Source organism: Pholis gunnellus (assembly GCF_910591455.1).
Source record: "Pholis gunnellus genome assembly, chromosome: 1".
Taxonomy (NCBI): Eukaryota; Metazoa; Chordata; class Actinopteri; order Perciformes; family Pholidae; genus Pholis; species Pholis gunnellus.
In genome coordinates, this window is record NC_136528.1 from 5,371,349 (window position 1) to 5,658,910 (window position 287,562).

Consider the following 287,562-nt stretch of genomic DNA (forward strand, 5'->3'; position numbering starts at 1 on the left):
GGCTTTCATCGGGTGAATGAGCTTTTTATTTCAATCGCACTGATTGTGCGTCGGAGGCAGGAAGGGTTCACTGCCTCAGAAACAGTGCTGCCGCCAGTGTTCCGCTCTAATTCGGCCTTACGGGTCTTCAGTGACAAGTTGACAAGTTGACAACATGACAAGTTATAGAAAACAGTAATACCACACAATAGATAAAACAGCCGCCATCGACTAATTGGGACACAAAAAAGGTATATGTGTCAACAATAATTTATTTTTCTTGTGGCGCGTCATCCCAGCAGTCATGTCAGGGACTCATGCTACAGTATGTATTTTATTGTAATCTAACCTCCATTATCATTTCTAAAGCACACTTACGTGACGACGTGAACATATGTTATCCCAGCCATGAATAATTGGGATTCACGATATTATCCCGAGAATCATCAAAATATGCTCAAAACTGCACTTAAAACGGCACCAAAACATACTGGAATCACGTCACCTTACGTTTTGTTAAGAAATACAACTTTCTTGTGCAGATAGGAGATTATAATGATGAATGATATATCACATTCCCCTGCATATAACTTAATTATACATCTTCTTACATACAGTACATTTAACAAAAAATATTCTTTTCAAAGCAACATTGTGTGCGTGTTCTTTCCTTTTCACTACACTAACATGATAGCGACCTAGACAGCTTTTCCAGTCAGTCGTGACGTACATGATACAGATAAATTCAGGCCAGGCAACATAAGGGACTGTATGAAAAGTATTATGGGGTCAGAAAAGTGGGAGGATGCTGTAGGCTAGTTTATTTTTTTTGGTGATGAAGGGATCGTCTGATGGTTTGGCAGAGAGGGTCTTTCATTTGTTTTTTTTTACAATTGGCATTTAATATAATGAATGTGTATTTATACCTAGACTGTTTAAATAATAGATGCAGCAAAAGGTACAGCCCTGAAGCTCTTCAGTAGTCACATCAGTGTCCTGGTTGTGTTAAATGTTCATTTTGGTTCAAAAATAGAAAGCAGCTTGAACTCCAAACGTGCAATAATGTAAAAATGATGGTTCCCTTAACATATATAGCTTGAAATCGAGGGTTGAGTTGAACGATTAGGGTGTTGTGTATTGTTCCTTAAACAAAATGAGACTCCAAAGCAATTTTAATATCCCTTGCGTTTTAAAAAGTACTGTTCACAGAACAGAACCTAATTATCTCCTCAGCACAAAGAAAGTATTTTAACAAAAAAGATTCCATCTATTATCTTTTCAATCAATCGTCTATAAAATGTCACAAGTCAGGATGACTTCATCAAATCGTTTGTTCTGTCCAACCAACACTCCACAAACTCAAAAGGTATTCAATTTATTACAACATCAAACGATATCAAAGAGAGAAAAGCTCAGCGGCATAAACATCCAAGATGAATTAACTGACCTTGAAAGAACATTTGATCCAATGAAGATGAAATTGTTTCGACCACTCTCTTCCACGATAAACATGAACAATGAATACTAAATGATGTGGTGAAAGCGTGCATTCACTGGGGACCAGATACATATGACTGTCATGGATCTGCCACCGACACATCCACAAGGTTGTACAAACTAAAGAGGGTGAGTCACTCCTCACCGTATACACACTGTACCCACTGCACCCAGTTCATTTTTCCAATTACAAAATGAGAAGTGTGGTTTACGGAGAACATCTTCGTGGCACTGAAACGGTCGGCTTTGTTCCCGTGATTTGTCTCTACATTCTCGCAACAATCTGTAACTGTCATTCAACTTATGGCATATGACAATGTAGCTCAAACATCCAGAGAACCACGAGAATAAATAATTGGAACTAGACTATTTAAAGTGTACTCAATTAATTGGGAAGTTCAAAAACAGAAGCATGAGTGCTCCACAATGTCCATACATTCAGCTCGCTGCAGCATCATGAGGGAGGAAAAATGTATGCGTTTGCCACTATAATATTTACTCCAGGGTTATCATATGTGTTTATTCATCTACCTGGAGAATGTATGCGCTTACCACTATATTCTGTTGGGTCTGAGTTTATATTATAAGTTTGCTCAGGGATTGTTATAATCTTACATGTATAGGTATGCCCTGTTATCTTCATCATCTTCCATTTATACATTTGCTCTGTTATCTTTATACTCTTTTGTACTGATTTATATCAAACTCAGTTCATGTCCCTGCGTAGGCATATAGTCAGAGACATAGGAATAGTCACATGATTCATGCCTACAATTAGGTGGGGTCCAGTTAAGACCGCCGATGTCACCCACACGATGTTCCAAGGAAACAGGATGTCCTTTGTGTATAGGCACCGGGACCAGCCTGTCCGTGCGTAGCTCGGGTCACTATGACCCTTGAATGGCTGTGATGAGGAAGCCAGACGTTTGGCAGGAGCATAAAGTAAGAATGGGGGGGGACAAACTGAGACAAAGCGGGAAAGATTTAAAGCTGAGAATCCCAGCAGCCCATAGCCCCATACATAGTATAGATGCATAGATACTGGACATCGGAATGCGTTCCTGTCAATAGTTAGTATGACGAGGAACAGGGACCGGTAGAAGCCTCTGACAGGTGGCCCGTATGATATTGATTAATTAGTACACCAACAGTACATCTCATCATCCCAGCTGTGCCACATGCCCCCAGGAAAGCCCTCAGGGAACAGGATCTGAAAAACCGTTATGAATCCCTACTTTATGCGTGATGAACGAAATGACTGTTTAAGGAACACTGAGAGTTGATGAGCAAGGGGAGGGGGATCATCGTGAATGGGGGGGGGGGGGGGGGCAAAGTATAAAGTAATTACATTCCTTTGTTCTATCTAGTCAGTTGAGTCCGGACAACGCGGTTTGCTTGTATTCTGTGTGATGCAAATAAACCTGCGTGAACTGAAGGAACTTCAAATCTCTCTTGTGTTCTATGGGTGTTCGTTACTGAGGTCCTTTTAGTGAGAATCCTGTGGTATCACGAGTCAGATAGCAAACAAGTATTAAGCCAGCTTTTAGATATTAAGGTTAAGTCCAAGCCGATCATCGACATAGAAAAAACCACAACAATCACATGATACATTATACATTGGACCCTCCACCTCTGTATCTCTCCTTTACAAAGATAATTACGTTCTCCCGTAGTTTGACTCCAAGACCTGAAGTAAAAAAATAAAGAGTAGAGGGACCGGTTACTCAAGCAGTTTGTGACCACTGGGGGGCAGAATTAAGCAAACGTAATTTGTATAGCACCTTACAGGTTAGTGCAATTCTATATGTTTTACAGATGACTGCCTGATAATAAGACAGTACAAATTTAGAGAGTAAAAACAATTTGAGACAAATAATACCAAATTTGTCAAAATAAAAACCAAATAGATTCAAATAAAATACAAACTACATAAAATATATAAAATAACATACAAGGGAATAAAACAATTAAATCAATAATAAAATAAATTAATAAATAAATAATGGTAGTCAAACATTCTAATCAAAAGCCAGCTAGAGATAAGTTTAAGTTTAAATATATCCTCAGCTCCTCAGGCAGACTGTTACAACGTCTCTATGAAGTTTTTGTTCTGCACTTTGGAACAATTAAAACACTGTTGCCACAGAGGACTTGAGGGGTTATCCTGTTTCATAGAGATGAAGCATGTCAGACAAGTAGGTTGGTGCAACGTGTGAGGAATTTAAGTTTTAAAGCGCTCCTAGCATGGATCTTATGTGTTACAATATGTTTACTTGTAGAAGGTTTAAGCTAAAAGGAGTTACTGAATGCACTGTGCACTGTGAGAGAAACCAGAGAATTTATGACACCGCCATAAAGTAATAAAAATCAGTGAGAGGGGGATGTTATTGAAAGGTTTCTGAGCACAGCCTTCAAGGTGTCCTTAAGGGTTCGGCCAATCACTGAGCTGATTGATTGGCTGAGAAATGTGAAACATGATACTTTTGAGAGACTCAGCCGGGACAAAGGATCTTCGGATTGCAGAAGATCCTCAGACCTCCTCCTGGCCATGGGGCAGCCATACCTGTCTGTCGTGTGGCCCGAACGCGGCCTCATATTTCATGGAATATTATGTTTGTTTTACTGTCGATAGTGTTCTTCAGTTTGCATTTGTTTTAGCTTCTGTTAAGAATACTTTTGATTTTAACCTGAACCATTTGATTCTGGCCCTGCTTGCTGATGGAAGAAAGAGAGCAAGGGGGGGGGGGGGCTGCTTCTTCTCCTCTGTTTGAGGAACTTTTGAACACAACAAACGCCATGAAGTGTAAAGTTGTCAGTGAACTCCTCCCGCGTCATGCTGCTTTACATGTCAACCAGCAACACTGAACACAACAGCGGTGCATGTGGCTCAAGGTCAACATCTCTACCCCTTTTTGAGTTTCAGAGTAAGCTACATTTCAGCTGTTCCCCACTAAGTTAAATACAGTATCTTGGGAGAGATAGGACATAAGATGCCTTTTGGTAAACAGAGTGACTGTTCATGAACCATGGTTCATGGGCTTTGTTATGCTATAAATATGGCTGCCTTCAGGGCCAAAGGGGCTCTTAACGGAAGCCTTATGTCGCTCCCGATTAAAGCATTAAAACACCCGGGGTCACTTTTTTCTGTCTTTGTGTGGGTGGTCAAATATCCTTTCATGTGCATGCAGATGAATGAGCAACCATTTAAATGCACACAAGTTAGCATTATCTCTCAGTGTGCTGATAACACAGCAAATTGTTCAAGATCCATTTTATACCAGGACACTCCTGGAGGTTTAAAACCTCTTAAACTCTGCAGGACGCCGGCGTCCTTGATCCCCTCCCCTTCCGTTCTTATGGCTTGCTCATGCAAAATACGTCACAAAAAATGGCCGTGTTTGATATCCCAGCATGCACCAAATCCTCATCTTTGCATAGAAAACATCGATTGTTTTTTATTTCTCATATATACTTAGTTTTTGCAATTTACTATGGCTAAACATAAAAGGGAAATAATATAATGGCAAAATGTAAAGGAAAAAACACCTTTAGTGTGTCAGAATATCATTTGGTTATCATGTGTCCATTTGCGTCTCCAAATATCCTTTAGAGCTCCGCCTGGATCTCTTCATGGAAAGGAACACTGTAGAATGGTCATACTTTGTCCAATCTTCTTCAGATTTGAGGCAGGTGTTTACTGATAGTGTAGTTACAGCCCTATACTGTCCTTTACCGGTACAGATACAGCCAGTTATCTATACTGAAGGATACTTTTTTATTTTAGGCGGACAAAAAACTTCAATTTTTACTGACTTCAAAGGCACACTGCTCTGTTTCTGTATGACCCACAGGTCTACAGACACTTTCACAAGGAACTTTAGGGGGGTTTCTTTCTGGCAAGACCTCATTGATGCATATAGTCAGAGTGGTTTGGAAGTTACAGCCATTTTAATTTGGGTATGTCATTTTAGGCGTTGTTGCTCCAAAATAGGGGGGGAGAGGACGAGGTTTTAACAGACTTCTCTCACTTTTGCATTTGTCACATTGAACGAATGTAATGTCTCAGAATGTTGATGTACTAACAGGCTACTCATGGTCATCACGTATGTGCAGTTGTGTGTACATTTAAACATTTACCCAGAGATGACACCATCTTTTTTTGTCATTTCCGTATTATTTTGCAATCTCGCCCAAAACCCATATACCTCTGTAATATGACGCAAACAATGAACTGCATACACCCGAGCTCAACAATTATTTCAATAGATCAGATGACACGTTACAAATGCGTTATGAAATGTAGTTATGAATCGTGTTTCCTGAAATTGGGAAATTAAATGATTTCAAAACAATGGCTGCAGCTGGCACTCAAGTTCCAACCTGCTAGTTATTACAGTAAAGCACAACCTCAACTAGCATTTATAGTTTCTTGGACAAATGAAAGGGGGACTGGAAAACTTAAAATGTCTCATTTTTCAAATTCTTCAGATTTGAATCTAGAATACTTTATTTTGTACAGTGGTTTGTACAGTTCAAGTACTGAATTATATACGCTGCTTTAACACAATTAGTCCATTTTAGCATATTAGCTGCAAAGAAACAGCTGAACACATTTATAATTAGATATTTTAGGCTCACCCTTTTTTTTACCTTGGGAATCACGTCCCCTCCCAAAAAATAATTGATTTAAATGTTAGTACCTTCCAAATTTTTAATGAAGAGAACCTGAATGAGGAGCCAGAGGAGGAGCAGCATTACGACGCCTTCGATCATTCCCTTGCAGCAGAAAGAGACGACAAGCTGCCAGACAGGCTGGTTGGGGTCGTCCTCTTCGGCTGGACGAGGCCTCGTCGGGTGTGGGTAAATATCTGTGGGAAGTTGGCGGCCAACTTTAAAAAGTCTTCTTCCTAACTCATATTTATAAACAACATGTAATTAATATTAGTGAGACAGACATTGTAGACTAGGAAACTTTTTACTCTCTGGATACCTTTCCGTAAGCAAAGATACATCATTGGATGTAACATTTGGCCTTGTATCTCACATTTAGAGGCCTTGGACTTTAAAAAGATGGGATGTGCTCCTTCTGCTGGCCTTTTTCTCTCCGCATTCTTCCTCACAATCCAAAACATATCTCGTCGTCTCAATTATGTGAAATTCTACTCGAGTGATGTTTTTTTTAAATGTTGCACACAACAGGACTAGACATTTGAAAAGAAAAGCTGAAATTCAGAGCAGCTGATCTGCAGTCAGAGGATAACTTAACATTTGCTGATAAAACATTTGACTCACGTGTGCTGTGCATCTTCACTCCTCATCAGAGCCAGCATCCATCGGCTGTTGGTCTGCTGACAGATGAAATCCTTGCAGCATGAGTTACACTATTTACTCTTAATAGACCTGTTCTTTTCCCCACCCGGTGGCATCCTTTATTGTGTGTCGAGAGTATGAGTTGAGTGAGCTCGGCCACCTGCTCTGATTATCAGCTGCAGTCAGCTTTCAGCATGTGCGCTGCAGCAGCATTCACAGTACAGCTGGCCAACTTCCAGTTATAACTGCAGTGTGCTTCCAGCTGTTGGCCAGAGACAAACTGCAAACTCTCTGTTGAGGACGGTCAGACCGCGGGGAGGTTGGGAATCTTAAGGAAAATACAGTGACCGTTTTGTTTTACCTTTTCCACCAGTGATTTCAAAAGATCTAAAGTAATGTTTTGATTTAAGAGGGTTTCAGCACACAACGACATCCTTCTGATGAGTTTCTATATCATTTGAATGTTCTATGGAGAACAGTATACGGTGTGTTTCAGTGATGTGAGACATCCATCTCCCTCGTAGTTTCAGACAGTCACTCTTCATCCTGCCTTAAAATGTATTCATGCAAATATACAAATAAAATGAAAAAGTTTGGTTGTAAGGAAGTCACAATAACACGTAGTCAGCAGTTTCTGGTGAGGTAATATTGTTTATTACCATCCATATTTTGAAGTATGAATGGTTCCAATTAGCAATGAACCTACACTGCCATCTGCTGGAGGTTTAGGCAGTCTAAAGCAGATCCTTGTGATGTCCATAAATGGCTTCTGATTGGCTCCTCAAGTCCTGCTCGAGGAGGAGGGTCTGGAAAAGTCACCTTCATACCGTCAGAAAACTGACAAATCAACCATTACTTACTCCTTCTACATAATCTATACATTGTAATAAATATCCGAGCAATTAGCATACTGCAATGAATTTGTGTATCACTGCTACACAGATAACCGTTAACACATTGGCTACCTCCATTAAAGGAAGTAACCAAACATCTTTCTGGAATCAGTTTATTTACTTTGAAACTTTTAAAATGACAAAATGAAAGAAATTCAGTCTCCTTTAAATTCCCCTTTTTCTATTTCCCTTTAATAACTTGAGGGTTACCGTTATAATTCCCAGGAAAGGATACAATCTAACTATATTCAGGTTACCTTTAATTCGAGTTTACAACAAACTCAACACACACACACAAGTTGGAAAAATTAAATTAAAGAAAACCCCTCGTTGCTGGCAGGATGTGACGCCTGAAGCGTGGAAGTCCAAACTCTTAGTCCGCTTCACTCAAGAGAGCAATAAGATAAAAGTGTGGTACCTTAGTTAAGAGTTCTGAGTCCAATCTGCAGCTTTTACCAGTGTCTCTGGGTACATCCCAAGTATCTTAATTGCTAGGAAACCATGCGAGGAGAGAGAAAACGAGGAAATATGGCCAAATCCCAATGTCCCCCCTTACGGACCCACGAGGTACATCCCAAGTCTCTTGATTGCATCCCCGTTTCCCTCACTTGGCTCCTTTCCTTGCGTCTTAGTCCCTCCCACCAGGGATGCATGGAGAGACGCAAGGAAACCATGCGAGGAGAGAGGAAACGAGGAAACATATTTTAATAGACATGAGACATCCTTTCCTCAGTTGCGTCACGTGAAGCGACGTCTGTTTCTGATGATGGAGGATCAGCTGATCACAGCTGGATCAGCTGTCAGTCGGCTTTAACAGCTGGAGAGATTTTTGAGAAGTGTGTGTCTGTTCACATGATCACTGTATTAATAATAGTAACTAATAATACTAATAACTAATAAAGACAGTTATCATCACTGTAGAGGTGTTTTCTCTCTGTAGTCTGTTAAACTGTGTCTGTGTTCTGTTTATAAGATCAGGATCGATTTCTACAGGTGGAATGTGATCGTCATATTTATGAATTATTTGCATCTGTACATTTTGAAATTGTGACTGTGACGTCATTATTAAATAACCCAGAATATGATTATTGTTTCTCTTCAATGATAAAACTCATCAAACACTCAGGAATGATCAGCCTCACGTGACTGAATGAAATGATGATAAATGATGTAAAAAGCTCTCTGACTGTAATTGTATTCATAATAAATGTTATTGAGGGAAATATCAGATCATGAAAAGACAAATCTTTCTAATAAATGAAGAAAGTTGTTTGTGGTCCTTTTGTTGTTCAGACTACAATGAACATCTATTTAAACCAGACGGTGAATCAGAAAACTAATCAAATATAAACTAAGTTTAATCTGATCTGTCTTCACTGTTTACATGTTGAAAAACATCTCATCAGTCCGATTGGCTGCAGCGTCCAATCACTTAACTGATGAACAATGAGGGGGCGTGTCGGCCGTTAAAACACTTCCTGGGGTACATCCCAATTCTCTTAATTGTCATTTCCTCGCTCCTCGCTCCTCGATCCTCGCTAGAACCGGAAGTTGTTCTGCACCGCCATATTGACGGCCGTCCCAAAGCTCTTAATGCTGCTCGGAGGAGCGAGGAGGAAGCGAGGAGGAGCCATGAGCGAGGAACCACGAGAGCAGCCTTCCAGGACGTGTTTAAGTGTCATTAAAAGTCATATTTCACTATTATCACAGTTAACCTTCAGTTCTTCTCTATTTACGTAATAATCACAGTCTGTGGACCAACATAATGAAAACTCTTCATTTAATGTCATCAAATAACAAATTCACACTTTGCATTATCAAACATTTGTCTAAATGATAAAAAGAAGCGGATGATAAAATCTTCCGTCATGATTCACTCAACGCTAAAGAAACGTTTGAAAGAGTTCTGATCATGTTTCCAGTCGTCCATTTAAAAACTTTATGCAGCTTCACGCCGTCGTTGCAGCGACCCGTGAAGCGGCCTCCGGGTCCAGCAGAGCCAGCTCCCGGACCTCCTCCAGGAGAGAGTACAGATTGGGAGTCTTGCTCTGGCTGAACTCTCTCTCCTCTCTGGAGAGTTTGGGCCGCCGGGCCGCCTTCTCCTGGGCCTGCTGGGTCGCCTCCTCGGCCAGGCGCACCACCTCCTGGACCAGCCGGCTGCGGCCCTGCGAGCTCGGCTGCTGGGGCTCTGCGGCGCCGCGGTGCGGCTCGTTGCTGACGACCTCCAGGTTGAGAGCGTCCGCGTGGCAATGCAGCGAGCGCACGGAGATACGCACCTGTGGAGAAGGACCCAGACGTCACCGCACGGCCTCCATGCTGCCAGTTAAATGAATAAACATGTCTACATCTGTGAGAACTCAAGGATTTAGGGATGGATGCTGAAGCTCAAGTTAATATCTCAATATTTGTAAGAATATTTATCACAATATAAGAATATTTAGCTCAACAAATGATGCTTGTAATTATGAAAACACTTGTAGCGCTGTGGAGCGATGCTTCAAAGAGTGGGTCTTTGTTTTGTTTGCACAGGTGACGATGCAACACGCTGATGCAGCAAAGCGCCTGCAAAGATAGTGAAGAAGAAGAAGGAGGAGAAGAGAAGGACGCCAGCGATGACCTTTGACCCAATCCCAATCTAAACCCTCCCTGACTCCCTGTAAGTCTGTGAGGGTTTAGTTCTGTCCGTCTGTCAGATCATCCAGTGTTTGAGTCCTTAATGAACATGTTTCCGTAAGACTACATTTCTACAGATTTTGCCTGAGAGAATTACCCACAATTCATAGCAATGTGACGTTAAACACGGGGTAAACAAAAAGGACGACACATGTTTGTGTTCAGCCTGGTGTATTATATTTACACCAACAATGTGGGTTTAAATATGCAACAAAAAAACACATGAAATCAGAGCAGAAACTTTATTACAGATTTATTGATCAAACATTTTACTTTGTTATTAAAGTTCTTTGACAAAAACAAGTAAATAGATTGTTTGACAAATAACTTTCATCTCGAGAGGAAAGAGCCTGGAAGACGTTCAAATAAAAAGGAGTAAAAACTGTCAAATAAACACCCACGATTGTACAAAACATGATATGACGTAACGTGATATGTTGACACTGGGATCAGGCATGTAAGCAATGCAGGAATTAAAAGATATATATTAAAAAAAATCATATCACGTCATTTATTTGATAGTTTTTACTCCCTGATTTGATCGTCTTCCTCACAGTGAGATGAGAACAACCTGTTGACTTGTTTTTGTCAAAAGCTGCTTTATGACAAAATGAAAAACAATGTTTTGATGAATAAGCCAGATGTGTAATGAAGTCATTTTGTCTCAATATGATTCCCCATAAAGTCAGTAATATTAGATTACTGTCCTAAAATAATAAATGCTTAGAAAAATAACATTATATGCGTGAAATAATGAATGAATAAATGCTATAAAATAAAGTAATATACGTAAACATGAATAAATGCGACTCACGGTGATGTGGTCGAACAGTCTGAAGGTGGAGGTGCCGCAGCTGGACGTGGTGCTGATGTGGTCAGAGTGTCGCCGCACGGAGCCGCTCTGCCACTCACAACAACCGTCCTGTCCGGTCGCCACCACCTGACCCTCTCGATTCTTCATGTACACCGGCCCTTTAACACCGTACCTGGAGAGAGGGAGAGAGAGAGAGAGAGAGGGAGCGAGAGAGAGGTCATCGTTACAGCTCTCGATTGTAAAACGGACTAACACGTTGTTTTCATGTAATTTAATAAAAAATCTATATTAAAAATATAGATTTGACTAATACTTGGTTTGACAATGACAAGCTGTAAGTATTCGTACTCGGGGACAAACACCAACACGCCGTTGTCTCGGATGGAGTAGATGACGGCGTCGGCCACACAGCGCCGGTCCGACTGAGGGTCTCTGTCTTTGAAGTAGAGACACTGAAACAACTCCGTGGACAACTTCTGGGCCTGCTGGGCCGCCTGGGGGGGTCACAAAGAGGTAGAACGGTCAGAGGAGTTTCTTTACATACATTAAGAGAACAACAAAAACACAGCACCGACCCGGTTCTTGTTGTTGATATGATGAGCCGCTTCTTCCAGTTCTTTGTTACCGGCCACTGCTCTGCGGGGGTCCAGCCCTCGGTCCACGTCGAGGGCGGCGGCAAGGAGGCGGTGCACCACGATGTCGGCATAACGACGGATGGGTGAGGTGAAGTGAGTGTAGCGGTCCAGAGCCAGTCCTAAAATAAAGAAAGCAACATCAGCACAGTTCACGAGAATACATTTGAATCTTCTTTTAAGTCTAAAATTAGAGACGCTCAGATGCCGTTTTTTCCTTCCCGATACCTAAACTTGTAAATCGGCCGATACCGAGATCCGATCCGATCCCAGTACGTTAAAAATGAAGAAGTTTAATAGGTCTCTCCAATATCTACATTTCAAAACTACATTTTCACAAGATTACATTCAAACACATAACGTTATAATTTACCTGCATTTAATACAAATGTTTACTGAATAGAGCTTGAACGCATCATAATATACTCAATCACTAGACTCTATATAAGAAGTGGACGTCGCCATGTTGGTTTTTTGCAACCAGTGAACAGGAAGTGACCATATCTGGACTGAGGAGGAGTGACGTAGAGACGCCGTATATGTCTGTGGTAGAGACCTGTCAATCACCGTGTAGCCCCGCCCTAAAGCATACCCTGCTTTATGGTCTGTTTGACTCTAAGGAGGAGTCGCCCCCTGATGGACAGTAGAGAGAATGCAGCTTTAACTCATGAAGCATCGGCTTCACTCGGTAGAACTGCAAGTTGCTGCCTGAACTCAATGCCACCTCCGTTAGCGTTAGTTGTTGATACAATAAAAAGCTGAGGATATTGTAAAGATATTGTCTAATGTACCGTAGTGGTAGAACTGGTCTTGAGACTGGAGACCAGTGGAGAAGTACACAGCCTGTGACATGGCAGTAGTGGCCATGATCCTCAGCATCCTGTTCACCAGCGGGTCCTGTGGGTCCACAGCTCGATCCAGAGAGTCCGCTAGAGCCTTGTTGGTCCTGGAGGAACAGAACTACCCGTTAGAATACGACAGTCAGATAATATTTCTAAGGTCCCTTTTATTCTTCATCTCTGAAAACAAAAGTTTTGGCAAATTAGTTTCTTGTCAGGATCAGGTAGTGTTTGGTGTTGTAATACTCATTTCAGCCACAAGAGGGTGAAGTGCACCACTAAACTATGGTCTAAATACGACTCAAAGCATTAATGTTTTTCGACTAGGTGAGTTTTAATCTCTCAGTGTACTCTAAACAAAAGACATATTTTGTGTTAACTTAAGTAATGTAACATCTTTCTTTTGGCTGGAAATGTATTTTAATTGGGAGCTAATCTGCCATTAGGGGGAAAATGTATACTGTTATTTAGAACATGGGGCAGTGGTGAACTCATAGACCGTATATCAGAAGTGGACGTAGTCATCGTGACGTCACCCATTCGTTCAACGTTTTTGGCCGTCGCCATCTCGGATTACGGCCGAATAAATCAAGAGAGAAGTAGAGTCATTTTGTCATAGACTTCTATACAACCAGAGGAGTCGCCCCCTGGTGGACATTAGAGAGAATGCAAGTTTAAGGCACTTTCGCATCGGCTTCACTCGGCGTAACCGAAGGTTGCCGCCTGAGTGCACTTCAGCCTGTTGTGGCCAAAATGAGTATTCCAACAACAAACACTGAGAAATATAATCCTGACCAAAAACTAAATAAATGTACCTGGCAAAACATTTTCCACGCTGTTTCACAGATGAAAAAGGGAACTTAAAAGATTATTCTGGCAATAATTGTTTTTTCCACCATAAATACAGCAGAGAAAACTATTCAGACTTAGAAAAACTAAGAAAATCTTTTTTTCTCACTTGCCTCTTCTGTACAACAAACATGTGAAATGAGTGAAGACACACACAGCTTCATAAAATCAGTCACCCAGTATCGATGGTGAATCCCCGAGCGGCGGCGCTGTCCACCAGCTGGCTGAAGAACTCCTGCCGTGGCGGCGGGTGCCGCCTCAGCAGGGCCTGGTGAGGGAAGGCCTCCTGGATCTTGCGCGCCACCCAGTGGTTGGCGTAGATCATGCACTCGGCTACGGTCTCGTGGACCTCCAGCGGCTGACGGGGGACCAGGGCCGTGATGTTCCTCTCCTCATCCAGCTGGGCTCGCACCTGAGGAGGGATTTCAAAAATACACTCAGGACTTTTATGTTGTGTAGAAAATAGTCCTCAACAAATGCACTATTTCCACTACAGCTGTTTTAGGAAATTACGGAGCCTTTTTTCTCAACATGAAACTGTAAATTTGTGACCGATTTTTAAAGATGTTCGAGTTGAGCTGAGAGTAGCGAACACATTCATGGTTTTGGTATCTTAATTGGATTTGTTGACAATAACTCCAGCCTTATCCTTGAAGACAATTTATTTATTTTTATATATTAATTTGTATATGAATATATATTCTTTTTTAAATATTTTTTTATTTTTTATAAAATAAATTTTTATATATTATTATGTATTCTTTTACATTATTATTATTTTTTTATTTTTTTATTTTTTATTTGTGCAGATCCGTCAGGGTGAGTCATTTATCCTGGTCGACACATAGTCATGAAATACACTTTAAACCTTTTGGTTTACAACATAAACAACACAGGAAATAGAGAAACTCTTATTCCAGTCGGTCAAATAAATAATAGTTATCTTGAACACCATAACAGTATTTCACAAAATAATACCGCCGTGTAATTTTATGATGACACCGAGTGTGATGCAGCTCAATCCATCACATGTATCTAAACAAGGTAAAAGACGTTTTATCAGAGCATCTTATAGACGAACAACAAGAAGAGTTCATATCTTGTTTTGACGGATGAACAACCAATAAATAAAACACACGAGTCTCAGACTGCTCTGTATTCTCTCTGGATTACTCTCTGATCTTATGTGAGATAAACACTTTCTATGCTGCTGTCCTGGTTCTAGTCTCTGCACCTGATTTTAAAACCCGCTGCAGACCAGTTCAGTTCTTCCAACAAACTGGGAGGAAAAATGTCTTCATGGAGCTGGTTTTGTGCAGAGAGGCAAGTAATGTAATTTACCACTACATCTGAAAACAAGATATACGGTGTGTATAGATATTAGACGGAGGAATAAGCCTGTTATGGCATTTTGTTTTGTACCAATATAATAATAATGAAAAAAGATAAAAAGACATTATCTGGACAATTTATAGTCAGTGGGAAATGAATGTATGGGCAGCTTTTATATTGTGTTTCTGTGTGAAGTTTTACTTTCTTTTCTTAGGTTCAGGAATCAAGTGTTACAACAGCGTATTAAAGCCGATGTAAGTGAAATGATCAATACTGCAGAGGAGGAGTTATATTACAAGAAAAACTCAGAGATGAAGACAGAAATTTTGGAGAAAAAAAAGTTGAATTTTCTCTGAGATTAAAGTGATACATCCAAGGAACCACATCGTTACACCGGCATCATGTACAGCGTGTCGTCTGCAGCAGTTTTGTGTTCGTCTTTAGAAAGTCGACTGCCTGAAGTCTTTATTTATTTACGGTATTAAAGATCATGTGGAACGGACATGAAACAGAAAACATTTACTGGAAATCATCACAGTGGACTATTAACAATATGTTATTTCATGAAAGAATAAAAACAGTTATTACAAAGTATTAAACCAGCTTGACTTTATTTGGAATAAAGAAGAAGGATAAAGGAAGCACTCCTACCTCCACCCCTTCCAGCTCCAGCGCTCCTCCTCTGTCCCTCTGCGCCCGGAGGTGTCTGGCTACACGAGTCAGCGTCTCCAGACTCTGGGTGAGCCGAGCCAGCCCGGCGTCCCTCTCCTCGGACCCGAGCCCGTCCAGCTCCGGCACCTCGGCCGGCTCCCCGTTGAGGAGCGCCTGGGCCAGCTCGTAGTGGAGCTGGTAGGAGGAGCGGATGAGCGTGCGACCGTACCACACCTTGTCGACGGCGAGGGTTTGTGCGTCGAGCTCCCACATCACGCTCATCGCGTACCTGGAGAGTGGACACGAGTGCACATCAGTAACATGGTAAAAGGTACGAAATTTGCTACATAGGAAAGAAAATAACTATATTATATATACGGGTAGAGGATGAATTCAGCCAGAGGAAAGAAGCAGATCTGAAGTCTGATACTTCTGTATCCCTTTGGTGGGTTTTGTCTCTTAAAATCCTTTGAGCTTTTCACAGGCACCTCTTGTCACCAATATCTCTGATGCTCAGGAGGTGAGAACCAATGATGTTCTGGTTTGAATCCCCCGCTGTAGAGCCCTCCTGTCCTGGGCCCTGAACATCTCATGCCAGTTTGTAATGTTTGCAGTTTTCTATTGCTCCTCTGTTAAAAGATTACAAGAACTTCTTAAGTTTCCTTAAGAAAAACAGTCCGTTTCCTGAGCTTTCCTAACCAGGATGGGGATGTGTGAGGACCACGTCGGGTTGTTTGTGATGCTGTTAACTTGCTCCTCCTCAGCTCCAGTGATGTAGACAGATGTGTGCGTCTTCGCCTCCTTTTGTTCTCTAAAATCAACAATCAGCTCTTTGTTTTTCCTGACGGTGAGTAGGAAGTTGTTCTCTGAGCTTCACTCTGATAGGTACTTGATTTCCTCTCTATATGAAGTCTCATTGTTTTTTGTAATCCGCTAATGAACGAAACACAACGTAGAACCGTTCACTGACCTGTCGACTCCCCCCAGCAGAGAGCAGAGGTCTGCACTGAGAACAGCAGGCAGCATGTCGTACCGCCGGTCGGCCAGGTAGTACGTCGTAGACCTTCAAAGACACAAAGAAGAAGAAGAAGAAGAGTTTTCATTTGTCTTTTTTCCTTCACTTTGCCACATGGATGATTGCAATCAACTGAAAAAAAGGGAAACACTTTATGGGCGTGTTTGCTCTGTAATATAATTTGTGTTCAGACCTTGAGACGAGGCTGCTTGCTTTTAATTCATTTTCTTTTAAATTTCATTTATTTGTTATTTTTGTTTCATTGCTCATATTCTGTGTTTATCCGACATAATCAACACAAAATGAAAGTTCTTTGTAGTAACTTTGATTGATATATACGTATATGTATGTATATATATATATATATATATATATATATATATATATATATATATATATATATATATATATATATATATATATATATATACACACATGATTTAGACATACTGTTTGATACTTATGGTTTAAATCTAAAATAACCGGCCTTTCTAGTTTCATTCAGAGTATTAGTACTATAAAACATGTTTAATTTAATGATAACGTTCTTTAACTTAGAAACATTTGTGTTCTTTTATTGCTTTTATTCTGTGTGCGTTTGTTTGTTTCCATCATGCGTTTCTTGTGTAATCTTTAAAGCACTTTGGGTATTAATGTTTTATATTAAAAAAGTGTCTATCAGCGCCTGGAATTCATTCTTAGTGAATTCCCGACTGATTGATTTGCTCCTTGAAAAGTGCAAAAAGACCAAAGTTTCAACAATAATGTGCCTTCATTTTTTTCATATTCATCTCTCGACTCTGAAGTAATGTTCAAGAGTTGCTCCATTGTATCCCTTAATGTGCTGCTTACTGTGTTTTCTCTTTGTGACGACCGCTGCTTCTGTTCTGTGCCGGTTGTTTCTTGATTCTGCTAAATGACAGAAGACCTCCTGCAGCTTTCTGGCCTCTCAACTCTTCTCCTGTTCCTTTCATCTAAACCCACCTCGTTCGTGCCTCCAGGTCGGTGAGCGAGCCCTCGGAGACGAAGTGGGTGACGTCTGCGATGTGGACCCCGAGCTCCAGCAGCTTCCCGCCGGCGAGGCTGCGCACCGACAGCGTGTCGTCCACGTCCTCGCAGCCCCGCGGGTCGATGCTGAACACCAGGTGACTCCGCCGCAGGTCCCGCCGCTCCGCCACCTGGGCCGCATCCACCGTCCACGGCCTCTCGGGCGAGTTCACCGGCATCTCCCTCAGCTGAGGACGGACAGTCATTTAGTTTTGCCTGTGCTTCGACACTTCTGTCACCAGGACGCTCTTTACTAAATAAAATGAGCAACATGAACGAGAGCGGAGAGAAAAGCTCGTTAATTCACGATAATAAAAAAAAGGTGCACACATGCCGGATGAAGTGAAAAGGAAAAAAACAACATGATGCAGTTTCAAGGCTGTTCCATTAATCTGTGCGCGGAGCGTTCAAACTACCCGTTAAAGTGTCCTCGTCAGGTAAAGAACTGAACTATAATCGCTCATGAACAACAATGTTCAGGGTCGGGGTCTCTACGTCTGCTCTGCATCATCCTGCTGTTTGAAAAAGGTTCAGCATCCTGGAACAGGGTTTCTCAGCAGTGTGTGAATCCTCGAGGTCTTCCTTCCTCATACAATCTTTGCATCCGTTAACACAGAATTCATTATAATTAAAGATTATTTTATTGTTTTGAATTTCTACTCACACGGGTTTAGTGCTACCAGGAACCTGACGTTTGTATTGTACGAGAATTTACCGACATTATTCCTCGGATATGAAGTCAACATCCGCTTGTATTAAAAGTATTATACTAATTATATTTACATTTAATATTATAAGCCTATTTATGTTGACACAATATTAACAAAGACTCTGGTGCCAATGGGTCTCCAAGCTTTGTAGTAAAATGAGCCTCTTAAAGCTACAGCTAAAATGTTGCAAATTTTACATTCAGAATTATAAAAACAAAAGCAGCTTCCGTAATCCTCCAGGAAGACAGAAACGAGAGCAAAAACTCCAAACGAAGGACCTCAAATCACAGAGATGCAGATCCACGAGTGAAGCAATATCCTCTGTAGTTTGCGGTGGAATTTCTTTTACTTGACAAAGTCAGATTCACGGACGACCTCCAGCTCACCTGTGCGTCGGAGAAGGGGGGCACGTGGATGCAGTTCTCTATGAGGATGGTCTGGACCTCCGTCTCCAGCTCTCCAGCCCGACCCAGCACGCGCACGCTGTGGCCGTTGGGATAGAGCGACGTGCTTTCCCAGGAATCAATGCGCACCACCACTCTGTGGTCCTGGGGGGGGGGGGATAGTAAAGATATCCGATCTTATATTAGCCAAACTAGTTTCCTAAACTGAGTGAATAACACATCGAGGAACCAGACCTGCAGAGCGTCGGCCTGCTGGGTGCTGATACGGATCTTGGGGATGCGGTGGTCCCAGGGGACGACCAGGATGCGCTGGGAGTTCCTGCTCTGGGGCTGAGGTCCTTCTCTGGGGGGGAAAGTGACCACGTAGTCCCTCCAGTTCCTCTGCAGGATCCCCACAACGCGGCCTGAGGATTTTGGTACAGAAAGATAGAATTTATCGTGTTTTAGTGTCAAAATTCTTGAAATGATCTTGGTATATGATCATCTTCTCAACAGTATTAAAGGTCATCTTATAGTCACTCAGCGGTTTCAATGGTTACTATTCAGTGAATGGAAGTGGACCTTTGAGTTAGATTATTCTGTTACCGTTTCGTTAACTCACCTGTCGCCATGGGTTTCCTGTCGCCGTCCTCTCCGCTCTTCTCGTCCCCCTGGCCCTCAGTCAGAGCCGTGTCCTTCCCTCTCCACTCGCTCTTCGGCAACAGCTCCACCGCGACCACGTCGCCGTGCACGGCCCTGTTGCGGTTCTTAGCGCCGCACACCAACACGCCCCAACTCAGATCTGTAGAGAGAGAAGAAGAGAGTCAACGCCGGGCGGATTTCAAAGAGAGACGGATGAGCTGAATTCTGCAGCTGCAGCTCTGCACCTGAGTTCTTGTTGGACAAACCCTCCGCCGTGATCGAGGCTTCGCTGTGCGCCCGGTGCTTGCTGATATTCAGAGTGCCCTGAAGAAAAGGAAAGAAAGATGAGATTCATCTTGATGTGAGGGACATTAATTATCTAGTTTGATTCAGTGTCCACCAGGGGGCGACTCCTCTGGTTGTATAGAAGTCTATGAGAAAATTACTCTACTTCTCTCTTGATTTATTACCTCAGTAAACATTGTAAACATGAGTTTATGGTCTCAATCTCTAGTTTCAAGTCTTCTTCAATACAGCATGATGTTCATTTAGTAAATGATGGTCCATTTAGAGTCAAACAGACCATAAAGCAGGGTATGCTTTAGGGGCGGGGCTACACGGTGATGGACAGGTCTCTACCAGAGACGTATACGGTGTCTCTACATCACTCCTCCTCAGTCCAGATATGGTCACTTCCGTTTATTGTTTGTAAAAAAACATCAGTCCACAAACTAGTTTTTACTTTTTCTAGACATTTCAAGAAGCCTTTTGTTCATCAGAACAGCTGTTCTAAAGAGAGACCCACTCGACATAAAACCACGTAGGTGGACTTGTTCTGCACCTGAATGTACCGCCCAGACTTGATTCCAGCCTCCAGGACCTCAGCGGGCAGATGTTCGGAGTACTCTCTCTCCGTGGCCTCGCTCTCCTTCTCGTGCAGCGCCTGGGAGATGGAGCTGTACAGCTCATGTGCTGCCTGCAGCTCCGGCCAGAAGTTTTGCAAAAAATCCTGTCAAATACAGAGACGCATGAGTGAAGACGTGTCAGGAACAGGAACTATGAACTGGTTGTGAACCAGTCTCAGTTTAGTCCTGATCTTCTATCAGACCTCCATCAGTAAAGAGACCATCAGAGAGAAGATGGTCTATTTCTATAGAGTTATTCTTAATGTTCATCATCGGAGACACCGGGTCGGATTCTGGTGAGCCGTGGACAGACCCAGATCCTCCAGCAGAGACCGGTCCACCGTGGACAGACCCAAATCTGGCTTCACCTGCAGCCATGGACCGGAGGGAGGAGGAGAGCTCAGCTCCTGGCGGCAGCAGCAGCAGCAGCGCCTCCTCCTCCTCCTCCTCCTCCTCCTCCTCCTCCTCCTCCTCCTCCTCCTCCTCCTCCTCCTCCTCCTCCTCCTCCTCCTCCTCCTCCTCCTCCTCCTCCTCCTCGAGCAGAGCTTCTCCTCTCTGGGAGCCAACACCGACACCATGCTGCTGGAGACCCAGGACGTATTGACAAGACAAATAAAGATCTCAGAATAACCTGTTTCTCGTGTGTTAGAACAACTGTCGGTGCTCCGCTGAGGCGGAGCAGCCATCGAGACAGTTTGCTTTCCTGACATTGTTTTTCCTTCACTGCTTTAACAGCATATTAGTTGTCAAGCAGCTCAGTGGAGCGATATGGACAACGCAGCACAACTTCAGCACTCTGAGCAATCCATGCTGATGTATGAATAAGATTATGATTTAAGGGGTGACTAAAGAGATTATTGATGTACATTTTGTAGTCTGGTTTACTGTATTACATAAATTCTGTGATGTCTTAGTTAATTAAAGTATTTATTCTGAGTTAATCAACGTTCGGAGAAATCGTACTGTGATGTTATGATCATATGAGGTTATTAAACTACACAGTCCTGTTGTCCAAATCAAAGTTTTTCGCTTTAACTTCTCATTATGATCGGATGTTGATTGCACGAATAAACAGCTGTGGAATAACGACACCATCTGTGTGACAGTAACACTCGTCATAAAGTTTATTCTCGACTTTGACGATCAAATCTTCATCAGTGCAGGGTTTCAACTTCTCAACTTGTTCAGACAAAATAAAAGCGCACAAAAAATGTAATTAAATATAATCTACAATCCTCCAATTTCAGGTGTTTTTAAAAAAAACAGTAAAAATATGTATTGTTTTGGCTCTGAACTCAACAATGGCTTTCAGTTTGAATGTTGTTTGAGGGCGTCCACATCACTACTGTGTGTAAGGAGCAAAATGAACGTTAATTAAATTAAGATCATGTTTTAAACAGAGGTATTCAATCATGGAAACATTGTTCTCACACCTAGAAAACCTGTAGACACACCTGTGTGTCTTGTGGATGTATTCTTTTATTTTTCTATTTTATGTATTTCTATTTTAAAAGCCTCCTGTGTACACTGTTTGCATTTTCACTACAAACACTAAACACTGTGCAGCTGGTCTTCGTGCATAAATGTACGTTACAGTTCTAATCGTAATAGTCGCTATAACTCCTCGTCCTCTCTTGGAACGATGCAGCGCTACAACTTCACCCAAAAGTAACATCCTCAAGTTAAAGCTGAACGTCGGTGCTTTAACCTCATAGCCGTTTGTCACGTCACATGTTTCACTCTCCAAATACTCCGTGGACGACGTCGCTGGGACGTCCCGTACCTTGATGGAGATGACGTAGACTCCGGAGTTGAGGCTGCTGTACTGAGCCACGGCCTCCTGGTCCTCCGTGATCATCACCACGTCCTTCATACCGGCCAGGTGGTTATAGTACCACACTGCTGCAGAGTACACACACCTACACACACACAGTTAATGAAGTACAGCTTGCCTGTTAAACTTTCATATCCTGTGTTTAGTTACTTTAGCACATAAAGTACCTGTAAATTAACTCCAGATTGCAGCTCCAGCTTAAAAAAAAAGTCTTTGAAAGTGAAACTAAGAAGTTTGGGGACGACATAATGCGTAACACAGGTGGACCTCGTCATCGAGAGCCACGTAATTAAATCTTTATCGTCACAAAGATCTCGGTGGTAAGCAGTACTGTTACTGTGTCTGATTATCTCTTCCTTCTGTATCGGAGGTTTTGCTCCAACAGGCAGCTTCCTCGTTGGCTGTTTAATCTCTGCAGCAGATGTAATAAAGATAATTATGCAAATGGTGTGCTTGCAATACCGTCACACACGTATTGATTTTGTTTTCTCAGTTTGATATCATTTTGGATTTGTACGTTGGGGGATTTTTGGGGTACTTGTTCGACTTTAGTGCATAAAAATAAATCAAAGAACCAGCACGCACCCGTTTTATCGACCAAGCCTTACGCCAAACAGACCTTTGGCAAAACATCAAATTTCGATATTTATTTATTTATTGAATGGAGGAAAAAAATATTGCATTTTGTGGCTCATGTGCTGCAGGAGAGGAGTTCATCTTTTATACACTTAACCTCTGAACTCAAAGCAGTTTTGGGGCGTTTTTTGCTGTCGTCACATTTTTCTCTCTGTAGCTTTGTTTTTTACTGTAATCTAAAGTCCTGCTCCTCCATGGAAACAGAACAATCATGACTAGAAGTAGAGAGAACTCTAACATTTGTTACGTTATTTGTTACGTTATTTGATACGTTTGTTATTTATGCCATAGATTATATATCTAAGTTAAGTTGAATTTCTTTGACAATTCATTTTACAAAAATTGGCAAACAATGGAATCTATATTTACACAACACGTCTCCAAGTGTCCAGGTGTTAACAATGTTGGAAAATAAAATGGAAGCTCCACATAATAAATAATACGCTATTCACATTTTTACAACCTCTGCTCTCCTCTCTGCTCTCTCCTCCTCTCTCCTCTCCTCTCCTCTCCTCTCCTCTCCTCTCCTCTCCTCTCCTCTCTGTGTTCACTTCCTGAAGTTCAGTCAAAGTTTCTCCTCTCTTGTTGTCACATGACTGTTGGTCTCAGATTAATCAATCATGACTTCATAGTTTCACTGAGGAGCTCACAATGTAATGTTTGTACACAATCTGGTTAAAGTAAACGCTTTATTTGTGGCGAGATATTAAATGACAACATGTAGAATAAAATGTTTTTGATGAAATATCACAATTTTAAGCTTCGTTTTGGCTGCTTTCTCTGAAGTTCGTCACACATGATGTGTTCAAGGACCCTCGGAAAGATGAAAAGATTGGTATCAAATAATTACTAAAGTCCATATTTTATTTTGCTTACAGAACCCGTCTTCTTCCTGAATGGAGAAAAAAAACATCTTTTAGAAAATAGTGAAATTGCCCCTAAAGCCCGCCGGATAAATCTTTGATTGACAGCTTAGCCAGGAGGCGGGCCCTAGGTGCCGTGTGGTTCAGCACCACCAGCTCCTTCAAGTTGAACCAAAGTTGAAGTTTATACATTACTAAACTGCATTTTTAAACTTTCATCTAAAATCTGCTGAAGGAGCCAGAGGAGCAGAAGCGTCACGACTATTTTATAAATGAAACTTCACGAAGTTCAGAAGTAGTTCAAAACTTTCTGTCGTGACTTCCTGTAGCTCTCCAAGAAGAAATAGTCTCAGTAAAATATTGTAAGTTTCACCATAGCTCACTTTTAGAAAAGCCACCGCGATAAAACGTGTTTTTTTTTGGATTAACAAACTTACTTTTAATTATGGATGTTTCTTTCTGGCTGCTACTGTTAGCGTTAGCCAGCATAGCTAGCGTTAGCAACATGGCTAACAGTAGCTAACGCAAGCAGCCAGAATCAGGGATTTTTTGAGCAACACAAGGTTGCTCAACGAAATGCTGTAGTGGCCTATTTTTGCTACACAAGATTAAACATGTCAAAACAAAAACGGTCTCTGTCATAATGCCTTACATGCTCCAGAAATAAACATTAAAGACAATAAATTAACAAAAATGCAGCAACGTTCGTGGGAGCAACCGTCTGCTGCATCTACACGCACCGCTGTTGCCATAAATGTTACATTAAAAAATACACAAGTATCAGACTGGATTATCTGCAGATGCCCAATATCAAAGGACATAAATGGGGACAGCACCGTATCTCCCTGATTAGCTTCTTCTTCTCTCTCTAAACTACATTTATATTAAGTACTTGATTGCTCTTTATTATACAGTACTTGTGTCTGTAAGGCATTGAACACTGACCTGGTCTGCCACTTCTCCTGGCTCTCCCCTTTCTCTCGTGGACAGTAGGAATACTCTTGAAATTCATTGGCGAACAGCACACAGTCGTGTCGAGGGTCTTTGAGCAAGTTTCGCAGACGGTTGTATTGCCTGCATGGACACACACACACACACACAACATAAGGTCTAAATCATAGAGAGAATTGCAACATTTAAAAAGGAATAGTTTGACATTTTGGGTAATACACATATTCCCTTTCTTGTCTCTCTGCAGCTGCTTTTTGTAGTCGTTTTGTGTCTCTTTGTAGTCGTGTTGAGTCTCATTGTAGTCTTGTGTGTCGCTTTATATCCGTTTTGTATCTAATTGTAATCGTTTTGTGTCTCTTTTTGGTCTTTTTGTTGTATTTTTGTTTCTTTGTAGTCATGTGTCTCTACCCGGTTGATACATCTCTTTTTTGTTTCCAGTTTCAATGCTAAGCTAAGCTAAGCAGCTGCTAGTAATAGTTCATCTTTACCAAAAGGAGAGTGGTGTCCATCTCCTCATGTAACTCATCAAACTATTCCTTTAACGTAGCATGTCTCAAGATTTAACCTTTCTGAGAGTGAGGATCACATAGCTGGATATTTATTTCATACATCAGGTAAGCATATAATGCACTTTACAGTATATATAAGCAAAGTTTAAAAGAAACTCAAAAGGTCATCACGCGCACACACACACACACACACACACACACACACGCTCCCTGGGTTGAAGCGAATGGGAAAACTGCAATTACTGACACAGTGTGGCATCAGAATATGCTCCACCAGCTTTGTCCACCGTATCAAAAGTGAAGCCACATCATATAAATGATGCAACATTTTAAAAATGGCGGCGTAAGCAGAAAATCCAAAAAAGAAAAGCGGGGGGGTGTCATGTGGGACCCCTTATTTACAGCGTTCACCAGGTTCGTCAAAGAGGCCTGAGACGTATTTCTAGTCTCTTTAGCCTTCGTCAGCGGAGCTCCGATATAATGAGGTTGACCTCTGCATTGCTCTTCACACACTTGTGCAGGAAGGTTGTAATTAGAGGACTAACTCAAAAGCAGCCTCAGGAATTAAAAGGTCCTGACCACGGGAGCCGTTCCTCTCAGGGTGCCTGGAGCTCCAATCTTTTTCTACTTGCTGGTAGAATGTGCTACCGACCACATTAAGAGACGTGCACCTGTTCAGCGTGTTGGTGTGAGCGTACCTGCGGCCTTTGCTGTGCTGCACGGCCTGGCAGGCGGTCTGGGTGAAGACGATGCCCTGCAGCTCTCTGAACTCCAGGATCTCCAGATAGTCCACCACCACCCCGACGTCGGGGACCACGTAGTGGGTCAAGTCTCCCGGCAGCACTTTGCCATCTGGTTGGGATGTAAGTAGATCATCTTTTCACTGATTCACTTCAACACTAACACAAGTCCAGATGCTCACAGTCAACAGAGTTTACCGGTTTTGTGTTGTAGCTGAGCTGATGCTACAAACATTTTATTATTTGCACCAGTTCTGATTTTAGCCAACACTGTTTACAAGTTTCAACGTTTATCGAAGGAGGTAATCACTTTTCTGTCTCTGACGTTTCTACAGCTCGTTACATGGAAGAAGATTGTGAGAAGCTCTGAAAAGAGTCCATGCAACAGACATGTTTGTGTCTCAGATTAACATCCGTCACCACACATTGGCTGAGTTCCAAATCACATAATTTTAGTACGTACTGCCCTTACAAAGTACGTACTGTTGCAAGCAGTATGCATTGAACCGGGACTAACTACTTCCTAACTACAGACTGTATGTAAGACGTGGACGTAGTCGTCATCCATTGGTTGGTAGGCCGATGTTTGGAGTAGTGGAGTAAAAAGTACAATATGTACATTCTGAGATGTAGTACAGTAAAAAGTACAATATGTACATTCTGAGATGTAGTACAGTAAAAAGTACTATATGTACCTCTGAGATGTAGTACCGTAAAAAGTACAATATGTACCTCTATGATGTAGTACAGTAAAAAGTACAATATTTACCTCTGTGATGTAGTACAGGGTTTATCAACTAATCGATTTGATTATTTAATCGAAAGTGAAAGTCACACAAAACTTTAAATCTTTTGTTTTTTAGATGTATGTGTTGGTAAGTTTCTCGAAAATAAGTCATACAACATTAAAAAAAATATGAAAAATCGAGTAAAGAAAGTCGTAAAACGACCGACTAATCCACCTTCCACCACTGGTCTACGCTGACTCTGTCGTAATGGTATATAAGTATATAATAACGCAGTATTTCAGCAAAAACATGAAAATGTGATATGTGGAGTCGACCCCAGTCTGCAGTGCCACCGGTGCGTGTTTGGTCCCGTAGTTCACTGTAAAGGAGAACGAAGGGCCGGTGTTGGTGCCTTTGTTGTTACCCTGGTTGTCGCAGTCCGCCTGACACAGAGCGCTGAAACACGGGACCCGCTCCCTCACATAATGCTCCCGGACCACGCGGACCTTGCGGCCCCTGCAGCTCTTCAGGTGCAGGATCTTCTCCGTCTTAATCATCCTCAGAGCCTCATCAGCTGCTCTCCTGCATCAGCTGCTTCTTGTTTATTCTATCGCAACGCGGCGACTAAAGCGACACACTTGTAAACAATCCACGCAGGAACTTCAAGGAAGTGAAGGCTGACGTCATGACGCAAAAGCGGGGGGTTTCCCCCCCCCCTTCTGTTGCTGCGTTCAGGTGCTGTCGGGAATTTATGAGCGCTCATTGTGTGGAAGCGAATGCGATCGAATAAGATAATTTATTATCAGTCCCCAAAGACAACAAGACGCGTCAAGTTAAAGAAGATATATTAAATAAGTAAACACTAAACAGTAAATAGAAAAATACAGCAGACAGATTTAAGGGTCATTCATATTTTTGATAAATATTTCATCATATTGATTTAATATTTTGGTCATAAATGGTTATTACAAATAATGTCCCAGCTTACAGTCCTATATCAGCTTTTAGGTGCATGTGATAAGATTTGCAGGCACATTTCTAAATATGTAATGAAGTTTGTTAAACCTAAACTTAAAACTTAAACTGTATAAATATGTTGTGCACATGTAAAACCTTTAAAAAAAACATATTTACATATATATATATATATACTTGTATGTATAATTTAAATGTCTGTTACTTGCTTCAGTACTCAGACTTTATGACTAAGAGTTAAATAATTAAACCATAAACTACCAGCGTGTTGTTTTGTTGCATCTTACAGAAGAAAACACTTTAATGTAATCTCTGAGTATTACGTACGTTTAGTCTGCGGGCCACTCTGTTGGACTACAGACGGGTGGCTCTGCTGGAGGCAGTGTGCAACTACGGTATATTGTAAAGGTGATAGAGTCGACCGTCATTGCAGCCACTTTTGCCCTGCAATGTGGTAAAAGTTGTTTTTGTGTTACATAAAACAGCTAGAATAACATTTTAGGGGAATAGAGTTTTCCTTTTTGAACAAAGGAAAGATGAGCAAGTTGAAACTGGGAATCACCACTTTTATAAAGACTTTTTTTTCTGAAATTTCTTATATTTGTAGAGGGGGCACCCAGAGTTGAACTGGGGACCTCTTGATCTGCAGTCAAATGCTCTACTACTGAGCTATACCCCCCAACACGTTTGTAATGCTCAGTCTGCAGGCCGCTCGGTTGGACTACAGACGGGTGGCTCTGCTGGAGGCAGTGTGCAACTACGGTGTATTGTAAAAGTTACAGAGTCGACCGCCATTGCAGCCAAGTGTTCCATGCAATGTGGTAAAAGTGTTTTTTGTCCGATATCAAACAGATAGAATTAAAGTTAATACTGAGCATGTTGAGGTGACGACTGTTTGTTTTTTTAACAAGTGAAATTAAAACTTGTTGAAGTTTGGAATTAAAGGCCACATCCGGTCGGCTCAGGACACAAGCAGTGGGGGATTAAAACTAAATTTCACTTAATACTGTACAAATTATAGGTACCTGTACTTTACTTTTATTATTAAAGAACAGGGTCGTTGTCAGGCGTTTATAAAGTACAAAAAGTGATTTTAATACATAATCAATATGACCCATGTAAAATGTGTGTACACTCTGTGTCAAGTAAGAGTTAAATGTCCTGCGTTCAAAATTGTGCTTAAGTGAAAGCAACGTCACAGAAGTATCAGCGTCACCGTTTACGTAAAGTGACGTCACCATAAGAAATGGGGAATGGGACATATCTGAATATGTATATTTCACAGTATTTATTTATTTTTTCTACATTTATCTGACTCCGCAGAGTGACTTGTGACTAATGTTGGTTCATAAAAGTTGTGGAACATTGAACGTTACTTCCAAAATGTAGAAGTATAAAGTAGCATAAAATGGTGATAAAGAAAAGTAGGAAAAGTAAGTAAGCCTACTATCTGGCTAAATGCTTATTCAGTGTATTTTTTCTGCCTCAACCATACATCAAATATCAGGTACTACATTCATATTCGTATTTTATATTTTTGTATTTGTGTTAATTCGATACTGAAGTGATATAAACCGTCGTTTTTTCTTTCTTCCCCTACAAGCGAAAGCGGCGGTGAGGGGGGGTTGTGCTCTCGCCTCCTCCGCTGCTCTTTGGTCGCTCTGTGGAGAGAGGAGCTGCAGCAGAGAGGAGAGTCGGAGGCTCAAGTTAGTCTCCACTGTGGACCGACACGGACGCTGAGGACTTTACTCGTGTTACCTACCGACATCTTTCTAGAGAACTCATTTTTTAAGAATCATTTCTTTTCACGTCGTGTCTCGGGGAGCTCCTCTATCAGCGTCTGAAGTCACGAGAATTAACTTTATTTAGGACGCGTTGCTCCTGCAGGTAAGATTTGACTGTTGGCCGTTTGTTGAATGACAATAACCTGACACAGAGCGAATGTGTGCTTCCGTATCAGTGAGTTTATAATCACACACATCATGTTATATTTATATTCTACATTTCTGTATTCTTCTTCTATTGCTGCTGCTGAGTTGATTTTAAGTTGATTTTAGGATTCTATTCGCACTTTGCACCAGACAGATACATTCTAGTGTGTGATATTTGTCCCTTAAATATCCTGCATAATTTTTTTAAATCCAGCTGCATAATTCTTTCATTTTGAGCTAAATGGGCACATTTTTTAAAATTGTTATATCTCAAGAAATCTTTGCTTTTGCATTGTTGCTTTTTTCTTTGTCAGTTGTGACCTGCCTGTTATTAATTCACATGTTTGCTGTTGTTACTGTTGTTCTGCATCAGGATGAGGCTGGCCTGCCTTAAAATAAGTTTGTCTCATAACTAATTGTTTTATACTTTCTTTACCTTCAAGTCACTTCAGAGTTTGTTGTTATTTAGTGCAAGTGGACAAGTTCTCAATCTCTCCAATTTATTAGCAACTATTTTGATGATTGTTTATTTGGTTTGAGTCAATATTTTGTATATCTGTGACACTAAACTGAATATCTTTAGAGTTGTGGACAAAACAAGACATTTCAGGACCTCATCTTGGGGCTTTTGGGAAATTCTCTGACATTTTCTTGACAGAAAAGCTAATCATTCATCCACAATGACCTCAGCTGGGCTTTATTCCAGTGATCTAATCGGGACGTACTCAATGCAATAAATAAAGCAATAAAGCTGTGATTGAAGTGAAAACATCTGCAGCAGAGGGACCTGATGTGCACTGAGACGGGCTGGTGTCTGCACTCTGTCTGAGGGTTTGACGTTAACTAGCTGTGTCACAGGACGATCGTTGCTGTTGTAGTATTCCCATCGATTCCCCCGAGGCGTCCCTGCAGGCAGACTTTACACAGGAAGTAACACACCGTCAGCACTAGATGGCCACCTTGAGCAAGGCACATGTGAGCCAACAGCTGGAACCAAAGTGTCGCTGATTATTCACACACAGAAGGGATGTGCACAGGTTTCAGGTCTTATGACAGATCACATGAAGTGGTAATCATAGATTATATATTCAGGATATTTGTGCATTTGAAGCTCAGAGAGAGAGAGAGAGAGAGAGCGAGAGAGCGAGAGAGCGAGAGAGCGAGAGCGAGAGAGAGAGAGAGAGAGAGAGAGAGAGAGAGAGAGAGAGAGAGAGAGAGAGAGAGAGAGAGAGAGAGAGAGAGAGAGAGAGAGAGAGAGAGAGAGAGAGAGAGAGAGAGAGAGAGAGAGAGAGAGAGCTGGAGGCTGTTCAGTCTTCTGTGTTCTCTCCTCCAGTGTAGCTGCATCTTTCTGTGCTGCTGCAGTCGGAGAATGTGCTGCCCAATATGTCACGGAGACGTTTGTCACAAATGTGCCTCTGCAATAAAAGTAATGCAGCTTTTGACGACTCCGGAGCTCTTACTTTAATTAAATGTGTCTCTACTTTCTCAGAGGACTGTGTGTGTGTGTGTGTGTGTGTGGCTGGAGGTGGAGGTTGGGTTCAACGGTTCAGTTGAAGCTTTATTTCAGGAACATAAGGTGTGTGCGTGTGTGTGTGCGTGTGTGTGTGCGTGTGTGTGTGTGTGTGTGTGTGTGTGTGTGTGTGTGTGTGTGTGTGTGTGTGTGTGTGTGTGTGTGTGTGTGTGTGTGTGTGTGTGTGTGCGTGTGTGCGCGCGCGCGTGTGCAGGAGAGGGCTCAAGTAACTGTTTGGCTCTGGAGAGAAATGCAAATTAAAAAAAGCTGCATTTATCTCATAAAAAAACAACCCAAAGTAAATGAGTGATGGCAGATGGAGTCTCAGGATCAGTGGAGAACAGAGCTTGTAGTTGAAGCAATACTTGATTGGAAGAGGAGTACTGTTTGATGTATAAATATATATATATACACATATATATATATATATATATATATATATATATATATATATATATACACATATATATGTGAATGCAGCTGTTTCAGTTGAAAGTGATATGTTTTTAATAATCAATGCTCACAAAGCTGTTTCAACACATTTCATGCTGATTTTGAACGACTTGAAGACAAACTTGGACACTGTTTAGGTTTTGTCTTGGATTTTATGCATCGTCATGTTTATCGTCAGCGCTAATATGTTTTTATTATGATTATATCATTTTTTATGCACAAGAAAACATCGAAAATACACATTCAGGTGTTTATTTTACTATTTTGTCTTTTTACGTCTGCAGATTTCTCATAAATTCACCAAAAGTTATCATTACATAATGCTTCATTTACATATTTAAACAAAACATTTCACAAAACTTGTAACACAATAAATACTCCTCTTAATGTGAGTAATGAAGTGGTGAAGTTTCATGGTGATATCTATGAGTTCACGTTTTGACCCTATTCACCTGTAGAGTCTTCTAAATGTCTGTAATTGAACTAAACGTCTCTTTAAAGGACGTTTTCTCTGAATGAGTTTGTTCTCAGACTCTGATCCAGAAATCTCCACTTCAGCAGCTCTTACATACACCAAACTTTACACGTTCATTCCTCTCTATGTTCTGAAGGTTAACACAGAGGGGTTTGTTCACACAGCATTCACAGACTCATTTATACGACAATTTAGTACTTTATATATTTAAATCAGCCTCACCGTTTCATCAAATATAGAGATTTCCTGCTTCCATGTTTCATATCATATTAAACAGAATTTCTTTGGGTAACCACGACTTATAAAGTCACTGGACTCTGACTTGGACGGGCGCTAACAGATTAATCGATAATGGAAATGATCGTTAGTTGCCATGAAAGAGTGAAATACAGGTGATTTCTTTATGATGTGACAAACAAATAATAATGTTCAGCCATGCTTTGTAGAAATAATGGCGAATATGAATGAATTATTGTGAGGTCAGCCTTCAGCAGTCTGGCTAATTATTCGTGGCTGCAGCAGTAACAGTCATTAACTGAGAATTTATTCTCAAACCAAAGAGCAAAACAAACAACACCTCAAATGCTTGGTGGGCCACATCTTAATCCTCGTCCCCTCCACACTTCTGTTCCTGTGATTTAACCGTCTGATGGCGAACATAATTCCAATCACTGTTTAAAGAATAAGCGGCTGTTGAGGGCAGAGTGCTGAAGTGTGTCGCCAGCAGAGAAAAAGTAGTTCCTCCAGGCCAGCTGCTCTCTCATGCATACAAACCAAACAGTCAAAGCCATTAAACACCTGATGTGGTGCTGCAGAGTACAGCCGGACTATCAGCGAGCCGTGCACAGCTCCTCTGGGCTTTTTTTAAAAATACAAAATTTGGGAGCGCGTGGAAGCGTTTTGTCCCTGAAATTCAATGATGTCCGTGCAGACCGTTGGAAGTACTATTTGTCAGTCAACCGACATATTAAACCAGACTTTCTATTTCCATTCCTATTGCATTCCAAAATGCTCTTCATATTCATGCTCATTTTGGAGGGGAGGGGGGGGTTGCTGCCTCGAGCACGTCAGGCAATATTTGCAAAAGATAAACGATTCAGGGCACACAAAAAAATTCTATTTTACATGCAAATGCTATGAAGATTCAAAAATGAAGCTGTTTAAGAGAGTTTCAAGGGAGAGTTTTTGAAAGGAAGTTCTTATTGGGATTTTGTGTTTATCTGGCACCGAAGTTTCCTCTTTATTATCACATAAACATGAACCGATAATTCATGCAAAACACGGTGATATGAGCATATTATAGAGACTGACCTCAGCTAACAGCAGATGGATTACGTTACGTCTAAAATGGTCTGTCTGTCTCAGACCACGATCCTCGGCGTGTTTCCGGTCTGCTGAACCCTTTCAACTGGGAATCCTCCGTGTTCTGTGGGATCAATACCTGCAATCAGTGTAGATGAACGGGAGAACACAGCCGGCTGTTTCTCAAGGGCGTGTTGTGTTGGAGTCCCGACGACTCGCTGCCTTTGCATAACAGCTTTAGTCTGAACCTTCATATAATTCATATAATCTAAGATTGGTTGGAACTAGTTTTATGAGTAAATTCAGATTTTAAATGAAGCAGAGCTCTGTTGCACAATTCAAAACTAATCTTTCAGTAACTAATTTCAATAGAGTGTAATCAATATGATGGTTGATTACCCAAATTAGAATAAATAAATATGTACATGTGTGCGCTGTGAAAGGGGAGGAAACCGTAAACTTCTGTCTGCTCTGTATTGTTTGACACAACTTTACTTAGTTAGCTCGCAAGCTAAAAAGTCAGTTGTTAGCCGACATTACTGACTTTCTACGAGAAGCTTTCTTAATTTGCTCAATCCATCGCAAAAAGGCAGCCATTTTAAAAGTGAAACCATTTCAACCCCAAAACCAGCCGGGATTGAAAAGCGTGTTTATCCGAGTCAGAAGCTCTAAAAAAGATATTGTTGTCAGACGGTATTGTTACCGACGGTCCTTGAACACATCATGTGTGATCAATGCTAAAAAGCATGCAGCCAAAACAAAGCTTCAATTGTGATAATTTATGAACAACATTTGAATCGACATGTCTCATTTAAAATTCCGCCCGAATAAACCTTTTGCTTTTAACAGATTGTGTAAAAACATTAAGTTGTGAGCTCCTCAGTGAAACTATGAAGTCATGATTGATTCATCTGAGACTAACAGTCATGTGACAACAAATCAGAGAAACTTTGACTGAACTTCAGGAAGTGAACACAGAGAGGAGAGGAGAGGAGGGAGAAGAGAGGTTGTAACTATATAAATAGTTCAATATATAAAGCAACAACACGTGTAGACTATATCGGATATATAGATTCCACTGATTTCCAATTTTTTTTAAATAAATACTGAAGGAAATGTAACTTGTGTTTTTCATGGTTTGTGTCGTTGCAGCTGTGACAGACTGCAAGAAATGTTTGAGTTCTCTCTACGTCTCGCCCTGTTTCCATGGAGATGCAGGTTTAAAGTTATTACAGGTTTAAAGTTTTTGGTGCAACAGAATTAAATCAGATTAAGGTTTGAGAGTAAAAACCAACTCACATTTAAAGAGAGGTTTAGACTTAGAGGTTTACATTTTAAGCTGGTTTTAAAGTTTGCTTAAACACGATTTTAAGGTTAAACCATAATTTAATCTGGATTAAGAACGAATCCCTGTTAACGCAACACAGACTCATGATGCATTACCGCACGTATACATAAATAAAAGGGAATATTTAGGAGTTACTTGTCTACGTGCATATATGTTTCCTTTATCACTTAAAACTTAAGAGTTATTTATGGCGTTCTGGAGCGTAAACAGCTGAGAAGGTGTGCGACAGAAGTTATGAATTATGGAGAGACTCAATCAAGAAGTGTGGGCCACTGTTCTCTCAGGATGAGGACGCATCAGTCATGAAATTCAAATAGCTCGTAAGGTGGAGGTAAAAAGGGAGAGACCATTAAGGCCAGCAGCCCTTCAGCTCTCAGCATCTTATTCATGCTGCAACAAAGGCGGAGCGGAGGAGAGAGAGAAAGCAACATGAAAGACTTTTAAGTGGTTCTGCCTGGTGGGTACTTTGGAGTGGACAGGAGGGAGGCTGATGGAGCTGACCATTACAAAACATCATGAATACTCTCCTCGGGGCAAAATGGAGGAGCGACACATTATGCACGAAACATCCAGAGGCTTCATGTTTTTGTTGCACACAGAGAGGGAGAGAGAGAAAGAGAGGGAGAAAGAGGGAGAGAGAGCGAGAAGGAGAGAAGGAGAGAGAGAGGGGGAGAGAGAGAGAGAGATTCAAAATTCTTGTTTCATTTTGTTCGTTTGGTTTTTACATTTATGATATCTCTTTGTATCACTCTATAAATCATAAAACACTGTCAACAGACAGGTTTTATTAATAAATGTAGTATAAATGAGTCTGTGAATGCTGTGTGAACAAACCCCTCTGTGTTAACCTTCAGAACATAGAGAGGAATGAACGTGTAACGTTTGGTGTATGTAAGAGCTGCTGAAGTGGAGATTTCTGGATCAGAGTCTGAGAACAAACTCATTTAGAGAAAACGTCCTTTAAAGAGACGTTTAGTTCAATTACAGACATTTAGAAGACTCTACAGGTATACTTATTGTTTTACAAGTTTTCTGAAATGTTTTGTTTAAATATGTAAATGAAGCATTATGTAATGGTAACCTTTGGTTAATTTAGGAGAAATCTACAGACGTAAAAAGACAAAATAGTCAAATAAACACCTGAATGTGTATTTTGGACGTTTTTTTTGCACTAGTCTGAAAGAAGACACAATTGGTCAGTGCATTAAAACAAATGTTGTTTTTGCCTCGGGTTTCTGGCCTTAATCCAGAAAGCAATCATGGAAATAATTGACAGTTGAATCAATAATTGTTAGTTGCAGCTGTAGACAGTTTTCACTTGAATCGGACGTCATCGTGATGCTTCGCTTCAGTAGCTCTCACTGGTGTTTGCTGCAACTGTCCTCACCTCACAAATAAGTGCTGCAACCGATGTTTATCTTCATTATCATGTTGGATTCAGCGATCAGACTTCTTCAGCCCTGATAACAATATTTGGTCTTTTTAATGAATTATCTTTCTACTGGTATCGATTTGATTTGTTTGAATGACCATGAAAGCCCACAGTTAACGTCCATGACTGCCATTAACCCTTAACGTTAACTTTTAAGTTGTTTTGATGCCTACAAACCAAACTGTAGCTGATCAGAAAACAGTTGTTGTGTTTGTTTCTTTTCTTCAAACTGGACAAACACGTCAGCTGTCGTAGAAAACAAAGTCACAAACCAAAATCTCTTTTCTGAATACATTTGCGGTGGGAAGTAGGCCACACAGTTACAGACGATTGGTTGATCCAAACGACACCAAAACATATTTCCTCTGAAGGATATCTACTGTTTCTTTGGTGGAAAACAGTTCCAATGAAAACTGTTGAGATGTTATTCTCAGGCTGCCTGAAACAAAGTTAAATTGATCTATATTTTGTTTGTGTGGAGGTTTAAAATAATATCTGTGTTGCGTCATACCATCAGAGATAAGCAAGATGTTTTTTTTATTTAACGCTTGGTTTCAATAGTTTAATAATTGTTTAACAGTGTTGGAGAGGGACAGTCGTATTATCAAGTAACCTAAACATTGTTGGACCGAGTCTCAAGTGGATGTTTCTAGACTCTTTCATATCTGTAATGTTTATTTATAACTGCTATCATTATATCAAGCTGAAAATACTTCTGTATAGGTCGTCTCTGCAAGCCATAAATTAGCCTGGTGACCTCTAAATGGTGAATATACTCTCATCTGTATTCATCCTCTTCTAGTCTTTTGATCACTCAAAGCGCTGGGCTACAGTACCTAGTAATAAAAAAGAAGTAAAAAAGAAAATACAGGTGCAAAGGAGGAAGTCAGGCGACGTATAACATGACAAAGTCCACGTAGTGAGGAGGTCGGGTCGGATGAACAGGTCAAACAAATACAGGACTTTCTCCCAGGACACCGCTGTTCGTGTCCCGTGTGAAAACAGAAGGCAAAGAGTTGAATTATTAGTTTTGTAAGTCAAACGTTAAATAGAACCGTCAACAACCTCTTCTGTCGTTCAGGTGTGAGGACGTGTTGCATTACGTAATTCTGTGGGATTGACGGGTTGTGAAACTAAAGACGAGCCTCTGTCCATGTTTAAAGATCCTTCGGTGAGTGTTTTTTAATATTCTGCGCCTTGTTACCAGCGGCGAGTTGTTTTTACCTTTGCGAGTCTGTGTGTGAGTCATCACGGCATAATGTGGTCCTGTAATGTGGTACTTTGCCAGGTGTCTGTCTGTCTGTCTGTCTGTCTGTGGACAGATTTTGTCTCCGTTTTTAACCAAAATCCTCTCAGTTGCTTCACTGTGTGCATGCTTTTTGGAGTCTGTTTTCTCACCCTTGATGGCAGAAATAACTTTATTTTAAATTGCTCATTTTGATACACAACAACGCAGTGTAATTTGTTTCACAATCGATGGAGAATAACAAGAAAAAGATCAAAACAACGTGGACAAAAGAAATAGACCTGAAACCGTGTTTTCTCCTCAGTCATTAACTTATCTGCGTTTCGGTTGTGTGTGTGTCGTTAGCAGTTCTGTTCTGTTGGCATGATGTGGACAGTAATGAGATATGGATTGAAGCATGACGAGGATTATAACTCCTTTGCAGGCTGACGTAGGTTTTTATACGCAGGACGACTCGTACAATAAAATCTGTTTTTCACCAAAGACAATCCAACACAACAGTCCTGCATTTTGATGGAATTGGAAAAAGTCTGCATTTCCTGTTTAGGTCTTTGTCAATAAGATTCAAGGATCATTTATTGTCAATACAGGGATGCACAATGAAATTCAGTTGCAGCCCATTTGTAACACAACAAACACAAAAAGACTAGACATTTTCATCATAATGAATGTAAACAGCAGCAACAAAAACATTTCTCTGATCATATAAAATGGCCGACATCTTCACATTAAAAACTCAACATGAGGAAACATCGTCCTTCAACTGTGACTGTTTGAGTCCTCCTCCTCTGGTCCACCAGAGTCCTCACGATGTAAACACAGAGTCCTCCTCCTCTGGTCCACCAGAGTCCTGCTCTCTGTCCTGATGTCCGCCCCTCAAGTGCAGCCAGGTCTCTGTGAAGATGTGGGCTCAACAGTCACCGACCTCCCGCTGCTTTCATCCATCTTATTTCTCTGCCACCGGGCATCAGAGGGCCAGGAGCATGCTGGGTAGTAGAGTAAGGTCCTAGCTGGGTTAGCTTGGCTTCCATCTCTCCTCCCTCTCCTCTCTGGAACAGTTTGGTGGCGTTTGGTCCAACAACTCTGTCTGGTTGGTCGGCCGTGGAGCCTGCTGCTCTTAATCCCCACGGTTCCTTTTCAGATGTCGATGAATGTATTCTCTCATATGACATTAGTGATAAACGTGAAAAAACAAAAAAAAGAAAGGTAGCAAAATTCACGGGAGTTACCGGCTGCAGCATGAACATAGGCCGCCGTTGTAGATGTACGACCCTAAAAACTGTAAAATATAAAAACATCCTGCACATTCAACTTCATTCATAAAAAGGACCACTTTAGAATCAGAGTTGTTTCAGACGGCCTCGGTGGGACTCAAATATCGAGCTAATCATAGCAACCAACAAGCCTGAAATTATGCCAGCTGGGAGTTTGGTGTGAGATTTCTTTTGTGTGTGTCATTTCTCACTGCCTTCATTAAACACGAGAGCCTGGAGACGGACAGCCCGAATCATTATGTACCTCGTAATAAGTAATGACCTTGCTCGCTCCAGGAGACGAGTGGAACCAAATTAGAGCAGAGATCTCCTTGTGACACATGCACAGCCACTGGTACTGAGTGAGGGAAGGATTTAATCCTGCTGTTGCATTTATTCCTGAACTTGTCAGTGTCCTCTGAAAAGAAAAAACACAAGTCAGATTAGAGAAGTGCTCGCCGGCTGAATAGTCTCTCTCATCTTGGTATTTAGTTGCTTTTTCCTCCCCGTGAAGTTGTCGACATCAAGCCAACCAGCTTTTTGGCAGCCTCCCTCATAGGAGACCCTTAAAGCTGAAAGCTTTATAGAGGATTATACTAAGTCCAGCACAGCAAGACTTGCTCATTGTAAAGTGATCCTCCTGCTTTTCTGACAATCAGGTCTGTGTGTCTCTGTGTGGTGAGTTACTGAAAATAAAAAGGCTCGCTGGTTTTGTGGTTTGGATCAAGCAATATGTAAACCGGATCAAGCTCTGACGCTACCCAGGTATCAGGGTCACATTTAGGATTGGAAGAACATTGGAAGACGAGTTGGGAACGTTCAACACGATACCGGTTGGCCACAAAATAATGATCCTCACGCGTCCACGGTATTCATTTATGCCTGTTCATGAATTCTGCATTTCATGCCGTCTCTCTCAGTTAGTCTTGCTTTCCCTTATGCTTCACTACGTTGTTGTAGCGTATCAATAAAAAAAAGTAACAACATACCAGCATATCGGGCCGATCACACCAAGACACATTGCCCGTAAAACCATTGCTGTTTCTTTGACGTTTCTTTGACGTTTTTTTGACGCTTAAATATAAAGTTGAAATATTCTCAATTTTTCAGCTCGGAGTCACACCACTCCTCAAAATCACAATTGAACGAGGCAGCCAATCAAATCGAGTAGCAGGCGGGCTTTACTTGTTTACCACTGACTTCCTGTTTCGATGGCGGTAGATGTGATAGGAACGGACGTTGGTATTAGCGATAGTTAGTTACGATGAACATTGCGCTCAATAGCGGTGGCAGAACAGAAAACTGTTTTGGAAGGTTTTTAGTTTGGAGGGCTTTTGTTTGTTTCTTGTATTCGAACTGGACAAACACGTCAGCTGTCAGTCACAAACTAAAATCAACTTCTGAATACATTTGCGGTGGGAAATAGGCCAGAGTTACAGCTGATTGGTTTATCCAAATTATACTGAAACATATTTCCTCTAGTGGTTATCTACTGTTTTGGTCAAGGCAATATTTGCGATGCTACATACGACTAGAAATAAGTGAGGAGATGTTTTTGTAACTGGGTGAACGGACTATTTATCGTCTACAATGCCTGGTTTTAATAGTTGTTTAACAGTATTGGAGAAAGGGTGAGTCGTATTATCAAGTAGCCTAAACATTGTTGGATCGAGTCTCCAGTGGATTTTTCTTGATTTTCTTTCTCATTAGTTTGTAATAAACTAATGAGAAAGATAATCAAAAAGAAAGATAACAAATAAACACATTTATTTTGGGACATCCCCATGTGAGAGTAAAATGAAGTAAGATATTAAAGGGAAAATTTGGCACAAGGCGTCAGGAGCCACCTTAGGCCCCCGACCGTTTTTCAGTGTTTAATTGTGCGTCAGAGCACGATACCAGACAAATTACAACAGAGTGTAGGCATCCTGATGGCCGAGGGTTAGGGCACCATCTCTCTCTACTTTAAGCTATACAAGGTATAAAATGGCTAAAAGTAGGGAAGTGCTCCGCTCTGCGTGGTTGGTAATCCAGCCTTGGGAAGGCCCAGCCTGGACAACATTGGCTGGAAAACCTCGGTGTAGTTTTTATGAATCATTGTCTATTCTGGGTTTCCTTCCTGAACCCTAAAGCTGCTATTGCTGCACCTTATTTCAGCCGAGAATCTGCCGAAGCCTTTTCATATGAGCTAAGACACTACAGATGACCTTCAGGCGGCTAATGAAGGAAAGTGCTGATTGCCGTGTGCTGCTGCGCATTGGAAACACCTTCATGTGCTCCGGTGTGAATTCTAAAGCGAATATCTGATGGAACTTTAGAGATGAATTAGCTTTCTTTTGATTTAATGTTAGCAGCAGGGCAGCAACAACATACTAATTATGACTGACAATCCTGAGAGATTTTAAAAGGCTGTTCGAGTAATCTGGATACGCACGACTTTAACAAGGAGGTGAGTGATGAAGCCCTGTTAGCATTAAAGGGTTTAGTGAAGGATTCACTTTTCACCCTCCCTCAAGTTAAGAAGTAATTTGTGCAATTGGCTTATTTGTCTTTTGAAAAGACAACACATTAACACATCCATAAATGTAATATTTCCTGCATGTGTGTTACTCCTTAACACAAAGTTATCGTGGCAACGTGTGTGTCGTCCAGCATCTACAGATGCTGATTATTAAAGTAAAACCTGCAGAAAATGCACAAATCCACATACATGTAACGTGTAAAGCATCTTGACTTTCACAAAATATCAAATATTTAAAAACTCCATAGTTTATTCTTGCATTTCTCATGCAACTCTACACTGTTCAGGTGTTTCTGAGTATTGGTGCATCTGATGAATGAGATCTACTTTCTGCTACAAAACAAAAATGCGCGTCTCACAAATAGTTCACTATTTATTATTATTTATTGATTATACAAAGAAGACCAATTAGTTTTAAGATGCTTAAGAAACAGGATTTCTTAAAATTCCTCATTTGAGTAGATATTTAGCAGCCAAATCAAATAGTTTAATGGGTATTTAACCTCCGTTTCTTTCTAAAGCTTTTGATACTTGACTTCTTTCTCTACAGAGCTTGTACAAAGGCAATAAAGTATCCATGAATATGAGATATGAGTTTACAGATAATTACAATTCCTCCTCGGCATTGTGTTGATTGGTTTATGGCTTTTTTTCACTCGTTGTCTTTTTCATTCTTCATAGTTTGTTTTGTTTGTACGCCCTCTGGTGTTTCGGGGACAGCGCGCTGAGCTTTAGTTTAGCATGTTTGCATGCTAACATCTGCTAATTAGCACTGAACACAACGTACAGCTGAGGCTGATGGGAACGTCAATGAATAGAATTGAATATATCTTTATTGTCCACAAGCGAGGACATTTGTCTTCGGCTCATTAAACACAAGAAAAAGCAACATAAAAGGCAGAAAGCAGTTAGTTAAACTAACACATAGAGAAGAGCTGTTTCTAAAAGACAAGGAAGGATCCTTGAAGATTCCCAAATTTCAAGGATCCCCAGCATGCATATATCAATAAAATGAAATTCTTCTTTTCACCAAAGAACATCAGGAGGATACAGACCCAAAATAATGACCGTAGGTTCCTTTACAGACAGAAATGTGTTGTGAATGTCTTGTTACGTTCCCATATCCAGTGTCTAAATATAGAAGAAGGCCACACTTAAAAACAGAGATCAGGAATATTATCACTGAATCTGCGTCCAGTAAATGCGCATCAACTGGATATTGAAGACGTTTCAGGCTAGTATTAGTTGTTGTACTCTGGCTTCTGGTTAAAAATCCTGCAAAAAATAAGATTTCACCTTTAAAGGATCATTGTTCGACATGGCAGTTCATCATTCTCTCTTCTCTTAACTGGCTGATTGATAAACTGTCAATCATATCAGAATCACCATTGAGACCTGAGCATTTAAACCAGGAAATAAAGAAGATAAATAAAAAGTACACATCAGTTAACAAATAAAGCTTTAACTGATTCACTGTTGACAGCTGAAAACAATATTCTCTACAGCAAATGTGTGAAAAAACGTAGAGAATGGGAGATTTTTAGCTCTTGTATGGGAAATTCAATGGTTTCGACTCCCAATACATATTTTTTAAATTTCTAAAATAGCAATTCTTTGTTTTGACAGTGGGCTCAGCAGTCTTCAGCTAAATGTAAACATGAGGATAAAAAGGCACATTATATTTCATAATTTTCACTCCATAAAAGTGGTAGATTCTGAAACATGAAGCTGAAGGTCTTGCTTAAAACGAACAATCACCAAATGGATGCTTTTGAATAAATTTGAAAAAATCAATATTTCCAAAAATATAAGACAAGCCCTCCGGTGTCACATTGTTTCAGAGCATCTGAACACCACGTGCTGCGGCAGCAGATGCATCCGGACAGTTTGAAAATTGAGATAGAATTGAAAAAGCCTGCAGCTACTCTGAGAGTACATTTTGAGATTTGGCCATTATTATGCAGCGAGTGCATTTCTCATTAAAGAAACTCTCACAATCTATCTGAGCTGAACCCAACTCTTGTCTTTGCACACACACACACACACACACATATGCATACATTTTTCTGTAACCCCACTGATCCCCCCCCTTTCATTTCTGTGCCGATCAATTATTAGCCAGTTTATCTCAATGACAGGTGGACCGTCCTCTGCGGGGCTGTGTGTGACTTTTTACAAATAGTGCTGATATGTCTTCTTATGTGTGCCAGCTCACCCGGGGGGAATATCACCACTAACCTGCATCCTCCCGGCTTAACTCCTCTTACTGTGCGTCAATAGGCGCATTTAGAGGAACCGCTGAACTTCACAGCACCGCTCTGGGTGTTAAACATGCAGCGCTTCCATGAGTTAGAGGTTTATTTGGTGGTCTTAATGGTTTCCTGGAGTTTGTGATTTCCTGGGAAACAACAAAAAAATGACTCATTTTCTTTTTCCTTCTTTTCATCCGTGTCCAATTCGTCGTAAAATCCGCTGGCGTTGGACGACGGTGGTGTCGAGAATTCCTCGACGCCAGAGAAAAGCCTGACCTCCGATCTTGTAGCTACTGTCAGTCAGAAATGTGTAACGCACATTCAGCACTATTGGCAACTGTAAACGTCCAATTGATTCCCGGGACAAGTGCCTCCCTAGCTTACTGTTTTTACAGGAAACGCATAAATATGCAGAATCTAATAGCACTCTGCTAGCAGGTTTTATGGCAACTTTAAAGCTGCACTAATCAATATGTTTATATTAACAAAGGGTCAAATTACTTTGGGACAAACCCATAAAAAAAAGAATCACCCAATTAATTAATTATCATCACTCTGCAGTTTCCCTCAGAGAGTTTCAGCATTCATTTTCATGCAGGAAAATAAATCTCTCACTCCCCCTGGTTACTGCTATCAAGCTTACGCACCAACGTCAATATGCTGTTTTTACCAATATCAGTGAGAGATACTTTACTACTATTTTACTAAGGAGATAATAGATAAATAAGTCAGAATTATCAGAGAGAAGTAGACAGAAAGGACTACAATATATATATTTGAGAACTACAGTATTGTTAATTAAAATGTGAAGGACAAACATACAGGTACAACAATGTCAATATATTGTTGTTTTTTAAGTTAAGGTTCATTATGACTCCCTATAGCTTTTCATTATCTAATAGAAAACCAAATTATTTAGCTTTTCCATTTGTTTAAAGCGCACCAGGGTATTGCTCCCCCATCTTTGGCTTGATCCATTCACTGGATATCGTAAATTCATAATGATTGATATTCAACCGTCTTTGTTTGCTAACGTGTTTAGCTAGCTAACGTTAATAGCATCTTACCTCGGAGCAAACAAAGTAGTTTTTGTTGATCTTCGATGTTTTTTATTTGCAACCAATGAACAGAAGTGACCATATTTGGAGATATATACGTCTCTGATAGAGACCTGTCAATCACAGTAGCCCTGCCCTAAAGCATCCTCTGCTTTATGGTCAGTTTGACTCTAAATGGACCATCATTTACTAAATGAACATCATGCTGTATTGAAGAAGACTTGAAACTAGAGATTGAGACCATAAACTCATGTTTACAATGTTTACTGAGGTAATACATCAAGAGAGAAGTAGTCATTTTCTCATAGACTTCTATACAACCAGAGGAGTCGCCCCCTGATGGACATTAGAGAGAATGCAGCTTTAACACATGAAGCTTTGACTTCACTCGGCAGAACCGGAGGTTACCGTCTGGTACTGGGAAAGGGCTTAATTTAGGGTCACTTGGCAGGTGTCTTGGGGACTACAGAATGTTTTCCTCCAGGATTCCTTCTCTATTTTGCTGCTCTCATGTTCCCTTCAAAATTGACAAGCCATTAAAGAGAACCCCCCCCCCCCCCCTACAACATGATGCTGCCACCGTCCTTGCAGCGTCATGGTCAGGATGGTGTGTTTGAACTAAATTCATAGAATTCAATGGGAAAGCGTAAGTTCAGTTTCTCCTTTCCACTTTTCCTATAAAGCAGCAGCTGTTATCTCCCGTCTCAGCGATGGAGAAGCAACAGGGCTCCATCGTCGGTCTCTTGGGGCCTCACATAACTCACGACTTCCTCTTCTCTCACAGACTCGGCCTGCTCGAGGCAGATTTACTGCTTTGACATATTCTTTACATTTTTATGGCAGACGTTACGGCACTCTGAGGGATATTTTGTGCCCGAGAAAATTTATTTTTTGTATCCTTCCTCTAATTGATACTTTTCAATTACCTTGATGCAAATGGACCATCATTTACTAAATGAACACCATGCTGTATTGAAGAAGTCTTGAAACTACAGATTGAGACCATAAACTCATGTTTACAATGTTTACTGAGGTAATAAATCAACTTCATAGACTTCTATACAACCAGAGGATTCGCCCCCTGATGGCCTCTCTTCCAGTGGACACATTTATGCAGTCGTATCGTATATACTGTTGAAATTCCACAACCCTACAGTGTGTCTTCCAAAGCTTTTAAACTCTTCATTTTAAGAGTAAATAAATAAAGATGAATTTCACTATCTTTATTATCTTTCATGATGCCACCACAGTGGGAAAATCTTTGAAAGATGCTTTTTTTCGTGAAATATTGTGTAAACACCTGCCACCTGTGGAAACATTTTAGATGATACCATCGTTGTAATCTCCCCTTTTTACTCAACATTTTTAAATCTGTGCTGACTGTGCCCTTATATACTACTCTGTGTGTGTGTTTGTGTGTGTGTGTGTGTGTGTGTGTGTGTGTGTTTTAAGCTACAAACCCACAAATTCACATCAATCACTTCCAGAAAATTACGACCTGCACAGATTCCTGCTGCGCAGAGATAAAAGATCAACGCGACGGAAAGAATTGAGACAACTTGTATGGTTTGTTATTTTACACAGGTGAAAAAATTTGGATTACCCCAAAAACAGTTGTATGAGAACAAATTAGAGAAGCTAAATCAGATAAAAACCAAAGTAATGCAAGGAAAGCACACAAAAAAAATAATACAAGATAATCTGTATCAATAACAGAAGAGTCCAGGAAGAGAAAAGTCACTATAGCAGCCTATAATCCTAATTAAGGATTACGCCTCTTAATTGTGAATGACGTCGGTATTTGACAAATCACGGTGTCAGAAAAAAAAATCTGTAACTCGTTATTTTCCAAATCTCATGAACTTGAAGCTCTCACAGAAAAGTATTAGATGTGTACTGAACTTGTAGGACAGATACCTTCATTGTTTTTGTCTTCATTCGATGCTCTGACCCGGCGGACCGACACGTTTACGGTCTAAAAAACATTTTGACCTTTTGAAACCTGAAGTGGGAACTAAGATGTTTACAGTTCGGTTTGTTTGTCAGCAGACAAACAACTTGATCAAGAACACTTTCAACTTTTGGAGCAGAACAAATCTCTGCTTGTACTTTTCCTTAAATCAAGTTTCATGAATTTATTGCAAATATTTGCATAACCCGCCAACTGATGCAACTGTATTCACATTGTAATTATGCAGGCCATGTGATGATTGGCCCAGAGCTGCATGGTTTGTATGTTAATATTTGTGACTAAAGACGGTGTTGATGTGTCTAAGAAAGTTTCTAAAGGCGTATTTTCAGTCAAAGTCAACTAGTTCCAGAACATACTATGTAAGTGTACATAAAATCCATATAGCTCCTACACATTCCTGATTGAACCCTTTAAAGCTTAGTGCTGAATCAGCATCATACTTAGAGCTTCTAATCAATGCAGAGGTGGGTAGAGGTGGTGGGTTCGGCCTGCCTCACAAATTACAGAGTGAGTTGTGCGAGTTGTTGAAAATAACCTCACAGCGGCTCGGCTTCCTTGACAGGCTTCACTCATGAATCACGCGGCTGACATCGCCGGCGCCTCTCGGGAGAAAAACGTTCCTGGTGGGGATGTCGAGAGTTTGCGTCAGTTGTTTGCTCTCGCAGATCTCGATGAAAGCTTGTTGCTCGTCACCTCCTTTTCTCCTGTGAACACGGCACTAAACGCCTTTTCAAGTCTGAGGAATTTAAATACAGTAGCATCAGAACAGTCGAGCGATTGCGGAGGCTGTCTTTGCATCCTGAGATTTCATCACTTTGATTAAGTTTTGCATGTCATGACATCGCTTTGTGACCAGAAACCCCTTGGATCACGTCAGTCCCGTCCCGTCCCCCCCCCACACACACACACCTTGTTCAGTCCACTGAAATAGAAGAAGAAGAAGCAGAAAGTGGGGCGCCCATGTGTGAGACTCGGGCCACATCAAGTATTTATGCTCTGCAGACCGCAGCCTCATTCAGGCATACGTTCAAAGGGAAAGTAACCAATCATTATACAGCTTGTACTCATTACGCAGTATTGTACATTGATCTTTCTTTCATTTGCACGACGTGTACTAGTTTGTGTATTATCACTGCAAAAGATACTCGGGGAGACTGGAGGTTCGTAGTAATACATCATACTGAGCACGCTCAATATGTCATCTGGGAAAGCGGGTCAATTACCGAGGGGATTATTTTTCTAATCATGGTGAATAGATTTGTGGTGTGAACTGGAATTAGCAGAGCTATCTGTTGGCAGGAATTCAAATGTTAGGTTAAATATGCTTATATGCTTCCTGAACGGATGAGACCGATGTAAAATAATGAAATCTATTCTACAGTTTGTGCTATTTATGAAAACTTTGGATAGATTACAGGCCTCAAAACTAACTTCTAAAAGTGGTTGCCAGGCCGGCATATATATTAGATTACTCCTCCCATCTAACTTTGTTTTAGATAGTGAGGAGACGCATGTGTTTGTGTGCTAGAGAGCATACAAACTGGATAAATGAGACTTTTAGTTTAGCTGTTGTTAAAAGCGACCCCCATTTACTTTAATTCATCAAGACCTTTATCCGTTTTATTTTCTCCGTTCACCTCGGAGGCATAAGAGAAAAACAAAGCTGTGTTCAAGAATTCAAGGTAACACTGGCTGAGTAACGGATATACATAAAGAGACATGTGTACAGCTCTCATAGCAGTACACATACGCAGTACTTTTTGACTTTGTCATACCTTGACTTTTTCTTGCTGTATATCTTCAGATTTTTGAAAGTGCCCCATCTTAAATAGTTTTGTAAGTTACAGCACGCTGCAGAATAATTCATGTTTTGCTTTTGTAATGTTTATGTATGTAGATGGCTCACACAGATACCGGTATTGAAAGGATTCAGCTTTTTACATTACAGATTGTTGCTGACAGATTTTTTTCAAGCACTTTGTCAGTCGAGTTCAGATTTATCTAAATGTTTGTATTAATTGATGAAAAATGTGCCATCTTCAGTAACATAGAAAATTGAGGAAGTGATACATTGAGATGCATCGAGATGAATCAAGATTGGTTGTGAATTTGACTCGTTGACAGGTGAATCATAATCAAGTCATTCACACGTCCAGTAGGCGGGCAGGTAGCACATCCAATACATCTATGCAGGCCGAATGACGTGATTGGATTATAGTGGCCCTGCAACCCTTTTTCTTTCTTTTCTTTTTTATTTGTCAGAGCATTTGATTTATTGATTTCTGTCGGAATTTAAAGACAATTTTAAACAAACCCTCTAGTAACGATGGGGACCCAATTTGGTCCCAGAGGGGGGAGACAGAGTGTACACATGTAGTACAAAGTACTTCTGAGAACGCATAAGTGTTTTTTATGACATATCATATACCCACGTAACGAAGAAATTCTGACAAAACGGACCACATAAGCTATTTTACTCACATATAATATATATATATATATATAGAGTCATACAAAGTACTCCAACTTGTACACAATTTCACCAATTTCTTCGCCAGGACACGGCGATCTATGTACTCCAGGACCGATACCAAGTACTCCAAGCTGAAGCCGATCGTGCTTTCTAAATTCCTCTACTTCTAACCATTCAAAATTTACAGGCGTAAACGCTTCGCACCTTGAGATGACTTTCATGAAGAAAGTTGGCAAAAATCCCAGATAAATCCTTTGTGCCGTCTTCTCCCGTTCTTTGTCTGCCGTTCTCTGAAAGAACTGAGTTTCTGCATACTTGTATGAGGAAGGGGGAATCTTTTCAGTTTGACTAATCATTTCCCGAGCCTCAAAGGTCCGCCTCACCAGATTGGATTTTTAGTGGCTTAAAACTCTGTCAATCACCAAATGAATAATTTCACTGCATCCTACACTCATTTCCGCAGCCTTAGACGTATCACATGTGCAAATCCGCCAATCAGAAGGCTCTGTAAGGTTCAAATGTAGTCTGTAAAACTGGAACTCAGACGAGGGTGACCCATGTTTTACAGGTTTATAGAGGGCCCAGGCTCTCAAAATGATGCCAAACTGCTGTATTAGATATATTGAACTATTGAGCTATTGTTTTAGTGATAAAGCAAGTGAAATATATAGTTATATAGTATATAAAATTAGCATGGGAGAGCTTCATCCAAAATGAGAATTTGGCCTGATCTCGGCCGAACCTTCTGTACAAAAGCCTCTATTTTTCTATTGTGCTTTCACTTTATCAAAGTAAAAACAGTATGTAGAGACTACTGACATTTTGTACTATGATTGTGGAGTTTTTTAGGCTTACTGCTGCATTATTTCAAATACAAATCAACAATAAAAGTGCTTTTTTTCCAGGCGAACCTGAACATTTTTAATTCTTGCTGTGTGTTATCTTCATTCAGCATTAACCAGTAACATATACACTGATTTGTACACATCTTAACAAAGCTCACATTTGTTGTGTTATTATGGCATTTAAATTCTTCAAATAGACCTTGAGAGAAAAGCTCTGAAATTAAATTTTCAAGCAGAGGCCTCAAAATAGGCTTAGGGGTTAAATGGATAACAAACAAGGCTTCTACGATAAATTGTCGACGCTAGCTTTAATGACAGTTTTCAGAGAAAGTTACGTTTTGTGAGGAAACATTAAAAAAATGCTGTCTCTTACTGACTTGATTGTTTCCATTTCATCACAAGAGACGGATTCAACTCAGTGATACAAATAAATATATATATATATTTCTAGAAGCAACATTAAAGACTTTCTAGAGGCAGTCCACCTAGCCCCATGTAACCCCTCGTAGTCTGGAGTAATGTTTTTGGCTCCTGGGGCGATTTCCCTTGAACTTAATGTATAATAAGCCTCCTGGAAAACCCCAAGCTTTTCTCTGTTTTGCAGCTCCCTCTTGGTATCAAGAAACAAACGCAGTAATAGCTTTTTTAGGGAGAACACAGTGAGCGAGGGAGAGCTGAGAAAGCATTTCTGCCTCGCAGGACAGAGAGGCCCGATGAGCATCCATCATCCATGTTAACATGTTGTACTACGAAACAGCACAATCTATTCAATTACAGCTAAATCTATTCACAAAATATATACACCCCCCCACACTGCTTTATTAACGAGATAACTTGTCTCTTGACATTCAAGTGATTCTTGCAAGTGCAGCAATTTCAATGTAGACTGTAGGCTGAGGAGTGATGTTCTACACTGACTTAAAAAAGAATCTTCAGAGGCTCCGCCACTGACTTCCACCGAGCAGCGGCAATGTCATTTTTCACACTCTTCTTCTCATAAACTGTTGTCGACAACTAATGGCTGTCCAAAAAACACGATTTCACCGTATGAATCACCAATCATGTCATGATCAACCTTAAAAAATGGGTAAATAGGCTCCCTCCTCCTCCTGTCAGGTTGTGAGTTACTCTGCTCTTTCTCTAATCCTTAAGGAGGTGGGATGGAGTGTTTGGTGATGTTTTGAATTATATACCTTGTTAAATCCTCTGTGTTGTGTTCCAGTCCTCAGAAGGTCACATTCAGCTAAACTCGCCGCCGCACAAAAAAAACATGAATTCACCTTGTTGCACTCCTCCATCAAACATTAGGCTGAATGTAACCACCTTTTCTCCCACTGGCCTTAATCGCCACTCATGTGCTGTGTGGGAGGAGGACAAGGTGAATACTCAAATACATGAAAAGAGGATGTTTAAATGTTTTAACTCAATGGTCCGCCTCGGGCTTAGACGAGCTCTAAGAAAGTAAAAAAGGTTTGTTTTTGTGTGGTGACCAAGGCTGTCCTCAAGTGAAACTAATTGTTACATTGATTAACAGTCATGCTATTTCTTCATTGATTAAACTCCTGTTATCTCCAGTAATAACGGTCCTCTGCAGATTGATGCAGTCATGCAAACAGATTTCTTCAACTCTAGGGCTTATAAAAGACAAAAGTATATTTGTGAATATTACTGTTGAGATTTTTCAGCCCAGAACCAAAAATGAAAAACAAGTGATGGAGCCAGTTGAAAAGCCGTCCTCAAAGTCAGTCGTATTCATCCTCTGGGGATCATGAAAACCCTCTAGTTGACCCACATGGAACAAAGTGGTCAACCAACCAACATTACCATCTCTAGAGCCCCGGGGCAAGCATGGCCTTAAATGTAGAAGCAGCCATAAAATACATCAACCACGATAGCATAAAAAGACATAATGTGCCGTGAACCCATTATAAAGGTGTGTTCACACCCAACAGGGTGCAAACCTTTCGCGTGGCGTGATTACAGGTAAAGTTCCAATCGTTCCTTACATGTTAAGTTACCCTTTAAAGCAGTGATTATCAACTGGTGGGTCGTGACCCAAAAGTTTGCCTGAAAAAAAATTCACACTCCTTAACAATATTTGCCGTTAATGCCTTGTAATGCTAATATCAGCAGAGGATAAACTGAAAACTATACCTCTGTTAAATGACACTATTGAAGGATGACATCAAATAACAGAGCACAGCTCGACGTATTGCTGGACTCGCTGGAGGAAAGGGAGGCACGGGAGAACCAGAACCAGGACTGAGAGGAGCAGACTGTCAGACCCTGCTGCAGTAAAATGAGAGTGTAACCCCCCTGCAGCTGTCGCTTTAGAGACGGTGCAGAATAGACAGAAATTAGGGGAATTATCAAATCTTTTCCGGACGGCTGCCAAAGCCAAATGGTGAGGTGGATTATGAGGCCTGGCGCACCCCGAGCACAAGTACCAGGACCTGGCGGATAAAACAGGGTTTTCACTGGAACAGATCAAAAACCTTTCCAAAAGATTCCAGCAGCTGAGTGGAAATGAAGAGACAATAAGTAGAGATAATTTGGAGAGCATACCAGCCCTCGCCAACAACCCAATCAGAGAGCAAATTATTGGAGCTTTCTTTGATAAAAGGAACCAGCATCAGGTAGCGGTGGGCTCCTGCGAGGAGATTGGCTTCGAGCAGTTCCTCATGGTCATGTCCCACTTCCGCCCTCCAACCTTGAAGACGACGGTGGAGGAGAAGGAAGCTATGAGGAAAGAGACGCTTCGCTTCCTATTCAACATGCATGACACAGACAATGATGGCACCATCACTCTGGTGGAGTACAGGAAGGTGGTGGAAGAACTTTTGTCAAAAGGTGAAGCCATCGGGCAGGAAGCTGCCGAGGCGATAGCGGATGCTGCCATGTTGGAAGTGGCGAGCATAAATGTTCCCCACATGGCCCCAGACGAGTTCTATGAAGGAATCACGTTTGAGCATTTTGAAGAGATTTTGAAAGGACTTGAAATGGAGACGAGGATGCACATTCGCTTTTTAGACGTAGACACCACAACGATGGGTTGTGGGAAATCCACCTCTTGAAATGCTCATGTTGCTCGAGTCTTTCCAGTCCTTAAATGGGATGAAGCCAAACACTTGATGTGCACGAATATATTTTTGGATTGCGGGAAATAATTCCAGACCAAGTATCATACTATGAATACATTTTTATACGAATGAAAAGGAAGGTAGAAGTATTTTGGAGTCAGAGGACATTATCTCCTATAGTTCACTTTTAAGCCTGAAGAATTCAGTTTTTTAATCATTGTGATCCTACAAGTATCACATATTTCAAAACGATTTGTTTTCCATCTCTATGTAACTCCTTTATGTACCCAGCATGCAATGTGAAGGATGCGTTCTCGTTCAGTCTAAAGGTTCACGTGTTAGATGAAGTCAGACATGCTGTTCAGACACACACCGTTCGTCTGCAGCTCCAGAACAGCTACAGGTTCAGTTGATCTATTCCGCTGAGATGCTGTGGAACCAACCGCTGCTGGGAAAATCCACTGCTTTTCTTTGAGTTAATCTAACCCTTTCCCTGAGATTAATGATTACAGACTTTGTACCGAGTTGTATTAATGAACAAAAAAAATGATAAAAGAAAGAGTTCAGTTTTCAAATGTCCTACCGCCCCCCCTGTGCACAATGTCCAGTGAAATGGACTCCAGGTGAACTGCGATGTCCGATCGAGATGGAGATTCCCTCAGGTGAAGGTAGATGGTACGATGAATGGAGAGAGTGGTGACAGGCAGGACGGTGGATGGACGACACCTCCGGTTCCAGCGAAGAAACGATACAAAAAAAAAACAGCCAGGATATCAAACGTTCTAAGAATCTCCAGGCGAAACTACAGCTCTTCAGTGACTCGTCGTCTAACATTCAATATAAAGTTGTTAACTTTATTCTCTCAGAATCTATCTAATCTTTTTTTCCCTCCACAACAACTTCTACTATACTAAAGCACAGACGGAAAAAACAAAGATCCTCTAATAGAAAAACGGATTATCACTTCTATCGATCTCTGTGTATGGAGAAACATAGATCGTTTATTAAGGATAAGATTGACTCTCCTAGCATTCTTCTGTGTACAAAAAACGGCTATCTGACCACCTGTCGAACTCACTTAAAGGGACAGTAACATAGCTCCAAACATAATAATTAAGATCCAGATTAAATTATTATTCTGGTTACAAGAGGTTTTCTGAAGAGACTCTGGTCAAACACTACCACTTTAGTCCACAGGGGGCGACACATTCAACACAAAATAAGATCTTATTGTAACTTTAAAAGTGTCCATAAGTTCATAGTTATGAGTCTAGCTTGCTTGACATTTTGCACAATTGATACTCACACAAAGCCTGAATATATACATTTCCCGTTAGAATAATTATAGCACAGTTCAGTCTTGGTAGAAGGACCATATGTCTAAATGCTTCATGGTTTTACACTGTGGAGTCACAGTATGTTAAAGGTTGGACTGTCGAGTCTGAGTGACAGGTTTCTTTTATAGATACTTTTTCTGCACCACGGTCTCTGCTTATGAGACTGTGAGTCTCTATCTGTAATGTAATGGAGAACAAAGACCCAACAGTGTTCATAAAACTCTTGACAAGCGCTTTGTGTTGGTTCTGTGGTTCCTGTGGAGAGCCTGGTGTCATGGAGACGGCTGCTTCATCCTCATCCACTCTCTCTAGTTTAACTACACATCAGCTCCTGAGTTTTGTCCTTTACCCAACCATCTCCTGACATTTGGGACACCATCATGCCTCACCTTTCCACTTTCACTCATTTCACTCATTTTTCACTCATGTCACCTGATGTTGTCGCCCACATTACCCTGTTTTTTCTGCCTTTTACTGACTGAAATCCTGCCAAAAATATCGTTTCCTTCGCCTCAGACTTGAGGGATGACGGATTACATGAAACGGTGCAATTAGGATACAATAAATAAACTGTATTGAGTTATTGTTACAGAAAAAGAGGAATTAATCATCTCACAGATACATTTAGTAAATGCGGGGCTTAACAAAACTCTAGCGTGCATGCTTTACGGTAAGATTTGGGTAATTTGGAAGTCAAATTGGGGGGGGGGGGCGACTAGCTCACTGGGCCAAGAGGGTTGCTTTGCTCCCGTGCAGTACTCTCTGTTTCCACTGTAGGTAGTAATACACAACCACACTCCGAAACAGTGGAACGGACCCTTTAGGAGGCCACTAACGTGACGTATGGTGCTACATTATATTTAATGCCAGGGGGACTTATTGACATAAGAAATATAGATGACCACACTCATCCTTTAAGTCACTTGGCACATTACAGAAGCACCAGGAGCATGCATTATTATTCTGATAAAGGTTTTGTGACCCGTAGAGATTCCTGCCCTGTTTATTGAGCCTGTTTTGCAAGTTTAATAAGAGCTAATATTTTGAAACTATCTGCAATGAAATGCCAAAACCCCTTAATCGACTAAAGTAGTGTGTCTTAAAGATGGAAGGGACTACAGTGATCAATGTATTGACCGGGCTCCATGGCCATCAATACTACCCCCCCGCCCTCAGCTCCCCTCTGCCCATAGGTGACCATTGATCACGGCCAGATGAAGGGTGAGATGGACGGATTAGGGAGAGTTCACAGATTGGTGCATTGAGAGAGAGAGCGAGAGAGAAAGAGAGAGACGTTAGCGGTGCTGCTAACGTTACTAGCTCTCCTCCTGTTGGTTTAAACACTGATTTGTTCTTTATAATGTAACATTATCAGAGATCAGAGACTAGAAACACATGTTCTACTGAATATTGGAGGATAACGATCGTCAATAAAACTTTATTTCACACTGTGATGGTTAACGTTAAACCGTGAGGGGGATCCATGCACCTCTATTATCTACAAACAAGTCATTAGTTTGTCTCTTCTTTGCTAACGGTCATTACGGTTGTTATAAATGCTCGGTAACAGTGCTGACTGGAGAAAATGCATTACTTTGACAGTGCTTGCGATTTAAGGATAAGGATGTTTATTGTCATCGTAAAAACACAACGAAATGAAGTTGGTGACTCATCAGTCAGTACAGCAGCAAAATGAAATGTGTTTGAAGATCTAAAGGTAGTGTGATATTTCTTTGATGAACCATTTGATTAATTCATTAAATCTGTTGAGTCTGTTGTAGTTCTTACTTTGCTGAGGCATCTTGACCCATTTAAACCCGCATTAAGAAGCATTTAAACCACATATAGTTGCATATGAGTGTGTTTTTTCTCTTAAACCTCTCAGCTACAGTAAAAAGTGAGCTGCTTTGCCATCATTTTTGAGTTTAGATTCTAAAGAGTCCTGAGAGACCACTGATGAGATCGACTGGTCTCTTTCTACTGTCAGCAACTCTACATAAGTATCGACCACAGGGGAGCACGTCAATGAGGCTTTGAGTCACATTTTAAACATCCGTATGATGACTGAGGGCTTTCCTGGTGTTTGGTAGTTCAAAAGTATCGTCCGATACCAAGAACAGTTCCGATGCCAGGGTGTTAAAAACATAAACATAAATGTAGTCTTAAAGCTGCATTCTCTCTAGTGTCCATCAGGGGGCGACTCCTCTGGTTGTATAGAAGTCTATGAGAAAATGACTTTACTTCTCTCTTGATTTATTCCCTCAGTAAACATTGTAAACATGAGTTTATGGTCTCAATCTCTAGTGTCAAGTCTTCTTCAATACAGCATGATGTTCATTTAGTAAATGATGGTCCATTTGGAGTCAGGCAAGTTGACCCATTTAAACCCGCATTAAGAAGCATTTAAACCACATATGGTTGCATTTGAGTGTGTTTTTCCCCTTAAACCTGTCTCAGCTACAGTAAAAAGTGAGCTGCTTTGCCATCATTTTTGAGTTTAGATTACTAAAGAGTCCTGAGAGACCACTGAGAAACCAATATGGCGACGGCCAAAATGACGAACCTGAGGCTTCGAAACCACAGTCCACCAACCAATGGGTGACGTCACGACTTTATCCACCTCTTATATACTGAGCAGCCCACCAGCTGCTAACGGCTAACGTTAACTAGCTCTCCTCCCGTCGATTTGAACACGCATTTGATGTTCACAATGTAGCATCATCAGGGAAAACAAGAGTGCAAGAGCGCTTTCAGAACCCTCTTGATTTTTGTTCCAGGTCCCCACAGGGTTTAATGTTAACAGAGATTTAATGAATCAATAGAAAGTCAAGAGGACATCTTTTTGTTCACGTTTTCGTCGGCATTGAGAAACATTTCCAATAGAATTGAGGTGCGTTATTATTTCTTTTTTTACAATAATTCAGGAACATGGCTTTGATTGAATTCATCTGATGAGACATGAATTTCATGAAGTCAGATTACAGACTTGAGACTTGAGAGTTGTTGGGAAGCACAGAACTTTTTACTGTACTTCATCTCAGAGGTAAATATTGTACTTTTTATCGGTTAAAAATCTATAAACTATTTTCTTTACAAAACACATGAGTAGGTCTCTCTAAGCTATCGGATGTTAATATATAATATAGAGAGAGTTCTGATTAATCATTGCTGTGAGGAGCAGTCTAAAAAAAACGTCATACTGTAATACAGAAATGAATAAATCAGTTATTTTTGAGCATTTTGAGGTGAAATTTGCTGTTGAGCTCATACGATGATGACGTTTTCTAACCGGTAGATTCAGTATGATTCCTGTCCAAGAAGCAGATTATCGAAATGAACTCCTCTTCTCATGAGATAAATCTTTTCTAAGCCGACATGTAAAGATTAAATAGGATGACTTTGCAGAAACGGGCGGTTAGTATGAGAGCACTGATCTGATTATTATATTTTAATAGTGTTATTTCAGATCTTGTTTTTTCACCAGTGCTGTATAATAGTATCATCCCCTCTTCCCCAATAAACTCATGAGACCAGTGTCTGTGCCACGTCTCGGTGAGCGCTGTCTAAGCTCAGAGACATTCATCAGGGCCCGCGGAAATAATGTCTGACTAACAATAACTGTGTTTTTATTGATTTTTCTGTCGCTGTGAGTTGCTGCTTATGAGAAACAGCAACCAACGACACAGAAAACAGAGCCGTGCGTTCACACGAGCAGGCGTTGGTGATAAAATATGGCTGAGCTCAGGTAAAAAAACAATGCTGACTGAACGCTTGATACTTCTGAATTATCTCTCATTTAATCCTCAGGAATATCAGATGGAAGCTTCTACCTCAATGTGCTGAACTGGATGAATTTGAGGAAGTGAATTCTCTGCAGTTTTGTGGTCCTCCGGTGTATTTAACTAGAAGGTGATGATTAAGACGTTGTTGGGGAAACTTAACTTCAGAAATGTACCTGCCCCTATACAGAGTGTTTTATTTATTAACGTTTTTCAAATAACAGCAAAGACCAAAATTAACTGTCAGGTTTATTAATCTAGATTTAAATGAATTAATCTGGAGTTTTGTCCACATCCTCTAACTACAGTGAACTCATGTGTCCTGGATAATTTAAATGATCGCTTGCATTTCAACTCGGTTGTCTTCACTCGCCGTCGTTTTGACACAAAGTGCTCTCTGAAATATGTATCGTAGAATCTGCTCTTTTTTTTCAATAATAACTATTTGAACAGAGATACAAATTCTATAATTCAGACATCAAATGTTTTATTTACATTTGAAAACATTTTTGGCCAAAAAAGAAGAAGAATGAAGTGATTCAAACTTCATCTAGTCGATGTCTCACAGTTTTACTTGACAGGAGGGAATACTGTTGAACTTGGATGTTGAATTAGTTTCCAGTCATGTGTTGGCTGCTTTTATTGTGAAACTCTTGACGCTGACACAGGAAGCTGTTCCCGTTGAAATCTAAACTTCCAGTTTCTTTAACCAACGACTGCTGATTTCTTCTCCTCTTGTTCAACTGTTGCTCAGAGGATCTTTGTCTCTTTCAGTTCTCAGTGTGGTTGAACCATCGAGCAGCGTTTCGTTCTCCATGTACTAAACTGAAGAACATCTAAAACGTGGTTTTGTCACATTAACATATATCTGTTCTCTGTGTTATACTCAGGCATCCTGAGGTCCAGCCCCATCATTGGCATCCTCTGGGGTTCTTCTTCTTGTGATAGAGTTCAGATTACCATTCATCACACTCACCGCTGCTCAAGGTAAGATACCCCTCAGCTTCTTCTGACTGAAAGGTTCTTTTAGTTTGGTAAACAGTGCAGATGTTTACGAAGCTCTGCACGGTTAATCTCACATTTGACCTTTTTAACAGAATGATTTCAGCTTTGTGGATCGTACCAACTTTTAACTACCGTCCCATACAGTATCTAAACCGACTTTCTTCTCAATCCCACAATCCTTATTCAATTTACAACTGTGCTCCTGTATTGACTCACTAAACATAGTACAGCCAAAGCAGTCTGGTCCCAACATGTGTTTGCATGCACATTTTGAACTATTGCACGAGAAAAATACTGTATGGAAACGGCAAATGTCGATCACAAGGAAAGTGTAAAACTTGTCCAAAAATCTCCATTCTTCTCTCGTGGATGGTCAGGTGGCCGAGGTGAATTGTTTTGTTTCCTCTTCTCCTTCCTGTTTACTGGTTGTCTACAGCCATGCGTAGTAACCCTAACCCTTCACTGTAGCAGAGACTAAATGCTCCAAATCAGCTCATCTTCCACCTGCAGTCGGAGCTCCGGAGGGAGGAGGAGAGCTCAGCGTCTCCTCCTCCTCCTCCTCCTCCTCCTCCTCCTCCTCCAGTATAGGGAGGGAAGGGAGGCACAGGAGAACCAGAACCAGGACTGTGAGGAGCAGACTGTCAGACCCTGCTGCAGTAAAATTTCTAAAGAGACTCTGGTGCTCAGAGACACTACCACTTTAGACCACAGGGACGACAGAATCAACACGATATGAAAGCTCCTTGTCGTAAATTTCATGGTGCCCAATACGAGATTGGGAGCATTTATATTTACAATAGTTGTCTGCTGCTTTAATAATTTAGAGTGTTGTATATCATAAAGTCTGAGGGATTCTCAACCTCCACCAGTGACGCTGACTTTCATTGGCAGCCATATTACTCTTGCTGGGTATACATATTGTCAGTCAGGATTCATATTCAACCAGAATGAACACAGTGGTCTTCTTCCAGAAGCAACCATTGTGCAGTCAACCTTCATGTGTGTCCTCGACTGTGGAGATATTCTGTCTCGTCACACTGCTTCATCCCCGTTTGTGTTTCTCATCATCGTTCTCAGTGTCACACGTTTGTATGGACCTCCTGACATCATCTCATGTTATTCATTTACAAAGCTCTGCTGTTGAAGCATCCAAACTACCTCAGTACACAAGTAATCACATAACCACAGATGTCCTTAAATAACAGAACTGGTTTCAGGTACGATGCACCTTTTAAATGGAATAAACCTGTAAACTCCTGCATTGCCCTTGCATGGAGATTTTGACACTTTATCGGATGGTCTTTGTTTTTAATTCCTTGTTTTTTGTGTCAAAGAGAATCTCAATGAGACTATCTGATTAAATATAGATCAAATAAAAACATCTAATAAAGCTGCATTTTGTGTCTCCAGGTGACAGTTTTAGTTCCCGACCTACATACCCATCCTCGTAACGCAAATTTAATCTTGATATTAATCTGTGGACGTGCTTCTTGGTCTGAGCTTTAGGTAAACAAAATGTATTTCTCTCATTCTTAAAACATTTGTTTTTATTATTTTAAAGCATTGTCCCTTGAAGTCTGGACTTTATGCCGGCAAAAGTGAAATAAGTAAATAATAAATGAACAGTATTACATTGTGAGTGAAGCCTAAATGTAATCATTCTCATCGTCCACGTCAAACCTGACTCATCGTCACTATGGATTCAGTGCTGATTCACTGCTTCACCTTAAATCTACCCGTCTGCACACAGCAGACACCTGTAAGAAAAAACAACCAAACATCCAGCTTGTCGGACTCGTCGGTGTCTCCTCATGGCCTCTCGCTCACATTACCGCTAATGAGAACACTCCATAATGTCACTCCTTCACGGGGCAGTGTGGGTGGGAGAGTTTGGCTCGGTACCACCTCTGTCACTCAGAGGTTTATTCATCATCGCCATGGTTTTCTTTTTTTCTCCCGGAGGCTGTCGATGTTGTGCGCCTCTGAAATGGTCCAGATGTCACTGTCATGTTGCCCACAGCTGCTCCAGGAAACATTCACTGTGCAAACATTTCAGAAGAAGTAGAAGCCTTTAGTGGAAATGTTCGTCCCGTCCTGGTAATCTTTTTTGTCAGAAATTCCCATCTGCATTGCCTTAAAATGTCCCCTTGCACCAGAGCTGTAAACGCAGTGAGACATGATATCAATAGAAATATCTAGGAAGCTAAAAAAAAAATTGCCATTTGAGGGGGTAAAAAAACATCTTTAGTAAAGAGTGATATTTCCCCGCCGCCGCCTTCACTGTTGTATCAAACCTTTATGTAAATCAGCGAGTGATTTCTGTGGATACCAGATTGGTTGTCAGACACACAACCCCACATTGAGTTGTTGCTTGCAGAGACACGCGTTTGCTGATTGGCATTCTCAGCGGTGCGTTCGTGGCCCTGCTATTTTGTTTTGCATAAAGTAACCAGAGAGTTCAACTTTTTGCGGCGCTCTTTTTTCTCCTGCGGTGCGTTCAGACGCCAAAATGACAGTGGGCCTCCCCGAGCAGAAGTGTCATCGCTTTGTGAATCGGATCGTTCACATTTTAGGAAATCTCCATATTTACACCGTAGTTGCATTGCTTTGCTGTTGCTTTTTGTGTCAGGACATTGCCCACCGGCAGGGACATCACCTGCTGATGTTTCTTTTTAAGTTGCAGCGTGTAATCATTTTATTTCATTATTTTATTACATTGATTTGAATAATAAACGGTCCGCTCTGTGCCACCCTTGTGAATTACAGTAATTACATGTTTTCCTTTCATACTGGTTTCGCACACACTGCCTAACTACCCATGAATTGGGAAATTCAGTTTCCAACATGCTAACCCTTGTTGTTAAGAAACAAATTGCCAAGAGAGTTGAGGACATTCACTTTTATTCAAGTTTTAATGAAAGTTTAGGGTTGTTAAAGACAAATGAAGGAGATGTCACCAAATGAAGGCGAAAGAAAAAAAGTATTTTATTGAAAAGACAGACTTTGTTCTTAGTTCCTGTGCCGATGCTTAAAGAGGAAGCTTTTCCCCAAAACAACCACTTTTATGTGGCGTGTGAGCAGTTCAGGTCTCTGATTTCATTGGATACTGGTTGTGTGATGAAATGAGATGTAATTAAGTTAGATATTGAGAAATGTCTAACTTAATTTATTTACGATGCTTCATTAATGAATAATATAACAGATGAATATTTACACCTTTTTTTCTTATTTCTTATTTCCAGGTGATCGTACACCAAAGAAAACATACTAATTCATCTTATCAAAGGCTACACACTGTTCCTTTAAGTTATGTGACACAACTACGGTATAATAACTCAACATATACAACGTTACACCGTCTATCCGATGGGTTTACATTCAGATAAACAGATGCTCTGATGGATCGACTATGTTGTTATTTCATTATGTTCATTCTGTACACGTGACATCTGTTGCTCTCCTGAGCTTTCTTCCTTTTTTTATATTTGAGTGTTTCCATTTCCGATGCGAGGGTCCAAGGACAGAGACTGTCGTATGTTGTTGTTTTTGATTTGTGATATTGGGCTTTACGAAATATAATATAATAAAAAATTGAAGGGTGCCTCGGTGCACATCGCCGAGGGTCACGGACCGAACGTCGACATTTAAGATAAGATAAGATAAGATAAGATAATCCGTTATTAGTTCCGCAGCGGGGACATTTACAGGATTACAGCAGCGTACAGTGTAGTGCAAACAAGAGACAGTAAAATACAGAAACAAGATTGAAACAATCAACAATAAGTAATAAAACAGTAAAGAATATTTGATGAGTCGGGAGTGAAAACAGGTTTGAGGAAATGACAACTCATGAAATGTGATCACAACTTTGATCACAAGCCCCGAAAACTCTGAAACCACTGGTTTAATCATACATATTGCATCAGTTTATCACGTGTTCTTTATAACGATTAGAAGTCTCTGTTACCAATATCGGCCAGATAAATGAAGCAGATTAGAAGCAGAAAGTAAATGGAAGCACAAGTACCTCAGAACTCTGTTGAAGTACAGGACTTGAGTTAAAGATGTGCTCAGGTGCAGTTATTGATTGAAGTGTTTTACAGCACCAACACACGGTTCACTTGGTGAGGTCGTTTTCCTTCCAGATAGAAATCTATGTTCCTCGTATCGCTTTTTCTGCAACCTAAAGGTGAAATCTTGTTCTTCTCTCAAGCTCTCAAGGAGGGAGGGAGGAGGACGATGGGGGCCGGTGGGGTCTCCCCCCGAGCCCTGCTGTGGCTCAACCTGCTGGGCTTCGTCTCCGCGGCGTCGGCCCTCAACCCGGATGACCCCAACGTGTGCAGCCACTGGGAGAGGTCAGTTTACCAGTTTACAGTCTCCTCTCCAGTATTCAAAGTGAAATAACGGCGCTCAGAACTCTGCGGTGAACTAATGGAGCTCCCCCCCAAGCCACAAATCAAGAATCCAGAGGGTTAGCCAATAATCAAAAGCAAGAAGGGGAAAAGGTTTACTCCTGGGGACGCTGTGAGGGCCGTAAATCCACAGCGACTGTAATGTGACTGCTTGAGTGGTCTCAGCACTCAGTAAAAGCACAATGTCATCTGTGCTGTGATCAATAATCTCTCAGTGTGATCAGAGGGAACTGTGGAAATGGATATTACCTCTGATGACTGTTACAGTTTTTAACTTCTTGGAACAAAAAAAACAAAATCGGAGCAGAACAATTATAGGAAATCATAAAAAGGGTTTATGTCCCGTCAGGATTCTTTAAAATCCTGAAGGTTTGTGGCTTTTAGGAAAATAAAATAAAGCTTTTAAAGAAGCTCTGAAAGAATCGATGACCTTTAAACATTTTTCAGAATTAAAGCTTTGCTCCACAAGGACGCGTTCATCCTCAGATCAATAATTCACATCCTGATGATCTGTTTTAAAAGGAGACGTTATTGACTTCTGTGATGTTTGACTTTTAGAAATATTGTGTCCTCCACTACATTTTCAGTGATTTAGATTTGATGTGCTGCAGGCTATTTATTAATGACTAATCTTTCTTCACGATTAGGACGGATGTGTTCTCTGTTAATCTGTGGTTGTGTTTTCTATCCATGCAGCTATGCGGTGACTGTGCAGGAGTCTTACGCTCATCCATTTGACCAGGTCTACTACACCCGCTGCACCGACATCCTCAACTGGTTCAAGTGCACCAGACACAGGTGTGTGTTTCACCTTCCTTAAACTATTAACACAATAATTAGTCCATAAAATGTCATAGAATTAAGGAAAAATGACCAAGTTGACGCATTCAAGAGCTGAAATGAATCAGAACATTTTAAATATATTCAATTTGATGTGATACAGACAGAGAAATGTGGCAGATTCTCGCGCTCAGAGGCGAATTCACGGAAGTATTGCACAGCTTTTTGCATCAGCTGGCCCTCCACAAATAAACCAAAATAATCCGTGTTATTCTCAAAGCACCTGCAGATGTGAAAATCCACCGCAAACCGCATCTCAGTGCTGCTGTGCTGTTTGCACTCTTTTAAATGAGGTAATGTGCCGGATTGTTTACCTTTCTATGCAAAACACTCACAAAGATCAGCGCTGACGGACAGTTACAGTGAAATTATCTGCGTCTTTAGAGAGTTGGTGGTGACTAAAACACATTTACACTGACAGACGGGGACATTAGATCACAAACTACGTTTAAATTCCTTCTGAAGTTTTCTTCTCAACATTTCATTTGTCGTTTTTTATCTCCATTGTTCTGTCTCTACAAAGAAAACATTTATACTTTTGCCACATGGACATGTGTGTGTCATGTGTGTGTCGTGTGTGCGTGTGTCGTGTGTGTGTCGTGTGTGTGTGTTATGTAATGTCTTCTGTGAATCGGACCTTAAGGACGAGGAGGATTTCGGTTGCTAGAGATCCACAATCTGTTCTTTGTGAATTTAGCCGTCAGCATTTGGCATCTTTGATAAATTACTTAAATTGAAAAATAAATGTTCTAATTGTTGATTCATTTTCTGTTAATTGACTAATCAACGAGCTCCAGATTACAGTTTGATGAGCTTTAGACTTCTCACAATAATATAAGATCTAAACTCCACAAAGACTAAATGTATTTATATCATTAGAGCAGAGCTTTGACGTTCCTCCTCCAAGCAATACTCTTAATGTAAATATAATAAACACAGCACAGCATTATGAAAGCAGTAAGTCTCTTTTCATTTAATCCTCTAAACTGTCTCCACTGCATTTGGAGGATATCCTGTGTGCTGCTCCCCTTAAACCATTTAAAGACCATTCCATTCATTACTCGAGGCCGCTATCGCGCTCACTACTGTGAGTTATTAGAAAAGTTCAGAGGTCATCAGTGACATCTTACCAACTCTGAACTGGGACAGACTGGTTTTTGGTGCTTTAAACTTTACTGCATAACATTTATTCAGCTGATGCTTTTATCCAAAGCGACTCCCAAGTTGATTCAACCACGTGGGTACAACCCAAAAAACTGTGAAAGTCTCAGAGACATTTCAAGTCTCTTCGCGTCTCAAACGCAGTCTGTCAAACTTCTGTTGCTGGAGCTCAGCGGCCGTCAGTCACCAGAGTCTACTACCCAACGCCGGCAGTTCAGCTCCGTCTGATGCGGTCGTTTTGATGAGCGACCGTCGGCGTACCGGCTTTAATGACCACATTAAGCTTTATAGCCACCAGTTTAGCTCCTCCGGCCTAGAGCTGAGTCATTGATCTTAAGACGAAATGTCAGACAACAGCCAGCGCCCTTGAATGACTGGGAGAAACTCCCTCAAAATATGTAAAGTTGCGATGTGTAACATCTGGCCAACCTGCTCCGAACAAATAGGGGGCAGCGTTTCACCTCAACTACCGAGGTCCATACAATCTACATTTACAGTCATCAGTTATAAAAGAGAAGAGAAACTACTAACAGCAACCAAACTGCTGAAACTCTGAGAGCCGGAGAAACTGACACTCCTATCTTATAATCTTCACGTGTGGCGTCGGCTTAAAGTTAGCGTTCACAATTTGTTTTTGGACTGAAGTATATTTTAGTTTTGTCCTGCACGCCATCAGGAGACTATTTTGCCGGCAGGAGAGCGGGCGGCAGCTCCGGGAGACATTCATTTAGCGGTTAGCGGTAGTAACTCAAATTCAGCCAGGGAAAAACCCCAATGCCCGGAGTCACAGTGGGCTGGTGGAGCTAGGTCTAACCTGTGAAGGTTTGCTGATCAGACCCCCAGTGACGGGGTTTGCACTGGCTGAATTTGAGTTGCTACAGACGCTGACTGGAGGTCCAAAGTGGTCTCCTGCCGCCGTGGAGGACCAAACAAACATACAAGTCGTTTTTCTGGTTTCCTCCTCTTTGTATTTAATCCGATAAACAAACTATCTGCACCTTCAACGTGACAGAGCTCGGCTTCTTCCACCTCTCGTGGATGCTACAGTGACTCACTACCACCTCTCCAGGTCACAAGTGGTATTACAAGACAGGACGGGCCACGGCTAGCTGGTTAGCATGCTGATTCTGAGGAGATAATCTCTGCCACACAAAACATAGACGTCTTTGACATAACATCAAAACTGCAACCTCAGTCTGTTGATGATTAGTTCATTTTTTAAAAATGTTTCTCATGTACAGGATCAGCTACAAGACGGCGTACAGAAGAGGTGTCAGGACGATGTACAGGCGACGCTCTCAGTGCTGCCCAGGCTTCTATGAAAGTGGAAACCTTTGTGTTCGTAAGTTGAGTCAATTCCTTTTTTCTCCTTTTGAGCGAAACACAATTATTTATGAATACAAACTAGACAATAAGATGATGTTGTGTATAATTGTAGTCTTTAACAAAGAGGGTTTGTTAAATGTTATGATAACGATCATTTAATTGCTCTTTAGAATTTCTGCTTCTTGCTTGACAACATGAAGCAAGTACAACAAGTATAACAAGTCCAGCAGGCTGCCCATTGCAGAATCAAAAAAATACGATATTAACGTCCGGTTTCATTGCACATGCTCTGTTTCACTACTCTGTTGCTCATGTACAGAGAAATTTCACTAATGATCTGCTCTCTAACGCACTCAAAGAGAGAGAGGTGGTGTATCATGAGCCTTGTGGTGTTGCTAGGATTGTGTTTGCAGCGCGAGATATTTGTAAGAATGTGGACCAAATCAACTGACATCTCTGAAAGATGCTCTCACCACCTACATTTACAGCTGCATTCATTATTATTATTTGTATTTCTTTGTGGTCACATAAGGGCAACGAAACAAGCTACAAACACAGTCAGATATCATCTATTTAGATTTCTCATTTCGAGTCGTGTTTCCATCCACCTGACAAATTGAACATGGCTTTCTTTTTAGCTTTGGTTTGGTTTCATTGTCTTCATGAGCTCGTCTCTGAATGTGTCTGCTGTCTACAGCTCAGTGCGTTCATCCGAGCTCCTCTGGAAACGAGGTTGACTGGAGAACACGAGAGGAGTGATTCTCTGTGGGTTCGTCACTACGAGCTCCTCCTTTCAGATGATGTGCATCACTTCTATGTGGCACGTACTACAGACCTGCTATCTCCCCTAAAGACCAAAACAAGCTCTATGTGGGTAGAATGAACCTTCTGTAATGAATATAACTCGTTAGTGTGGCCAGTGAAAAAGTTGTTTTTGAAGGCTAAACGCTAACAAATAAGGACTGCAGCAGGATATTTTCTCCGAATCTTTTTGGGGAAATGACACATACACGATAGATACATCATCTATCTTTTATAAATACGTTTGGACTTTACAACGCTGTGGAGTTTCTGGAAATGTTTGGATCACATGAGTCTGAAACAATCGCAGCCACAGCTGGAATCTATAATTTTACATACGGTATAATATTAATAATATGAATCAAGCCCGTTCTCTATCTGCAACTGTGCAGAAATGCCGGCTTTCAACGTAATCAATTTAACAAAAAAAGAAGCTATGCAGCATCAAATATTGATTTTAAATTTGAATGTCAGCGTTATGAATGAAGCTTCCAACTATTCGCTGCAGCCCAACATACAGATAATTGATCCATCGCTTTTAGAAAAGTATTGATTTGTGCAGTTTTTAACAGTGAACAGCAAACAGATGTGTCTCGTTATAATACAAGAAAACAAGGCACTCATGCCAGCCAATGACAATAGGACATTCTCCATTGCCGTAGTTTAATAAGATGTGAACCCAAAGAACTGACAGAACTCATCTTCTGACCAGAAAAAAAGATAATAATAACAAATGTATCTTATGACCACTTTGCTTCTTGTTAAATTCTCTGCTGCTGGAAGACACACCGCTCTTCATTGTTCTGTGTAACTGACAGCAACAAAGATCTGAGCTGGAAGTGTGTGACATAACAATGATATAAAGACCAAATAAATGAGTTCACATTCGGACTGAGCGGCAATTTAGCTTTTTATTCATGAGGATTTATCACACAGGTCTTTTCTTATTCATGTGAAGGTTATGTTGTTCTTATAATGCTGTGAACTCACATTGTGTTTGATCAAAAGGCAATAAACACAAAGCCAGCATCGTTGTTTCCTTCAGACGGCACCAACTCCAGAATACATAACGTCTCTGCGGCAAACAAAACCATTTTCCTGTCATCTGAATTGTTATTTTCAAACTTTTTTTCTTTTCACTTGATACACAAAGTTTTCCGGGCTTGTTAAAATTTGCAGTGATTCAATCGTAGTCGTTATCTCTTCACTTTGCGGCCGGGCAGTTATCTATAAATCTGCTGCTGGAGCTGTCAAAGTCACATCAATCCGGCTCCGTTTCAAAGTGAAGATTCATTTCTGCTCAAAGTTTCACCACAGAGAGCTTTGAAATCAACGTAAACAGAAGGAAAAAGCACGTTTTGTTCTAATATGGAGTTCGATATCTCTTAACACTGAAAAACCTCAGCTTCACTCTGCAGATATGTTGTTTGAACAACAGTGTGTTCTCTGGTAAATCAGCCGATGGCTTTCTTCCTTTACTTTAAGTAAAAGAGGCCGTTTATCTCTGTGATATTTGTCCCATCGGCCTCATAAACAGATGAGCTTTATTGGGATGTAATGATCTGTAGTTGGAGAAGTTGGTCAGCGAGATAAAAACACCAATATTTCTCTACACAGTTTTAGTTTGAAGCTCGTTTTAAGTTTTTTTTCCCTCAAAGCCAAAGGAAAACACAAGTCTTACATCAAACATCAGATAATTAGTCGGAGCAGATGACACGGCAGATGTTCAGTCAGAGATACGACACAAACCTGGGTCTCTTTATTTAGCTGTAAACCAGCCTTCAGCTGCTGTTCTTAATTGTTAGAGAAGCTCTTCTCTCACATATCTGTTTATCTCATCACATCTGATACGACTCACAAACCATCCTCAGACTATTAAAACGGTTGATTTAGGCTGCTTTTTATCGGGTTTTATCTACCGTTGTGTCTGTGTTTTTAAGACGCTGAGCTGCTTGGACACGTTAATGTACTTTAGTTGTTGAGTTATAACCGACATCCCTTAAACATAATGTTAAAATGTCAACAATGTTGTTTTGTGTTATGCTCCGTTAATTGGAGCTCAAACTATTTATCTGAGAGCTTTTCTTTATGAATTTATGCACTTAAATGATTCGGGGGTTTTTTTCTCCATGAGTGCTGGGCTCATTGTGACATAGTGAAATATATATTATATTGAACTGTTGTTTTTCCTCATGAATACTTTGAATATTACGTCGCGAAAGAAATTGCGTGATAAATCAGTCACATTGTGCTGAACAGGTTAAGTTTTATTTTTATATCTACTCGAAGGCTCTGTTGTCGGAACCAAGACGACAAACTTTATTACTCCTTTCAACCTTGACAAAAGGCCAATATCCACTCCTTCTATTCTTACCTTTCACAATAAAAGCCCTAGACATATGATTTATATCCTAGGCGAGTGTTTCACATTTTGGTGCTGTTTATTCGTCAAACTCCCGTTGTGTGAAGGCCGTTAGACAGAGATTTAGAAACCGCCTTCTAAGGTGTCGATTTTTAAGAACTCTGGTTACTTTCTTCCTGCGTGGACGTGTAAAACGGTGACGTCTTAACATAACTGAGGGTTTCACTTCAACAACAACCAACAAAGATCAGTGAAGCAGACCTGAAGTAAACCTGCAGACTGCATAAGAAGTAGACGGTTTGTGGATATTTTGAAGCCTTGAGTTCGGTGTTTTGGCCGTCGCCATCTTGTTTGTTTTGCAACCAGTGAACAGGAAGTGACCATATATGGACTGAGGAGGAGTGACGTAGAGACGCCTTATACGTCTCTGGTAGAGACCTGTCAATCACTGTGTAGCCCCGCCCTAAAGCATCCCCTGCTTTATGGTCTGTTTCAGGGGTCTTTAACGTTTTTCAGGCCAAGGACCCCCAAACTAATAGAGAGATGGAGCAGGGACCCCTGACTATATATATTGTATAAAATTGTGTTTTATATTAAACTGGGCCTAGTGCCATGTATAAACATACCTCTTTATTGTGCATTCAACACTAAGCTATTCAAATAATACACAGGTTCATATATTCGTGTTTTTATTTTAACATGTGAAGGTACAGTGAGTAGGGGGGCTGTGCCACTGCCAGCTTAGTTTCTCCAAAGCACAGCTGTGGTTAACGTTGATCCATGCCGGTACAATATTTGCATCTGACTTAAATGTGTTTTTTTCACAGACTCCACAGGAAACGTTAGTGTTCAGCATCTCACGGAGAAAATAAATGCACTTGTATCTTGAAAAGACACATAAACCTCTGTCCTTTTTTATTTTGCCTCCAGCCAGTTAGATTTAGTGTAAGCACATCGGCTGTTTAGTGTGTAACGTGATTAATCTTCACAGAAATGTTCAGGCTCAGACTACCAGCTGGTTTTCATGTGACAGCGGTTGAAGTCTTGTTGGCAGTAAAATAAGATTCTTATGCTCTTTGGAGAAAGAAAAAAAAATAACAACATTCTCTGTTTTGTCCGTCCACCTGCAAGCAAACACACACAGATACAAGTGAGATCCTGAAAGTGAAGCGAAAAATCATCATTCAAACCGGACAGAAAACGATGTTTTGTGAGAGACGGAGAGAATTTCTTCCCTTTCCTACCCGGTCGTTATCTCATGCCGGTATGCCTTCACCGATCCGGCAAAGAGAAATCAATTATCCACCCTAGATGGTAAATTCTATGGGGCAGTGTTGCCTTTTCTTATTGAGGAGAGAGGAGCTGAATGGGTTTTCCTGAGGGGGTTGAGGAGGGTAAAGAGGAGCGCATTGTGTGTCTTTATTCAACATCTGCTTGTAAACAACTTTATTAGATTCGCCCCCGGGGGCGAGGCCGAGACAAATAACCCTCGACTCTATTGTGTAGCTCGCTCCATCGCACAAACACACACACACACACACACACACACACACATGCACGACCTCGTGCTCCCGTTGGTCGAGTAGTTTGAACGCCGGAAGCTAATTCCTCAATGTTAACTAGACGCCTGCCTGGTTGGCCAACGTTAACGGGCTGGGACAGGTCTTTTGTTGTGTGATATACACGGACTGAGCTAATTGAAAGGGGGGGGTGGGGCTGCTAATTTGATTAGAAGTCTTTCCTCTTTCTGTGTTTCCTGGCTGCTTGTTTTTTTGAGCACGCTCTGTTTTCCATTTCTGTTTATCTCTGTATCTTACGTCAACGTATAATCATGTGCAGGGTGTCGGCCATGTTTGGGCTTTAAATGTTTAGGTGAGCCCTCCGACTTCAACACATCCTTTTGTGGTGATGTGCTCTGTCTTGCAAGCGGAGAAAATCTTTTTTGTTATTTTTTCATCACTGCCCGAGGACATTTTATCTCTTGTCAGTGTGATTCCTCCCTCAGTTTCCCCCTTTTTCATTCTCAGTCTCATTCTGTCCTATTTTCTTTCTCCCCTGGATCCTGAATGCTTGTCTGCGTCGCCTCTCTTGAATCCGAGCAGCTCGGCCGTCTGTGACCTCGTCACCCACCGACCGGCTTCAACCTTTAACTGCCTCCCCTCTCTGTCACCCACCCAAACCTCAGACAATCTGATATAAATTACTGCCGGAGTGTGATTTCTGATCACATCCGACAACAACAAAAAAACGTTCATTCTGTAATCCCATAATTCCAGCTAATGCTGTTTCTCTCTTTAATTTGTTTTTCTTTTTTCACGCCAGTAATGCACAATATCATATACAGTATGAGTGTCTATTTCAAAATATCTGAAGTTCGTTCAGAAGACTAGACTGCTATTTATACTCCTCGTACAGTAAATGTGTGGGTGTAGCGGCTCAGAAAATATACAAAATAACATAATATGAATCAGAATCACCTCTATTGACAAAGTATGAACATACAGCAGAAATAGAAATATAACAGCTTGGGACAACAAAGCTTGACTATTAAGGTTAAGAATAGTCAGGACTCTTATGTTCACATGTAGTGAAAAAGTTAGTGAAATATTACAAAATACATAAGAAAAAAATAAAGAAAAAAAAAATCTCTATATACAAAGATAATGTTATAGGTCATGGGCTTTTATTTTGAAATGTAAGAACAGAAGGAGTGGATCTGGTCTGCCTGCATTTGTTGAAAAGAGTAGCAAAGTGTAACGTTTTGGTTCAGATTATGGATCCTTAATGTTGTTGTTTCATACATTTGGTGCAAATCAACTCGTTCTGCACAACATGATTAGTTGAAAATCAACCTTCTGAAAAATCCTGAAGGTTTTGTATAAAACTAAAGCAGGTCCAGATAAAAAAAAAAAAAGTAAACAGAGAGAAAGCTTTTGACAGAAATGTAAAGCTCTCTTTTTAGACGTTCCCTCACTTGTTGTATGTTGTGATCGTTGATGGATTACTGAACGGGCCGACCGGGCAAAGGCCCAGGGGCCCAAAGTGTCAGCAGCCCCCCTCGTTTACAATAAAATGTCACCCAAAGAGACACAAACCAACCAGGAAGAGACTCAAAATAACCACATAGAGACACAAAACAACTACAAAGAGACAAAGAAATGACCACATAGAGACACAAAACAACTACAAAGAGACTCAAAATGACCACATAGAGACACAAAAACACTACAAAGAGACTCAAAATAACCACATAGAGACACAAAACAACTACAAAGAGACAAAGAAATGACCACACAGAGACACAAAACAACTACAAAAGGACAAAGAAATGACCACATAGAAACACAAAACAACTACAAAGAGACTCAAAATGACCACATAGAGACACAAAACAACTACTAAGAGACTCAAAATGACCACACAGAGACACAAAACAACTACAAAGAGACTCAAAATAACCACATAGAGACACAAAACAACTACAAAGAGACAAAGAAATGACCACACAGAGACACAAAACAACTACAAAAGGACAAAGAAATGACCACATAGAGACACAAAACAACTACAAAGAGACTCAAAATAAACACATAGAGACACAAAACTACAAAGAGACTCAAAATAACCACATAGAGACACAAAACAACTACAAAGAGACAAAGAAATGACCACATAGAGACACAAAACAACTACAAAGAGACAAAGAAATGACCACATAGAGACACAAAACAACTACAAAGAGACGCAAAAGACCAAAAGAGAGACACTGGAAACCTACAAAGAGACACAAAATGACTATGGATAGAGAAAACAACTACAAAGAGACACAAAACAGCAACAGAAAAGAGGCTAAACAACTCTGAAGCCCAGGGGCGTATTGTCTCATAATCCGTCCACTGGTGGTGATCAGCCGCGTCGACAGTTTCACTCAGAGATCAGACGCTGGAGAAAGATGTCAGATGTGCTCTTCGCTCCGGTGATGCTCACACCTCCGCTCTCATTCTTCCTGCTGCAGCAGATCAGGAGATTAAAGAGCACTGACGAGACAATAGCTGGAATTAGGCAGCGATTATTTCATTTGATATCTATTCATCTTTTTGTACCCGTTGCTGATGTAATTCTCCTTGTACAGTAGCTGCTTACGCTCCAGTCCACAGGATGAAAGGATGAGGCTCCCGTTAATGATTTATCAAGAGCATGTGGCTTTGGCTCTCTTATTAAAACCTGTATTTGCAGGCGGTTACATGAGTGTCTCTCTCTCTCTCTCCAGAACTAAGCTGGAGAGCACAAAGAAGTTCACTCATAGAAACTATTAATTCTGATGGCCTTCTGCTCATTTTGAAAGGCTGTTTATAGTAGTACCATTTATTTATTTTACCTTTCTCTCCACGGCAAATGTAGAAAAGTCTCGATGAATTGAATTTAACGGGGGTCTTGTTTAACAACAGCTTAATATCGCAACAATTTTGTGTACGTTTGCCAAAGAAACGTCAATGTCACGGTCCGTCGTGGTGTTTTTTGTTTACATTTATCTTCGGAACGCTCACGGGGCTGAAGTTGGGAATTCAACAGGGAAAATATCGGACCTCCAAATTGTCTGGAAAAAGCTGACAAGCACACTTCCTAAAACGATTCCTTTGACCATGACAGTAACCGTTTATCTAATATTGGTCTTGACAATCTTAAAACTAGTTGTAGTTTAGTTTTGGTACCACGACAGCTAGGTCCACTTGTTTTATGTCCCAGTGTGGTTGCTGTGCTTGATGGGAGAAGTGACCATATCTGGACTGAGGAGGAGTGACGTAGAGACGCCGTATACGTCTCTGGTAGAGACCTGTCAATCACTGTGTAGCCCCGCCCTAAAGCATCCCCTGCTTTATCATTTACTAAATGAACATCATGCTGTATTGAAGAAGACTTGAAACTAGAGATTGAGACCATAAACTCATGTTTACAATGTTTACTGAGGTAATACATCAAGAGAGAAGTAGAGTCATTTTCTCATAGACTTCTATACAACCAGAGGAGTCGCCCCCTGGTGGACACTAGAGAGAATGCAGAACCGGAGGTTGCCGCCTGGTTTCCACCGTTGTCTCCTGGCAACAAGTCACCTTTCACGAGATTTCAGAACGAGACTTCTCCTTCAGCGATACTTAATTGGACTCAATAGCAAACAGAAAGCCAAAGGTAAAGAAAAAGGATTTATTTCTCTGTAGAGTTCTTTCCATAATGCTGTCAGACACGTTCTCCTTTCACACTGGACCGACTAGTCACTTTGACACGAAAGAGATACCGACCTATTTTGTTGTTGTTTTTTGGTTTAAGGAGTTGTTAAACTAAAATTGTTCTGCCCTCATGAAAACGAGTGCAAACAAATACTCATCACACTAAAACACACACGCGCACACACACATGCCACCGGTGAAATACACCAGTTCACAATGAGTGAAGGTAAAGCTTTCAGTCTCACCCTCCTCTCGTATAAATCTTTACTCGGTGTGCGGTGTGCCAAGTGCATGTGGCTGCGACGATTTCCTGTCCTGATGCACGAACAAAGCTGTAAAATGTTAACACAGTGCCACTATAAATTTAGAGAGGACGACCCCTCTGTGGCTCAAGCACCTCAAGACCCATAAAACCTGGCTGCACCGAGGCCGGTCTAATTCCTGGACCCACTTTTCCCCCCTGTTCGCTTACTTCTTTGCAACTTTCAAAACTCAGCACTTGATTTGTAATGAATGGCCTTAAAACACAGCTAGCGTGTGAAAAAGTGCAGGATTAGCAGCTTGCATTGAATGTGCATCCTTATTTCCTTCAAGTGAAGTTCATTTGTCCCTTAATGCGAGTCGGGCTCCCGTTTTTTCCCGTCAGAGACGGCTCAGCTGCACAAACAGAGAGCCGGAGCAGCAGCACATCATATCTCTGTGATGGAGGAGCTAAAGTCTCCAAGCTGTCAGCCCGTCTTCTCCCAGCTCAGCCCCCTACCTGATGTACGATGCAGTATTCATGCTGCGATACACAAGTGATCCTCACCAAATGAGTTGCAGGGGATGTTAGATAAAGTTCAGCCTTTTTTTGAAGGAGTGGCAGAGAGGATAATAAAGCTGTTTATCATCTGTGCTTTTTTCATTCCATTAAGCAAGCTGGGGCTTTTAGTGTGACGGGTTAAATTACCATTTTTATAGTTTTTGTCTTCATTCGAATGATTATTTTTAAGCTGTGGGACTCTTAACAATTACTGCCTTTTCCCAGCATGCATCGGGCATCGAGTACACCCTGGATGCCACTCTGACTTCTTTTAACACTCTCGGCTGTTCGCTTGGCAACCTCACAACTACGACAATATTCTACTAAGTCACTGCTCTCGGCCAAGAAACACTTACAGCACGAAACGCCCGGTGAAGCAACAAAATGTCATTTCAACATTGTGTTTGTGTATTATGTTAATAAGTGAGCTTTCGAAAAGATGTATAGACTTTAACACATACAGGAAATAAGGAGAAGGAGCGATGGGGGACACATGTAGGGAAGCAAAAAGATGTTGGGAAGCAACTGATGATGTGGTTCATGGTGGTGCCTTTATCCTTAAACCACCAGGGTGCCCTCAGTCTTGATGCTAAGCTAAGCTAATTGTCTTTTGGCTCTAGCTTCGCCCATAACAGACATGAGGGCTGAAATATTTATAAGTAGCCTTGCCATTTTTTCCCAGAATTTTTTTATTGTATATCATATATATATATATACATATATATATATACACACATGTATATTTGATTTAATCATTTATTTACCAAAGGCATTGTATCTTTATAGAACATCAACCTTACACCTTCTGTTTTAAAATTATATTCTTTTTAAAATAGGGATAAAAGAGAATAAACATTTAGCTGAAAACAATGGCTGGATTTATCTCATAAATATTCAAGCTCTCATGTCTGTTATGGGTGAAGCCAGAGCCAAATGGTGGTTTAAGGCTAATATTTCAGTAGCTGCTCATGGATATTGTTTCCCAAAACACTAAATATTGCTACCAGAAGGCCTCTACTGAAGCAAAGTTTGTGTGTTTTTAATGTGAAAAATTATATGAATAGAGATTTTTTTTTAAGATTTACCTTGAAAACATTGTGTGGATCAATGCACATTCAGTGTGATCAGAGTACTTTATACACAGCTATACTGTAAATCCTCAGCTGTTATTAATACATCACACATAAGACATTATGGATACATACAGTATAGTACTTCACATTATGATGTAAAGAAAAAGACTTGGGTATTGGGTGATTTCTCTTTGAGAGCTTCTCAAAATTTGTGATGCAATGACAATAAATGCGAGTGAAAAAGTCAAGTTTAATATTATTCAAAGTTATTTTAATTAAAGTTTTACGTGTCAAGTCTTTGAAGTCAGCAGGAGTGACGTTTTCAGATTCACTTGCGTGTCATTAGTCTTTATTGGTTTCTTTATTTTAGTCTCTCTGCTTCCTCGGGTCTCAATACCATTTGTCCCGCCTTTCTTTCTCCTCTTTCTCTCCTTACCTCTCCTCCTCTTCCTCACCCCTTCTCGCTGCACACGATAACGACTCAGTGAAGACGCTCTGCAGCTCTGTGAGAAACAGCGCTCCATTCATTATGCTGCGATAGAGCCCGTTTGTTTTGGACCTTCAGATACGAGTATGACAGCTCTCCACTGTACGGTTGCATCCTGATGAAATATTACACCGGTCGGAGGAGAGTAAAGTGAAAACGAAGATGTCGGTGCTGCCGTATCTGTTTGTTGGTAGAAAGCAGATAGTATGTCAGGAGACTGGCTCGCTGCATCTCACCAAATCTGAGTTGATTCCTTGAGGGCGATACCGATTACATAAATATTCACCGGCACTCACGATGTACTCTTCATTCATTAATATGTGCCTCATTGATATATTATATTGTCAAGCCACAAACAATTGAAACATTTTCACAGCATGGCCGAGATGTGCTCAGATAACGGACACTTCCTCCACGAGTGAAGGCCTTTTTATACCGAGTTCATTATTCTAGTGGCCAAAAAATATACATAGAGTTACAAAAACCTTCTTTCTTTTATTTCGGAGAATGTGGGAACCACAATATTAACCAGGCGGCGACATCCGGGTCTGAAGAGTGAAGCCGATGCTTCATGTGTTAAAGCTGCATTCTCTATGAGTCCCACTTCATAGAGCTGTCAGTCACAGAATGTGTGCTCATATTCATTTATTTCACTATAGCATTCACGTTTACTTGTTCTGCATGTAGTCTGATGTGTGAGCCATATGGTAACCTCCGGTTCTGAAGAGTGAAGCCAAAGCTTCATGTGTTAAACCTGCATTCGCTCTAGTGTCCACCAGGGGGCGACTCCTCTGGTTGTATAGAAGTCTATGAGAAAATGATTCTACTTCTCTCTTGATGTATTACCTCAGTAAACATTGTAAACATGAGTTTATGGTCTCAATCTCTAGTTTCAAGTCTTCTTCAATACAGCATGATGTTCATTTAGTACATTATGGTCCATTTAGAGTCAAACAGACCATAAAGCAGGGGATGCTTTAGGGCGGAGCTACACAGTGATTGACAGGTCTCTACCACGGTGTTGTCCGGTCGTTTTCGTCTTAAAACTTTAACCATTACACAGAGTGTTTTCACTTCATGAAAGTTAATTGTAACATTTTAGTGACCTAAAAATGTCTTATTCAACGTTCGGTTGTACTTCACCTTCTCGTCTCACTTATGATTGCAAAAAAAAACAAGATGGCCACGGCTAAAATGCCGAACTCGAAGTCTTCAACACAGCAGTCCACAAATCAACAGGTGACGTCAGTGTGACGTTCACTGCAATAACCCTAAATATATATTTTCCTATTTATTTACCACAAAGGTCACTGCTGAACATCTGTAATCGCTGTAATAAACGCACACATTCTGCAGGGACTCCTGTCAGTGCTGCTCAGTTCCCCTGTTTCCTCTTCCAATAAGTCATACCTGTAAGAGAGCATCAAATGCAATACGAATTTTCTCCACTTAACTTTATGTGAATCATGCGAGATAATGTTAAGTTCCACGATTACAAAGCATTATTTTAGATTATTACACCTGCTCGTTGAATAAATACAAATGTTAAAGTTTAACATCTGATCGATGATGAAACGCACATCATTCAATTACACAAAGTAATACAAATTAATTATGCAATAAGTTATTTACAGATTCAGATTTTTTTGTCTTTTACCATTTTTTTAAAAATATAATGATTCATGTTTTTTTTCTGTATTCAAGAAGTTGCTGCAGTCGAACATGACTGAGATGAAAGAGACATTCACATCATGATTTGTTGCTGGATGATTTTATGTTTAAATATGCAAATGAGACAATAGTTTATTAAATTCATGCTTTTCCAGAACATAAATGTTTCATTTTGTTGAGATATTTATGATATTTGTATCAATCAATCTCCATGTCTTTGGTACTAAAATGTAGTATAAATGAGTCTGTGAATGCTGTGTGAACAAACCCCTCTGTGTTAACCTTCAGAACATAGAGAGGAATGAACTTGTAAAGTTTGGTGTATGTAAGAGCTGCTGAAGTGGAGATTTCTGGATCAGAGTCTGAGAACAAACTCATTTAGAGAAAACGTCCTTTAAAGAGACGTTTAGTTCAATTACAGACATTTAGAGACTCTACAGGTGAATAGGGTCAAAACATGAACTCATAGATATCACCATGAAACTTCACCACTTCATCACTCACATTAAGAGGAGTATTTATTGTGTTACAAGTTTTCTGAAATGTTATGTTTAAATATGTAAATGAGGCATTATGTAATGGAAACTTTTGGTGAATTTAGGAGAAATCTACAGACGTAAACAAACAAAATAGTAAAATAAATGTTTTAGTTCCTCTTGTCTGAAAGAAGACGTGTTATGGAAGACGAATAGACCTAAATTGATCATTGCGTGGGAAACAGAATGTTTAGATATTAAACTTTGTGTCCTGCTCTTCCTCCTCAGCGTTGTGTACTGAAGAGTGTGCCCACGGACGCTGCGTCTCTCCTGATACCTGCCAGTGTGAGCCCGGCTGGGGAGGACTGGACTGCTCCAGTGGTGAGTTCACCTTCATGTTCTGTTCAGCTGTTAAACATGTCGACTACCACTGTCCATTTTAAAAGTGACTAAAGTCAAACTTCTGACTCTCTTTCCTGGTGTTTGAATTGGATCATCTAGTCACTAGATTCTAGTGACTTGTAGACTTTAATGTCTCTCTGGTGTCACGTTACACGCTAGAGTTCTCCACCAAATACATGTTTATGTCTGGACACTAAATAAGGAGCCACTTGCTCATATATTCTACCCGCTAACTAACAGCACACGGCTCTGGAAAGTTCATTTGTTTAAGTTGCATTCTATATCTTTAAGGGTTCATTTAGCAACATAGCTTACATATCTCGTCGTTGTTTAACTCAAACTATAAAAGCATCTTTTCGTGATTGACACCTTAAGACAGAGACTCTTAAAGATCGTTATGAATATGTAAACGTCTGCAGACACACTCATTAACAGTCACCCTCTGATGTGCGCTAATCAGACCTGGAGCAACATTTACCGGGTGGTGACGAGCGTAATGATCACAGATTGGCATTTCACGGAGTCGTCTGACGTTCACCTGATGCGGTGATAAAAGGAAAGAGCACATTTTTCACAGTCGAGGTCAATCCGCAATCTCATTCCTGCAGATTGAACAACCGAAATGTTAAACGATTGAGAAGGACATCATCATTAGCTTGTTTGGCACAGGAGCAAATACGCTGGTCGTTCAAGTAGGTTTCTTTTTAGGGCACAAGCAATTTATAAAGCTCTACAGAGAGATAGAAGGGTAGAAAATAGGTAGGAATACATATGCAGACACACACAACCTCGTATCTATTGTTAAATAAAAGAACATCAGTTAGAGCTGCATCATTTATCAAAATGTTATCAAAATTGCAGCTACTGCAATTTCGTAAATCACAGGAGGCTCAATATTTGTTAAAGGTGAATTTAAATGAAATGTGATGTTCTGGCCTCCACATCATATTCTACAGACTTCACAAAACATCTTTGTTTGGTGCAGATCCCCACACAAATCACAGCATAATCATTTAAAAATGTTTTTATATAAAAATCTACAATAATGATGTCAAAGGTATCATTCGCTGTAATACAGCAAATCGTATTGCAATTGCAATATCAGTCCAAATAGCCGCATTAGATATTTTATAAAATCAGCAGGCGGGCTGTTCCGTGATTGAGGAGCACAAACACAAAGAGCTCCATCACCACATTCTGATGGAATGCTGTGAATTGGGAGGAAATAACTTTCTGAGGAATCTGTCTGATCGACTGACGAGGAGACAAAAATCACATCGTTGTCGTTAGATGTTCAGTTTGATGAAGGTCACGACGTCCTCGTATGTCTCAATCTTCTGTGGACTGTCTTGCAGTTTGAGCTGTTCCACTTTCTCTTTGCTCACATGGCTGCCGTCAAAATGTTTGGTATTATTAGAGTAATATTTGACATGTTGCTGCTACGGTAGTCCGATACTGATTCATGATCGTGTGTATCGGCTGATACCGAGTACCGTTAAAAATGTAATTATTCCCTCAATGACATTTATTTTATATTGCTGTGAGAAAATCTCCCTCAAACAACTGGATTCATTAAAGTTGTGCGTGTCCAGTATTTTAGGCTTCATCGAGGGCATTTCTGATACAGGTGTCAGTATCTGAACAACTCAATAAAAAGTATCAATAAAAGTAAACTTCGACCAGATTGTCGGCATCTTGCCAGCCTTAGTCACTTCTGCATTTCTTTCTTACTTTTGCATTTCTGTTCATAGCAGAAATGCACAAATGATGCTCTTCTCTGTTTTGATCAACAATGTTGAGGGCGGTCGTCTTGTTTGAAGAAACCTTTTTTGGAATCGTCAATAGAGCAGTAATCGTGTCGGCCACGCCGAGTGATTTAACACAACTTGCATGATTAATACAAACACACAGTGTCTGCTTTTTGGTCCTAATCCGCTGGATTCTGGATTAGCTGCGGTGACTCTGGTGAGCATGGAGTTTCTGAAGACGATGGAAGGCTAAACTGTAGCAGAGTGATTGAGATTTACTTTGAGGCCAGAAAGTAAAAGCTTCAGGTTTTCAGCCGCTGAAACAGAGAAACCTTTGATCAGGAGCTCATTTCTGTCGGCTTCTGTGGTTCCGAACTGCAACAAATTGTCCTGATTGTACCTTTAAACTGTAAATGAAAGCTATTGCATCTCAATATCAATCTCGTTTCCGTCGTTTTGGTTCCACTGCTCAGCTCTTCAGACTCTCATACGGCCCTAAAGGGGGTGCAGGTCAGTATAAACCATAGCTGTACGTGTGTGTGTGTGTGTGTGTGTGTGTGCGGTTGAAGGGATTTGGGGTCTATTGACACTTAATGAGTCACACAGCCCCTTCAGTCCCTCTGTGTTATTGGTGTGCTCCGCCCTCCCCGTTGTTTACCGGCTCTTTATTGCTGCCCTGGGGAACCGAGGCCGAGCCAAGACAGGGGTTAGGTAAATCTACCTCCACTTAGTGCAGGCTGAGGGGTCGATCAACTCCGTCTGTCGGGTTCACTCTGGAAAGTTTTACCTCCCCTCCTCAAGTCGTCTGTTGTTGTTGTTGTTTTTATTTATTATTTACCAGAGACAGTCCACACTAACCAACATGTCGGTTTACACCTCAATGTAAATGTGCCAGAGTTAGCTGAGAGCTCATTTTCATCTGTAATCCCCGAGCAGGTTATTACAATTTAGTGGCCTAATATTATCAGTACAATTCAACGGCAAACACATTCAAGTACAACACAATGCAACACAATACTATACAGTACATTAAAATACATAAATACATTACAAAAGTAGCAGATTCGTTAAAACGAGAGTATTTAACAGCAGTGCCAGAGGTGAAGCTTTGCTTTAAGCCATATCTTCAGTTTATGTTTAAAAGTTATTTAATTAGTGCCATGTGCTGTGTATTAGTGTCTAATAATCAGTTCTATGTGCTGTGTATTAGTGTCTAATAATCAGTGCTATGTGCTGTGTATTAGTGTCTAATAATCAGTGCTATGTGCTGTGTATTAGTGTCTAATAATCAGTGCTATGTGCTGTGTATTAGTGTCTAATAATCAGTGCTTTGTGCTGTGTATTAGTGTCTAATAATCAGTGCTATGTGCTGTGTATTAGTGTCTAATAATCAGTGCTATGTGCTGTGTATTAGTGTCTAATAATCAGTGCTATGTGCTGTGTATTAGTGTCTAATAATCAGTGCTTTGTGCTGTGTATTAGTGTCTAATAATCAGTGCTATGTGCTGTGTATTAGTGTCTAATAATCAGTGCTTTGTATTAGTGTCTGTCTGCTCATCACTCAGTCTTATTTAGTTTGAGTAAAGCTCTGCACGCATCAGCCTCACACCTTCGCCTTGCAGCTGGATGGAATCTGAAGAGTGGGAAAATAAATTAAAAAGATATTTCTTTTTGTAACGTGTCCCACAGTGTGAGGGCTCTGCCTCCTCGCACTAGGTTTTGCCATTTGCTCATTACACATGGAAGAACATGATTTGCTCTGAAGATGCTGCACAGCGAGACTGAGTCATGCCTCCCTCAAGGATATCGATACAATTCCTACACAGACTGTTTTCATATTATGAACGCTCTCATCTGATTGGTCAGAGGAAATAAATCCTGTGGTCCGCCGCAGATTGAAAGATCCCCACATTGCTCTCTAATATGCTGCAGCGGAGGACGAGTGCAGCGTTCGTGATGATGTTTTGTAAACCAAACTCTGTTCGGCTGTGTTGAACAGAATCTTCACTGGATCACCTGCTCCTCTAACTCACACGAGTTTAGTGTTTGAATGCTACAAACTAGTCTGATCAGAAAGAGCGTAGCAGCTGTTCACAGAGAGAAGCCAAGGAGAGAAAGTCAAGCTGTGGTTTGTTGATGAGTTATTTAATCCTGTCTGTAGAGAAAGATGATTCTTAGTAATAAAATACCTCAAAGTCAAACTAAATAACTAAAACAAACGCAGTCTAGTGTAACAATCCTACAATAAATGTTCAGTTTGCGTTTCAGAGAGATGAGGATCATTTTAGAGGATGAACTACATTCATTTACACAAATACTGTACTCTAAGTAGAAATTCAAGATATAAGCAACTAATCTTGAGTATTTCAATTTTCTGCTACTTGATACTTGATTCACTACATCTCAGAGGAATATTTCCCTCTGTTAAGTATCTTTTTCTCCAAATGTGTTCATTTATGACACTGAATGTTTGTGATAAACTGAAGGATGAAGCGTTTCCTTTATGTGTTGTCATTCAGCTGAATACACTCTTTAAAGAGCCTCTTGGATCAGCTGGAAAATACATCATCACAACATCTTTTTAGAGATACTTCACAGGAAGGAGACGCTACAAACATGATGATCTTATAGAATATGATGCATTGATGTAGATTAAACCAGCCAACAGGATATAAAGCAAATACAATCCAACATACACAACAATGCAGCAGTAATATTAAACCAGAAACATCAGATACAATAGTGAAACACTGACATGCAGGGGCGATTCCAGGATCTTTTAAATTAACCAAAAACCAAGAATATTTTCCGACAGGTAACTGAACTGAAAGTGAAACTTATCGATACTGTTTTTTCAAAGGAGTCTTGTGGCTTTGAAGAGCGTACCCCTCAGAAGCCTTGAAATAATTGAACCGGGTGCGTTATATAAGAACACACCCCCTTACAGTCGGCATGAACGGGGATTTTAGTTATTGAGACCAAAACCGTCTTTGTACCAGGCTGTAAACATGTTTATTTCTGCTATAAAGTTGGTGATCTTAACATTGAGGTCAATGGGGATTGATTGCTTTTATAGCCTCAAGTGGCCGTTTGACGAACTGCAGTTTTTGACACTTCTGCGTTTGTTGCGGTTTTCATCATTAGAGGTTGCCAATTGACCAAAACACAAGCCGATGGAAGCCGCAGTAGAGCAGCAACTCCTGTGTTCTGAGAGGTCAAATTACTGTTTTAGTGAATGGAGTCTGGTCTTTGAGGAGATCATAGATAACTGCTTCAGTTCCCTTCAGGTCTGTCTGACAGCAAGGTAAAGAGGTGAAAATAAAGCTTAAAACTTAAACTGATAGAGATTCTTTTAGGAGTCTAAAATACGTCCACAGCAGTACAGTGATTTGCTCCCGTGCTGGTTCTCCTGTCTGTTTCTATAAACTCATCTACTGAAGTAAAACACTTCACAACATCAGAACTCTCCCTTTAATTAAATAATCTAAATATTTCTTGCACCAGTGGTAGCAGAATATAAAGTTACCAGTGAACATAATCCAGACAGTTTTCATATTTCCTGCACAATTTATTCATCAAAACCATTTAGTAGCTTAGAAATGAGATTCATAGGAAACAGGGCTTCTTGTAAAGAAATATTGAATCTATTTTGACGTGATTACAGTGCACGAGTCTATTTCCTTTTTGAAACCACCAGTACATAGCAGAAGAAAACCTCTCATGTATGCAGAACACAAGTAACTCTCAGAGCAAAGAGGAAGAGGAGGCCTTCTTGTCCTTTGTCTTTCGACTGTAGCTAACCAGATTAGCTGGTGAAGCAGCCTTCCTTCTCCAAACTCCAGCCCAGTCGAAGAACTTTGTTGCTCTGCCAGGCAATATAAATAGCTCGGACAGAAGTGGGGTGAAGCAACGTGAGGGAGGCAGGCGGGAGAAGACGAGAAAATGAGATGCGGAAAGAGGCCTCAAAAGCAGAGGAAATGAAGAAGAAAAAAAAGTGGTAGATAAGGACAAATTATGATGGAAATCATCATGTGAAGATGGTGATTATGATGAGAGAGATTATCAAGAGCAAGAACGGAGAAGATGAAGGGAGGGAACACTGCAAAGACGCAGTTTAAAGATGGTGAAGGTTCTTAAGAGAAGTTGCTACTTAGGCATTTTATGAATCATCATTTTCATCAACGTGATTACTTCTCACTTTTATTAATTTCAGAGTTGACAAAGTTGCATTCGTTTGCTTTTTTATTGGTGTTATAGTACAGATAACAAATGATGCTAAAGAAACATTAAATACCAAAGAAGGGTTGTTTTACATCTAAAAACCAGAGTCTCCATGTGGATATATCGTATTCTTAACTATATCACAAATGACCACTTTAATTTTTATTCTGGTCTTGTGAAATCCATCTATCTTTCTATTATCGTCCACTTATCCGAGGGGGCAGAAGGCTTAGCAGAGTATTCCAGACTCCCATCTTCTCAGCAATGTTTTCCAGCTCTTCCAGACCAGACCAGATAAAAGATCTCTCCAGTGTGTTCTGGGTCTACCCGGGAGCTTCTTACCAGTTGGACAAACCCAGAAAACCTCTAAAGGGTGGCGTCCAGAAGGATCCTGATCAGATGTTGAACCCCCTCAGCTGGTCCCTTTTGAGGCGAAGCAACCCTAAAGGGAGCTCACTTGGTCTTCTAGTATTCATTCTTTAGGTCACAACCCAAAGCTCAAGGACTGTTAAATCAAGAGCCCTGCTTTATGGTCTGTTTGACTCTAAATGGACCATCATTTACTAAATGAACATCATGCTGTATTGAAGAAGACTTGAAACTAGAGATTGAGACCATAAACTCATGTTTACAATGTTTACTGAGGTAATAAATCAAGAGAGAAGTAGAGTCATTTTCTCATAGACTTTGTAGGTGACTAATAGCAACTTTCCGATAGTCACCGAGAGGCTAAATAAGGGAGATTAGACTTGCGGATGCGCTGGCTATAAATGATTTAACGGATCCAGTGGTTGAATTTTGAATGTTTATTTGAAAATGTAAAAAGGTTGATTCTGGCATACAGTCATAGGTCAGACAATGATAGTAGCGTGAAGTAGCGGTCAACAAAAAATAAGGCTCCCTCTCACCCCCTCTCCTTCCAATCCTGCAACTAAACTACTGAACAGCTGATAGCTTTCCCCCACACCACGTGACTCAATTACCGGAAGTGTACCGGACCAAATAAGGTATCAATGACACAGGCCATACCTGGCTCCTACAGACTTCTATACAACCAGAGGAGTCGCCCCCTGGTGGACACTAGAGAGAATGCAGGGTTTTGATTTTTAAATCGTGTTTTTCAGCTCTTGAAAAATTTCTGTTGAAATTCTTTAAAATTACATTTAATATGTAAGTGCAAAACACTTCAATCTGTTTTTATTTATGTTTAAATGTACAATACTTTGAGCTACATAGTGTTTATGAAATGTGCTATACAAATCAAGGTTTTATTATTATTATTATTATTATTATTATTATTATTATTATGATTATTATTAAAGACAAGTCTCTTTTCAGAATCGGAGGTTGATGCCTGGTACCGGCCCTCTTTTTCTCCATTCAAGAAAAAAGGCACTTTGTATCAAGACAAACAATTAAAGAATATAAAGTAGAGGCACAGACAGCAGCAACAATATATAAATATATATGTTCCAGAGAGCAGGTCATTTCATTTTTTTAAATCTTTTTTTCATGTGGCCAACTGAGAAAAAAACCTTTTTTTCAACTCTGGCTGCACCCAAACAACCTCAGCACACTCATGAAAATGTGACTCCATTATAAAATAGAGATGATGTAACCTCAACCAACTACAGGAAATGACCCCCCCGAACACAAGGGATTCTGGGTATTTCACCTCTCTACTCTCTACTCTCGGGCACAAAGTGCACAATACCCAGACTGCAACAATCAGACCTCTGTAAAAAGATAAAAACCTCTCAATCTTCTGTCCGTGTTTCTTCACTCGACTTTAAGTGATGAATTTGGTTGCAGGTCTCCATTTGTTGTCATGGAAACGAGCGATGCCCTAGCATAATACATTAACGCGCTTTTTGCTGATCAGCTATTGGAAGCTTTAGAGGCGACAAAGAATAATTATGGTTCTGTGTCTCTCGTAATGGATGTACTTTGAGAGTCAGACGGAGAAAAACTTTTTTATTACTTTGCGTAAAAAAACAAACTTTAGCTGTGTGCCAGTTTTAGTTTTCAAACCTGCACATCATCTTTAAAAATAGCAAAAGTGGAAAACAGCTAAACCTGTGGCGGGAAACGTGTTGATCCTGGTGGCATGCTTTACCCGACGAGCTTCTCATTTCACCTCCTGTGTTTTATTTTTATGATTCTATAAATATGATAATGTGTCAAGGTCGAGTTGGTCCGGTGTGGATCGCTGAGACGACACGGCGGCTGTCACCGGCCAGCGTGGGCACTCGCTCACCACTGTGCCCGGACGTGCCATTTATCAGATCGGACTCATGCCGAAGGAAGCAACACACACATAAATACACACACACCCACACATATATAAATCCCACGAACACACACACACACACACACACACACACACACACACGCATGCACAACACACAGCTCTCAAACAGGCAGAACAGCAGCTGGGCCGACTCATGGAGTTGCCTACAGTGATGTATTTGCCTCTAAGTCCCAACTAGAGCCACGAATCACACGTTTCTTTTTCTTTTTTCGAGCTAACATCCTTGTGAGGGGAAAGCCTGTCAAGGTGTGCAACAACACAAGCAGCCAGTTCTTTCCCTCAGTCTGTTGTTCACTCTTTTTTTACGCTCGTCTGTTTATCTCCCGCTGCCACTGTTCAGCTCGACTGTACAAAATCCACACAGATCCGTCTCTGCCTCAGCTGCTGCTTTTGATTTGTGTTTGTTCACCGACACACAAGGCCTCTTCACCGCCAAGTTTATTCCTCATTTTTTAATTTGGTCATTTTTATCATGTTTTTCACCAGTGGAGCAACGTATCATCACAACGGTTCTTTTCAAAATAACATTCAGTCTTCACAGGAAACAACTTTAGACAACTAAACTACTTAGTTAGGTTTAGACAACAAAACTACTTAGTTAGGTTTAGACAACTAAACTACTTAGTTAGGTTTAGACAACTAAACTACTTAGTTAGGTTTAGACAACAAAACTACTTAGTTAGGTTTAGACAACTAAACTACTTAGTTAGGTTTAGACAACAACACTACTTAGTTAGGTTTAGACAACAAAACTACTTAGTTAGGTTTAGACAACTAAACTACTTAGTTAGGTTTAGACAACTAAACTACTTAGTTAGGTTTAGACAACAAAACTACTTAGTTAGGTTTAGACAACAAAACTACTTAGTTAGGTTTAGACAACTAAACTACTTAGTTAGGTTTAGACAACAACACTACTTAGTTAGGTTTAGACAACTAAACTACTTAGTTAGGTTTAGACAACAACACTACTTAGTTAGGTTTAGACAACTAAACTACTTAGTTAGGTTTGGTAAAATATTGTGAAATACTTGGTTAGGTTTAGGAAAAGATGGGGAAACACATAGTTAAGTTACGTGACAAATACATCAATGTTGACATCTCATTTCATACGGAGCGTGAACTGCGCTCTCCTGGTTAGATTTTAGTTTGACCCGCCCTGTGTGGGCTTTTGCGGTTTAGTTAATTTACATGGATTAAATACCAATTATCTTTGTGATATTTGAATATATTTTTCGTAGGTAAAGCTATGAATGCTGTATGAGAACAGCTTGAGCAGAGTAGATTTTTATTTCTGGATTACCAAGATCACAAACACCAATCACAGCTGTTGTATTCTTTGCAAGTAGGACTTTAAAGGTCAAAGTCTCAGCATCCAATGGACTAAACAAATTCCTAAAATACTCATCAGCGCGTTTAGACAAGCGATAAATGCCAGACCGTTTTCTTGTATCTTGTTTTGAATGTGGGACATTCTTCTAAATCTGATTGCATTGAAGGTTTCATTATATCAGGAGCCTTGTAGTCACACAGATGCATCCCTTCTCTGTTTCTGCTTGATTTAAGTGCCAGTGGAGGAGAAAGTAGTAATTAAACAACAAAAAACTGCATCGAACTGCACCTTGATTCCTTCAACATTTAAGTGAGGTGTAAAATTACCGCCCAGCAACAAAGATGTCAGGTGAGAAATACTGCAGTGAGACTCAGCATTGCTGCTACTGGCCAGGTAGATTTAACTGTTCTGATCATTCACAACCATGATTAACTCAACAATAAGCATCAACAGGCTTTATCCACTGATATCAAAGGATACGTCAAGAGATATTCAATATTTTTGTCAGCAAATCCAATGAAAGAAATCCCAAACCAACAGTGAAAGCATAAACTAACAAGTATTGTGTGTCTATCAAAGCCTGAAATCTCTTCTTCCTCTGATCCATTGACCTCCATTAAAAACACATCAATGAGTCTCACAGACTACATACTCAAAATATCCCTTTTTTGCTCTTATTCCGAAAAATACAATATAACTACTAATCTGTCTTCATGACTAATGAAAATTAATATTCAACTAATATTCCCGTTTACATGTCGCCGTGCATACTTAGATTAACGTAAAACGCCCCGATGACGGAGGTCCTTTGAGAACCAGAATCATATCACACATGATTTACATGTTTTATAGATTAATGTCTTGACAGCCACAGACAGGACGTCAGACAGTATTGAGAAAAATAATATGTTGATTTTGATCTGAACATTAAATATGTTGACAAGAAAGAGTAACAATATAATAACTCCAGAATCATTCTTTAATTCAAAGCGTTGAAGCTCTAATCACAAGGACTAATAATTACCAAGGAAAGTTTCTTGAACCTAACAGGAAGTACATATTCCGACAATTTGTATCTGTTGGCTCCGTTGCTGCTAACGTTAACTAGCTCTCCTGCTGATTTCAACACAGATTTGTTGTTCACAGTGTAGCTCTACCAGGGATCGACGTCTAGAAAGCATCAATGTCCCGATTGTGTATTTTTACTGAACATCGGCCAATAACGATCAGCAGTAAAACGTTCCCCTACTGTCCGTTACACCACTAGCGTACGGACATGTTGCGCGATAGAGGAATGGTATATTTGGTATATGTATGTATTTGTTTGTCCATCAGTTTGACAGCTTTGGTTCGTCCTCTGCTCAACAACACCACAACTTCTGACAATTTGATGGTTTAATAATCACACCGCTTTCCAATAGTATCCTCTGTTAGTGTCAAAAAAAGCATGCGGTGTTGTCTTTGTCTACTTAGACTGCTTGTGAAAAAACACTCGCTCTGGAGATGAAGCAGATAAACAAACCTTAGAGGAAATAAGCAGCAGGTGTAAAAGGTTAAGTTCTTAGTAAGGAGACGTATGTCTGACTCGGAGGAGTGAGAGGAAGGTAGGGCACAGACAGACGTGACATGTTTCTCGAGGAGATGGGTTTTCAAATCCCCTCCGGTACGCCGGCAGTGGCTGCAGTCCTGAATGGGATGGGAAGGTCACCTCTCCATCGGGAGACAAGAGGGAACAAAGTCGAGGCCGCCTTGAGGCAATTCACCGTAGGAGAGGAGGAACTAAGCTCCCGGTAGGAGCTGATAGGCCGCTATAGACTTAACGAGAGACAAACCCCTGGGAACAGTCTTCAGTGTGGCCTTTCATGAAGATTACTTCTATTACAATTACACACCGGGGCTCACTCGCCCCTTGTTATTTAGCAGTTTTATCTGAAAGGGCGCCAAGTTCAAGGTCCTGAGGAGCAGACCCACCGGTTACGTTGGAGTCCACGAGCTGCTGTGATACGATCACTGGAACCTGAACGCAGCATTGGACTCGGAACAAAAGGGACAAAGTTGAGCCGCACACCGCTGTGGGAGGACATGCAGACGGTTAGCTTACGGGAACGTCCTCTCGTTACTTCTGTAAGGTCACACGTGAAACAGTCGGCCGATCATCCAGCAGCTAAGCCAATCTGAGCAAACTAACCCATTTCAATCTGGCTCTGAATGTATTTCGGCCTCGCTATGACCACCGTTGGAGGAGTTGCAGGTCTAAAATACATTCCAACAGAGGTGGAAAATCAAATAAATTCTATAAAATACTTTACACATTATATATTGTATCATACCTGACTCATTTCATCTCATCTCTCACTGCTCTTCTGCTCCATCTGAATTGTGAGCTCAGCATCACCTATATGAGTCTACCTCACCTGTGCTCCGCCTGGCGATAGATGACTCTGAACTCCCACTGCTCCTCATTAGCACTGAGTTCATTAGGCAGCTAATACCTGTTGCCCGTGTTGGAGGCGGGTGAGACTGGTGGGGTCAGTAGCCATTAGCCAGCTCCGTCCTCCTGAGCTCCGTCCACCTCTGAACCCCATTCAGGAGGAGGCCGGCAGGGTTTCCTTTTATGACAAAGTGCATCTGTCATCACCCAACAGACTGAGTTCAGCGAGTCATTAAGTGCAGCTTTGCAGGAATGATGCGTTGAGTTTCTGTGGAGAGGCGAGAGAGCGATACATGAGAGAGAGTGAGGGAGGATCATAGAAATAGGAACGTATATGGAGAGCCTCGCTGATCCAGATCAAGGGAATGCATAGGAGCCCTGTGTGTCTCGGGGATAAAAATACCTGTTGTGCAGCTCGTTTGCATATGTTGTGCAGTCAGTAATACACACTGCTGTCCTTGTTCCACTGTGAAAGACACTACAGAGCGTCTGCCAAGGCTGCTCTTCCTCTGGGTGTTTATCCTGGCACTTCATTTAGGTCCTGGGTGATAATACACACAGTCTTAGGGGACGCTGATTGTCCTGCTCGACACGAACACAGCTCCACACACACACACACACACACACACACACACTACGCACAACGCTGACGAGTGGACTTGCCCCGCTGCCAAGTCCAATTAACGGCTGCAGCCGCATCAGCATGCCCTTTGTGTTTGGTCAAAATTAATTTACCAACAAAACTTTTTAATCAAATTTCACCACAACTCCCTGAGGGGTGATTGGTTCTGTGCACTCCACTGTTTGGTGCTGCGATGTCCGTCTCCTGCGTCGGAGAGCCGTGATTCAGCTTGAAGCGATGGAGCTCTGGCTTTTTTTCCTGCTCGTTGTGGAAGCGGAAGAAAAATGATCCTTCAGCATTTCTTGCAGTTCGTTAAATTACAGCGAGCAACACAATCAAAGCCAGAGAACGCTCAAATGTCAGTGAGGGTTTTTTTTTTGTTTAATAATAATATTTTACAGACATTTACTGCTGGTAGAAAAAAACACTCTTGCTACAGATGGGATGTGTATTTGAATTTCAAAGCAACCCGTTTCAGCAGAATGTTGGATAACATCGGTGTCAAATGCATACGAACAAAGGTTGAAAGAAGTCCCTGACAGAACATTACAGCGGCTTCTGAGCTTTTCTGTCAGTGAATCTCTTAATAGATCGTCTTAGAAGCACCATTCAAGATACTCTCACACACATGTCATCACTGTTATGGCTGATGTCACAGTTTAAACTCCAGTATCATCTTATGAAACTACTTCTGAAATGGCACTGAGACTTCACACCCTTCATGCTGATGTTCAACAGTTGAGCTTTTTGCTTCAGTTTGATGTTTAACTGTCTGGTCTGACTCATGTAAATAAGAAGTGGACGTAGTCACCGCGACTTCACCCAGTGGTTTGTGGACCACCATTTTGAAGGCTTTAGTTCGGTATTTTGGCCGTCGCCATCTGGGCCTTTTGACGTTGCCATCTTGTTTTTTCCCGCTTTGATTTTTGGATGTCACTATCTCTTTTTTTTTTTTTTTTTTGTGAGAGGAAGACACAGACAACTCCCAGACCGGACAACGCTGTGGTAGCGACCTGTCAATCAGAAGCATACTCTGCTTTATTGGTACTTCCCTCTTGCTGTCATTATTTACTTACTTTATTCATCTAACGAGAGATGGGGACAAAAATTGTAAGTTCAAGATTTTCCTTTTATTGAAACAAAACAGCTATAAAATGTGCAAATAAATTACAACGGGAGACATAAAAACTAATTTGCTCATATTAAGGCCTATAAACAAATAAATAGACTTGATATATAAAATTAAAGACCTGCTTGTTGAGACAGTCTGTCGATCTCCTTTGCTGCATTTCAGTACCTAGGACAGCGCCTCACAGACACACACACACACACACACACACACACACACACACACACACACACACACACACACACACACGCACACACGCACGCACAACTAACAATGCTGTCCGTCTGAGAAAAACTCATAATCATTAATGTTGATGCATAATGTGGGATTACTATTCCGTATTTAAGGGCTTTTTGTGCTTTGTGTGTGTGTGTGTGTGTGTGTGTGTGTGTGTGTGATGGTATGTGTGTGTGTGTGTGTGTGTGTGTGTGTGTGTGTGTGTGTGTGTCTATGCGCACAGTAACTCCACCAGCAACAATAAAAACTATTATCTAAAGAAGTAATTACAGAAGAAAAAAATACATTGAATGCTACTACTAAAAGAAAATGGCAACCAGAAACATGTAATGAAAATGTGATTTTGAACCAGAATGGACTTAAATCTGTGGAAATGAGAACACTGAATTTATCTGTATTTCCTTTTTATAGTGCTGTGCTTTAGCCGCTCGGTAAACAAATATCAGGCTGCTGTTTTCCAAAGAGTCCTTCTCTCTCTCCTGCCGTTCGCCATCCATCATGTGTGTCTGTGAGTAGAGGGGGAAATGGACTGGCACCTCACCTCGGAAACCTTTTGATTACCCATTTTCCTTCTAATGCCACGTGAGCCCACGCCGGCCAAACCTCATGACAGACAACCCATTAAGGAATATAACGACCTGCCCACCACGCTCTGCTTTCCTGCCTGCCCCCCTCCTCCTCTCTCTCTATGCACTGATTCATTTCCAAAATAACTTGTTTATCGTCCACTGCTGCCTTTCCGCTGAAGTGGCCGGCACAATGGATCCTTTTCCTCCCCACACGACCGACTTCGCTTTGACTTTGAAAATGACCAGGAATTATTCATCGGCTGTCTTCCTCTGCTTTACATTTGCTCAGAGAAGAAGAGCGCAGTCTCCTCAGCCTCTTTATTTCCTCATCCTCCTCTCCCTTCAGTCATTTTGCACTTCAAGCCGTCTTGACCTTTCTCAAGGGGGCTCGTGGTGCAGAAGAAGGAGCCGGTTTGACCTCCGAGTATGAGGGAAGGTTGGTCTGTTGATTCCTAAAGGATCCCCTAAAGCCAGTCTGCTCTATAGGACGGCACATGGACTGACTCAGAGCACTCTGGGTTTAGGATAAGATGACACTGATCCCTCCGGGAGGAATCGTCCTCCAGGAAAAATACAGCAAAGAGAAATAGTGAAAACCTGAGAATTGGCAAGAAAATGAAAAGACAGCTGCGATGAAACATTTCACAGAACGCAAAAAAAAGCAAAGAAAAGAACTGGTCAAGAATGCACATTAATTTAAATTGATTTACCTTGTTTGAAATAAGAACTATTTCAGGTACTGGGCTGAAGCATGCTAACATTTGCTAATTAGCCGTAAACACAAAGCGCAGCTGAGGCTGATGGGAATGTCATTAGTTTTACAACTTGTTCATTATGGACAGCCGGAGCTCATGTTGTAAATTGTAATTAGTCACCCCTACTTGGTCTTAATATTATCAATATTGGTCTTTACTTTTATCATTATTATTCAATTATTATTTAAACAAGACTCATTGAGATTAGAAAATCTCTTTTCCAGGGGAGCCTTGGCCAAGACAGCAGGGTGTTTCAAACAAGATACACATTTAAAACACATAAAACAAACATCCAGTATATCGTCACTGTTCACTATTTCAAACAACAGACACCAAAACGTTAAAAAACAGACACACAATCAGCTCCAGAGTCAGAAGGAAACAAGTAGTAGAAATAAGTTTTAATGCTACGGACGTCAAAATAGAGGCCTTAAAGCTGCTCTTTATTTTTAATTAACAAATGATCAGATGTGTTTTTATTGTGAAAGGAATCGCTCCTCGTGACAAGGCCACAGATAATTATCACTTGACTCTGAAAGCTACAATGCGTTTTAGTGTCTTTTAGCTTGTTTAGGTTTTCGGGGGAGTTGTGAGTAATACCAATGTACCCTACCTGTCCAGCTCCAAACAGCAGTTGGCAACCAGCTGGTGGACATAGTGGAGTATTTAACAGCTAAAGAGACGGATATTTCTTTCATTGGTTGGTGGAGACCAAAAACAGAGCTAAAAGGAGAGTGACGCCAAAGGAATGTCAATGTGGCTCTGTTTGCTGGGTGTGTGTTTGCTAACACGTTGGCCACATTAACTATATAATGTGATAATATTTCAGTATTTTGTTTGTGCTGCCTCCAAGTGACCAATAAATCTAAAAGTAAGTCCAAATGGGATCTTAAATCCGAACTGTCTTCACCGAGTTGGATGAAGATGTTCTCGTCTGGTGGGTGGCTCCCGTGCAGTAAGTGTTAGCATGATGTTTGACCTCTGACCCTAGACAAATGGCTTCATCAGCTCTCTGATGTGCACCTCTCACCTCTATATATTTATCAGTGGGTCGGTGGAGGAGGACAGCCACCTGCCGAGAGCCATTAGACCTAAACTCAAAATGTATGCCCCATGTTTGCAGAAAAAGGAGATCATTAAAATGCAATTACCAAACGAGAAAGCAAGCTGGACTTTGCCTGGATAAGTCCAACAAAAACAAATCAAGTGAAAGGTTTCCACAATTTGTGCAACATTCTACAGCAAAGATGTTGATGACCGCTAATGACAGCAATTATCTGGGCTTAAAATACAAAACAGTGCAAAGCAAAGATGACTTTTCTATGCATCGATTAACGCGGCGCCAACTTTTCCCGGCTTATTATCGGGACATGAAAATCTGTAAAAACTCAATCACCTAGACGCACAAACAGGTGCAGCCAGTGTCACGGTAAAGTGACACATCATTCCAGGCCCGCGAGCAGTAAATTGTGTCATCCATCTGGCCTGTCCTCCATCGCCGCCCTCCCCCCGCATCGACCCACGTCCCATGCAGCCTGAACTATGCTGCCACTAATTACAATTATTAATTGAAAATAGGAAATCAATGGCTCTGAATTAAACACGAGCGTGCGTGTTTGTATGTGGGTCGGCAGTCTCCTAATAACTCTGAGCTTAGCTTGACATGGTTATCTACTGACGGGGTGTTTCAAAGCATGACCGGGTCAACGTGCACACAGTTAGCAGCGCAGAGTTCTGTTATCGGCGACTTTCATCAGTTTGTTCTGGAGGTGAGAGTGGCTTTCTAACAGCAAACTGATTTTATAAAGTATTGTTTACTCGTTTGTCAGGGGATAGTGCACAGTGGCTGTCTGACAGCGTGCTGATGGAAACAGTTTTACTCATGCAAGCGGTGTGGCCTTAAATAAAGTGCTGCATTGCTGGGCAATATACCCGGGTGCTGTTGGAAATATAAATGCACTGTAGTCAAGCGAAGTCAATTTATTCTTATTTATTTTTATATTTCTGCTGTACTCATGGCTGCATACTTTCCAGAGGCATCGTTCGTCCCTGTTGTTGACCTTTCTCAATGAGCCCGTGGGACTTTTTCGGTTTAAAAGCATTCTGGGTGTGATTTGCTGTGTTTTAAAAGTAATCATTTGCATTTTTTTTCATGTAAATAGAAACCTTTTTTAACTTTACTTAGGCCCTTACTTTGCTGTTCAGCTACTCTCTTTCCTCTGCTATTGTTGCTTCCATGAACACAGAGATGACAACTTTGTATGCAGCAATTTGTTTGGAATAAATATAAAAGAGTAGTATTTAATAATAGATTATATCGAGGCAGCGCCCGCGGTAAATGCAAAGCAGCGACTGTTTATCACCAAAGGTGTCGTCAAAGTCATGAAAAACAAGTATCCTGCAGATTGCTTCTCTCCATCTGTTCCATAAGTTTTTGACAAAGATGCCATTAAATTAAAAATGAATGAATTACACTCGAGGCTGTGTGTGTGTGTGTGTGTGTGTGTGTGTGTGTGTGTGTGTGTGTGTGTGTGTGTGTGTGTGTGTGTGTGTGTGTGTGTGTGTGTGTGTGTGCATTGGCTTTTGCCCAACAGACGCTGTGAGTGCAGCTGAGAAGGCGTTCATTGGCTGACAGCAGCATCGATTCAGCGTCTTGAGTCGGGGAAATGTTAAAGGCGAGCTCGATGACAGATACAGAACAACTTTCTAATCATTTATTCATCACGGCAACAAACCACTTAGTGGCTCTCAGTTGTGTTGTAATTTCATAGACATGTTTATAAGATGTGGACGTAGTCACAGTGTCATTTGTGACACGTTTGTGGACTGCTGTTTTAAAGCCTCGAGTTCAACGTTTTGGCCGTCGCCATCTTGGTTTCTGGCCGTAGTCACTATTTTTTTTTTGCAACCAGAAGTGACACTAGAGTGTGGAGCTAGTACAACCGAATGCTGAATTAGACCATTTTTAACTACCAAAATGAAGTGAAAACACTCTGTGAAAGACTTAAAGTTGTAAGACGAACAACTCCTAGACCAGACAACGCTGTGGTAGAGACCTGTCAATCACTGTGTAGCCCCGCCCTAAAGCATCCCCTGCTTTATGGTCTGTTTGACTCTAAATGGACCATCATTTACTAAATGAACATCATGCTGTATTGAAGAAGACTTGAAACTAGAGATTGAGACCATAAACTCATGTTTACAATGTTTACTGAGGTAATAAATCAAGAGAGAAGTAGAGTCATTTTCTCATAGACTTCTATACAACCAGAGGAGTCGCCCCCTGGTGGCCACTAGAGAGAATGCAGGTTTAACACACTTCGTATTGGAGAACCTCCACCTCTACAATAAGTGGACACAGGCATGTATATGTATATTTGCTTGTAAGATAGACTTTCACATCCTTGCCCCCCTGTTCTCCTCCTGCACATGCCCTTTATTTGTCCAGGTGACCACTAAACCACACTGTAGCTCACGGCGTGATCAGCGGAGCACAACCAAGACAAATGAGTGCAGTTGCTGCTCCATAGATCAACAGATGGCCCGGTGGCAGTCGGGAGTGCTGCTGTGTTTTTCGGCCACTCAGCACTATCCCTCTGCCTCACTTATTGGCAGGGTATTCCCCCCTCGTTCCTGTCCGATCAGGCCACTCGTCCATCACCCTCTCACTGGGCCGCATGCATCCTCTTTATGGGGAAACGATTTTCACATCATCCTGGAGCCGATGTGACTAAGTCATCATGTCGCAGACTAAATCTTAGTTTGTAAGATGAGTTGTTTTTTGTTTTTGCAGCTTTAAATATATGTACTCAGGAGGAGAGCGGAGCAGAGCGTTTCTGTGTGGTTCACACTTTGATTCCTGAATAAACATCCAAACATGTTGTGTGTAAAATGCCCTGTAGTGGGCCTTTGGCAGTCATCAACAATCAATGCTCTCTTTTGAGTTTTTTGATTTTAACGTGTCCAGGTGGAGACGCACCAAATCTGTTGAACTATGTGACGTTGACTATTCATTTTCTATGGAGAGCAAAAGAGACCAAGACCTAGTATCTACATTTGCATAATCATGACTTAACCTCAACTTTATGCATCGTGAAGCCCGTCCATCGCAAGGCAGCGGGCTCGGAGAACTCAGCTCAAACAGTCAAAGTAGGCGGTGTTGATCAGAAATGTTACTGCATTGCCTATTTCTCTATATCAGACCCCCAAGTTTCACGCTAACGCTAGCTTCTGTCGCTAGCCCTGCTCTGTGTCCAAAATATAACGTTAGCAAGTGCATATCAGCTACATCGCCATCTTCATCGTATCCCGGCTGTTGGCCGATCTCGAGCCGTATATCGTCCTTTATTTGGTTGTTCAGGTGTTTGTTGTACATTATTAGGACACTGCCCGTTGCTCCAAAGGCCCATTGCTCCGTAATGCACAGTCTCCTTCAAACAAACAGAAACACATGGCAAATAATTGGAACAAAGGGTTTCATTGGTCAAACATGGCGGTAATCCTGCTGAAATAATAAAAAACTATATTCCCCCCTACGAATGTGTGCCAACAGTCACAACCCACAAATACATTTTTTTATAGATTTCTGTTTAAATTTTTAAGCAAAAAAAAATCAGTTCTTGGTGTGAAACGACGTTAATTCTGATTCATTCAGCCGAAAAATAAAGCAGTCAAGAGCCACACAAAAGCTGCTGATTCAGTCACACTTTTCTTGCTCTTGTGAATGGACTTTTGAATGCAGAGCTTTTGTTTTTTTTCATTTCACACAGTTAATCACTATAACCTCGTGGCCCTCCCTCTGACTGTGCTGACAGGTTTGAATAATGTAAAACACTCATCATGCAGATGTTAGTGCTTGTTGATGGCAGGAGTGGAGGGAGATGTGTTCAGTATTCATTTAATGCTGGAGAGGTTTTGTATAACTGGTCATAGAAAGAGAGAGCAGTTCCACACTCTTTGCTGGATGAATACAAGTTTAGGGAAACAGACTCAAATAATCACATCTGCAGAAATGCATATTGACACATTTTTGTTCAGGCTACGTAGCACTTCTCTGAAAGCAGACTCAACCAACTGACTTCCAGCTGATAATGACTAATGAATGATTATTATATTTGCATAGCTTTTTCCCCTGTGTCATGGAAAAGCAGCGCGATGAAACCCTCAAGGTTTTTTTTTCCTTCCTTTTTCTTACGAATGGCTGGAGAGACAAGAGAGAACAGCATCTAAAGTAGGTGCAGCAGACGATTTAATGACGACATCAATCAGCCAAGCACAGCGTGTGTGTAGACGTTACCTAAAGCGCTTCTCAGGCCTTGACAATACAATGCAAACACAATGGTAAAGGAAACAGCAGCAGTAACTGTTTGAGAGTTTCTAATCATATCATGCACTTTGAATTTAAATTGAAAATAATTGAAAAAATGAGTTTCTTTACGGGATACGGCTCTAATAATGTTGTTAGCACTGAATGTATTATAGCTTTGTTATGCTCTATGTATAAAGACCTGCCATTGTGACTTGTAACAGTGTTGCAGTAGCGGTTCCTCTTGAATGTGTTACAGGGAATAAATGTGTTGCACCTGCTGCAGAAACACACAGCGATGTTACATGTTAAGTATTCATGTTGAGGATTATAAGGTCGTTATCAGTATCAGTGTTTTTGGCTCCCGGAGGAGTGAATGCACAACTCCTGTGTGGGATGCTGCTTTGCATCTAAAAATAACCTTTTTTTTCTTGTAATGTGTTATTCAAAAAAGAAAAATCTTGGCCGTCCGCATGAACAATCAAGCCTCTAATGTGTTCTTTTACATGTGAGCGTGTGCAGGACTTCAGACAGGGAACATGTAGCTGTGACAGGCTGCGGAGCGGTGTTATAAAAGAGAAGAGGAAGATAATAAGTTCTGTTTCCACGATGAAACTACTTCAGACACATTAGGACTGTAGAGGGAAAAAATACTGTGCTGTCGCTGTTCCGTCAGACAAACGAACACAAATTAGGAAACGGTGTCTTGTAATCACAAAAATACAGCTGAAATAAGTTCAAATAAGAATAAAATAAGACGATAGACCTGCTGCATGTAAACGCACATTTACAGTCACCACGTTACGACTGAGCATTGAAATATCATGTCTTTGTGAGCGGATTTCCCCAAGTGGCCTGGTTCCTTCTGTGCATGTTAACATACATATTAGAGTATGTGCATCAGATCTGCACCACCTGTATGAGAGGAAGGTAGAAGTAGCAGCTGTCAGCATCAGTCACACATGTTGAAACCATCCAATTAGGCTGAAATTAGTCGTGTCTGACTTTCTCCGTCCTTCGTCTGCCTCCCCCCCATGTGTTCAGGCCATTAAGTGATTTGACATTCAGCTATAATTCTTTCCAAAAAAATATGCCTAAATGTCAAATTCAGCCTCATTCAACCTTCCGTTATACTCAAGCGATCGTTAAGTAACGGCCCCTTCCTTCAAAGTGGCATCAAGTCAATGACAACAACAAAGAAACAAGACAATTATCATAATAAAATGATAAAAGCCATTAAAACTTTCCAATTTGGAAAGAGTGATTTGATCTCTGATAAGTAAAAGGAAAACATTTGCCATCTTATGGGGATGTCAAATCAGTGCTGATGGTAAATGTAGTGACAGTAGTGTAATACATTCCCCAGTTGTGCCTACATACATTTGGACTGAGAAAAATGGGATCCAAAATAGAAACAAGTATGCTGTTCGGGTCCTGTGTGAGACCAAGTCACTGTTGACGTATTATACCATACTTTAAAAAATGTACTTTCTTAACTAAAGACAGTTTTGTAATAATAACTTATTTTGACCCAAACCACAATCGTTACCGAAACCTAACCAAGTAGTTTTGTTGCGTAAGTAAACCTAAAAACGAAGTAAACGTACTTACTTTGGTATGTCTGTATGCATGTTACAAGCGGAAACTCTACATTTCGTGTGAACGCAGAAGTTTTATTTTGAAAAGATACTCTGCAAGTAACAAGCAGAAACTTTACTTTTCTTGTGAACACTGACGTTTTATTTTGAAAAGACTATGCTTCTGTAAATAGCAGTAATGGACTAAAGTGGATATGAGCCATGAAGCTGACATACGTGTCTTGTTTTGACTCATTAAGGAGTTCTATGGATTGTGCAACAGTTCTCTTTTTACCTTCCTCTTAACTTTAAAGTCTCTGTTTTCTCTGGAGGAGATATTACAACTGTTTTTTTCATTCTTCTTTTAGGAGCCTATCATGTTAAATGTTGGTCAGTTAATGCATATAGGGAGTCAGGTTTTATATTTCATAAAAGAGGAACAAAATAAAGGAACTTTTAAATTATTATCTGCCTACGGATGTTCCAATTAGCTGCTGCATTAAAAAAGAAGTTTTAAATATTTCAGTCTGTTCTGTATGCGTGAGTGACGAGTAAAGGCAGTAACAGACTCTCTGTCTTTGGAAGCTTCTAATTGCTGCTCTAACAGCTGTTCTGTTGTGCAGATTTTACTTTTACAAATAAGAGTTTCTGCAACTGAAAATAAAACTAAATATTCTTCTTCTCTACAATGACTAAATATCCATTTGTAAATCATACGACTGCCCTGCTGTCATGTAAACGTGTGAAGCCTGTTGAACCTGCCCTCAAGGTTTCGATGCGAGTATTGTAAGTTTATCTCTGAAAGTTAACGGCGACACATTTTCCCGCACCCTGTCGTTGAGTACAGCTGTAGTCACCTGCTTTGAGAAGAAACGTGACTTTAACAGCAGCCGTGGGCGAAGGCATTATGCTTTCGGGAATTTCTTCACATTTTGGCACAAACGTCCACTTGGACTCAAGGATAAGTGTACTAGAACATTTGGTGGTCAAAGGTCTGCTAACTGTTTTTCCTCCATTGTGTCTGAGTCGTGGATGCACTCAGCTGTGTTTTCACTAACAGTAGAGAGCGAGGAGTCAGCAGACAGTCAATGAGAATAAAACAGTTAATTAAAAGGTGTTCCGAGAAAGTGTGAATCACGACAACCACGAGAGCTCCTTTAGCATGCAGCCATGAATGGGCACCAAAAATATAACGAGCCGAAGCCGAAAGTTAGCCGTGGACAGACACGGACGGAGGTGCACGCTCACGCTCACGGGCGCACACGTGGACAGATATCTCATGATCCTACTAAGAGAAGACAACGAGCTGTGGAGGACAGAGCCAAGCTAGCTGCTCTGCTAAGCTGAACTAACCTAATCCTCTCCTGCCTTTTAGCTTCATATTTACATACAAACTCTTAATATAGAGGTATAGATCTCCAACTTTTTTATTTAGTTTCAATTAAGATCAAATATGCTTTTGACAACAACCTCTGGTAGAAATAAAGGGCCATATTGAGAATGTAATCCAGGTGCGTTTCCCTTTTAGACGTGAGAGAGTAAACAGCACAACCAAAGAGCTCGCTCCCATGTTATCTTTGGCAAACAGTGACTTTACGCCGCAGATAAACCTAGAAATATTCCTTAAAGAGTGAGCCCTTGCCAAAGAATATTATGCAGCTCTTAATTCAGTGCAGAAAGTTCTGCTTTGTGCCAGCGAGCTACTCTTGATCAAAGTCATTAGTCACTTGATTTGGACTCTTTGCTGCTGAATAATTGAGGCTGTGAGAGGATAAAGGATTTGACTGTGTTGGCTCACTAGTGAAGAGAAATAAAGGGGAACTCCCCCCTTTGAGCGAGAGACAGGGGGAGGAGGAGGAGGAGGAGGAGAGAAATGGAGATAGGGCAGGGGGAACTGAGAGATGCATAAGGAAGAAGAGAGTAAATTAGAGGAATATTGAGAGGGAGTTAGTGTGGGTCTGATTTATGCTTTGTCTGCTCAGAGCTCTGTCCACCGCAGCACTGATGAAACATTTAACACCATGATATCTGTAACTACCACCCGCGTTTGGGGTGGAATAAGTTCTTCAAGTCTGGACAACTTTGCCCGTCTCTCAATGCCATTTCCAGGGGTTTTATTTTTCTTAAAAAAAGAGCTTCACTCAGAGCTCTTGGCACTCAGACTCTGGGTACTTTACTTCCCTTTTGGATAGTGCAGTTCACCCCGTGAGCATATATCAAAAAGATAATAGTGCTTTGATTTATGTTGTCTTGAGATGATGTAATAGACAATAAAAATGTCCCGTATTTTGTACTTGTTTTCAACTAATGTCTTCCGGTTCTGATTTATACCAGCGATTCTCTACCAAGTCGCCAAATAGCAGCTTAGTCATTGTCCCTACATGTCAAACTGCGGGTGGCGCTCTACGTGGCCTTAGTTCCGGTGGGAGTAAAGAAGTCAGGTGACGTAGTAGAACGAATGATGAACGTCGTCGGATGGACGAGTTAATAACTCACAGGACTTTCACCCAGGAGACAGGTGTACGTGACCCGCGTGAAAGCAAAATTCAATGTTGACTTAATTAATGCCGCTTATGTAAGGTAGCCTATTTAACTACGTAACAAACATACTTATTCTAACCATGACAAACACGCAAGACTTTCACCCAGCAGATCAATGTTCGTGACCCATATGAAAGCAAAAAACAATGTTGACTTATTTCAAGTAACGTAATGTTACGTTCTTAAGTTACGTCACGTAGCCTTCTTAACTACGTTACAAACATTCTTATTTTAATCCAAACCACGATCTGTTCTTAAACCTAACCAAGTTGTTTCCTGTGAACACAGATGTTTATTTTGAAATGACAGAGTATCAAGCTGACACTAGAGGCGTACGTAGAGCGCCATAGTTTGAAGCGACTGACCGAGCTGTCGTATTTGACGAGTTTGTGAGTGAGAACGAGTTGGTGCAGTGCATCCACTTACAGGCCTGTGATGCATTATCTGGATACAGATCCTGAGAATATGTTGAATCCACTCATCGGTGTTAATATTGCGAAGGAAGGCCTGAAAAGCCTGAAAAGAACTGCCCAGGAATATGTAGATTTCATTTTTGTAAATAGGAGTCCATTAGAATATAGGACGAATAGCAACCCGTCGCAAAATACTGTGTCTGCAGTGGCCGAGAGAATTAAAATGCTGAATTTTCTGCTGTTTCAGCCTGATGAGACGACTGTGGTGCTGCGTGGAGGAAACTGCATCCATCACGCTACAGTGCATGTCACCGCTGCTGGCTGAAGTTTGTGGTGCTTCTTTCTGAGCTGTTATCATGTCATGTCAGGATGAAGCAAGTCAGGAGGAAGTGGGAGGGGGGGGGGAATCATAATCCTTTAAATATGGAGATAACGGCGCATATTTCTAGGCGGTCCCTCCTGGAAGTGATTCATGCTGTTTGTTCACATATAGAATGAAGAAGCCCTTGTGAGATGTTCAAATGATGCCTACGTTCTCACCTCTGCACAGCTGACCAATCACTGCCCGAAGTGGCTCTAAATGTCAGGCGTTGGTTTCAGAAAGTGACAGAAGCTGTCGGAGGTGTTTTTTCCTCATCGGGCTCATTTATCTCCACTGAAATACATTCTACAGATTTTATGAAGTGACAAGACATGAGCACAAATGTATATATATATATATACATAAGTCAAAATGTGAAGTCTTGTAGTGTACACTACATCTGGTTTAATGTACGTTGTTGTGTCATCTTTAACCTCTTAGTGAAATGTGGTGAAAACACTAATTTGTCTTCTTCAGCTTTGAAATCATGTTGTAAATATAATAATAGAGCACATTGGAAGAGGCAAGTAAAATATATAATGCTAGGGAACAGTTTTTCATTATTATACTTCTTGATAGAAATATTCTGGATGCTGCTGCAGTAGTTTTAGGCTCAAACTCTTTATCATCATATGGACAAGCAGTCGTTGGCCATGAACATCTTAGATCTCAGGCTCCCTCTATTAATGCTCATTAAATATGTATTTTCTGTTTAATAAATCACACAAGTAAGAGCAAAATGAGAATCTTAGACATAAAATAGTGCAAGTTAAAATATAGGGCTAAATAAAATATAAAATAAAGTAATAGTAGATTTGTGGTACTGTATTGAAAATGAACAAACTCAATGTAAACAGGAATGTAATAAATATATATATATATATATTTATTAACAAAAATGTACAATGTAAATGTACATTTTCATATTTTCTATTCTTAAATTATGTCTTACTATTGTTTATTGTCACGCACCAACCCACATTTTCTCGGGCGTTATTAGTATAGTTATTGATTACTTTCACAAAGTTAGAGAGTAAAGTGTGCTTTAATGCATTTCAGGGAGAGGATTTGTGCTGCAGCTGCACCAACACTGTGGATCACTCAGATTAACTAAAACGTTAAAGGCTCGTCCTTAAACTCTATTTTTATATACTTCATAAAGACAGTAGACTTGACTTGGTATGAAGAGATCTCAGAACAGCTGCGTTGGTAAACATCAACGGGCTGTATAGAGTTTACCTCGCGTCTCTCTGACAGTTAAAGGTGAGGGTTTGCAGATTTAGCACATCTGCTGCCCTCAGAGAAGCTGCCACAGAGTCCTGTAGGTTGAACCGCTGTAAAACATTTCTCTCAGTATTCATGCAGACTGGGACCAGTACTCTAATGTGGGTTTATGGACTTCTGTATTCTGGACTGACTGTTGTCTAGTCTGTTAGTCAGCAGCTGTTGATATCAAACCAGAACCAAACGAAGCTCTTCTCTTTTTTCTCTTCTGTTATTTTAAAATTTTATTTTTTTTCGTGGTGATTGTAAAAAACAGTTTAGATGAATACTGTAATCTGTTATTTTAAGCAACACGTGTAATTCAAAATAGAAAAGCTTTAGCTTTAGTTTTGCATCTAATTTGAACCGTTGATGGAACCTCGTCTTATCCAGGCAGCAACCTCCGGTTCTGAGAGTGCTGCCGATGCTTCATGTGTTAAAGCTGCGTTCTCTCTAATGACCACCAGGGGGCGACTCCTCTGGTTGTATAGAAGTCTATGAAAAAATAACTCTACTTCTCTCTTGATTTATTACCTCAGTAAACATTGTAAACATGAGTTTATGGTCTCAATCTCTAGTTTCAAGTCTTCTTCAATACAGCATGATGTTCATTTAGTAAATGATGGTCCATTTAGAGTCAAACAGACCATAAAGCAGGGGATGCTTTAGGGCGGGGCTACACAGTGATTGACAGGTCTCTACCAGAGACGTATACGGCGTCTCTACGTCACTCCTCCTCAGTCCAGATATGGTCACTTCCTGTTCACTGGTTGCAAAAAACAACATGGCGAGGGCCGTAATCCAAGACTGTTATCGCCAAATTGGAGGCTTCAAAACATCAGTCCACAAACCAATGGGTGACATCACGATGACTAACGTCCACTTCTTATATACAGTCTGTGATCTTATCTCACCTGACTTCACCTCACCTTCGTCCTCTCTGTTAAAACACTCTCATGTGGATTACTTCATGTTCAGATGACCATGAATCCTCTGCACTCTCAGACCTCTGAACTTGTGTATAAATATTGATGATCACACAGTTTTAAATCACATGTTGACTCACACTCCCTCGTCTCTGTCCAGGCTGTGAGAGCGACTTCTGGGGGCCCCACTGCAACAACCGCTGTCAGTGCCGGAACGGGGCCAAGTGTAACCCGATAACCGGAGCCTGCGTCTGCACCGACGGCTTCCAGGGCTGGCGCTGCGAGGAGCCCTGCGACCCCAACCTCTACGGGAAGGACTGCCTGCTGGAGTGCCAGTGCCTCAACGGCGCCACCTGCCAGCATCAGACCGGCGAGTGTCTGTGTGCGCCGGGATACACCGGAGCCTTGTGAGCAGCCAGGGGGGGGTGCATGAGTTGAAGGGCCTCGTTTCAGAAGCAGATTTTGAAAACAGCACACTACACATAATTCACACAATCACACACACACACAGGTAGCAGAACACCTCACATAAAAAATATACAATAATTCATTAAAAAACAATTTTGTCACCATATGGCACACACACGGTTCTTATGATCTGATTCTCTTTGAACAGCTGCTGCTGTGCTCAATCGACAACACTTTTAACATTTCTACCTTTCTATGATATTAAGTCTGGGTTTGATTTTTCATCGTGTTAGAGTGAAGCCAAAGCTTCATGTGTTAAAGCTGCATTCTCTCTAGTATCCACCAGGGGGCGACTCCTCTTGTTTTATAGAAGTCTATGAGAAAATGACTCAACTTCTCTCTCAATTTATTAACACTTATTTGCCATTTGAAAACACTGCCATTCAAAATGGACAATACACGTTCCACCAGACACCTAATTGCTTGATTTTCGACTAATGAATCATGAATTAAGAACTATATAAAGACGACACGTGAGTTCCAGTTTACAACAACAATGAAAGCCAACATAACAGCAAGAGGCCTGTTTTCAAAAAACGTGTACAAGCACCTGAAAATCTGAAAACTGTAATTAATGTTTCCGATTTTTCTGTGTCTATATATCCTTTAGAGAATATGCTCTATTTGGGATTTTCAGTGCAAAATGCAACCCTTGGAAATACATTGATGTATTAAAAGATTTGTTACCATGTGGAAATAGATAAATATCATTATTATTATATTTATATGTACAGTACAACCAGAGGAGAGTCATTTTCTCATCGACTTCTATACAACCAGAGGAGTCGCCCCCTGATGGACACTAGAGAGAATGCAGCTTTAACACATGAAGCTTTGACTTCACTCGGGTTGCCTTCTGATCTCAACACAAACACCTGCTTCTTGTCTCTTCCCTCCAGCTGTGAGGAGCCTTGTCCTCCCGGTAAACACGGCTCCCTGTGTGAACAGCGATGTCCCTGTCAGAACGGAGGAGCGTGTCATCACGTCACCGGGGAGTGCTCCTGTCCCGCGGGCTGGGTGGTACGAGCGGCTCCACGTCCACAACTAAACCAGCTAATGTGCACGTTTACCCAAGTTCAGCTAACAGGGAGTGTTACAAATGTCTCACCTTTATTCTACTGACTTGTACCCGTGCAAAGTTTGTCACGAGAGAGGATTTTTTTCAAGGGGGAGATTTCTGTGCACTTCCCTATAATATGAGATTCAAACAAGCTAGATTTAGTAAGTCACAAATACACAAATGCCTGCAAAGAAACCTGAAACCTCCAGAGTGTCAGTACGGAGTACAGAGAGAGTGAGACGTTTGTGGATGTAAACTGGACCCTGGAGCTCCTTTCCACAATGCCAGTCACAAGCTAACAAGCTAGAAAACAACACGAACAAATAGAAGATGCTAACTCCACCATTCTGATACATGTGATAGTCGTTCATTTTCGTTCAAGACACTCTTCATCTGAGTCAAACAAATGAAGAAGAAAAAACAAATAGATTGTGAGTTGGACGAGGCCAGATCCAGAATTTCTCAGAAATGGAGAAAAGGGTCTCGTTTTATGTGTTACACAAAATATGTGTTTTGGTTTTTACTGTGGTCATCCCAACCTCATACAACCAAACTTTCCCTTCGAGCCCAAATATGAGATCACCATGTTTGTGTTTCATATTTCAGCTTTTTCATGTAAAAAAAAGGTTTCCTCCCTAAAGTTTAATATTGCCGTTTAGTATCATCATGGGACACGAATATTTACTCGTTTAACTCTGCACCTGCTCAGACTTTTGCAGCTTTTACAAGTTCATGAGAGGAAATTTTCATACTTTTATTTTTAATTCGAAATGAATGAATAATATGTCCATAGTGTTAAACACTTGGTTATATTCTTGTCTAATTATCCTTTGATCACATGTTATTTCCTGATCTGAATCTTAATTTATGTATAAACCACTTTTGTCACAACAACATATTTCTCTCATTAAGATAATGAAAACATTTCATTTCGTTATCTCTAGTGAAACTAATAATGAATTTACTGATTGCTATGTACTTAACATGAGTGTGTCCCTCCTCCTTCTCCTCCTCCTCCTCCTCCTCCTCCTCCTCCTCCTCCTCCTCCTCCTCCTCAGGGGCCCGTCTGTGCACAGCCGTGCTCCTTCGGATCGTTCGGCATCAACTGCTCTCAGGAGTGCACGTGTCGCAACGGCGGCCTGTGCGACCACATCAGCGGTCAGTGTCAGTGCACCGCCGGCTACATCGGAGAGAGGTACGGTGTGAGCGCACCGCTGTGTGAAACCTTATCGGACCCCTCGGGGAAATTAGCTTGTTGCAGCTGAAAATAATGGAATTCAGCAGGGAGGAAGATAAATACGGGAACCCAGTGAGATATGTGATTAACAGTAAATACAGAGTGGAGACTAAAGAAAACAATAAGGCAATGCTGTCAATGTAAACGTGTTAGTAGGAAGTACAGAGGAGTATGTGCGTATATATATATATATATATATATAGGAGTATATTAAAAAAGATGAAATAAGCCAAACCAATTCCTGAGTCAGTGTCGGTTGACCTCCGTCTTTAACATATATTGATAAAGAGTCGTGCAACATTAACACAGCTGCTCTGCACCTCTCTGTGCATGTCCTCAAACTGAGGAATAGATTGTGACATTTGAACTGTGGATTCATTTACAGAATACGGAGACTTTATGTTCAGTGTTATATGTCAATGTTCCTCCCTCCTACTCTCTCCCACATCTCATTGATTGCTATTATGCACTTTTAAAACAGTTTGCTCCTTTATTTCCTCCATGATCTCTGACTCTCTTCTATGAGGACCTTTCTGCAGCCCCACCTGGTCAGCTCCATCTCTCCCCTCCTCCCTCTCCCTCCATCTTTACTCTCAATTGAGCCAAATTACCTCCATTCATTTGGGCCCCAGACAGGTGAATTAGCCTACATGGAATAATTCCTAGATTGAGTTCTCCTCCTCCCACGTCCACGTTCTAATGGAATTAGCCGAGATAAGAGTCCTGAGGAAGTCGGCATGATTTAAACGTGACACAAAACAGAAAAATCCTCAACGGGCCATTTTAATTGAGTGATTTGTCTATTTCTTAATGGTTTCAACTTGCGTACGTGTCGAGAATGAAGCTCAGTCTAACTTTAACTTAAACAATTTTTTCTGTTTTAATGCCGTTCTGTATGTGCTCAATATAGAGACGGCTCAGGGTGTCGGCATAATGTCGTATAGCCTGTTGACCCTCATGATGGTGTGACGGCACAGCGAGTCATCTGTGTGGAGAATGAAGTGATGACACCACTCCGTTTTAATTGTTCGGTAGCAGCAGGAGAATCCTTTATATATATATATATATATATAATAAGAAGACATGATGATATGGAACTAATATTTACAGGTAGATTATTCCAATCAGAGGGAGCTAATAATTTGAGGAGAAAAGGTTCCATCAACTGTTTTAAGTAGTGAGTGTCATTGAAATGTGTACATTTAAAAATAAGCCGCAGCCAATGCCGCTGTCTTCTTATGGAGGGAGAAGGCAAATCTAGAGCTTCATACATTGTGGTGAGTTATGAAAGGACAGCCAAGAACTATATTTACAGTATATTGGATCTACGTTCAATTCACAAAACAGCGTTTATTTTATGTTATATTAAGTGAATCTATACACAAAAAAACAACCGTAGAGAAACATCTCCAACGATTGCATGCCCACTTAAAATGCCATCTTTGAAATTAGATTATTTTTATTAACCAGAGATGAATGAAAGAAAATGTCCTGTAAAGATGAGCTTTAAAAACTCTGTACCTGAATCATGCTTTTCCTTTCTGTGCTGACGTACAGCTCTCCTCACCGCTGCTTTCGCTCGTTGTTTTTTCATCCCGACCCAGATGCCAGGACGAATGCCCGGTTGGCACTTACGGGCCGCAGTGCGCCCACAAGTGCGACTGTCAGAACCGAGCCAAGTGCTACCACATCAACGGGGCCTGCCTCTGCAACGAGGGCTTCAAGGGCCCCAGCTGCCAGGACCGCTTCTGTCCCCCGGGCCTGTACGGACTCATCTGTGACAAATACTGCCCCTGCAAAGCTGCAAACACACTCAGGTACTGAAACCGGCCATCGCTTTGGGGTGGGATTGGGGTGATGTGATTTCGTCTGTTAGAACCAGTGAGAAGCCGAGGTTGATGCCAGAGAGGGGGGAGTTACAGTAATCGAGCCTTGAAAAGATGAATGCATGAATGGCTTTTTCCAGGTCTGGGTGACCTGGACTTTGCAATGTAGACTGACTGACTTCTCATCCCTTCTCCCTCTCAGCTGCCACCCTCTGTCGGGAGAGTGCACCTGTGACGAGGGATGGGCGGGGCTCTACTGTAACGAGACCTGTCCGGCGGGTTACTACGGCGAGGGCTGCAGAGAGCCGTGCGCCTGCACCAACGGAGCCGACTGTGACGGCGTCACGGGAGCGTGTCTGTGCGCTCCGGGGTTCATAGTAAGAGACACAAACAGGCTGATTCACATCTGAATCACATCACTGCTTCACATTAACATCAGGAGCTGCAGGTGTTTCATGAGAATACTTTAACTGTTTAACTGCTCTGTTAATGTACATAAAGTTAACAGACCAATTCAATCAAATAGATTTGCATTAAGTGGTCGAAACAAATTACTTCTGCGGACAATGTGCAGGGCTGAAATGATAGTTTCACTCGCTGCCGGTCTTTTGCTTTTTAAAGGAAAAACAATGTATTTGAGTTGGACAGAAAGACTAATGAATCAACCAAAGACACATGTAACATGTTTAATCTACTGTCCTCATAAAGCGGTTCTTAAGACGAAGAGCTTTTTGTTTATATCTCCTTTGTTTTATCCGTCAATGCGAGCGTTCAGTGTGCCTGTACAAACCCCTGCAGTGTTTAGGAAACTAAACTACTTGGTCAGGTTCAGGAAAAGATGGTGATTTGGGTTCAAATAAGTACAGAGGTGTTGTTACTTGCAGTGTATCCTCACCCACAGGTCTGAGCCTAACTCCACCCACCGCATCATTTTGAAAGACACTAAAATAGTGGGCGAGGGGCTGAGGAGAGGGGTGCATGGATGTGTTATCGGATGGGGCGACTCCTCTGGTTGTATAGAAGTCTATGAGAAAATGACTCTACTTCTCTCTTGATTTATTACCTCAGTAAACATTGTAAACATGAGTTTATGGTCTCAATCTCTAGTTTCATGTCTTCTTCAATACAGCATGATGTTCATTTAGTGAATGATGGTCCATTTAGAGTCAAACAGACCATAAAGCAGGGTATGCTTTAGGGCGGGGCTATACAGTGATTAACAGGTCTCTACCAGAGACGTATACGTTTAATCCCAATTGTATTAAAAAAAACACGATTTAACAAACACAATTCTGGTGTAAACTGCTGAAGGTGTAAATGAACTCTTCATTCAGAACTTTAGTATCGTTGCTCCGGGACCTGATTCTGTTCGGAGGTTCTTTCCAGCCAACATGTGAAGATGTAATGTGTGCAGGCTTCAGTGGCAGCAGGTGCAGAACACGCTCTATAACATGCTGAGGTTCATTCATCAGCTGCTGATGACGCTGCAGGTTTAGTCGTAGAGTCACAGTACACGCTCTTAATGTAGAACGGCTACTGCAGGTGCACTTTACAGTAGGTCAACCTAAAGGAGAGAGAGTGTGTGTGTGTGTGTGCGTGTGTGTGTGTGTGTGTGTGTGTGTGTGTGTGTGTGTGTGCGTGTGTGCATCACTGTCAGGGCAGGTTTGTGTGTGTAAGAAGAGATTCACTTCATCAGGACATCTATAACATCTTCAACCTGTTAGCAAACACATGAAGCCTGCGAGCTAAATACTAACACAATCTAAGTTTAGGCTGTTAGCATCAGAAGTGGAATGTAAGTAAGTACATTTACTCCAAAACTGTACTTAAGTGCTTGCACTCTTCTATATTATAACTTTATACTTCTCCTCTACTACATCTCAGAGGTAAATATTGTACTTTTATAACCCGACCGTGAGTTTTATGATTCGTTAAAAGTAGAATCAGGATTAAAGGTTTCTGTCAGATTCAGTGGAGGCGAGTTCAAATAATAATATCCGACGGATTCAGTGTTAATATTAAAGTATGTGCATGAAGCAGCAACTGGAGAGCCGCTGGTTGCCGGCCCTCCTGGTGTGTTGACTGACGTTACAGGGACTGAGCGGAGAGTGGAGATGAGACACCTTACAGCACACAGATGACGGGGACTTTGATTAGTGGACCGAGGACATCGGGGGGTTTCAGAGCATGAAAGTAGGATGAGCGCTGTGGAAGAATGTCCGTTTGGTTCGTAGCAGCTAAAGTCAGTCAGATGTTGCTCTCAGCGTGAGCGCTGTTGGTTTTGAAAGGGAATTGATGCTGCGCTGGTAACTCGCTGTTTGCTGCTCTTTATGTGTCACTGTGTGGACAAGAAACCAGCTTTAAACAGAATCTCTACGAGGTATTGTCAATAGATATCTGTGAACATGTGCAACTCTGAGCCAAGGTTTGAAATCTGTAGAACTGATGTGTCGTACCACGAGGAACTGTTTCAGAGAAAAAGAAAGAATTACAGAAAGTTTTCCTCCAATTTACAGTTATTCACCGTCTTTAAATCAGAAAACGTAAACTGTGAAACTGTCAACAAAACCCTTCTCTCGAGATACTCTTACATTTCTATTTGCTTCTAGATTAATACTTTCTTTGGCCTCTTGTCAGACTGTTGCAAATAAACGCAATATTGCAAGACTGAGCTATAGACAAGCTCCCTGCTTTTTATTTCTTGATTTGTTCACAAAGGACTAGTAGCAGCGTGACTGGTGAGCAGAGCGGTTGTCCGTCCGTCCGTCCGTCTCGTTCTCTTGAACGCAGTATCTCAGGAACGCCTCGAGGGAATTTCTTCACATTTGGCACAAACGTCCACTTGGACTCAAAGGTTGAAACACGGCTTTGGTCGTAGCTCAAGAATTAATTTGCTATCTGTGACAATTTCACATAAATGCATTATAGGACAAAATGATGGTATTTTGGACAGACATGGATGTAAACTGCAACTTCCCTTCTGGGTTCTGCATCTAACAATAAACAAGTATTTCATCAGTTTTAAATTAGTTTTAAAATGGCCATCTTTGTCATTTAAAACAATCGTGAAAGTCTGATACATGTCCAACTCCATAATCAGCAGATGTGAAGCGGATGAAGGTCATGACATGTCGGATTCACTGTTGACAACAATCTGTATTTCTTTAAGACTTATAGGAGTAAAATGTTACCTAACATTGTCCATCATACAATTTCCCACAAACGAAAGCCATTCACAATAATAAGTCACGTCTCTTTTATGAGCAGTGGGCCTGCGTGCTTTTAGAAAACACAATGCAACAGATTATTAACAGTTTTTAGTCCTTCAGCCTCTGGATGTGTTTTTGTTTTTCACTCTCGTCTGATTTCAGCTGTAATGTATAGATAAAATAAAGTAACAAATGTTTGACTGGATGTCCTCGTTTAACCCAGTGACCTCCGATCAACTCCAACCAGCTCGGTGTTCTGTTGGCAGCTTCTGGAAATACGTCACACCGAAACCAAAACGCCATGAAATAATTTACTGATATTCGGACTTTTTACATTTCTTTATTGGTTTGTGAAACTCAGAAAGTTGTGTTTGCAGCTGCACTGTTGTTTGTGGCTCAATGTCAACTTAACAAACACTGTAAGAAAAATATCCTTGTGTGTTTTTTGGAAGCTTTTTCCTACCAGGGTAGTTTAGCAGAGAGCAATCCTCTGCTCACACTCACACACACATTCACACCTGAAGCTTGTTTTTCGGGACAGAGCATGTCGGTAATGTGATTATCAACCCAAAGAGATTCCATTTATTTGTGTTTGAATGCAGCTTTAAAACCAAACACTTTATTTATGTTTTGGTTCTGATCTTAGATTTAAGATTAGATGAATAAAAAGATAACGCTCCACTTCACCTCTTTGCAAACTAAGTAGTTTGATAAATATCAGGATCCATTGATCCACATGTTTGATATTCCAGAGGTCACTTCTAGAAGCTCCTTCTTCTCCTGGGACATTCTGATGATTTTCTTTATTGGGCCCACACGCACTATTTATTCACAAAGTTTTTAATAAGGCTTCTCACTTCTCCTGTCTTTGCACATTTGGCTGTCTTTATGAATATTAGATTAATAGCAATTTACAGGCAGCCGGTTGGAAGCGGGCAGCTTTAATTAGCACAGTTTATATGTTGAAGGTCCCGATCAATGGACGGCGTGCTGGAGGTTCAGGTTTATGTGGAGCTGGTTTCACAGCGTGCTAACAGCGCAGAATAAGGTTAGCCGCCCTGCTAAGGCCGAGCTGTCTTCCGACCTCGTTCTCTACTGATTGGATGAGCACAGACATCGTGTTTCTCTGCAGGGTGATGATCGTCTCTCTCTCCTCCATAATACATGTGCTTGTTGTGCTGCGTCTCCGCAGCCGCCATCAAATTTAAAGCAGTCGTGGGCTCATGATGAATTTAAAGATGAACCCCAAGCAAGACCTGTTTCCCTGGAGCTGAGCTGCAGGAAGACGAGCGAGGCGGTGGTGAAAAACTCGCTGTCAGTCAAGCTATTCCTAAAACTTCAAACCCCCTCCACACACAATGACAACAACGGAGCGGGCCATCTCATGAAGAATACAAGAAGCACAGACAGTGGATGAGTGCTGCAGTCATCACGAAACGCCTCTCAACACACTGCAGAGAACGAAAACACATTCAAATAAAGGAACGTCTTCACTTTACAGTTGTTTATGAGGCAGACTGACAGGTTTTAGCATCTATAAAATATGACACAATGTTTGATTGTTAGTAGAAAGACGTGTGGCCGCTACTTTATTTGTGTTACTTTCACCCTCAAACTAAATGTTGGAGGATTCATTTGGTGAACAGTGGATATGGAGTGATATCTGACACAGCCCTGTTCATACGACAGAAGCATGTTCATCACTTTTCATTGTTCCCCAGAAAGGTCCATTGTGTTGTATCGTTGTATTTGTATGATAACATGGACAGTGTATCCTGACTAATACTCGATTTTTTAGGCTAATATTGATATTTATGCATTTTTTTGGGGATGTTTCACAGATGAATATTCATTTTTTTCAGTGCTATCTGGTGGACAAAGTATGTAATCTTAAGATTTTCATTTTGTTAAATCATTATTCATATTTATTTATCCTTTATTTAACCAGAAATGTTCAACTGTATCTCCTCCGGTAGGGGGTCCTGGTCAACATGAGCAGCAAGTAAAACGTTTCTTATAGAAACAAAAATGGGAAAAGAAAACACAAGTACCAACGGAGACCGATAACAAAAAAATAAAACATACCAAAACACAACAACGGACACAAAACATGCAGAAATCAGAGGCTAAAAGACATTTTTTTATATATATCTAAACACGTCAAGAGAGAGTAAAAATGTTTTACACTCAAGACAAAATATTGCAAACAAAAGAAAGGAGGGGGAGGGAAACTTTCCCAAAATCTCAAGTTTGACTAATTTGCTGCTCTCTCCGTTCAGATCACGGTAACTACAGCTGGTAAAGTCACATATCTCAGGGTTCCTCTTCAAACACACAAGGCACATAGAGAGGACAAATGGGAGGCGCTCAGCTACGCAAAACGCTTCACAATCATTACAAATATGAACAAAAAGCCGCCACAAGCTGCTTAAACACGCTTTACTGATCAAGGCCTAAATGTGAACACATGAAAGTAGAAAAACACTGAAGTACTTTAAAATGTAAGAGTCTTAGTTTCTCTGTATCTGTCCTTTGTGTCCAGGGTGACGACTGCTCCATCAGCTGTCCTGCAGGCCTCTACGGGACCAACTGCACCTCCTCGTGCTCCTGCCACAACCAGATCTCCTGCTCGCACATCGACGGCTCGTGCATCTGCAGAGAAGGTTTCTGTTCAGAATTTATGAATATTTCATCTTTAACTCACTCCTCAAGATTGTCCTTATAGAAACAAACACAATATTGATGCTAAGGGATCGTTGATGCAAAACTGTTGTGAACCATGGTTTAATATTTAACAGTGTATTGAATTATCACATGTAAAATATCTGTTAAAGGAACAGTGTGTAGTATTTAAGGTAATCTATTGATAGAAATGTAATATAATATAATAAAGTTTTCTTTAGTGTATAATCACTTGAAAATAAGAATTGTTGTGTTTTGTAACCTTAGAATGAGCCGTTTATACACACATATGTATATGTATATATATATGTATATGTATATATATATATATATATATATATATATACGGAGCTGGCCGCCTTGTTCCTACAGTAGACCAGAACGGGCAAACCAAGCACTGGCTCCAGATAGGGACATTTGCGTTTCAGACAGTTTCAGTTGGTTGCAATCTGCAAACTGACCACTAGATGTCGCCAGATCCTACACACTGCACCTTTAATTAAAACAATTTAAAAACGGCCCAAAAAGTACATTATGTTTTCCTTCCTAGTAGAGTAGAAAGTATAAATGAGCATAGAATTAAAACACTCAAGTGCAACACAAGTACCTCAAATTATACTTGCGATACTTGAGTAAATGTACTTTGTTACTATCATTACTGGTTTCTAACCTAAAATTCCTCTCTGAGTAATTTGAGCTGAACAAGAAGGGCTTCTCAAAAGAAAACCTATTACACACCCAGAGTACGCCTCTATCAAGTGAATTGATCAGGGAAATATTTTTCAAGCAGAAACGCCAATGGTCGGGACCATAGATTCTATAACTTACTGATATTTCAGAGTTATGATTTGGGACCATAGATTCTATAATTTACTGATATTTCAAAGTTATGATTCGGGACCATAGATTCTATAACTTACTGATATTTCAGAGTTATGATTCGGGACCATAGATTCTATAATTTACTGATATTTCAGAGTTATGATTCAGGACCATAGATTCTATAACTTACTGATATTTCAGAGTTATGATTCGGGACCATAGATTCTATAACTTACTGATATTTCAGAGTTATGATTCGGGACCATAGATTCTAACTTGCACAAACTAGATGAAGGATCAAATTGCCTACTGGGCAAATTCTATTGATGAATGATTGGGAGTTATCATTAGCTGCAGCCTTTTTTGTCTATATTAGTAACTTTGAGGCTATCTTCGTTTATTGCGAATTGTTAATTTTATAGATTTTTAAATCAGTTTTTTAAAGCTTGAAGCAAAAAACTGAGTCAAATTCTGTGATTCTTATTCTGAATCTGAAGTTTTAGATGAATCATTTTCTAAGGTCACCTGTGAAACTCCTGACTGTCCCAAAAATATAAAAATATCCACCATAACGATCTCCAGAAGTTTTTCCCTTGTTTCGTGCTTTGTTCTCAACTTCACCTCCTTAATATCTCTCAATAAAAGCGTCCTTAAATATTTATGCCTCACTGAACCTCGTGGGGGAACATGGGTAATTAAAGTGGAGAGACATCAGAGCGCTCGGGCCCGGGGGCCTGAGAGCTTTCACTGGAACAAGTGGGTGTCTGTCATCACCCTGTGAACCCGGGTTTCCTTGTTCTTTCACAGCTATAAGTTATAATAAGTTATCAGGGAAAGGTTCAGGCTGATTAAAGACATTTATCAAACATGTTTTGTCCATGTAGATGCTTGTAGAGCAAACATCTGATAATCTATACAGCTCAATATACTATCAGGTCTCCGTCTGTTTCCTTCAGAGGCATGAGGAGGCAGGGGGTCCGGCTGGTTTGCATATCAAAAGAATTTTTGACATTTTTTTTGTGTGTTAAAGAAATTACACTGAAGAAGGAGGAGGGAAAATCAGGACACTCACTCATGCAATTCTTTATTTAAATTCTAAGTATCAATGTTTCAGCACATGTTGCCTTCTTTCGGATAAAAGCAGTAATAACTGAAATAAGATGAATACTGTATTAGACAAGTGTTTAAAAGCATTGTTAATTCATAGAAGTCTCCAACATCAACACGTCCACGTTCGTTTTCATGACTTAATTAGAAAGAAAGTCAATAGAGAGACGACAGGATATGAGCGGAAGGAAATGCGGATTGATTTGCAGCAAACGTTCCCGGTCGGATGTGAATCAGAGACGTCGTGGTTTATGATCGGCGACTTTAAATGTCCACATTTTAATAACCAGCAAGTACAAAATAAATATTTTCTATATTTAATCATTAGGGTGTATGTAAAGAAAATGCACAGTTTTCATTGAGGATAATTTCAACTAACGACAATATTAACAAATTGCTGAGATCTGTGAATGTTACGACGTTGCATTATATTACATTTGTTTAGCTCGATAATCCAAAGCAATAATGTCAACAATCATGCGAGGACATTAAATATGCTCAACTGCTTCAAGTGTTACATTTAGAAACAATACGAGAACAAGTTTTTTATTGTTTTTTACTTTTATGTTACGGGCCGAGGTGCAATCTGAACAGATGAGCTTTCAGTCTGCAACTCTTTCTGTTTCTGCTGATAATGGGGAGTTTGTTCCACCGTTATAAAGCCAGGACAGCACACAGTCGTGACTTATAGAGCAATCAGATGATCAGACAGTTTTCAAACAAACCACCAGTCAGACTTCTTACTGGGAAAATCATTACCCAAACCGTCACAGTCCACAGACTTCCTAATTTAACTTTCTGCTGTACTTGCTGCAGTTGTGTGTACACACAGATTTTCTTTTCAAATAAGGATTATTAGTAAAGTTTCATGTATGTTCACTGTCAGTTTTACCCTCAAATAAAGTGGTTTGGAAAATCAGGATAAACTGTTTACAACCAGGCGACAACCTTTAAGTGTGTTAAAGCTGCATCCTCTCTAGTGTCCACCAGGGGGCGACTCCTCTGGTTGTATAGAAGTCTATGAGAAAATGACTCTACTTCTCTCTTGATTTATTACCTCAGTAAACATTGTAAACATGAGTTTATGGTCTCAATCTCTAGTTTCAAGTCTTCTTCAATACAGCATGATGTTCATTTAGTAAATGATGGTCCATTTAGAGTCAAACAGACCATAAAGCAGTGGATGCTTTAGGGCGGGGCTACACAGTGATTGACAGGTCTCTACCACAGCTGTTGTCTGGTCTAGGAGTTGTTCGTCTTTAAGTCTTTCACAGAGTGTTTTCACTTCACAAAAGTACATGTTTTTTCTCTACGTCACTCCTCAGTCCAGATATGGTCACTTCCTGTTCACTGGTTGCAAAAAGCCAAGATGGCGACGGCCAAAACGTCGAACTCAAGGCTTCAAAACATCAGTCCACAAACCAATGAGTGACATCACGACGACTACGTCCACTTCTTATATACATAACATTATTATAACCTGTTGGTTTGTGACTTAATTGCATTATAGTTGCCGTGTTCCCAGATCACATCAAGTACTTAGTTGAGTACTTTATCATAACCGGTAGAAATAATGGAGAAAACTATGAATGTGAGACCCAAGTTGTGATAAGTATCATTGTAGCCATATTTTAAGTAGAAAAGTCAACTTTATTTTGATAGAACCTTTCCAAACAAGTTGCTTCACATACGATAAACTCTGATAAATTGTCTTTGGACTGTGTCTCTGTCCAGGTTGGCAGGGTGTGGACTGCTCCATCCCTTGCTCCAGTGGTGCTTGGGGACTAAGCTGCAATCAGACATGTCAGTGTGCCAACGGGGCGGCCTGCGACCCCGTCAACGGCACCTGCACCTGCTCTCCAGGCTGGAGGGACGAGTACTGCGACCTACCGTGTCCCGTAAGCGCTCGTCGTGGCTCTTTGTTTTCTACACAGTGTCTCATTTACAGTACTGGAGTTTAAAGACGGTAATATAAGTTACTTTGTTCTGGCTCTTTCAGGAGGGATCATACGGACTGGACTGCAGAGAGAGATGTGACTGCGCCAACGCTGACGGCTGTGATCCAGTGAGCGGCTTCTGTCGCTGTGTCGCAGGTTGGACAGGTGAGCAATGTGACCGTCAGAGTTCAGGCTCCTGGCAACAGGAAAGAAGGAGCAGGTATGTTCAGTAAAGCACCAGAACAGACACACTCTGAGAGAGAAGAGTCCGGGGGAGGTAGTGCTGTCGCCACGACAACAATGGAGACAATAAATCAAGAATAGACCTTTTTATAGCCGACGTCATCAAGAATATGAGTGTGCATGTCGGCAGCAGAAGTGACGTTTTTTTGTCTCAGGCATCCAGACGAGTTATCAAGCTTTAAAAATTAAATTAAAACCAGCATCAAAATGTCTGGTTGTTGCATGGTCGTTTGTCAGAATCAATATTCCAACAGAAGTTCTACAGAAGTCAGTTTGTTTCAGAGCAGCAGAATGTATAGTTGGACTTCACTGAGCTGTCTCTCTGTTGGAGTATCCCCGAAGTTGTGTGACGATCGCCAGTTAAATTAGATATATTCTGTTCATGTTACAAAGTAATCTACCTGGAATGTGCATTTCCACGTAAAGCTACAAATGAATATCCCTTCTTGGGAAAAATAAAGTTGTCTGAATTTGAATCCAACACAGTGTGTTTCCAGAGGACGGAGACAAATCTAAGTTTTTCTGCCAGAGACGTCTGCGTCTTCACTGCTGGGCTCTTGACATAAATAAAGGGTCTATGTTGTTTTGATTTTATTACTGTCGCCAAATACATTTGCAGAGTTGCAACATTAAAACTTCAACATTAGAAGGAACACACAGAAAGCTAAATGCTTTAGGATGATTTAATACATTTTCCTCCTGACGTCCCTTCAGTCTGTCTCACAACGACTCGTCAACAAGTTTGAATACTTCTGCAAGTGTCTGTTCTTTCTCTTGAGAATGGCATTGTGGGACGATAGTGTGCATTAACTCCACCCTCTGAATCCAGGAGGAAGAATCCGTAGTATGTTAGTGAGGAGTTGGGACGCAGCGCGTGTTCATGAAGAGGAATGAAACAGTCGAAACAGTGGATTCACATTCTTACAGGAAGAAAATACTTTTACGTGTTTGCCTTCATTTTACATTTTACATGAACTCAATTGGGTCAGAAGCACGAATATTATTAGTGTCAAGTCATATTTTTGAATCATCTTTCAGAGATGAATACGAGGTGTTAGCGCTCCCTAAACTTTACAGCGTAATGTTCCACAACCAATCTACATCTGTCCTTCTCCTGCTTCGTATCTCCTGCCCACCACCTCCTCCTACACCTCTCTTTGTTTTTAACTTCACAGCCTCGACGAATAGAGCTCCTGATTTTCACCCACTTTTCACTCAGAGGTAGTTTATTAATTGAGTTATAATGGCTGCCTGTGCCCCACTCTCATATTCTCTCATATTCTACGTCAAAGGAAGTTTCTAATGAGCTGCAGATCCGCCAGTCTTGGGGGGGGGGGGGGGGATTTGCACATGCACTATTCTTACTCTGTCCGTCTGTTTTTCATATTTAGATGTGCTGAGCGTATTCCTGTGTGGCTGTGAGTGTAACTAAGAATTAATGTAATGTGAGTCTCTCGGGCACGGCGGTCTCCAGACTGTCCCGTGAGCACCGAGGACTCTGATCCGTTCTGCAAGCCAGACAGACTGCTGCCTCTCTCACACACACACACACACACACACACACACACACACACACACACACACACACACACACACACACACACACACACATGCAAGACTGATGAAAGAAGGAGACACTTCAGCAGCTGATTAAAAGGCAAAAAGCCTCTTTGGGTGAATTTCAGTTTTTTTTTCCTAAATTGTTTGTTCATACAAGCTTAAATGTGCAAACAAAGTTTGTTGCTATAACTCAAAGGTCTGGGTCGGGACCCTCAGGTGGGTCGCAGGAGATTTTGTTTGTGAGTCTTTTATTTAACATTCATATCTGCAGTTCACCTTTGAGCCACATGAGGGAGCCTGAATGTTCATTATACTTGTAAGATTAAATGTAATGTAAAAGGCTTGTGAGTGTACAATCTGTTTATTTAACTGATCAGAGGAAATGAAAAGAGTAATTACAAGTGTTTCTGTTTTCAATGACACATGCATACAACAAAGTTGTGATTTATTAAACATACATCTCTTCTAATTGGCTGGTTTCAAGATAATATAAGGTGATGAGGAAATGGTAGTAAAAATGAACTTTAATTTATGCACAAATTCGCTGTTCTCACAATTTATAGATATGGCCTGTTGTGAAATGAATGATTTAATTAATAATGAATAATGTTGTGAAATGAATCATTTACTAAATGAACATCATGCTGTATTGAAGAAGACTTGAAACTAGAGATTGAGACCATAAACTCATGTTTACAATGTTTACTGAGGTAATAAATCAAGAGAGAAGTAGAGTCATTTTCTCATAGACTTCTATACAACCAGAGGAGTCGCCCCCTGGTGGACACTAGAGAGAATGCAGCTTTAACACATGAAGCACTGACTTCACTTTAAAGAACAGGAGGTTGTAGTGTTTTAGTTTTTTTTAAACAAACAGGAGAAATAGAGCATTCGCTGTGGTTGAATTTGTCAGACAGTTTAACAACGTTGCTCTGTGGCTCAGAAGAATAAGATACATCAGGCTTTGATACACACACAATACTTGTTAGTTCAGAAATACAGTAAGAAATCTATAGAGTATCAGCAGCTTTAACATATTCGTCACATCCGTCCTCCCTTCATCTCCTTCACTCTCTGTCCTGACTCAATGTCTGAGTAGCTGCTTAAAAAGCATTTTGCTAATGTTCCCTCACCCCGAAATTCTTCTTTCTTTTGCATCATTCTCTCTTCTTCAAGTTCAAGTGACACATCTGAAACTCAGTGAAGTCAGTTTGACTTCACTTAAAAGCCCGGTAGCTGAGAACAAAGCCCACCGAACTGAAAATGTGTGTGTGTGTGTGTGTGTGTGTGTGTGTGTTTCCTGCAGGTGTCCATTGCGACAGTGTGTGTGAGGAGGGACGCTGGGGACCCAACTGCTCCTACAGCTGCACCTGTGAGAACGGCGGCTCCTGCTCCCCGGAGGACGGCACCTGTGTGTGCGCTCCCGGCTACCGCGGCACCAACTGCAGACGAAGTAAAGAAAACCTCTCACACACACACACACACACACACATGCTGAGCTTTTTCTCGCTGATGTAGCTGCAGTGGAGGAAGGACTCGAATTGTAAAAAAGCCTTTTAAAAGTGTTCGCTTTGACTTGAGCATCAACGTTTGCTTCTTTTTTCTTTTTTTTACTTTTTCAGCTTTATGTTCCAAACATTGAGAATGTACAGAAACGGAAGAATGATGAACTAGAGGCCACTCAGGGACAGTCGGGGAGTAGAACCTTAGCCATGAATCGGTCATCTGATGTTATTGGCCAATATTATCTTATCACAGATATAAACGTATCTGCATATCAGTAATGTATGATAACAAAAAAATCTGGTACAGAAATGCGATTTATTATGTAGAAAAGTGAGTACAAAGCAACATAAACACTTATACGAGCCAAGAACTTATACAAAGTAAGACGGAGACGACTGAAGCCGACGGTTTGCTTCTTAACTGACGTCTAAATGCAGTTTGCTGCAAATCGTCTGAAACACGGATTTACAGAGTTTGTTTTGAAGAAGCTTCCTCTCTCTTGGATACACGTGCACAATTACATTTGTGTACGTGCTTTTGGTCACAACGCGACGGAGAACTTGTTCTGAGGAAGATTTGTGACCGAAAGCTGGTGTGTGATTTGATCAAATGTGCAGATATTATGTGCAGATGCTCTTTCTTTACTTTTTACATGGGATTGTTTTTCCAGTGTCACAGACAGGTGAGCAGTGCATACCGTGTTTAAAGCCTTTCCTCATTTTCTAAATTAGCCGAGCTGCTTTTCCGTAATTGTTCACATCCATGTTTGCGAGCTTACCGCCTTTTCTTACCCGTTGCTGCATGTTTCGGCACTTTATCGAGTCGAGTTCTCTTGAATGTAAAATCTTAATCTGGTAAATAACTCAAAAAGCACAAAATGAATGAATTGAAATAAAGTCAAACACAACATCATACATATCATCTCTAATCAAACCTTGTGTCCCTCCTGAACATTCAGGCAGCAGCTTCCTCTTCACGAGACGTTAGACGAAGATAATCAAACGCTAATTAAATGAAAAGTTTCTCTTTACTCAGACAGTTTGTGAGTGGAAAGTCACCGTCGCTCTGAACACTATACGAGTGACTCTTCTTTAGAGCAGGGATTCTCAAAGCGGGGTCCGGGGACCCCAAGGGGGCCGTGGCACTCTGTCAAAGGGTCCACCAAATATTTAGTTATAGATTATAAAACTGTGCTGTTTCATTAGAGTGTACATATCGACAGATATACAAGCGTACTGTGTCCATTAGCTCCAATGGAAACTCTCATTAAATTGCCTTAAGTTGAAGCACTAGCTTGAAGTTAGCTCTAGATTATAATTATTAGGACTATGTGAGTCTTTCTGAAAGCTTTTAGGATCAGTTACTTAAACCACCCTCTGTTTAATTTGATATGCGTGGTATTAATATTCAATATCATTTATTTTATTTCTTACATTCAACCTTCATTTATCTAGTAAAATCCTACATTTCTTTTACGAGCAGCGTACATAAAATATGCGTAGAAACACAGATACCAGTCCAAAACAAAACAGCAAAGAGTGAAAAACAACATAAAACAAACTCAAGAGAAATCAAATTCTCCACTGTGGGACTAATAAAGGATCATCTCATCTTTATTATCATGGAAATGTGTTTCTCTTTATCGCTATCAAACCAATCTCAAGTAGGTTGAATACTTTTAGAATACAAATAGTTCCAATGGCCTCTAAGATTAAAAAAGTTAGTCTCCAAATGTCCCCGGCCCCAGAAGGTTTGAGGACCTCGTCTCTAGAGAGCCGTCACTGACCTCAGATAAAGAATCTCTGAGCTGAATTCAGATTCACATCACATACATCACCTTTAACAGGAATAAATATCCCAGCAGCCTGTCGTTCAGGTCACGTGACGGCGCAGGAAGAACCTGTAGCTCACTGCGTCAATAAAGCAGCACTGAGGAAACTATTGCTTCAATCGAATACATTTACCATCAACACCGACTGGACAAACGCATAACAGGTGGAGAATTTCCCCTTTAAGTTAAAGTACTTCTTACATTTATTTGTTTGAAAGCGTTTCGGTGGACAGTTCAGAGAGGAATTCTTTGTTTCCAGATGAGCCTCTGTGTCAGTCGTGAGGTGTTTGATTGTTAAATGTGATTCATGAGGAATACTGTAAATCATCTGTTGTACAATCTTAAGAGGAAGTCTGAGGCGACTTGTTTCTGCTCTTATAACACACACCAGTTGTTTCTGTTCCGTTCTGCCTCTCCCCGCGTGATAGATTTAAGGCAATTATCCTAATTAGGAAAATCCTGTAGCAGGAGCGAGGCGGTGGACCAGCATGCACCAGCTTGTCTCGCCACTTAGAGAAGCAAATTAAAGACGGAGGAGGGAGGATCTGTGGTGGAGGGAAAACAAAGAGGAGCTACAACAGGTCGACCCGCAGACGACACAGCAACTCGTTCAGGCTCATTCGTTCTGCATGCACGCACACACAAATATATATATATATATATATGTATAGGTACCATGGAGGATATTAAGCTTTCATATATGTGTGGGGTTCATAAACTTAAATTGAGACTAAGTGAACCATGAAATCCATTATTAAAATGATGAGAGAACTAATCAGAGAACCAATCACAAGTTCCCTTTAGACTCTGAAATGGACTTTTCTCTCTGTCACACCCACACTAACCTGTGTGTGTGTGTGTGTGTGTGTGTGTGTGTGTGTGTGTGTGTGTGTGTGTGCGTGCGTGCGTGCGTGCGTGCGTGTGCGTGCGTGTGTGCTTGTGTTTGTGCAGCGTGTTCGCCTGGTTTCTACGGACATCGCTGCAGCCAGTCGTGTCCTCAGTGTATCCACAGCGACGGGGCGTGCCACCATGTCAGCGGTCACTGTGAATGTCTCTCCGGCTTCTTCGGCTCGCTCTGCAATCAAGGTCAGTTTCCCTTCAGTCCTTCGAGTGTCGGCTTCAAGGACTAAACCGTTTAGTTTTTTGTTTTGTTACATCTCTGGAGTAACAATAAGTGCTGCAAATGTTTTAAAGCCTCCTTTTAGAAAGCAAACACACAAACCCTCGTGGCTATGTGAACGCGGGAAGTTTAATTTGTGCTTGTTTGGCTAAAGTTGACTTTACTCTGAATTCACTGAAAAAGGACCGTGCAGCTTTTTGTAGCTGCTAAACCGGCACAAATGAGACGAAAAATAAACCGTGTAATTCTCAAAGAATGCGGCCGAGTAAACAGCATCCTGAGTTATTTGCACGTATTTAAATGAGGTCATATGCAGCAGACATTTGGCCCCAAATTGGCCCCTTTTCTATGCAAATTAGCAAAAACAGTCACAAAGAGCATCGCTGACAGACACACAGTCACATGAAGCTATCAGCGTCTTCAGAGAGTTGGTGGGAACTGAAACCTTTATACTGACAGACTCAAATAAGGCTTCTCTCTCTCTCGCTCACTTTAAAATTCTTTGCCTGAAGTTTTGAGGAATAGACCTTCTGAACATTTAATTTTTCTATTTATGCCTCCATGCAGCGTTATTAGAAATCCCAGCGCTCTTCTTGGCGTCCTCCTATACTGACCCTAACTACTCGAGGTTAATGCCGAACCTTAAAGGAACAGTGTGTACGTTTTAGTGACCTCTAGTGGTGAGGTTGGAGATTGCAATTAACTAAATACACCTCAGCCCCTCCCTTTCCAAGCGTGTTGGAGAACTACGGTGGCCTTCAGGTGAAAGAGTTATCTTTAGGATTTTATTACTACAAGGAGCTAATTTTAACAATACTCAATGCTCCTCTACATTAATACATACTTGCTTTTAAAAAACAAATTTAGAGATAAATGAATAAATTCAGAACAGGATTAGAATTTATTTTTTAAATAAATCTAAATATTGGTTCTCGAGCAGCAACAGTTATGTTATCAACAACCTCTGTTCTCCTGTCCTGTCTTTTGTCTTCCTGTCCTCCTGTCCTCCTGTCCTCCTGTCCTCTGTCCTCCTGTCCTCTGTCCTCGTGGCTGCGTTGTCTCAGCCGGCAGATAAATTTACAAAAAAAAGGCTTTTGTCCGATCGTTCATGTGGTTGTGTAAACACAGCAGCGGTGGTCGACTGAACTAGGTTTCACTTTTGTTTACGTGTTCACAGATGTTCACAGATGTTTTATTGCCCATACAATAAGGAGCGTAGTTGCCATTAACTCGAGCGACCAACATATTCTTGAGAGCACACGCTCCACACAGTTATATATTTTGTTTCTGAGTCGATCAAACTCCCAGAAAGTTGTCGCAGGATTTATCTCATTCACATCTCACTTGATGCTGTTTCCTCATCGCCTCCTCACACTTTCAGGAGCTGTTTCCTAACCAACAGACGGGTTGTGTAGAAACGAGACAGAACACAGCTGGTACACAAACAGCCTCTTGACATCTGCGTTTACACAACCTTTTTTATTTTTTTTGTGACATCTCTAATTAACTTTAGGTTAGAATCGAAGTTCTGCTCACAAAGCGGAGCACTTTAATGTCTGCATTTCACCGGGTAATAAAAGACAAAATGGAAACCTTGAGCTCACTCAGTGTCCCTTTTAACAAACTTCCTCCATTTTATCTGACTTATATTTTAGTCGCTTCCTCCTGTGCATCATTATTTCAGTGTGGTTGAGCTCCTCTGCGGGTTAAACAGGTGTTAATTCTCCAATGAAGGCGCGTCTGCCCAAAGTCCGTTGCCAAGTCGAATTTTAAATGGAGACAGTGGAGGAGTGTGCTGTGAAATATTCATCATCATTAAACATGAAGACCGTCCTACATTAACCATTCTGCTGGCCGCTGCATCTTTGAGCAGACCTCAGATGAATCAGACGTCCGGCCTGAAGAGCCGCTCCGGCTCCATCGCCGTCCTCCAAATGTGCGATGCCCTTTAGCACGAGCTAATGATGTTATTGACGGGTAAACTCTCTGTTCTGTGTACATTCTTTCACCGCTTTAATGGAGAAATCTCATTTCTTTCGTTTTTAAGTGCTCAAGATATAACATTTACATAAGAGAAAATAACACGGTGACCTCTCTCTTTGTCTCCATTCGTTATCGATTAAACCTCAACCAAACAAATGTCTCCTCAACATAAAAACAACCAACACAAGGTTCTGTAAAGGAATGTTTTCAAATGTACCTGCAGCATGAAAGTCACCCTCAAACACTTCAAGGATTGCTTTTGTTTCTTCATACATTAACTGCCAGTGGTACCAGCTCACAGCTCTGCCTCTGTAAAGTACATTTTCTTTATAGTTTATTTAGTTTGAATTTCATAGCTAAGCTTTGGTTTATCCCACGAATCCTTCTTTCTTAATTAAGGAATTAATCACTTTTTGATCTATATTAAGGTGCAAATTGTACCTAAAAGTGAAATTCCCGGAGGTGCTCCTGAACGCAACATGTTGGCATAAACAGTCACGCGATGCTACTTCTGTCATGACTGCAGGATTATAATGTTGATTTGAACCAGAGCTCCACGGTTCGTCTTAATATGCAGAAAAATAGGGACAGCAAACAGCAAAACGTGCACCCCGAAATAAATATATTTAAATTTTGGTTTCATGAGTGATATTTAAAGTATCACTGCTACATTCAGAACCAGAAGAAAACTACGTGTGTTGTTGTGTTTACTCGCCTGCAAAGAGACATCTGTTTACTGACGTGTTCCTCCGGGGACGCACAATCAGTGCACGCAGGAAGACAGGTAGACGGGTACACAGTAAAACAGGCAGGCAGGTGGACAGGTAGGTCGATATGTGGACAGGTAGACAGACAAGCAGATAGACAGATAGGTCGGTAGACAAGTAGAGAGGCAGGCAGGTAGACAGGCAGGTAGGTTGTCCAATCATTACATTGAGGCCGATTGAAATGATTGGACGGCTTATTAGAGCCACAGGTAACAGATTCTTTTCATTTTCTATCAGAGCATTTGATTTATTGACTGCTGTCAAGATTTAAAGATAGTTTCTAAAATACATCAACTATCTAAAATACATTGCCAACATAACGTTTAGTATGTTAACATTATGCCGAAGTTAGAGCTGAAACTGATGATTTTAAAAGTATCGTGTCACAAATGAACGTGTTGTGAATTTTGACCCGTTACATATGAAAAGGAGGATCAGGGAACAACAGATGTCTGCATGTTTGTCTCTGGACCAAAGAGTTGAACGGACTCGATGACGTCACCAGAGAGTTTGGGCTAAAAGCTAATTGAGCGCTCAGTCGACAGAAGGTCATCAGGGAGCAGCCGAACAGTCCCTCTCCTCCAATTACTTCTGTACGCATTCGTACGTGGATGTCTTTGATCCAGACTACAGACACTAGTCACACATTGGTTACTGTTACATAAGTGGAGGGACTTCATTAAAGCATTCATAACGATCCCTGGTAAAGATTCCCCTTCTGGGTTTTTATTCTTGTAGGGGAACAATATGCACGGCGGGCTAATGGCTCTTTTAAGCATAGACGGGCAGAACCTGCGAATGAAGACAATACATTTCGTGCAACAGGTGGAATGTGCTAGTAAAATGCAAATGAGTGGAGAAGAGTAATGTAAAGTAATGAATATCTACATAGCTCATGTATATATATATATATATATGATTTATTTATCTTAAACATTAACTTGAGGAAACTGCAGCACACGCTCATGTAATAGTAATACGGCTGTAATATTTAATGCAGATGACTACAAGCACACACTGTATCTTGTTTTGTGTCATAATTACTCAACGCAAACACTCGTTAAACATTTATAAGTGAGGTCACTTTAAATGCAAACTCATAATATTTCTTAGTTTTTAAACGTGACGTGACCGTTCCTCTGCATCTTTCCTGGTGTAACACTGTACATGAACACTTATTGGAGGCTTTTAACTTAATGAACTCACACATTTCAGTTAAAACCAAACTCTACATTCATACATAAACACGCAGAAGAGGAGCAGCTTGTTCTCTGGCTTTAATTGGCAAAAAACCCCAGAGCACATTAATATGTGATCGTCAGACGCTGCAGTGTCTGCGTCTCATTATTTTAACAGCATTTAGAGATCTGAATATATAAAAAGTATCACATCCTTGAGCAAAAGGATGTGCATTTCCCTAAAATGATTAACAAACGTCTTTCCAGATCCATTTTTCTCCACCTCGTCCTCTTTTCTGCAGAGACTCATCATATCAGGAACAATCAGCCGTGATTCATCGTTTGTCTGTTTCATGATTGCACATTGAAAGAAAAAGTTGATCAAATTAAAGATAAGTATACGGCAATAATAGTGATTAACATGAGTTTTGTACTGAGTGTTATGTTGAAAGAGACCTTTCATTTTCCTTTGAATCAAATCTCATTTAAATGATTATCTTAAGTTATTCTTATTATCTTAGATTGTCTTCCTTCTCTTATTCTAACAGTTTTGTGTCGCTACAGTTTGAAATATACAAATTTAAATATATTTTATCAATCTTTTTTGATGAAAATTAAGAATAATTGAATCATCCCTCATGTATTAATGCCGTAGTGTCCCTAAAACACTTTATTTTAAGATTGCATGAGTCAAATTAAGACAGATCTCTTGATGACAGTAAGTAGTTTCATTTAGCCAGTTCTAAAAGTATTTACAGAAGTGTTTTATATCGTAGAACTAAACGTTCAAATCTATTCAGCTTGTGTTAAACACAAACCTTATAAGTATATTTTATTGTCAGTACATTTTAATGTACTTTTCTCAAGTAAGCTTTTGATTGATTGATTTTACTCGTGACAGAGTATTTCTACGCTGTGGTATTGAGGTACTGAGTACTTTTACCGCTGGTATCATTATGAACAGTTGTCTTTTTTTCGATTTGTAATATTTATTTTCCAAAAGGTGGAAACATGCGCATTACAGAGAAAAATCAAACTAAGAAATAGTAATAAAGGTTATGTAATGCACAATGTAACTTTTGGGTAAATAATTTTACTAATTTAGCAGCTGGCTAGCTAGCTAGCTAGCTTGCTAATTCCACCATGATTTCATGCTACAGTTACAGAACATACAAATCGCCACATGAACTGCTGAGCGTAGTCTACGTTCATTTTAACTTCACTGTTTTTAACTTCACGTTGATGAAGTGAGGGTCACGTTATCTTTATATACTTAATGTATGACCAGACCACACAATAGAAAGTCTCTCTGTCTGGTTGACAATACCCATTCTATTCATTCTTATTGGTGAAATACATCCTGTGTCACGTAATCAGCTTGTTTTTCACTGATTTACAGACTTTGTGTATGTTTTTCAATTTCAATTCAATTCAACAATTTTTTAAATCTTAGAAGCAACAATTTATCCTGTTTTGCAGCTCTACATTTCCAAATATCCAAATAGCCTGGATCCTTGTAGACCCGCTGCTATGATCAAACAACGAAGGAATCTCTATCTGTTAATATGGATCATCAATGATCACCAATTAGCATCAGCAGCAATAACAACGTGATCAGGGATCTTTAAGTTATATTTCTTGTATATTTTTCTTTTGTGCTGATCCGATCCGTGACTCTGATCTGTGATCCGATCAGAACTGTGAGTTTTATGATCCGTTGCACCACTATGACTGACAGTTATTTAACCGTATATGTACGTGTGCTTCCCCACAGTGTGTCCAGGGGGGAAGTTCGGTAAAGCGTGTGCGGAGGCGTGTTCGTGCACCAACAACGGTACGTGTAACCCCATCGACGGCTCCTGTCAGTGCTACCCTGGATGGATCGGTGGGAACTGCTCTAAACGTAAGACGTCTCCTCCTTCACACTCTCTCTCTCTCACAGCACTTATCGACCACTTGGGTTGATCCTGAACCAATCAGAGGCAACTTGGAAAAAAGAATGCAGGCAATTACTCCATTGGCTCTGACATTAATTATCCATCTGGCATTGAACAGAACTACCACAATCACCTAATCACTTGTGAAGCTAATGAAAGCACAGACCGTCCTGATCTCTGTTACAGCCGGTCCTCCGATGGTGACGTCTGTTGGTGTGTGTGTGTGTGTGTGTGTGTGTGTGTGTGTGTGTTGTTGGCAGCGTGTTCTCAGGGCTCGTGGGGTCCAGACTGCATTCACACATGTAACTGTCACAACGGAGCCCAGTGCAGCGCCACAGACGGAGAGTGCGACTGCAGCCCTGGATGGACGGGACTCTTCTGCACTCAGCGTACGCCTCACACTCACACACACACACACACACACACACACACACACACACACACACACACACACACACACTCACACACAGATCTAATACGGGAAACAGTGATACACTCTGGCTACAAGTGAGAGCACATCATCGATTGGCTCTCACTTCTTGCAGTGGAGTCACAGAGTTCCCCTGTTTTGAATGTCTCATACTTGCACCTCCATCTGGTGGCAGATAAAAAAAACTACATCCTGAAAGACATTCATTCCTTTCTTTGATTCCTTCCTCCTTTCCTTCATCTTCGTCGAGTTCGCTGCCGCCCAAGTAGCTTTCTAGTAGGTTTCCTTTTTTTCGGGAAACAAATATATATACTATAAAGTCATGTTTTTCTGACCCCATCATTTTCTTAGATCACTTTCACAGCTGTAGTTCAGTTCAGTTAGTTCAGACCAGGCAGCAACCTCCAGTTCTAATGAGTGAAGCCAAAGCTTCATGTGTTAAAGCTGCATTCTCTCTAGTGTCCACCAGGGGGCGACTCCTCTGGTTGTATAGAAGTCTATGAGAAAATGACTACTTCTCTCTTGATGTATTACCTCAGTAAACATTGTAAACATGAGTTTATGGTCTCAATCTCTAGTTTCAAGTCTTCTTCAATACAGCATGATGTTCATTTAGTAAATTATGGTCCATTTAGAGTCAATAAAATAGGTCAGTAAACGGTGAATTTAGAAGCTTTTACGTGTCTTAAAAAAAGCGTTTAAATGAGACGACTAAACGTCATCACGAGAACACCAGTCATCTTTGAGTTTAGTGGTTTAGTGGTCTAGTAAACAAACATCACAAGTGTTTGTTTTGAGCGATCATTGCATTGTAAAAAAATAAGTACATATATACATAAGTATAAATGGTCCAAACTGAACCAGAAACACATTCGATCTAATGGATGTTTACAACACACAGTTATGGCCACATTAGTATATATGTCTGGGTTTGTCCACAACCTGTGTGAATGTCTTGTTCCTTGATTTGTTGGAGTTTGCTGCTGCTGCATCACCAGAAACAAGAAGGCCGACAGACAAACAACCACTCTATAGAGTCTTCAGGAGTTTCTGTTTAAAATCTGCCTAAAATGCAAACTGGGTTTGGTTTAATCTGCAGAGAAGAGCCTCGTTAGTCCCACTGTGACAGAACAGATTAGCCAATCACAGAAAAGCTGCTTCCGTCTCCATATTTGTGGCTCAGCTCTCAGGTCTGAAGAGTGGAACAGCTGATGTATGAAAACCTCTTTTAGACAACATGACCGTAGTAAATGTTTCTCTCCAGGCTGTTCGACTGGTTTCTACGGCTCCCAGTGTGCTGAAGTGTGTCGCTGTCAGAACGGGGCGGACTGCGACCACATCAGTGGACAGTGTTCCTGCAGGACGGGCTTCATAGGACAAAGCTGTGAGCTCAGTGAGTGGTTGCATGATCTGTGTACGTCAGCACATCTTTGTTGTTGTTGACTTCAGACTTTAGAGGTGGAGCAGTGATTCCATCGATGTCACGTTCACGTATTTCCACCATATTAAGAATGATCATACTTTATATTGAAATGCATCTTAGTGGAATAAACATTAGTTATATCTTTTAACATCATTCTGTGTGTATTGAGATAAAATAAACATTACTGACCCAGCTCAGGGAAATAAAGTATTACAGCAGCAACAACAACCGCTGCAAAGTAAAGATAATAGGATGATAATACTTACTTACTTATTGACTTATTAACTTACTAACTTATTACTTACTTACCTTACTTACATACCTACTTACCTACTTTGTTACTTATTTACTTCTTACTTACTAACTTATTTACTTCTTACCTACTGACTAAATTTCTCACTTACTTCTTATTTACTTAATTACTTATTTATTTACTTATTCATTTATTTACATATTTACTTACTTACTTATTTACATACTTACATACGTACATACTTGCATACTTACTTACTTCCTTACTGCTATCATGATATCAAAATGTGACATGATTTTGTCACATCGCCAACTGCTAATTATAGATAAGAGAAGGATCTTCATAACACTAGAATACTATATATATATATATATATATATATATATATAGTATTAGTATTTACTAAACACTGAAAATAAAGTTACGTAAAATATAAAATTGAAGTCCTATATATTTTCATAGTTAGTAAAATAAAAAGTGTTTTGTTGGAACACAAACAAGTATAATAACTACATAAAGTAAATACAAAAAAAAAGTTGTCTGGTAGATAAAGTGTATTTTGTCTGGAGTTAGTGGAGTTATCAACATTATAATAAAGTCATTGAACTTGTTGCAGCAAAACAAAAGTGTGTCAAGTATAAATACCTCACATTATGTGTGTGCTCTACTTATCTGCACACATGATTGGCTGAGCCACGAATGTAACTTTAATAATATGATAATCTGAGTTATGAGTTTCCACCTGTGATATCATGATTCTGTGAGATTTAACGACGTGTTAAACCTCCCGCCGTGTCCAGAGTGTCCTGCCGGGACGTTTGGCTACGGCTGCCAGCAGCTGTGTGAGTGTATGAACAACGGCACCTGCGACTACGTGACGGGAACCTGCTACTGCAGCATCGGCTTCAAAGGCATCCGCTGTGACCAGGGTGAGAGCGGGAGGAACGGGTGTTTGATGCTGCTTCTTTCTGCTGGTTTACACACGAATATACATTATTTTAGTATTCAAGAAGACAACTGGAACACCAGAAATCTGCATAAGGAAGTAATTTCAAAGTCAGTAGAATTGACAGTCAACTGTAATATTTAAAAAGTAAATATAGACATCATGTTACTAATACACATTGATAATAATCCAGCACCTCTAAAAGCATTTTATATATGGGTATAGTTTATAAATCTCTCTCCACCATCCTACACTTTTATTTGGAGTGTAGTTAATTTGCCAAAGATGGAAACATAACAAACAATATTTCCTCCCAGTGAAATCATTTTTTTCACAAACGTTAGAGGCCAATATGTGAGAAGTGTCGTAGTGTGTGCCTGAATGTGCATGTCAGGGTTTGGGTTTTATTTTAAGTGCATTTTAAAACTGTAAACCTGCTGGTAATCCCCATTTTTACTAAATGTATTGGTAATCTGATTACGTCTTTTTCTGTAACAGTCCTGATCCTCTATTTGTACCAGTCTCAGTTTAGTCCTGATCTTCTATATGAACCAGTCTCAGTGTAGTCCTGATCCTCTATATGACCTCCTTCAGTAAACGAGACCATCAGAGAGAAGATGAACCAGGACTGAGAGGGGCAGACTGTCAGACCCTGCTGCAGTAAAATGAGAAGTTTTCTGAAGGGAGTCTGGTGCTCAGAAGCACTACCACTTTAGTCCTCAGGGATGAGAAGACCAACGCGAACAGAAAGTTCCTCGTAGCAGCTTTCTTATGAGGATTGGTTGAAGCTATACTGCCTGTTAGTTACAGGAGTTCAGGTGTTCACCTGTTCCCTGTTTCCCTCAGCGGCTCTGATGATGGAGGAACTGAACCCCTACACCAAGATCAGCCCGGCTCTGGCTTCAGAGCGCCAGTCAGCCGGCGCCGTCCTGGGCATCATCTTCCTGCTGCTGCTCATCATGGCCATGCTCGGCCTGGTGGTCTGGTTCCGCTACCGGCAGAGAGAGAAAGGCCACCACGTGCCGAGCGTCACCTATACGCCGGCCCTGCACATCAACTCCACCGACTACTCCCTCTCAGGTAAAGACGTCCGGATCTCTGGGTGCTTTGCTTTTTCCTCCAGGGGGCTTTCTTCCTTTATACATCCGAGCAGACTGGACCACCTGGACTACGACTGGAACTTATTCTTTAATTAAGAGTTTAGTTTATAAAATGTCAGACAATGTGGAATGTGGTTTCTTTTGTCTCAGGCTAAAGATATTAAACTTACAATGATATCAATCAGAAAAGCAGCAAATTCCCACGTTTTAGTGGATAAAAGCAGCAAATGTTTGTCCTTTTTGCGTGATAAATGATTAACTAATGAATCTGTGTAGCTCTTATCCTTCTATGAGCATAAACAGGAATAAGCAGGTAAAGAAAATGTTCTACAACACTGAAGTTCCTCCTCTCGGTTCCAGCTGGAGTTACCTGTCAGTGCTTAGATACCTGGTGCGCTGTGTGCGTGTGCACATGCCTGTGTGTTGTGTTGACGTTGTAGAGGGGGAAGCTGTATAAGAACATGTGCTGGTTGTGGTGACAGCAGGGCTGCAGTGCACAGGCCTGCTCTCCTCTCCAGAGTCCTCTCCCAGTAACAGCTCCGTAGGCCGATGCTTCTCCAACCCCAGCTACCGAACTCTGGGGCCCTGCAGCTACGCCGGACACTACGCCAAGCCGGACAAGAGGGGCGCCGCCAAGGTGGGTTCAAAGGACTTTCTCACTTGTTCTTGTGCTGAACGTCTGCAGGTGTGATTTCAGCTACAGCTGGTTTTTGTAGAGACGTTTCAGATTTCTGAGTATACGAGGGATATTTGTTATTTACATTTTTTTACAGTAAAGAGATTTTCTCACTTATCTTATCCAGTCAGTTTTGGTTTAATAATAGTATTCAAATTTCATTTATTGTCATTATGCAACACAGGGATGCAACAGAATTCATTTGTAGCTTGTTTGCTACACAACAAAAACCGCAGAACATTCCTGTCGTGCATTTGTTAAATTTGCATCATAATGAATGTAAACAGCAGCACCAAAAACATTTCTCTGCTCAGATAAAATGGCCGACATCTTCCCATTAAAAACTCAACATGAGGAAAACATCGTCCATCAACTGTGACTGTTTGAGCACCAAGCACCATGATGTGAACACAGAGGTTTAGAGATTTCTGCCTTCAACTCAATACAGGTGCTGTGAATAGAACTTCATGGTGCTCACAGCAGTTTACCTTAAAGGAACAGTGTGCGAGATGTAGTGGCCTCTAGTGGTGGAGTTGCAGATTGCAACCAACTAAATACCGCTGAGCTCAGCGCTCCATTTCCAAGCGTGTCAGAGAACTAACGTGGACCTTTAGGTAGTAGAGAGTTATCTTTACTACAAGGAGAAACTCTTATCAATACTCTTTTCCATGACTAAAGGATTGCTTTTAAAAACATATATAGAATTTAAAAACAAATAAATTCAGAACAGGATTAGAAGTTATTTCTTATTTAGATATAACTGAATATTGTTTCCGGAGCAGCAACAGTTATGTTAACAAAAGCAAAGTCACTTCATAAAGTCCCATCGAGTCTCCAAAAGCAAGTCAACCCCCATTTTCTTCAACAATGTTTTTAGTGCGCGCTTTCTCACGTGTTTTCACTCTCTGTGCGTTTCCCAGATGAAGAAAAAGAAGCGCAACAGGAACAGCGCTCCAGAGTGGGGGGCCTACTGTAACCTCAGCGACATGGGTCAGTCTGCTTCATTTTATTTTAGGACGATTGGAACGAAACATGTGAGGACTGAAGGACAGTCTGTATTCTGACGCTGCAGGTTTATAGTTCCTGCTGATCACATGAACATTTTACTTTTCTGGTGCGATGCATTTTGATCTGCTATGAAAAAACTAAAGACATCTTCCCCCAAAAACAATTTAGAATCAAATCATTCTATTGTTATTTAATTGTATTTAATGAAACTATCCCCCGAAATGTTTCATTTAGTGTTTAGTAGTTATTTTTGGTTAAGTTAAGCAGTTAAGCCAAGTTTGGCCACAAAGACAAATCATGTTTTATCCCGTTTGAATTACACACATGGTGTTTGTCAATTTAAAAGATCATTTTTAAAAACAAGTCTGTTTGTCATATTTGTCGTAGTATCATTTAGTTTGGTGTGAAGCTGATCAGTGAACTACGCGATCTACGTCACCAACACAGCTAGATAAGCTATACTGATCTATATTGATCCGCAGTAACGGAGTACAAATACGCAAGAGTACATAGAAGTAGTTCTTTCTTTTCTCTGGTTTCTGTGCAGGTGTTTACTGCATCGACCGGCGCTACAGCTACCACGTGGAGCCGCGCTACAGAGGTACAGTGAGAGGGCGGAGTCATCCCGCGTGACCTCATCAACCTCCGACCCCTCAGCCAATCCTCTTGCTCGAACAGTTCCCCTCGACCAATGACTGCCCAGCTTGCATTTTGAACCTCGTACTGCAGTTTCTTATATTTTTTTTTAAACCAAATGTAAAATTATGTTTGACTGGAATTCACATGTGATCGTATGTGAGAGAAAATCAAATCGGAAACAGAGAAGCTAATAAGCAGTTCTTCTAACTCCGAGTTTTCAAAGGTTTATAAAGTATCTTATTGATTATGTAGATTAGATGGATAGATTATTTATACTATTAGAATGTGTTTAGAAAAACAGATTACTTTTCTTAATGTTGGATAATTCGAACATATATCAGGATCAGTATCCAGACTGCCAGCTACGGAAGCCCTGTGAGGTCAAATGAGAAAAAACAAAGCGAAGTCGAATCAAAATTATTTTCTCTTCTTATGATTTAAGAACAGGTGAAAATAAGTTTTGCCAGGATATTCTTTGCAAGTTCCGTAATTTTTTTCATATATGAAACGTGAAAAAAAAAGTTTTGGCAGTTACATGTTTTTATTTCATTTCAAGTGTTCAAGAATTATTTTCTTTTTTTTTTTTATTGGATTTTTAATTTCAAAATAAGGTAAAAAAAAAAGAATCCACCCTCCCCTCCCTGCTGTTTTAAAAGATAAGGGAGTGTATATATATATACAGAAATAGTAATACTAACATTGTTTCAGCTTGGATCACAATATTACCACTATATGATTATATTTAGGTGAGTTTTACTTATTTACATAACAATATATGTAGCTTGTGTTTATCGTGCAGGGAGAAAAAAATAACCCTGACAAAAAAACTTTGACCTTCCAAAACTAGTAGGTGACTTAGTAGTGTGACTTATTCAAAATGCAATGAACACACCAAAGGTTGGCCAAAGGATTTCTGGGAAATGTAGGAATCTATCAGAAGTAGAAGTAGAACAGAGATTAACAGAGTTCTGTAACTCTTGATGAGAGAAGAGCAGATTCTTCCTTCAAAAGGAGGAAGAGATTTCACTCACCTGTGAAGTTGGGAGTGTTGTTTTTTAATAATTAAAGTTTAAACGTGGATGAGACGGCGCTGTGTGCAGCATGAATAACCCTCTGGGATCCACGCCTGTACCTGAATGCTCCGTGTCCTTGAATGCAACGCTTGTAACTGATGTTGTTTACATGTTATTTTGTGTCTCTGCAGGACGAATCCGACTCCTCTGTGTGTTGTTCCTTCTCTGCTTCGACCCCCATCACTCCCAAAACTCACCCGGGGGGGTCTTTCCTTTTCAATAACCGAATGCTGTCTTTTCTTCTGTTTTAACTGCCTTTGAATGTTGATGTTGTCCTTGCAGTGAAACTGTTGTTGTCTCTAACATGTGTGTTTATTACAGGATGAGTCTGGTGATTCCCAAATGTTGATTAATCCGCTGCTAAAAATAGTCCCTAACAAACGCACTTTTTCCTCCTGTTTATTTGAATAAAAAACTACAGTGACCAGCTGTTTTAGGAAATAGGATTTTAGGAGAGTCTTTAGAAGTTTAGAATAGTTTTGTGAGAAAGTTAGATTTTTTGACAAATGAGAAAAATGACGGCAGCTTCATCCTCTAAAAGCAGAATCTACAGAAATGTGTTAGAGCCATCATCTGAGTGAGCGGCCCTGCTGATAATTCACGTTATCACAAAGCAACTTGGTCACTATGATAACTGTTGTGATGACCGAGTCAAACGGGTTTCAGGAAATATTTCTTATATAATTCATAAAAACAAGGAGGAAGCGGAAAAGCTGCTTGTTTTAGTTTATCTTTTGTTTTGATTTTTAAAAATAGTTTGTAGTTTTGACTTTTATAGAAGAATATTATCCTTTAATTAATATGAATACGGCAGCAGTATGATGGAGAGCGTACAGTGGACAGACCTTCAATGACAGTATTTTATAACAGCTCCATGTGAAGGAGTCACAGAGCGTCTTCTCTCCACACATGAAGGTTTGACGCTCTTTATCTTCCAGACTACATGAAGGGCTCGTTGTCTAGCACCTGCTCCCTCAACAGTGAAAACCCATACGCCACCATCAACGACGCGCCCGCCGCCTGCAAACACTCCGAGAGCAGCTACGTGGAGATGAAGTCACCGGGTCACCAAGATCACATGACCCACTGCTGCTCCACCGCCATCGTGGCCACGGCGACCACCGCGCCCGCCAAGAACGTCTACGACATGGGTACGTTTACGACATGAGGGGGTTAGCTTGTCACTGTTTCGATCACATTTAACTTTAAATTGTATTCTCACATAAAGACTGGGGCAATATGTAAATATATTTTATATTTAAATTCTAAAATATAAGTAAACTTAACCACAGATGGTAACAACTAAACAATCAAAGAATCAATTTGAAGCAAATGACTTTATGGTAAAAGAAAACAAAAAAAACATTTAAAATCAGAAAATCTACATTATGCATTTATTCCTTATAAATAAATTGTTGGTCCAATGTAAACGAGCGGCCATAAAAATACTATATATTCATATTAGTTTCCACTTTTACTGAGTTAAATCTTTTAACCAACATCAGTCCTGATCATAATTACCAAATATTTCTTCATATTCAGATTTTTTTTTATATTTGTTTACATAATGCCACTGTTGTTTTTTATGGGGGAAAAAAAAACCCAACAATTGAATTATTTTCTGTACACTAAATGCTAGGGTTTCTATTTTTTCCAAGTGTGGGATACGTCAAAGATTAGCAACAACATGGATTTTGATGAAGTGCTCTATAATACAGCAGTGATGCCCCTAGTGGACACCAGGAGAATAACATGTATTAACTCCATAATACAGCAGTGATGCCCCTAGTGGACACCAGAAGAATAACATGTATTAACTCTATAATACAGCAGTGATGCCCGTAGTGGACACCATAAGAATAACATGTATTAACTCCAGTGGGCAAACATGAGAAAACGACTTAATTAATCTGGTTGAAAATAGTAAAAACTACAATTTAGAAGCCAGGACTACAGATTAAAAATCTGATATAATAAAATGCTTGATTTTATGCTGTAATATGGGATCAAAAACTTTGGTTTTAATGGGGATATTGTTGTCCTTAAGCGTCTGAGTGTCTGTATTTTATTTACAGTTTTGATTATTAAAAAGCCTAAAATGTAGTGACAATAAGGGTATATAAATTAAGTTTACACAGTTTGTATTTAAGGAACTAAAACTTGCAAAATCAGAAGTGATAAAGCTAAATATTTCTTCATTTTACAAATAAAATAAACCTCTAATTATTTAGGTCTTGCAAGTGATGACGATTTAATTTTCTATAAATCTGAAATGTTTTTTTGATTCGTCGATTAACTGATTAGTCTTTTGAAATATCACAAGTTAGTGTTGGTTACGTTCTGTCCAAAAAAGAGGATATTCAGTTTACAATAATATAAAAATATAAAAGAAAAGAAGCAAATCGTCACGTTTGAGATGAGAATTAAATGATAAAGTTATCAAAAATGATGAAAAAAACTGAGTTCATGTCGACATCCACTCTCTCTCCCAGAACCAACCATCAGTATCGTGCAGGGAGCCGGCTGTGTGCTGGTTCCCAGTTACCCTCAGAACCCGTACGACCTGCCCAGAAACAGCCACATCCCGAGCCACTACGACCTGCTGCCGATGCGCCCGAGTCCGTCTCACAGCCACAGCCTCACCCTGCACAGCCACAGCCCCCCCCTGCCCGGCAGCCCCACCAGCTCACTGCTCTAGACCCCCACCCCCCCTCACCCGTCCCAGACTGGACTGGATACTGGACCAGTGCTCCCAGGACCAGGGAACTGGTGTGTGAGAGAATCTCCTCCCTGCAGTGCTGTGACTGTTTGATATTTTATCACTGTATTATATCCAATCAATACTACATACTTTGTGTTGTATTGTAAAGTCCCTCTCATCAATGTCAACAGAGGGAAATATAAACGCACACAAAGTGTTACCTTTTCTCTCTGGTACACTGATGTGCGTCAGAAGAAGGAAAGTCCAGGACGATCGGAGGGGAAAAACAAAGACTTAACTACTACTGTAAATGTATGTGGGTGGGATTGTTGAGACTGAGGCCCACTTTGGATCCACCAGACCTGGACAATGAGGAAGCATCACACGGGCATTATGTCTCCAAACCTGTACAGTGTGAAAACTCTGGAGAAAAAGGTGCTCATTACTCCTTAAAAGTATGTGAAGAAGTGCAGTCTGGTCAGATCTACATTACCTGTATAATGCTGGTATTTTTACACATCGTTTCTTATTTCCTGTTTACATATTTAATGATCCTGACGGGGATCCATATTTTCTCTCTGAAAAGTTATCTTTTTGTATGTACTGTAGACAGAGTACACTTACTGTGCACTAGTATTTATTATTGTGATTTTTTTTTATTTTGTTGTGTCAAGCTTAATACACGTGCATGCCAAAGATTATTCAAGATATAATATTTAGCCAGGAATACCCTTATTATGTCCTTTTATTATTGTCATCTGACTGTCTCAACATGGGAGCCACTCCGATCTGAAACATGCTTCATGTGCTGCAACTAAGGATTATTCTCATTACTGATTAATGTTCAGATTATTATTTCCAATTAATCGATTAATTGTCGTTTTAAACTATTCAGTTTCAGTCACATGAGGGGAAGAAAAGCAGCACATTTTTACACGTTTTTTCGGGGCTTTTTAAACTAATTTTACGTAGTGGCCAAACGGCAGAATTACAACTTCCTGGTCTGTCACGTGATGCCATGTGGCCCAAAAATACTTTTTCCCATTGACTTACATTTTTGGAGGTGAATCACCTCCTAGTCCAAACACTTGAATAGCCCTTATTTAAATCATTATGTCCTAAAAGTTGTTGAGTTATTTTCTTTCCTCAGTTCATGTGAATGAGATTGTGGGAGGCGAGGCTAAAGATAACGCTAGTGCGCTTTCTCTATGGACCCCAAAATAAGGAAGATCCGGGTAACTTTAGCTGGATTTTATACTCGGAAGTTGAACTTTTTTTGCTTCATGCAGTAACTTTCATAGGAATGAAAGTGGCGCCGCCTCCAACGCTGAATCCAGTTTCTATATTCATGGGTTGTTTTGTGTCTGGTTCACAACCTCTTCTTCTTTATCTTCTTCTTCTTCTACTCTGTTTACTGGCGGATGAAAGCCATGTGTAGCCTGAAGAGCCAACTTCTTACCAAACTACACTGTAGCTGAGTTTATTCTCTCCAAACCACTTGACGGAAACACGTCTAATTCACATTTCTTTTTTGCAACATTTCAAATTGTTTGCTTGAAATTTGCTTCACAATTGAATTTGAAACACGTTTAATGAATTAATGTCATTACAAAATCACTGGATTTCTGTTCCCAAACATAATGAAAATGTGTTTCTAATCTCATTGTGGCAACTGTTTCTCACATTACATATGAAACAGACATACTTTTTCAAACAGGTTACTATTGTTAAAAATGCTGACAATTATACGTTTGGCAAATAGCAATAACGTGTTGACATGTTGACAATCAGATGCAAACAGCTTTGTTGTCCCATGTATTTGTTTTCCTATTTTTGTTCCATTTTATTCTAATGTTATCTTGCGCATACGTCTTTCCTCCGGCTTTGATCCAAACAATAGTTTCAGCTTCAGTAGATGTATCGAGTGCTGCGTGTTGGTCTTTTTGTTTAAAGCCCTAAACTCAATAAAGTTGTCGTAGCTCAGGGGAGTGGTGTCATGTCTTGTTACGCAGCAGCTGACATTTAATAATCATCATCGTTTAGAGTCAAACAGACCATAAAGCAGGGGATGCTTTAGGGGCGGGGCTACACAGTGATTGACAGGTCTCTACCAGAGACGTATACGGCGTGTCTACGTCACTCCTCCTCAGTCCAGATATGGTCACTTCCTGTTAGCTGGTTGCAAAAAACAACAACATGGCGATGGCCTAATCCAAGATGGCGACAGCGAAATTGTCGAATTTGAGGCTTCAAATCAGTCAGTGCACAAACCAATGAATGACGTCACGGTGACCACGTCCACTTCTTATACACAGTCTATAGACTGAACACAGCCCTTTAGTCTTGTCACATTACATTATGTAAAATATTTTCAAAGAAACTATAAATATGTTAAACTGCTGTCAGAGTTGGGAAAACGACCATTGGCCTTTTTTCACAGACATTTTTCCATTAAAAACTAAATGAACGGTGACTGAAGTCAGTTTGGTGTTGCTCATGCTGGCTCACTGTTTAGTTGTTATCGTTGACATTGTTATTAAATTAATGTTACCTTTGCTTTTCTCCTGCTACAAGTACAAACCGACCTTACCCTCTCTCTCTACCCACTTACACTCTTTGTTTTATTTAGTGACATCCTAAACTAATTAGCGTGAAGTGAAAGTAGAAAGTAAAAGCCTCCAGCAGCGAGTCTTCATCGATGCTGACTTATTGACCAACGTGCAGCAGCATTTGTCATTTGTCATGGACAACGATGTGTCCAAACGTAAACTGCTCAAACTGAGATATTTAATATTCTCACACAGACTTAAAACACTGCTTTTAGGATCAAATGTCTAGTCTAAAAAAGTCTAGTCCAGTAGATGTTTTCCTTTGACCTATATTGACATGAACGTTTGCAAAAACAGAGCAGCTCATGAACATCGAAAGTTAAAAACAAGATGTTTGCAAAAGAAAAAGATAAATGCCACAAAGGAAGAATGGTTTATTTTCTTGCATATCCCCGAGAAAATATACTCTTTTATTTTAGGAATTTAAAAAAATATTTTATTGTATTTTTATTTTATATTAGTTTCTTGTTTATGCAGCAAACAAAAGCAATTCCTGTCCTGTGTGAGATTCTGTATCTGATTCTCATCCATATATTTCATGTGATGTGAATGTAAGGATGATAATGTCCACACTGTTACTTGTGTCGCTAATTATCACAGTGTGTCGCTTGATATGAAACCATAGTAACGAAATGTTACGACAGTTCCTGTTTCAACTGGAGAGAGGGAAGTTCTTCCCAAAGCTTGTGGACCACACAGTGGGAGTCATGCTGTCACTGATTGGACCTCTTAGTTCAAGTCCTCTGGAGCCCCATGTGTCCAATCATTGCTCTCCTTCAGTCTGAGCAATAACAAACACCTGTTGGGCCTTTAAGGTTCCCACTAGTCCTGATTAATTAGCGGCGATGCTTTGTAGCTCTCGCTCAGTGAAGACTTTGTAATTTGGTGCTGATTAAAAGGGGAAAGTGGAGATAATGTCCTCAGACAAAACGAGTGGTAAGTACGCTCTCATTAATTTCAGTTTGAGAGAAAGAAAAAGTCAATTATATTGAATTGAACACCGAAAATAGATAAAGTTGTTCCGGAGGCGATTCATTACACAAACTGTTTGAATTTCAATTAGGGATGTTATTGATTGTAAATGATTAATCTGTTGTATTTCGTTTGAAACTGGAGCAGTTCCTCATTCTTTGGTACTTGCGTTTCCCCCAATTGATTTCAGCTGAATGTCACAGTTCACCTGAGTTGATTGGAGGTTTCTTCTCAGATCACCTGTTGGCTCATAGTTTAGAACTGAGAGCAGCTTGGTGCTTTTCTGCTCTCGGCCAATCAGGATGTGACGTCGTCTTTTCTTTAGGGCTTAGAGAGGACGACAACTGAACACCGAGGACGCTCTGATCCTTCCTTCACGTCAGTACAGATCATTTCAGCAGATTCAGACACAAACTCTGGTCTTTAGGGGCTGTTTGAAAACGTAACATTTTCTGATTTGAGGCTGATTTGTAAGCGTTGTGAAGACGAGCTGGAGTGAATATTAAGTTACCTGCATCAGGACAGATGAAAACATTATATGCATTTGTTTATTATTTAGGGTTGTTTGGACTTTTTTTAATATATATTTCTGTATTCTGTGGTTGCGACCTGATTCTCAGGCTTCTTCTTGATCAGCTGATCACACACCGGTGGAGAAGCTGTCCCGGATGTTGTGGCTGCAGTAATGTACAAAATAAACCGAATTCAAGTGAAGAGTCACCTTATTTTTGATTTGTACATTAGTAGGAACGAAGCAGTGTAGACGTGAAAGTATTGCTTGTTGATTTTAAAGGAACAGTGTGATGCATTCAGGGGGATCTATTGGCAGAAATCAAATAGATTAATTGTTTTCTTTAATCAACTTTAAATAAGAATCGTGTATTCGTTACCTTTTTAAAATGAGCCGTTTAGATCTACATATGCACAGCAGGTCATCTTCAGAGTCCGCCATGTTTCTACGGTAGCCCAGAAGGGACAAACCAAACACTGAGAAATAGACTTTCATATCGGCCACCATAGTTCTCCTACAGGACCAAGTTTTAGTTGGTTGCAATCTGCCATTTCACCGCTAGATGGCACCAGATCCTAAACACTAGACTTTTAAATGTAAAAGTGAAATTAAAGTATTTTGTCCCTAAAATCAATGAGTAACCGTGATCTCGATATTGATCACAATTATCGTGATCATTTTGGGCCATAATCACGCCCGTAATCTCTCCTTGTCCGCTCTTTAATTTGTAGGAGCTCTTCATCCGTATACTCCAATTCAAATATTTTATCCACATTAAACAAATCATCTAAATCAGCCAAAACCTTTTAGAAAACACTTTCACTCCTCTCTCAAACTCTCAATCACGTTTCCACCGTCGTCTTTTCACCTCGTGAGACTTCTACTTTAGAAAAAGAATCTTTCCAACATGTTGTCAGACATTTATAACAATCTGAGCCTGTCGGAGGTAAAAATACAGGCACTCTTAGTGGACTTAAATGACGCTCCACACACTTTGATGCTCACTCCCATAAAGTCCATGAGGGTTTAGTTCTGTCCGTCTGTCAGATCAAGTGTTTGAGTCTCTCGCAGACATTTTGAGTCCTCTTATAAACACTTTCCACAAGTGAGCATTAGATGACGACTTTGCCCAAGGGAATTACCCATAATTCATTGCAATAGTCATTTTCTCATAGACTTCTATACAACCAGCGGAGTCGCCCCCTGATGGTCAGTAGAGAGAATGCAGCTTTAAGACATGAAGCACTGGCACTTGCACTACACCTGGTAGTGAGTTTTATATTCCTACTATATATGCTATCTTAACTTGTTAGCCTGTATATTATCTGCATTCTTCGTGATGGAATAAACTACTACACCTTAAGTGTTACCATTGAGTTAATGTAAGAACAAAGTAAAATACAAGCTCATATAAAGGTTTATGACTGGTGCGCTTTATTAAGATGAACTGATAACTTAAGATATAGACACAATTGTACAATTTATCAATCTGTACAAAACATAAAACCATTCATTTTGACCCCCCTCTCACATTTAACCCCTTCGAATCCGTTGAAATGACATATTTTCACTCTGAACACGTTTTACACTGGAATTACAGTCAGTTATAGAGTTCAATATAGTAAAAAAAAAAGAAAAAAATACACGTCTTAAAAAAACACAGAACAATGGAGGTACGTGGAACAGGATCAGAAATCATATTTGCAGAAGGGGAGGAAATCGTCCACAGATTGCCGGCTACGTGAGTCTGGAGCGGCTCGGCTGGCGGCGCCGTCTGTTCCAGGAAAAAAAAACGCCATTGGCACCGCCACCCGAGGTTCACTGGCCCCAGAGCTACCCATCTACCCACTGCCTCTAAACACACACACACACACACCACGTTCAGGCATTCTACACGTCCGCTAACAACAATTAGCTTGTCATGCTAGCTAGCCTAGCCTAGCCTAAAGCTCAGCAGATTTCACGGGACAGTAAATGTTAGCTACATAAGGCGATACGACGCGGAGTTGCAGTCGTAACAGAAAGCCATGCATTGTGTTTAAGTCAGAGGCAGCTCGGTGTACGTAGGCGTAATGTGACGGGGAGGCGGGTACGATGGCGAGTCGTTAGCGGGTGAATGAGACACGCGGTGAAAGGGAGGCACCAGAAGTTGGCAAGAATGTGGCTGAAAAGTGTTTCCTTGACTCCTTCATCCGAACCCTTTCTCTGTCAAAGGAGTCGAGAAAAAGACGTTTGAGACACAGCCGTGCTGAACTTACAAAAACGAGGTCTAGATTCTCCCATTGTGCAGTAAAAACAAACAAGAAAGCGTGTTTAACTGTTGAGGTTTCGGTGCCCGATTGTTTCCTTTTCCTACTTCCTCTCAGGTGTCTCCTAACTACAATTCTGTGGATACATGCGAAGCATAACTTTTGATTATAATATAAGAGAATGCTGTGATTTAATTCCTTCATTTGTTATAGAGGTGCACAAAGAAACACAAAATCCAAACAGCCATGTGCTAGTTTCTGCATAGTTGTAGTCAAATAGACGCGTTCGATCAGGAAATCCTTCCCGGTATAATGGTGACGATCTCCGTATGAAGTCCCGCTAACAGTCGGACAACGTGAGCGCTCAGCTTTTAAAACTACAGGCGATGACGGAGGTTCCACTTCAGAGTCCAGATTTTAAATCTTTCACCTGGTAAACCATGCAGCGCAGCAGAGCGGCCATCTTTCTTTTTCTTAAAACATGCAAAGCCGCTGAACTGAAGCTCGACAAATGCAAAACAAACAAACAACAAAAACGTTTCATTAGCTCCACGCTGTGCTCGATACAATCCACGTGGTTTTTCCAAAACAGTACATTGCACTAAAGAGAAGAGGGGGGCTAACATGACATAACTTCAGAGCAACTTTGATGTGCTTTAAATTCATATCTAGTAGTAGATATATGAACCGAGACAAGAGAAGAGATCATAAAAATGTGGAAAAAATCAGCACAAAGTATGAAGAAAAACAAATCACATTCATATATTAAGACATTTTCGTGACACGTCAGCGCATCTACAGTAATGGAATCTAAAGTGATATGAAATGCCTGCTGTCCTGCAGTAGCCTAACGACAGAGGGGCTCTGCTTGGGGGGGGGTCACCCCACGCGGTGACTTCTTATACTGGGATGTATTTACCTGGGGGGGCGGGGCTTGGGGGGAAGGGGTGGGGCTAGATGTTCTGACAGCACTGCATCTTTGGTTTGTTCTCGGTGGGCTGCACCTGGATGTTGACCACGTTGTTGCTGGGCGACATGTCGCTCTCCTGACGCTCCGACATCTGCTTCTGGGAGACGATGCGGTAGATCTCTGGAGGGGGGGGGGACAGCGTCATGTAGAGTCACAATATGCAACGACAGTTTGTTCTTCATCTCATGTCACGATAACTCTGGCCGAAATAATCACGACAATCATCCAAAAATATATGATTACAACTTTTAAAATGCCACAAAGACGAAGTGGAATTACTTCAGTTAAATCACATCATTTTTTTATGAACATAACTTTTGGTGAAATATTACCTTTTATGAATAAAAGGATGAATTAATAAAAGAAAAATGTAATTTAGATGATTTTGTTAAATGGGTTTATTCGCACATCTTTTTCTGAATTATCTTTTAATTTGCATATTTTCTAGCGGACTGTACATCGAGTTTCTATAAACATTCAGTTTGTAGCTCATAATCTCAGCTACACTGAAAGCTTTTAATATGTAGTTTTGTTTTGTTTACGGTTGAATCTGTGCAGCTGTAAAAACATCAGTTCATGAATCTTTGATTTCTTCATTTGAAAACATTAAATAAAGTTATGATGCAAAGTTCTGAAAGTATTTTATAATAAATATCAGGGAAAAGTATTTAAAACTATATTTTGTCTTTGAATTATTTCAGTTTTTTACTATTAGTTATTTTTAAAACGATTTAAAGAGTCAAATGAACTGCTGTCCTCACTGTTAGAGGATTCTCTGTCCTGTTGGTGAAGGAAGCGCGTGATGAGAGTCCTCGTGAAGATTTGTAATCATTAAATATCTCACACTAAAATAGAAGTTTCAGACTCAGACAGTCGATTATGTTTACAGTTTATTAGTAATCTGGGCTACAAACTGGATTATTGTTAGAAATATAACAAACAAGCTGAATCTTAAATAAAACAGAACTAGATTATCATTAAATCATTCACAGCACACAAACATTTTTGTAAATTTTCTTTCATGGACAATGAAAATATAATTGTATGTTCAACACAACTAAACATCGACTATTGTAGAAGAAAATTTTATATATTTCAATGTCATTAACCGTATACTTTTCTGTTGCCTTTGTGTATCTCTGACCTCTGTGTGTGACAGTGAATCTATTAATAGTTTACAGGTTATTCAACCTTTGATTCTTTATAAAGCTTCTAACACTTGACTTGTTTCTTTACAGGGTTTGTATAAAGGTAATAAAGTAGTTTATGAATATGAGTCTACAGATAGTCACACACACAGTCACACACAGTCACACAGTCACACACACACACACACACACACACACACACTTCCAATTCAAATACATCTCAAAATAAAAGTGCAGCAGGTTACTCTGTATTGAGGTTTTAACCCACAAATTTGACCAGTAAAATATCAGATATACATGAGACACCGCCTTGCTGAAAGTAGTCCCCAATAAACGCACTATTTCCTTTGTTTTATTGATTAAAAACTACAGCTGTTAAATAATATTTAATATTACTGTATTTGGAGTCTTTTTGTTGTTGTAAGATTTCGGTCTTCAGCAGTCTGAAAGTATTTAGAGACGTTTTGATAAAGCCATCTTCGCCCTTTTAAAAGCCTCTTAGTATTCATTCACACTGTTACACAACAAATACCAGACATCAGCTTTGACACCAGCGGAACCGTAAGAGAAGAAGATAACGTGTTAATCTTTAGGGCCGGTCATCTCCCTCGTGATGACTAAAGGACAGAGCAGCATTATGTCATGAAGTGACTGTAAATCACCCTCATAAAGAAGGGCCGCTGTGTGTCGCTGAATGCCGAGGCTGGTGGAGGAACACAGTACCTGTCAGGATGGTCTGGAAGGCCGTCTCAACGTTGGTGGAGTCCAGCGCCGACGTCTCCAGAAAAGATAAACCGTTCTTCTCTGCGGAGGCCAAAAAGAAAAGTGTTAAGCGGTGCGTTAACATATGCAGCATTCCACAGATAGCGGCGCAGTTTGACCTCAGAGACGGGAACGAGGAACTCGTACCAGACACCGTTTAGGCTGAATATGAGATTAAACTGCTGATTCCACGTTTAGACGGCATCCCTACAAATCATTACCTAAAAGAAATATATCACAATAAATATAAATTGACATTAGAGGTGTAACGACCATTGACCCATACTGATCCTCCTCCCGGTTCATCACACATGTGAACTGTAGATTAATGACACAGCTTAACGTTAACCATCAGTGTAAATAAAGTTTTACTATTATAACCTTCTTCCTTCCTCCCCTTCCTCCCCCTTCCTTCTCCTCCTCCTCCTCCTCCTCCTCCTCCTCCTCCTTTCATCCTTCCTCCTCGCTTCCTTCCTTCCTTCTTCTCCTCCTCCCTTCCTCCTCACTTCCTTTCATCCTTCCTCCTCGCTCGCTCCCTTCTTCTTCTCCTCTTTCTAGTCTCTGATCTCTGATAATGTTTCATTGTAAACAACCAATCAGAGGAGAGCTAGTAACGTTAGCAGCACCGCTAACGGCTAACCAACGGAGGTTCACTTCAGTTGCATTGTGATGCCTTCAGGCTCTGCTCAGTGAACATGAGTACTGTCTGAAGGTGAATTATAACGTTATCATGATGTGTTCACATGTAATCTGTAAAATGTAGTTTTGGTGATAAACTTGAATAAATCCAGTAGTTTGAAGGAGATGTTTTCACATGAATATAAAATAGATATTAGAGATGAATTATGATCTGTTTAACACACAAGCTCTAAGCTCATTATACATCATTAAACATGACAAGATGTTTTTATCAATAAAAATACAATATTATATTTCCTAAGTATTTGAATTGTGTGTTTTTATGAAGAAAAAAATACTATATAAATTTCTATAATATATATATAAAAGTATAACATTTTGTATTTCTGATGTTTTACTGACTTTAGAGAGTTGAAATAATGTTGGGTGTTTGTGGGTAAATAAATATAATAAATAAATAAATAAATAAATAGACTAGTCTCACCGGCGAAAGCCCGCGCCTCGTCGGTGGGAACGGCCCGGAGGTGACGCAGGTCGCTCTTGTTTCCCACCAGCATGATGACGATGTTGCTGTCAGCGTGATCCCTCAGCTCCTTCAGCCAGCGCTCCACGTTCTCATACGTTAGGTGTTTGGCGATGTCGTAGACGAGGAGAGCCCCCACCGCCCCGCGGTAGTACCTGCAGCACAGAGATCTCACATTAATAGTCGGCATGTTGCGTTGGTCCAGCTGCATACCCGAGTCGGTCGATTGTGTTTCACAGCTTGATATCTCTGAGGCCTGTTTAGCGTAGAGATGACAGATTAACATCGTGTGTGTCATGAAGTCACCTCTACCTTCATGTGCTGCACAGGAAACGTATTATCTGTGCACTGAGGGGACAATTTAAACCACTGAACTGAGAAAAGAAATACAAACACAGAAGTTCAAGGAGGAGGAGGAGGAGGTCTAAATGGCTCTGATGCTTATTAAATACAACATGCATTAGTTCAGCTGGACAGGAGTTTATTCTGGCCGGCATGTTTGATTAAGTGGTGTCAGGAGATGTTGATGTACTTGTAGTTCAGCACACGTGTGAACCGCGGATTCATTTCACAGTTTATCCATCACAGTGGTTTTACCGACGTCGTTATCGACAGTAAAAAACATGCGATGGGCATTGTGCTTTCTGTTCGCTGAGGAAGGTTAGCAGCGTTAGCAGCTAAAAGCTAGCACACGGATTCAGTTACATTATGATGCGTTCAGGCTCTGCTCAGAATAAATCACTATTGGGTGAAGGTAAATTATAACGTTGACATTTTTGGTAGTATTTAGAAGAATCAATTTCCACTGAACATTTTAAAACTACATTTTGGTGATAAACTTGAATAAATCCAGTAGTTTGAAGGACACGTTTTCACACGAATATAAAACAGATATTAGAGATGAATTATGAGCTGTTTAACTTCCTAACACGAGCTCTAAGCACATTATTATACAGCATTAATACTAATAATGAGGTTTGTTTTTTATCAATAAAAACAATCTTCTATTTCTAATCATTTGAATTATATGTTTTATTAAATCACAAAGTAAAACAACCATTTAGAATATTTTGATGGTTTACAGACTTCAGAGCGGTTCAAATGATTTTTGGGACGTTGGTGAAAAAATAAAATAGTCTGAAGTCTTGTGGACCAGCTGATACAACCAAACAAAACAACAACAATGATCGGGGATCTCTAAAAGTTATATTTATCCCTTTCTTCTGTTGTGCTGAGCCGATGTGGGACTCGATACGAACCCTGAGCTTTACATCAGTTACACATCATATCGAGACATTATGGTCTGTGTTCCTGTATCGACAATAAAATAAACACTGTTATGACTGTTAATGAATCGTTTACATGCAACGGTTCGTGGAAGACTCTGGCCCAGATTGCTGCAGACGTAGCGCTGTGATGTTGATGCATATGGAGGCGTGTTCTTTAAACTATGAGATTAAAACATCTCAATATATCTGTATGATGATACGTATGGTATTGAAGGTGACGTCCTCTGTACTCACGCTGATGTGATGGCCCGGTAGCGCTCCTGGCCAGCCGTGTCCCAGATCTGGGCCTTCACCGTCTTGCCGTCCACCTGGATGCTGCGCGTGGCGAACTCGACCCCGATGGTGCTCTTGCTCTCCAGGTTGAACTCGTTGCGGGTGAAACGAGACAGCAGGTTACTCTTCCCCACGCCCGAGTCACCGATGAGGACCACTGGGACACACAGAGCGCGTTTTAATACCACAAATGAGAACAAAATGTACAAACTTGCATTTTAAATGTTATTACACCTGAATGCACTGATCTCACTTGATGAGGCTGTTAAAAGCTATTTTTGAATTTTTAATTGTTGGATAATCTTTTTGCTGCTTCTCATTTGTGGAGGGCTACAATTAATTTCATTGTTGAATAAACTGTTGAATATTTTCTCTAATAAGTTAGTTGTTGATTCTATAAAATATATATATACGTGTTTTCCAAAGCCCTCAAAGATATTCAGTTCAGTGTCAGAGGAGGAAAGAAACCAGAAAACATTCACATCTAAGAAGCTGGAATCAGAGAATTTTGACCTTTTTTATCCCTAAAAAAAAAGACTCAAACTGATTAATGAAAATAGTCAGCGATACCTTTAATAGCTGTTAACTAATGGATCACCCGTTGCAGCTCTATATCTGTGAGGAGTTTATCTTATGAGTCACTGAATCTTCGTAGTTTAACATATTGTAACATTTCTCAGAATTTTTCCCAGATCAATCGATGATGAAAGTGGAGATTAGTGTTAGTGGTGCAATTACAACTTATTTTACAGCATCGCATACTCGCGTTACGTGATATTTTGGTACTCAAACACACAGTTTATACATATTTCAACTTAATGCTCGTTTAAACTTAATATTACCAGGTTTTTCCAGTAATTTCACTTTCATTATTTCTTGTAGTTGCCAGAATATCTTGAAGCTTTTCAACCTGTATTTGTTTGGGTGTAAAGTATTCTTTCACATATTTACTTCCGACCATTATGTGGATCTGCACCAGATCATCTCTAACCTGCAGGTCTGTGTTCATGCATTTCATTGGTTGTATTTGGTCGTGTACGACACCGTAGAAATGTATTTGTTGTTCTGTATATCAGTGTTTGTCAACGACATACAGTACAAATACCTGAAGCTACTCATAATACCAGTGGTGGAAAGTAACTAAATACCTTTATTCATGTACTGCACTTAAGTACATCTTTGGGGTTTGTTTACTTGAGTATTTAAATTGTATTCTACTTTATACTTCTACATCTCAGAGCAGATCTCGTACTTTTTACTCTACTACTGTCTGACAGCTTTAGTTACTTCTCAGATCTACATTTTACAAACAAAACATGTGACCAGTTTATGAAATATGATGACTGTGTGACTCTATCCACCAGTATATTAAGTATTTAAAATGTGCTCCATCGGCTGCTACATTACAAAGCATCATCAATAATATGATAATAATACAACACAGTGGAGGGATAGTTCTGCAAATACTTTGGAATTTTTACTTCAGTCAGATATTAAAAGGCAGGACATTTACAGAGTATATAAATACACTATAATACTACTACTTTTACTTAAGTAACAGTTTCAAACACCAGTAAGATAAGATCGTAAGATTTTACACAAACTGCAAAACATTAAATATAAAACATGTAAGTTAGCTGCAAGTCAGATCATTTTTCAGATATTAGAATAACAAAGACTTTTTTACTATTTAACGTTAATTCATAATTTACTGATAACATTCATAATGACGTTATTCCACAAACAGAAGGTGAAGTCTCACCTCAACCTCTCCTGGAATGCAGATATACACTCATTGTGTGTCAGACCGAAGCCTCAGTTCATCAATCAATCACAAAACTACAACACTCTGCTATTTGTTTGGTTAAATCTTTGCACTATTGTTTAGTTAATTTAATAATATTCTATTTCATTGTAAATAGTGTGCATTTTGTTTACATATAATAGTTGTACTCTGTTATGCTTATTGTATATATTGTGCATTTGATATTTTTACTCTATTTGTATTTACCTGTACCATAATTGTTGTATTAGTTTGTATATTTGATATTTAATATGTGTTACTCTGTTATTTGTATTGCTTTACTTGTATCTACAAATGCTGCTGTAGCGAAAATATTTCCCTTGTGGGATTAATAAAGTAAATATCTATCTATCTATTAATAAATAAATGCTAACACTCGGTGTAGCTTAGTTAGCTTTTATTTTATTGTATATTTTAACGTAATTAATTATCATATCCGCTTTATTGGCTCCTGTGGAGATAAATAATGTGATAATAACGGTTAACGTGAGGTGTGTCCGACGTGAAGCTGGTCCGCACCCACTGATGGCGAGCTAGCATCGAGCTAATATCGAGCTAACTAGCTGCTAACGTTAGCAGATGCTCAAGACGCCCCGTCTTTTCCTAACGACAACTAAACGTAACGTGACGTAATCGGCTGCTGATTTCACGTCCGCTGTTTAGCGGAGGGTTGTTGTGAGTCACATAACTTGTTTAACCGTGTTGACATTTCTCAGAAAAGCTCGGTGAAAACAAAGCAATCAAGAGCACAAAGGTGTGACGGTCGGCTACGTTATCATTAGCATAGTCAGTTCATATAGCTGGCCTGGTTAGCATGTCAGCTAACAGCTAACAGGACTGGAGAGCTGCAACAATAACGAGAAAAAAAGCTTTTGTTTTTACCTTTGAACAAATAATCATACTCGTCATCTCTAGTGCCCATCGTCTTAGTGGTAAATGGTTATTAGTCCAAGATTTAATGTGATTTAATGAAAGGAAGGCGATCTACTTCCAACGGGAATCTGTTTGGGAGCCGCACTTCCGCAATGTCTTCTTCTACGTTTTATTTTCCAGCAGCACACGAAGATGACTCTGACATCTAGTGGATGGAAGATGGAGCATTTGACTTTACACGCTGTATCTATTTAAATCTGCTTTTAACCTGTAAAGTCAGTTATGTATGTTTCTTCCGTGTTGTTCCTTACTGTTATGATGTCATCTATTTTGTTTTTATTGTAATTACTTCTATTGTTTGTGTTTGTGCCATGTAAAGTGTCTTTGAGTACCTTTTTAAAGCACTATACAAATATAATGTATTATTATTAACCATAGAGTGTATATCCAGTTTAATAAACTACTTTTATAAAATAAGATCTTAACCTACAGTAATGTATCGTAATGCATTAGTTGAGTTATATTATGTGTGAATTATATGAATCAGAAAAAAGGAATCTCTACAACTATGTTTTATATGTCATGCTACAACTTTTGCATTTTGTTTTATGATCATGCTAGTATTCAGATATTTTACTTAAGTAAAAGTAATAGTACAGTATAAAGATACTCTGTTACAAATACATTTGTGTATTCACTTCACAATCTCACTTATATGCGAGTACTAAAGTATAGAATCACAATGTACTTAAAGTATTAAAGTGAAATTCTCATTAGGCAGAATGGTCTCTTCCAGGGAGATATATTATCATCATATTATTGAAAATAAATAAATAAATATATATGAATGTTATATTATACTGCTATTAGTACTGCTGCAGCATTTTAATCTAACAGCACATTTTAACTACTCTATGCTGTAATAATTTAATAATAATAAATTAATCTGTAGCACAACCGTGTCTTATTTTATAAACTGATCACGTTTTTTTTGTAAAATTGTTGATCTGAGAAGTAACTAAAGCTGTCAGAGGAATGTAGTGGAGTAGAAGTAAAAAAGATAAATAAAATGAAAATATTCAAATACAAATTTGAGGTACATTTACTTTACTTAAGTACAGCATACTTGATTAAATGTACTTTACACATTGTATGTTACAGGGAAGGACAGCAACTGTCAAAAGTCCCAAACAGTTAGAGTACAAATATATATATATATATATACTGTATAAATATATATAAATAACAGTTAGAGTACAAATATATAGTTTTACTTTTAAATTTAAAGTGAATTTGTTTGAATTTAAAGACGACAAAATACACAAATAACTAAATACTGAACCACATGGAATTACTGGAATACTACTACTACTACTACTACTACTAATAATAATAATAATAATAATAATAATAATAATAATAATAATAATAATAATAACAATAATAATAACTTAAAAAAATCATAATAAGAATTATAGAAAAAATGTCTTAATTTTATTTATTACAAAACATTTAAAATTAAAATTTCTGTCTAAGTGAACAAAATATCAAAACAGTCACTGAGTCCTTTTTTATTTCTTGTAATCAGCAAAGAATTTCTTCCACTGCCAACAGAAAGAAGAGGACAGACGTTCAATTATATATTGTATGCTTTCAATCACATCTCTGATTATTGGTTCTGACTTACATTTTTCTTCCAGGTGGACTTGGACATCTTGTTCTTCAGATCCTCCAGAGACTCGTACGTGTTTCCCTGGACGGCGGCAGCCTCACCTGGGATCTGCTCATAGGTGTTATCGGGCAGCCCGGCAGGCCTCGGCCTCCAGGGAACCTCGGAGTACATGACGTCTCCCTGCTGAGCCGAACCCCCACTAGACCCCGTCGAGGTCTGGTACAGCGAGTTGGACTTTGACACTTCCACGCCCTGCTGCTCTGACCTGGAGCTGTCTCTGGGATCGTGGAGGGAGTAGGTGACACAGGTGATCCTCTTCAGAGAAGTGGGTGAGTGAGATGTTGAGGAGGGTCTACTGAACTGGTTCGAGTACGCCTCCTCCTCCTCCTCCTCCTCCGTGCTGCTGTGGTTCAACTTCGGTAGAGATTTGCTCCTGATCTCGGTATAGCTGGTGTGAGCGGCGTTGAATGAGTCTCTGTCAGACATTAGAGCTTCGTTTGTGTCTCCTCGGACTCCCTCTGATCCGCTTGGGTCGGTCTGGGTTTGGGATGCTGTGTCGGGCAAAGATTCACTCAGGGAGAAGCCCAGAGGAAGGCCTCTCTTTAATACTGGAGGAACGCCCTGAAAGATATGACACCAGAACACTTTGATTTATGGATGAAAAAAGCAATCTCTCCACATGGTCCATTAGTAGCAGCTGGTATCACATGATCTTCTTCAGCTGACGGAGGATTTTTAAAGGATTGTCTTATTGTGAACAAGCAAAACCTGCAACGCTCAATGCCATCAGAACAGAATAGAAGTAGAACCACAGACTGTATATAAGAAGTGGACGTAGTCACCATCACGTCACTCATTGTAGACCATGGTTTTGAAGCCTTGAGTTCGGCATTTTGGCCGTTGCCATCTTGGTTTTTTGACACAAGAGGGTGGAGCTAAGTACAACTAAACGCTGAAGAAGACATTTTTAGGCGACCCCACCATCCTGCTACGTTGATTTGAATGGGACTGTGCTTTGGAATCCTATTTTATTCGTGTGCTCAATACTTTCTGACGCAGTTCTACTTCTGTGAAATTGAATGAATATTTCTTCCACCACTGCAGAGGTGTCGGAAAAACACCTTTTGATGAAGTTACAGAACTCTAAAAGTGTTTTTGCATGCAACACAATTCCTCAACAAACAAACATTTGTGCTTAATTCCATCAGTTGTCCCTTCCGTCATACCTGTGAGTGGGACATGGTGTCTACAGACACCGTCACCGTCAGCTTTCTGCCTTTGGATTTGAGCGGCAGTGTCGGAGCGCCATTTTGCAGCTGAATCCTCTGGTTTCTGCCCGGGTCGCTGTGAGGATCATGTTTCTGGTCCCACAGAGTCCGCAGAGCTTGAACACTCAGTGTGGGCTTCCCTTTGCTGTTGTAATTCACCACATCATACAGTTCACCTGTGTCGACCTGAAAATAACAAGCAGCTTTATTGTCTCCTCACAATGTAAATGATGTTGGCGCCAGTCAAATTAAAACCAGCGGTGGCTGTAATGGCCCCTCAGATGTTGAAGCGTGTTGTTTGAAGGGCATTAACTGGGCAAACCCTGTGTTATGTTTTAATGTCTGATGTTATAATATACAACTACTGTCATTAAAATGACAGACCTGCATTACATTAGAATTAACAAAGAAATGCAATCTTTAGGAAAGAAGGTGCATCAAGAATTACAAACGATCTGGCACACAAAAGGACGAAAAAGTGCCTCTTCAGTTATTGCAAGGCAACAGATCAACACTTTGGTATATTGTCTTTTCACAATACAAAAAAACCATGATACACATACAATTTATGTAATTAGAATATTGTGTCAAAATAGATTTTGATGTATTTTTAGCTTGTTGCTGTTGACAAGAATTACATTTTTAAAAAAAGCATTTCAGATTGCTGGAGAACAAAGTTATTTCACCTAAAACTACATTTCCTGTAAACTGCATGTAACGTTTTACAGTGTGAACATGTGTTCCTTCAGGTAAAGACCCTCCTCACCTCCAACCAACTGGAGGTCAGGTATTCTCCAAAGGGCTGGAAGGGGCTGACTCTGTGATGCTCGATCAGCTCAACGAGACTTCCGTGTGTCTGACAGTCTCCTGATATCACGAACTCTCCGTCTTGATTCTGGGTGATGACGAAATGGCGGCACCTGTCGTGGCCCCTTTTTTTTTTTTTTAAGCGAAAAACAAAAGCAACAACCAGTGAGGTGAATCAGAAAAGGCCAGCAAAAGATGCGACCGAACAGTGTGGAACAGATTATTATTGTTTATTTTTCCCTCACTTGTAGGACAGGATGTAGCCGATGGCTTTGTCACTGAGGCGGATGAGAAAACAGCCCGGAGCTTTATCTCTCAGTAGATCTTCCGTGTCCCTGAGGGCAGAGAGAGAGACAGAACCATTAAACAAATTAGGATTCAAAATATCTCCGTCATGTCATAAAACCTTTGTTTTCTGTGAGTGATGTGCATGAGAGGGATTTAAAAAAGAAAAAAGAGATACAAGCTGAACAAGTGATGATAGTCAATTCATGTTTCACCCTTTGATCCTGTCCAATATATTGATTGATTAGCTTTTTTTCTGGAAGAAGATTATCAGGTTTTAAGCGGTGATTAGAAACTACAGTCTTAGTCTTTTAAATGGAGAGCTGAATTAATTGGCGGGAAAAAACTCATGTCATGCATACAGCCTGATATGATCAGTAGCTTGTGGTGGCTAATGTTAGCGAACTTCAGGTTGATATTGGTGTGAAACTGACATTAAAGTGACTGTGAGGAACTTTGATCTGGTTCTGAACCAGTCTCAGTGTAGTCCTGATCCTCTATCAGACCTCCATCAGTAAAGAGACCATCAGAGAGAAGATGGTCTGTTTCTATAGAGTTATTCTTGATGCTCATCATCGGAGCCACCAGATGAAATCATGCAGGTTCACCAGAAACTCCTGCAGAGACCGGTCCACCGTGGACAGACCCAGATCCTCCAGCAGAGACCGGTCCACCGTGGACAGACCCAGATCCTCCAGCAGAGACTGGTCCACCGTGAACAGACCCAGATCCTCCAGCAGAGACTAGTCCACCGTGAACAGACCCAGATCCTCCAGCAGAGACCGGTCCACCGTGGACGGACCCAGATCCTCCAGCAGAGACCGGTCCAACGTGGACAGACCCAGATACCCAGAGTATGTTCCTGTTGTAGGTAGTCGAGGTGGAGCTAGTTTTCTTATTTTTTATACTGTCACTAAAGCTTTCAAATAAATCTAGTGCAGTGAAAAGTAAAAAACTGAATTATAGTGGAGTAGAAGCAGAAATATTCATATAAAGTACTTTAATAAATGCACTAGTTACATTCCTTGCACCACTGCATACAACTAACAGAAAAACAAACATAATGATCTACAGTATCCTGCAGAAATCTATTATTCAAATAAATTCAAATGCAATTCCACAACCTTATCAGAGCCAAAAACAGCTGCAAACTTTCAGTGCATTTCATCGTCTCCATTTCCACAAGAACAAACACAAAGTTCTCCTTCACTCCGTCACTCCGGATCCTTACTTTCGTGCAGCAAAGCCTTTGAACCAGTCGGGGAACTTTCCGTTGTTCAGGAGGAGCGGCGCCTGAGTCTCTGTGAACCACCTCAGCACCAGCTCCTTCAGGCCTCCCTCTGATGTCTCCATGTGCAGGTCGACGGCCGACGTCTTCTCCATCCTCTCAGGGGTTCTGTCAGCAGCTGACGGGGCAGTGATCATCATGCACGCTCCTCTGCTCACGTTTTAACTCTCTAAAGGAAGACATCACACCTCATTTGCATATTTCCTTTGGGCGTCTCTCTCATCTCAATAGTGCCATTGTTTCAGTGCGTATACCGATGACTCCTCTAGCTCTCATTGGGCAGCCAGTTTATTTTTACTATCTGTGTTCCTGGTCCCCCATGATTGAACTTGGTCACTTGGTACAATTTTCATTTTTGTTTGTTTTAATTTTATCAGATGAACTTTTGGTGGGTAGTTGTTGACTATGTAAAATAATGGAGGAGTCCATGATGGCACTAAAGTCTGATTGTCCCAGCTCAACAAGATAAATCAATCAAAACAGCCATTCAGACATCTGGAGCCACAATTATTTTGCAAGTAATTTGGTCATACACCAAAACACTGGCTGATGATGACTCGATGAAAAGCCAGGGAGTCACCAAAGTTATTCAAATTCATTCTCTGGGGAACATGAAAGTATGAACCAAACTCCACAGCAATCAAACCATTTTTTTGCTCAAAATGACAAATAGGCGCTATTTGAAAAGACAGAGGATCGCTAAATTTGTTAGTAGGATTCATCCTCTGGGAACGTGAATATCTGTAGCAGATTTCATGACAATCCATCCAATAGTTACGGTATTTCACCTAGAACTGTCAATCTGATGTTGGTGCTAGGTAGGTCAGGGGATCACTAAGATCATCAGAATTCATCCTCTGGGGAACATGAATGTCTGAACCAAACTCCTCATGGTGGCGTTAGATGAAAATTCATTAACAACATTAGTCATTTAGCAGACTTTTTGTACAATTCAGATTCTATCACACCGTAGGCACAGCTATGGAAGCAATTTTGGGGTTCAGTATCTTGCTCAAGGACACATCGACATGTGACTAGCAGAGCCGGAGATCGAACCGCCGATCCCCTGATTGAAGAATGGCCCTGCTCTCCACTTAGCCACGGTCGCCCAGTCAGACGATGACCAAAGTTAGTGGGATTTATCCCCTGGGGAACCTGAATATCTGTAGCAGATCATTATCACTCTTAAATAGTTGTCAAGATATTTAACTCAGAACTGTCAATCTCATGGGGGTGCAAATTGAAAATTCGGGATCACTAAAATCCTTAGGATTCATCCTCCGGGGAACATGAATGACTGAACCAAACTCTGGAGCAATCCCTCAATATTTATAATGACATGGTTATTACTCATGGTGGCGCTACATGAAAAGTCAGAGGATCACCAAAGTCAGTAAAGGAGGCTGTGCCAAAATCATAGATTTTCATTGATCAGAATCTATAAATAAATCAAATGTAATTCATCAATAAAATTCATAATTCATACAATTAAAAATAGTAAATGTTAAAATTAATCAGCCTTATTAAGATAAGAAAAAAACAAGTACAACAAAAAACACCCCAATAATTGAATTTCAGAGTTGACGGTGTGCTAGAGTGAGCGAGACAACAGGTGTCATAAGTTCACGCGCGGAGCTGAAAGATGGCCGAGCCAAGAGGCAGAGCGCGCACACAGACGCGGTGACGACAAACCCTATTTATATTATTGCAAAGTAAAAGTTTACTTAAGTTTCTGCAAAGGCACGTGCTTCATTTAACACTTCTATATTGCATATTATGGCTTGTGTCCGTTTTTGATTCGGCATTAAAGTAACACACCTCTTTAATTAAAAAGTAAGTTTTCATAGTGTTGTATAGGGGAATACATTTAATATTAATTTAAATTAATTAATGTTGCCATTCAACTCTCCGCTGCATTAGTGCAGTAGTTCACATTTAAAATATATATATATAATGTCATCCAATTATAACAAGTGCCACCTTAAATGTGTAGTTTTGTTACAGAAGTCTGGTGTGACGCTCTCCCCGTGTTGGTGAGCGCAATGTGTTGTCGGGACGCGAGTCCTCAACGCCGGAGAGACGCACGCAGGACAGGAGGAGGACATGGTGTTCACGATCAAGACTTGACGTTGTAAAGACCGTAGGACATTTCATATTTATCTGTTTTTATTATTTGTTGTGGTATTCACAATATCAGTCTCTTGCTTCAGTGTCGAGTGAGTGAGTCGACTGTCGGTGGGCGACTGTTTTAACTGCGATGGCATTTCCTATAACAGGATAGCCATGTTTTAAAAACGCATCACTCTGTTTCATTTGCTGTTGTAATGTCGCATTTAGTTGAAGAGTTGTTTTTTTCCAGATGATAAAATAACAGTTTTGTCATTTCAGGAAAAGAGGGATGAAGCAGAAGTATTATTCTAACAAACAGCAGTGAGGAGTCTGCAGCCATGGACTTATTCAAACAACAGAAAGTGGAGGATTTCTATGAAATTGGTGAAGAGTTGGGAAGGTACAGACATGCATGCAGCATCTCTACTCATTTACTTCAGCATGGTGAAATATGTGCATATGTTATTTAATTTAATTTAATGAATAACGGTGAGATCTTTAATGCAAATCAGAATCCAAAATAGGAGATAGTGTGAATAAAGACACTTCCACACACGTCAGGCCATGACTACTTACATATAAAACGATGTGTCGCATTAGAAAAACCTGCATTAGATGGATAAATAAATACTTAGATACTTAGGGGATAAATACAACGATTAAAAGCAGAAACAACTAAAAACTAGAAAGTGAACTACAACTAAAAACTAGCACCATCCTCAAACTTTATATTTATTTATTACATACGTATTTCACTGACAAAACTTCTGCAATGCATTTTAATATGATATACAGTATATAAACAAATTTAAACTTATTTATGAAGAATCCAGTCATTGGAAATTAGGATTTATGGGAATCTATCTGGTATCTTTGTAGTTTGAGGACAATTCTTTGAAAATATCTTATGAGGCAGATTTAAAGTGTAACTATTATTTCATTACATATTGTTCTTGTTATCAGTTACAGTGAGTCAGACATCCGTAATATTAATATACAGGCAACAGCTTTTAACATCCGAAAGAAAAACGTGACCGTGATACCAGTAGTTGTGACAAGTTTGTGAGAGTTATTCATAGTTTTCTTTTGGTAATAGATCTCTTCATAAAGTACCACTTCGACTAGAAGATTTGAAAATGGAAGTTGCAGTACCAACAAGCATGAAGGTCACTTCACCCAGTTATTGCTTCGCTATTACAATATGGAAATTACACAGAATCATTAATTCCTTCTCAACAGGAGTCAAACTGTGTGAGTCAAAACTATACCTCTTTGACAGATGAATGTTTCTGTGTACCTCAGATTACACTGAAATACTACTGGTACGGTAGAACTTCACTGTAATTCTAACAGTGACCTATACTGTATTGCTGTGAAAGCAATGCATTCTGGGAATTTAGGACATCTACTACATTTTGATGACAATACGTTAACCGTATTTCTCTGCATCTCGCTGGTGAAACTGCTGCCAGTAAAATACTGTAATTGTTAAATTACATAGAATTACTGTATGTTATGATTACAGTAAGTTGCTGTAATTTCTACAGGATCTTACTGGTGAAATTCCTGCCTGTGATTTTACAGTAAGAAACATACTGTTGTATTTTAGGCCTAGTTTTGTTGCAGTGCGTCAGTCAGGTGGCGACAACTGTTCAGCATGTCGAGCTGCTTTTTAAAGGACTCTTCTATCTTTAGCTGCGGCTATTTCTACCTACTCCCAGACGGGCCGCAGATGAGGAAGTGGAGTGTTAGATTACAAGTGAACCAGAAATAAAGAGATGAAGCTATACAGTCCTTTGACCTCTTCAGTATTTTGAACACATCAAACCCAGTAATCACAATCCCGTCACAGCTCTGTAGCTCGTGTTATTGTGGGCTACACAATATTCAGTCAGCATTTAATAACACTAAAATATTAAAGTTACTGAATAAGTTGCTAAATTGTATTGACTCCCATTTAGCTTGTGTTGACCAGGAGTCATCAACAGGCTTGTCAGTGAGTGTTGGCAGGTGTGTTAACCATTTTGAATAATTGTCAACCAATTCTTCTTATCATGTAAAAAATAGGGAGGGCAGACAGGAAAGCGTGCTCCCCAAATACATATATTTTTATATTTACACCACGCTGCTGGACACCCAGGATGTATTGCTGGACCCGCTGGAGGGAAGGGAGGCACGGGAGAACCAGAACCAGGACTGAGAGGGGCAGACTGTCAGACCCTGCTTCAGTAAAATGAGAGGTTTTCTAAAGGGACTCTGGTGCTCAGAGACACTACCACTTTAGACCACAGGGACGACAGAACCACCACTAAATCAAAGATTTGTGTATGAAAAAGCCACTTTTATCTCAACACACAGCTCAGCGGACTGACTAAAAGTTACAGTGAGTGATCTATTGCTTGACCGACACTGACAATTTGAGCCCAATACTTTTATTCATATTTGACAATAAAAAAAAGGAAGCAGATGATATTCGCTTGTATACATTTTAAACAAACACATAACAAAGACTAAAACAATGATATCTCTTAAACTGTGTAATTGAAAGAATTTTACAGTAAAAAAATAAACTTGTCAGAGCTTTCTGGAAAACACATTTTCTCAAAATGACCTCAAACATTTCTTTGACATTTTTGCATTGCAATATTTTGACTAATATACTAATAAATATCAATATATCGATGATAAGCTGAAATGTTCCATTATGTTTGTTAGCGGTTAATAAAAACTACTGTAGTCCAGCCTCTCTTGCTTCTTCCAGACACGTAACTCTGTGACTCCTCCTCTGTGTTTCAGCGGGCAGTTCGCCATCGTGAAGCAATGCAGAGAGAAAAGCACGGGTCTGGAATTTGCCGCCAAGTTCATCAAGAAGCGGCAGAGCAGGGCGAGCTCTCGAGGCGTGCGGCGGGAGGAGATTGAGCGGGAGGTGGACATCCTGCAGCAGATCCAGCACGCCAACATCGTCACGCTGCACGCGGTCTACGAGAACCGCACTGACGTGGTGCTCATCCTGGAACTGTGAGTTATGGTTATTCATAAGTTATTCACAGCACTGTGGAGCATTTTAATCAGTTAATTACAGCGTATGATGCCTCTTTATAACAGTCTACATCCGTCATTACAAACTCACGATATGCTGCGAGACACAGAACTTTATCTTAAATTAGTAGACGTCCTTATGTGTTCAAACGTACCAAATATATACATACTGAATTTTGCATAAAACACATAAACAGAACATTTACATTTGTTGGAACGGTGCAGCCCCTCCGCAGCTTGGTAAAATGGGCGTTTAGTTTTGCATTATGCATGTATGGATTACGGTAATGAACTGTGTATGTGGATTATTAAAACTCATGTAAATTAGAGTAATGCATTGTTTAATTGGAATGCCAGCGAAATGAAAATAAGTTTAATAAGCGTCTAAATATCCTGTATGATGCACTTGATATATAGAAAATACCGTGAGCAAGTCAGAGCATGTTAGCTATTGTGCTATTCCTCTTTAATGTGTGCTTTCAACCTTTTATTCTGAAGGTCAGAGGTCAACACCAGACGTTGTATCTTTAGTTGGCTCAACCAAAAACGCAACAAACTATCTTTGTCATTTTCACAGTATATTGAGTGAAAAGGGTTCAAAACATTTAACTAACAGAAATCACCACGATACTTCCTCAGTTGGTTGTTTACATTAAAACAATTGTTACGCTAAAATCAATCATGTTTGAATATATAATATTGAGGAATTATCTAATGGTAACTTTTGGTGGATTTAGGAGAAATCTACAGACACAAATAGATAAAGTAGTAAAATAAATGTTTTCTTTTCACTGGTCTTTCCTTAAAGTTACTGTGAGGAACTTTTAACTGGTCCTGAACCAGTCTCAGTGTAGTCCTGATCCTCTATAAGACCTCCATCAGTAAAGAGACCATCAGAGAGAAGATGGTCTATTTCTATAGAGTTATTCTTAAAGCTCGTCATCGGAGCCACCGGGTCGGATTCTGGTGAAACCAGATGAAATCATGCAGGTTCACCAGAAACTCCTTCAGCTCAGACTCCAGGACCCAGGACGTATTACTGGACCTGCTGGAGGGAAGGGAGGCACGGGAGAACCAGAACCAGGACTGAGAGGAGCAGACTGTCAGACCCTGCTGCAGTAAAATGAGATGTTTTCTGAAGGGACTCTGGTGCTCAGAAACAGCTTTAGTCCACAGGGACGACAAAATCAACACTAAATGAAAGTTCTTTGTAGTGACTTTAAGGAATAGTAATAAACATTGATGAAGTTTTCATGAATGATTTGGATGATACGGGTTTGTGTTCCAGGGTCTCTGGAGGGGAGCTGTTTGACTTCCTGGCACAGAAGGAGTCTCTGAGCGATGAAGAGGCCACTCAGTTCATCAAGCAAATCCTGGAGGGGGTCAACTACCTCCACGCCAGGAAGATAGCCCACTTTGATCTCAAGGTTGGTCCAGACGAGACGTGATGCTACACTCTGCTTTCACTCTCATGTGTGGAGGAGACAGGGTGCTACCGTGGACTAACTTTCAACGAATATTCTGTGTTAAATTCAGAGAGACAATGTGCCATTTGGTATATAATAGCTTGAAAAGACAAACCGCTGTCGTTCTTTGGTAAAACAGTCGGTAGCAATCTATGACAAAATGATTCTACATGAACACAACTATAAAAACATATACGAATGTGCAATGAAGTTTGTTAGGTAATATGTGTTGATGATGTCTAATGTCAAGCGTTCGATCGTGTGACGAGACGTTATACGATGCCCGCCTCCAATTTATGATCAAGTGGGATTCATCACCTGGTTAGAGCACATTTGGACGGTTTAGAACATTTTGTGCATCTGGAGTCTGAACTGTTTTAAGAGAATGTTGCTGCTTGAGGCCCAACGTCACATTTCTGAGCCACTTCAGAGAGACACAAAAAGAGTCTGAACAACTCTACAGTCTGTGTCCAGAGGTTGTCCACTAGTTGAAGCTATTAGATGTGTTAAATCTAGAAAAATATGACTTGGGTGCACAGTTTTACTTACAGTACTTTTGAAATGATGAGTTTTGCACCTTTTGCATATCTTGAAGTCTGCTTTTTATTATTTGTAATTTAGAATAAATATCACGAGGGGAAACAATACAATAGTAACTTTTTTTACATTTTGAATTCACATAGATTTTTCTGAAACATTTTAAAACGTCTCATCTTCTCTCATCCGCAGCCTGAAAACATCATGCTGCTGGACAAGAATGTGCCGTTGCCCAGAATCAAACTCATTGATTTCGGTCTTGCCCACAAGATTGAAGCCGGCGTTGAGTTCAAGAACATCTTTGGAACACCTGAGTTTGTAGGTAAGAAACAAACGCAACCAAGAAACAACAAAAACTCCCGACACACCGGCAAAAGTGTAGTCAGAACAAGGTGGCCAGATAGCAAACAATTACGTTGGTGCAGCTGAGATGCTTTGACTCTCTAGTGTCCATAGTCTCCGTTATGTTCATCCAGGCTGAAAGTGTCCAGTCAGAGACACAGTCCAACGACGTCCAGTGAGAGTACTTTAGAAAAGGTGACTTAGATTGACGTTTAGCTCATAACACGCTCACAGAAAGTCCAATTGCTTTCTGATATAATCATTTAAAATCCAGACTGGCATTCCACAAGTTTATATAAACACATACAGTGTTTATGTACAAAGAAACACACACACACACACACACACACACACACACACAGAGTGACAAGAAGGTGAACACAAAGAAAAAAGAAATAAAAGGGCCAAAAAAGAATAAACTAAGCACTTAATAACTATATGCTATATATTATATTTATTTATTTGTTTGCGTTTTTGACGGGCTAAAAATGTCAACTTTGCACACTCATCAGAACTGGGTGTGACAAAAGGGCTCGATAGCGCCTCCTATGAATGTGGGTTCAGATGGTTGCTGCAACCTCACCACTAGATGGCACCAAATCCTAAACAATGTTTAGATCAAATGTAATGTTTTTTCAAATGCTGCTATTCATCCAATCTGAGTGAGTCACTCATCATCAACAGCGGGGGTGAGAGGAGGTTTCCATATCATTTTACCCAAAATTACAATAACAAGGACGAGGAGAACCTCACGTTCTCTGAATTAAAGACAGAAATTGCATTTGATTTGTTTGAAAGGTGCTTAATAAATACAACTTTATTGATTGATTGATATACTGTAGACATTGTTTTCTGATGTATTGAGTGATACACAGAGATATCTAAAATTATTTCTGCAAAAACCTTTGACTCTAATATTTCAATAACCTGCTTTTATCCAACGTTCACATTTAAGTTCTGGAAATTTATTTAAAAACATATTTAATAAGTGATTCCTCATCTGCAAATTTATCAAAAAACTATTTTCTTAATGTACGTAATAAACTGGGGAAGTTTATTTATGTACATTTGTTATTTCTTTACCCTTAAAAAGATCCATAAACTGTGACATCAGATATCAGCGGTAGCCATAGAGATCATATTCTGCACTCGTAATGTGTCAAACTGAACATGAATCTGCTGATTTGCTTTAACAGAGATGCATTCTGATCGTCATCTGTTTGCCTTTTAAGCACCGGAGATTGTCAACTATGAGCCGCTGGGATTAGAAGCTGACATGTGGAGCATCGGGGTCATCACCTACATCCTGCAAGTGAACCCACAAATACCTTGGTGTCACTTTTAGAGCACACGACCTAAACGTTCTGTGGTTCTTTGCTCCAGGCTGAGCGGTGCGTCACCTTTCCTCGGGGAGACCAAACAGGACACACTGGGGAACATTTCAGCCATAAATTATGAGTTTGACGAGGAGTTCTTCTGTCACACCAGCGAGCTGGCCAAGAAATTCATCAGCCAGCTGTTGGAGGAGGATAAGAAGTAAGACGTGGTGAACGACATTTTCCTCAGGGCCAATTTAAAGTTAATCTTTTTGTTTTGTGTAATGTTCTCCAGAATTACACAACTACTAGTAACATTTATTTTCTCTTACAGAAAAAGATTAACAATTCAAGATGCTCTTAATCACCCATGGATCAAGGTAAAGTTGAAATAGCCAGAGTTATAGATGAATTCAATTCTTTAATAACCTTTTTTTAAAGGTCTACGTTACAGTATAGCTGTTATAATGATGTTTCTCTTCTTTCCTTCAAAAATATCTATTTTACTGGGAGAGACAAGAGTATAATTCAGCCACTCAATGTAATACTTACATTTTAAATAGTTTTTACCCCAAAAGAAGAAGAATGAAATACAGTGAATTCTTATTATGTTTAACAATCCTGCTGTTTGGGGACATTTTTCAACATGTCTGACTTAGGTGTAGTGTGTATACATGAGCTGTTGTATAGACAGAAACTAACTCTCCCTTCTTTTAAAGTCCAACGAGCACAAGGAGGAAAATAAAGCCAAGGAGCCGAAGAAACGGGAGCGCCGCCAGCTGAAGACCAAGCGCCTGAGGGAGTACACCATCAAGTCCCACTCGAGCATGCCGCCCAACAACACCTACGTGAACTTTGAGCGCTTTGCCCAGGTGGTGGTGGACATCGACCAGATGGAGAGCTCTTTCGTGAGCCTGGCAGCGGCCCACGACTCCCTGCAAGAGGACATCGACGCCATGGTATCCATATACAACGAGAAGGAGGCCTGGTACAAGGAGGAGAGCGAAGACGTCCGCCATGAGCTCTCGCAGATCCGCTACGAGTTCCGTAAAGTGGAGGCCTTCAAGAGGAGCCTGCAGGACGACATGCAGGCCTTCAGCTCCGGCCTCGGCGCCGTCAGCAGCCGCTACCGGGAGAGGCAGAGCCACTTCGACGCGCTGCGTCTGGAGCTCAGCAACGAGCTGAAGTGGGTGCAGGAGGTGATGGGTTCTTTCCCCGCGGATGGAGGCGGTGGCGGGTACCCCGGCTGCAGCTTCTCCACCGTCTTCAACGACGATGTGAACGAAGCCCTGAAGGAGCTGCTGAACCGCTCCTGTGGAGGAGAGCTGCTGACGGGGATCAACCTGGACTTTGAAACCGGACAGCAACGATGATGGCAACCTGTAGCGGGGATTCTTCTGGTCAGAGAGAGAGCAGCTCTGCCTCTGGTCAGTATGTACTCAGCGGGATGGAGGGAGTGCTGCAATACTGCTGGTGGATCCACATGGACGGGAAGAGAGCTTTGGAGTTGGATTTCAAATACACAAAGCATGCAGAGAGGCAAATGCCAGCCAGGTGTTTCTGAGTGTTGGTCACCTGGTGCGATTCCACATGGAGAACCAGATGCCCATCGTCTCTGGAAGCAGTGTGTCTGAGACAGCCAATCCTACAAAGACACACACATACACACACACACACACACACACACACACACACACACACACACACACGTTCATGGCATGCATACAGAAGCAGTTCTCAACAGTTTTGAAGCTGAGGCACAATGTGCACAAGCAAAACAACGTGAAACCTTTCAGAGCTTTCAGCTACATTAGAATTTTAAATCAACCAGGTCCTGTCAACATGTGAGACATTACTGAGTACATATACTGTATATGTGCAGTGTGTATGAACATTGGAGTACATTCTCACTCTTGTGCACACTGCCTCACCCCGTGTTGACAACAGCTGCTGGCCTGCAGAACATCCTCTCTCTCTCTCTCTCTCTCTCTCTCTCTCTCTCTCTCTCTCTCTCTCTCTCTCTCTCTCTCTCTCTCTCTCTCTCTCTCTCTCTCAGGCTGAATTAGCTGCTGTTAACTCAAAGTCTGAGCACAGTCACTGGTGTCAGGAGGAAATTACCAGAATGTTGGCACACTTTAACAATCATTTGTCTTGTGTTCATTTGTTCTGAGTTGTTATTGCTTTGTGTCCCCATTTCCCATGCTTGACTTTTGAATCCCACTTTTTTGTTACATTCTGTATAAAGAATTAAAATGCTCTTTGTAAACAGAGTCGACAGAAACAGATTTGCATCTCAGTCTCAGATAAGATAACGTTTTTAGTTTCCAATAAGGTAATCAAATACATCGTCAGTTCTTTTACAGAATGGATCACTGGATTTTGTTTGTAATTTCTTTCTTGTTAATCCTCCAACCACAGAAACATAACTTTATTTCTTCTTACCCTTTTTATAAGCTAATTATTATTAAATTGAGGAAATACTCACAGCCCAAGTTTACTGTAACTACCTAGTAAGAAATCCTAACGCACACCTATCACTGTAGATGTTTTAGAGTTTCAGAAATACTGAGTTCATAAATCCAAGTGACATCGATATTTAGCATCATTTTCACTAGATTTTATTTTCTAATCTAAGGGTCTACATGTTTTAAAGTCTTCTCCACATTCTCAACAAAATATGTATTCTTGTATTTGTTGTGCTCCTTTAACTTGTGCATTATTAATCATAAAGCCTCTTTCATCATCCCTACATGTAATGAGATTACATTCAATCACCTTTAGAATACATTTATTCACGGCTCTGGAACAAAAACAGTCAAAAGGAAAATAATTGAGTGACAATTAAAAATATATAATAAATTCAAATAAATGATTACAATGTTGTCCCACCCTTATTGAGTATATTTTAAATAATAAAGAAAGTTGTATTAATCTGGTAAAGCATCACGTTATAATACACAACTGTATATTCTGCATAATCAATAAAGTGTCATTGCGTTGATACAACACAAGGTGGTGCAGCTATTATGTTTATTGTGAGTCCAACATCAGCAATTTCATCTGCAACAGCTGAATGTAGGTCACTCAGTGAAATAATTCAAATATTGTATTAAAAACAACATAATAATACATTATTTATTCCCTCACATATTTTTAGTTTAGTGTCACTTATAGATTTGTGGCTGAATTCATACTTTTTTGTTATTTCAATGTTAATCCAAAAAGAAGGAAAATGTCAAATTAGATTTTCAGTAAAATTATTCTGTATTGTTTGTTGTCAGAATCAGAATTAGAAACCGTTTATTGCCAATGTATGTTGCACATACAAGGAATTTGTCATGGTGATTGGTGCATAACATTAAACAATCAACAACAATCAACACAGTGCAAGAAATAGAAACATATTAAAATGTACAATAGAGTATAAAAGAATATAAAATAAAGTGCACAAGAAACAGATAACAGTAGCCTACTATAAACAAGTATGATGAAGTGTAATGTAAAGTGTCAAGTGTGTTGAAATGAAGAAACAGGGAAGGGATGTAAGAAGAAATGTATAATTCATAATAATAATAATAACAATAACTTCATTTATATAGCACTTTTAAGGCGATAATACAACAGAAAGATCAACAGTGAGGATCAACAAAGCAACACAACTATAGTGAGAGTTAAACCTGATAAAACACAACAACAGATTAAACGAAAAAAAATAAAAACAGTCGATATGATAAAAAATCAAATCAAAAATAAAATAAAATAAAATCGAACTATGACAACACGTAGCAGGTTTTACTATATATGATTTGTATGTAGATATATGTATAATAGACTACATAATACAAAATTCAACATAATGAATTATATTATATTACAACTTTAACCCTTTCACAGTGTGAAAGTTAATCGTAACCTTTTTCTGTTGTCTAAAAATGTCTTATTCAGCGTTCAGTTGTACTTAGCTTCACTCAATCACGTCACGTCTGGTTGCAAAAAACCAAGATGGCGACGGACAAAAACCAAGATGGCGACGGCCAAAAACCAAGATGGCGACGGCCAAATTGTCAAACTCGAGGCTTCAAAATGTAAGTTCACAAACCAATGGGGGACATTTACAGTCTACGGTTTCTTTTGAAGTTTCGTCTGTAGTCATTTTCCTGATGAAAATGCAATTCATTCATCACTAACGATCTCTTTGACATTAATTTATAACCAAAGTCAGGTATAAAAATATTTAAAATATTTAATGCATATTTCCATATAGTCCATTCCTCTCGAAAGGGCAATGTTTTTACTTTATTTAGCTTTTTGTACAATTAATGTTCCTTGGAATAATTAGTTACATTATTATACTTGTATTACGTTTGCATTTGTATAAATCAAGTTCTTATTCACTTACATATTGAGACTCCACCATAACTCACGAACCTTAATTCTAAAAAAAGACATTTTGAAATCAGTTATCTGAAAAAATATTTGAAAAAAGTGATTTACAAGTTTTGTTCAGATGACGTTTTGTAGTCTCATTTAACCACCTTTTTTTTTTTTTACAAGAAACCTAAATAAATAAAATACAACACTGAATAAATTGTTTATGGTGAAACAGTTAAAAAAAAGTAAAAATAAGAGCGATAACATACAAAATAAGATATGTATAAATACTAAAACCATAGCAGAAAACCACATAATGTCAGACTTAATAATAAGCAATAATAATAAAAACAACCGTAAAATTATAAAACAGCTTTGTTACATTCCACCAACGTTGAGGAGACAGGTCATCTTCAGGGAAAAATGATGGGACTTAATACAAATTATGAACATTACTCATTAATATTTAGTAATAGAAAAACAGTACTGTAGTCAAATGTGTTTTAATAAACTGTGTTGTTTAATAACAAGTCATTAATCAAGATCAGAATCAGGCTAGTTTAATAAAAGAAGAAAATAATTAATTGTAAATTGATTAGATAATATTGAGACAATAGTGAGATAATAGTGAGATAATAGTGAGATAATAGTGAGATAACATTGAGATAATAGTGAGATAACATTGAGATAATAGTGAGATAATAGTGAGATAATAGTGAGATAACATTGAGATAATAGTGAAATAATAGTGAGATAATCGTGAGATAACATTGAGATAACATTGAGATAATAGTGAGATAACATTGAGATAATAGTGAGATAATAGTGAGATAACATTGTGATAATAGTGAAATAATAGTGAGATAATAGTGAGATAACATTAAGATAATAGTGAGATAATAGTGAGATAACATTGAGATAATAGTGAGATAATAGTGAGATAACATTGAGATAATAGTGAGATAATAGTGAGATAACATTGAGATAATAGTGAAATAATAGTGAGATAATCGTGAGATAACATTGAGATAATAGTGAGATAATAGTGAGATAACATTGAGATAATAGTGAGATAATAGTGAGATAACATTGAGATAACAGTGAGATAATAGTGAGATAACAGTGAGATAATAGTGAGATAATAGCGAGATAATAGTGAGATAACATTGAGATAATAGTGAGCGTTGTCAGCATCAGGTAGATTACAGAGATCCTGCTGAGAGAAGCTGGCTGTGACGTCACACAGAGCGCGCGCGTGTGTTGAGAGAGAGAGAGAGAGAGAGAGAGAGAGAGAGAGAGAGAGAGAGAGAGAGAGAGAGAGAGAGAGAGAGAGAGAGAGGTACGCGCGCGGCGAATCCCCATCACAAACCAAGATGGCGGCGGAGTGGACAGCCGGCTCGGCACAGTGACGGGTGGACAGCTAACGCTTGGACACTGAGATAAAAAAAAACAAAAGAAAAAGAGAGAAGACTACCAACCACACCTGCTACAGGCCGCATCACCTTTATTTTCTTCTCCCCCGTTACCGACACTGGTGTGATGAAACAGCGCCGGTAGACGACACAGGAGGAGAAGTTGTGTGTGTGTGTGTGTTTGACGTCCACAAGCGACGGTAAGTACGAGAGGATGAACCGTTATAGTGGCTGACTGGCTGGGGAGGGATTTACCGAACAGCTGCTAGTTACAACCGTTACAACCGTTACAACCGTTACAACAAAGAACCGTTACAACCATTACAACCGTTACAATAAATAACCGTTACAACCGTTACAATAAGGAGCCGTTACAACCGTTAAATTAAGGAACCGTTTCAGCCGTTACAACGTTAATTCTGACCCTCGCGTGTCACCTTCGCCGCTTCATTCGTACTGTAATATGTGCTACAGGTTGTTCCCAATTAACATGCAAATGTATGAATGTTTTAGTCTCCTGTGCTGCGTGTACATGAGACAACTACACGTTACACCTGTGGTGATGTATGTCTGTTTTACCCGCTGTTAAGAAAATATAAACCCCCAAAACACCATGCTTCCCTCCTTAGCCATTTATTTTAGGTTCAGTTTTTTAGTCTCAGAAAATGCCTCTCTCGCTTTAAGTTTCTATTTATAAGGCAGAGTCATTTCATGAATGCTTTGTAAAGCAATTTAAATCTAATCCATTATTTTTAAGCCCAATATCACAAATTTGCCTAAAGAGTTCTTTACAATCTGCACATCATAGTTGTCATATACTTCTGTCCTCAGACACTCGATTCACATCAGGAAAAAAAATCATCTTTAAAAACAATAGAAGCAACAGAGGACAGACCTGCAGTAGATGTGTGCAGAATAGACACACAATAAAACCACAGTAGAGTCAGTGGAACAGCAATAAGAGTAAGGAAAATAAATAAAGTAAAAAATTCACCTTCAATAGAAAACGTAAAATACAACAACAAAGATTAAGTACAAGAGTAAAAATGCAGTGTGTATAAGAAGTGATACTAACACCAGTGTCTACTAAAATAGAATAACATTGAGCGTGATATTTACATTTGTTTTATTTAGTATATTATAAGTATTATTTAATGCAGCCTTGTAGGTATAACTCATGTGTACGTCTGGAGGATGTGTTCACTGATATTGCGGTGCATCGCTGCAAAATATGTGTCGCAGAAATGTTAGCAAACCAAGCCCCATAAAGAAAAAGAATGACTCCCCTTCACGTTGTTTAGCGGTGTCGCACACACACACGCACACACACACACACACACACACTGGTGACTACGGTCAAATCCTACATGTGACAGAAATACCAAGTCTTGTCATTTAACAAACCTCAGCTCCGCTCCACATACCAGAAAGGTAACCTACACTCCTACCCTGTGAATCCTCTGCCTGCTTTTTGTTTTCTCTTCTCATATCGGGGGGGATTTGTCACGGTGAGATTCTGTTGTGGTGCACAGTGATGGACGGGATGTTTGTGTTGCTGTGTCTGGTCATGTTCGAAGGTACAGTAAAGGTTTGCCCTGTTGGAATGCCAGAGAGGAAAGAGAGAGTCGTACTTTTAAAATGACGTACGGCACCACGAGTGCCACAATGACGTGGATTGCATCGGTTTTGCCTGACTGGACGGTGTCCCGTCCATCCAAGGAGAGTATTTTACGGGAGCGAGTAAAAGATCAAAAGACCAGACAGCTAGACGGTGTCTGCTGAGCTGATTAAAGACTTCAGGGTACTGTCTGCCATCCTGGTTCCTCCGATCCTGACACCATGTTGTCCTCATGTAACTAACACCAAATGTCCTTTTCCTGTGGCAGCGACGGGGTTCAGACCTGGAGGCTCAGGGTGCAGGTTTTTTTTCCCATCTTGCGTAATTCAGTGAAAACAAACAAAGTGGGCAAATATGAGTCCCACTTCATAGAGCTGTCAGTCACAGAATGTGTGCTCATATTCATTTATTTCACTATAGCATTCACGTTTACTTGTTCTGCATGTAGTCTGATGTGTGAGCCATATGGTAACCTCCGGTTCTGAAGAGTGAAGCCAAAGCTTCATGTGTTAAACCTGCATTCGCTCTAGTGTCCACCAGGGGGCGACTCCTCTGGTTGTATAGAAGTCTATGAGAAAATGACTCTACTTCTCTCTTGATGTATTACCTCAGTAAACATTGTAAACATGAGTTTATGGTCTCAATCTCTAGTTTCAAGTCTTCTTCAATACAGCATGATGTTCATTTAGTAAATGATGGTCCATTTAGAGTCAAACAGACCATAAAGCAGTGGATGCTTTAGGGCGGGGCTACACAGTGATTGACAGGTCTCTACCAAGGCGTTGTCCGGTCTGGGAGTTGTCCCTGTTTTTGTCCCTTTTTACTTCATGAAAGTTAATTGTAACATTTTGGTAGCCTAAAAATGTCTTAATCTGAGGCGGTTTATGTTGTTGTGACGTGTTCTAATATTATATAACTTCATGCAACAGTTCATGTTTACTTTAAATAGCGTAGTATAGGTGGACTTGTCTATGGTTATGATATTGCTGTTATTTTCTTTGTTGTTTTTCACAGTTACAGTGCTGTTAGTTCCTTACTACGCATGCTTAAAGAAGTTTAGGGACATCGTGGTGCTAGTGAGATGCAGCAAAGTGTGCAAAGCTTTATATCATATCAGAGATGTAACTCTGCAGTGACGTTGTAATCTATCTTCAAATAAACCCCTATTCAGCGTTTTCCCTGCCTTGAGAGTACATTGTAATGAACATAATAATTATGATACATTATAGTCAAACTAATGCATGTTATCACCAGATTTAAGTTAGTTTCTAACTGTCCAACAACTTCACACTGATTCTTTACTCTTATCTCATCTCGTCTTAATACAACAGTTATTAACGATAACTTATATTTACATGTTTAATGCTGTGGTTGATACTCACATGTGGAGGCAGTAAAAGAGATGTAAACGCTAGACATGAGAATAAAACTCTCTGCTCTGTTTCCTGCTCCTGTGTGAGTGTTAAAATAGTCTCTGATGATTTCTGTTGGATGGTTGATGCAACATGGTGGGCCTAGAAATAAATTCCTACTCTTTAGTCTGTTTACATTACAAACATGCACAGTGCATCACAATCAGCTCTTAGCTTTCGTATTTCCTTAAAAGATATCAATAATGAATAAAAAACTTTTGTTTAAACCTCTGGATGAGATTTCTTCACATAGAATTATTTATACCGAGATGTTCAAACCCACTAAAATCACATAGTTGGATCCAGCTTTTAAAAAAAAGCTTCTTGAGTATTATTTTGTTTTTCTTCACCTTTGTTCTTACTATAATACCTGAATATCTTTGTTCCAGTAAAGAAACTAAAACATTACCCTTTACTGTACTTTGATGTTATCTTAATACTAACAGGTGTACAGAAAACATTCCTTAAATGAAACACAAATTAAATACACAAATTATGACAATAGGTAAAACATGAAATCAAGAGTCAATATTATTGTGAAGTATTGAGAAGGTATAGAATAATAAGATAATAATAAGATTGGTAGAGACGAAGCCACAAACCTAATACTTGACTAACAAGCAGAATCGATGTGTGTCAGGGATGATAAAAGCAGGATATTGTTTAAAGGTTTATATGCAATGTAGCTGTTCTAGAAAACAAAACGATTTGCATGCAGAACAACAGAGCAGGATTACATGTTCCCAGGGAATGGCATCCACAAACACTAATTAGCTGTAAGCCCAGAGCATCGTCTGCAGGACGCAGCCTCGTTTGGTGGCATCTGGTGCTTCGGCAAGATGAATTTATGGCGTCGGGCGCCGATCTCATCATCTAAAGTGAGATTCATAGCTCCTAGCAAAGTCGTCTGTTAGGATACAAATAAACAAACACATCTCGCTCTGTTCAGTTGTCCTTTTGTGTTTGCAGTGTGTGAACTGAGTGAATAGAGACTGGTGCAGTCAGGGGTTGTGGTTTAGTTTTAAGGGATTGACCCTTTGGAGAGCCAGACAGGTGCTCAGATTGAATGGGTAGATTGGGAGGACTCAAGTACAGCTCCACTAGTAGCACTGCTTCACATTCAGAAGAAAGTACTGAGAGAACTTTTCTTTCAATAGATTTAACTGGAACTTTCTTAGATGTGGCCGCTGGTGAAGACTTGTCTGCTGTTGTGTGGTCTACTGGGTTCACAAGGGTAACGGATTATTCCACCGCCGTCTTTCCTTCTCTTCCCATCATTCAGACACAAAGGGACGCTTATCAGGAGAGGCTTTAGGCGTCCCTAAGTCAAAGCTGCCAGACTCCACAGTTAAATAAAAAAGAGGTCACGCCGGAAAACAAACGTGCGAATCACTTTCTCAGACTTGAAGGCAAAACAGAGCTTTTTACTTTCTGCCAGCTCGGGAATTAAAAGATCAGGCTGTGAGAGGAGGCATGTCGGTGAGATCAGGTTTCCTGTATACGTGGTATGAATTCCCACAGGGCTCTATGCGTTAGCGCTTCTCTGTGCTAATACTGTACACAGAGCCAGGACGGTAACCTCTTGTATGGGATTGTGATCCCAGTATTTACCTTGATATCTGTTTACTACAATATGACTTTGAAATGCATTTTCTCGCCCTGACGTGGTGGTTGTGAGCGTAAATGTCTGTAAATGAAGGATTTGGAGGCTCAATAAAAAAATCAGACTGCAGAGGAGGCTGCTAGATTCTTATATACAAATTATGATAACGGTTAATCTGATCAATATTGAGATCGTTATTATTTATCACAATTATTCATAGATTTTTAGGGACAAAATAGTTTTATTGCACTTTCACATTGTAAGCGATGTTGTGCTACATTCCTGCTGATGTACAAGCCGCTTGGTTAACAAAAGACTGACGTTATATTTTCTTTTCTGCGATATGACAAAATGCAGGAAATTCACTCAACATTTTGTCGGCTATAGGTGAAATGCATCAATCTGGTGCACTTTGAAAGCAAAATGAAGAGCCGAAATACACAATTTAGTTTGTGTGCTCTATCATAAACACATTGCTTGTATAGATATGATAGATGTTGTATATATATGACAAGAAACGCTTCATAAGCTGGAGGTGACAGTCGGCTTTGTCAGCTTATTCACAGCCTCTTATTTATTCTGTTTTCCGTTCTCCAGATGTAATCAGTGATGTTAATGGGATCAGTTGCTGGCAGGTGAAGTCTGTCACTGCTGTGTCTCACGCTGCTGCGTCACCGTGCATCACGCTTTGTGCTTAATTATCCACAACAAACACACATTTTAAAACATCTTTTATGTTATGTAGGTCAAGACCTGGCAGGGAGTTGTTTTTGCGAGGCTCACCAATGCTTTTATACTGAAGCGCCTCACAGTAGCATCAGCATATTCATGTGTGCTGTAGGTTAGGGCACAGATAGCTCAGCCTCACATTGCTATTCCCATGGATCCTCCTCTCTACTTAGTTAACAGGGTTCTGATCTGTTGAATCTCCTGCTCTGACGAGTGAAGGAGACGGCTAAACACTGAATCATTCACTGCTTCACACTGTAACCTTGATGCTGGTTTGTTGTGCATTTCACAGAGCTGAGACACTTTAGATCAGTTTGTGTTTTTTAGTAGCTGAAAGTGAGAAGTCCGTGGTTATTCAGGAGACCAGATGGTGTTTTCTGCTGTTTACCTTTCGTCTACATTTGCCGTTGTCCGTTCCGTCCACATCTACCGGCATCGAAACGGGTTTAACATGGTTAACCCTCTGAACCCCAAAACCGGCCGGCACGATGGGAAAGCATGTTTTCTTGAAACACCCCCAAAAACGACAGCATTTATCGTAGCCAGAAGCTGTACAAATAAATGTCTGCTGACATCCTGCCAGCAGAAAGAAAAATAAATGAATAAAATGGTTCTGATGACGACTTGTTCATCCCAAAAACTCCTTCAAACTTTTTAAATCTTACGTTGATTTCAAGTCACAACGTCCTGTTCTGCCAGTGTTGCCAGGTGTGTTATAATTATTACATTTATAAGATAATTTACCCTTTTGTCACAGTATCACTTATCAGCTCTTATAATTATTAATGAAAGGTTACAGAGCTGATTTGGAGCCAGCCTGACTATCTACTGTACATTAACTAATGTCAACAATGTGTGACACAAAGCTGACCCTGGATCTGTCCTGATGCCGCTCACATTACATGAAGAGAATAATCGATTTGCTGTCAACCATTAAATGAATGGGCTGCTATTACTATTACTGTATTTGTTAATAGTAAAAGCTTCTTAATTAAATGTGAATATTTTCTGGTTTCTTTTGTGCTCTGTGACGGTAAACTGAATATCTTTGAGTTGTCATTTGAGGACGTCATCTTGGTCTTTGGGAAACACTGGTTGACACTTTTCACCATTTTATGACATTTTATAGTTCAAATAACTAGTTTATTAATCGACAATGAAAATAAATGTTAGTAACATGTTTCCATGTCCTCATAATGAAGCTGGTTCTGTAGTCTGGGTCCGCTGCAGTCAACTTAATGAACCCTGGGTGTATCGGGACCTTTGGCACAGATTTATATAAGCTGCAAACTCTGGATTTAAAATGTTCCATATTGTATTCTAATTCTGGAGTCTGTGTGACATTACTTGGTAACGCCGAGGTCTGACAGCATCGTTGCTCATATTTTACAATCTAAAAACTCCACGCTTTGGCCAAGTACCAAGTACTTCATTTGTGTCTCTGTAAGTGGCATCTTAAAGAGAGTTGACTCACCTCTGCACCGCTGACTGAGTTTTGCCGAAACCCCCCCAAAAATATACACTTGTCGTTGTGCTTTTTCTTTCTGTCACTGATTGGCCTAAACAAAGTGAAATGTTTGTGACTGACTCCGAATGCCTCATTAGTCTGGATCACCATGTTTATAGTTACCTTAAAATGAAATAGCGAGATTGACTTCCTTTGTTTCGTTCTATTAAAAAAAGAAAAGAGCAACAAACAGTCACATACCTAATTAAAAATCAGGTTAATGCATCCTGACGATCTCCTATACACACACACACACACACACTCACAGACACACACACACACTCACACACACACTGTCTCCATCTACGAGCAGTTAAAGTGCATGTTTAGTGCTGGTTGTCGTGTAATTATAGTGATGGTGACACCGGGGAGAACGTGTTTTCTTCTGCTGAAGGAGCCGGTAGAAGATACTCTTCCTGCAATACCCAAAGTAAATATTCAAACTTTCCTTTCATGCAACAAGCGGAGAACGTCTAAAGCTGGTTGCCCGTTCCTCTGTGGATAAAGCTTTATTTCATTCCTGTGTATTTTTAATTCTTTTGATTGTTGCTTTGGGAGCTGGGGCTTTCTAAGATGCAGCTCTCATTACCATTACGAGACGTTTGGCTGCAGAATCGTGGAGCGGCTTGAGTCGAGTTTCTCTCAGTATTTTTTTGAACAGGTCAGACAACCCGCAGGTGTACAAATTACAGTATTACACGGAAAAAGTCAAACTTATTTCTCACAGAGGTCCTCTTTCCTCCGAGGCGTCACATGACCTGATGCTGCTGAAGACGGCCATCCCCTCTGGGCAAACTGGAAGCAGATGCTTGGCTAGTGATGCTTCCTACTGGCTTTGTGTTTATGTTCACATTCCTCTTCACCTCCTCCACGTGGCTGCCCTGCTGTGGCTGTATATATATATATACAGCTGGAGCCCCTTTCAGCGGGTTTCATTTGGACCCCGGTCCTCTTGAACCTCGAGACAGCTGGAAGTCGTTCCCCTCGTCACGTTGGCTGAAACGAAACCCTTGTTTAAGGGCAGTTGAAGGGCTGTTGGGTCTGGACATCTTCTCGAACTCCTGCTGCTGTTATGAGTCAGCGAGTTTAGGCTGGGAAGCTTTGTCTACAGCACCAGGCCCTTCATGTGGCCCAAGTATGACCCCTTGAACCCCCAAAACCTGCCGGTGTGATTGAAAAGCAAACATCCCTATCGTTAGATTTAGATATTTCTGACGGTCTTTGAATGTGAGACGAACTCTTCCGTCAGAAAAAGCAACCAAACAGAACCTTAAAATTGCGATTTCTTTTTTTTTCTCACCAAAAACATTTTATTTCAAATCTCGCAAAAAAGAAACTTTTTGCTTTATGCAGATCCTGTGAAAAACATTCAATTCTGAGCTCCTTAGCACAGCTATGAAGCCATGATTGACTCGGCTGAGACCAACAGTCACGTGACAAAAAAATCTGTGAAACTTTGACTGAACTTCAGGCTGATGAACAGCAGAGAAGAGAAGAGGCTGTAAGAGGATTAAACATGTTAATAGTTCAATATTTATAGCAAGTACAGCTTCCATTTTGTTCCCCAACATTGGTAACACTTGTGGACACTCTTTTTTATGACTTATGTCATTTTAACTGTGTTATTCTGCACTAAAGACATGTCTAAGTTCTCTCTTCTTCTAGCCATCACTGTGCTGTTTCCATAGAGGAGCAGGACTTTATATTAGAGTAAAGATCAAGACCACAGAGAGGAACATGTCATGTTGTAAAATAACCTCATTTAGGGTCAACTCAGCTTTACAAAGACAAATAGTCTAGAAAGTCTCGGGGAAAACCTACATCATAAATGATTCAGAAACACATAAATATTATGTTTGGTGCCTAAAGGAACTCCGTGGAGACCTTTTTAAAGAGGCTTGTGGCCGGAGCACATCTTCTCTTAAACGTTCACAGCTTTTTACGCAGGGATGAATCGAGTAGGGCAGCCAGATATTTAAGATATCTGGATTAGACCATGCAAGCTGTGATGCTGATTGTTTTTATGCGTCAGGCGTGAGTCAGGTCTTTTTGGATGCAGGTCTTGGGAGGGTACGCAATAGATTTGTGTTTCACACGACTGTACCCAAGGCTGTCTCTTAGATTTCTAGACCTGTACGTTGACTGAACATCTTGTATTAATATGGGAGTTTTTCTGGGTTTCATCATCACGTCAGTGCAGCATCGTCTCTCAGTACTATCAGTTTTTGTCGTGCAAGCCATAAATCATTGCAATCACCTTTTAACAGAATCTGAAGTAGGAAATGTGAAATCCATTTGTCAGACTGTCCGCTGTGTTTTCCACCGTGAACTCGACGCTGTTGATTTCTTTTATTCTGGAAATGTAAGGCAGGCAGAGACAATAGAGACGCTTTGATTTCAGTGGGAATTCAGGATTGTCCCACATATGCAGCATGTATGTATATATATGTATGTGTGTTGTATGTGTGTATTTTTATATATATATATATATATATATATATATATATATATATATATATATATATATATATATATACATGTGTGTATGTATGTGATCCTTGTGTAACGTGTGCCACAGTTGTATTTTTAGCAAGCTGACTGCATGGCAGGGATGAGTGCCATTCTTTGCTCGGTCATGTGACTCCGTGGTCGTCCTAACGGGGGGGGGCACTGCAGAATTTCCACTGTGACAAGCTAGGCAACATATTCCGCTTTTTGCTTTGTCTTATTCCGAAAAATGACAATATTCCTAATAAGCTGTTTACATGGCTGATGAAAATGGATATTCCTCTCCCTCTGTCATTCCTTCAACCACCTTCTCTCCCTCTGTCTAGATTTGTGCATATCCCAAATCCTGTTTCCAAGTCCTTCATAATGTTTAAAGTAGGTGTGTTTCTCCTTCCGACTAGAAATGTGGGCTTTTTCTTTTGGGCATGCAGCATCCAGCTTTGCAAACTGTTGGAAAAGAGGCTGTGTGTCGCTAAGTGTCGTAAAACCTCCTATTGAGAGTAGGCGGACACTTTCGGTTCTGTCCAGTGAAGTCGATGCTTCATGTGTTAAAGCTGCATTCTCTCTAGTGTCCATTAGGGGGCGACTCCTCTGGTTGTATAGAAGTCTATGAGAAAATGACTCTACTTCTCTCTTGATTTATTACCTCAGTAAACATTGTAAACATGAGTTTATGGTCTCAATCTCTAGTTTCAAGTCTTCTTCAATACAGCATGATGTTCATTTAGTAAATGATGGTCCATTTAGAGTCAAACAGACCATAAAGCAGGGTATGCTTTAGGGCGGGGCTACACAGTGATTGACAGGTCTCTGCCAAAGACGTATACAGCGTCTCTACGTCACTCCTCCTCAGTCCAGATATGGTCACTTCCTGTTAATCGGTGGATAAAAAGCCAAGATGGCGACGGCGAAATAGCCGAACTTGAGGCGTCAAAACATCAGTCCACAAACCAATGGGTGACATCACGATGACTATGTCCACTTCTTACAGAAAGTGATTGAGAGGAATATTCAAAATGAGGTGTAGACAAGTCCAAAGAATTCTCCTAAAACCTGAATAATATCGACATATCACACACGTCTCAATGCTCCCTTGGGAATAAGGACTAATTCAGAATATCCAAACGGAATATGATGTTTACATGAACCACATAAAATTCAGAATATTGTCATATTTGTAATACTGTAACATGAGTTTGCATGTAAACGCAGTGAGCTGTACTCAGAGTGTGTTCAGTGAAACAAAACCCTTCTGGGTCAATAAAGCAGCAGCTGAGTTATCGCAGTACCGACCGACACACCCAGTGTCACGCCACCCCTCCTTTTATTGCACCGATGATGTTATCGTTTTTATATGGACCACAGATACTTTTAATAAGTTTTAACGGAGAACAAATGAACTTGGCTTCATAGTTGTTAATGTGGTTGTCCTGCGGCGCTTGTGAAAAACTAAAAAAACTAAAATGTGTTGACCACGTTAGTTTCTGTCTTTCATATTGCCTGTGAAAATGCAAGAATGTGACCCCAGGACCCCGTGCTTGCACACACACACACACACACACACACACACACACACACACACACACACACACTCTCAGTCACACTTTTAATGGCAGAGTATTGTGAGCACAGGTGTAGGTGCAATAAGAATGTGAAGCGTAGCTATTTAAACCAGCTGAGTTTTCCTCTCTCACGAGTGCTGCAGCGGACCTGCTCTTATGTTGCATTTTTCTGTAGAGTTCAATTCCCGAGTAAATGTTTGTGAAAGAGATGTGAGCACGTGGCCCACATCCTGTCTTCTGGGTGTTACAGCGACGTGTTGTAATGTGTCCTAGGAACATTTATGAGTCTGAGACTGGGTGTTGGACAGGAAGTAGAGCGCAGACTGTGGTTTTGGACTCTGTTGCTGTGCAGATGTGCGGACCCTTAGAGGTCAGTCTTAGTTTCAACAGTTATTCCCAGGAGGCAAACCTCCGCTTCTGCCGAGTGAAGCCGATGCTGAAGTGTCTTAAAACCTGCATTCTCTCTAGTGTCCACCAGGGGGCGACTCCTCTGGTTGTATAGAAGTCTATGAGAAAATGACTCTACTTCTCTCTTGATTTATTACCTCAGTAAACATTGTAAACATGAGTTTATGGTCTCAATGTCTAGTTTCAAGTCTTCTTCAATACAGCATGATGTTCATTTAGTAAATGATGGTCCATTTAGAGTCAAACAGACCATAAAGCAGGGGATGCTTTAGGCCTAGGCTACATGGTGATTGACAGGTCTCTACGTCACTCCTCCTTAGTCCTAATATGGTCACTTCCTGTTCACTGGTTGCAAAAAATCAACAACATTGTGTTTACCGTAATCCAAGATGGCGACGGTGAAATCGCCAAACTCAAGGCTTCAAAACATCAGTCCACAAACCAATGGGTGACGTCACCATGACTACATCCACTCCTTATAGACCGTCTGTGATTTGGATATAAGATTGCCTCATTGATCCTGCAATAATCATTTTTTCACCAATAAACTCTGTTTTAGTTAGTGTCCCAAAAAAACAGCTAACTATAGAAGAAATTGTTTTTCTCTGTTCCGTTCCAACAGGAGAGAGAACTGACCATTGACTTACAACAGTCTCTGATGGTGAGGAGAATTAAAGGAGGAGCTTATCAGTGGTGCTAACAGCTAGCATAGCATCACTCAGACTAACAGCTCTTTCACATTATCCCTTTCCATTTGGACTAGCTACCACACCCTGCTTATTAAGCCTCTCATCACACACCCTCTTACTGCACATGGTTGTAATCACAGACCATGTCCAGTCGAATCACTCAACATTAAATGTAAATCTGGTTGCAATGAAACAGCTGTCAGTGTGAGTAAATTATCGCTCACTGAGTCACCAACATGGGAATGTTTTTAAACAAAACTCTGTTTGGTACGAAAGCCCTGAAGACGTGTTTGAATCGTGTGTTTCTTATATATTCGATCTGCGTTCTTGCTGTGCAAGTAAACATTCCTCACTCCTCCTGATCTCAGCTGTCACGAACCCCAATGTGTTCTTGTGTTTGTGCACAGCTCAGAGTTCTGGTCGGGGGTAAAGTTTCATTTTAAACCCAATGAGACAGACTCGTGTCCCGGAGGCTCGAGTGTCAAGAGATTGAGTGATGAATCTTGCCACTGAGGCAGACTAAGACTTAACACCTCCACACCCAGAGGCTGCCACCTAAAGGAAGTCCAGGGTTAAACCAAACTGGCTCACAGTATTTCTTTGTTTCTTTCACTTTTCATCAGTTTTCATTTGAGTTGTCACGTATACTCGTGCATCCTTCAGGGTCACAGATTTATTTTTTGGTCTTTGTGTTCTTTGAGAGAAATAATCAGTATTCCTTTGATCTGTATGAAAGTGAACACACTGCCTGAAGCAGTTCACAAGTCTGGTGTTATTTATGTGACACTAGTGCAGTGTCCCCTCAGCCGATGGCTTGGCCTCCGGTATTTAGGGATCAGTATTGGTACATTATGGAGTTATGGATTTAAATAATCCAGTCCCAAGTAGTATCAAAAACTTCTCCAGTCAAACGATACCTGCAATAGAGGTTTTGTTCTGTGCTCAGGGTTAGAAGAAAAAGGACTTTTGTCAGCTTGTACCTTTCAGCTTCTTCACTGTTGTGCAGTCAGCCCTCCTGTAATAGGCTCCATGGTTTAACAAGACTTCTAATCAGCAGGATCTTATGTGGGACCGACCTGCAATTGAGGCGGAATGTCAAGTGTGAAGAAACACCTCAATGCTCCCTTTTTAAAATGCACCCTCAGGTCTGTGTAGCCAGCCGAGCTTTAACTGTCTCAGTGCTTAGAACTGGTCAAAGGCTCAAAACAAATCTTCTGTCCTATTCAGGGAGACCTGTTTCCCGAGAGACGAGTCCTCGAGCCAAGACGCTGCACTTTTAGTTCACCCAACAATTTTAATTCACCCGTCAACAATCTAAATCAACAACCACTCTCGATGCAACAGAATCTTCCACATCGCGATGCATCTTAGAAACAAGAAATCTAGCTGATCAACTTAAAGTCAATCCGGTCAAAGACCGTCAGCTTTCCTTCTGCCTAAACTGAAAATGTCTGCCCTCTCCTCTTCATGTCGTACCGTCTCTTATCATTTGTCTACCGGCCTCTCAGTAAAATTTATGACCGTCAGATTTTATTTTACTGCCATAGAAAGGACGCAAGAACCATCTGTACCTGCTACCACAACGAAAATCAATCTCCTCTCTCTCTCTCTCTCCCTCTCTGTCTCTCTCTCTTTGTCTCTCTTCCTCCTTGCCTCTGTAACCGTGCAGGCAGCCGGCGGTGATGGGAGATGATGGAGGACAAAGGCCCTCGTGTAGCCGACTACTTCGTGGTGGCCGGTCTGACGGACCCGTCCAAGCCGCTGGACCAGGAGATCCACTTTGACGATGTCTGCCACAAGACGGCCAAGCCCAGGGCGCCCATCACCGACGTGGCGGTGGTGATCCGCTCGATGGGCGAGGAGGCGCCGCCAGGGTTCACCTGCGTGGAGGAAACGCCGACCGGCCACTCGGCCGACCTTAACAACGGCGGCCTCATGGCGCCACAGATCTTCCTGTGCTACAGGCGAGGTCGAGACAAGCCGCCGCTCACTGACCTGGGGTAAGCACCAAAGGAGTCTGTATCTAGATGATATTATGCTCACACTGATGACGCTAACATGCTGATGTTCAGCAGGTAAGAAGTTCAGCACTTACATTTGCTAATTAAACACAAAAAACACAGCTGGGGCTGATTGAAATTTTAGTTTTTGTGTATTTGGTAAACCATAAACTCGTCATTAAATTCAAATCAAGGATAAAGACTTTGACCTGAAGATGAGGCTCGATGAGAAGTTCAACGATCACCAGATCTAACAATCCATCCTGAGGGAGACGGAAATGTGTGAACCACAGATATTTCAGTAAAGACCTCAAATGTGAACCTCGTGGTGGCGGTTCCAGTAAAAGTCAGCAGGCATCAATATTTACTCAAATGAAGATTTTTAAAGACTTCTTGTTTCTAACGCATCCAAAAACTAATCAGCCTTCTCTGTAAGATTCCTCTCTCACATATTAATAGTGTTTTTATCTGTGAACTATATGTGACAGTCACGTCTGAAAAGCTCTGATCACACACAGCTTCACTACAGCGACCATGAACTACGCTTTGGTCCGGTTACTTTGCTGACAATGATGATTGTATAAAGTAATAAAGGTAAAATATGTAAAATATATATATACCATATACCAAAACACTGACTCACTGATTCACATTTTACTTTTACTTTATTTTGTGTCCAATTTGACAGAATTTTAAAGTGAATCACCGTCTGTCATTGCAACATGTTGCTGTGTCCGTTATTTGTTTTCATTTCCAGTAAAGATCCGCTGCCGATCTCAGCAAACATTGCATTTGTTACGAGTGAGGAGGAGTTTATATCTAAAAAGTGGTCCACGTTTCGTGTCGGTTCCTCCGTTCTGTGCAGCAGATTTCAACAGCAGCCACTTTCTGTCTGTGGTTTTGTGAGAAATAGTGCAGAGCGCCGTTCCAGGTGCCGGGTTGAATTCAGTAGTTTTTCTGCTGAGGCCTCTCTCACCTCCAGGCTGGCAGGAGGCAGCTGGTGACAACACTAAGGAGACTCCCAGAGAGCCCAGCTTATCAGAGGCTCACACTGGAACTCTGCTCAGACACTATCAGCAGCTTCTGTGTGCTGATAGCTCAGAGAGGCTGCACTTACCAGACATTGGTCGGACTAATGGGAGGCTGAGGTGTGTGTGTGTGTGTGTGTGTGTGTGTGTGTGTGTGTGTGTGTGTGTGTGTGTGTGTGTGTGTGTGTGTGTGTGTGTGTGTGTGTGTGTGTGTGTGTGTGTGTGTGTGTGTGTGTGTGTGTGTGTGTGTGTACATATTGTGCCATGTGATAGTGAGTTGTTGCTCAGGCTGCAGAGGGAATAACTAGTATCATCTGTGACTAGTTGTTATATTTGATATCAAGGAGCATTGATACCCACAGACTGTCAGGAGTGACGTAGAGACACACTCAGTCAATATCAGACATCTTCTGTGTGAAGTGGCACCTCTGCTCTTTTCCCCTAAAGATTAATGTTGAATTTTATTTAAGTCATTTAACGTTTTTACTGTGTTATTTTCTAGGAGAGGTGACCTCACCTAAAATATAGAAAACATCAAATGTGGCACAAAACTTGTCACATGACTCATTCAAGGTCTAATTTACAAACGCAAAAGGCTTGTTTTAAGTTCTGATGGTGGAGACCGCATCGACAAAAAGACTGTGAAGATGCACCGATGGAAATTTTCTTTCCTTTTAACAGCTGTAATTGACAGAATACACAAACATGTTTGTGACTTTTATTCGACTGTATGTTCTTAATACAACAGTTAGTTGTTCCCAATGTTTTTAAGATGGTTCCTCTGCGGCTTGCTTTAAGTCTTCTTCACTCACACTGAAGGTCTGTGTGATGTATGAGACCGGTCAGTCAATCAGTGCTTCTCTAAAACAACATGTCTGGTTCAATAGGAGAGGAACACTGTTTCACTGCAAGCAGAGAAGAATTATAATGAATATATAATTTAATAATTACAAATGACCACTTTAAATTGTGTTTCAGCTCTCATACAGTTCCACTTGAATCAGTAATGGAGGATAAGTACATAATGGAAGGGATGCTCCTGTTGGGTTCCTCTGAGTCCACTAAGTGGTCTGTGTGAGCGTCCTCTTGTGTCTGATCACAGTTCATAGAAACATACATGCATGTGCTGCAGGAGGATTTAATTTAATTCATTCATTAAAAATGTGAAAAGGTGATAAAAACTATTTTGGGTAGAATTCTAATCTCAGGAGATCCTCCTGGATAAATACAGGTTTTAAAATATCTAAATGTTTGTATAAAATCATCTCTCTCAACACAATAATCTCTTATTATACATTTGAAGACTATTGTAATCTGAATTACATTAGCAACAATAGTAAAAATGTTCATTTAGGTCAAAGCGTGCTCCATTTAAAAGATAAGAAAGCGACAGTGAGGAATGAGAAAACAGGAATAAACATTTAATTTGTGCTGCTTCTAAATACAGCATCACGTGACCAAACTTTATGTCCATCGCTTACTTAGAAAGTGTAATATTTGACTCAGTGATAACTGTTCCTCTGTTTATGAGCTGCCATGTTACTGTATCACCGCGATGTTCATGTTGTGGAAGTCATCCGGAGGAGCTCTGTGCATTTCACCGAGCTGTATTCATTGTATCTAGCAAACAAAACAAACAGGTTTCTAACTGCAATAAACGGATAAAAAGGATGCAGAAAGAACTAAATAATGATACAGATTTGTAAAAAGTGTGAATTCAAGCTTTGTCAGGTCTGTCTGTAAAACTAGAAGCAATTACTTTTAAATGCTTGTTTTCTGAATGGAGTTAGTAAAAACTCCTCGTTTGGTGTGATCGCACCATGAGTTACAGAGACACTAAACATGATGACTTCCTGTGAGTGAAACAGGATTAGAAAAGTGACTTGTAAGTTTCCTTCAGATCACTTTTACCTCCTTTATAAGTTGTTGTTGTTGCAGTGTCGACTCCTGTGAGTGAGGCCAAAATTGTTGAGTTGAAAAGTGTCTCAGAGCTTGACGTTATTTCTTTCTGCCGGCCACTTCATAAGCTCATAGATCGGACTGTTTTTTCAAGAATAGCATAGATTCCTCTGCAGTTTTACGGGGTGCAAAGCCGCCATTAATCTTAATCAGCTCCATTCTGTCAGCCACTGAAAACTGGGATGAATGGCTAATGCTAGACTTAAACAGCCCTAATCATGGCTGCATAATTGTGTAATCACACTAATAACCTCACGTTGTCGCTGACTGTTGTTCGTCCTCCCTGCAGCGTGCTGTACGAGTGGAAGGAGCGTCTGATGCAGGGCTGCCAGCTCATCCAGACCACGGCCTCCGGTCGGCCGGCCAACATCAGCGGCAACTCCTCCCAGCGCATCTACGTCACCTACCGCCGAGCGCCCGAGAGCCAGCCGCACTCCGCCCTGGCCGTCACCGACATCTGCATCATCATCCCGAGCAAAGGGGAGACGCCGCCGCACACCTTCTGCAAGGTGGAGAAGAACCTCAACAGCAGCATGGTGAGAGAGAGAGACAAGCACAATGGACTTTAACATGGTGTTTGGTTTAGACGCGTCAGCGGTAAATATCACCAACACCAATTTGTAACAACGTTCAATAATCATTACTACTACTACTACTATCATTATGAAAATAAGGAACATTTTACGTCTCTGTTTCAAACCAACATTTAAGATACTTACACGTTTTGTTCATCAAGATAATCGTAGTCAATGTGACGTCACCCATTGGTTGGTGGACTGTTGTTGTGAAGCCTCGAGTTTGGCATTTTGTCCGTCGCCATCTCACAAAAGGGGGCGGAGCTAAGAACAACCAAACGCTGAATAAGACACTTTTCAAGACAACTTCCATGAACTGACATTACAGAATAACTCCTGTAATGTGTTGATCATAACAAGGTATTAACATGTCAGAAGGATTTAGATTTCTGCAGTTTTCTTTGCTCATGCTGTCAGAGCCCTGTTTGAAATTCTAAATGTCAAGATATATATATAAATATATATATACATATATTTATATATGTATTTATATATTTTTTAAGCCAGAAGTCTTGAATCCTCATCTCCCACACCGGCGCCTCACTTTCCTCCAATGAGAGACTTAAATTGATGATATGAGTTCAGCAAACACAAGATGACATTGAGCCTCATAGCAGAGTGGATGAGTAAGTCCGACAGGTTTAGCTGCCACACTTCTCTTCAGTTAAGACACTTCAAAGATGGAGTTGTGTTGTAGAGCTTCTGTAAACTGCACATCACCTGTTGTGGATCCAATTAGGGACAAGTCTCTTAAACCATCATACGTTGCCTCAGGAAGTCTTTGAATGCCTCGTGTGTTTAAAGGAGAAGTCAAGTCTCCTGCAGTAAAGTTAACCCTAACCCTTTCAATGTGTCTAATGTTAGAGTCGGGAGGATCATGTTAATATTTCAGAGCAGCTGTGGGTGCGGACAGCACATCCAGCTGAGAGGGTTTTAAAGATTTATTGCTAATGTGAGTCTCCATAGAGCGTCTTCTCCTCACGGGGACTGAGTGTGTTCATCAGATGTTTCCTCTCTCTTCATGCTAATGTTTGAGGTGTAGATGTGTAAGTCTCGACTGTTATTAGTAATAATAGTATTTTAGTTTATTAATGATTACACTGACTGGCCTTACGGGGACATTTTAACTGAGACCAAATGATTAATAGACTACACGTTTCTGCTTTGTTGACAAAGGGCTTAATAATTAACGTCTCATTAGCCTTGTTTCCATTCTCTCATGGTTATCTGCATTTTGAAGTATTTTAAAGTTTTTACATTCGCTTGAGGTGTTTTTTGTCTCTGCCGTTAAAGTGAATGCACTAAATGCATAGAATGGAATTGATGTTTCTGCAGCCCATAACGAGCAACTACATGAAACATGTCTAATACCAGCTGACAAGAACAATTCAAACTGAAGACATCTCTCCATTTTACTCTCGTCGATGGTTCGATGACCCAGCCGACTTGTTTTGTTTCTCATTACGACCTCTACTTCTTCTTCTTCTACTCTGTTTACTGGCAGATGACAGACATATGTAGCCGACAGCGCCAACTTGTGACCAAACTACCCTGTAGTCGAGTTTATTATGTGTGTGGTTTTTTTTGTCCCCTAAATCCTGACTGATGTACTGCTGTGGACGTATTTTTGTCTCTTTAAAGAATCTATATCAGTTTAAGTGAACGCTATGTTTAGAATATCTTCACCTCTTTCATAAAACACTGATTCTACCTTTCACAACAGGAGCTGTTGCTCTACTGCTGCCTCCATCTGTTAGTGTGTTTGTGTTATTGTGTGACTTTAGTGTTTTAAAAAGTTCAGTTTGGATTCACCAAAGTTACACAATACAACAAACTAACCAACCGATCGAGGGAGCGATAAACAGCGACTCTGTTCTGTGATGTAAAGAAACAGTTCTGTAAAGTATTCATAAAGAGTAACTTAACACAAAGCTGAAAATCACTTTCATCAGCTTCTTGTGGTTAAAAGTGTAGCGTGGTGGGAACAGCTGGTGTTCAATCATTATGGGCTAATTTCACAGTTGTTGTGTTATGTATAGTTTAATCAAAATCTGGTTATAATTGGTGGACAGTGGAGATTGTTCCTCACTGACTCTTCCCACTGTGCTCTTGTTTTCAGTGGGGCTCCTCGGTCTACTTGTGTTACAAGAAGTCTGTGGCCAAAACCAACACAATAGCCTACAAAGCAGGTAACCGCTCCTCATCCAATAACTACCAGTGCTGCTGTATGTGTGACACCAGTTATCAGATAACCAGTGTGGTGCCTCTACTACTAATCACTTATTCTGCTTGTGTGAGAAAAACACAAAATGGTGAAGAGAATGAGAAGCGGCTGCATTCTGTTCAGGCTGGTTGAAGCATGAGATAAGCCTCTGCACGCCAGTCTTCTTCTCCTTTCTAGAGTGTTAAATGGTTGCCATATTTTTAACGGTAATATGAGGCGTATTCCACGTTAAAGCCGCTCAAGTGCTCGGTGCCAAACCCATCTGGCAGAAGATGATTGTGAGAACTCCGCTGGATCTGTTGTTGTTTGGCTCGGCCTCAGCTGTTTGTCGTATGTATCTTGAGATGAGCAGCAGACTGTGAATGGATGAGTCAGCTCACACACACTGAGTTTATTTTGAACATCTGACTTTATTTACAGACTAATGCGACACTTTGATACAGAACTGAACAGGCTTAGTTTGTTTTGTTGGTAGATTCATATAAATATTGTTAATGTGCACATTTAGCTGGAGAGAATGTACCAGACATTCCCCACATGGTACGTTAAAGTATTAGAGAGAAGAACCGGCAGGAACCTCCTGGAAATATACTACATCACTTCTTAAAGCAGCAATCCTTAACATTTCAGTCCCAGTTGATTCAGAATTTATATTTGAGTGAAGACAATAGAAGTGTGTTCAGAATTTAACAGTCTTCAGTCTTGGGCTGGGTCTGAAGTTACATACTAACAAGCTATTTTTTAGAATAGTGTGCTGTGTATAATGTCGCCACAGACACCCAGTTTGTAGTATCGTAAATATATATACTGTATAGATATTGCAATACTTTCATCTCAGTCACAGTTGTGTTGCCTCCTTCAGCGACAGATGTTGACTTAACAGACATGTATTTAAAGTAAAGTCTTCATCAATATATTGTCAGATGAACATATTGTAAAATCAAATGAGAACAGTATGTTGTAAAGGAAAGGGTTCTTTAAGGATGTTGAGTGTTTAAGATCTTGTCAGACCCCACGCCCCTAGAAACCGTGACTGTGAACCACGACCCTCATGAGACCCACGGCTGCTGGACGTCACGAGGCCCGAGGCTGACCTGTTAAACTGAGGCCGTGGTTAGGATGGAGAAAGATCTTCTGGATCTCAAAGGGATCTCGATGGAACCACCCTGTGTGGGTTCTTGTTAGCACCCTCATGGACTGCTTTTTACGCCTTTTTTACACCTTCTGATGTGAAACCTGACTTGAGACTCGTCCTCAAACGCATTGAGACTTTAGATTTGTGACTCGTGAACAATCATTCATCATTTCATCATTTCTCTCTCTCTTCTCTCAGACAGCCAGCTGACACACGAATGCCAGAAAGTGAATAAAACAAAAATCCCTTCGTCATTGTTTGGCGTTTGTGTCCGCTGACGGTGACTAATGACCCAAAAGGATGCATTACTTACTGAGCTCTGATTGCTTGTTACAAAGCCAGGTGTTTCTAGTGAGACACTGACTCAATAAAGGACATTATCAGTATAATTATAATGAACTGAACTTGTTTTGTTTAATTTGAAGCTTTGTGGAAAGTCGACTGTGCACCTTTATCAGCTCTCTAAATGGAGTTGTCGGTTGGTTTGTTTTCTGGTCTCCAGGTTTATTCAGCAGATATCCGGAGGAGGACTACGAGTCTTTCCCTCTGCCGGAGTCGGTCCCTCTCTTCTGCCTTCCCATGGGGGCCACCATCGAGTGTTGGCCAGCCAGCACCAAATACTCCCTCCCGGTGTTCTCCACCTTCGTCCTCACCGGAGCCTCTGGAGAGAAGGTACGGATGAATGAATGAATGGATGAATGAATGAATGAATGGATGGATTCTGCTCTGCTTTATTTCTTCCTCTCACATTCAGATGACTGATAAACTTCTCAGTATCTACATGAGAGAGTTTCAGTGACAGTTACACCTCAACAGACTGTAACTGCTGACATGACCACAGAAAAACGCACTGCAGTGGAGAAAACCACAATAGTCTGCATGCAGCATGGGAAAGGGGGTCAGACAGGCATGTTGTCTTTGTCTTTGTTTGAAACCCCACATCTAGTGTATAAAACACAAATAATGTAGTAAATACATTAATCGTCTGCATCTGCATTAAGAAGTCTGATTGTATAGAAGTTTATGAGAAAATGACTCTACTTCTCTCTTGATTTATTACCTCAGTAAACATTGTAAACATGAGTTTATGGTTTAAGGTCATATTTTTAAGATAGCGGAGGAAACAAAACTCCTCTTGATGTTGTTATTGTCTCGTCCCTTAATGTAAACAAACCAAATTCTGTCTCTGGTGCCAAACACTCCGAGGTCTGCCGAGTCAAGTTTGTGTGTGTACAGGTGTGTGTGTGTGTGTGTGTGTGTGAGTGTGAGCACATGCAGGGCGATATTCGGTGTTTGCTGACTTGTGTTGTTTTACTGGCCCAAGGTCTGAGGGACACTCAGCAGGACTCTTGCAGTCTGCAGACTCCATGTTTGACTGAGTTCACCTGTTGACCCATGTGTACACACACACACACACACACACACACACACACACACTCTCTGTGTTTCTTTGCTATAATATTGATATTCTATATCTATGAAAACCCTTTGTTGTTGTTCCTTTAACCAGAACACTCTGCATGCAAACCTTTTTCTCACTTCTACTTATTCCAAGTTTAAGGTTTTTAAAACACACAGTTTTATATGACGAGTATATATACATATATATACATATATATGATACCGATAGTATCAGAAATAGTATCACTGTCTCACATTATTGTATAGATTATTCTTATTATCTTAGCAGCATTTTACTTTTGCAGATACTCGATGAGGTGCTATCCTGAATCTCAAAGTCTTCTTCTTTGTTTTTGTGACTAGTTGTTCTTGTGTGCTGCTGATTGTTTGTGACCGAATAAACCCAAATGAACCCTGTGTGAGTCCCTTGAATAAGTTCAGATTGGTTAAATGACTTCAAAGATCATTTTGTTAGTATTACACACGTGAATGAGCAGCTCCGACTGTCATTCATATTCATAGAAATACAACAAAGCTGCAGGCGTCCTGGGTTCAGTCAATAGCAAACAAAGACTTGGATGAACTTCGGCCTCTTCTCTGGAGAACTATGAAACCGACTCACGCAGGCGTCCAGCAGATAAGCCCGTTAGCTTTGATGTGAGCGTGAACTGAGGAGCGTCTCATGTTTCCAGGAAGCAGAGAGGCTTGTATTTGTCCTGATGTGGATGCTGGTTCAGCTGACTGCTGTTTGTTTGGCCACCGTTGGCTCTCGTGGTCTAGTTGTTCAATAAAAGGTTAAACTGAGGTTCACCTGACAAACTTTATTTCTATGCTTATTAATGTTTTCATTTATTTACTGACTGAGGACTGACTGTATAACGTCTTTATTGATATTTCATCTGTTGGACTTCCTCCTCTGAAAATGATTGTTAAACATTGACACGTTTGAGTTCAGACTTGGCTTTAGAATAAGCTTTATGTTAAGTTCGGTAATGCTGGTTAAGGTGAGTATTATGTGCTAGAGAACGCACTACGTCAATACGGCTCCTCATAGGTGTAGAAGTACACGACAACCACAGACGCGTTCGGCTGAAAGTTAACAGGGTCACTTGGAAAATTGGAATCAGGAAAAAATAGGAAATCGTCAGTCTTTAAAGCTAAGTACATTGCAATCGGTGCATCTTTAGTGAATAATGGAATGAGCAAAATAAAGCTGAAGCCGTCTCCATTGGTGGATTCATCAGTTAGTCAACCAGCAGGTCAAATTATTGTGATCATTTTGTTGACTGTAAAATGAAAAACATTTGCAGGTTCCAGCTGCTTTATTTGCTGCTTTTCTTTGTCATATTTTATTGTAAATGGAATATCTTTGGGTTTTTGAGCCTTAGATTTAAATGATAATTAAAGCTGCGAGCAGCGATGAACGGGCCCTCGCATCCTCCGGCATGTTGGGGTGCCGGCGGGACTCCGGCCTGCGTGGCCGAGAACGTCCGCGACTGTTGTACAACGTGTTTGCGAGTCCTACGTCTTTGTCCTGTGTTGACCGCTTGATGCTGGGAATGATGCTTTGCAAATAGTTCACCACTTCTTGTCTACAGAAGATGCGCAAACATGCATTGTGTTGCTCCATATCAAGTGTAAACCACATTGTGTACAAGTCAGGTAATTCGGATGGTGTTTGTCAGAAAACGCAGATTATCTTTTGCCAGCAGGTTGCGCTGTGAGCATTAGTGAAAATGAGCTTGTAGACATCCTCAGGCCATGAGTGTTATCAAGCATGTGACGTTTGGGACCGTTGGGAACAAGTCCAGTTGAGTTACATTAGCTTTTTTCATGGGGAATCACGTAAAGTAGCCGCCCGCTACGGCTAAGCCATTCCGTCAAACGTAAAGCTTTTGATAACTTTTGATCACAACGGTCTTGAGATTGTACTGACAAAATTTGAAGTGGATCTGACAAAGTCCCTAGGAGGAGTTTGTTAAAGTATAGCGACCAGAAATAGGCCAAAATCTATCAAAAAATGACATAAAAATTAAAAAAAAAGTTTAGAGCATGGTCCCAAGAGACTTATTTTTAAGTCTCTATGTGATACATGTTCTGACCAAGTTTCATACATGTACATCAAGCGTAGCCGCAGGGCTGCTCTTTTGAACTGGCTAGGAGGAGTAAATAAAGGTATAAAATATAACATATCCTTTTGCCAGTAGGTGGCGCTATGAGTTATTTAATTTTTTTCAATTGAAGTATGCTCAAGCTTGAAGTACTATCATGCATAAGAAGTTTTGTGCAGATTGGATAATGTACCATGGAGTTATAACAACTTATTTTTTCATAAACAATGAACAATTCCACGAAAACTCTAGCTTTTGATAACTTTTAATCACAAAGGTCTTAAGAGCATCCTAACCAAATTTGAAATGGATCGCATAAATTTGTTTTATTTGTTAAAGTACGAAGGCTGAAAAATGCAAAAAGTGCCAAAAAGCACAAATTCGCAGGTTTACTGTAGCGCCCCCTAGTGGTCGAATGCAATACAAATCTCAGGGTATGTTACAGGATGCGATGTGCACATATGCTGAAAGTTTTGTGATTTTAGGACAAATGGTTGAGAAGTTATGTGTATCGATATTAAGCCACACCCCTAGGAATTTTATTGGTCCATATCTTGTCAACGCAAAGTCGGTTGTCGGTTGCTCGGGCCCTAATAACATTCATCATCATCTTGACATAATGAGGATTGAACATTGATTAAAGGCTCACAAACAACATACAAAGCTACACCTATGAAAGACTCACATCAAATTACATAAAAACACTCAAATAATGCCATAAATAAGTAACAGCAGGTCGACATTATACATGCATCTGTGTAGTGATGAGCTGCAGCGTGGCTTTAGACTGTTTTGTGTTATGACAGTCTAGTTGATGATACAAGTGCAGATGATGAGATCCGACTTGTCCCCTGTTTCAGGTCTACGGTGCTGCCATTCAGTTCTACGAGCCCTTCCCAGTGGAGTGTCTGACCGACCAGCAGCGCTCCCAGCTGGGTCTCCTGAGCCCCGATCCACAGAGACCCTCTTCCTCCTCCTCCTCCTCCTCCTCCTCTTCATCCAGCCCTACGGGGACAGCCAGCAGCAGCTCCACCACAATCCCTCGCTCGATCTACACCAACAAGTGCATCTGTCTGCTCTCCCACTGGCCCTTCTTCGACGCTTTCCGCAAGTTCCTCACATTCCTCTATCGCTACTCCATCTCCGGCCCTCACGCCCTGGCCATCGAGAAGTGAGCTCTCTCTTGTTTTATCTCTTCATTTCACCGTTTGATGCTCTGTCACTTCTGGCTGATTGTTCATTTTACACATGTCTATAAGGTAAATGGAGGCGCTGGATCCAGAAGTGTTTTTTTCTTCATTTAAAAAGAGACACAGGACTCTCCCATAAAGTTTCTGATCATAAAGTTATGTTCTCGAACCCAATTTGAATAACTTTGTTTCAGAGAAATCGTGGGTCTAAATACTACAATACCCATGAACCTCTATGGCGAAGAAGCCAGTCTGATGCTTCTTCATTGAATCTGTGAAAAAAACACGGCACAGTAGTTGTAATAGAGAATTAACACAGACTCAAAAAGGAAAGAGATTGAAGCTTCTTATCATTTGTGACACACGTCACAGACAAGCCCTGTGATTGGATGGTTCTTGATAAAATGCACCATGAAAGGGAAACTTTGGTATTTTTAACCTGGACCCTATGTTCCCATATGTTTGTGTCTTAATTGATTACATTTTTATTCTACTGATGTCTCTTGTTGCACTTTCCACTTTGCTGCAGTAATCCTGCAAATGTCCCCGCTATGTAATAAAGGATTATCTTATCTTATCTTATTTTGAAATTAGTCCAGCAGACTGACAAAAACAAACACACCACATACAGTAATTAATAAACGTTGAAAACATTATATCCAGGTGATCAGTAACAGAAGAGTCGCAGCTTACTGCTGCTCATGAATCTCACCAGACATAGAGGGGCGCAGTGATGGATTATTCGGTTATTTTTGGCCTCACATCCCACTTTCTCTTTCTTTTCTTTGCAGGCACATCTCTCATTTCATGCATAAAGTTCCCTTCCCTTCCTCTCAGAGGCCTCGCATCCTGGTGCAGGTGAGTTCAGGTCACAGTGACGGGATGTTCTCTGCTTGTTAGAAATGAGAATTTATCCTTCTGCAGACTCTAGTGTTTTGTGAGGGCGTTCTGGTTTGCAGCAGTTTAGGCTCCTCCATTATGGATGAGTGTTTGTATGATTCAGGCACGTTCTGCTCGGTTGTTTTTTTATCTCACTTTCCAGCTTTTCTGCAGCTTTCTCCTCACGACAGCCTGATGTTGAGCCAGCCGGTGTCGTCTCCTTTACCGCTCAGGTAAGAGCAGCTGCACACAGATATCTGACTGCTTATTTTCTACTCCAATGTAAAGGAAATTATGCATTTTGTTACTGATTCACTGTGTGTGTACACTACCGTTCAAAAGTGTATCACCTCCTGTCCCAAAAGCTGCTAGATGTACGATGTTTTTATGGTAGAACAAAACACTTTTCAGTGGTTCAACCAGACAAACAACTGAAAGAGACAAAGATCCTCTGAGCGTGAACGTGAAAGAGAAGAAATCAGCAGTTGTTGGTTAAAAAAACCTAATTTGATTTTTCAAGTTCAAACACATTGACACATGTCACGTGGCCATTAAATGATAAATAACAGAACAAAGTCAACAAGACAACAAACTAACAACTCAATCAAATAAACAACGATGACAATACAATGATAACTAAACAAACATTGAGAGGCACAGGGCAGCTTCTGGTACCGAGGATCAGGTATTCGATCACATCCCCAATACGAGATTAAGAAGAGACGCTGTCAGTCTGGTGCGACGGGAGATTTTCCAGATAAACCAAGAAGGGTCGCCATATCACTTATTCATTAACCAATGAGTTTTTTTCTCTAAAGGTGTATCACTATTAATTTCAGAGAGTCATTCCTGGAATTTTAGATTTAAACATTAACAGCTTCCTGTTCCAGTGTAAGGTGTTTTCACAATAAAAGCAGCATAGAACAAGCTTGAATTAACAGGAAACTTGTTGCTTTACCAAAGATGTGAGAAGGCAAATGTTTGAATCATTTGAACCAGTCATGAAATGTTCTGAACTCTGCCAGCTACCCGAGTACAAAGCATGTTTATGTCCGATTTTAGTCTATGTGTGAGAGCCGCTCAGTCTGGAGCATTGATAAATGGTCGTCACACATGATGTGTTTAAGGACCGTCGGCAAGAGGAAAATCTGACGATAAATGACGTGTAGTTTTGGCGAATGTTTAAAGAAAACATGCTTTTCAATCCCACCGGCGAGTTTTGGGGTTCAGAGGCTTAAGATAATTATTTTTGAAAGAAAACATCAATATAACAGCTGATTCATATCTTTTGAACGGTAGTGTTTGTGCAGAACAACGTAGATCTTAAATCTCAAATACTGTTCATCATGAGCTGTTGTTGTGCAAGGACCAAACACCCCATTGTAGTTCCTTCTCGATGTATCGGTGAGAGTTGACACTGACTTTCATTGTGTGTGTTTTTTCGTAGTGGCGGTCGATTTTCCATGCTGCTGCAGAACCTCGGACCGGAGAACGCCATCACCTTGCTGGTGTTTGCCGTCACCGAGCACAAGATCCTGGTCCACTCGTTACGACCCGCGGTTCTGACCAGCGTCACCGAAGCTCTGGTGTCGGTGAGTCACCGTCTCCAGCTGTCATTTACTGCCAGCATCTTCACTTTTATTGATGCACTAAGGTTTAGTAAGGTAGTTAAAGTCACTGCTGTGGTCACCGTCAGTGATGAAACACAGAGTTAAAGTCACTGATGGAATAGACGTTGTTAGCTTTAACCGATCTCATTTACAGCATAATATGTTTTAATGCTTTTGGTTTGGTTGTCCGTCCATCCGATATCTCAGGAAAGCCTGCAGGAAATCTCTTTAAATTTGGCACAAGTGTCCACTTGGACTCAAGCATAAACTGATACGATTTTGGGTGCTCAAAGGTCAAGGTCACTGTGACCTCACAACACTCAAGAATTGATCTGCTATTATAACAATGTTTTACACAAATATCTAACAGGTTAAAATGACATTTTTTGGACAGACATGGATGTAAAATGAAAACTAGTTTGTTCATCGTAACTTCTGCTAACCAGACTGTAAATCTCTTTGAAATACTTCTACTGAACCTGAAACATGTTACAAGGGAGCCCTATCTACCCCCCATCCTTCAGATGATCTTCCCATTCCACTGGCCGTGCCCGTATATTCCTCTGTGCCCCCTGGCGTTGGCGGACGTGTTGAGCGCCCCCTGTCCGTTCATTGTGGGAGTGGACTCCCGCTACTTTGATCTTTATGACCCGCCCCCGGACGTGAGCTGCGTGGACCTGGACACCAACACCATCTTCCAGTGAGCACAATACACAAAAACCATTGCTACTTCAGCAAAGTATTGATGTAATATGACTCTTTATTTACTCAGATTACTCCTCATGATGAATATTAAAAACAGGATTAACTACAAGTCAGTGAGCTGCACATAGCGCCTCCAGCTAAGAGCTCTGTTCCCTCCTTTCTTTTGCTGTATCCTCTTTTTTTTTCCAGACCGCATAACTGCCAGGTCATGAGTTCTAAGTTTAGAGACCAGGAGTCTGGGTGGAAATGGTTATTTTTTTAGCGTCAGGCTCGTTTTAATATGTGACAGACGGCGTTGGGGTGGTCCGAGCTCCCCCCGGTCCGTCTGTGTCCGTGTCGGTCTTGGCCTCTCCACAGCTCATTGTGTGCTTCTGCTTTTCCAGCAATGAAGATAAGCGAGCCGTCACATGGAAGATCCTGCCAAAGAAAGCCTGTAAAAACCTGATGAATGTGCTGAGCAATCTCTACCAGCAGCTGGTCGACGGTGAGTTTCACGAGTTCATGGAACAGATGATTGAAAAATGTGAAAGTACACTTTCAGAAAAACATTGCCATTCAGTGCTTCTTTTTCTTTTGTATTCAGTTGAATAGAAAGTGGTACACATTACATCTTCTTGTACCACATTTCTTCCTTTTTTGACCTTCAGTGTAATTGAAAATATAATGAAATCACAGAGTGAGTTATGTTCAGTGGTGGAGGAAGTACTCAGATCCTTTACTGCAGTAAAAGTACTAATACCACACTGTGAAAATACTCCACTACAGGTAAAAGTCCTGCATTCAAGACCTTAGTAAAGTTATGTGTAGCTGATGTTTCTGGATTAATATTCCTGCTGCATTAGTGTGTATGTTGCATTTTAACTCCTTTGTATCCTGATGGCTGGTTTATTCTACAACAATGCAAGGAACACTTCAGTAAAAAGTACAATATGTACCTCTGAGATGTAGTACAGTAAAAAGTACTATATGTACCTCTGAGATGTAGTACAGTAAAAAGTACTATATGTACCTCTGAGATGTAGTACAGTAAAAAGTACAATATGTACCTCTGAGATGTAGTGGAGGAGAAGTATAAAGTTGCAAAATATAAAATATAACTCAAACTTGTACTTAAGTACAGTACTTGAGTAAATGTACGTACTGAGTTACATTCCACCACTGGTCAAGCTTTTTGCATTTTCTTGTCTTTACAATTTGTTCTCTATTCAATCTGTACTCTTCTGCTCTCGTTCCACCAATAATCCCATCATTTCCTAATTACCCGTCTCCCTGTCGTAAAGCTCATTGTATTACTTTCTACTTTCTCACTCACTCACACTCGCTCACTGAGAGATCACGAAACATGCGGCTTATTGAGCTGCAGAAACTGAATACAAATTAATTTTGTGATTCAGTGAAGTTGAAAATCTATCCAGTGTCTGCCTGGTGTGATGAATATTGATATGCCTGCTAGAGATTTAGTGGAGAGACATTCAAGCCTCATGGACTTCATACAGCTCCGATATCAACTTTATTTTTCCTAATGTAAGACTAATCGTGCTTTTCTTTATGAATACCTGAAAAACTCGTCTCACCTCTCAATACATATCCTTTGATCATAACAAATATTTACACGGGGAGATTTTTGATTAGTTAACATCAGTAATGTGGATATCATTTGGGTAAAGACAGATTAAAGAACAGCTAGAACAGTCTGGTAAATTCAGACAATGACATCACGTCACTGTAATGCAGCCTTTAAAACCAGGAAGATATTACGCAATATTACGTTATCCAAAATCTACGATATCTAGTCTCATATCAGGATATCGATGTATAATAATATCGATATACTGCCGGCTCTAAGCAGAAGTCATGACTCATCTTTTATGCTGACTTGAGATTTGAATGCAGAATGTGCTGACAGCAGCTGATTTTCTGTCTCCAGGTCAGCAGCGTTCTGACGGGCAGCTGGAGCTCAGCATGAGTTATTCGTCGGAGCTGAGCTGTGGGAAGAGCCTCCACACGATGGAGCTGGAGATCCAGGAGGCCTTCCTGCGCTTCATGGCGGCCATTTTGAAAGGCTACCGCTCATTCCTACGACCCATCACCCAGGCACCCTCAGAGAAGGCCACCGACGCCAGCTCGCTCTTTGACCTGCAAGGTATCTGGAGCGTGTAGCTATTCATCCAAGTTTAGTGCAGAGGAGACGGTGAAGATGAACCCAGCTGTCCTCTTCCTCCCGCTGACTCACTACAGTGTCATGATCTCTGATATCCGAATAACAATTCCCACCAAAGTGTTCACTGATCACAGGAGCTTTAAGCTCTGCCGTTTTTAATACCAGTGATCTGAAAGATGGGTTCTGTCATGACCAGCTAATCCACCACAAACTCTTAAAGAGACAGTAGTGATGTTATGAAGTGTGATTGTATGAGGTTCTTCTCCAGAGTCAGTGTTTTACTACAGTAGATGGGTTTATAGAAACAGACAGGAGTATCTATATATATATATATATATATATATATATATATATATATATATATATATATATATATATATATATCGGAATCTATATCAATTCAAGTTTTAAGCCTTATTTAGAATGTGTTCACCTCTTTACCTTGCTGTCAGACAGACCTTTCTGAGGGGAACTGAAGCTGTTATCTATGATCTTTTCCAATACACCAGACTCCATTCATTAAAACAGTGAATTTAACCTCTCGGAACACAGGAGTTGATGGTTTACTGCTGCCTCCATCTGTTAGTTAGTTTGTGTTATTATGTGGCTTTGGTCTGAACTAACCCTTTAAAACAACAAAGTCACACACTAACTAACTGACTAACCAATCCAGGAAGCAGAATATCAGCAACTCCTGTGTTTTTGAGGTAAAATTACAGTTTTTGTTCAAAGGAGTCTGGTGTCTTTGAAGAGAGCAAAGATAACAGCTTTAGTTCCCCGTCATAAAGGTCTGTCTGAAGATTTAGAAGGTTATGAGTGGCCTCAAGGTGAGGGAAGCGAGGGTGCTTGCTCAATAAAAGTGTTGTAATCCAGAGAAAATTATAGCATGTTGTTAAATGTATTCAATTAAAGCAGTAATTATTTGACTCAAACATAGCTTAACCATGTCATAGGATGTGCTACTTCAGTACACAACAAACAAATATTACTGGGACAGCTATAGATTAATATCCATGAATATACATTATAGATGCTACCACTGTAACAATTAATAGGGGTGGGAATCACCAGAGGTCCCACGATATGATATTATCAATATACTTATGTCACGATATGATATCATCACGATACTTAAGTCACGATACTATCGCTATACTTATGTCCCGATATGATATCACGATACTTAAGTCACGATACTATCGCTATACTTATGTCCCGATATGATATCACGATACTTAAGTCACGATACTATCGCTATACTTATGTCCCGATATGATATCACGATACTTAAGTCACGATATTATCGATATACTTATGTCACGATATGATATCACGATACTTAAGTTACCATACTATCGATATACTTATGTCACAATATGATATCACGATAGTTAAGTTACGATACTATCGATATACTTATGTCACGATATGATATCACGATACTTTAGTCGCAATACAATATTATTAAGATATTTTGAGTATTGCGATATATTACCTTTTTTCAAATTATGCAATTTGTCAACATCTTTTTTTATCTTAAGTTTGATTGGCCAATGAACTAAAACATTTATTATCATAAATCATTTAAATTTTTCGCACATATTTTTTTTAGAAAAAAATCTTGACATTCGTCATTTTAATTATGTATTAAGCACACATGCAATCTTTCGACCCAGTCTTGTTTGTCATTATTCAGGATCCAGCCAAGACCTTGAAGTCACAGATGTACAGTTACAGTCCACGATTAGCACTAATGAGTCTCTGAATATGTAAACTAAATACTGCGTCATCTCTACAGCTGGCCAGCCTCAAAAACAGATGGCGTTGTTTAATACATGAGAATTCATAAGTGTCCATCTCCACCTCTGAGTAAACACACACACAAGGCTGAGGCTTGAGAAGATGCTGTGGTCGGCAGACTGAAGGTTAGTCAGTTAGCGGCAGAGACCGGAGAGTGGCCTCTGGAGCGGGTTTAAAGCTGGTCGACAGCACAGCTGAAATGAGTTAGGCTTGAAGTCACGGAGGAGAGCTGTAGCCAAGGTCGAGTCCAGCGTGAGTTATAGGACACAGCACACAGGAATGACGGCAGTACATTACATAACGACCTGAAACATGTAACAGCTCGTACATCACGTGGATGAACTCCTGAACACTTTAAGACTTCATAGCCACAACAACAAAAAATTACAGAATGTGTTAAAGTGCCTGTGTAGACCATTTTTTATGTTTTCCTGCTGCCCCTTTAAAAACCAGTTCCCTCATCAGATGATTAAAGTGCTTTAAGTCCCAACATCTGTGACTTTAACAGTATCACATGCAGATTGAGTCTCATTTCCTTTTTGCTTTACAAACTGTAGAAATAATTATGGTTGCTTGAGGTGTGTGTGTGTGGGTGTATCTTACTTCCTTCTCGTGTTTAGTTGTTACGGTCACAACAAACAAAATACTTGAGGACCTGTTGTGGTCTTTGATGATCTATTACCACTGTCTGTTAGGAGCTGTTGGGTGTTACAACAAGGTTTTGTGTGATGAGATCACACTAGCTGTGACGCCAAATCAGAACAGGGGCGTAAAGCTGGGGGTCCAATGTCTCCTTCCCTGCTTCCTTCCCCCCTCTACTTCTGGCACCCTTGATCCACCCCATCTTCTAAAGCGAGCTGTACCCAGCGTGTAACAGTTAATATTGTAGCAAACGACAAAGAATGAGCTGTCAGTTGTTTCATCAGTTTTGCTGTTTCAATAAAAAACATGCATCAGGTCTTTTTGGTTTAAATTTGGAGGTTTAAATGGGTTTTTTTCTCCATATTTTCAGTTATTATTCAGTTGTTATTTTTTTATAGTTGTTTGGTCTACAAATCTCACATAATGAGTTCATAATTGAGTCTATTCAACCTGCAGGGAAATGAAACAAAGAAAAGCAAGAAACTCTTTGTGTTTCAAACGTTTTAACCGGCAAATGTAGGAAAACTGCATTTAATTCAGTAATCAGCTAATGATTAAATCACTCGGAGTGTCCAGAGAGTGTTTTTAAACTCTACTGGGATGTAGTTGAACTGTAGTTTGATAAGAAAAGACTGTAAAATGAATCTACTGAGAGGAGTTTTGGTAAAAATCAACTGATGGTCCAGGCTGCGAGCCTGCAGCGTCAGGATTTAAATATTTATCAGCTTCAGGAAGTGTTTTTCTGCAGCAGCGACGTGTGTTTGGCTTCCAGTTCAGTGTTGTGAGCCAGTGGTCGTCCATCCTGCTGTCAGTCTCTCAACAGCAGAGACTTATTGGTCAGTTAATCTGCTTTCAGCATCTATTACAGAAGCTATTTACCACCTTGTTGTACATCCCAAATTGGCCATTAGACTAATAACAATGTGTTGGCTTGTATTATCCAAACCAAGACAAATGGACGTTTTATATATATATATAAAGACCCTTTATAGGATAATGGATTCCTTTAAATTGCTCTTGTGAGTACTTTTCTCAGATGAAATGAGCTGAGCTATATTGATAAACCTGCTGCTGTTTGTTAAATTATCTATAAATCATTCCTCACGTTAATTAATTAAAAAAAAGACTTCCATTTGTAAAAGCTAACCTGAACATTTACGTTTTTAGGGTTCTTGAAGAGCCGCGACCGCTCACACCAGAAGTTCTACACGCTGATGACCAAAACCCAGATGTTCATCCGCTTTATTGAGGAGTGCTCCTTCGTCAGCGACAAAGACGCCAGTCTGGCCTTTTTCGACGACTGTGTGGACAAAGTAAGCGTCATATTTAGTCTTTTAAACATGCAGCGTATTAATCTATTCATGTTGATGCAGTGGAAATAAGCTTCTGGGAAAAAAGTACCAAAAAAAAGAAAATTGTTGTACAAATTAACACAAATGTTTGTCAGTTTAAAAGATCATTTTGCACATCAAGAAAGTCAGAGTTCGTCTAACGACGATTTAGTTTTGTGTGAAACCAACATCAACCATAGACTGTATATAAGACGTGGACGTAGTCACGTGACGTCACCCATTGGTTTGTGGTGCCTCGACTTGGCCGTCGCCGTCTTGTTTTTTTGCAACCAGTGAACAAAAGTGACCATATTTGGACTGAAGAGGAGTGACGACCTGTCAATCACCGTGTAGCCCCGCCCTAAATCATACCCTGCTTTATGGTCTGTTTGACTCTAAATGGACCATCATTTACTAAATGAACATCATGCTGTATTGAAGAAGACTTGAAACTAGAGATTGAGACCATAAACTCATGTTTACAATGTTTACTGATGTAATAAATCAAGAGAGAAGTGGAGTCATTTTCTCATAGACTTCTATACAACCAGAGGAGTCGCCCCCTGGTGGACACTAGAGAGAATACAGCTTTAACACATGAAGCATCAGCGTCACTCGTCAGATCCGGAGGTTGCCATCTGGTCTTGCACATCATAGTACGTCACCAACACCAATGTGTCCGTTACCTTGACTTACCAGCTGGCTAGCTAACTTAGCTATGTTCCAAATATAATGTTATCTTACCTGATGTGTTTTCATCCAGAGACTCTTTTTATCAGTCTGCAAGAGAAAGAGCGATTGAGACCAGTTTGTTGGTGTGAGAACCTCCTGGTACAAAACACACTTGACTTTTGGGGGTGTAGTCTTTCTCAGTACGTATTTTTACGGTCTTATACTTAAACAGTTTTACGTCAAACTGCGACTCTCGTGACGTGCAAAAATGATCTATTAAATTAACAAACACGTGTGTAATTCATGGCACAACTCAAACAGGATCCAAAAGTAGTTTGTTTCTCACCTTACATGTTTTTTCCAAAATAAGGTCCCATTCTTGTCCACCAGAAAGGGCGGGGCTTAGCCTCTATTGTAGTTTTAATTCTGTGTTTACTTGTGTTTAGCCAAACTTTTCCTTCACGTTTCCTTTTCTCTTTCCCCTTTTTGCCTCTGTCTGCAAGCAGCTTTACAATTCAGAGCGGGGTGCAGACAAAGGAGGCAAGGTACGTCTGTTGTTGTTTGATTTATTCCTCACCTGTTCTGGGTACATTTTTTTTTTTGGGGGTGCATGATGCATGATCCCAGCAAACTACTTGAGATCAAAGTAGCATGCCTTAGACAACCCTGCACAGTTGCAGCTTTAGTTTGAGCTTCCATGTGCATGTAATTTAAATGAGTTCCTTGTGATCCAAACTCTCTTCATAGAATATTTTACATCTTTCAAGATTATTTGAATATTCACAGAATTTGCAGCGACAGCATTTTGTCTTGAGACTGCCAACAAAACAGTTTCTTAGAAAATTCATGTGCACAGTTTTCTGCTAAGAATGTATGCCCTAAATGTTTCATGACTTGAGAGAGTAAGGCTTTTAACGCTTCAGGGGTTTGTGAAGCGCTAATGGAGCTTGAAGTTGTTGTGTTTTTTTTCACATCCCCTGGGCTCATATCCTTCAGTGTGACTGTGTGTGTGTGTGTGTGTGTGTGTGTGTGTGTGTGTGTGTGTGTATGTAGGCTGAAGGTTAATTTAGTGTGTTTGCAGTCTTAATGTCCTCGCAGTCACTCGGTTCCCCGTTCACGTCTGTGGGTCATCGGTTCTTGCAGGTGACATTTGTAACTGACTCTGAAATAGACTTGGCCGTCCTTGGATTCCTTGTGTGTGTGTGTGTGTGTGTGTGTGTGTGTGTGTGTGTGTGTGTGTGTGTGTGTGTGTGTGTGTGTGTGTGTGTGTGTGTGTGTGTGTGTGTGTGTGTGTGTGTGTGTGTGTGTGTGTGTGTGTGTGTGTGTGTGTGTTTTGGCTGTAATTGAGACGTAGTGAAAGTGAATTGAGAGGCCAGCATCCACAGCCTCCCCTCCCTGTGTTCCCAGACCTGCTGGCGGGGCCCTGGTCTCCTCGGCCCTTCCTGTGTGTCAGCTCCACGGGCGATTAAATCCCCCCCGACTGTCTTTCTGCACTGTGGCTGGATTACATTATCTACTCCCACACTGCATCAGTCAGCACACACACACACACACACACACACACACACACACACACAGCAGTCACATACAGAAAGATAAGGTTAAAACGTATTGATCCCTGAGGGAAAGTATCTCATTGCAGCAACAAAACCAGGCAGAAACCACCGGTTCTTTAAAGCTAAAGCTTTATGTGTTGAAGCTGCATTCTTGTTTTTTTGCGTCAGGCGTGAGTCAGGTCTTTTTGGATGCAGGTCTTGGGAGGGTACGCAATAGATTTGTGTTTCACACGACTGTACCCGAGGCTGTCTCTTAGATTTCTAGACCTGTACGTTGACTGAACATCTTGTATTAATATGGGAGTTTTTCTGGGTTTCATCATCACGTCAGTGCAGCATCGTCTCTCAGTACTATCAGTTTTTGTCGTGCAAGCCATAAATCTTTGCAAACACCTTTTAACAGAATCTGAAGTAGGAAATGTGAAATCCATTTGTCAGACTGTCAGCTGTGTTTTCCACCGTGAACTCGACGCTGTTGATTTCTTTTATTCTGGAAATGTAAGGCAGGCAGAGACAATAGAGGCGCTTTGATTTCAGTGGGAATTCAGGATTGTCCCACATATGCAGCATGTATGTATATATATGTATGTGTGTTGTGTATTTATATATATACATGTGTGTATGTATGTGATCCTTGTGTAACGTATGCCACAGTTGTATTTTTAGCAAGCTGACTGCATGGCAGGGATGAGTGCCATTCTTTGCTCGGTCATGTGACTCCGTGGTCGTCCTAACGGGGGGGGCACTGCAGAATTTCCACTGTGACAAGCTAGGCCAACATATTCCGCTTTTTGCTTTGTCTTATTCCGAAAAATGACAATATTCCTAATAAGCTGTTTACATGGCTGATGAAAATGGATATTCCTCTCCCTCTGTCATTCCTTCAACCACCTTCTCTCCCTCTGTCTAGATTTGTGCATATCCCAAATCCTGTTTCCAAGTCCTTCATAATGTTTAAAGTAGGTGTGTTTCTCCTTCCGACTAGAAATGTGGGCTTTTTCTTTTGGGCATGCAGCATCCAGCTTTGCAAACTGTTGGAAAAGAGGCTGTGTGTCGCTAAGTGTCGTAAAACCTCCTATTGAGAGTAGGCGGACACTTTCGGTTCTGTCCAGTGAAGTCGATGCTTCATGTGTTAAAGCTGCATTCTCTCTAGTGTCCATTAGGGGGCGACTCCTCTGGTTGTATAGAAGTCTATGAGAAAATGACTCTACTTCTCTCTTGATTTATTACCTCAGTAAACATTGTAAACATGAGTTTATGGTCTCAATCTCTAGTTTCAAGTCTTCTTCAATACAGCATGATGTTCATTTAGTAAATGATGGTCCATTTAGAGTCAAACAGACCATAAAGCAGGGTATGCTTTAGGGCGGGGCTACACAGTGATTGACAGGTGTTACCACAGCGTTGTCCGTTCTGAAAGTTGTCCGTGTTTTCATCTTACGACTTTAACCCTTTCACAGAGAGTTTTCACATCATAAAAGTTGATTGTAACATTTTTGGTAGCCTAAAAATGTCTTATTCAGCGTTCAGTTTTACTACAACCTGTCGTGTCACTTCTGGTTGCAAAAAAACAAGATGGCGACGGCCAAAATGCTTAAACTTGAGGTTTCAAAACTGTAGTCCACATACCAATGGTTGACGTTAAGGTGACTACGTCCACGTCTTATATACAGTCTATGAACAATACTGAACAAATCCAGCGGGAAAAAAGACAAAAGTTAGACTAAAAATACAAAATGAAATGCATTTACATAAAGTAAAAGCTGCAGAAATACATGTTACAGGTACCTACATTTTGGGACCAGGGGCCACTATTTGATGCCGTTTGACATTTTGCAAAGAGTTAGATGGCAAGATCGATATGGTAGATATGTATCTGGACCCAGCAGCAGGCTAACTTAGCTTAGCATGAAGACTGGAAACGGTGAACAGCTGACCTTGTTTTGTGCAAAAGTAACAAAATCTGTAAATGCTCTGATCTTAAGTTCTGTTGACTGTTTCTTGGCTGAGAACAGTGACTCTGTGGAGCTTTAGAGGGGTTGGTTGGTGGATTTAGTAAATCTGTTCCCTAAATCCTACAGCCAGTAGATGGTTTTGGCTAAAGCTATCATGTAAGTTGTCTCTCTGAAGTGTTCTGATCAATTGTTTAATTGATTCAGCGACACACCACTGAACTTTACATTAGATTTAATAGCTAAGATAAAGAAAGAAAAAGACCAAAGAAACGACACATCGTACATCTCCCACACTTAACTGCTTTATTATATATTTATTATCATTATTTATATATTATCAGAATCATTATTTTTTCCAGCAGGTGCATTACTTCCCTCCCGCCGTGAATAAAATCCCCACTTGACGCTCTAAAGCTCGTCATTAAGCTCTTCTCAGTTTATGATGCTTCTCTTCGTGACCCTTCGATTATTTTTATATCCACCATAAAAGCACAAACCTCCCGCTTTTAAGATACAGTCTGTGAAACTGGAAGTGTTATCTGTCAGCTCGGCCAACACGGCTGCAGTAAAATATGTGCAGTGACTCCACATGTCGGTGACGATGGGAGTCGTCCGTTACGCTCACTGCATTTCATTTAGTTTGTTTTTCTTTTAATACACACCGGAGCTCTTTTCCTCATCACTGGATGAGGGGTAGAAACTCAGCTTTACACTCGTTTACTGTATGAAACACACAGGACTGACTGCTGGGGACTCATACAAGAACCTGTGCAGTAGAGCCTAGACTACTGTAGAATGTATGTGTAGGTATCAAGGTGTAGTCATAGTACTCAGACCTTCACTTAAAGGTACTAAAGATTCAGAGCTGAATGAAACCATATGTAAAGATATAGTGGAGTAAGTCATGACAGACATGACTGACGAGTCCCGAATCAAGACTGACAAGTCCTGAGTCAAGACTGACAAGTCCCAAGTGAAGTCCAAAGTCAAGACTGACAAGTCAAAGATCAAGTCAAGACTGTCAAGTCTCGAGTTAAGACTGACAAGTCCAGAGTCAAGTCCCACAGAGAATTACAGTATGTATAGGGCCATCCCTATGTCTATGTATAGTATATAAGTATAGTGAATACTACCTGCTTCGATTTATATTTCACAGTGATGGAATATATGGACGTGTTATTACACAAGCTGCATATTAATCTATAATATATATATAAATGGTATAATTTGACTTGGCATTAAACAGAATATTGCACTGTAGGAGATAAATGGAGGAAGACGGGGGTTGGTTTCTTCTGTGTGTGTGTGTGTGTGTGTGTGTGTGTGTGTGTGTGTGTGTGTGTGTGTGTGTGTGTGTGTGTGTGTGTGTGTGTGTGTGTGTGTGTGTGTGTGTGGTGATAGAGGTGGGCTGCAGAGAGGTAAAGTGAGTTTATCAAATGAGAGAAAAGAAGAAAGGAGGGAAACGTGCTCACTCTGTAAATCTAGGTCACCTGCTGTCCTCCTCCCTCAGCTCTCCCAGACAACCTTTCTCTATAAGTCCTGCTGTCAGGGTGACGGCTGCAAAGCTCTTTTAAAATGATGCTCCAGTTTAAAAAGAAGGCTTTTCAAAGGTGCATCAGCCTGTGCTGTGTGAACCCACTGAACTATTACAGGGCATAATGTCAGGATCTGTGTTGACGTTACTTCCCTGTTTTCCCCATGAGCTGTGACGGATGGAGGGTGACGGCACCACCACCCAAACCTTTCTGTGTGTGTTTCTGTGTTCTGCAGGTGGACGGCGACCGACCGGAGGAGACCAGGCTGATAGAGATTGATGAGTCTCAGCGCAGCGAGCACACAGTCTTCATCACACCTCCAGAGCTGCCTCCTCTCCCCGAGGGGGAGGAACATCCTCTCTGCTACAGGTGATTACTCAAACCCCAACATGAAAGTAGCTGCATTTACTCTGAGGTACTTGTACTTAACTTGAGTATTTCTCAATGTGTGCTATTTGTATTCTGCCATCCTGTTTCACACTGAATGATTTATGCCAAGAGAGTTTGATAAGTCTAATAATCATAATGACCAACATCTTTCCAGAATTTATTACCAGCAAACAGTTTTTTATGAACAGTATAACCTTGGAAGGAATCATTTCATGTTGGATGTAGCCAGCTTGTTTTCACACATCAATAATGTGTGTGTGTGTGTGTGTGTGTGTGTGTGTGTGTGTGTGTGTGTGTGTGTGTGTGTGTGTGTGTGTGTGTGTGTGTGTGTGTGTGTGTGTGTGTGTGTGTGTGTGTGTGTGTGTGTGTGTGTGTGTGTGTGTGTGTGTGTGTTGTTCATCAGGTACGATGGTTTCCCCGTGTTGACTCTGGACCTGTTTGACCCCATGGAGGGTCTGAGGACCCCGTGCTCCCGCCTCGCTGCCAGGCACAGCTGTCCCACCAGCCCTGCCCCCATGTTCAGACGCACCAAGCAGGTCAGCGAAGCAGTAACTCTCTGTTCTTCAGGTTCTGAGCTGAAGCTCTTCAACTGAGTTAATGACAGTTGAATTAAATTAACAAACATGCAACCCCCCAAAAAAGTATAATCCCCCAAATTCAGATGATTTATTGAGAAAGATTACTCTCAAAATAAATAAGAGCCAAAAAAATGAATCAGTTTTACATAACTGGACTGCCTTAAGCAATCTGTTTATTAGGGAAATGGAAGTTTTGTTTCTTTTGTATTAGTGGTAATAAAATGGACTTGATTCACTGGGTCAAGGGACGAACTTCTAATCTACGTTCAGAATTCAGCCTGAGATAGTGTGTGTAAGAAACAGTGTGTAGCATTCAGAAATGGAATATGAGAAGGACACAGGGGAGAAGTTTCAGTTGGTTGCAATTTGCAACCTCACTAAATGTATGAAACTACAACACGAAGACTTCTTGGTCTGAACCAGGAAACTATTTCTCCTTTCTACCATGACTAAAGCAACGCAGCACAGACCCGATCCACTCCTTCTGTATTTACCTTTCACAATAAAAGCCAGAGAGACTTATGATATTTGCAGCCGACTCATTTGCATTTTCGTCGTCGCCGGAGTGTAAAGGGTCATTAGATAGTTTGAGGAGCTCAGACATGAGGAGTGAACTCGTAGTAGAGCTGCGTAAAAAATGTCCAGCTGAGGTAGTTCAACATCTGATCTGATCAGGATCCTCCTGGACGCCTCCTCTTCTGGGGACGTCCAACTGGTAAGAAGCCCCGGGGTAGAACCACAACACGCTGGCGAGATTATAGATTATGTATCTGGTCTGGCCTGGGAACGCCTCGGGTCTCCCGGGAAGAGCTGGAAAAAGTTCATGGGAGAAGGACATCTGGAACACTCTGCAAAAGCACATCTACGAGGCTGACTTTTTGTTTTTAAAAAACGTCTTCTTCCTCACCCTCCTCTTCATCCACAGGAGATCAAGTCAGCCCAGAAGATCGCCAAGAAGTACTCATCCGTCCCCCAACTTTGGTCCAAGTGCCTCCTCCGTCACTGCTACGGCCTGTGGTTCATCTGTCTGCCGGCGTACGTGAAGGTGTGCCACTCAAAGGTGCGGGCGCTCCGAACGGCGTACGACGTCCTCAGGAAGATGCAGACGAAGAAGCTGCAGCCGCCTGACGAGGTACATTAGCCTTTTACCATAGACTTCATGACAATGTTAGCATTTTATGGCTCATCGAGATTAAAAAAACAACCTCATGTTGATCGTGGTGTATTCCCATTATAGCGATTATCGTACATGTGGCCACGAGTGATTTTTAAAAAGTGACCGAGGTTGCTATCAAGATAGAGAAGTGAAAAAATAGAGCCTGATTTAAAAAATAATGATCATGTAAAAAACCCATTTCTTTTTAGTTTAGAGGGTATTATTTATTTATATATTGTTTCATCTTTATTCTCTTTATTATCTATCCAAGATCTTCCTCACTGCCAGGGTTTTGGTACATTTTGTAAAAAGAAAAGAAATTTTAATGAAATTTTAATGAATTTTTAATGAAATCTTTGATCTCAAAATTAAACAAAGTATCCTTTACATTTTGTACTACCTTGTCATTTGCAATTCCCTTCATCATTTCAAGTGTTGATTGTGTATATATATGTGTGTGTGTGTTATGCGTACCTTCTGATTTACCTTTTTTAATATTGTTCGATCAGCCAATTTCTTGAACCACGTCCCGTCTTTCGGGGTTTGTTGTCTTTCTTCCTCAACATTCACATGTGTGCATGTTCTGTGCAGGTGTGCTACCGGGTGCTGATGCAGCTGTGTGGACAGTATGGCCAACCTGTGCTGGCAGTCAGGGTCCTCTTTGAGATGAAGAAGGCCGGAGTGCACCCCAATGCCATCACTTACGGCTACTACAACAAGGTACGGTATCGCTCTGTTGATCCTGGTGTATGGGGGGTAAAGCGGTGGATTAAGGCTGCAGCTCATAAATTCCTTCCCGGTTCACACAAGCGCTGATGTAAATATATTATCACTGGGACTCCCAAATGCTGCTGTTCTCAGAATATTCTGCTGGTTCTGCTGAAAGTTTGACTAATGAGTGAACAAATGTCAAACAAATGGTAAACGGCCTTGCCGTTATAAAACCCCTTTCCAGTCTTCTGACCACTTAAAGTGCTGCACACCACATGTCAACGTTCACCCATTCACACACATTCATACACTGATGAGATGTACTACACAAAGCTACACATTTATTAATCAGAAGACATGTGTTATTGTTTCACATTCCTGTAATGACAGATGTTAGACACTTTTTTTAGTCGCTGCTTGCATTCATTTATATCACATCAGCATGAGGTTTAGTGGTAGCTTCTGAAGAGTTTTGTTTTGAAACAAAATATTCAACTGAGGCATTTCGGTTTTTAAAAATCGGACTTTTCAGAATGAAACGGATGACTTTGGTGAGATTGGGAGGAACTGTGGGGTTCAGGGTCTTGTCAAAGGACACTCTGGAAAGCAAACCAGAGGAGCCAGGGATTGAGTTGCCGATCTTCCGATAAGAAGGCGACCGACTCTTCCTTCTGTGCCACAGCCGCCCAAATCCCACAGATTCTCCCTTTTCCATCAGCTGTGATGGATGAAAAGACACGCTCTGCATAAAAACACCTCATTAAGCCGCACAATATATTATATATTATTATATTATATTATATTATTATAGAGCAGACTGATTGCAGTTGAGTGTTTATTCGTGATTCACAATAGCCACATAAATACATGCATCCACATGATGACACCACTGTGCTCAGTTGCTCCTCTCTGGTTGGTGCTTCATCACAGCAACGTCTCTGCAGACTCTATGCCCCCCCCCGCCCCCCCTTCAAGGTTGTACACTGTGTGATCTTCCTTGGGTGAATCGTGGCTCTGTTATCTCTGCAGCCTGATCTGGCAACCCAGGGAGTAAAACAATGAGTGGGCTGATGTGGGAGACGAGGCTGCAGAACAGAAAGGTTCCCCCGTTGTGTTTTGACGCCTCAGAGGATCTTATTTAGTCTTAGAAATAGAAGGCTGGGAGGCACAAGGTGGCTCATTCCTCCACTCACACCAACAGCTGCTGCTACAGCTGCACAGGATTCTGCTCCTTTCATGCTTATTTAGGTCTTTGAAGTCTGAGGAGGAGGAGAGGTTTTCTGTCTGTGCATAAGCACTTATCTATTCTTTATGTCAGAGGACTTCATATTTTTGGTGTTAGCTTTAAAATAGAAGTGAAATAAGTGAGGAAGAAACGGCTAAATCAGAAATAAGCAGAACTAAAGTCCTCCTGAAACTGAGCAGAAGATCAAAACTACTGTGATGCTCCAATGTAGAAGCTGAAGTGATCTGTGCCATTTGCAGCTTACATATACTTGCTCCCTGTTCATAGATTTAAAGTGCTGCTTCTGTGTGATTCTTTGTGGAGAAACTCATTTTTACTGATCTGTCATTAAATCAACAAATCGTACGTTAGTCGAATAAGGAATTCTCCTCGAGGACAGCCGTAAAAACAACATATAATGTGAGCTTCAGAACTAGAAATGTTCTGTCTCTAGTCTTTATGCTAAGCTAAGCTAATGTCCCGGCTATAGCTTCATATGTGACCGACAGATATGAGAGAGGTATTCATCTTCCAGTTAAAAGAAACCAAACCAACGTATTTCTCATGTCAGATACTATCCACTGCGTAAAATGAAGGTTTGATGAGGAAAAAACTGACGTACACCTAAAGAGTTTTTAGTATTTTTTATTTCAGACAAACCTCCAATAAGATAACATAACCTAACATTTATTAAAAAGGCTGTTATCAACACCCTGTAAAACCAGACATGTTCACATGTTTTATACTTTGTTTTAGTGCAGATAAAACCAAAGACATTATGTTAGTTTTGCAAAGATAAAGGCTAGCTGCCCCCCCCCCCCCCCCCCCCCCCCCCCGTTTCCAGTCTTTATGCTAAGCTAAGCTAACCACCTCCTAGCTGTAGCTTCATATTTAACAGATATGAGAGCGATATCAACCTTCTAATCTAAGTCTCTGCAAGACAGTGAATCGGTGCATTTTCCTAATGACTGAAGTAACAGCTACACTCTCTCAAACACTGTACATCACCGGTAGCAGGACAGTCCCTTGTCTCCCCAGAATGGTGTTTGTGTTCAGTGGACTCCTGAAGTGTATACTAGGAGCAGACAGAGACTGTGGAACGTGACTTGGCCACCAACAGCTGCAGAGCCTCTGCTCTTCCTTTTGTGATGCTGAGAGCGACTGTGCACCACTGCATCCAACGCCTTTGATGAAAAATTAATTCAAAGATGATTTTTTAATATGGAACGGGGAATGGGTCGGTTTTTGTTCACTCACTTCATGTTGAGTAGAAAGTGAACGGATGATGTAAGAGCTGCACTTAGTATTCTCACAGTGCTCAGAGATTTATTTATATCCCTTATACACCAACATCTGTGCATATATGCAGCTGTTTTAAACACAGGGAACCTGTTAATAGAGGATAGACTTCTTTACTTCGGCCTGTAGATAACACAGTTTACCTTTCTGTAGTTTTGTGTTGTTTCTTGTGGTTACTTCTTTCTTTTTTACTTTTGCTTCTGTGTTTGAATGATCATCTGTCAATGGAGTCTTGTAACTTTGAGGAGAGCAAACAACGACTGTTTCTTCTCACATCTTCTCACAAGACTTTCTTTAGTTTCTGTTATGTTTTACTGTGTTATATATAATGATGATCAGCGAGGTAAATGTACTGTTTTCTGACTGGAATCTGGTTGTTTTGCGGAGAGAATAATAATTGTGTTTTGTATGTTTTAAAATTATAATACATTGTCCAAATTCCTCTTGATTTTATTTATTAAAAATGAAATTCAACGTGAGTCACATAGCATCATGTTTCCTTCACTACTACTGCAGTCATTTGTCCCAGGAATGAATGTCTTATAATGATCTTATCATCTTATCATCTTATCCTAATATGTTTCCGTTTCCGTTTCCTCCTCCTCCTCTTCCTGGTGTCCAGGCGGTGTTGGAGAGCACGTGGCCCTCCAGCACCAGAGGAGGGTACTTCCTGTGGATGAAGCTGAGGAACGTCGTTCTGGGCGTAGCGCAGTTCAAGCAGGCGCTACGACGACACGCTCCGCTTACCCAGAGTCCTCTGTCAGGTAACTGAGAACACTTGGCACGTCTGAGGACCAGCAGTGATCCCGCAAATTAAATATGAAGGACCACTTTCAACATCCATCGTTATAAAAGCCATGATAACTTAAAATTGTGTTTATTTTTCGTAGCTCGGAAAGGTTTCTGTGACACGTTCAGGTGTATTAAAGCTGGTACATGTAGACAGTTTTAATGGTGTAGGGGAACAAAAAGATGACATACAAAATAACTGACACAATACAAGTGAATGGTCTTTATCCAAGAAGAAGAACCTATGTTAAATATATCAGTTAGACTGGTACAATCCAAATACATCAACGACTTGGAGGACAAATTGAACAATGCAAGATCCTACTTTACCATCACATCCAATGTTTCTCAAACTCAGAACTCCATGTCTTGAATTCAAATATGTCAGTTGTAATAAAAGGCCAGCAGAGCTGAAAAGGTAAAACTATTGAACTATCTCAGCATCCCCATGCATGCCAGCATGCTAACCCCAGTCCCTGCTAACCCCTGTTTTTTAGAGATCCCCCTGTTACCAGTCGTAAGCGCTTTGTTCCTAAACAGTTTGAAAGAGACCAATGTTCCTGTGAAACACACTCATCTCAACACACCACTAAGAGACACAAGCCGCCATTTTACCGAGCTGTATTCACTGTGTAGCGGCTGGTTTACTGCAGCGGCATGAACCCAAACAGATATGCTGTGATTTAATAAACTGATAGAAAGGATGACGAAATGATGCCGATTTGTGAAAAGATGAAAAGCAAACAACTTTTAAAATGCTTGTTTTCAGAATGGAGTTCAGCTCTATCGGTGCTATGCTACGCTAACATTGTAGCTGTGTATATATACGTACGTCTCGGTGAGCGATAAGGAATAAACAAACAGTTACTCAATGAATTTTTTTCCCCAGCGTATCTATACATATAATGTGCTATTTCTAATTCAAGAACGTCAGTGACAACAGGAGGACAATCTCATCGCTGAAAGGCTTTCGTGACACAGCGTCTCGCGAATTTCTCGCTTTAGTTGAAATATTTCACGTCACATGAATGCATGAAAGACGCAGATTTTGCGTCTTCTGCATTGACTTTGTATTTAATTGTGTTCCTGTTCAGTGTGAACACACCATAACTCCACTCCCATCCCACACATTATTCATCATATTAATTGTGCTGAGTTTGAGAGGGATTTTCTTTAAAGAACAGCTAAACTCTTTTTAAACCCAAATTAATGTTAATTTATTATTGGAAACTTAATTCACCAAATATATTCAATGACGTGTAGCAAGTTTCACATTTCATGCACGTTGATCTCACCGGCTGTGCACGAGACTAAAACACTGTCTAGTTAATTTTCGGAGTTTAAGAAACTAATGAACTGGAAGTGAAACAACCAGTCAGTCTTTGTTTTTCCTCTAATTAGAACCAATTTACACGTAAATGTTCTAAAGTGTTTAGAGTTACACTTCAGCTCCTTTCTAGTAAAGTGATCAGAAACAATATGACCCGTAAATAAAAGTGGTACTTTCATTGTTTAATGCTGGCGACTGGAATTTATTATTACTATTATGCACTTTGAAGACATTTGTCTCATGAATTATGCTTTTTGCAAAAGTATTTTGAATCTTTTAAACGGCCATTTCTCTTACGCTGCCTCAACCGGATTTAAATCAATCCACAGAAGCAAGAGACCATCGACATGCTGTTTCTTCATAAAAACACCGTAGAACTCATTTGGACTTGTTCTTGTCATCAAATCGTCGACGCTTAAAGATGAAAATAATTATTTTTAAAAGCCGACATGGCGCCCGGCGTCCGTTTATAACGCCTTGTTGTCTTTGGGCAGATGGCAGCGACCTGGACGCCGTGAGTCACGGCAGCCTGGAAATCTCTGCCGACACTAACCTGGGCCCCTTCGCCACCGAGTCCGCCCGAGTAGACCCCGCTGACGATAGATCTAGCACAGGTACTCTCAGCCTGCTCCTTCACTCAGTCTGTCACAGGCCATCTTGTTCTACATCTTCTCTCTCAATGACATTTTGTTTTTGTATCCTCCTTCCTTCCTTCACTCACCGACCGGCCTCTTCCTCGTTTTCCCCACTTCCTCTTCTCTGTTTTTTTTCTCCCATCATCCCCGTCGTCCATCCATGTCCCTCCCTTGTGTGGTGTCTGCTGTGCTCTGTCCCTAACCCTGCCCTTCACTCTGGCCCTGCCTGTGTTGCCCTTGCATGCAGTCGGCCGTGGGGGCTGCGGCGTGGGCGGCGGGGCCCCGGTGGTCCACCCACACCGGGGGGGCTCTGAGCTCAGAGATGCCACCCTCCACCCAGGTAATCCTCTTCCTGTCAGTCTGCATGTCTTGTCTCATTTATCCGTCTCATCTCACCTGAGCTGCAACGTTTTCTGTCCTCTTTCACATCACGCTTTTCTTTTTCTGTCTTCCACGGTGTTTGTGTCTCTCTACACGGCACAGTCTGCTGCTCCTCTCTGTTCTCTCGCTTCACCACAGAGTGATGTGTCATTGTCAACTATGGCCAGTAATTACCCAGAGGCACGTTCTCTTTCTGATTATGGAAATGCTTTTTTAATCACGGAGACGGCTCCTCGGCATCCATACGAGGGATGCACCGATCCGACTTTCTCAGTCCCGATACCGATACCCGGGCTTTGGGTATCGGCCGAGTTATCGAGCACCGTGTTTAATCAATCAGCTGTGAGGAAGAGACTGACATTACATTCCTTACTCTTTAAAACAAAATGTAGCAAATGAACACATAGATATAAATGTACTGATTTGTTATTTATTAAAATAATGGTGTCCGATATCCGATCAGCATCAGTCTCTTAGTCTTTAACAGAAGATCCTTTTGAGTCACAGTTTAGTCATTTTCATCCTTCATAGTTTTAATCGACGACGACTCAAAATGTTTTCGTCGCCGAAAAGTCAGAAGATTTTAGCCAACTTGTAGTCAAAATGTTTTCCCTCTTAATTGTGTCAGCTGTTTCTTAAGTTTTTCATCAGATTGTATTGAATATTTCAGTAAGTCTAGCGCAGCCAAGTCAAACTTATTTCAGTTACTGTAAGATTTGATCTTATTTATCTGATGGAAAACACAGATTGAATGATTAAGAATGCAGCTTTGTAGGGATTTGATACCATAAATAAAATTCACTGGGAACTATTCAATCATTCTCTGAGTTAAAGGATTAAGGGTTTAAATGTGGGGCAAAAGACTAACTACAACGTTTTTTTTTTGTTACTGATAAGTTGAAAAGCGTGTTTACGATCTCTCACACTCGGCCCTTTATGAGGGCCGAAAAATATGATTTTAAATAACCACCGGAACCCAAAACCGACCCGTAAAACCGCCAACTTTATGCATTAAAGGACCGAGCGACATATTTATGTGTTTGAGACGGAGAGAGAGAGGAAGAGGAGGTGGAAGGGGATGAAAATGAGGAAGATAGAATAAATAAACTAGTCTTGTCTTTTTTTGTTTGATATCGTCACTGAAGTCGCCGTCTCGTCATCGTCTCATCTTTGGTCGCTGACGAACACATTTGGTCACAGTTTCAGCTCACAAAACGAACACTGTGGTTCTGGTATCGGTGCATCTCTACTCTGTATGCATGCTGTGTTTAGAGACGAAGGTTTGAGGGGAAGATGAAAGAATGGAACAAATGGTCAGGAAGTTTCGCAGACAGATAGAAGAGTCGGCCTGGAGTTATCAAGGCTTAACAGTTAAATTCATTAGCAGCTGTGAAACTCACAGTAACTGTAGATCTCTGCATGGCCCGAGGAGGATTCTTTTTATCCAGCAGAGCTCAGCTGCTTCCTCCTCTCCCACAACTGAGGAGATGAAAGGGAAGAAGTATGTTTCTACCTCAGTGTACCTGTGTAAAAGGCTTTTTCTGTGGTTTTCTGTAGATACGGTGAAAACAGAAGACCGTAATAGGAGAGGTTTCACATACGGTGTTGTTAAAGTTCAGCTACTCTGAGAGAAGTTGTCGTGTTCCTCTGCGTAGTTTTTCCATGATTTGTGTCGCATATTTCTGTAATCCTGTGGTTTAATATCTAGAGACTCTGTCTGTGTTCTCTCTGTTTAGGGGATCAGTCAGATTTGGGATATAACTCGCTGTCCAAAGAGGAGGTTCGGAGAGGAGACCCTGGTGCTCAGGACGCCGCCGACAAAGACGACAAGAAGGAGAGCGACTGCAGCTCCCGTCAGTATTCCGTCTGTTCTGATAGCACCTCATATTTCTGTCTACTGTACCTCCTGAAAAAAAAAAGATTCTCCTCAAGTTCTCCTCGCAGCCGCGCGGGACTTCCTCTTCCTCCGCCTTGATCTTTCTCCTCCAGAGACGATTCATTCTCTGAGGTTTCTCAACATCAAAGCTTTTCAGTCGTGTGTTATCCTTCAGCGTATTTCTTTTTAAGGAGAACTCATCCAAAAAAATCCTCGGTTTTCATGCACTGATCAGTCTTCTTTCAGACTAGAGGAAAGAAAACATCCAAAATACACATTCAGCTGTTTATTTTACTACCTTGTTTGTTTCTCCTAAATTAACCAAAAGTTATCATTACATAATGCCTCATTTACATATTTAAACATAACATTTCAGAAAACTTGTAACACAATAAATACTCCTCTTAATGTGAGCAATGAAGTGGTGAAGTTTCATGGTGATATCTATGAGTTCATGTTTTGACCCTATTCACCTGTAGAGTCTTCTAAATGTCTGTAATTGAACTAAACGTCTCTTTAAAGGACGTTTTCTCTAAATGAGTTTGTTCTCAGACTCTGATCCAGAAATCTCCACTTCAGCAGCTCTTACATACACCAAACTTTACACGTTCATTCCTCTCTATGTTCTGAAGGTTAACACAGAGGAGTTTGTCTGATTGATGGAGTGATACAAAGAGATATCATAAATCCTCTCTGTAAAACCTTTGACTCTAATATGTCAATAAAATGATATTTAACAAGATAATTCCTCATTTGAATATTCAAACATAAACATTCAGAAAACTTGTAACACAAAAAGTAATAGTCTTACTGTGAATAGTCAACTGGGGAAGTTTCATGGTGATATTTTCACTTGTAAACCAAAGACGTGTTTGAAGCTGCAGGCGTACTTTTAAAAAAAACAGACTTATTTTGAATTATAATTTCTGTGTTTCAGTGTCGGAGACGGAGAGCACCAAGGGGAGTAAAGACTGCCTCCCTCTGCTGGACGTGGAGGTTCATTCCTCCTTCAAACCTCGCGGCATCGTACGCAGCTTTCCGTGCAACGACTCATCCTGCAAACCCAAGAGCTCCGCCAGCGCAGGTATAATAGCCCTTCAAAACAACTAGACGCCATCAGTTTTTATTATTTCAATACCGTGCAACCCGTGCAACACAATTTCAAGCTTACTGATTGGTTGTTTCTGATGTACACAGGATTTACATTTTATAAAAACCCTGATATTGTTAATCAGGAGAGTAAATGTCCATCTGAGCCTAGAAGTGCTCCAACAGTAAGTCAACAAACTGTAGCCGTGTTTCCGTTCATGTAATTTTATGCTCATTTTGAAGTATTGCATTAGAAAAGCTGCATGGAAGCGTCAAAAAACTTTTTACGCTCGCTTGAGCATTTAACTCACATGGCTCACACGTCTTCTCTGGTATATATCTTTATTGTCTTTGTGTCTGGACAGCATTAAACATGTCCGATACAAGCTGACGTGAAAGAACAATTAAACTTTGAAAACAATTGTTCCTGAAGACCTCATTTTTCTCTCGTCGATGGTTCGATGAACAAGCAGACTTTTTGTTTCGGGTTCACAACCTCTACTTCTTCTTCTTTTCTGTTTTTATTGTCAGATCACAGCCATCTGTTGTCCACATCAACCAACTTCTGATGTGCTGTAGCCGAGTTCATTTGCTACAAAGCAGTTGATTTAAACGCAGCTAATTTGCTTTTTGCTTTCTGCTACATCGATGCAGAAAATGAACGTGACTTTTACTTCTTGAACCCAAAACATGTCCCTTCTTCTTCTTCTTCTTCTCTCTCTCTCTCTCTGTCTCTCTCTCTCTCTCTCAGGCCATGTTGCAGGTCTCCTCTTCACCTCCTCCCTGGATGAAATTGGTGAGGTCCACACCAACAGTTTGCTGAGGAGACACAAGAGTGCTCTGGAGGACGTGGTGGGCAGCGGCTCGGCTCTGGACCGGCAGGCCGCGAGGTGCCGGCGGCTGAGCGGCGACACGGTGGGCAGCTGTGGCAGCGGCACCACCGTCCTCGGCCTGGGCATGAGCCAGGGGGAGACCGACCCGGATAAGATCGCGGGACACCTCGGCGCAGACGTGAAGATTCTCTCCGGCGTCAACTTCAGTAAGAGGCCTCGCTCGCTGGCTCTGGGCGGGTTGGATTACAACGAGGAGGACGAGGAGGACGAGGAGGGACAGGACTCCAGCGACGAGGACAGAAGTAACGCAGATGCCATTTTTGATTTGGAGGATCTGGATTTAGACAAACCCACCACGGGGGCGAGCATCGGCTCTCACAGCTCCAACAGATCTCATAAGAAAGCTGTGGAGCGCAGCGTCAGCTACGGCGGCGTGAGCTCCGTGAAGCGCACAGACATACAGGCGGGCTACGACCCGCTGTCCCTGCTGGCGGCGGAGTCTCAGACAAAGGAGCCAAATGAGGACCAGTACCCAGAGGAGGACGAGGTCGGCACGCCGAGCGCCCGCAGACACCTGGCCCGGGAGATCGAGCTCTACATGAACCACATGGGCAGCCCGCTGAGCAGCCGCACGCCCAGTCTGGACCTGCAGGACCTGACCGGCCCGCTCCTCCTCCACCCGTCCTCGCTCTCGGCCCCCCGCAGAGCCAGCCTGCCCCACGGCTCCCCCCTCAGGGCCTCTGGAGTAACGCGCTCACGCACCTTCCACCCGCCCTCGCCCTCCCGGCCCGTCCCACGCCAGCGTCTGCTGTCCTCGCCCTCCTGCCGCAGCTCCAGCACCACGCCCAGCGCCAGCCCCCGACCCAGCCCCTGCAGGGACCGGGCGGACCGAGGTAGCCTGGCGTCGCCTTCGTCCTCCTCCTCCTCCTTCGCTCTGGACACCCTGCTCACACCAACGCTCGACGTGTTCAAAACCAGCATGGTCTCCGCTGGGAAGGGCGTGGCAGAGAAGGCAAGCCGCTGGTACTCCCGTCTCGCCACATACACCACGCCCACCAAGGTACAGAGACCAGACAGGGTTAACTGAATTTTAACTGATTTCTAAATCACATGAGGACCAGTTACAGTAGTCATGTGTGTTTAGAGCTATAGTGACCTAGTGTTAAAGAGACGGCAAACTCCGGATCTGTCGAGTGAAGCCGATGCTTCATGTGTTAAAGCTGCATTCTCTCAAGTGTCCATCAGGGGGCGACTCCATCTTGTGGCTTTCTGAGTGTCAGTGAGGTCATTCGTTCCTGTTTAAAAGCCTCCGTTGACCAACTATATCTGCTCTCTGAGTGTTTCTGTTTCCAAAGTCCATCAACTGACGGCATGTACAAAATGTGCAATGTTGTCAGACCTTTTGTCCTGTGGTGACTCAGTGCTTAAAATGTGGCTCTGGCAACATGAACATGAACTCTTCAGCTGAGCAGTTTGCTGAATGTCGTATTCTAATGTAGCTTTGCAGAGTTTGTATATTCGGTTTCTAGACTTAAGTGATTGAGGTCATTGACTAGATGCATTTGAGTGGAGAATTTAGGAAGATGAAGTCTTGTTCACCTTAGAATGTCTTAAACATGTTATTGTTCCTCATGTTCCTCTGCTGATCCACCGTTAGTGTGAGTGCTATAGTTTTAGGATTAGACCCTTGTGTGTTTGTGGCGACATTAACCCGCCGGCTCTCCTCCGTTCATCCAGGACGGTCACAGCGACCGCCTCAGCGTGTCCTCCCTCGGTGTCGGAGATCCGGACCGCTCCTCCCTGCTGGACGAGGAGGACTGCGGGGAGTCCGAGGGCTCCATGATCTCTCCGCAGAGGAACGGCCCCGTGGGGCCCCGCAGGAGCCCCAGACGCAGCCCCCTCCGCAGCAGACTGGACAGCCCCTCTGGAGGCTCCAGCCTGGGGAGACCGACATCTCTGCTCCCTGGTAACGGAAGAGAGGAAGAAACATTATAATAACAGCCTCCTTGTTAGTTTCTCTTCACCATTTGTATCCAGGGTGGACACATGACGTAGAGAGATCATACTAGAAAATACTAACAAAGGTTATGTGATGGAAGACTAACAACAATAAAAAGAAAAGTATATTGAAGTAAATACTCACGAGAGACACCAGATCAAACTTGTCCAAAGGCTTCAGATCCACAAACAGACGTGAAGACAGACTCTCCTCACTCCACCTGTTTGTGTCAGTAACAGAAAATCAATCATCTCTCACTATTCATATTTGTGAATAAATGTTTAAACAATTTGAATAATTATACATTTTAAAATACGTTTTGGTGTCAATTACAAGTGACAAATAATTATCTCATAGATGTCTTTTTAGAGACCCCCACACAGTTTGCTATTGAGGTTTTCAGGGGATCTGAACTGTCAATAAAGGGGTCTCGGCCCCCTAAGACCCACCGTATTTGGCACACTGTTCGTGGCGGCCTTTCCCATCAACGTACCACTAATCTGTACCTTTCCAATGCAGTGCAATGAGTCTTTTGACTCTCCTACTTCTTGATAGTTCATTAATTTGACCAAATTACCCAAAATACGTTTTACTTTGTGACTGATTTTTCCAAACAAAATGACTCTCTCTCTCGATTCAATATTCATTCTTGACCATTACGCTTAATGACAAACAATGAGACAGAAAGACAGAAACAGTCTATTAAATAATTTATTGAAAAGCCAAAACAACATAAACATAACTCCCATCTTCCTCCTGCAGGATGCGTCCTCTCTCCTCCCGGCTTCCCTCTGCCAGACAAGTCGGACCTTGGCTCGTCCCGCTACACCAGCAGCACCAGCATCTTCAACAACTACGCCATGGAGGTAAAACTACACGGAGGACAAGTAGAGTCGCACTAGTTGAAGACTGGATGCAACAGTCAGGAAAGCAGAAATGATGGGTTTGATTTACAAAATGCTTTTAAACACCAAGTAAAGAGGAGAAAATATTCTAAATAAAGCTTAAAACTTAAACTGATAGCGATTATTTTAGGAGTCTAAAATACGTCCACAGCAGAACATTGATTTGTCTGTTTCTATAAACTCTACTGTAGTAGAACTCTGACTGATGAGAAGAACCTCATACAATTATCCCTTTAAGATAAAAAAGGAAATCAAAACGACAGAGGTGGTCGTTGCAGAATATTACTGAGAATTAGTTTATTTTTAACCAGGTTATTATTAAAACTCTTGATCTTTATTCTTTATTCTCTCTCTCTCTCTCTCTCTCACTCTATATATATATATATTTCCAGCTGCTGATCTCCAGCTGTTCTCGCTGTAAGACGTGCGACTCCCTCGTGTACGACGAGGAGATCATGGCCGGCTGGACGGCGGACGACTCCAACCTGAACACCACCTGTCCCTTCTGTGGGAACCCCTTCCTGCCCTTCCTTAACGTGGAGATCAGGGACATGAGAGGACCCGGCAGGTAGACCACGACTCTCCCGCTGTGTGACGGGTTATTGAGTGTCTGTGTTTCTGGATCATATGCAAAATGTTTCCTTCCATTGACATTTACTTTTTGTCATGTTTCTGCATAATATCACGTCATCATGAATCAACATTTTCTTCAGACTTTTTGGATTTTGAGTCTGGAACTCATTTTTCTGATTATTCCTATAACACACGAATGCAGCATTAGGCTCATCCGGCGGACAGAAACAGAAATCTCTGAGAGTGAATGATTCTAGTTCATGTTTCCCGTTTGTTAAAATGAGGCTTTTAAACTGAATAAGATGTATTTGCCTCGGTTGTTAATCTTCGACCCCTTCTGTACGATTCCTCCCTCTCTCCTCTCCTCCGCAGGCTTTTCCTGAAGGGCAGCCCATCGGTGGACGAGGCCATGACCTCGTCGTACTCGGCCTCCACAGGTCTGGACACGGGGACGTCCACCTTGTCCACCCCGTGTCCCACGACGGCCGTCTTCCCTCCCTCCCCTGTGCTTGCTGTCCACGAGTGTTCGGGGAGTGGAAGGTATTTACATGCTGGTCCTGAAATCACTCATTCTTCTGTTTGGTTTGCTTTATCATTTAATAACTTGTAGATCAATCAGGTAAACAAGAAGACGCCGTCATTCATTCATCAACATCTCTACTTTCAGATGACCTATTTAAATATTTTGGTTTTAAATGTTTTTTTGTGTCCCTGGCAAATCGAATGAAATGCAGAAAATGGATTCCTTAAACATTTTTTTGATGTGATTTCTAAATGTTTTCTTTCATTTAAAACTTCTGTCTTTGTTTTGAGTTAACGAATTAGCTTTTAAACTAACACCTGATTTTGAGTTTGTAGGTGTGAATCTCTACTGAGTTTGAAGGCAGCATGAAGGATTCAATACAACTAGAAAACAGCTCACTTGAGGCCTGAAACATCTGGATTTATTTATTTTATCTTCACTCACTGTTCTGCAGACTGAAAACCCTTTTATTCTAAAACAAAGTCGCAGCTTCTCATGATTTGTTAATTGTTAATGATTTGTTGTGACTGAGTTGTGTGTTTGTGTTAACGAGCAAAAGAAAAGAAAAGATTACATTTCTTTTTACAATTAACACTTGAAATGATGAAGGCACTCATTAAGATTTCACTAAATGTTTTTCTTTTTAAACAATGAACCAACCACTAACAATGAGGAGGATCTTGGGTATTAAAAACTATGAATAAGTCGTGACAATCCTCACAGGACTGGATCTACCAGAGCTCCAGGGTTCAGCATCCCCTCGGAGCGCCGGCAGGGGTCTCCGTCCCCCGGAGCGCCGATGGCTCGCAGCGTCAGCGCCTTCGGTCCTCTGGACGAGGCGCCGCTGCTCAACCGCTGTGTGCCGACGTCAGGCAGCCTGCCCAGCCGCCTGAACGAGACCGCGGTATGATGACACTGAAACCCTCTCATGTTAAAAGAGTGTTTACATCATTCAATGCTGTCTTTCACGGTGACACTTCTCTGTTAAAGCAATAGAAAACGTTTCATTTCTTTCTCCACCAGCAAAAATCTGCTGTACAATAAAAAGGCAAATTTTGCTCAATGTTTTGGCGAGCAGATAAACTGCCGTTTAGAAATTAGTAATCTGCCAAAAGAGCTTGATTCGTTACAGTCAGACGACTCTTTATGTCTGAACTGATGCTTTTATCTTTAGCAAGTCTCTTTACTAATAAATGTTCTTTAGTTTAGTACGTGGAGAACAAAACGCTGTCCGATGGTTCAACCAGACTGACAACTGAAAGAGTTGAATCGTAAGAGAAGAAATCAGCAGAAACTGGAAGTTTAGATTAGCGGCCCGATCAAATGCAAAGGATTGGATTTAACCCTCTGAACCACAAAACCTGCTGGCGGGATTGAAAAGCATGTTTTCTTTAAACAATCAACAAAACTACACCGTTTATCATGGCCCAGGGTCCTTGAACACAGATTGTGTAAAAACTAGTGCTGGGCAAGTTAACGTGTTATTATCGCGTTAACGCATTCATTAATTAACGCCAACAATTATTTAATCGCGCGTTAACGCAGTTTCTTTTATTATTAAGCGGACATTTTTAACACAAGAACCGGCCGGCAGCGAGCGGTGAGCAGCTGTTTGTGTGGCGTGTCTTCCGTCTCTTCCTGTTTCCTTCACCTACATTCCCCTGGGTCCTAAGTCCCTCCATGTACAGCGTCTTATGAGCCTCTATGTACCAACGTACATTTATAACAAATACCACACATATTACGGTAATCAGCGTTGCATATGTGTCTGACCAAAATACCAAAAAAAGCAAAAAAGAAATGATTCATTTAAATTATTTTTTTTGAGTTTTTAAAGTGTTTTTGTTTGGAATATGTATAAGCACTTTTGTTCATATAGCAGTACTTTTAAAATAAAAGTGCGCAATACACTACTTTTGAATTCATTATTGAATTTTGCGCATAACAATGCAATTAAAAATTGTAATCGTTGCCCAGCACTAGTAAAAACATTAAGTTGTGAGCTCCTCAGTGAAACTATGAAGTCATGATTGATTCATCTGAGACCAACAGTCATGTGACAACAAGAGAGGAGAAACTTTGACTGAACTTCAGGAAGTGAACACAGAGCAGAGAGGAGAGAGGAGAGGAGAGGCTGGAAACATGTGAATAGTTCAATATACAAAACACGTGGAGCCTCCATTTATTTCCATCATTGGTCACACGTGTGGACACTTGGAGAAATGTTTGATGTATAGATTCCAGTGTTTTCCCATTTTTGAAAAATAAATTATCAGAGAAATCCAACTTGTAATTCATGTCATTGTAACTGTGTTATTCTGCACTAAAGACATGTTCTAGTTCTCTCTACTTCTAGTCATGATTGATCTGTTTCTATAGAGGAGCAGGACTTTTATATTACAGTGAAGATCAAGAGAGTAAAGAACATATTTCTTAAAGCTCAACAGTAGATCAGTAAACTCTCAAACCATCACCTCTTCTCTGTCTCTGTCTCGTCCGCCCAGGACCCGCTGAGCGTGGAGTGGCGGCTCCACAACCCCGAGCCGGTGACGGTGCCCTACCTGAGCCCGCTGGTGCTGTGGAAGGAGCTGGAGAGTCTGCTGGAGAATGAGGGCGACCCGGTGATCACGGAGGCCGACGTGGTGGACCATCATCCCATCATCTACTGGAACCTGGTCTGGTACTTCAGACGGCTGGACCTGCCCAGCAACCTGCCCGGGCTCATGCTCACCTCGGAGCACTGCAACCGAGACTCCCAGGTCAGAATACACACACAATACACACAGTACACACAATACACACACAAAATACACATGATACACACAATGCACAGACGTGTCTCTAGTGTCCACCAGGGGGCGACTCCTCTGGTTGTATAGAAGTCTATGAGAAAATGACTCTACTTCTCTCTTGATTTATTACCTCAGTAAACATTGTAAACATGAGTTTATGGTCTCAATCTCTAGTTTCAAGTCTTCTTCAATACAGCATGATGTTCATTTAGTAAATTATGGTCCATTTAGAGTCAAACAGACCATAAAGCAGGGTATGCTTTAGGGCGGGGCTACACAGTGATTGACAGGTCTCTACCAGAGACGTATACGCCGTCTCTACGTCACTCCTCCTCAGTCCAGATATGGTCACTTCCTGTTTATCGGAACCACCCCTCTCTCTCTCTTTCTGCCCCCCCCCCCCCCCTCATCAGGTCCCTCGTCACTGGATGTCAGAGGACAGTAAACACGTGTTGATCCAGATCTTGTGGGACAACCTGAAGCTGCACCAGGACTCGGTCCAGCCTCTCTACATCCTCTGGAACACCTTCAGTGAGTCACATTCACCACTTCTTACATTCATTTACACTTCATTCATCCTCAACGCAGCATTGCAACTGCAGCACAGTGAACAAATTCAACAAAATTGTTGAAGATATAGTATAATCCACAATGCAACATAGACTATGGGCCTGTATTATTTCACCACAGTGTTGTGTATTTGTGTTTAATAAGGTTTTACAAACAGCTACAGTAGATATGCGTGTTGTGGTTTAACTTTGGGAAGCACCAGTCAAACCATCTGTTTTTATGCACTTCAGAAAGACAAACAGGGAGAAACAGTAAATGTGACAAAGTGCAACGTAATCAGATTTAGTGAATAACTCGAACATGTTCTCCACATTGTTTTAGTTTGAGGTTTGACTGCCGCTCTTTGAATTTTAGCATCGTAAATCGTTTAGCATCATTTCAGTCGTCTTCTGTTTTGGTTTTTAATTTATTGCGATGTACCAAACTCCTCTAAGATGTGCACAACAGTAGTTGATGGAAAATTTGATTTTTTAGAAATTTCTTCAAAATTTGGATGAAAACTTGGACTCACAACTTAATGTTTTTACACAACCTGGTTAAAGTGAACGCTTTATTTATGGCAAGATTTTAAATGAGACATGAGAAAATGTTTTTGATGAAATATCAGCTTAGATTCGGTTGCGTTTTCTGACAAAAGTCCGTCACACATGATGTGTTCAAGGACCGTCGGAACGATGAAAGTCTGACGATAATGACGGTCTTTACAGCTGCTGGCTGTGATAAACGGTGTAGTTTTGGTGATTGTTTAAAAGAAGACCTGCTTTCCCACCCCGCCGGTGGGTTCTGGGGTTCAGAGGGTTTTCAGAGAGGAGGAGGAGGCAGCCGGCTCCTCCCGGGAGCCGACTAACTCGTGTGCTAACCGGCTCTGCTCTCTGTCTTGCAGGACTTAATTGTACTCTGTTGTTAGAGAGTGAGTCTCCGTCTCTGCTGCAGACTCCCTCAGATGAGTCCTGTTGTTTGTGTCCTGATGTCTCTCTCTGTTCATCGCAGTGTCGTCTGTGGAAAGTCAGCCGCTACCCTTTTGTTTCGTGGTCTCGGTGTTTTCGCTGGTTATATTTTCTGTTTAAGCCCATCGCTGTGTATTTGGATGTCGGTTTGCATCTCTGCTGAATGTTTCTCCACTCGCTGACATCCAGTTTTCTTTTTTTGTTCATTAACTCCTAAAGGTGGACGTTGTTGTGGTGCTACAGGGCTGGGTACTGAACACCACTTTAGTTTGTGTTTAGTGGCTCATCCTCCATCTTTCACCAGGATACGTCTTCTTAACTCAAACCACAGCTCGTCCTTACTAAACCTGGCGGCATCAATAAACTTAAGACTGAAGTAAAGTGTAGATCAGTGTCTGTAGCACAAGCTGCTCAAAACTATTTCAACTTAAACTCTGTTGATAAATGTGTTCCTGTTTTCTTTATGTCTGCATGTATGGAAAATCGTTTCATCTAATTAGCATAACATTGTGTCATTTGAGGTGAATTGTGTAGAAAAAACAAACAGATTCTGGTGATCCATCTTTAAAGTCTGACTGTGATGTTACACACTGCACCTTTAACATCTTCTCAGTAAACATCATTACTTATAATAACTTTATTTATATAGCAAAAAATAGAGTTTACAAAGTGCTCTGAAAGACAAAAGCATTTATTTATTTATCTATTCAACAACTTTCCACAGAAAACCAGCTTCTCCACAACCGACCCAGTGAAGCACAAATTGTACAAAATGTTAACTTGAACATGAACACGGAGACATTCACTGCTGCCGTTAAAGATTCTAATCTTTAATATAAATCCTCTATTATTAAGGTATAAAAACATCTTTACATCATCCAGTCTATCCATAGTTTCCTTACAGAACACTTAACTCGTATGTAGACGTTTAATTTTATAATATTGTTGGTCATTTGTGCTTTTCATATATTTATATAATATCTATGAAAATGCTTTTTTTTGTCCGTCACTACTTGTGTACATAACAGTCCAGTCTGTCCTCTTCTTGTATTTGTCCAGTTTGTTTTTTCTTGTTAATGGCTGTTTTTTTTAAATATTTCGTCCTTTTATAATACTCTTTTTAATGTGTGTGTATATATATATATATATATATATTTATTTTTTTTTAGGTCAAATGAAGTACTTCTTTAAAGTAGTACAGATACCCAGCCCAAAGTACTTGAGAGATAATCTGAGATAAAAACATCCTCATTCAGCATCACTGTTTTATGTCTTCAGCACTAAGAAGACGAGTCCAGCACTGAACCGTGTGTGTGTGTGTGTGTGTGTGTGTGTGTGTCTGTGTTATTGTGTGTGTGTGTCTGTAGATGTGGGGTACCCTCTGTCCCGGCCGGTCCCGGAGGAGGAGAAGCCGTTCAGTGAGGAGTTTCTTCAGAGCGTCGTGAAGAACATCCAGAGGAACGACGTCAGCCGGCCAATGACTCAGCTGCTGCAGCTGCTGAGTCAGACGCTCGGGGTCAAAAGGCAACGGTCAGAAGCGACTCATCACGATTATTGATTCACTTAAACACTCCCCCCCCCCCCCCCCCCATGCCGGTCACATGACTGAGAACTATGAATTGAAACAATAGAAACATAAATGACTTTCTCTCCTTCTCTCAGGAGCTTGTACAGAGACGTGCTCTTCCTCTCTCTGGTGGCTCTGGGAAAAGATAACATTGATATTGGTGAGTCATCGTTTTATGTTTTTATGATCATCGGTGTCAGTGGTTTGATTTGTTGTTTACTGTTGATCTAAATCAAAACAACTTTAAGAATTGGTTTTAAAAATGTGTGTTTCTGTAATGTTTTATTTGGCCACAAGGGGGCAGAATAAACCAACATTCAGCAGTTACAGAGCAACATGTTTTATTTGGTGTTTCTGAATATTCACGTACCTTTTTCATGTTTCGTTAGCTGCTAAATATATATCTATATATACATATATATTATTTGGTATAAATAATACCAAAGCAATGAGCTAAAAGACACTAAAGCCGAGGGGAACTGTGTTTGTCACACAGGTTATATATATATTAATGTTCACGTCTCTTCTCTTCTCCCCTCAGACGCCTTCGATCGCGAGTACAAGTCGGCGTACGACCGCCTGGTGCCGAGCCTGGTGAAGCTGACCCACAACTGTGACCGTCCTCCCAGCACTGGGGTCATGGAGTGCCGCCGGACGTTTGGAGAGCCTTACCTGTGACACACACACACACACCTGAACTCTCACCTCCCACACACACACACACACACACTTGAACTCTCACCTCCCCCCACACACACACACACACACCTGAACTCTCACCTCCCCACACACACACACACACACACACATACCTGAACTCTCACCCCCTCACGTCATCGCTTTAAGACGAGCTCAGGAAACCTGTCGCTAGACTGTGAATGTTTGAGAAAACTCTACGAGTGATCATAAAAAGGTGAAGTTGACGGAAACACGAGTCACGCGGTTCATAAACACATCTGTGAAAACTGTCAATGCAACATTTATAAAGCATATGAAGTCTAATACTAGCAATATTTTAACTGGAACTCTATTTATACAAAATAAGTTTTATTTATTGTCGTGTCTGTCTGTCGGTGTTTTATAGTTGTCGCTTTGTTTTAAACCGGAGCGACTTCAACACCAGAATGCATTCAGTGTTTGTTTTAATGAGTCGAAGGAACAAAGAACAAAAGGTTTTATTGGAGCTGATCAACGATCAATAACTCGGTGGTTACACGTTGGGCCTGTCACAGAATGAAATGACTTTGTTTGTTAGACTGAAGGAAACAAACTCAAGTTATCGTCGTCATTGTTTTGTTTTTCAGATAAAAGCAGCTCAGCTTTAGGAAATAATATTTAGAGTCCTGTCAAACGTTAACATCCAGTCTTCTGTTAAAATGTGTTTAATAAAAGTACGGAAAGTAAATCAGGACTTTAATATTGCAAATGCAAAACAAAAGTCACATCGATTTGTAAATGTGTAACTTCATGTTTGTTTGTTTTTTACTTCTAGATACATGAACTAACATCTGTGTTCACATCGGCACATTTTAAAGAAGTTCTGGTTTATTGTCCGTTCATGTGAAACAGATGTTTCTGTGAGATTCTGGATCAAACACATAGAAGACGTTTCTATTTGTTTTCACGTTGATCTAAAGACTGACGGTGGTTGAAGGAGGACCTCTGAACTCTCGAGGTCTCATGAAGATCAACCAGGAGGACTTTATGAAAACTCATGAAGGACGTCAGCAGCTGAACAGACGGCTGCCGTCCGTCTGTGGGTTTCTGTCTCGTTAACGTTGTACAAAAAGAATGATTTTACAGAATCCGGGGACGTCGTGTACATTTGTAGAAATCACATTTTATAACAGATGTGCAAAAGGTCCTTTTTAGACATGACGGTTCAGAGACCAGATCTACAGGTCTAGACCAGATCTACAGGTCTAAACCAGATCTACAGATCTAGACAAGATCTACAGGTCTAAACCAGATCTACAGGTCTAAACCAGATCTACTGGTCTAGACCAGATCTATAGGTCTAGACCAGATCTACAGATCTAGACAAGATCTACAGGTCTAAACCAGATCTACTGGTCTAGACCAGATCTATAGGTCTAGACCAGATCTACAGGATTACAGCTGTAAATAAAATCACTTCAACTCATTGTTGTTGTTGTTTTCTCACAGAGTCCACCAGGTGGTGCTATAGAGCTACGCTTGATTCTTATTCTCTCCAACAAGTGGATCTGTTTTGTTTACACACATGAACACTCACATATACACACACATATACACACAAACGCACGCGTGAACACATGCATGCACACACACACACATTCAATTCAATTAAATTTATTTTTGTACAGCCCAAAATCACAAATTACAAATTTGCCTCAGAGGGCTTCACAATATGTACACATGACATCATAGTCCTGGAACCCTCACATCGGAACAGGAAAAACTCTCCGAAAAAAAACCTTTAACGGGGAGAAAAGAGGAAGAGACCTGTGGGAGAGCAACAGAGGAGGGATCCCTCTCCCAGGATGGACAGAAGTGCAATAGATGTCAAGTGTTGAAGCATAACAGAATTACAAGACATTCAATGTAATTTCAACACATTCAATGTATGACAGAGCCACGGCAGGAGGACCAGGTATAACCCGGATCCAGAGGTACCTGCGAGGCGAGAAAACACAGACTCTGGTGAAGAATCAGGTCAATAATGTGCATTAATGGTACCGGTAATATGAATAGTAATGTAAGTAAGAATAAGAGTGTTATTTATTAGTGGGAGTCAGCAGGGTCCTCCAGCAGAGACCGGTCCACCGTGGACGGACCCAGATCCTCCAGCAGAGACCGGTCCACCGTGGACGGACCCAGATCCGGCTTCACCCGCAGCCTTGAACCTGCAGTCGGAGCTCCGGAGGGAGGAGGAGAGCTCAGCTCCCAGCAGCAGCTGCTTCCTCCTCCTCCTCCAGGAGCAGAGCTTCTCCTCTCTGGGAGCCAACACCGACACCACGCTGCTGGAGACCCAGGACGTATTGCTGGACTCGCTGGAGGGACGGGAGGCACGGGAGAACCAGAACCAGGACTGAGAGGAGCAGACTATCAGACCCTGCTGCAGTAAACTGAGAGGTTTTCTAAAGAGACTCTGGTGAAACACTACAGCTTTAGTCCACAGGGGGCGACACATTCAACACAAAATAAGATCTTTGTAGTGACTTTATGTACAAATTTAAAGATACTTGTACTTTACTTGTTATCATCTAATATACTTTTGTAAATATGATGATCATATAGAATATGATGTATTGCTGTAGATTAAACAGGATATAAAGGAGTTAAAATGTAACATTATTGCAGCAGTAATATTAATCCAGAAACATCAGATATAATAGTAAAACACTTTACTGACCAATCAATACTTTAAGTACGTTTTGCTGATACATACTTCTACCTACAGTAATGTTTTGAATGCAGGACTTTTACTCGTAGGGGAGTATTTTCACAGTGTAGTATTCGTACCTTTACTGCAATAAAGGCCCCATGAGGCTGTGCTTTAGTGCTACTTTGAGCTATATGCTAACAGCAGGATGCTCATGAAGGGCTGTGTGCTGCTGCTGCATGTAGGTCGTGTTTGTGATGGATCGGTCCTTGAGATGCTGCATGAGTCGTTCTTTGAGTCCTTTGGGCTTTAAGCTCCGCTGCTCCTGGTTCCTCCTCCACTCCTCCATGCTACATCGCATGCAGAGGAGGGCGATGTAGCATGGAGGACGCAGGGTCTCCAAAGGTGTCTTTACCAGCACCAGCAGCAGGCAGTGTGTTTGTTATTCTGTATGTGCTGAGACCCAGGAGTCCTCCTCCTCCTCCTCCTCCTCCTCCTCCTCCACGTGCAGCATCACAACTAAAGGATTCGTTGTGCATGTATAGTGAAGGTTTGGTCTGGAGGAGTGAAATGCTGCAATGAGCTCATTTTGTCATTAAAATTACAATGTTTTTATTTGACAGGGTTGCACAATGAAATGTACACTATAGTCCCAATTTACTACATAAAAACAACAAACAATAACTATATTAAAAGTATATTATACTAAAGTGTTGGCTGATGTGTTTTAAATGTGTTTTTGTTTTTCCATTTTGGTACTTTATTGAGCGGTCATGTTTCACATCACAGAAGAAGAAGGAATGTGGATGATGGTGCAGGAGTTGTTGATACTGAGTCACTTAAAGCGGAAACCTCCGGTTCTGTCAAGAGAAGTATCCTTAAAGCTGCATTCTCTCTAATGTCCATCAGGGGGCGACTCCTCTGGTTGTATAGAAGTCTATGAGAAAATGACTCTACTTCTCTCTTGATTTAATACCTCAGTAAACATTGTAAACGTGAGTTTATGGTCTCAATCTCTAGTTTCAAGTCTTCTTCAATACAGCATGATGTTCATTTAGTAAATGATGGTCCATTTAGAGAAAAACAGACCATAAAGCAGGGTATGCTTTAGGGCGGGGCTACACAGTGATTGACAGGTCTCTACCAGAGACGTTACTGAGGAGTGACACTCCTCCTCCTCAGTCCAGATATGGTCAGTAGTAAATCCTTTCCCTCTCATTAAGATGAAAGTTCCTTTCTGCAGCAAAAGACGCAACAGTTTCCACAACTTCAAAGTGTTTCAGAGACACACGTCCTCTGCTCGTGGCTCCTCCCGAGACCTTTCTCTTCCCAAAGTCCTTCATGCTCGTGGCTCCTCCGGAGGCCTGTCGGGGTTCATACATCAAAATACATCAAACACCATCACTTGTGACATGCTGAGTTAATGGACAGAGACAGAGCTCGACCCACAATGCTCTGCTCTGCGTCGTCTCCTCCGGCCAACAAGACTGTTTTTTCTCTTCAGAGGACAAGACGCAGCAAGAATCTCAATTTGCACTGGTGGTGGACGGCTGATTGGAGACGGGCGAGCTGTCACGCTGTGTGGCAGGTGATGTTTTAGGGAGGAGGGAGAGAAGAAGAGGTCGTCTGTATGCAACGCACACAACGTCTGACTTCTGAGGATGGGATGAAATGTTTAATCTGTGCGGTCATTTCTGTTCTCTACTCGAAAACTGCACACACACACACACACACACACATCATGCCCCACCACCTCTCCTACACAGGAACAAGACACACAGACTTTAAAGATGTTTTGTGTCACTTTGTAACTCTTTAGGTCTTTTGGTGATCATTTTGTGTGTCTTTGAGGTTGTTTTGTGTCTTTGTAGTTGTGGCATGTCTCCTTGTGGTCATGTTGTGTCTCTTTGGGGTCATTTTCTATCTCTTTTAGGTTGTTTCATTTTTTCTTTCATACCATTTTGTTAGTCTTTTTTGGTGTTTTTGTTTCTTTAAGGTTTTTTGTGTCTCTTTGTAAATGTTTTATGTTTCCTTGTGGTCATTTTGAGTCTCTTCCGAGTTGCTTCGTGTCTCTTTGAGTGACACTTTGTAGGTGAAGTCCAGCGGAGTGGCTCTTAAACCTTTAGTCCCTTTGTGCCGTGTACTTCAGTAATCCACCCATGACACATATACACACATTTCCACAGTCTCTGATTTCTATAACGTAAAAATGTATCTTTTTGTTTTTGTGGAAGAGTTTTAGCCGCTGCAGCCGTCGTACTTCCAGAGAAAGCACAGTCGTTAAACGCTGCAGATAAATCCCTGAGATGTGTTGTGGTTCCCCCGCTGTGACTGGCTTCCTCACCCACTGTGAGAGCGGGAAGTCTGCTGCATTATTTAAAAAATCACCCTCCCGGCCTCGGCCTCTAAACCTCTGCAGGTCGAGCAGAAAACAAAGCTGTTAATCTGTGTTTTTGTAGACGAGGAAACTAAAGATGGGGATGTCAGTTGGCCCACACATGATGGAGAAGGTTTCCCTCGTCTTCATCGCTTTCCCCTCAACCGACTGGAGCTCCCTGGTGTCCTGCACACATTCTGCCAGATGGTGTTCTTCTGTCAGTGGAGGGAACAGAGGTTTTCACAGCTCAGCAGCAGGAGGATGACAATTACACTCAGCTGTTTGGGACACATCCTAGAAAAAACACCTTCGTGCCAAAATACCCAAAATAAAATGTTTTTCTCAGGTAGAAGCAGTCGTGTTTATTGCACGAAGCAAAGGAAGAAATAATACGATGCAAAATAACATTTAAACAAATAGTTAAAAGGTGGCAAATGTAACATTAAAATACAATAAAACAAGAATACAGTAATTATAGGATTTTAAAATAGATTTCTTAAAATCTTGATTTAATAATTAACTTAAATCACGATTAAAAACATGTATGGACGTGTTAAAGTTCGGTGCCAATGGGCGAATATAAACAAAGCTTTAAATTGCTGAGAGCAGCGACTTCCGTTATGCTAAGCTAAGCTAATCCTGACTCCAGGTTCATCGATTCTTCTCATCCACTCCGCAAGAAAACAAATCTAAAGACTTCTCCTCTGTTTGTTGACGGTGGTTCATTGCACATTATTATGTTTTAGTTGTTGTATTTAATGGATGCTATGTTATTGCGTCATGAAGGGATTGTGTGACTGCGTGTTTAAAAGAATAAAAACTAAACTGAAATAAACTGGGCTTCATAGAAAGCATCAAACGGGAGGAGGTCACCTCGCCCAGAGGCCTCTGGCTGCACCGGCACCATCGAACACATCTGCAGCCGTCAATTACAGCGAAGCAGAGAGCTCCAGCGAGTGGAGAGGACAGAGGACTCCGTGTGTCAAACCTTTCTTTCTTTATTTCTGCCCTCATTTTATATTCCTCGGCTGTTTTCATGCAGCGTGTGAGTGAAGGCTTCCCGCGCGTAGCTGCCTCAGATTAGCATTCTTAGAACAGGAGAAGAGAAAAGTATGCATGAATTCTCAAGAGGTCACCGTGTAGTTCATTATGTTTCTGACTTTAAAGGTTTGGTTTGTGAATTATGATCGCAATGAAAAGTGAGAATGCTGAGTGACTATTTCACATCAGACACTCAGAACAGATCAGTTAAAGACCGCAGACCCACACAGGTACGAAGTATTAAGTACAAGTACTTGAGTACAAATGTTAGATATTTTCATTGTTTACTACTTCATATTTCTACTTTTTAGATTTTACAAACCAAACTTATGATGTATTTTATAAAATATATTATATTATAGTTAAAATGTGCTCCACCTCCACCGGCTGATCATTTAAAATGCTGCTTATGTTTAAAAGCATTAGTAATCATATTTAACAGGTGGCATACTTTTACTACTTTTACTTTACTACTTTTTTTTGTTGTCAATACTTTTTTACTTTTACTTCAGAATTGTTTTTAAGCAGTAGCTTGTAATAGAGTATTTTTATAGAGCAGTATTGATAATTTTACTTCCGTAAAATGTATGAATATCCTACGTTTTCGACCATAATACATAATTGGAGAAAAAAAAACTTTCGATGAAACTTGTTCCGGAAAAACCTTTATTCTGAAAACGTCTACCGGAAGCTAGTGTGTAGTTTACAGTCTGGCTTGATGGTGGTTTAAATGGGAACGTAAACGTGACCAGCAGCTCACATCGAGGAACCAACAGAAGTCAGCCGGAGCCTTAAAGGTTGATTGTGAGAGTTTGTTCCATTATTAGTTCGTCTGGAGTAAAATCTGCTTCACTTATTCCACCGATAAACGAGACATTTTGGAGAAAGAAGCTCATCTCTCAGCGGTAAGTTACAGCAGTTCATATTTACCGTAATGGTTTAATATTTACCGTAATGGTTTAATATTTACCGTAATGGTTAGAGCAGCTGCACAGGATTCACTAAACTGTTCAGTGTTGACTTGTGAGGGTTAAAACTTAAACATTTGGTTTAAAACAGTGACAGAAAGCAGTGAAATAACCCTTTACAACCATTAAAACTTTAACATTAAATGTGAACAAGGCTGATGTGGACGGAAGAGATTATTCAGGCTATTTTTAAATCATTTTAACTATACGTCACTAGGTGATATATATTTCAGGTGTTACAGTGTCAGAAGGTCCATAACATAAAGCTGTAAAAATAATATTTATTTATTTATATTTTTACATATATTACTTTTACATATATATATATATATATATATATATATATATATATATATATATATATACTGTGTGTGTGTGTGTGTGTGTGTGTGTGTGTGTGTGTGTGTGTGTATATATATATATATATATATATATATATAAATCATGATTTCCTAAAATTCAAGGGTTTTAGTAAAAGAAGCTGCTTGTTTAGTTCTAAAGTCTGTTTCTCTGTCACATCTCAACAATCTTTACTTTGAAATATCTAAAATTTAGAAATGTTTTTGTTTTGTGCCTTGAAAGATAGATAAATGATGAAGAGTTGCAGATTAATCGTCTGTTGTTTTATATATTGTGACCAATGTTTGCACTTTCAAAATCCTGTATCAGTATAAAAATATCTAAAATCATAAACAGAGAATGCATTAGTATCAATAAATATAGAGTCTAAAAGCACCAATATATATTACTGCAAAGTCCCGTAAAGACCGTGAAAGTCAGTCACAGCAAAACCAACGTAGACATTTGGGATATTATTGTATTCAGAGCCGTCAGTGTCCGTATCTATGCAGTAAACCTCGTCCATTGTTGACAATCCACCAGCAGCTTTATCTTTAGAGCAACATAACACATCTCTGAACAAATGAGAGTTGATTAACTGGCACGACGACCAGTCGAGCAGCCAAACCAGCATTTGGCTGCTGGTACTTTCTTGCACTGACCCTCTCCGTCATTTTGCCTTCCTGCTGAGAGCTTCAGCTGCCAGACTGTGACCCAGACTCCCTGTTCCCTCATGTTCTGTGTGAAGTTTTCTCTGCGTTGTGTGTGTGTGTGTGTGTGTGTATGAGTTTGGCACATTAATGAGTACCATCTGCATTAAATATAATGTTCATCAGCAGTGCCAACAATGAGACTTGTTCCATGTCTTACATGTTCACATAATGGGAAAACACCAGATATACACTTGCAGTGTTTCTGGATCGTTCAGTGCATTCTTTATGGCTGAAACTGCAGATTATTTTCAATAATGCTCAATCTGTTGTTTCATTTTTTTATAATTGTGAAGTGTTTAGTCTATAGAATGTCAGAAAATAATAAAAAGAAATGTCCATTGTGAATCCTCAGAGTCCAATGTGATGTTTGCAATAGTCTAACTGAAGAATATCCAATTTAAAATGCATTGCATTCACATGTTTAGCTGCTTGCTGGACACTTGATCTCACTGATGTATTGATCTTCTGACTTTTCCTCCTAACGCCACCCTGAGGTTAATATTTGAGTTTCTTTAGTAAAATATCTCCTCAACTATCAGCTGCATTGCCATGAAATTTTTTTATAACATTCATGTTCCCCTCAGGATGAATTTAAATAACGTTATGATCCTCTGACGTTTCATCTAGTGACCTCATCTCAATCTTTAATGTGTCCGATACTTCACGTTCATCACGTTCATGATCAAATAGCTGCAGAACTGATGACGTTTCAATCCGTCTATTTTTACTTTGTTTACAATTATTGACTAATGTTAGCATTGGTTGCCTAAGAAATATCTTATTCAGCGTTCGGTTGTGCTTAGCTCCGCCCTCTCGTGTCACTTCTGGTTGCAAAAAAAACAAGATGGCGACGGCCAAAAAGACAAACCAGAGGATTCAAATTTGCACTATTGGTTTCAGACCTTGTACTTTTGATATTGTCTCCTGTTAAAGGATTTTAAAATGTGAACTCAGTCTATTTGTGGATCAGAGCGTGGCCCCTCGACAGAAGGACCGACGATCCTCCAGGACCGACTGTTACTTTAGTTCACCTCCTGAATCAGAGCGTCTCGGGGGGTAAACCGACGGAGCAACGCTGCTGGTTGGACGGAGGTGGAGCTCTGACAAACAGAGACCTGAGACGCCTGTCGGGGATTCTTTATTCAGTCAAAGCTAAAGCACTTTGATTGGCGTTAGTGCACAAATGTAAATATTTTCTTCATCCGTTAATCTACCAAATGGTTTTCTTGATTCCTTGTTTAGTCTGTTCAATAGTCAGAGAAATGTGTCTGCAGCAGTCGATCAGAAAAACAATCATCTGAGAACGTCGCTTTAGGCTTAAGAATACTTTTGACTATTGTCTTACATTTTATACCCAAAACAGTGAATTTATTAGTCAGAAATCATTCAGAATTAATTGTTGAAATACATATTTGAAGCAGAAACTTTCAGATTCTCAAAATTTGCTGCTTTTATATCATCATGAATTCAATGTTTTTTGGATTTCGGACAGTTGATTGAATGAAACAAGCAGCTGGATGGTGATTTTTTTTAAATAATGGATGAAAGAATAAGATGAAATAATCATTTAATTAGATACAGATTTAAAGAAAATAGTTGCATTTGGTTTTGACTCGTCCGCTCATGAGAAGTTTGTGATAACGAGTCAATCTGTTAAAAAGGAAGAAGGTCGTTTCTCTGATTCGTTGATTAAATCACGAGCCTTCAACACAAACTGTTCTCCTCAAACCGGCTGCGGACACATAACGCTCCCTCAAAGCGTTCTAGTTGTAACCAGATTAAACTCGGTCAAAGTGAATTAAAAAGCAGATGGTCGGCCCTCAGCAGCGCGACCCCCCCGACCCCCCGACCCCCAAATCTGCTCCGTCACAGCGAGACGGGCTTTTCCTTTTCTGAGCGGAGTTCCTGTCTTCACAATGACTCGTCTGTTGCCAATATGCAACGCACATATCTACCACGATGCCTCTAAAAGGGTCTCAATGATGTGTAAAATACATAGCGTTGTTAAATCTGTGAGTTGTTAGCAGTAAGTTTCCGCTCTCGACTTCTCACATGGTTTCACTCCTAATCAGTGGCGGCTGGTCAGTATAGGGAGCCATGGGGGCTGGCCCCCCCGAAAGCGGATTTTGTATGCAGCCTGTCTGCTCATCATCTCCGCTTGTGTGCACGTCTCAGAACGCGCAGCTAGTTTTGGCCCCACCGAGGCGGGTCTATGAAGCAGTTCAGCCAATTGCTGATTAAAGATCGAAATGAGTGACATACAATTTAGCCAATCAGCGTCCTCAAATAGATTCAGCGTGGGGCCAAAATGATCTGGCCCCAAGCTGCGCGTTCTCGTCAGGAGAAGTCTCTACAGGCGAGCCCGAGCACCAGCGCGAGCACTCCTCCTCCAAGACCCGTTTGAGAAGAGAAGTTTGAGGACAAACTACAGTGAAAGAGCTGATCCCAGATCAGCCTGACCTCACAATCAGACAGCAGACTAGCGGTGAAAGCTCATCATTAGTTAAAATGTGAGGAAGTGAAAGAAAACTTGTTGGAATATTTAGGTCTTAATTAGGTCTTTGGTTTGTCCTCAAATGGGCTGACAACTCTCGAAAGGCACTAAAGATGCTGAAGCGTGGGCAGCAATTGGGAATAATTCTCATTTCATCACATCTCCCATCAGGAGTGAAGCTATTCTTGAGTATTTTAAAGCAATCAGATAACAGCTTTGTAGCTCGGGGATCGGCGCTCGACGGCGTGTTGGAGCTCGATGTTCAAAGTCAAGTGTGATGGTGGTTGTCAGGCTTTTTATCCCTCCGACTAGATTTCAAACACAGCTTTGGTGGAGTTTTAATGGAAGATCATTACTTCTGCAAAGGTTTTCAGCTCGGTTTGTCTGTGTGTCAGCAGGATTACAGGAAAGACTGCTGTTGTGTAGGTAGTGGAGATCAGCACAACTAAGAGAGCAAATACAACTTTTAGATCTCTGATCACTTGTTTTTGCCACCGATACTAATTATTGATCATTAATGATCCATATTAATAGATACAGATCCCTTCATTTTTTGGTTATATCAGCTGGTCTACAAGGATCCAGACTATTGTAGTAGGTCAATAAACCATCAACAATTCTAAATGTTATACTTTTACTTTGTCATAGTCATTTATAGTGTTTTTTTATCTTGTCGTGAAAACACTGGATTTATTCAAGTTTTTCACCAAAACTACATTTTATAGATTACATTTGAACACATCATGATAACGTTATAATGTACCTTCAGCCAGTACTCATGTTCACTGAGCAGAGCCTGAAGGCATCACAATGTAACGTTGGTTAGCCGTTAGCGGTGCTGCTAACGTTACTAGCTCTCCTCTTGTTGGGTTAAACACTGATTGGTTGTTTACAATGAAACATGATCAGAGACTAGAAACACATATTTCACTGAATATTGGAGGAGAACCATCGTCAGTAAAACTTTATTTACACTGTAATGGTTAAAGTTAAACTGTGTTGAAAAGCTGCTAAAAACTGACTGACTCATGTTATGAGTTCGAGTTCACCATCTTGGATTACGCCCATCGCAGTGTTGTTTTTTGCTACCTGTGAACAGGAAGTGACCATATTTGGACTGAGGAGTGACGACCTGTCAATCACTGTGTAGCCCCGCCCTAAAGCATCCCCTGCTTTATGGTCTGTTTGACTCTAAATGGACCATCATTTACTAAATGAACATCATGCTGTATTGAAGAAGACTTGAAACTAGAGATTGAGACCATAAACTCATGTTTACAATGTTTACTGAGGTAATAAATCAAGAGAGAAGTAGAGTCATTTTCTCATAGACTTCTATACAACCAGAGGAGTCGCCCCCTGGTGGACACTAGAGAGAATGCAGAAGGTCGGGGCGGCCGATACACAAATAATTTCTCACCTCCGTTAACGTTGCGAGATGATGCGCGGCCTTTGAGCGGATGTCTGCGCTCTCCGAGTGCTGTTTTTAGATTTATTCTTTTGGAGTTGGTCTCTTCTGTTCACTGGAGCAAAAGTTTGTGTCAACTGTGAATCTGTTGATGCGGATATTAAAAAGTCAGGAGCAGGCGTCTGCTTTGAACCGGCTTTCAACACTTTTGAGTTCAGGTTTGTTTGATGGAAAACGTATATATAATATTTATATATATATATATATATATATATATATATATATATATACATATATATCCCTATAAAGCATTCAGCTGTTGCAGCATTAGTCACCATCTCACCTCATCTGCACATGAATGTGATTTTCTTTCTTCATTCGAGTGAGTAAGACTCGGGGAGAAGGGTTTGTGGCTGTGTGGGCAGCGGCTGCTGTCAACAGATTATGAAGGTCCGCCACATCCGTGAGTCATGTGCCTTCTGTTTGAGAAGGCCTGCTTCATCTGCACAGCTGCCAACACAAACCTTTACATCACAATATCGTGCTGCTGAAATCTTCCATTATTCAACCACAGCTGTAGTCGGACTACATCCACTGAGGGATTCCTCCTACGATGCTCCTCACTGCAGAATGGCCAGCAGCGATACAGCATGTAGTACAAGTACACGGTTTATACTCCATGTAACGTAAAAGTATCTTGGCTGCTGTCTCTGGTCACGTGACCTTTCACTCTGATGTCATACTTTTGAAAGAATTGTGACACAGATGTGTAGCAGGTGTTTTTATAGAGCTGTCTGCTTGATGTAATAATCAAAAGTCATCTGAATTACCAGAAATATCTATTCTCTGATTATTTAAGCATACACAACATTAACTACAGTACAATGGCAATAATATTATACTGGCTCTAGTATGCAGTGAAGCCCTGGCTTTAATATATATATATTTCATGCTGTAATCAAAGTCCTCAAAAAAGCTTAAATTAGTTGTATTTGCTGTCACAGGATTTTAATGTGATACGTTTTTAAGCCCTAATTTCACTTTTTCTATTTTCCTAAATATAATGTAATGTGTGTTAAACTTCTGACAGAAACTGTCGGCCAATGGGAGGCTTCTTCTCTTAAAACCTGTTTTCTGAATCGGTTTCTCACCACGAGTGACGAGTTTTTACACGAGCACCAGAATGTTTGTGAGAAGCGTTTTAGAAGAGTTTTGGATACTTTACTCGAGAGATTTCTGTCTTTGTGAGCTCTTCTCCTTCTCCTCCTCCTCCTCCTCCTCCTCCTCCTCCTCCTCCTCCTCCTCGCTGGTTTGAAGTGGGCGAGGTTTAGTTGGAGAGAGGTGATGCAATTCATACGTGCACCAATCAGGATTCAGCTAAATTTGAGTGTTTTGCTGATGTTTTCAGGCCGCTTACAATGAAATGAGATGGAGGAACATTGTCATGCAGCGGTTTGCAGTATATAGAATGAAAACATGCCAATACAAATAATATAATATGTATTATCAAAAAAGGTGCAAATACTTAATGTAAACAGGTTAACAGTAAATGTCATAAATGTGAATAAATAAAAAAATGTTTAAACCTGATCGTGTGCTACAGAGAAAAACTTCTGATTTTAATGATAGAAGTTGGAGTCAGTGATCTGAATCCTATTATAAGACCTCTGCATCCTGAAGCTGCATCCTGAAGCTGCATCCTGAAGCTGCGTGTTTCTAGTTTTTGTTTGTTTGATCCAGAACGAGCTGCAGACAATCGCCCGGTCATCAGCTCCCACGGATCAATACGTCGTCGCCCACGGGACAGCGGTCCTGTTGAATATCAAACAAAAGGCTTTGTCATCCGTGAAAACCCTCGAACAAAAGAGCAGCTAAGTACCGACGGATTAGTTTGTGCGCTTTTAATTTGGCTGCAGTGAGTTTAACTTAGTCATCTCTCTCTTCATGCGTCTGCATGAACGTGACGAATAGTTCTGCAGTTTTTAATCACAAAACAAACAAAAAGAAAACGTGAATCACGCCACACAAACGCACGTGAATCACTTCTGTTGATGTGCTTTAAAAAACTTTGAATCGTGGCTCCAGAAATGTGTTGCGAGACACTTGAATGAGGCCTGCAGACCAAACACTGCATCTGCTCAGCGTGGAGTATTTTCAGTAACAACTAATGTTAACAGTGACTCCTCTGTGTTCTCTTCTCTGCAGCTCATGTGAAGCCGTCTGGAGGTCAGAGGTCTAAGACTGCCGCTCTCTCTGCTACATTTGAACCCGAGAGTCATTAAACAGGTACAGATGGTACGATAAGCTTCTCTTGTTGCTCTTCAGTCTCACTGTCAGGGCTACACATTCACTTTTACTCCGGTTCTGTCCAGTGAAGTCAAAGCTTCATGTGTTAAAGCTGCATTCTCTCTAGTGTCCAGCAGGGGGCGACTCCTCTGGTTGTATAGAAGTCTATGAGAAAATGACTACTTCTCTCTTGATTTATTACCTCAGTAAACATTGTAAACATGAGTTTATGGTCTCAATCTCTAGTTTCAAGTCTTCTTCAATACAGCATGATGTTCATTTAGTAAATGATGGTCCATTTAGAGAAAAACAGACCATAAAGCAGGGTATGCTTTAGGGGCGGGGCTACACAGTGATTGACAGGTCTCTACCAGAGACGTTACTGAGGAGTGACACTCCTCCAGTGATTGACAGGTCCATTGATTCATACACATTGACCAGAGACGTATACGGCGTCTCTACGTCACTCCTCCTCAGTCCAGATATGGTCACTTCCTGTTCACTGGTAGAAAAAAAAACAACATGGCGACAAATCGCAGAACTCAAGGCTTCAAAACATCATCAGTCCACAAACCAGTGAGAGACGTGACGATGACTACGTCCACTTCTTAGACGGTCTCTGGTCGCTCCCTGTTTGTCATTCCTGAACAGATTTAGGTTTTCTCCACAGAAAAATAAACGCTGCTATCAGCTAAACAATTTCTGTTATTAATATTAATGTGTGCGGCTTAATTTGAGGTAAACAGTCTGTGTTCTTTCAAGTAAATATTTTATTTTTGAAGCATTTTTCTGTCTCAAAGTAATTTGTTTTCATTTAGTTGTTGTTATTGTGGCGGCGTACAAACTGTGGTTTTCATCGTTCCACTGATGGAATTGAAGCCGCTCAGTGCAGACAGAGTGATGAGTGTGAATCTCTGAGGTCAGACTGATCCAATAAAGTCAAATTCAAACTAACTTATTTACGCCTTCAGATGTCTTTGATGTTCAGGAGCTTCAGTAGAAAAGCTTCTCTCCTCGCCGTGTTTGCTGCGTAGACTAAACCAGCCGGTGAAACGTGCAGCACACACACACACACACACACACACACACACACACACACACACACACACACACACACACACACACACACACACACACACACACACACACACACACACACACACACACACACACACACACACACACAGATGGTGAGCTGGACTCTTCAGTCCTCTTTACATTTACAAGATTATTTCATTGTTTATTTTCCTTCGTCATTAACGCTCATCAGATGTCATACCCACATATTTATCGTACATATTTTCCGTCTGTCTCTGTTTTAATAATAGTTCAAATGTTTGTTGTATTCACAGACTGTTGAACAGCAGATGAAGAAGAGCTCAAAACGTTTACTTAAAGGGACAGTCGTGATGTGTAGAAGTGTGGTTGTGTGAGGTTCTTCTCCATCGTCAGTGTTTTACTACAGTAGATTAATCTATATCAGTTTAAGTTTACACTTTATTTAGAATATCTTCACCTCTTTACCTTTCTGAGGGAACTGAAGCTGTTATCTATGATCTCTACAAACACACCAGACTCCATTCATAAAACACTGATTCTACCTCAGAACTCATGAGCTGCTGCTCCACTGCTGCCTCCATCGGTTAGTGAGTTTGTGTTGTGTGACTTTAGTGTTTTAAATGGTTAATTCAGATTCACCAAAGTCACACAACAACACAAACGCACTAACCGATTGAGGCAGCAGTAGAGCAGCGGCTCCTGTTCTGAGGTAGAATCTCTGTTTTATGAACGAAGTCTTGTCTCTGTCGAGATCAAAGATAACAGCTTCAGAAAACTCTACTTCAAAACAATCCGAACTGTCCCTTTAAGTAAAAGTAGCAACACAGAAACTTTAAAGTCCTGCATTCAAAGTAAAAGTACAAAATGATCAACAGCAAAGTGCACTTAGGTATTAAAGTAAAAATACTTGTTATTATTATAATTCATATTATTGTAATATTGCGGATGCTTTAACATGTAAGCAGCTGATGGAGGTGGAACAGATTTTAACTACGTTATGAGCTGTTGATCACTACAGCATAGCAGCATGTTTTATAAACGTATATGTTTTGTTTGTAAGATAATAAAAGCTGTCAGACACATGACGTGGAGTATAAAATACCTCCCTCTGAGATGTAGAGGTAGTAATTAGCATAAAGATGAAATATTAGCTCAGAGTAAGTAAAAGCACCTCAGTACTCGAGTGAATACTGTTGAAGCTTCTGACTGTGAACATTTGGGCTTCTCATGATTAAGGTACATAAATGAAGGCGTCATAACCTTCTGAAGCAAACCTCAGTTGGACCAACAGACAGAGGACGAGGACGTCCTCACGTCAACATTAATACCAAAGTCTGAACTAACCGACTCAAACACCACATGTTTGCCGACAGCGAGTCGAGCTGTATTTTTAGGAATGTCTTAAATAATTAAATGACTTTCAAACTCTATTTTAGAATACAACTTGTCCGAATGTGCAGAGTCGGCACACATGATTACATCACTGTCCCCTCATGAACGTCATGGTCACTTCGTCACAAAGCGTGACTCGGCTTCAGGCGTTTCATCGCAACAGCTGTTTGTTTTAACGATAACATTCATTTTGATCTAATTACATTTAATTCACAAACGACCCTTTGAATAAAATGTGGGTCTTCGGCTCTTGTGTGGTATTTGCGAGCCTTTACAGTATTTATTACTATAAAAACTCTACTGTAGATGTAACAATAGAGGAATGAGACTCATGTATTCACAGTGAAACCATCAAATAATAATCAATTCTCTCTATGGAGAGAGGCTCTTTAAACAGGTCAGTCAGTGGACAGCTCCTGGTGCTGAAACCAGGTCAAAACTTAACCGGATAAATGCCGTAATGATCTGAATATAAGATGAATCAAAGCTTTTCCAACACCTGCTTTTGGAAATCAGACTTTTGAAAGATTCAGACCACTCTCAGACTGTCCTTGTTGTTGAATCTGTTTGAGCAGAGGAGTCCTCGTGGCTCTAGAGATTGTCGGTTCAAGACTGAATTATCTCTGTATGATGGAAAACCAGTCTGTAAAAACTGGTTTAAGAAGTTATTTAAAAAAGATGACTGATCCTGCGATCCTTAAATCTATAGGTTATAACGTGAACTAGTCGGCCTATTTCTATGATAACAAATGCATATGTTAGGCGGCAGTGTGAGAGTCCCGGGTGCTCTTCGGACATTTAAAAGTGTCTTCATGGCGGTAACTTCTCCACTGCTGCTAATAACGAAGGAAGTGAGACTTTATTGACCCAAACCTCATTGAAGAAGTCCATGAGTTGGTTAATTTACAGGTGACCCCTTGAGAGTGTTTTCCTCCACTTCGATTCTTCCACATGTGTTTAGCATTCACTCCATACGGACCCTCCAAAGAGAATTACACCAGCTCCCCCTCTTACGTATCCTCCATCCTCCTGCTTCTATTTGGTATGCACATCAGAGCCTTTACAAAGTCACAGTGTGTGAGAGGAGATCATTCGATGTCTGCTCTGCTCGGCTCTATTTGTGGTCCTGAGGCACGTTGGCGGCCCCACAAAGGGAGGAAGTGTCCGTCTGACTGCTTCTCATAACGGGTAGCGTTCAGAGAGGAAGTGGTGATAATTAGCTCTTTGACAAACACTCCCCCGACACATTTATCGTCTCCAGTCGTTCTCGTCCACCTTCATCCGGTTACATCAAAACTGAAATGTAATCAAGTGTAACGTTGACTTCTAACGGACTGAACAGGAGTCTTTTCTCTTTGGGTTAACACTATTTGTTGACAAATCCCAGCATGTTAGCCCGTCTTTGAATACTCTTTGACTTCCTGTCTGTGGCACTCAAGATCTTAATCTGTAAAAACAACTCACAAATAGGTTCATGTTAAAATAATAGTGATTAATTCCCTAAAACAGCGGGTTAGTGTAGTTTTTTTATCAAACAAACAGGAGGAAATGTTGCATCTGTTGGGGACTATTTTCAGCGGCGGATTAATCCACTGCAGAGAGAGTCTCGTCTCATTTATTTTATCATCATAACAACTAACAACAATCTCCATTTTTCCTTTGTACCGCTGAAATGAACACAGAAAACAGTTCTGCTGCTGCTCTTATTTCTCTGATTTACATCGATACCAGCCCGCCTCCGCTCCCGTCACTGACGTACGGATGCAGAAGGACTGAATCCTCTGGGGCTCATCCCTCTGTCCTCGTTCACTGCCGCACAGCTCTGATGGATGACGGCAATCAGGCCCACCGCCTCTGCAGCTCTGAGGAAACACACTTCTGTGTGCGCTGCACTTTCCTTCCAGCCCTCTCTGACTCTGTGATTTATTGGACCGGAGCGTCACCGGCGGGTAATCTCTGCAGCAACGGTTACACCGTGTGGCTGTGGGAAGCCTGAGGATTCACGCTGGGATCTAGTTTCACCGCCGCAATGTGCTGACTGTGCATTCCTCCCAACGCCGCGGGGCCGCTGGTTTGCATTGTAAATGCAAGTAAAGGTGTAAAAATGAATGCCTTTTATATTGATATTCAAAGGAACAGTTCACAAAATCACTTCCTGCTTGTTACCGTTAGAACCATCAGAACACTCTCGGATTGATTCATCTACAGCGATTTGTATTAAAATACACAATTCAGATGATAAGGAAATAAAAGATTGTGTTTTTATTGATAAATGTTGTGAAGTTAATTAAACAGCTCATAATTCTCAGCTCAGGTATCGACAGAAAGACTCCAAACTGTTAAACTCTGAGCACAGTTCCTTCTAAACCAACCAGTGCTGATTCACACTTAAAGTAAATGATTTTAATATTAATCTGCAGTCACACAACACACAGCTTCAGGGTGCTAATCACCAACTTCTCACAGTAAATTACAGGTTGCTGGAGAACATTCATTGTGTGTGTGTGTGTGTGTGTGTGTGTGTGTGTGTGTGTGTGTGTGTGTGTGTGTGTGTGTGTGTGTGTGTGTGTGTATTATCATCGTGGTACGGATTGGTTCTTAAAATGTCTTTATTTAAAATGTACAAATCTTAAGTCACTTTATTACTTAAATCTGAAAACACAATATAATAATTTCTATATGAGTGCTTTTTTTATTTAGTAAGAAGAAATAAAAGTCACCATTTAAATCACATAAAGGACTTTTCTTCCTTTTTTTTCAACCCTTTCGCTGTAAGAAGACAGACTCTCACTGAGGACTAAATGACACACTTCCACTTCCACCAAACAAGAAGCCGTCAGTCTCATGTTTGTTCATGTTTGAAGCACCAGAGAGTTTCTGTGATTGAAGCTTTTAAACAGCGACTCCTTCTATAGCAGCGAGCTGAATCCAGGTCATTCTACCTGTAGTATGATTGATTAAATCATGATCACTTGTATTTGTGACAGCTGTTTGGTTTAAATCAAGTCATGTGTTCCTGCCTTCCTCTTTGTTGTTGTTGTTGCAGTGAACTGACTGTGATCATGTGTTAATTGTTCATCGTGCTGACATCAGTGATTTACAAAGATGTGCTAATAATGCTGAGTGCATGTGCAGACAAATCCCCAACACATTCCCCTTTTTTATTTGATTAACTCTGACCTCGACCAAAGACGCAGCAATTACCCAGAGTGCACCAGCAGTCACAAACCCCTGTGGTTAATTGGTTAATTGCAGTGAGAGAGGAGCACCGCGGCGGTTTACTCCATTAAAGTAAAAGCTCCACGCGGAGACGCCAAATTAGCAGTAAATACACAGCGGAGAGCTCGCCGCAGTCGGACAAAGAGCGAGATGGTAAACAAGCAGGAGCTACTGGTGTTAACCGAGTTAATTAAAGGAGCTAGTTTTAATGTCACAGACCTCAAAACCACCTCGAAGTAACAAGATGTGTTTGTTTACATTGTGCTTTTTTTAAACAGACTAAATCTAAATACATACAGAAGACATTTCACAAAGAGAAATGTGAGCAATAGTGCAAAGACCAGTATAGATGGATAGTTAGTTTATTAATTAAGATACAGGAAAAGAAATACAAATAACAGTAAAAAATATTAAATATAAAAATGCACAATATATACAATGAAATAGAATAATATATTAAAATGAACTGGATTTAACCAAACAATCAATACTATAACTATATGTATAACTATAACTATACTAACTACTAACTGTTTGTATGTAAATATATAAACAGAAATATTCTCATTTAAATGTACACGGCTGTGTGCGTTGAAGCATTTTCTGATCCGAAGCCTCTAATAGTGAAACATTCGTCTGTGACTCCCAAAACAAACCCGTAAATGATGGTTACGGTTTAGTTATTATTTAGTTTTAGAGAGAGACTGTGGTTTGAGTCACAGTTAGGGGACCATTGTCATTCTGGTTAAAATAATAACTAAATGTTGTGAGTTGTTTTTACAGATAAATATCTGGAGTGCCACAGACAGGCAGTCAAAGACGGACTAACACATTGCTCTTTTTGGTCTTTTTCATTTAAAAAGCTTAAAATGAGACTATCAGTACTTGTGCTCTTAAATTAATTTTTGCAGTTCTTAAACTAAACCGCTCGCCTCAGATGTGACAGGTGGCTGCATGTTAGTTTCGCTGGTAAACACCATCAGGGACCATAAGTGCACAGTTGGTCCTCTTCACACCCCCACCGACGGCTCTCGCTCACACCGACGTGTCCTCCATGTGTGGAAGGATCCCACGGGGACGAGCTGTCCTCACGACTCAACACTAACTGTGACCGGCGACGTGTCAACGGGCTTTTTCTCTGTCCTGTCTCTTTGCTCATATCAACATCTTCAGTGACTTCATGCTGCGTAACGTTACACTACTTGATTTTTTAAATATTTATTCATGCTGCAAGACTATTGTGATGTGTCTAAATTCTTTGTTGGTCAGTATTCATGTCATCATCTAAGAACATTTAACCTTTAAAATCACATATGGTGTTGAATCCTGCTGAATTCACTCTCAAAGCCTCAATATTTAGTGTTTGGATGTTAATTAATCTGCTGATTTCTTTCTGGATTCATTGATTAATCATTTTGTCTATAAAATGTCAGAAATCTGGAAAACAAACACGCTCATCACAATATCTTAGAGCTCAATGTAACATGTTCAAAGATATAAAACACAGAAAATCTCAAATAAGATTCATTCGCCAACAAATCATTAGTTGAAAAGTGATTAAAACTATTTGTTAATTATCAAAATATCCAGCACTTCATTTTCTGGTTTTAAGGAACGTTTGGAAGTGAACTGACGTTGCACTGTTGGTTTATTACGTCATAACTTACGTCATTTAATCCCGTGGTAAACCAGGCGGTAACCTCCGGTTCTGAAGTGTGTTAAAGCTTCATTCTCTCTACTGTTGTTGTGTTATTGTGCCAGTGTGACTAACAGGAGTGTGTGTGTGTGTGTTCACAGGGGCAGGGGGAGGTCACAGCTCGAGGCTCGGCCATGGAGGGGGACTGCCTCAGCTGTATGAAGTACCTCATGTTCATCTTCAACTTCTTCATCTTTGTGAGTTCACCGGTTTCTCTGCTTTTCTTCTTCTGTGGTTTCACATCAGACTGAAATCAAAGGAGACCTGAAAACAATCCTATGAAATTATAATAACGATGATTTCAGTTTGCAGAGCTGCTGTAGAACCTGATTCACACATTGAACCAGAACACATTAAATGAACATATATATATATATATATATATATATATATAGATATAGATTATACCAAGAACACAAACTATAATCTTTATTAAATCATTCACTGAACAGAAAAACCTGCTTTATTTATTCAGAATGTGTTTGCTTTTAATGTTCCTTCATCAAAATCACCGACGGATGAATGTTTTAACGTAGTGAACAGGAATCAGCACCGAGTGAAAGCTCTTCAGTCACTTTAATGATTCTTTAACAGGTTTCTGACGAAGATTTCAAGGTTATATAACTTCAATTCTTTGCATTTGGAATTTACACTTAAAGGAAAACGACATTGTTACAGTTGAAGTCGGGGGAAATGTCTCTTGCAGTTCAAAAAACATCGTACTCACTAAAGTCACTGCTGCTCCAACAAACAAATCAAGTATTTACTGCAGAACTATTTACCCAAGCTGTCTGTTCTAAACACCCATCAGAGTTTACAGAGCGACTTCCTGCTTCAACTTTGACCCATCGTACTTATTCATTTTTAAATATGAATATGTATTTATAAAGGGACAAAGCAGACTAGTTAACATCCCTGTAAATACGCCATCCATCCATTTTCATCCTCTCATCCGAGGTCAGCAGGTTGTTCCAGATGTCCATCTCCTCACTAACGTCTTCCAGCTCTTCCTGATGAATCCAGAAACGTTTTCCCAGACCAGATATATAATCCCTCCATCGTGTTCTGGGTCTTCCTCCTGGAAAAACCTCCAAACGGCGGCGTTCCAGGAGGATCCTGGTCAGAGGTTGAACCACCTTTCGCTGGTCACTTTCGCCCTGAAGGAGCCACCCTTCTTCCGCTCACGTCTGCGATCTCATTCTTTCGGTCACTAACCAAATCCAATACAATCTGCCCAGCATGTGTCCTCCTCTGTCCTTGAAAAGAAGACTTCACCTTCCGGCTCAGCTCCCTCTTCAACGCCGGCATCGCTGCTGACGCTGCACCAAACCGCCTGTTCATCTCACGCTCCGTTTCACCCTCACTGGTGAACTAAACCCCAGAGGAACCTGAACTTCTGAGCTCGGGGGCGGCGACTCGCTCCCAACGATCCACCCTGTAGATGTGCAAGTGTTTGCACCTCAGCCGGATGTAACGTTAGCCATCAAATCCACTACAAAACAAACAACATGGACACTCCGGCCAGAGGAAAAGTCAACAACACACGAAGCAACAGAGAATTAAAACCTAAGAGGAGTAAGACAGGAGGTGGGAGTGTTGCTGATCTTCCTCAGCTGATCCGACCCCTCTTCTTCCTCAGTACAGTAAACATCTGAAGTAGACGTTGAGGCTCCCGTAAAGTCTGTGAGGGTTTAGTTCTGTCCGTCAGACATTTTGAGTCCTTTATGAACCCTTTCCTTAAGTCAGCATTAGATGCCGACTTTGCCCAAGAGAATTACCCACAATTCATTGCAGTGGTGCGTTAAACACGGGGTAACCAGTGGACGCATGGAGACGTAAACAAAGAGGACGGCTCACCTGTGTTCAGCCTGGAGTAGTACATTTACTCAGAAACATTACGGATTAAAGATGGAACATAAAAACACATGAAATCAGAGGATTTTTATTTATTTATTCATCAAATATTTCATTTATTCATTGAAGCTGTTTTGACAAAAACAAGTAAATATAATATTTGAATAGACTTCTCATCTTGTGAGGAAAGAGCCTGAAAGAATAAAAGTAAAAAATATAAAATAAATACCCTCAATTGTACGTAATATTTTTGACATGTCTCGTTGTATTGACACCATTTCAAGTCCTCGCAGTCTCTCACACTCAAACCATTGAACGGGTGACGTCAGTGAGTCCCTGAGGGTTCAGGGTTTAAGGCCTTAAGGGGGACACTGGGATCTGGTCTAACTGATTGTTTGACCCTCTCTCTCTCTCTCCCAGCTGGGCGGCTCCTTCCTGCTGGGCGTCGGCGTTTGGGTGCTGCTGGACCCGATGGGCTTCAGGGAGATCGTGGCGGCCAACCCGGTGCTGTTCACGGGGGTCTACGTGGTCCTGGCCATGGGCAGCATGCTGTTCCTGCTGGGCTTCCTGGGCTGCTGCGGAGCCATCCGGGAGAACAAGTGCCTCCTGTTCTTTGTGAGTCTGACCAGAGAGATTTAGTAGTTTTATTGTGAAAGGTAATAAAACGGGGAACCGCGACATCCTGTGTGATCCTCTTAGTGACAGTAAGAGTAGAAAACATAGTTCTAATACATAGAATACTCTATTCTACTCCACTACGTCTCAGAGGGAAATGTTGTACTTTTTACTTTTTGACTCGATACTGCGTAGACGTTGATAAATAATAATACAACTTTGAAGTATTGTTACAGATTAAGGTACCCAGCAGTATATAAAGAAGTTAAAATGATCTTTACGAGCTGCAACATTCAAGTGATGAACACGATAAATATCAATAATTATAATCCAATAAATAATGTAATATTCATAATTCTGAGGATCAGGACTACACTGAGACTGGTTCATATAGAGGATCAGGACTACACTGAGACTGGTTCATATAGAGGATCAGGACTACACTGAGACTGGTTCATATAGAGGATCAGGACTACACTGAGACTGGTTCATATAGAGGATCAGGACTACACTGAGACTGGTTCATATAGAGGATCAGGACTAAACCTAGCGACACCATTTAAACAGGTTTCTGTATCTGTAGCAGCTCGTTAACAAGTGAAACCAGATACAAACTAATTGAGTTAAATAGAATTAGCTGAATCGATTACATTCGTGTTAATGTTGAATCTTAATTAGCACTCAGAGATGATGGCTTTGTTGCTTTTCATGGATCTCAGGGTTCATCACAGGGTTCATCACATTTAATCCAGAGTTGTGTAACGCTGTAGTTCTGTCTGAAGGTACTCAACAACAACAGTTCCAAAAGTATACACATCATGTTTTTATTATGTATAAATGAACCTGGTATGAATTGGTCCAGGCTGTTAAAGGCCCTGTCCTTATATCAGCTTGGTATTTGATATATATAATATCTAAGTGTTGTGATTTCATAACAGCCTATAAAAAGTCTCTCCCTGTAACTTATGTAACTGAGTGAAACAGTAGAAGTTCGCCATCTAGAGGAATGTAATGGTAGACTTTGTATTCAGTGTTTTCACTCAAATCTACTGATGTCATAATGAAGCATTTGTTTATAGTTTTGTCATATTTGGAGTATTATTCCATGAGCTCCCTGATTGACGCTGCTTCCTGTTGTCGTCTGTTCTGCTCTCAGTTCTTCATGCTCATCCTCTTCATCTTCCTGGCCGAGCTGGCAGCTGCTACTCTGGCGTTCCTGTTCAGGGAACATGTGAGTAAACTTTCTGGATCAGTTCATGAACGTCAATGAAGCTAAAAGTCAAGCAGTGCAGAGGTCAAAGGTTGTGCTGTGACCAGATAGACAATAAATGTAACCCCATTTATTTTATTTTATATATTTATTTTAAATTTTGTTGAATTTTATTCATTTATTTTAAATTGTATTGGATTTAATTTATTTATTTTAAATTGTATTGGATTTTATTTATTTATTTTAAATTTTGTTGGATTTTATTTATTTATTTTACATTTTATTGGATTTTATTTATTGATTTAAAATGTTGTTAAATTTTATTTATTTATTTTAAATTTTATTGGATTTTATTTATTTATTTTAAATTTTGTTGGATTTTATTTATTTATTTTACATTTTATTGGATTGTATTTATTGATTTTAAATTGTATTGGATTTTATTTATTCGTTATATTTATTTATTGCCGCCAATTACTTGGCCCACATGATGTTACTGCACCAGTCGTGTGAGAGTTTGGAAACAGATGTTTTCATATAGTTCTGCTGTTGTCAAGACTTTTTTTCCCGTGGAAACAAAGAGTGAGTAACTGACATAGAAATGATTCTTTTTCTTTGTTGGGTGAAGTATTCTTTAAGCGTCGTTTCCTGAGCTGTCTTTGTGTCTCTGTCCAGTTAACCAGAGAGTATTTCAGCCGGGAGCTGAAGCGTCACTACCAAGGTCACAACAACACCGACGTCTTCACATCCACGTGGAACGCCATCATGACCACGGTGAAGCGTCCTCTCACTACCGCTACACTGTACTGTGAGTCAACCCAGTGTTCTAACAACACGTCGTATCTCTGCTGCAGTTCGACTGCTGCGGCGTCAGCGGCCCCGAGGACTTCGAGCAGAGCCTCTTCAGGCTCCTCAGCCCCAGCAAGATGGTCCCCGAGGCCTGTTGCCAGAGGAACGATTACCCCGGAGACGTCGGCGTGGAGCAGTGTGTGAGCGGCAGCATGGTCTTCAGACACAACAAGGTCATCACAGAAAACACACACACATGAGAAATGTACACAAAAGAAAACCTTTCCTTCCTAAAAATGAAATCCTGCTTTCAGACTCCAGACTGTCTCTCTATCGAGTAGCTTTCTCCACACATCTCTCATCACGTGACCATGTTCAGCTGCAGTGCTCGTGTACACTCCCGTCCTCTTCACGCTGTATTGGCAGCCATACAAAAATAAAGATAAAAACCTCCTCCGTCCTGTATATCTTTCCTCAACTCTTCCCCCAAATTGTGCAGCAGCCTCTGCAGCCTTTTGTCAGCTGAGAAGCTGAAATGTACAGAAACATTCATTCTGCTTCCGTCCTGCAACTATTCTCCTACTTTCATGTATTTTTATATCTAACTATAGCTGTATGTGTGAGGGGACATCTGGCTTTATTTGTCGTAGTTGTGAATCTTGTCAGAACTCTTTTGTTATGTCAGCAGTGAACCGGGTTTATTATGTCAATACGATGTACAGAGAGTATGTATATTTAAAATATGACCTCGTCATGAACTCAGAACCCAACTGAAGCCCTAAACATCACCCGTAGTATCTCGATGCAGAAGATTCACACGTTGGTAACAGTTAAGTTTAGACAGCAAAAATACATAACGATGGGAAAACAGTTAAAATCAGGTATTAAAAGCTGGTTTCATCCAGCAGTCGTAGCCAAACCTATAAAAAATCATGTTGCATCTTAATCTGTGAAGTAACAGCAATGATAGTTCTGAAGTACGGCAACATTTTCTGAATAGAAATGTAAACTTTCAATTAAAATAGAAGTACAACTACCTAAACAATTATGAATTATACAACTAGATTACTCCAAGTAATAAGAGTATTTCTATGTGTTTTTTTATCAGAGTTACATTTCTTTTATTTAGTTAAAAAAATATCCTAGAGGTAAATAATTAAAAACAATTTATATTTATATATTTTCAACTAAAGTAAAGATTTGATACTCCTGCCGTCTCTCAAACACAATAATGATTCATAATGTGATAAATCTCGTTTCATGCGTTCACACACATTTGAAAACAGACTAAAGTTCATTTTTGTATCAGAATAACAGAGTTTTCTTCATATCTGTGTGTGTTTGACTCTCACAGGGCTGTTACTCTGCGATGGTCGACTACTTTGAGATGTACATTTACACAGCAGGAGCTCTGGCCATCGTGGTGCTGACAATTGAAGTATGTGCTGTGTTTTCTTACTCTTTTATATTCAAATACTGAATCAAATATTGCTTTTTGTTTCTTCACGTGAGGGATTCAGGACAGCCATGTCAATTTTTTTTTTACATGACTAGAAAACATGTAAACTGAGGTTGAAAATAGTAACATTATATCTAAGAATGCCACATTTCTACAACAAAGTGATCTAGTAAATGTATTTTAATGAAGCCTGTATTTTAGCTGGCGAAGGAGCTGTACTCACTCATTTGTGTTATGATGTCGGTGTCATTCAAAATCAGCTTTTATTCAAGTTTGGAGATATCTTGTCAAAATAAAAGGACATACGTATAACTAGAGTGTGACCCTTTGACAGTTCACTGTAGAATGCGTGTACAGCACTGAATGAGATCCTCCTTCAGAAGGACAAATGTCATGTTTTAAAGGCTCATTATGTTCTAGAAATAGAACGGTGAGGAACGACGTTGAGACTCGTCTCGTTCTCTCCGCAGCTCTTCGCCATGGTGTTCGCCATGTGTTTGTTCAGAGGCATCCAGTAACGGCTGCGTCCACACGCAGCATCGCCGCCGGCCGTCGGAGAGGCACCAGCAGAAGGAAAACAAAAACTGTAAAATATGGAATGTATTTGTACAGCGATAGTTTGTGTCTCATTGGTCTTGTGACATCATCTTGTACTTCACAGCAGCAGCGTTTGAGGTACTGCTTTGGGCACAATAGACACACACGGGACCTGAGGTTCTGCACTGTTTTTCTCAAAAGTACAAGATTAACTCTGGTGCTGAGAGGCTCTACAAGCTGAACACGGAGGACAAACTGACTTATCGGTCGTCACTTCAGTCCAGGACCAATGGAAGTCCTGGAAAACACACGATTATAACGTTGATTTGGCCACGATGATAAATAATCCGCATCCTGGAGAGTTCAGGTACAAACGGCACACGGTAACTTGCAGAAAGGTCACAGCTGTCAGGATTATTAGGACAAAAATGTGAATCAACAACAGAAACTGGAACCCTGTTGGGCCTCATGCAAGAACACCTTTGTATTCTCATCCTAAACCTCTCTTTTCTTTTTTTTTACTGTGAGGTTTTATTGTTCCAAAACTTCACTAACGTTGTCGTTAATCGCTCGTTTGGACTTGATGAACGTCTCTTGTTCGTGAGTAGAATCAAAATGGCTTCATAAAAATAAGAACCTCACACGGACAGAGATCAGCAGACGAAAATGTCAGAGCAGAGCCGGACTGTAAATGAAGGAGGGACGGTCCGACATAAAATAAGATAATCCTTTATTAGTCCCACAGTGGGGAAATCTGAAGGATTACAGCAGCATATAGTATAGTGCAAACAAACAAGAGACATGGGAAGAAAAACAAGTATAATAGACACGTTATTACACAGTAAAGATACAATAAATAAGTTTAAAAAGCAAAAAACAAAAACTGAAACATGGAATGGTCCGACTGAATGGTTAATATTGCACAGAGGATTGAACAGAATATTTATATTGCACAGTGTAAACATTGTCTACAAAAAGAAAGACATATTGTTATATCCGTGAAGTGGATCCAGACTCAAACATCATCCAGAAAGGCTCCTGCGTTGGCTAAACAGGTTCCTGCTAGATTATTCAGTTAAATCCAGACGCTCCAAATGCCACGAGATCCACTCTGAATTTTATAAAACAGAATAAGGTCCATATAGTCCAGAAACACAAATATGTTTACATACTGTCTTTTTTTCCACACTTATTCTGAAAATCAAATTCCATGTATGAAAAACCTGGAAAATGAGATCAACATTCTCCCTAAGGTGAGAATAAATAATAATCAAAAACGGAAACATTGCTGTCTGACAGGACAAAGTTCACCTTCATGTTAATGTTCAAAGGGGAGTTTATGGACGACAGTATTTTCATTATGTTGAAACGCTGTGAACACACAAAACTAAACGCTATAACATTTCTATAATGCAACAAATTCTCTTGTTGGTACAAGAAGTTCTTGAATGAGGCTCAGTTTCAACAGCACAAGTCATAAATCATTAAACAAGTCTCTTCACAGTCGGGACATATAAATAATGTTTGTTTACAAGAGTCCGTACACTCGTGCAGAGTTCAGTGCAAAGTATTAAAGAGTGTTCGGTATTTAAGTTAGTGGAGGAGCTCCTGTTAATGAATGAATGAATTGTGTTTATATGTACAGTGAGTGTTCCTCTTTGTGCCGTGTGATGATGTCCTCAGTAGTTACACAAAAACTCCAGTTGATTTGTATAAATGGCTCTGATTGATATTAAACTGGTTTCTGTGATTTTAGTGTTGTGACGTTTAATTTATCTTTTCTCTAATTATTACCGTTTATTAAATGTTTAACATGTAACTTTTCCACATTAAAATGTCTAAAAAAACTAAAACTTATATGTATTGTGAGGAGTTGTGTTCTTACATTATCCTAAATCTTTCCAACAATTTTCAAAACCTGAGAAATCTGTCATTTTAATGGATGTAACGGTTTCATTTGGTCGCGTGTTCACAGCGTCACATCGTCAGCGTTGAGGTTGTTAAACTGACTTTTTTCAGTTTTAATACACTTTTTTTTTAAAGATACACTTTTTAGATCTTGGAGGTTTTTTAACCAGATGAAGGTTTTAGTCGTGGGACGTCTGGATCTTAAGTCATCAGAGAAACCAGCTGAGCTAATGTTAGCATCTTTAGCTCGTCTCTCAGCTCCTCCAAGACATCCTGCGTTGGAGAAACACAGATTTTAAATGTGAAGCTGCTTCATTCAGTGTTTTAATCCGAGGAGAAGAACGATGAACACTGAACGCATCCTAACAGGGAAAAAAAGGACATATGGTGCGTTTTAATATCGACCCTTCTTCACAGGTGAAGGCCTCAGCGTGGACACGACTGGTGAGTAGTGTAATGGCAAAAATATATATCGGTATCATGAGATGTTTAGAAACATTTTGCGGCTTAGAAGAACAGAGTTAGAGACATTTAGCTCTGTCTAAACACGGTTTAGAAACAGATAGCTTGGTGTAAACATGGTTTAGGAACAGGCCAGGTACTAAGTGTTGCTGTTTACTTTAGAGGACCATAAAGACAGACACAGCAAGGTGAGCAAGGGTTCACACTGGAGGTTCTTCCTATTCTGGGGATGTTTAGGTTCACGTGAATGTATCTGGCAATGAGATCATGGGAAAATGTCAGACTGATAAGCCAGCGTAAGACATCCTTGATTTATCTCAAGGCGGAGACTGTTTCTGCTTTAGTATATAGTTTGTGAAGATTTGAACTGATGTTGAAGAATGCTTCCAGCACACTCTGCGTGAAGGGCTGTGTTGGGTATTCTCCCTCTTGCAAGAGAAATTAAATGGAACGAGACAACTTTGAATGATTTGAAGGCTTGTATTATTTTGATTTGCAAATAACACTCTCTTCTCCCGATTAACATAGAAATATTCTACAACAGTAGATTTTTCCTTTTCACTACATTTATTTGAATGATTTTTAGGCCCTTGAAGATGTGAACATATTCAGGATTTCATTTTTTTGTTTTTAACGAGAAAGTTGCACTCAGTAGAATGTCTGATTACATGAACACAACCCACAACTGGCTAACCTTCCATCTAACTTTAAAAATATGATGCAGGATGAGAGATTAGACATGGACAGACATAGAGGTGCTTTCACTCACTCACAGACTATCATTCTGATAGGAAAATATATATACTGTGTGTGTGTGTATATATATAGAGAGAGACAGAGACAGAGACCCACACTCCTGTAAAAAAATGTAAATTAAAAAAAGTTTGAAATCTTATCCTCATTTCTGTGGTTGCTTTTTGTGACTGTTTATTTAGCGTCTAGTGCTTTTATTTTGAAAGTTTGGGGTTCAATATCCTTCCGAGGCCGACCTTCTCTGCGCCTACTTCTCATTGGATGATTGAAAATGATTCAGCCATCTCGTGGCGAGTGTATGTGGGCTGTTTCTGTTGACTCACTGTGAAACTCTTCTGGTCGCTCAGTTATTATAAAACAAAAACACAAAACATGGCATCACATGACAAGGAGTCTTGTGATGCCTGGCAACCACAGAGTCAGCTTGTCATCTGATATAACTGTGAAAACAGAAGTGATAGGAGGCCGGCGTGGGTTCTGGACTTTGTGCTGCAGGTTCTTGATATTCCCGAACGATGTTCATGTGTTCAGGAGTTTGAACCTGTGGACTGAATCCGTCACCAAATGAGGAGAACACCTCTGGACCAGACGGGCACGGCTCTGTACCTCGGACTGGTCCTGTCACATTTGGTCGGAGAAGGTGCGTTCAATGACACAAAGAATCAGGTGTGATTTAACGTGTGTAGATCATATCATATATACCTGTATATCGGGGATCAATTTTCTTTATCACAAGAACTGACTGGCTTCAATTTTGTTATTCTGTAGAACTTTACTTTACTTCTATTGTATGCAACTTTTTACTCCTGCTCCACAACATCTCAGAAGTGAATATTGTACTTTTTACTGTACTACATCTCAGAGGTAAATATTGTACTTTCTAATATGGTACATTTGTCTGATAGCTTCAGTCATCTAGTGGGAGAAGTTGCGTTTAATGACACAAAGATTCAGCATAACATGTAGAGAGTGTCTTATTGGGACCAGAACCAGGACTGAGAGGGGCAGACTGTCAGACCCTGCTGCAGTAAAATGAGAGGTTTTTCTAAAGGGACTCTGGCGCTCAGAAGCACTACCACTTTAGTCCACAGGGGGCGCCAGAATCACCACAAAATGAACATTCCTTGTAGTAGCTTTAAATACTTTAAATACATTTTGCTGGTATAATTTTACTTAAGTGAGGTTTTGAATGCAGGACTTATTTGTAGTGGAATTATTCTCATACTATTAAAAGAGGCTAAAAAGCGGCGCGTGGCTGCAGAGTTAGAGCTACTTCTGAGTGTGTTTGTCTCTACCAATGACCTCTCTGACCCTCTGTCACCAGGCAGTGTTGTGAAGGTGCTCTGCCGGCCTGGTCAGCGGGTCACTTTGCCGTGTTTGTACCACTATGAGGACCACGCTCACGTCTCTCAGCTGTCCGTTCAGTGGAGGAGCCCCAACAACGAGCTGCTGTGTCACTACATCAAACACAAGGCCTACCGGAACTGCACGGCGGGGTACGCCGTCACCTACAGCCCCGGCAGCATCACGCTCACCGTCCAACGCGTCGATACGCGGGACTTCGGGGCTCACGTTTGTTCCGTCAGCAAACCGCACGAGTTCTCCGATTACAGCGTGGAGCTAGCCAGGATGTCAGGTGAGAGTGACAGGTGAGGGGGCGGGACGTTTGTGTGAGCTGTGAGGTAACAGGAAGTGTTTGTTTTTTCTTTAGAGTCGGTCACTTCAGCACCAAAGAGTGGAGGGAATCAGTCAGGTGAGTTTCTCTGTACTCGGCAAACGTATCAGTGTTAAAGGGCTTTTTGACCCACATTTCACACATCAAGTTATTGTCCTTTTAGTTTAATGCCGGCGGCAACCTTCGGTTCTTTCGCATTGGATTCACTTTTCAGAACCGGTGGTTAAACATAGTGGAGCATTGAGCAGCTAAAGAGACAGATATTTCCCTCAGGAGGTGGTGGAGACCAAAAACAGAGCTAAAAGAGGGAAAACATTGGACATTGTGACGCAAAAAACTAAAACTCTGAATTAATGATCATGTTGCTGCTGGATTTGTAAATATGCAACTTCAACACATCAACTTAAAAGTTACAGGTTACAGGTTTAAGCCACAGCAGGGCTTTGAGATGGATGAAAAGTTATCACAATCCATCCAACAGTTGTTGAGACATTTTGGTCTGAACGGACCGACATCCAGAGAGCAAACAGAAAGAAATGTTGCGTCTGTTGGCACAGATGATTACGATATATATCAGGACTTGATGCACACAATACTTGATGCTTTCATTGTTGGTTTGTGATTTTTACTTTATTGACAATAAGAAAGATATACAATAATGTCAGATTTACCTTTTAAGAAGTCTTGATTTCCTTGTGAGAGTTGATGTTGCCAGGTTGTTTGTCCTCCTTATAAAACATTCAATAATTTATTAAAGAATTAAAAAAAAGCTTTCACTGAACATAATGTGTACAAACTAAATGAATATGTACTTTTATCTTTTCAGGTGTCACCTGGACACTCGTTCTCCTCCTCACGTTGTCACTGTTTGTTTGCATGTAGAGATGAACAGTAGAAACATATTTACAGTATTTATTCAATGAATGTTGAAGTTATATAGAAATTTAAAAAAAAATACTGTAAATCTACACAGAAGCTACACGTGTCTTAAATAAATACAATCTATGATGGAATGAGATGTTGGGTTGAATATGTGTGTGTGTGTGTGTGTGTGTGTGTGTGTGTGTGTGTGTGTGTGTGTGTGTGTGTGTGTGTGTGTGTGTGTGTGTGTGTGTGTGTGTGTGTGTGTGTGTGATGACACAGATGCAGTCTCTTACATGTCTGCACATGAATAGTGCATCGTTGTTTCTGTGGAAACATCAGGGGAATTCAGAGCTTCCTATTGGACAGGTTGTGTTTATGTAAGCGTGTGTGTGTGTGTGTGTGTGTGTGTGTGTGTGTGTGTGTTGTGTAAGCGGACAGATGGCGGTATCCTGGAGTTTGTTGGACCCACCATAGTTCTCTGACACGCTTGTCACACAGAAGTTTCCGTTGTTTGCAATCTGTACCGTCACCACTAGATGGCGCCAACGTTAGAACTACGTACAAGACGTTTTACATGAAATACTTTCTCATGCAGTTTGTGTCAGCCGGTAGTTTCTCTACCATCACGTCGAGAAAACACAGGTTTTAAAATCACTTGTAAACTTTTAATTTAAACTCAAATACAATGCATGTTTATCTGTCACTGTTTGAAACCCTGAAGTGGAAACTAAAAACATAAATGCATGTTTAAATGCAAATTCCCCCATTCAAAAGTATACGGTTTAACTTTCTGATTTTATTCATTGTTTGACAACATTATTAAGATATTCTGTAAATGCTGTTTTTATGTTTGCACTCAGCCAAAAATAAACTGAAATATACTCTTATATATTATAATATATAAGAGTATATAGACTATATTATAGCTTTTATGTGTTTTCTATAACAAACAACTATATTTGAAAGGCAAGCTGTAATACCGAACGAATCCTCTCGATGGCGACGTCGTCACAGTCTGCTCCTGAGAACCTGAAGCAGTCAGACAATGAAAAGCAGATGATGGGGAACAGATCATTAAATCTGAGGAGGATGCAGTAAATCAGCTGCTTTGGTCTGTTTAGTCACAAAAAGATAGAAAACAAATCATCCAGGTGTCGCATTAATATGTAAATAAGTAATGTTCAGGTTCAGATATTACTTACTGAGTCAACTGAGTCGGCATTTACTTAAAATAAACTAGTGCACCTTTACACTTTTCTTTTCGTCAACAAATCCCACTAAAAGACCAAAAGAAGAAATGTGTTGATCAGTGAAGCTCATTGATGTGTTTCAATGGAGCTCTGTGGAGCAGAGGAAGAACATATATCTGGTTGTGATACAAACAATACTTGTTATTATATAAATTCACTGTTGGTTTCTGGATTTGTTAACAACAATAAGATATTTATCACCAGACTTTTCCCCTCAAAGCTGCATTCATTTATGTTTCTGTCCACTAGGTGGCAGACAAACATCAAGACAAACAAGCTTCCACCACGTTATTGTGTAACTGAGTTCATCATGACCTCTTTTCACATTACACACAGACACTTTAATTAATCAATGTTACCATCAAACATATGGATTAATGAGAAGCCTCATGTTGTCTCATTCAGGGTCAACACAACTCTCCACAGTGATGTAAACACTAACAAGCATCAAACAGGGATTCCACTTTAAAAGCAGTTTTCTGCTCTTCATCACACATGTTGGATACATAAACAAAAAACTGACCAACACCTTAAAACTTAAAACTGTTTGAGATGTTGTACAGAAATCTGTTGATACTTTGTCTATATAATGTTTTCACTGCAACAACATTGTGAAACTTGGGAGGTATTTACAGTAAATATGACAACCTTAACGACTTATTCTAACAAATTTAAGGAACAATTTGCAGTTACTTCAAGTTGGAGGAAGTATGATCTATTTTAGGTCAAGCTTAAAAATCTCCTACATTTCCCATAATGCACATTTAAGCATTTTGTTCCAGTTTTACCAGCTGACAAGAGTTGCAGCACAAGCAGCAGCGGCCTATAAAGAGAATCGTGTGGATGTTTGTGTTCTTTGGATCGGTTTAATATGTCTCTAGTTTTACATATGTAAGAACTTAGACACACACACACCAATCAAAAGAAGAATGGTGTGTCTTGACAAAGTTATAGCTGCTGTCACGATAAGGCTTGTAAAAAACAAACAAAAAAAACAGCCGTCTCTGTGGGTCTGGACCAGGTCTGTTTGTTCCATTTTATCTGTGTCTGCAGAGCCCAAGTCGTGGCACGATAAACAGCCTTATGTCAGCAGCAGTATGCAGGGTTTCCTGAGGACAACCTGGACGCCGGCCAGAGCTGTGAGCAAAACCTCATGTTATATATATACAGAGCAGCATACCTCCGGCTCAGACCTATGGCACAGCTAGCTAGTGTTTCAGGTCAAATAAGGGGAGTCCAACGGTTTATGTCCCAGAGTCACGTTTAGTTTTTCTGGGAAAAGATGAAGTGAAATCAAGGGATCTATTTTTTTGTTCGGTACGCTGTGTGATTTATAGCTGTACAGAGAGCAGAGGCCTCATGTGAACTTTGTCAGGCTGCAGCACGTATGGATAACGTTTCTCCTGTGTCCTCTTTCAAAGATGTACTTTTTATTTACTTAATACTTTGACTACATTTCAGATGTAAATGTTGTATTATTTGTTCCACTATATTTATCTGACAGCTGCACTAAGAAAACATTGGCTCAACTTAAAAGTTAAGAGAATCCTTTATTTGTCCCACAGCGGGGATATTTGCAATGTTACAGCAGCAAAGAGAATAGTAATCTAGGCATCAATAAAACAACAAAAAAGTATAATTAATAAGCATTCAACCAGTTAAGATATAAGAAATACGTAAACTGTAAAACTAACAACAACTAATGGTTGAGTTGCGCATATAGAATAGGACAAATTAAATGTTGATATTGCACAGTGGTAAACATTGATATTGATATTGCACATGAATTAATTAATATGCCAGTTTTTTTATAAAATATAGTTACGTTAGCTTACATAACACTAAGTTAACGCTACCTTAGCTAACGTTACACCAAGTTAATGTTATCCTAAGTTAACGTTACATTAGCTAATGTTACCCTAAGTTAAATTAACTTAGGGTAACATTAGCTAACGTAAAATTAATAATGTTACGTTAGCTAATGTTTCACCAAGTTAATGTTATCCTAAGTTAATGTTACGTTAGCTTGCATATAGCTAAGTAAACATTACCTTAGCTAATGTTACACTAAATTAAAGTTACGCTAAGTTAACGATACATTAGCTATTGTTACCCTAAATTAATGTTACGTTTGCTAACGTTACGCTAATTTAAAGTTACGCTAAATCAACGTTAGCTAATGATAATTATTTGTTGATAATATTTCAGATTAATAATCTGAATCTTTAAAGTAACTAGTAACTACATTTATTAGATAAATTCAGTTGAGTAAAAATAACAATATTTCCTTCTGAGATGTAGAAGTATAAAGTAGGAGAAAATGGAAATACTCAAGCAACGTACCGCAAATACTTAAGTAGAGTACTTGGATAAATGTACTTTCCACCACTGACAACAGTGAATCCAGTAGCGGCTGTTTTTCTCTGTGCATGTTGAGGCCTGAGCTCCAGCTCAGTTTACTGCACTGAGACGGTTTGTTTTTTAAACACTGAAAATAATGATAATCAGCTTGTTTTACAGGATTCAGTGTCTCGTATTTATCACAAGCTATAACATGTTAACACAGCAGCTTCACAGCAAGGCATGTCTCATGTTTCCCCTCGTGTTTTATCTTGTTGTTGTTTATCACCTAAAGCTCGTCCCTAGTGTCACTGCCGTCTTTTGCCAGATTTCACCATGAATTAGTCAGAGAAATGACTAATGTAGAAGGTGATTAATAATAATCCTTCTTCTCTCCTAATGAATTATGGCCTCAGCCCATTAACTATCTTGGTGACAGTGTTGAAAAGAAATATCCTCATTTACCTAAAAATCTACACCTTCGAACAAATAAATCACACAAATGTCTGACTCTCTTAACCTGCCATAAATAAAGTGCATGGAGCACTTTGAGTTCAGTGCACTGTAGCTGAGGACGCGGAGGTCACGTCCTCATAGTGTGAGTATTTGAGATGGGGGTTGGACAGCCAGAGAAGCTGAAACAATAACAGAAGTATTTATGGCAGCAGTGACGGATCACAAACGACCGGTGCTGTAATGTTTGATTTAATTAATACGAACCACAGTTGAGCCCTTCCCTAAGCCCCACCCCCCATCACTGCTGCTACTCCGTCAAGCTGTCAGAGCTACGTTACCATAGCTAACATAACGCTAAGTTAACATTACCATAGCTAATGTTACACTAAGTTAACGTTACACCAAATTAACGATACGTTAGCTAATGTTACGCTAAGTTAATGTGACGTTAGCTTACATAACGCTGGGTTAACGTTACGTTAGCTTACATGGTGTACTTAGCTGCAAGCTAAAGAACACCGGAAGTTCTGGGTAATTTATCTGAATTGAGCAACTTTCATGGGAACGATTGAGGCGCCTCCTTCAACGCTGTATACAGTTCTCTTCATACATTCATGGCGTATTAATGCTTCAAGCCATTTGTTTTGACAATATGCACGTACATATGAAGGTTGATGCCCAATAAAAAGGCACTGAATGAATATATATATCTACATTTTTCAACTTATCCAGAGACTAGCTCTCTCTTCCCTTTTTGCCCAGCATCTGGGAAGCAAGAACTTCTCGGGTATTGAGGAGTATTTTTGTACATTTTGTACAGTTACTGCTTCCTCGCCAACACCTGTTTGCCCTGAGCTAAATCACGGCCAAGCAGCACATGCAGCTAAAACAAGTATTGTCTTGTCATGAAACCTTTTGTGTTTCCACGTCTCACTGTCATACTGATATATGTGACTGATATAGTTCTGTTATATGTGTGCAGTGGGGAAAAAAAGAGAAAGAAATGTGGCTTCTCTCCTGTCCGTCTGGAGCAGGGAGGGCAGGACACTCAAGGACACTTCATATTTAGTCTGAGTTTTCTATCATCCAGCACAACAATCCAGACAAACAAACTGGTGCAAAGGTTCTGGGGAAAAAACAACAATCAACACACTGGTGGACTAACCAGCTGCTGAAAAACCAGCCAGTTTAACCCAAGTTAAAGAATATAAGTTCTCCCTTTTAAAAAAACAAAACAAATACTTTAGTTAACTAATCTATCGGTGATTAATCATGCAAAGATACCAAATGTTCGTTCACTGGTTCTAATTTGTCCATTTTAAGGCATTCGACTGTCAGATAAAACGATTGTTTTAAAGACGTTTCATTGGGTCATGGAGTTTTTTTCCGATATATTCATTTTACAGACTAAACAATCAGTATATTTTCAGTTTTGTTTAACAATCAAGAGATAAATCAGTCATGCTTTAACCAAAAGGTTGGTGGTTCGATCCCCAGCTCCTCCTGTTCTTTGAGCGAGATGCTGAACCGCTAACGTCGGCGTGGGAATATGTCAATGAGTCCGATAAGGTCGGGGATAGCTTAATATCAACAGACGATAGCAACGTTTCCAACCAAACGCAGTGCAAATTGTAATCGAGTTTCCCCAAATTGTATTAGGAATATTCAGCGTTGAGTGTATCAGTATAAACAGTTTCCAGCCAGATTTAAAATGTAAACATTTAAACCAAAAGTTTCAGAAGAAGAAGAGGACATCATGAGTTCATGCATTAAAATAACGAAGATTCAAAACATTTAGTTAGTAGTCCAAGTGCATATATTTTGTGGTATTTGCAGGATTTAAGGTTGCAACAGCAGAACATCTTAATAGCTGTTGTGTTAAAACTCTTCAGTCTTTTGTCGAACAGAGCAGACAGAGTTAGTTTTATTGTTTTAGAGTTTAATGTGATGTAACATACAGTATATATATCATTGATCGATTGAAATCCTAAAAAGTGGATATTGTTTTTAAGCTACAGCTGTTTTACCTTCATTCCAGACGTCTCGAGTCACGTCTGGTGTTGTGCTCGTAGATGAACGTTTTGGTTAAAAAAGAAACAACCAACTAAGCCAATCGGAGCTTCGTAGAGAGGAATAACATCGTTATCTTCCTGTGTCAAAGACACAATCTAAAACATCCACAAACCAGTCTACTTGTAGTTTATGTCCATGACTTCATAATTCTATCCTTTTAGACATTTGTCTGAAATTTATAGTCACAGTGACCTTTGACAAAATGTAATCAGTTCATCTTTGAGTGATGGAGGACGTCCGTGCCAGATGTAATTGATAAAAAAAAAGGAAAGACTTTATTAGTGATCTAGCGGCCAGTCTTCAAGCTCTGATCGTGATGCTGAGCACGTTGTGTCTTATTTTTAAGTGTCTCACACACACACACACACCCCCACACACACACACACACACACACACACACAAAAGTTAACTTTAGACTTTAGAGTCTAACAGGCTGTAAACAAGTGAACATTAAGATCATGGTATATGTGGACATTTACTGTTTCTGAGAGAGAGAGAGAGAGAGAGAGAGAGGACAGAGAGACAGACAGAGAGAGACAGAGAGAGAGAGAGAAAGAGACAGAGAGAAAGAGAGACAGAGAGAGAGAAGGATCAGAGTTACATAACTGTGAAATATATCTGGAGTCACGTGTTCAGAGTAAACACACACACACGCACAGAAGATTGCAGTGTGATTCTGAGCCATGTGAAGAAAGCTCCACATGTGACCAGCTGGAGAGGCAGAGACGTTACATCATACATCATACATAATACTACGCCCACTACTACTACTACTACTACTACTACTACTGCAGTTACTGGTACATACCACTTATACTGCAGGACTAGTACTACTAATTCTACCACAGGAGTACTAATATTACTAATAGTATTATTATTACTACTATTACAGGAGTAGTTTTACTATTACTACAACTGGCACAAATAGTGCTACTACTGGACAAGTACAACTGCGTCAATTCTAGTACTAATATTCATAGAGCTAGTATCAGCTTATTATTATTACTAGTAGCACATACAGGGCTACTGCTGCTGCTGCTTTCGCACTAGTACTACCATTACTACTACTACCTCTACTAGCACTATGAATATTACTAGTAGTATTAGTAGCCTACTAATAGTATTACTACAGAACTAGGAAGAAAATATCGTAGCCGTAGGTGTTCACCCAGCGCTCTATGATACCTAATATTAGTAGAGACCGGACGAAACTGTGTATAAATGTATGTGTATAAAGCATATATTTTATATATATCATATATACCATATACTATGGTAAAAACAATAATGACGCTGTTGTATTTACGCCTATATGACGTTATTTTGAGTGTTGATGGAGCAGCTACAATGTTAGCTTAGCCTAGCACCGATCGATTCAAACTTAAAATATTTTAAAGGTTATTTGCTTTGCGTCGTCGTGCGGAGAGAACTAACAAAACATAAATTAAGACATTTTTTCAAATCAGTATCATAATGTAGCTATTTTGGCATCTTTTCTGTTCGTTTATTGCAGTTAAATCACAGCAACATTTTTTTATTTTGTGTTCATTCAGCTGTGGGCAAGCAGCCAACGTGTGGCTTGCTGATTACAGTGAATACAGCTCGGTGAAATCACACAACCAAATACATAATCTCCAAGCGGAGATAATAACATCAAACGTGATACTGAGGGACAAACTGTTCCAGGTTCAGATCTGGTTTCAGTCTGTTCTTCTTTGTGTCTTTTGTAAACTTCAGATAACCAGACCGGAGCTGAACTGTGCGTTCTGACCGGCTACCTCCACTGACTCTCGGCTCAGTCTCACATGTCCTGTTGTACAAACAGTTTGTGAATCATCGATGCCGTTTTAAACATTTAAAAAAATGCAGAAAACAGTTGTTTTATCACTGAAAAGTTGGCAGTATAGAAAACCTATGGAGGTTTTCATCTGAGAGTTATGAAAGTGATTCTGTAAAGTAATCTTTTATTTGATAAAGTACCTTCACTTTTAGACCTTTGCCTGTGCCCCAAATACACACTGTATGCTAATGATAATACTAAGAATACATTATGTAGTATTCTTAGCATACTGTCCTGGCAACAGGGAAACATATGAAGTGTGTGTTGATAGTATTCAGATCCTTTACTTAAGTAAAAGTGCTAATTTCACACTATAAAAAAAGATATACTATCTGTTAAAGTCTTACAAATAAAAGTATGTGAGTATAATCAAAAGATGTACTTAAAAGTACTAAATTATAAAGATTTAGAGTCAAATAGACCATAAAGTAGGGTATGCTTTAGGGCAGGGCTTATTATGATTGACAGGTCGCTGACTCTACCAGAGCCGTATGCGTCGTCTCTACGTCACTCATCCGCTTTACAAATATGGTAACCAAAACAACAACATGGCGACGGCAGTAATCCAAGATGGCGACGGTGAAATTGCCAAACTCTAGGCTTTAAAACATCAGTCCACAAACCAATGCGTGACGTCATTTAGTTTATCACTTGTTGGCATTGTTCGAAGCAAATTTTAAAATGTTCAAAATGTCAAACCATTACGTTTTCACTTTTTAGAATATGGGACACAGCTCTTGTGTCAACATACAAGTTTTAAATCCCTCCACGGTTCATTTTATTTAACATTATTATTGTCATCACATCACACAACAATGCGGTGGGTTGGTGTGTTCGCAGCTGAGGGTTAAGCTCCCACTGGACTTCACTTAGTGCGCATCATTAGACCTGAAAGAGCATCGATCACCGGCTTCTCATCTCCCAGACGCTGCAGGAGGGCAGCAGCTCAAATCCCTTTTAATTACGGATGAATGGGATTATGTGGTTTAAGCATTTCACCCTCTCAACAAACACACACACACACACACTCAGATTAGAGTCGGACCAATATATCATCATGTATCATTAAATATCAGGTAGCAGCTGGTTCTTCACCTTTCACTACCATCTGAACGGTTTCTAGTCTGGAAAAGTTTGTGTTCTTTTTAATTAAACTGCTCAATAAAGTATTCAGTAAATGAATCCTTCATATTGTATACTGTACACTCATTTACATTTGTTTGAATGATGATTAATGTATGATACTTTAAAATGTATTAGAGAAGAGATCAGTTAAGATCAGTTAGCCTGTGAATCGCTAGCACACACATAGCTGGTGCTAATGCTAATTGCTAGCATACACATATCCCAGCCTTGCACGTAATAAACTCAAATTCACAAATGTTTTCAAGAGTTCATACTGTTCATTTCTTTATGTCACTCTTACCTAATCACATCATAACAAACATCAGTATTCTAGGGGTTAGCATGAGGAAATAGTGTTAGCGATTAGCATAATATAATTAAAAAGGGTAACGGCTGTCATGAACAGTCATGGCTGAACTCTAAATGTTAAAGTAACGTAGACCAAGCCCAGCGGGTGATCTGGTTCTTTTTATGTTCTTTAAGCATAATATCACGGTGGAATTAGCAAGCTAGCAGGCTAACTAGGAAGCTGTTAAATGAGTATGATTTAACAACTTATGCTTTGTCAGCACAGCGTAGGAAAAGTCCATCACTATAATCAATCATTGACCTGATAAACTTTTACCATCTTTGTTGATTTTGAGGCTCTGCAGCGTTTGAACGTGAGAAACCTCAAAATCACATTTTCCTGTAATATAAAAATGTATTCACATATCACATATATCTACTGTCTATGTTAAATGATGTTCCACGTGTGTCCATAGGTGTCAAATGTTTCATATGTGCTAATTAACATGAACTTTTTGTAAATAATATAGCTGACTTGTTTGAGCTAGTTATCCAGAATCAGTGCACTTTGTGGGAACCACCATCAACGTCATGAATAACGGTCGAAGTGAAAGATCCATACGGCCGTGTTTTCCCTTTGACTCATCATGTCTCAGCTGCACATAAGTATCCACTACAAGCACAAACAACACGACTAACACCGACAGCAACTCGGTTAAAAACTACTCCTGGCTTTGCAAATGTGCATGTTTCTGTTTCCCTCAACACAAAGTAATGAGTCCATTGTCTGTTTGTGCATCATTGATATTAAACACAAAAGGGAGTGTCCTCCATAAGAGCCCAGACTGCAGAAATCCAGGCCCCATTCTGCAAAAAGAAGACGGATGTAAATGAGTCCATTGTTTATCATACTTCAGTAAGTGGCTGAATGTAAAAGGCCCATTGTTGGAAAGTATGGGCAAGAGGTTCAAGGTTTCCCTTTCTCCCCTTCTCATCCAGTGTAACGCTATCACCAACAGGATATGACACACTTGAACAATCGTGGTTTTGGTGGTTGTAAGCTGAGTGGAAGTGCAAGTCATTGCCGGGCGAAAAAGGAAAAAAGAGGATCAAGGCTATGCGGTGGGACAACTGATAGGCTTCAGTGTGGAGCAAAATGAGTGTATAGATAGGAGGCCAGCAGAGAGCAGAGGGTTTAACACAAAGCTCTGTTAACTCCAGGCATTGCATTCATGTCACCAGCCTCTCATGAAGCTGTCAGGACTTTTTGTTCCCCGGGGGTTGTTGACCTAAAGAAACCTTTATTCAGTCTTTATGCGTCTGTTACTGTGAGATAAACAAATCAATGCTGCCATGTGACGGCCCTCCTGCCTGTGAGATTCTCAAATTGTATCAATGAAATGATTTTGGTACATTTTTTGTAGGCTGCGGAGAAGTTGACATTTTTGGTGCGATTTGGTGGTTTATCTTAGTGCAACAAACAGATTGTAGCGTTCTCCTGATGACAAACACATCTCCTGATGACAAACACATCTCCTGATGACAAACAATACAAGGTCTGCAGAACAGAAACATTAGTTTCAAAAGTTTGTTTTTGAGTTGTTGTTTTTTGGATCCAATCAGATTTGTTGTCTGTTCAAACCTTTTGTAGAATTAGGTTCCACTGGTGGCTGCGTAGGATTGTTTCAGACTCATGTGATCCAAACATTTCAAATAACTCCCAAAAAGAGAGATGTTATTGTTTCCAAAATTCACAACATGTTCTTATATAGCGATTTATTCTGCTTCAATGCATGTTTGTTGGCGTTTAGCCTTCCAAAAAACCAAAATTTTCACTGTGGTTCACTTAATTTAAATAATTTAATCCAATTAATCATTTTATTTGAATTGAGGATTTTGTTTGAGGATGTTTTTTGTGTTTTAGGGTGATGACAGACATTCAAAGCTTCATTTCAAAACCTCATTAGAAGCTTTGAATGTAAAAAAACTTTCATCAGGGGGTCAAATATATATATGTTGGTGGGCTTATCTTATCCTTTATATTTATTATTCTAACATATATTCTGAATCACAAAGAGCTTCATGAAGCTCTACAGTGTCATCTTGGCATCACAAAATTTAAACCCAAAGACATGCAGGAAAATTTGAGCGCAAAGCAAACCGTTTACTCTGAATTGAGAGCGTTTGCATGCATTTATAGCATTGATTTGATAATTTCAACATTCCTGCCGCTCTCTCATTCACTGTAGACCAGTTGAACTGTGACACAGTTAGCAGCGGAACCACAAAACAGGAAATGGGTCACATCTCCGCACCTCTT

General features: G+C 40.5%; 9 protein-coding genes across 10 annotated transcripts; 6 read left to right on the forward strand and 3 right to left on the reverse strand.

Moving 5' to 3' along the window:
- Positions 1–9,448: 9,448 nt before the first annotated feature.
- On the reverse strand, positions 9,449–27,079 carry dis3l (DIS3 like exosome 3'-5' exoribonuclease). Its single transcript, XM_079171844.1, has 18 exons — positions 26,857–27,079; positions 25,663–25,816; positions 24,450–24,578; positions 21,955–22,090; positions 20,108–20,275; positions 19,512–19,590; positions 19,247–19,426; positions 18,880–19,049; positions 18,628–18,789; positions 17,469–17,719; positions 16,440–16,532; positions 15,470–15,758; positions 13,663–13,898; positions 12,590–12,744; positions 11,742–11,920; positions 11,515–11,660; positions 11,167–11,338; positions 9,449–9,955 (listed from the first exon to the last, which is right to left on the reverse strand). Exons 1-18 carry the CDS (start codon positions 26,987–26,989, stop codon positions 9,629–9,631), a joined length of 3,159 nt encoding a protein of 1,052 aa, XP_079027970.1. The 5' UTR covers positions 26,990–27,079; the 3' UTR covers positions 9,449–9,628.
- A 23,482-nt stretch (positions 27,080–50,561) lies between these two features.
- On the forward strand, positions 50,562–53,091 carry LOC306696701 (calcineurin B homologous protein 3-like; the record flags this gene model as incomplete). Its single annotated transcript, XM_079160376.1, has 2 exons — positions 50,562–50,565; positions 51,900–53,091. 2 exons carry the CDS (start codon positions 50,562–50,564, stop codon positions 52,550–52,552), a joined length of 657 nt encoding a protein of 218 aa, XP_079016502.1. The 3' UTR covers positions 52,553–53,091.
- Positions 53,092–62,990: 9,899 nt separating this feature from the next.
- LOC306694212 (uncharacterized protein) lies at positions 62,991–144,178 on the forward strand (the record flags this gene model as incomplete). Its single annotated transcript, XM_079156958.1, has 21 exons — positions 62,991–63,034; positions 63,788–63,889; positions 66,334–66,434; positions 79,604–79,696; positions 107,620–107,866; positions 108,827–108,947; positions 110,046–110,182; positions 111,829–112,041; positions 112,220–112,427; positions 117,802–117,922; positions 121,605–121,768; positions 121,870–121,972; positions 124,917–125,063; positions 127,899–128,033; positions 133,770–133,898; positions 134,193–134,321; positions 135,627–135,755; positions 136,839–136,967; positions 137,831–138,064; positions 142,419–142,631; positions 143,973–144,178. Exons 3-21 carry the CDS (start codon positions 66,374–66,376, stop codon positions 144,176–144,178), a joined length of 2,919 nt encoding a protein of 972 aa, XP_079013084.1. The 5' UTR covers positions 62,991–63,034; positions 63,788–63,889; positions 66,334–66,373.
- A 5,512-nt stretch (positions 144,179–149,690) lies between these two features.
- Positions 149,691–158,954, reverse strand: rab11a (RAB11a, member RAS oncogene family). The gene is made up of 5 exons (XM_079164592.1): positions 158,813–158,954; positions 156,088–156,283; positions 154,526–154,719; positions 153,364–153,444; positions 149,691–151,612 (listed from the first exon to the last, which is right to left on the reverse strand). The coding sequence occupies exons 1-5, from the start codon at positions 158,850–158,852 to the stop codon at positions 151,476–151,478; spliced, it is 648 nt and encodes a 215-aa protein (XP_079020718.1). The 5' UTR covers positions 158,853–158,954; the 3' UTR covers positions 149,691–151,475.
- A 1,420-nt stretch (positions 158,955–160,374) lies between these two features.
- sh2d7 (SH2 domain containing 7) lies at positions 160,375–164,218 on the reverse strand (the record flags this gene model as incomplete). The annotated part of the gene is made up of 6 exons (XM_079160388.1): positions 160,375–160,407; positions 160,491–161,096; positions 161,702–161,929; positions 162,510–162,675; positions 162,796–162,885; positions 164,067–164,218. 6 exons carry the CDS (start codon positions 164,216–164,218, stop codon positions 160,375–160,377), a joined length of 1,275 nt encoding a protein of 424 aa, XP_079016514.1.
- A 1,916-nt stretch (positions 164,219–166,134) lies between these two features.
- On the forward strand, positions 166,135–175,873 carry dapk2a (death-associated protein kinase 2a). 2 transcript variants are annotated; one of them, XM_079159682.1, is made up of 9 exons: positions 166,135–166,254; positions 166,512–166,632; positions 169,029–169,250; positions 170,560–170,698; positions 171,467–171,596; positions 172,849–172,924; positions 173,000–173,152; positions 173,267–173,312; positions 173,652–175,873. In XM_079159682.1, exons 2-9 carry the CDS (start codon positions 166,571–166,573, stop codon positions 174,303–174,305), a joined length of 1,482 nt encoding a protein of 493 aa, XP_079015808.1. In that variant the 5' UTR covers positions 166,135–166,254; positions 166,512–166,570; the 3' UTR covers positions 174,306–175,873. The 2 variants fall into 2 exon arrangements, with proteins under 2 accessions (XP_079015808.1, XP_079015807.1); XM_079159681.1 differs by having other exon boundaries at positions 166,172–166,263.
- A 2,841-nt stretch (positions 175,874–178,714) lies between these two features.
- On the forward strand, positions 178,715–242,746 carry LOC306698129 (C-myc promoter-binding protein-like). Its single transcript, XM_079162308.1, has 34 exons — positions 178,715–178,915; positions 192,421–192,751; positions 196,028–196,274; positions 198,433–198,502; positions 200,175–200,344; positions 204,045–204,355; positions 205,166–205,232; positions 205,428–205,486; positions 206,701–206,845; positions 207,388–207,563; positions 207,952–208,052; positions 209,496–209,711; positions 213,339–213,484; positions 214,681–214,719; positions 219,456–219,589; positions 220,014–220,146; positions 221,114–221,320; positions 221,936–222,064; positions 225,202–225,343; positions 227,193–227,312; positions 227,581–227,673; positions 229,451–229,567; positions 230,528–230,674; positions 231,431–232,572; positions 233,250–233,478; positions 234,274–234,377; positions 234,809–234,984; positions 235,362–235,529; positions 236,236–236,416; positions 238,017–238,271; positions 238,718–238,835; positions 241,189–241,351; positions 241,484–241,548; positions 241,930–242,746. Exons 2-34 carry the CDS (start codon positions 192,441–192,443, stop codon positions 242,064–242,066), a joined length of 6,018 nt encoding a protein of 2,005 aa, XP_079018434.1. The 5' UTR covers positions 178,715–178,915; positions 192,421–192,440; the 3' UTR covers positions 242,067–242,746.
- A 21,102-nt stretch (positions 242,747–263,848) lies between these two features.
- Positions 263,849–270,281, forward strand: LOC306698153 (tetraspanin-18B-like). Its single transcript, XM_079162346.1, has 7 exons — positions 263,849–263,941; positions 266,019–266,213; positions 267,370–267,444; positions 268,099–268,197; positions 268,278–268,445; positions 269,567–269,650; positions 270,142–270,281. The coding sequence occupies exons 1-7, from the start codon at positions 263,879–263,881 to the stop codon at positions 270,187–270,189; spliced, it is 732 nt and encodes a 243-aa protein (XP_079018472.1). The 5' UTR covers positions 263,849–263,878; the 3' UTR covers positions 270,190–270,281.
- Positions 270,282–273,895: 3,614 nt separating this feature from the next.
- LOC306696720 (uncharacterized protein) lies at positions 273,896–275,914 on the forward strand (the record flags this gene model as incomplete). Its single annotated transcript, XM_079160398.1, has 4 exons — positions 273,896–273,971; positions 274,656–274,967; positions 275,043–275,084; positions 275,833–275,914. The coding sequence occupies 4 exons, from the start codon at positions 273,896–273,898 to the stop codon at positions 275,886–275,888; spliced, it is 486 nt and encodes a 161-aa protein (XP_079016524.1). The 3' UTR covers positions 275,889–275,914.
- Positions 275,915–287,562: the final 11,648 nt, after the last annotated feature.

Coding starts and splice junctions, on each gene's coding strand:
- dis3l (XM_079171844.1), bottom strand. CDS start 26,989: ATGATTAAGACGGAGAAGATCCTGCACCTGAAGAGCTGCAGGGGCCGC. Junction 11,921..12,589: donor AGACCAGTTCTACCACTACG/GTACATTAGACA, acceptor TCTTTATTTTAG/GACTGGCTCTGGACCGCTAC. Junction 9,956..11,166: donor GACTGTTCGACCACATCACC/GTGAGTCGCATT, acceptor CCTTCTCCACAG/GTGCGTATCTCCGTGCGCTC.
- LOC306698129 (XM_079162308.1), top strand. CDS start 192,441: ATGATGGAGGACAAAGGCCCTCGTGTAGCCGACTACTTCGTGGTGGCC. Junction 204,356..205,165: donor CACGCCCTGGCCATCGAGAA/GTGAGCTCTCTC, acceptor TTTTCTTTGCAG/GCACATCTCTCATTTCATGC. Junction 234,378..234,808: donor TCAACAACTACGCCATGGAG/GTAAAACTACAC, acceptor ATATATTTCCAG/CTGCTGATCTCCAGCTGTTC.
- dapk2a (XM_079159682.1), top strand. CDS start 166,571: ATGGACTTATTCAAACAACAGAAAGTGGAGGATTTCTATGAAATTGGT. Junction 166,633..169,028: donor ATTGGTGAAGAGTTGGGAAG/GTACAGACATGC, acceptor TCTGTGTTTCAG/CGGGCAGTTCGCCATCGTGA. Junction 171,597..172,848: donor TGGAACACCTGAGTTTGTAG/GTAAGAAACAAA, acceptor TTGCCTTTTAAG/CACCGGAGATTGTCAACTAT.
- LOC306698153 (XM_079162346.1), top strand. CDS start 263,879: ATGGAGGGGGACTGCCTCAGCTGTATGAAGTACCTCATGTTCATCTTC. Junction 267,445..268,098: donor CGTTCCTGTTCAGGGAACAT/GTGAGTAAACTT, acceptor GTCTCTGTCCAG/TTAACCAGAGAGTATTTCAG. Junction 269,651..270,141: donor TCGTGGTGCTGACAATTGAA/GTATGTGCTGTG, acceptor TTCTCTCCGCAG/CTCTTCGCCATGGTGTTCGC.
- rab11a (XM_079164592.1), bottom strand. CDS start 158,852: ATGGGCACTAGAGATGACGAGTATGATTATTTGTTCAAAG. Junction 154,720..156,087: donor TACCGGGCCATCACATCAGC/GTGAGTACAGAG, acceptor TCTGTGCTGCAG/GTACTACCGCGGGGCGGTGG. Junction 151,613..153,363: donor CTTCCAGACCATCCTGACAG/GTACTGTGTTCC, acceptor CCCCCCCTCCAG/AGATCTACCGCATCGTCTCC.